This window comes from Carcharodon carcharias, chromosome 9 (genome assembly GCF_017639515.1).
Source record: "Carcharodon carcharias isolate sCarCar2 chromosome 9, sCarCar2.pri, whole genome shotgun sequence".
Taxonomy (NCBI): domain Eukaryota; kingdom Metazoa; phylum Chordata; class Chondrichthyes; order Lamniformes; family Lamnidae; genus Carcharodon; species Carcharodon carcharias.
The window spans coordinates 149,605,710-149,894,067 of record NC_054475.1 but is presented as its reverse complement, the minus strand read 5'-3'; the positions used below and the strand labels follow the sequence as shown (position 1 = coordinate 149,894,067).

The following is a 288,358-nucleotide window of genomic DNA, read 5'->3' as shown; positions in this document are numbered from 1 at the left end:
TCTATGGCCGGGATTTTCTGGCCCCGTCATGGTGGGACGGGAGATTCGGTGGCTCAGCCAAAGGTCCGCTGACTTTTGGTGGGACCGGATGATCCTAGCGGCAGGCTGGGCCGGAAAATCCCGCCCTATGTTTCTGGTCAAACTCCATTGTTCACCTTTGGGGATAGATGGTGGCTATTAGCCCCTCTGCAGGTATACCAAGTTTTGACGGCTCTCTCTCTTTGTTAAAAGTCCTGGCTGGGGAGATAGACCATCTGCTGCTCCCTTGTTCTATTGATTGTAATCAGCTCACACAATGATAGGTGTGAGATTCCACAAGGATGAGGGGTGAACTTTGTCCTGTAATTACCATTGGAAGCTTCCAGAATTGTTTAGAGACAGCTACGAGTGGAACTTACTGTATGGAGACATGTCAAATTTTATTGCACTTTCTGTAAGTTTCAAGTTGAAATGTCTTGTAGTGTCTTTTAACAAATTTTATGAATAAAGGGCAGAATTTTGCCCTTGGTGGGCGAGCAGGCCCACTCCCGCCGCCGAAACGGGACCCGCCGCCATTTTGAGTGGGCGGGCCAATTAAGGCACACCCAGCGGCCTGCCCGACAGGAAGCGCTATGCACTTCCTGTGTGAGGAGTGGGGGGGGGGGGGGGGGGAATCCCCAGCTGTTGAAGTGTGCTCTTTCGCACATGTGCGCGAAAGAGCGCCCTGCTCCCTGAGACTAAGCACTGTCTCAGGGAGATTAGTGACAGTGTACAAAACATAAAAAATTGAAAAATAAAAATATTATTAACATGTCCCCCTGGTGTGACAATGGTGTGAGATGGGGCATGTTAATAACTATCACATTACATTTATAAAAGTTTTTAAAAAGGAACATGAAACTTCATCCTGCCAGCGGATGACGTTTCATGTATTATCAGAAGCCCACTGGGGCTCCTGGCCTGCCCGCCAGCCTTAAGGTTGGACGGGCAGGGCCTTTAACTACTTTAGTTACCCTGTCAATGACCTCAATTGGCCATTGACAGGACGGCGGGCGGACAGCTAATTTCGCCGTCCCCCCGCCTCCCTAAAAATTTTAAAGGGACCGGGATGGCGTCGGGGGTTCTTCCCGATGTCATCCCACATCATTTTCCCGTCGGCAAGTGGGCCCCGCCCCCAAATCGCTGATGGGAAAATTCTGGCCAAAGTATATTTTTGGGAAAAGAAGTCCGATTCAGCCGTTAGTTTATTGACTCAAGAGGAACCACTGATTTCCAGTGATTCTATATTTTATAACAACAAACTTTGAGCTCAGTGTTAAAGTACGACATTGCTAACTGTTCAGGGCAATTCATCACCCTCAATGGTGGGGGGGGGATATAAATATTGGATATTGAAAGAAGATTTATTGCACTCTTTGGGTCGAAGGAGTAGATGCTCATGGTTCAGAAACTTTTTGAGGTTGTTTAGTTTTTAAAAACCAATTCATGAAAATGGAAAATGAGATGACACGGAATCTTACCAGCTGTGCAAAGGGGGAATTCTGGAGAATCGCACATCAGGTTGGCCACTCGGCATTCTTGCCTCTGGCTGATCTTGCTGGAAGCGGGTAAGCAACAGAAACAGGTAGCTAAGGAGTGACAATTACTGCCAAATGGGGTCACTAGGAACTACCCTATGCAGGGCAAGGCTGACAGGTCCCTCTTGATGGCAGGGTGGGGGCCAGCATATCTTCCTATATTTAAACTCCCTCCCATCCCGGGCAGCCTCTGCCATAGCATCACAGCTGTGGCTGGAGGCGATCCTGTAAAGGGGGGGGTAGGGGTGTTGGAGGGCAGGGGTTGGTGGGGGGGGCTTCCTCTCCACAGTGTTGGCTTGGCAGTTATGGCCATGAATCATTTTAATTAAATTGGAATTCCACAGGAGGCGCCTCCATCTTGAGGCACCCTCGCGCCCTGCCTGCCGCAGCACTGCCCACCTCTTCCGGCCGGGCGTCGCGGTGGGTCCTCCCATTGGGCCTGCCAGCTGCATGTCCTGCCCACTGTCCTAAATGGGACAGCGTTCCCAAAGGCGGCATCACCAACGGAGCTGGGACACGCTTTTGGCCTCAGCCTCTGAAAGGTGTGAGATTCTGCCCACCGTGTCGGAACATCAACACAAAATCCCAACAAGGTGGTGGGAAACGGGCCGGGATTTCCTGCTCCCGCCCGCAGCGGGCGTCCAGGTGGGTGGGAGCGGAAAATATCACGAGAGCCGAAAAAGTCAGTTTTACGCTGGCAGGAAAGCAGGTTGCAGTCGCCTGTTGCTGACTGCAATGGCGGCGCACGTTTCCCACGGGAACGTCGTTTTAATACATTTGAATATCATGCATACTCATTATAATGGCTGTCCACAGGAATCATCCCCCCTCCCCCCACGCTGGATCAACAGGCCACATTGGCGTCTAATTAGACCGACACGTTTCACAACCGTATGTAAGTGACGTGCGCCTGGCGAGCTGCACTTAGCCCGTGACTTTGAGGTTTGTTGGTCAACCTTGCACTGCACCTTGGATTCAGCACCAGGTTTCACAGGCATCACTACATCACCTTCGTGGGGGTTGTAACAGGCTACCTAGCCGACCAGTGGGAAGGTGGGGGTGGCTTGTAATGTGCTGCAGGGCAAGGGCTCGACTGGGGAGGGGGGTGAAGTGTGTTGAAGGTTGCATCCAGGTGCATGACTAGGGGAGGGTGCAGGGTGGAAGCATTCTCTGGGCCAGAATGGAGAAGTGTTTTACAGAGGGACATAAGCAAGTTGGGGCCAGAATGGGAGGATGGCAGATTGAAGAAGTGTTTCAGTTTATATTCCTGCCCTTGCAAAGACTGTCCTCGTCCCAGTCCAGGGAGGGGGAGGGCATGTCAGCCCAGTGTCAATTGTGCCCAGCATGTTGTGCGCAGGGCGTGGTCATAACATCAGGCACGCTGGTCTGGGGGGGGTGGTTTCTGACATAATGCTGAGCCGCAGATGGGCGGAATCATCCATGCCAGCTGGTGTCAGGCATGTTCGGTGGTGAGTGGACAATATGGTGAGAGAAGGCCAAAAATCGGTTTGACGATGGACGTCTGCGTTTCCAGCCATAAGACATGGGGAACCTCATTGTAATACACCCGCATATCATTGTAAGTCCAGACTGCCGGAATTGTTTACGCCCCCCCCCACCGCCCCCACCCCCCCCCCCCCCCCCCACCCCCCCCACCGCCACCCCATTAGATTGTCCGCCAGAATGATGTATAAAAAGCACGCACATGGCAGGCTGCACTTTGAGAGGAGCTTGGAGGTGAGTAGCGTTGCAGAGCGCTCGCCCAGGTCACCTGTTGGGCTTCAAGGTTGAGGCACTTTGGGGGGATGGGCAAGGGCTGCCCAGCATTTGAGGCATGTTGGGGGGTGGGGGTCAAGGGCTGCCCTGCAGTTGAAGGTAGTACATAAGCACATGCGGGACAGGGGGGGGTGGTGGGTGACACAAGCAGCCATGCTTTAGGGAAACCTTGTATAAAGTGACCATTCTCTGCAGCTGGGACAATTCAGGTGCAGCCACATTGATATGATTGGATTCGTGCCTCTAGCTTCTCTGGCCACTCAAGCAACGCAGAGTCATGGAAATGCCACCAAGTGCTTCAGAGCTTTTCACTCCTCGGGTGCAGACTGCAAAGTAATGACCGTTTTAGTGGACTGCAGAACAGTTGGGTGACTGAGCACGCTGTATAATCCCCTTGCTAAAGCTGCCCATGGAGCAGTCACTGGTGGAGGCACTCACAGCCCCTTGCAATGTCAGCATCCCGGTTTGGACTAATCTCCCCCATGGTTCAAGCTAACAGCGCAGCCTTAGGAGAATGCCTGTGCCTGAGCTGAGAGTACAGCATGCAGTCCAATGGGCAAAGCTGCCGCTAATTGGTTGGATGGAGTGAGGTGGAGGTGAGTGGACTCTTGGGCAGCCATGCAGCGCACTAATCTCTCACCATCCAAGTGGTGGCCAGCACTCTCCGGGATGCGTTAAGGGGCTTTCAGGCTTAACAAAGACAGGTTCTTAGTACACCCAGGCTAACCCACATGTCTCTCTCTTTCACCCTGCAGGAGTACATCAGGATCATGGAGCCTGGTGACCTCGCTGTATGCCTCATGGCTTACAGAGGGCAAAGACGACTGAGAAGGGAGTGACTGAGGTGCCTGGCTGCGCAGAGGGAGGAGCAGCACCCTCTGGAAGAAGGGGCGGCTGAGGTTTCCATACACACCACTGAAGAGCCACAGCGAGACATTGCTGGTCGGCACTTAGATAGACCCAGGGTCTATAGACACTGCCTTTCATTCCTGCAGAACCAGTGTCGCCGAAGACTATGCATGTCCAGGGAACTGGCGGTCACATCTGCCAGCTATTATATTCTTGGAAGTTTATTGACAATAGCAAACAGTATGTACAAGTGATTAGCATCCATGTCCAGACTGTGCAACTATCGCCTAGATAGCCAAGTGGTTATGGTACTGGGTTTATAACCCCAAGATCAAGAGTTCAAGCTTGGCCTAAATAGCCAAGTGGTTATGGTACTGGGTTTGTAACCCCCAGATCAAGAGTTCAAATCTCACAATGGCAAACTATGAAACAATGTTAAAAACAAAAAAACTGCGGATGCTGGAAATCCAAAACAAAAACAGAATTACCTGGAAAAACTCAGCAGGTCTGGCAGCATCGGCGGAGAAGAAAAGAGTTGACGTTTCGAGTCCTCATGACCCTGTCGAAGGGTCATGAGGACTCGAAACGTCAACTCTTTTCTTCTCCGCCGATGCTGCCAGACCTGCTGAGTTTTTCCAGGTAATTCTGTTTTTGTTTTGAAACAATGTAACTTCATCTGAAACAGATGGAAACAGGTTTACTCAAAAGAGTATCAAGAGTTCAAATCTCACAATGGCAAACAATGTAACTCCATCTGAAACAGATGGAAATGGGTTTGTACTCGAAAGAGTTACATCTTTGCTTGGGGCTTGGCCTAAATAGCCAAGTGGTTATGGTACTGGGTTTGTAACCCCCAGATCAAGAATTCATTTTCTTAACGATCTCGTGGAGGTAATTGTGGATTCAGTTTGTTTCCTGATACTGAGGAGAGAAGGTGTGTGGTGTTGGTGTTGCTGCTCCTCAGTGTTTCAACTGTTTCTGCTGCTGTCTTTGGGGTTGTTGCTTCTGCTGTGTGCTGCTGCTGCCCCTGCACTTGAGGGTGTTTGCTGCTGCTGCTGGACCTGCACTTGAGGGTGTTTGCTGCTGCTGCTGGACCTGCACTTGAAGGTGTTTGCTGCTGCTGCTGGACCTGCCCGTGTGGAGCAAAAAGGAGAGAGAGGGAGAGAAGAAGAACAGCTTCTGTTGCTACAGGACAGGAAGGCCAGGAGGCCAGGACTGTGTCTAAAAACAACATCCTAGGTGGGTGTCCAACATTATTGTTTGTGTAAGGTGGGGGCAATAAAGGACTGTGTTTTGTAGGGGGAGGAAAGAAGACTGCAGGAAGGTTTGGGGAAGGAAGAGAGGGGGGTGTGTGGTTAAAACCACCATTCTGCTACCCCCCCCGCCCGCCCCACCCAGCCCTTTCCCAGTAAGGCCAGCGGTGGCTGGTGAAGACATCGCCTCCCCCTGCAAGAAGATCATCACACCCCACCCAACATCCACCTTTCACTGGAGACACCCACCTGGACTCTTCCCTTTTCCCTCCTGTGCCTCCCTGTCCTTCACTCCTCTCCCTCCTCTCCTCTCCTGTACAAAAGGGGGAGGTTATTATTACCTCCCTCCCTAGGGAGGAACATTGTATATTTAAAAAAAATATATATATATTAAAAAATATATATAATTTAAAAAAAAAAATGGCCAATCCTTCCCAGGGTGGGCGTGGCTCTGGCCTTAAAGCCAGTTCAACATCTCCTGTGGCCGGGCCCTCGAGGGCTAATGTGGAGGCGGCTTTGTCACCGGTGGCAGGGCCTACAAAAAAGACTTATGCTGGGGTGGTTGCTTCTGCAGCTCCTGCTGCTCCCGCTGCCCTGTCGCCATTCCGTCTCCTCACCAGGGCCCTTGGGGTAAAATGCTACGCTCACCCTGAGATGACTATTGAGGCCTGCATTAAGGCTATGGCTGGGGTTGTCGGCCCCTCAGCCATTGTCGCGGCCTCAAAGATGTATGGGAGGGCCATCTTTTTCTTGAGGTCCGAGCGGGCGGTGCAACTCGCCCTGCAGAAGGGGCTCACTGTGGGCGGGACTTTTCTGGCGGTGGATCCCCTTGAGGCCACCGCCCAGAAGATTGTTATTTCAAATGTCCCGCCCTTTATACCATGTGGGCTCCTCCTCCCCCACATTAATAAGCTGGGGGAGGTCAGGTCAGGGGTTGCGCCAGTCCCGCTCGGCCTCAAAGACTCGGCCCTCCGCCACGTGTACTCCTTCCGGCGCCAAGTTTTCGTCCGCTTGGCCCGGGAGGAGTGCCTGGAGGGGGCCTTCTCAGTTAATTTTGAGGGGACCGCCTATCGGGTCTTCTGGACCACGGAGGGTGTGCGGTGCCATGCCTGTAAGGAGGTGGGGCACGTAAGAAAGAACTGCCCCGCCTCCAAGGCCACGAGCCCCACCCAAGCGGCCGCGGCTGGCACCGCCCCTCCTCCCCCCGCCACCACTCCATCTCCCTCCCCGCACGGGGAAGCGACCCCAGCAGCAGCTGCCATCTCGGCTGCCGGTGAGGCGGGGGGAGAGCCCCCGCGCCGTAAGAAGGCGCGGAGGAAGACCCGAAATTTGGAGGCGGCCCCTGAAACGCCCCAAACCCCCCAAACACATGGAAAAACCGGCTCGGGGGAAAAAACATCATCCGGCCCCGGCGTCATGTCCGCGTGTGCTCCCGGGTCCGTGGGCGCTAAGGCGCCAAGTGCTGGGCCCGGCGTCGTCCCTGCGCGTGCTCCCGGGGCCGGCGGGGAAAAGACGCGGGACCCCGAGCCGGGGAAACAAACATCAAAAACCCAGAGGGTGGAGTGTCCGGAAGGGCTGGACAAGGAGGAGGGGGCCTCGGAAATGGAGGTCTCCCTAGCCCCCAGCCTGACCCGGAAGAGACGTCACGCTTCGGAGGAGGAAGTGGGCGACGCCCAAACTGAAGAAGTTGGGCGTGTCCCTTCCCCTGATGAAGAGGTGGTGGCGTCTCCACCCAGTAAAACCTCGCCCTGCCCTCTGGGGGAACCCGAAACTCCTACCCCTACCACTGTTCCCCCTACCAGTCTGCTGCAGTCCCCTGAACAGGACCCCTCGGGGGTCACTGAGGGCACCTCCCTTGAGGTGGTGTCCATCTCCAGTGCACTTAACACCCCTGAGGTACCTTCTGGCTCGTCGGGGGACTGCAACTTTGAAAATTTAAAAAATATAAATGCGTCATTGGGTGGCGGCGAAAAGGAGGGCCTTCCCGCTCCCTCCCAAACCTTGACACCGGGCGTCCTATGTTTAGGTCAGGAGCTTGTCCTGAGCTCCCCGGACGACCCGGTGCCGGGAGGAGAGCGGGCATCAGAACTGCCGCTGCCCTCTGGCCCAAAAAGTTTAGAGGAGACCAGAGAGGACTCCTCTGGCCTTGATCCTGGGGGTGGGATCGAGGCACAGATAGAGCCAGCTGGCAGCTCCGACTCAGCCCCTATACTCAATGTGGGGGAGGGGTCGGAAGCTGGAGGCGACGACCCGGAGGAGGACGAGGTGTCGGTGGTGAGCGTTGGGGATTACGCGGAGTCGCTCTCAAGCGAGGCGGTGGATCCCCTGGTGCCCTCCACTGACTCCCCCCTCATCCCCCCAAGGGAACTCCGGGACTTTTTGTCGGGGCACCGCGGTCGCCGAGACAGGGTTCAGTTGGCCTTGGACCGGTGGCATTCGTTTCCGCTGGTGTTCTGGTCCACTCGCGAGGCTCTCAAGTCTCCTGAGTTGGATAGGAACGCGCGGCGGAGGGTCCAAACGTTTCTCGCTGGGCTCCTGAAGGAGAGGAAGGACTAAAAAGTCCTCTTCTTCTTTTTAAATGACTTAAGGTGAAGGTTTGATGTACCTTTGACAATGAAGACCACTATAGCCAGCCTCAACATCCGCGGCAGCAGGGGCGCACAGCGCAGGTTCCAGAACTTCTCGGTCCTCAGGGACGGGAAGTATGCGTTGTGCTTCCTGCAAGAAACCCATACCGTTCCGGGAGACGAAGCCACGTGGCTCCTGGAATGGCGAGGGGGGGTCTACATGAGTCACCTAGCCTCCAATTCTGGCGGGGTGGCTATCTTGTTGGCCCCGCATTTTCAGCCGGAGATCTTGGGGGTCAAGGAGCCGGTGCCAGGCCGGTTGCTGCACCTGACTGTGCGTCTGGGGGGGGCGGTGCTTCACTTTGTGAATGTGTACGCTCCCCTGGGCACGCAGCAGCAAGCGAGCTTCTTTGAAGAAGTGTCCACTCATCTTGGCTCCATCGACGCTGGCGAGTGCATCGTCCTCGGGGGGGATTTCAATTGCACCCTCGGGGTCCGGGACCGTCACGGTACCCCGCACTGCACGCGAGGTGTGAGTAAGTTGCGGGACCTGGTCAGGTCCTTCGACTTAGTGGACGTCTGGCGAAATCTCCATCCTGACTCCAGCGTGTTCACCTTTGTGTCACCTGGAGTCGGAGCGTCCAGACTCGACCGCCTTTACGTTTCGAAGGCGTACGTGTCCTGCGTTCCGGCTGCTTCTATACAGCAGGTTCCGTGCACGGACCACCGTCTGGTGTGGGCGGAGCTCACTTCGTTCTGCGCTCGGACGGGGTCCGCGTACTGGCATTTTAATAACCTGTTGTTGGAAGACCAGCGGTTCCTGGACTCGTTCCGTCGCTTCTGGGCCGGCTGGAGAAGGAAGCGGGGAGGCTTCCCCTCCTTGAGGCTATGGTGGGACGTGGGCAAGACTCACGTCCGCGTTTTCTGTCAAGAGTACGCGAAGGGGTCGACAAAGAGACGCAAATCCAGGGTCGAGGAGTTGGAGAAGGAGGTGCTCGACCTGGAGGCACGTCTCCGTCAGCCCGACGCGGACCCGGCCCTGCGGTCGGTGTACGATGAGAGGAAGGGCGCGCTGCGGGACCTGCAACTGGTCGGGTCTCGGGGCGCGTTCGTGAGGTCGCGGATCTGTTTCCTTAAGGAGATGGACCGTGGCTCTCCCTTCTTCTACTCACTGGAAAAAAGGCACGGGGTCCGTAAGCAGCTCTTTACGCTGCTGGCCGACGACGGTTCCCTTGTCTCGGATCCGGAGGGCATCAGGGCCATTGCCCGAGATTACTACACTGCCCTGTTCTCTCCGGATCCGTCCAGTGAGGAAGCTTGCAGAGTTTTGTGGGAGGACCTGCCGCAGGTCGGCCCGGAGTGCGCCGGAAAGCTCGACTCCCCTATAAGTCTGGGGGAGCTGACCGGCGCACTCGACGGTCTTTCTAGGGGCAAAACCCCGGGACTAGACGGGCTGACCGTGGAGTTCTTCAGGGCGTTCTGGGACGTCTTGGGGAGCGACTTCGCGGGGGTCCTGGGGGAGAGCATTGCTACCGGGGAGATGCCCCTTTCGTGGCGCAGGGCCGTGATTGCCCTGCTGCCGAAGAAGGGGGATCTCCGCCTTCTTAAAAACTGGCGCCCGGTCTCCCTCCTCAGCACGGACTACAAAATCTTCGCCCGAGCCATGTCTTCTCGGCTCGGCACCGTGCTGGACCACATGATCCACCCTGACCAGTCCTACACCGTCCCGGACCGAACCATTTATGATAACATCCATCTGGTCCGGGACATCATCCACCATTCCCAGAGGGCTGGTCTGTCGAGCGCCTTCCTGTCTCTCGATCAGGAGAAGGCGTTCGACAGGGTGGATCACGAATACTTACTCGGAACTCTGCGAGCTTTCGGGTTCGGGACGCATTTTGTCGCCCGGATCCGACTTCTGTACACCGCCGCGGAGTGTCTAGTGAAGGTTAACGGGTCCCTGACGGCGCCCCTTCGCTTTGGGAGAGGGGTACGTCAGGGCTGCCCCCTGTCTGGCCAGTTGTATTCTATCTGCGTGGAGCCTTTCCTGCGCCTCTTGCGGAGGAGGTTGTCGGGATTGGTTCTGCGCGGGCCGGGCATCGGGGTGGTCCTTTCGGCTTACGCCGATGACGTGCTCCTTATGTTTAGTGACCCGGCTGACCTGCGGAGGATGCGCGAGTGCCAGGAGGTCTACTCTGCCGCTTCTTCTGCCAGGATCAACTGGGGTAAATGTTCTGGACTCCTGGTCGGTCAGTGGCAGATGGATCCCCTACCCGAGGAGCTCAGGCCTTTCACCTGGAGCAGGACCAGCCTCCTCTACCTGGGGGTCCATCTCTGCCCCGCTGAGGAATCCTGGCCGGCAAACTGGCAGGAACTGGAGACGAAAGTCACCGCTCGCCTGCGGCGCTGGACAGGACTGCTCCGAGTGCTATCTTACCGAGGTCGAGTTCTGGTCATAAACCAGCTGATCGCCGCCATGTTGTGGTATCGGCTGGTCACTTTGACCCCTCCCCCGGACTTTGTCACAAGAATCCAGAGATTGTTAGTCGACTTCTTCTGGGACAAAAGATTGCACTGGGTCGCTGCCGAGGTTCTGAGTCTCCCGCTTAGGGAGGGTGGTCAGGCGCTAGTGTGCCTACGCACACAGGTGGCGACTTTCCGCCTTCAGACCCTGCAGCGATACCTCTACGTCGAGCCTCCTCCTAGATGGTGTGCCCTGATGACGTATTTCCTCCGTCAGGTGCACGGCCTGAATTATGACGTGCAGCTCCTGTTTATAGAACAGCTGGGCCTCGGTGGCTCCTTGCAGGCGTTGCCCGTCTTTTACCAGGACCTGATCAAAGTCTGGAAAGTGGTCGCCTCGCAACGCAGCTCTCCCCCGTCAGGAGTAGCGGCTATCGTCAGAGAGCCGCTGCTCAGGAATCCGCCCCTCCGTCCTTTTCAGTGGTTGGCGGAGAGGAGGGCTGTGGCCGCAGGGGTGACCAGAATCGGGGACGTGCTGGGTGGCGGAGGACTGGGCTGGATGCTCCCGCAGGAGTTGGCGCGACGCGCGTCTGTGAGTGTCCAGGTCGCAGCCGATGCCATCCAAGACCTGAGAACGGTCGTGCTCGGACCCGACGTTATTTTGGGTCTTGAGGCGGCCCAGGTGCGCGGTGGTCTTCCGTCTGAGCGTTCCCCTGTTCGGACGGAATTCCACATTGGCCCCAAGCCCCGAACCCTCCCTCGGGTGCTGGTGCCCCGCAATATGAGCCGCCTCGGGGACATGCCCTCTGTGCCTTTTGGCACGGCAAAGAGGAGCTTTTTGTACGGACTGCTGCTGCACACCTTCCATTTTCTCGCCCTTGTCCGTCGACCGGACACGCCCTGGCGTGCCTTGTTGCCGTCCGGCAGCGGAAGCCCCCGATGGGAGGCCCTCTACGGAGGTGTCCTCCCCCTTTCTATCGGAGACCTGGGTTGGAGGGTGTTGCATGCAGCAGTCCCTTATAATAAGAGGATGCATTGGTTCGCGGACTCTCAGGACACGTGCCCTTTTTGCGGTCTTGTGGAGTCCGTGGACCATGTATACATAGGGTGTTGTAGGCTGCACTCCCTTTTTAGTTATTTGAAAAACCTTTTATTGATGTTTTGTTTGCACTTCAGCCCCACGCTCCTGATCTATGGGCACCCGGTGCGGAAGGGGGTCGGGAAGGAGGAGGACCTCCTCGTGAACCTGCTCCTGGGCCTGGCCAAGTTGGCCATTAACAGGTCCAGGCAGCGGGCGATCGACGGGGGAGTCCCGCCCGATTGTTTGTCCCTCTTCCGTGGCTACGTTCGCTGCCGGATGTCCCTGGAGAAGGAGCACGCGGTGTCTGCTGGCACTCTCGAGGCCTTCCGTGCTCGGTGGGCACCGCGGGGACTGGGGTGTTTTGTTGACCCCTTTAATCACATTTTGATTTAAAGTTTGTAAGTTTCCTTTAAAACTTTGTTCTTGGTTTTACAGCTGACCTGAATTAGGGGCTGTGCCTGATTTATCCCAATTTTGTTGATTTGGTTTTCATTTAAAAGATTATCAAGAGTTCATTTTCCTAACGATCTCGTGGAGGTAATTGTGGATTCAGTTGGTTTCCTGGTACTGAGGAGAGAAGGTGTGTGGTGTTGGTGTTGCTGCTCCTCAGTGTTTCAACTGTTTCTGCTGCTGCCTTTGGGGTTGTTGCTTCTGCTGTGTGCTGCTGCTCCTGCACTTGAGGGTGTTTGCTGCTGCTGCTGGACCTGCACTTGAGGGTGTTTGCTGCTGCTGCTGACCTGCACTTGAAGGTGTTTGCTGCTGCTGCTGGACCTGCCCGTGTGGAGCAAAAGGAGAGAGAGGGAGAGAAGAAGAACAGCTTCTGTTGCTACAGGACAGGAAGGCCAGGAGGCCAGGACTGTGTCTGAAAACAACATCCTAGGTGGGTGTCCAACATTATTGTTTGTGTAAGGTGGGGGCAATAAAGGACTGTGTTTTGTAGGGGGAGGAAAGAAGACTGCAGGAAGGTTTGGGGAAGGAAGAGAGGGGGGTGTGTGGTTAAAACCACCATTCTGCTACCCCCCCCGCCCCACCCAGCCCTTTCCCAGTAAGGCCAGCGGTGGCTGGTGAAGACATCGCCTCCCCCTGCAAGAAGATCATCACACCCCACCCAACATCCACCTTTCACTGGAGACACCCACCTGGACTCTTCCCTTTTCCCTCCTGTGCCTCCCTGTCCTTCACTCCTCTCCCTCCTCTCCTCTCCTGTACAAAAGGGGGAGGTTATTACTACCTCCCTCCCTAGGGAGGAACATTGTATATTTAATAAAAAAAAAATATATATATTAAAAAATATATATAATTTAAAAAAAAAAATGGCCAATCCTTCCCAGGGTGGGCGTGGCTCTGGCCTTAAAGCCAGTTCAACATCTCCTGTGGCCGGGCCCTCGAGGGCTAATGTGGAGGCGGCTTTGTCACCGGTGGCAGGGCCTACAAAAAAGACTTATGCGGGGGTGGTTGCTTCTGCAGCTCCTGCTGCTCCCGCTGCCCTGTCGCCATTCCGTCTCCTCACCAGGGCCCTCGGGGTAAAATGCTACGCTCACCCTGAGATGACTATTGAGGCCTGCGTTAAGGCTATGGCTGGGGTTGTCGGCCCCTCAGCCATTGTCGCGGCCTCAAAGATGTATGGGAGGGCCATCTTTTTCTTGAGGTCCGAGCGGGCGGTGCGACTCGCCCTGCAGAAGGGGCTCACTGTGGGCGGGACTTTTCTGGCGGTGGATCCCCTTGAGGCCACCGCCCAGAAGATTGTTATTTCAAATGTCCCGCCCTTTATACCATGTGGGCTCCTCCTCCCCCACCTTAATAAGCTGGGGGAGGTCAGGTCGGGGGTTGCACCAGTCCCGCTCGGCCTCAAAGACTCGGCCCTCCGCCACGTGTACTCCTTCCGGCGCCAAGTTTTCGTCCGCTTGGCCCAGGAGGAGTGCCTGGAGGGGGCCTTCTCAGTTAATTTTGAGGGGACCGCCTATCGGGTCTTCTGGACCGCGGAGGGTGTGCGGTGCCATGCCTGTAAGGAGGTGGGGCACGTAAGAAAGAACTGCCCCGCCTCCAAGGCCACGAGCCCCACCCAAGCGGCCGCGGCTGGCACCGCCCCTCCTCCCCCCGCCACCACTCCATCTCCCTCCCCGCAAGGGGAAGCGACCCCGGCAGCAGCTGCCATCTCGGCTGCCGGTGAGGCGGGGGGAGAGCCCCCGCGCCGTAAGAAGGCGCGGAGGAAGACCCGAAATTTGGAGGCGGCCCCTGAAACGCCCCAAACCCCCCAAACACCTGCAAGCACCGGCTCGGGGGAAAAGACAACATCCGGCCCCGGCGTCGTGTCCGCGTGTGCTCCCGGGCCCGTGGGTGCTAAGGCGCCGAGTGCTGGGCCCGGCGTCGTCCCTGCGCGTGCTCCCGGGGCCGGCGGGGAAGGGACGCGGGACCCCGAGCCGGGGTATCTAACACCCAAAACCCAGAGGGTGGAGTGTCCGGGAGGGCTGGACAAGGAGGAGGGGGCCTCGGAAATGGAGGTCTCCCTAGCCCCCAGCCTGACCCGGAAGAGACGTCACGCTTCGGAGGAGGAGGTGGGTGATGCCCAAACTGAAGAAGTTGGGTGTGTCCCTTCCCCCGATGAAGAGGTGGTGGCGTCTCCACCAAGTAAAATCTCGCCCTGTCCTCTGGGGGAACTCAAAACCCCTGCACCGACTCCCACCACTATTACCCCTGTCAACCTGCTGCAGTCCCCTGAACAGGGCCCCTCGGGGGTCACTGAAGGCACCTCCCTTGAGGTGGTGCCCGACTCAGAGACCCTCGATACCCCCGAGGTACCTTCTGGCTCATCGGGGGACTGTAACTTGCAAAATTTAAAAAATGTTAACGGGTCATTGGGTGGCGGCGAAAAGGAAGGCCTTCCCGCTCCCTCCCAAACCTTAGCACCGGGCGTCCTAGTTTTAGGTCAGGAGCTTGTCCTGAGCTCCCCGGACGACCCGGTGCCGGGAGGAGAGCGGGCATCAGAACTGCCGCTGCCCTCTGACCCAAAACGTTTAGAGGAGACCAGAGAGGACCCCTCTGGCCTTGATCCTGGGGGTGGGATCGAGGTACAGGTGGGGCCAGCTGGCAGCTCCGAATCAGCCCCCGTACTCAATGCGGGGGAGGGGTCGGAAGCTGGAGGCGACGACCTGGAGGAGGACGGGGTGTCCGTGGTGAGCGCTGGAGATTACGCTGAGTCGCTCTCAAGCGAGGCGGTGGATCCCCTGGTGCCCTCCACTGACTCCCCCCTCATCCCCCCAAGGGAACTCCGGGACTTTTTGGCGAGTCATCGCGGTCGCCGAGACAGGGTTCAGTTGGCCTTGGACCGGTGGCATTCTTTTCCGCTGGTGTTCTGGTCCACTCGCGAGGCTCTCAAGTCTCCTGAGTTGGATAGGAACGCGCGGCGGAGGGTCCAAACGTTTCTCGCTGGGCTCCTGAAGGAGAGGAAGGACTAAAAAGTCCTCTTCTTCTTTTTAATGACTTAAGGTGAAGATTTGATGTACCTTTGACAATGAAGACGACTATAGCCAGCCTCAACATCCGCGGCAGCAGGGCCGCACAGCGCAGGTTCCAGAACTTCTCGGTCCTCAGGGACGGGAAGTATGCGTTGTGCTTCCTGCAAGAAACCCATACCGTTCCGGGAGACGAAGCCACGTGGCTCCTGGAGTGGCGAGGGGGGGTCTACATGAGTCACCTAGCCTCCAATTCTGGCGGGGTGGCTATCTTGTTGGCCCCGCATTTTCAGCCGGAGATCTTGGGGGTCAAGGAGCCAGTGCCAGGCCGGTTGCTGCACCTGACTGTGCGTCTGGGGGGGGCGGTGCTTCACTTTGTGAATGTGTACGCTCCCCTGGGCACGCAGCAGCAAGCGAGCTTCTTTGAAGAAGTGTCCACTCATCTCGGCTCCATCGACGCTGGCGAGTGCATCGTCCTCGGGGGGGATTTCAATTGCACCCTCGGGGTCCGGGACCGTCACGGTACCCCGCACTGCACGCGAGGTGTGAGTAAGTTGCGGGACCTGGTCAGGTCCTTCGACTTAGTGGACGTCTGGCGAAATCTCCATCCTGACTCCAGCGTGTTCACCTTTGTGTCACCTGGAGTCGGAGCGTCCAGACTCGACCGCCTTTACGTTTCGAAGGCGTACGTGTCCTGCGTTCCGGCTGCTTCTATACAGCAGGTTCCGTGCACGGACCACCGTCTGGTGTGGGCGGAGCTCACTTCGTTCTGCGCTCGGACGGGGTCCGCGTACTGGCATTTTAATAACCTGTTGTTGGAAGACCAGCGGTTCCTGGACTCGTTCCGTCGCTTCTGGGCCGGCTGGAGAAGGAAGCGGGGAGGCTTCCCCTCCTTGAGGCTATGGTGGGACGTGGGCAAGACTCACGTCCGAGTTTTCTGTCAAGAGTACGCGAAGGGGTCGACAAAGAGACGCAAATCCAGGGTCGAGGAGTTGGAGAAGGAGGTGCTCGACCTGGAGGCACGTCTCCGTCAGCCCGACGCGGACCCGGCCCTGCGGTCGGTGTACGATGAGAAGAAGGGCGCGCTGCGGGACCTGCAACTGGTCGGGTCTCGGGGCGCGTTCGTGAGGTCGCGGATCTGTTTCCTTAAGGAGATGGACCGTGGCTCTCCCTTCTTCTACTCACTGGAAAAAAGGCACGGGGTCCGTAAGCAGCTCTTTACGCTGCTGGCCGACGACGGATCACTTGTCTCGGATCCGGAGGGCATCAGGGCCATTGCCCGAGATTACTACACTGCCCTTTTCTCTCCGGATCCGTCCAGTGAGGAAGCTTGCAGAGTTTTGTGGGAGGACCTGCCGCAGGTCGGCCCGGAGTGCGCCGGAAAGCTCGACTCCCCTATAAGTCTGGGGGAGCTGACCGGCGCACTCGACGGTCTTTCTAGGGGCAAAACCCCGGGACTAGACGGGCTGACCGTGGAGTTCTTCAGGGCGTTCTGGGACGTCTTGGGGAGCGACTTCGCGGGGGTCCTGGGGGAGAGCATTGCTACCGGGGAGATGCCCCTTTCGTGGCGCAGGGCCGTGATTGCCCTGCTACCGAAGAAGGGGGATCTCCGCCTTCTTAAAAACTGGCGCCCGGTCTCCCTCCTCAGCACGGACTACAAAATCTTCGCCCGAGCCATGTCTTCTCGGCTCGGCACCGTGCTGGACCACATGATCCACCCTGACCAGTCCTACACCGTCCCGGACCGAACCATTTATGATAACATCCATCTGGTCCGGGACATCATCCACCATTCCCAGAGGGCTGGTCTGTCGAGCGCCTTCCTGTCTCTCGATCAGGAGAAGGCGTTCGACAGGGTGGATCACGAATACTTACTCGGAACTCTGCGAGCTTTCGGGTTCGGGACGCATTTTGTCGCCCGGATCCGACTTCTGTACACTGCCGCGGAGTGTCTAGTGAAGGTTAACGGGTCCCTGACGGCGCCCCTTCGCTTTGGGAGAGGGGTACGTCAGGGCTGCCCCCTGTCTGGCCAGTTGTATTCTATTTGCGTGGAGCCTTTCCTGCGCCTCTTGCGGAGGAGGTTGTCGGGATTGGTTCTGCGCGGGCCGGGCATCGGGGTGGTCCTTTCGGCTTACGCCGATGACGTGCTCCTTATGTTTAGTGACCCGGCTGACCTGCGGAGGATGCGCGAGTGCCAGGAGGTCTACTCTGCCGCTTCTTCTGCCAGGATCAACTGGGGTAAGTGTTCTGGACTCCTGGTCGGTCAGTGGCAGATGGATCCCCTACCCGAGGAGCTCAGGCCTTTCACCTGGAGCAGGACCAGCCTCCTCTACCTGGGGGTCCATCTCTGCCCCGCTGAGGAATCCTGGCCGGCAAACTGGCAGGAACTGGAGACGAAAGTCACCGCTCGCCTGCGGCGCTGGACAGGACTGCTCCGAGTGCTATCTTACCGGGGTCGAGTTCTGGTCATAAACCAGCTGATCGCCGCCATGTTGTGGTATCGGCTGGTCACTTTGACCCCTCCCCCGGACTTTGTCACAAGAATCCAGAGATTGTTAGTCGACTTCTTCTGGGACAAAAGATTGCACTGGGTCGCTGCCGAGGTTCTGAGTCTCCCGCTTAGGGAGGGTGGTCAGGCGCTAGTGTGCCTACGCACACAGGTGGCGACTTTCCGCCTTCAGACCCTGCAGCGATACCTCTACGTTGAGCCTCCTCCTAGATGGTGTGCCCTGATGACGTATTTCTTCCGTCAGGTGCACGGCCTGAATTATGACGTGCAGCTCCTGTTTATAGAACAGCTGGGCCTCGGTGGCTCCTTGCAGGCGTTGCCCGTCTTTTACCAGGACCTGATCAAAGTCTGGAAAGTGGTCGCCTCGCGACGCAGCTCTCCCCCGTCAGGAGTAGCGGCTATCGTCAGAGAGCCGCTGCTCAGGAATCCGCCCCTCCGTCCTTTTCAGTGGTTGGCGGAGAGGAGGGCTGTGGCCGCAGGGGTGACCAGGATCGGGGACGTGCTGGGTGGCGGAGGACTGGGCTGGATGCTCCCGCAGGAGTTGGCGCGACGCGCGTCTGTGAGTGTCCAGGTCGCAGCCGATGCCATCCAAGACCTGAGAACGGTCGTGCTCGGACCCGACGTTATTTTGGGTCTTGAGGTGGCCCAGGTGCGCGGTGGTCTTCCGTCTGAGCGTTCCCCTGTTCGGACGGAATTCCACATTGGCCCCAAGCCCCGAACCCTCCCTCGGGTGCTGGTGCCCCGCAATATGAGCCGCCTCGGGGACATGCCCTCTGTGCCTTTTGGCACAGCAAAGAGGGGCTTTTTGTATGGACTGCTGCTGCACACCTTCCATTTTCTCGCCCTTGTCCGTCGACCGGACACGCCCTGGCGTGCCTTGTTGCCGTCCGGCGGCGGAGGCCCTCGATGGGAGGCCCTCTACGGAGGTGTCCTCCCCCTTTCTATCGGGGACCTGGGTTGGAGGGTGTTGCATGCAGCAGTCCCTTATAATAAGAGGATGCATAGGTTCACGGACTCTCAGGACACATGCCCTTTTTGCGGTCTTGTGGAGTCCGTGGACCATGTATACATAGGGTGTTGTAGGCTGCACTCCCTTTTTAGTTATTTGAAAAACCTTTTATTGATGTTTTGTTTGCACTTCAGCCCCACGCTCCTGATCTATGGGCACCCGGTGCGGAAGGGGGTCGGGAAGGAGGAGGACCTCCTCGTGAACCTGCTCCTGGGCCTGGCCAAGTTGGCCATTAACAGGTCCAGGCAGCGGGCGATCGACGGGGGAGTCCCGCCCGATTGTTTGTCCCTCTTCCGCGGCTACGTTCGCTGCCGGATGTCCCTGGAGAAGGAGCACGCGGTGTCTGCTGGCACTCTCGAGGCCTTCCGTGCTCGGTGGGCACCGCGGGGACTGGGGTGTTTTGTTGACCCCTTTAATCACATTTTGATTTAAAGTTTGTAAGTTTCCTTTAAACTTTGTTCTTGGTTTTACAGCTGACCTGAATTAGGGGCTGTGCCTGATTTATCCCAATTTTGTTGATTTGGTTTTCATTTAAAAGATTATCAAGAGTTCATTTTCCTAACGATCTCGTGGAGGTAATTGTGGATTCAGTTGGTTTCCTGGTACTGAGGAGAGAAGGTGTGTGGTGTTGGTGTTGCTGCTCCTCAGTGTTTCAACTGTTTCTGCTGCTGCCTTTGGGGTTGTTGCTTCTGCTGTGTGCTGCTGCTGCCCCTGCACTTGAGGGTGTTTGCTGCTGCTGCTGCCCCTGCACTTGAGGGTGTTTGCTGCTGCTGCTGGACCTGCACTTGAAGGTGTTTGCTGCTGCTGCTGGACCTGCCCGTGTGGAGCAAAAGGAGAGAGAGGGAGGCCAGGAGGCCAGGACTGTGTCTGAAAACAACATCCTAGGTGGGTGTCCAACATTATTGTTTGTGTAAGGTGGGGGCAATAAAGGACTGTGTTTTGTAGGGGGAGGAAAGAAGACTGCAGGAAGGTTTGGGGAAGGAAGAGAGGGGGGTGTGTGGTTAAAACCACCATTCTGCTACCCCCCCCGCCCCACCCAGCCCTTTCCCAGTAAGGCCAGCGGTGGCTGGTGAAGACATCGCCTCCCCCTGCAAGAAGATCATCACACCCCACCCAACATCCACCTTTCACTGGAGACACCCACCTGGACTCTTCCCTTTTCCCTCCTGTGCCTCCCTGTCCTTCACTCCTCTCCCTCCTCTCCTCTCCTGTACAAAAGGGGGAGGTTATTACTACCTCCCTCCCTAGGGAGGAACATTGTATATTTAATAAAAAAAAATATATATATTAAAAAATATATATAATTTAAAAAAAAAAATGGCCAATCCTTCCCAGGGTGGGCGTGGCTCTGGCCTTAAAGCCAGTTCAACATCTCCTGTGGCCGGGCCCTCGAGGGCTAATGTGGAGGCGGCTTTGTCACCGGTGGCAGGGCCTACAAAAAAGACTTATGCGGGGGTGGTTGCTTCTGCAGCTCCTGCTGCTCCCGCTGCCCTGTCGCCATTCCGTCTCCTCACCAGGGCCCTCGGGGTAAAATGCTACGCTCACCCTGAGATGACTATTGAGGCCTGCGTTAAGGCTATGGCTGGGGTTGTCGGCCCCTCAGCCATTGTCGCGGCCTCAAAGATGTATGGGAGGGCCATCTTTTTCTTGAGGTCCGAGCGGGCGGTGCGACTCGCCCTGCAGAAGGGGCTCACTGTGGGCGGGACTTTTCTGGCGGTGGATCCCCTTGAGGCCACCGCCCAGAAGATTGTTATTTCAAATGTCCCGCCCTTTATACCATGTGGGCTCCTCCTCCCCCACCTTAATAAGCTGGGGGAGGTCAGGTCAGGGGTTGCACCAGTCCCGCTCGGCCTCAAAGACTCGGCCCTCCGCCACGTGTACTCCTTCCGGCGCCAAGTTTTCGTCCGCTTGGCCCGGGAGGAGTGCCTGGAGGGGGCCTTCTCAGTTAATTTTGAGGGGACCGCCTATCGGGTCTTCTGGACCGCGGAGGGTGTGCGGTGCCATGCCTGTAAGGAGGTGGGGCACGTAAGAAAGAACTGCCCCGCCTCCAAGGCCACGAGCCCCACCCAAGCGGCCGCGGCTGGCACCGCCCCTCCTCCCCCCGCCACCACTCCATCTCCCTCCCCGCAAGGGGAAGCGACCCCGGCAGCAGCTGCCATCTCGGCTGCCGGTGAGGCGGGGGGAGAGCCCCCGCGCCGTAAGAAGGCGCGGAGGAAGACCCGAAATTTGGAGGCGGCCCCTGAAACGCCCCAAACCCCCCAAACACATGGAAAAACCGGCTCGGGGGAAAAAACATCATCCGGCCCCGGCGTCATGTCCGCGTGTGCTCCCGGGTCCGTGGGCGCTAAGGCGCCAAGTGCTGGGCCCGGCGTCGTCCCTGCGCGTGCTCCCGGGGCCGGCGGGGAAAAGACGCGGGACCCCGAGCCGGGGAAACAAACATCAAAAACCCAGAGGGTGGAGTGTCCGGGAGGGCTGGACAAGGAGGAGGGGGCCTCGGAAATGGAGGTCTCCCTAGCCCCCAGCCTGACCCGGAAGAGACGTCACGCTTCGGAGGAGGAAGTGGGCGACGCCCAAACTGAAGAAGTTGGGCGTGTCCCTTCCCCTGATGAAGAGGTGGTGGCGTCTCCACCCAGTAAAACCTCGCCCTGCCCTCTGGGGGAACCCGAAACTCCTACCCCTACCACTGTTCCCCCTACCAGTCTGCTGCAGTCCCCTGAACAGGACCCCTCGGGGGTCACTGAGGGCACCTCCCTTGAGGTGGTGTCCATCTCCAGTGCACTTAACACCCCTGAGGTACCTTCTGGCTCGTCGGGGGACTGCAACTTTGAAAATTTAAAAAATATAAATGCGTCATTGGGTGGCGGCGAAAAGGAGGGCCTTCCCGCTCCCTCCCAAACCTTGACACCGGGCGTCCTATGTTTAGGTCAGGAGCTTGTCCTGAGCTCCCCGGACGACCCGGTGCCGGGAGGAGAGCGGGCATCAGAACTGCCGCTGCCCTCTGGCCCAAAAAGTTTAGAGGAGACCAGAGAGGACTCCTCTGGCCTTGATCCTGGGGGTGGGATCGAGGCACAGATAGAGCCAGCTGGCAGCTCCGACTCAGCCCCTATACTCAATGTGGGGGAGGGGTCGGAAGCTGGAGGCGACGACCCGGAGGAGGACGAGGTGTCGGTGGTGAGCGTTGGGGATTACGCGGAGTCGCTCTCAAGCGAGGCGGTGGATCCCCTGGTGCCCTCTACTGACTCCCCCCTCATCCCCCCAAGGGAACTCCGGGACTTTTTGTCGGGGCACCGCGGTCGCCGAGACAGGGTTCAGTTGGCCTTGGACCGGTGGCATTCGTTTCCGCTGGTGTTCTGGTCCACTCGCGAGGCTCTCAAGTCTCCTGAGTTGGATAGGAACGCGCGGCGGAGGGTCCAAACGTTTCTCGCTGGGCTCCTGAAGGAGAGGAAGGACTAAAAAGTCCTCTTCTTCTTTTTAAATGACTTAAGGTGAAGGTTTGATGTACCTTTGACAATGAAGACCACTATAGCCAGCCTCAACATCCGCGGCAGCAGGGGCGCACAGCGCAGGTTCCAGAACTTCTCGGTCCTCAGGGACGGGAAGTATGCGTTGTGCTTCCTGCAAGAAACCCATACCGTTCCGGGAGACGAAGCCACGTGGCTCCTGGAATGGCGAGGGGGGGTCTACATGAGTCACCTAGCCTCCAATTCTGGCGGGGTGGCTATCTTGTTGGCCCCGCATTTTCAGCCGGAGATCTTGGGGGTCAAGGAGCCGGTGCCAGGCCGGTTGCTGCACCTGACTGTGCGTCTGGGGGGGGCGGTGCTTCACTTTGTGAATGTGTACGCTCCCCTGGGCACGCAGCAGCAAGCGAGCTTCTTTGAAGAAGTGTCCACTCATCTTGGCTCCATCGACGCTGGCGAGTGCATCGTCCTCGGGGGGGATTTCAATTGCACCCTCGGGGTCCGGGACCGTCACGGTACCCCGCACTGCACGCGAGGTGTGAGTAAGTTGCGGGACCTGGTCAGGTCCTTCGACTTAGTGGACGTCTGGCGAAATCTCCATCCTGACTCCAGCGTGTTCACCTTTGTGTCACCTGGAGTCGGAGCGTCCAGACTCGACCGCCTTTACGTTTCGAAGGCGTACGTGTCCTGCGTTCCGGCTGCTTCTATACAGCAGGTTCCGTGCACGGACCACCGTCTGGTGTGGGCGGAGCTCACTTCGTTCTGCGCTCGGACGGGGTCCGCGTACTGGCATTTTAATAACCTGTTGTTGGAAGACCAGCGGTTCCTGGACTCGTTCCGTCGCTTCTGGGCCGGCTGGAGAAGGAAGCGGGGAGGCTTCCCCTCCTTGAGGCTATGGTGGGACGTGGGCAAGACTCACGTCCGCGTTTTCTGTCAAGAGTACGCGAAGGGGTCGACAAAGAGACGCAAATCCAGGGTCGAGGAGTTGGAGAAGGAGGTGCTCGACCTGGAGGCACGTCTCCGTCAGCCCGACGCGGACCCGGCCCTGCGGTCGGTGTACGATGAGAGGAAGGGCGCGCTGCGGGACCTGCAACTGGTCGGGTCTCGGGGCGCGTTCGTGAGGTCGCGGATCTGTTTCCTTAAGGAGATGGACCGTGGCTCTCCCTTCTTCTACTCACTGGAAAAAAGGCACGGGGTCCGTAAGCAGCTCTTTACGCTGCTGGCCGACGACGGATCCCTTGTCTCGGATCCGGAGGGCATCAGGGCCATTGCCCGAGATTACTACACTGCCCTGTTCTCTCCGGATCCGTCCAGTGAGGAAGCTTGCAGAGTTTTGTGGGAGGACCTGCCGCAGGTCGGCCCGGAGTGCGCCGGAAAGCTCGACTCCCCTATAAGTCTGGGGGAGCTGACCGGCGCACTCGACGGTCTTTCTAGGGGCAAAACCCCGGGACTAGACGGGCTGACCGTGGAGTTCTTCAGGGCGTTCTGGGACGTCTTGGGGAGCGACTTCGCGGGGGTCCTGGGGGAGAGCATTGCTACCGGGGAGATGCCCCTTTCGTGGCGCAGGGCCGTGATTGCCCTGCTGCCGAAGAAGGGGGATCTCCGCCTTCTTAAAAACTGGCGCCCGGTCTCCCTCCTCAGCACGGACTACAAAATCTTCGCCCGAGCCATGTCTTCTCGGCTCGGCACCGTGCTGGACCACATGATCCACCCTGACCAGTCCTACACCGTCCCGGACCGAACCATTTATGATAACATCCATCTGGTCCGGGACATCATCCACCATTCCCAGAGGGCTGGTCTGTCGAGCGCCTTCCTGTCTCTCGATCAGGAGAAGGCGTTCGACAGGGTGGATCACGAATACTTACTCGGAACTCTGCGAGCTTTCGGGTTCGGGACGCATTTTGTCGCCCGGATCCGACTTCTGTACACCGCCGCGGAGTGTCTAGTGAAGGTTAACGGGTCCCTGACGGCGCCCCTTCGCTTTGGGAGAGGGGTACGTCAGGGCTGCCCCCTGTCTGGCCAGTTGTATTCTATCTGCGTGGAGCCTTTCCTGCGCCTCTTGCGGAGGAGGTTGTCGGGATTGGTTCTGCGCGGGCCGGGCATCGGGGTGGTCCTTTCGGCTTACGCCGATGACGTGCTCCTTATGTTTAGTGACCCGGCTGACCTGCGGAGGATGCGCGAGTGCCAGGAGGTCTACTCTGCCGCTTCTTCTGCCAGGATCAACTGGGGTAAATGTTCTGGACTCCTGGTCGGTCAGTGGCAGATGGATCCCCTACCCGAGGAGCTCAGGCCTTTCACCTGGAGCAGGACCAGCCTCCTCTACCTGGGGGTCCATCTCTGCCCCGCTGAGGAATCCTGGCCGGCAAACTGGCAGGAACTGGAGACGAAAGTCACCGCTCGCCTGCGGCGCTGGACAGGACTGCTCCGAGTGCTATCTTACCGAGGTCGAGTTCTGGTCATAAACCAGCTGATCGCCGCCATGTTGTGGTATCGGCTGGTCACTTTGACCCCTCCCCCGGACTTTGTCACAAGAATCCAGAGATTGTTAGTCGACTTCTTCTGGGACAAAAGATTGCACTGGGTCGCTGCCGAGGTTCTGAGTCTCCCGCTTAGGGAGGGTGGTCAGGCGCTAGTGTGCCTACGCACACAGGTGGCGACTTTCCGCCTTCAGACCCTGCAGCGATACCTCTACGTCGAGCCTCCTCCTAGATGGTGTGCCCTGATGACGTATTTCCTCCGTCAGGTGCACGGCCTGAATTATGACGTGCAGCTCCTGTTTATAGAACAGCTGGGCCTCGGTGGCTCCTTGCAGGCGTTGCCCGTCTTTTACCAGGACCTGATCAAAGTCTGGAAAGTGGTCGCCTCGCAACGCAGCTCTCCCCCGTCAGGAGTAGCGGCTATCGTCAGAGAGCCGCTGCTCAGGAATCCGCCCCTCCGTCCTTTTCAGTGGTTGGCGGAGAGGAGGGCTGTGGCCGCAGGGGTGACCAGAATCGGGGACGTGCTGGGTGGCGGAGGACTGGGCTGGATGCTCCCGCAGGAGTTGGCGCGACGCGCGTCTGTGAGTGTCCAGGTCGCAGCCGATGCCATCCAAGACCTGAGAACGGTCGTGCTCGGACCCGACGTTATTTTGGGTCTTGAGGCGGCCCAGGTGCGCGGTGGTCTTCCGTCTGAGCGTTCCCCTGTTCGGACGGAATTCCACATTGGCCCCAAGCCCCGAACCCTCCCTCGGGTGCTGGTGCCCCGCAATATGAGCCGCCTCGGGGACATGCCCTCTGTGCCTTTTGGCACGGCAAAGAGGAGCTTTTTGTACGGACTGCTGCTGCACACCTTCCATTTTCTCGCCCTTGTCCGTCGACCGGACACGCCCTGGCGTGCCTTGTTGCCGTCCGGCGGCGGAAGCCCCCGATGGGAGGCCCTCTACGGAGGTGTCCTCCCCCTTTCTATCGGAGACCTGGGTTGGAGGGTGTTGCATGCAGCAGTCCCTTATAATAAGAGGATGCATTGGTTCGCGGACTCTCAGGACACGTGCCCTTTTTGCGGTCTTGTGGAGTCCGTGGACCATGTATACATAGGGTGTTGTAGGCTGCACTCCCTTTTTAGTTATTTGAAAAACCTTTTATTGATGTTTTGTTTGCACTTCAGCCCCACGCTCCTGATCTATGGGCACCCGGTGCGGAAGGGGGTCGGGAAGGAGGAGGACCTCCTCGTGAACCTGCTCCTGGGCCTGGCCAAGTTGGCCATTAACAGGTCCAGGCAGCGGGCGATCGACGGGGGAGTCCCGCCCGATTGTTTGTCCCTCTTCCGCGGCTACGTTCGCTGCCGGATGTCCCTGGAGAAGGAGCACGCGGTGTCTGCTGGCACTCTCGAGGCCTTCCGTGCTCGGTGGGCACCGCGGGGACTGGGGTGTTTTGTTGACCCCTTTAATCACATTTTGATTTAAAGTTTGTAAGTTTCCTTTAAAACTTTGTTCTTGGTTTTACAGCTGACCTGAATTAGGGGCTGTGCCTGATTTATCCCAATTTTGTTGATTTGGTTTTCATTTAAAAGATTATCAAGAGTTCATTTTCCTAACGATCTCGTGGAGGTAATTGTGGATTCAGTTGGTTTCCTGATACTGAGGAGAGAAGGTGTGTGGTGTTGGTGTTGCTGCTCCTCAGTGTTTCAACTGTTTCTGCTGCTGCCTTTGGGGTTGTTGCTTCTGCTGTGTGCTGCTGCTGCCCCTGCACTTGAGGGTGTTTGCTGCTGCTGCTGCCCCTGCACTTGAGGGTGTTTGCTGCTGCTGCTGGACCTGCACTTGAAGGTGTTTGCTGCTGCTGCTGGACCTGCCCGTGTGGAGCAAAAGGAGAGAGAGGGAGAGAAGAAGAACAGCTTCTGTTGCTACAGGACAGGAAGGCCAGGAGGCCAGGACTGTGTCTAAAACAACATCCTAGGTGGGTGTCCAACATTATTGTTTGTGTAAGGTGGGGGCAATAAAGGACTGTGTTTTGTAGGGGGAGGAAAGAAGACTGCAGGAAGGTTTGGGGAAGGAAGAGAGGGGGGTGTGTGGTTAAAACCACCATTCTGCTACCCCCCCCCCGCCCCACCCAGCCCTTTCCCAGTAAGGCCAGCGGTGGCTGGTGAAGACATCGCCTCCCCCTGCAAGAAGATCATCACACCCCACCCAACATCCACCTTTCACTGGAGACACCCACCTGGACTCTTCCCTTTTCCCTCCTGTGCCTCCCTGTCCTTCACTCCTCTCCCTCCTCTCCTCTCCTGTACAAAAGGGGGAGGTTATTACTACCTCCCTCCCTAGGGAGGAACATTGTATATTTAAAAAAAAATATATATATATTAAAAAATATATATAATTTAAAAAAAAAAATGGCCAATCCTTCCCAGGGTGGGCGTGGCTCTGGCCTTAAAGCCAGTTCAACATCTCCTGTGGCCGGGCCCTCGAGGGCTAATGTGGAGGCGGCTTTGTCACCGGTGGCAGGGCCTACAAAAAAGACTTATGCGGGGGTGGTTGCTTCTGCAGCTCCTGCTGCTCCCGCTGCCCTGTCGCCATTCCGTCTCCTCACCAGGGCCCTCGGGGTAAAATGCTACGCTCACCCTGAGATGACTATTGAGGCCTGCGTTAAGGCTATGGCTGGGGTTGTCGGCCCCTCAGCCATTGTCGCGGCCTCAAAGATGTATGGGAGGGCCATCTTTTTCTTGAGGTCCGAGCGGGCGGTGCAACTCGCCCTGCAGAAGGGGCTCACTGTGGGCGGGACTTTTCTGGCGGTGGATCCCCTTGAGGCCACCGCCCAGAAGATTGTTATTTCAAATGTCCCGCCCTTTATACCATGTGGGCTCCTCCTCCCCCACCTTAATAAGCTGGGGGAGGTCAGGTCAGGGGTTGCACCAGTCCCGCTCGGCCTCAAAGACTCGGCCCTCCGCCACGTGTACTCCTTCCGGCGCCAAGTTTTCGTCCGCTTGGCCCGGGAGGAGTGCCTGGAGGGGGCCTTCTCAGTTAATTTTGAGGGGACCGCCTATCGGGTCTTCTGGACCGCGGAGGGTGTGCGGTGCCATGCCTGTAAGGAGGTGGGGCACGTAAGAAAGAACTGCCCCGCCTCCAAGGCCACGAGCCCCACCCAAGCGGCCGCGGCTGGCACCGCCCCTCCTCCCCCCGCCACCACTCCATCTCCCTCCCCGCAAGGGGAAGCGACCCCGGCAGCAGCTGCCATCTCGGCTGCCGGTGAGGCGGGGGGAGAGCCCCCGCGCCGTAAGAAGGCGCGGAGGAAGACCCGAAATTTGGAGGCGGCCCCTGAAACGCCCCAAACCCCCCAAACACATGGAAAAACCGGCTCGGGGGAAAAAACATCATCCGGCCCCGGCGTCATGTCCGCGTGTGCTCCCGGGTCCGTGGGCGCTAAGGCGCCAAGTGCTGGGCCCGGCGTCGTCCCTGCGCGTGCTCCCGGGGCCGGCGGGGAAAAGACGCGGGACCCCGAGCCGGGGAAACAAACATCAAAAACCCAGAGGGTGGAGTGTCCGGGAGGGCTGGACAAGGAGGAGGGGGCCTCGGAAATGGAGGTCTCCCTAGCCCCCAGCCTGACCCGGAAGAGACGTCACGCTTCGGAGGAGGAAGTGGGCGACGCCCAAACTGAAGAAGTTGGGCGTGTCCCTTCCCCTGATGAAGAGGTGGTGGCGTCTCCACCCAGTAAAACCTCGACCTGCCCTCTGGGGGAACCCGAAACTCCTACCCCTACCACTGTTCCCCCTACCAGTCTGCTGCAGTCCCCTGAACAGGACCCCTCGGGGGTCACTGAGGGCACCTCCCTTGAGGTGGTGTCCATCTCCAGTGCACTTAACACCCCTGAGGTACCTTCTGGCTCGTCGGGGGACTGCAACTTTGAAAATTTAAAAAATATAAATGCGTCTTTGGGTGGCGGCGAAAAGGAGGGCCTTCCCGCTCCCTCCCAAACCTTGACACCGGGCGTCCTATGTTTAGGTCAGGAGCTTGTCCTGAGCTCCCCGGACGACCCGGTGCCGGGAGGAGAGCGGGCATCAGAACTGCCGCTGCCCTCTGACCCAAAACGTTTAGAGGAGACCAGAGAGGACTCCTCTGGCCTTGATCCTGGGGGTGGGATCGAGGCACAGATAGAGCCAGCTGGCAGCTCCGACTCAGCCCCTGTACTCAATGTGGGGGAGGGGTCGGAAGCTGGAGGCGACGACCCGGAGGAGGACGAGGTGTCGGTGGTGAGCGTTGGGGATTACGCGGAGTCGCTCTCAAGCGAGGCGGTGGATCCCCTGGTGCCCTCTACTGACTCCCCCCTCATCCCCCCAAGGGAACTCCGGGACTTTTTGTCGGGGCACCGCGGTCGCCGAGACAGGGTTCAGTTGGCCTTGGACCGGTGGCATTCGTTTCCGCTGGTGTTCTGGTCCACCCGCGAGGCTCTCAAGTCTCCCGAGTTGGATAGGAACGCGCGGCGGAGGGTCCAAACGTTTCTCGCTGGGCTCCTGAAGGAGAGGAAGGACTAAAAAGTCCTCTTCTTCTTTTTAATGACTTAAGGTGAAGGTTTGATGTACCTTTGACAATGAAGACCACTATAGCCAGCCTCAACATCCGCGGCAGCAGGGCCGCACAGCGCAGGTTCCAGAACTTCTCGGTCCTCAGGGACGGGAAGTATGCGTTGTGCTTCCTGCAAGAAACCCATACCGTTCCGGGAGACGAAGCCACGTGGCTCCTGGAGTGGCGAGGGGGGGTCTACATGAGTCACCTAGCCTCCAATTCTGGCGGGGTGGCTATCTTGTTGGCCCCGCATTTTCAGCCGGAGATCTTGGGGGTCAAGGAGCCGGTGCCAGGCCGGTTGCTGCACCTGACTGTGCGTCTGGGGGGGGCGGTGCTTCACTTTGTGAATGTGTACGCTCCCCTGGGCACGCAGCAGCAAGCGAGCTTCTTTGAAGAAGTGTCCACTCATCTTGGCTCCATCGACGCTGGCGAGTGCATCGTCCTCGGGGGGGATTTCAATTGCACCCTCGGGGTCCGGGACCGTCACGGTACCCCGCACTGCACGCGAGGTGTGAGTAAGTTGCGGGACCTGGTCAGGTCCTTCGACTTAGTGGACGTCTGGCGAAATCTCCATCCTGACTCCAGCGTGTTCACCTTTGTGTCACCTGGAGTCGGAGCGTCCAGACTCGACCGCCTTTACGTTTCGAAGGCGTACGTGTCCTGCGTTCCGGCTGCTTCTATACAGCAGGTTCCGTGCACGGACCACCGTCTGGTGTGGGCGGAGCTCACTTCGTTCTGCGCTCGGACGGGGTCCGCGTACTGGCATTTTAATAACCTGTTGTTGGAAGACCAGCGGTTCCTGGACTCGTTCCGTCGCTTCTGGGCCGGCTGGAGAAGGAAGCGGGGAGGCTTCCCCTCCTTGAGGCTATGGTGGGACGTGGGCAAGACTCACGTCCGAGTTTTCTGTCAAGAGTACGCGAAGGGGTCGACAAAGAGACGCAAATCCAGGGTCGAGGAGTTGGAGAAGGAGGTGCTCGACCTGGAGGCACGTCTCCGTCAGCCCGACGCGGACCCGGCCCTGCGGTCGGTGTACGATGAGAAGAAGGGCGCGCTGCGGGACCTGCAACTGGTCGGGTCTCGGGGCGCGTTCGTGAGGTCGCGGATCTGTTTCCTTAAGGAGATGGACCGTGGCTCTCCCTTCTTCTACTCACTGGAAAAAAGGCACGGGGTCCGTAAGCAGCTCTTTACGCTGCTGGCCGACGACGGATCCCTTGTCTCGGATCCGGAGGGCATCAGGGCCATTGCCCGAGATTACTACACTGCCCTGTTCTCTCCGGATCCGTCCAGTGAGGAAGCTTGCAGAGTTTTGTGGGAGGACCTGCCGCAGGTCGGCCCGGAGTGCGCCGGAAAGCTCGACTCCCCTATAAGTCTGGGGGAGCTGACCGGCGCACTCGACGGTCTTTCTAGGGGCAAAACCCCGGGACTAGACGGGCTGACCGTGGAGTTCTTCAGGGCGTTCTGGGACGTCTTGGGGAGCGACTTCGCGGGGGTCCTGGGGGAGAGCATTGCTACCGGGGAGATGCCCCTTTCGTGGCGCAGGGCCGTGATTGCCCTGCTGCCGAAGAAGGGGGATCTCCGCCTTCTTAAAAACTGGCGCCCGGTCTCCCTCCTCAGCACGGACTACAAAATCTTCGCCCGAGCCATGTCTTCTCGGCTCGGCACCGTGCTGGACCACATGATCCACCCTGACCAGTCCTACACCGTCCCGGACCGAACCATTTATGATAACATCCATCTGGTCCGGGACATCATCCACCATTCCCAGAGGGCTGGTCTGTCGAGCGCCTTCCTGTCTCTCGATCAGGAGAAGGCGTTCGACAGGGTGGATCACGAATACTTACTCGGAACTCTGCGAGCTTTCGGGTTCGGGACGCATTTTGTCGCCCGGATCCGACTTCTGTACACCGCCGCGGAGTGTCTAGTGAAGGTTAACGGGTCCCTGACGGCGCCCCTTCGCTTTGGGAGAGGGGTACGTCAGGGCTGCCCCCTGTCTGGCCAGTTGTATTCTATTTGCGTGGAGCCTTTCCTGCGCCTCTTGCGGAGGAGGTTGTCGGGATTGGTTCTGCGCGGGCCGGGCATCGGGGTGGTCCTTTCGGCTTACGCCGATGACGTGCTCCTTATGTTTAGTGACCCGGCTGACCTGCGGAGGATGCGCGAGTGCCAGGAGGTCTACTCTGCCGCTTCTTCTGCCAGGATCAACTGGGGTAAGTGTTCTGGACTCCTGGTCGGTCAGTGGCAGATGGATCCCCTACCCGAGGAGCTCAGGCCTTTCACCTGGAGCAGGACCAGCCTCCTCTACCTGGGGGTCCATCTCTGCCCCGCTGAGGAATCCTGGCCGGCAAACTGGCAGGAACTGGAGACGAAAGTCACCGCTCGCCTGCGGCGCTGGACAGGACTGCTCCGAGTGCTATCTTACCGAGGTCGAGTTCTGGTCATAAACCAGCTGATCGCCGCCATGTTGTGGTATCGGCTGGTCACTTTGACCCCTCCCCCGGACTTTGTCACAAGAATCCAGAGATTGTTAGTCGACTTCTTCTGGGACAAAAGATTGCACTGGGTCGCTGCCGAGGTTCTGAGTCTCCCGCTTAGGGAGGGTGGTCAGGCGCTAGTGTGCCTACGCACACAGGTGGCGACTTTCCGCCTTCAGACCCTGCAGCGATACCTCTACGTTGAGCCTCCTCCTAGATGGTGTGCCCTGATGACGTATTTCTTCCGTCAGGTGCACGGCCTGAATTATGACGTGCAGCTCCTGTTTATAGAACAGCTGGGCCTCGGTGGCTCCTTGCAGGCGTTGCCCGTCTTTTACCAGGACCTGATCAAAGTCTGGAAAGTGGTCGCCTCGCGACGCAGCTCTCCCCCGTCAGGAGTAGCGGCTATCGTCAGAGAGCCGCTGCTCAGGAATCCGCCCCTCCGTCCTTTTCAGTGGTTGGCGGAGAGGAGGGCTGTGGCCGCAGGGGTGACCAGGATCGGGGACGTGCTGGGTGGCGGAGGACTGGGCTGGATGCTCCCGCAGGAGTTGGCACGACGCGCGTCTGTGAGTGTCCAGGTCGCAGCCGATGCCATCCAAGACCTGAGAACGGTCGTGCTCGGACCCGACGTTATTTTGGGTCTTGAGGTGGCCCAGGTGCGCGGTGGTCTTCCGTCTGAGCGTTCCCCTGTTCGGACGGAATTCCACATTGGCCCCAAGCCCCGAACCCTCCCTCGGGTGCTGGTGCCCCGCAATATGAGCCGCCTCGGGGACATGCCCTCTGTGCCTTTTGGCACGGCAAAGAGGGGCTTTTTGTATGGACTGCTGCTGCACACCTTCCATTTTCTCGCCCTTGTCCGTCGACCGGACACGCCCTGGCGTGCCTTGTTGCCGTCCGGCGGCGGAGGCCCTCGATGGGAGGCCCTCTACGGAGGTGTCCTCCCCCTTTCTATCGGGGACCTGGGTTGGAGGGTGTTGCATGCAGCAGTCCCTTATAATAAGAGGATGCATAGGTTCACGGACTCTCAGGACACATGCCCTTTTTGCGGTCTTGTGGAGTCCGTGGACCATGTATACATAGGGTGTTGTAGGCTGCACTCCCTTTTTAGTTATTTGAAAAACCTTTTATTGATGTTTTGTTTGCACTTCAGCCCCACGCTCCTGATCTATGGGCACCCGGTGCGGAAGGGGGTCGGGAAGGAGGAGGACCTCCTCGTGAACCTGCTCCTGGGCCTGGCCAAGTTGGCCATTAACAGGTCCAGGCAGCGGGCGATCGACGGGGGAGTCCCGCCCGATTGTTTGTCCCTCTTCCGCGGCTACGTTCGCTGCCGGATGTCCCTGGAGAAGGAGCACGCAGTGTCTGCTGGCACTCTCGAGGCCTTCCGTGCTCGGTGGGCACCGCGGGGACTGGGGTGTTTTGTTGACCCCTTTAATCACATTTTGATTTAAAGTTTGTAAGTTTCCTTTAAAACTTTGTTCTTGGTTTTACAGCTGACCTGAATTAGGGGCTGTGCCTGATTTTTCCCAATTTTGTTGATTTGGTTTTCATTTAAAAGATTATCAAGAGTTCATTTTCTTAACGATCTCGTGGAGGTAATTGTGGATTCAGTTGGTTTCCTGATACTGAGGAGAGAAGGTGTGTGGTGTTGGTGTTGCTGCTCCTCAGTGTTTCAACTGTTTCTGCTGCTGCCTTTGGGGTTGTTGCTTCTGCTGTGTGCTGCTGCTGCTGCTCCTCCAGTGCTGCCAAAGGAGAGAGAGGGAGAGAAGAGAACAGTTGCTGCTGTTGATACAGGACAGGAAGGCCAGGAGGCCAGGACTGAGTTAAAAAACAACATCCTAGGTGGGTGTCTGAACTGTGTATTTTTGTTTAAGGTGGGGGCAATTAAGGACTGTGTTTTTGTAGGGGGAGGCAAGAAGACTGCCAGAGGAGTTGGGGAAGGAAGAGAGAGAGGGTGTGTGTGTGTGCTGAAACCATCTTTCTGCCACCCCTCCCCCCAACCCAGCCCTTTTCCCAGTAAGGCCAGCAATAGCTGGTGAAGACATCGCCTCCCCCTGCCTGAAGAACATCAGGCCCCCACCCACCGTCCATCCACCATCGAGGACACCCACCTGGACATTTACCTCTTTCTCTCCTGTGCCTCCGTCTTTTACTCCTCTCCCTCCTCTCCTGCCTAAAAGAGGGGAGGTTGTTTCCACCTCTCTCCCCCACCCCCTTTCATCCCTATATATATAAAAAAAAATATAAAAAGAAAAAAACAAAATGGCCAATCCTTCCCGGGGTGGGCGTGGCTCTGGCCCTAAGGCCAATTCACCATCGCCTGTGGCCGGGCCCTCGAGGGCTAATGTGGAGGCGGTTTTGTCACCGGTGGCAGGGCCTCAAAAAAAGAAAACTTATGCGGGGGTGGTTGCTTCTGCGGCTCCAGCTGCTCCCGCTGCCCTGTCACCATTCCGCCTCCTGACCAGGGCCCTTGGGGTAAAGAGCTATGCTCACCCTGAAATGACAATAGAGGCCTGTGTAAAGGCTATGGCTGGGGTCGTCGGCCCCTCAGCCATTGTCGCGGCCTCTAAAATGTATGGGAAGGCCATATTCTTCTTGAGGTCCGAGCGGGCGGTGCACCTCGCCCTGCAAAAAGGACTCACTGTGGGCGGGACTTTTCTGGCGGTGGACCCCCTTGAGGCCACCGCCCAGTGAATTATTATTTCGAACGTCCCGCCTATTCTATCCAGTGAGCTCCTCCTCCCCCACCTTAATAAATTGGGGGAGGTCAGGTCGGGGGTTGCACCGATCCCGCTCGGCCTCAAAGACTCGGCCCTCCGCCATGTGTACTCCTTCCGGCGCCAGGTATTTGTCCGCTTGGCCCGGGAGGAGTGCCTGGAGGGGGCCTTCGTTATCAATTTTGAGGGGACCGCCTATCGGGTCTTCTGGACCGTGGAGGGCGTGCGGTGCCATGCTTGTAAGGAGGCGGGGCACGTGAGGAAGAACTGCCCCGCCTCCAAGGCCACGAGCCCCACCCAAGCGGCCACGGCTGGCACCGCCCCTCCTCCCCCCGCCACCACTCCATCTCCCTCCCCGCAAGGGGAAGCGACGCCGGCGGCCACTGCCATCTCGGCTGCCGGTGAGGCGGGCGGAGAGCCCCCGCGCCGTAAGAAGGCGCGGAGGAAGACCCGCAACCTGGAGGCGGCCCCTGAAACGCCCCAAAACCCCCAAACACCTGCAAGCACCGGCTCGGGGGAAAAGACATCATCCGGCCCCGGCGTCGTGTCCGCGTGTGCTCCCGGGCCCGTGGGTGCTAAGGCGCCGAGTGCTGGGCCCGGCGTCGTTTCTGCGCGTGCTCCCGGGGCCGGCGGGGAAAAGACGCGGGACCCCGAGCCGGGGTATCTGACACCCAAAACCCAGAGGGTGGAGTGTCCGGGAGGGCTGGACAAGGAGGAGGGGGCCTCGGAAATGGAGGTCTCCCTAGCCCCCAGCCTGACCCGGAAGAGACGTCACGCTTCGGAGGAGGAGGTGGGTGATGCCCAAACTGAAGAAGTTGGGTGTGTCCCTTCCCCCGATGAAGAGGTGGTGGCGTCTCCGCCAAGTAAAATCTCACCCTGTCCTCTGGGGGAACTCAAAACCCCTGCACAGACTCCCACCACTGTTACCCCTGTCAACCTGCTGCAGTCCCCTGAACAGGGCCCCTCGGGGGTCACTGAAGGCACCTCCCTTGAGGTGGTGCCCGACTCAGAGACCCTCGATACCCCCGAGGTACCTTCTGGCTCATCGGGGGACTGCAACTTTCAAAATGTAAAAAATGTTAACGGGTCATTGGGTGGCGGCGAAAAGGAAGGCCTTCCCGCTCCCTCCCAAACCTTAGCACCGGGCGTCCTAGTTTTAGGTCAGGAGCTTGTCCTGAGCTCCCCGGACGACCCGGTGCCGCGGGGAGAGCGGGCATCAGAACTGCCGCTGCCCTCTGACCCAAAACGTTTAGAGGAGACCAGAGAGGACCCCTCTGGCCTTGATCCTGGGGGTGGGATCGAGGTACAGGTGGGGCCAGCTGGCAGCTCCGAATCAGCCCCCGTACTCAATGCGGGGGAGGGGTCGGAAGCTGGAGGCGACGACCTGGAGGAGGACGGGGTGTCCGTGGTGAGCGCTGGAGATTACGCTGAGTCGCTCTCAAGCGAGGCGGTGGATCCCCTGGTGCCCTCCACTGACTCCCCCCTCATCCCCCCAAGGGAACTCCGGGACTTTTTGGCGAGTCATCGCGGTCGCCGAGACAGGGTTCAGTTGGCCTTGGACCGGTGGCATTCTTTTCCGCTGGTGTTCTGGTCCACTCGCGAGGCTCTCTAGTCTCCTGAGTTGGATAGGAACGCGCGGCGGAGGGTCCAAACGTTTCTCGCTGGGCTCCTGAAGGAGAGGAAGGACTAAAAAGTCCTCTTCTTCTTTTTAATGACTTAAGGTGAAGATTTGATGTACCTTTGACAATGAAGACGACTATAGCCAGCCTCAACATCCGCGGCAGCAGGGCCGCACAGCGCAGGTTCCAGAACTTCTCGGTCCTCAGGGACGGGAAGTATGCGTTGTGCTTCCTGCAAGAAACCCATACCGTTCCGGGAGACGAAGCCACGTGGCTCCTGGAGTGGCGAGGGGGGGTCTACATGAGTCACCTAGCCTCCAATTCTGGCGGGGTGGCTATCTTGTTGGCCCTGCATTTTCAGCCGGAGATCTTGGGGGTCAAGGAGCCAGTGCCAGGCCGGTTGCTGCACCTGACTGTGCGTCTGGGGGGGGCGGTGCTTCACTTTGTGAATGTGTACGCTCCCCTGGGCACGCAGCAGCAAGCGAGCTTCTTTGAAGAAGTGTCCACTCATCTTGGCTCCATCGACGCTGGCGAGTGCATCGTCCTCGGGGGGGATTTCAATTGCACCCTCGGGGTCCGGGACCGTCACGGTACCCCGCACTGCACGTGAGGTGTGAGTAAGTTGCGGGACCTGGTCAGGTCCTTCGACTTAGTGGACGTCTGGCGAAATCTCCATCCTGACTCCAGCGTGTTCACCTTTGTGTCACCTGGAGTCGGAGCGTCCAGACTCGACCGCCTTTACGTTTCGAAGGCGTACGTGTCCTGTGTTCCGGCTGCTTCTATACAGCAGGTTCCGTGCACGGACCACCGTCTGGTGTGGGCGGAGCTCACTTCGTTCTGCGCTCGGACGGGGTCCGCGTACTGGCATTTTAATAACCTGTTGTTGGAAGACCAGCGGTTCCTGGACTCGTTCCGTCGCTTCTGGGCCGGCTGGAGAAGGAAGCGGGGAGTCTTCCCCTCCTTGAGGCTATGGTGGGACGTGGGCAAAGCTCACGTCCGAGTTTTCTGTCAAGAGTACGCGAAGGGGTCGACAAAGAGACGCAAATCCAGGGTCGAGGAGTTGGAGAAGGAGGTGCTCGACCTGGAGGCACGTCTCCGTCAGCCCGACGCGGACCCGGCCCTGCGGTCGGTGTACGATGAGAAGAAGGGCGCGCTGCGGGACCTGCAACTGGTCGGGTCTCGGGGCGCGTTCGTGAGGTCGCGGATCTGTTTCCTTAAGGAGATGGACCGTGGCTCTCCCTTCTTCTACTCACTGGAAAAAAGGCACGGGGTCCGTAAGCAGCTCTTTACGCTGCTGGCCGACAACGGATCCCTTGTCTCGGATCCGGAGGGCATCAGGGCCATCGCCCGAGATTACTACACTGCCCTGTTCTCTCCGGATCCGTCCAGTGAGGAAGCTTGCAGAGTTTTGTGGGAGGACCTGCCGCAGGTCGGCCCGGAGTGCGCCGGAAAGCTCGACTCCCCTATAAGTCTGGGGGAGCTGACCGGCGCACTCGACGGTCTTTCTAGGGGCAAAACCCCGGGACTAGACGGGCTGACCGTGGAGTTCTTCAGGGCGTTCTGGGACATCTTGGGGAGCGACTTCGCGGGGGTCCTGGGGGAGAGCATTGCTACCGGGGAGATGCCCCTTTCGTGGCGCAGGGCCGTGATTGCCCTGCTGCCGAAGAAGGGGGATCTCCGCCTTCTTAAAAACTGGCGCCCGGTCTCCCTCCTCAGCACGGACTACAAAATCTTCGCCCGAGCCATGTCTTCTCGGCTCGGCACCGTGCTGGACCACATGATCCACCCTGACCAGTCCTACACCGTCCCGGACCGAACCATTTATGATAACATCCATCTGGTCCGGGACATCATCCACCATTCCCAGAGGGCTGGTCTGTCGAGCGCCTTCCTGTCTCTCGATCAGGAGAAGGCGTTCGACAGGGTGGATCACGAATACTTACTCGGAACTCTGCGAGCTTTCGGGTTCGGGACACATTTTGTCGCCCGGATCCGACTTCTGTACACCGCCGCGGAGTGTCTAGTGAAGGTTAACGGGTCCCTGACGGCGCCCCTTCGCTTTGGGAGAGGGGTACGTCAGGGCTGCCCCCTGTCTGGCCAGTTGTATTCTATCTGCGTGGAGCCTTTCCTGCGCCTCTTGCAGAGGAGGTTGTCGGGATTGGTTCTGTGCGGGCCGGGCATCGGGGTGGTCCTTTCGGCTTACGCCGATGACGTGCTCCTTATGTTTAGTGACCCGGCTGACCTGCGGAGGATGCGCGAGTGCCAGGAGGTCTACTCTGCCGCTTCTTCTGCCAGGATCAACTGGGGTAAATGTTCTGGACTCCTGGTCGGTCAGTGGCAGATGGATCCCCTACCCGAGGAGCTCAGGCCTTTCACCTGGAGCAGGACCAGCCTCCTCTACCTGGGGGTCCATCTCTGCCCCACTGAGGAATCCTGGCCGGCAAACTGGCAGGAACTGGAGACGAAAGTCACCGCTCGCCTGCGGCGCTGGACAGGACTGCTCCGAGTGCTATCTTACCGAGGTCGAGTTCTGGTCATAAACCAGCTGATCGCCGCCATGTTGTGGTATCGGCTGGTCACTTTGACCCCTCCCCCGGACTTTGTCACAAGAATCCAGAGATTGTTAGTCGACTTCTTCTGGGACAAAAGATTGCACTGGGTCGCTGCCGAGGTTCTGAGTCTCCCGCTTAGGGAGGGTGGTCAGGCGCTAGTGTGCCTACGCACACAGGTGGCGACTTTCCGCCTTCAGACCCTGCAGCGATACCTCTACGTCGAGCCTCCTCCTAGATGGTGTGCCCTGATGACGTATTTCTTCCGTCAGGTGCACGGCCTGAATTATGACGTGCAGCTCCTGTTTATAGAACAGCTGGGCCTCGGTGGCTCCTTGCAGGCGTTGCCCGTCTTTTACCAGGACCTGATCAAAGTCTGGAAAGTGGTCGCCTCGCGACGCAGCTCTCCCCCGTCAGGAGTAGCGGCTATCGTCAGAGAGCTGCTGCTCAGGAATCCGCCCCTCCGTCCTTTTCAGTGGTTGGCGGAGAGGAGGGCTGTGGCCGCAGGGGTGACCAGGATCGGGGACGTGCTGGGTGGCGGAGGACTGGGCTGGATGCTCCCGCAGGAGTTGGCACGACGCGCGTCTGTGAGTGTCCAGGTCGCAGCCGATGCCATCCAAGACCTGAGAACGGTCGTGCTCGGACCCGACGTTATTTTGGGTCTTGAGGTGGCCCAGGTGCGCGGTGGTCTTCCGTCTGAGCGTTCCCCTGTTCGGACGGAATTCCACATTGGCCCCAAGCCCCGAACCCTCCCTCGGGTGCTGGTGCCCCGCAATATGAGCCGCCTCGGGGACATGCCCTCTGTGCCATTTGGCACGGCAAAGAGGGGCTTTTTGTACGGACTGCTGCTGCACACCTTCCATTTTCTCGCCCTTGTCCGTCGCCCGGACACGCCTTGGCGTGCCTTGTTGCCGTCCGGCGGCGGAGGCCCCCGATGGGAGGCCCTCTACGGAGGTGTCCTCCCCCTTTCTATCGGGGACCTGGGTTGGAGGGTGTTGCATGCAGCAGTCCCTTATAATAAGAGGATGCATAGGTTCACGGACTTTCAGGACACGTGCCCTTTTTGCGGTCTTGTGGAGTCCGTGGACCATGTATACATAGGGTGTTGTAGGCTGCACTCCCTTTTTAGTTATTTGAAAAACCTTTTATTGATGTTTTGTTTGCACTTCAGCCCCACGCTCCTGATCTATGGGCACCCGGTGCGGAAGGGGGTCGGGAAGGAGGAGGACCTCCTCGTGAACCTGCTCCTGGGCCTGGCCAAGTTGGCCATTAACAGGTCCAGGCAGCGGGCGATCGACGGGGGAGTCCCGCCCGATTGTTTGTCCCTCTTCCGTGGCTACGTTCGCTGCCGGATGTCCCTGGAGAAGGAGCACGCGGTGTCTGCTGGCACTCTCGAGGCCTTCCGTGCTCGGTGGGCACCGCGGGGACTGGGGTGTTTTGTTGACCCCTTTAATCACATTTTGATTTAAAGTTTGTAAGTTTCCTTTAAACTTTGTTCTTGGTTTTACAGCTGACCTGAATTAGGGGCTGTGCCTGATTTATCCCAATTTTGTTGATTTGGTTTTCATTTAAAAGATTATCAAGAGTTCATTTTCTTAACGATCTCGTGGAGGTAATTGTGGATTCAGTTTGTTTCCTGATACTGAGGAGAGAAGGTGTGTGGTGTTGGTGTTGCTGCTCCTCAGTGTTTCAACTGTTTCTGCTGCTGCCTTTGGGGTTGTTGCTTCTGCTGTGTGCTGCTGCTGCTCCTCCAGTGCTGCTAAAGGAGAGAGAGGGAGAGAAGACAACAGTTGCTACTGTTGCTACAGGACAGGAAGGCCAGGAGGCCAGGACTGAGTTAAAAAACAACATCCTAGGTGGGTGTCTGAACTGTGTATTTTTGTTTAAGGTGGGGGCAATTAAGGACTGTGTTTTGTAGGGGGAGGCAAGAAGACTGCCAGAGGAGTTGGGGAAGGAAGAGAGGGAGGGTGTGTGTGTGTGCTGAAACCATCTTTCTGCCACCCCTCCCCCCAACCCAGCCCTTTTCCCAGTAAGGCCAGCAATAGCTGGTGAAGACATCGCCTCCCCCTGCCTGAAGAACATCAGGCCCCCACCCACCGTCCATCCACCATCGAGGACACCCACCTGGACATTTACCTCTTTCCCTCCTGTGCCTCCCTGTCTTTTACTCCTCTCCCTCCTCTCCTCTCCTGCCTAAAAGAGGGGAGGTTGTTTCTACCTCTCTCCCCCACCCCCTTTCCTCCCTATATATATATAAAAAAAAAATATAAAAAGAAAAAAACAAAATGGCCAATCCTTCCCGGGTTGGGCGTGGCTCTGGCCCTAAGGCCAATTCACCATCGCCTGTGGCCGGGCCCTCGAGGGCTAATGTGGAGGCGGTTTTGTCACCGGTGGCAGGGCCTCAAAAAAAGAAAACTTATGCGGGGGTGGTTGCTTCTGCGGCTCCAGCTGCTCCCGCTGCCCTGTCACCATTCCGCCTCCTGACCAGGGCCCTTGGGGTAAAGAGCTATGCTCACCCTGAAATGACAATAGAGGCCTGTGTAAAGGCTATGGCTGGGGTCGTCGGCCCCTCAGCCATTGTCGCGGCCTCTAAAATGTATGGGAAGGCCATATTCTTCTTGAGGTCCGAGCGGGCGGTGCACCTCGCCCTGCAAAAAGGACTCACTGTGGGCGGGACTTTTCTGGCGGTGGACCCCCTTGAGGCCACCGCCCAGTGAATTATTATTTCGAACGTCCCGCCTATTCTATCCAGTGAGCTCCTCCTCCCCCACCTTAATAAATTGGGGGAGGTCAGGTCGGGGGTTGCACCGATCCCGCTCGGCCTCAAAGACTCGGCCCTCCGCCATGTGTACTCCTTCCGGCGCCAGGTATTTGTCCGCTTGGCCCGGGAGGAGTGCCTGGAGGGGGCCTTCGTTATCAATTTTGAGGGGACCGCCTATCGGGTCTTCTGGACCATGGAGGGCGTGCGGTGCCATGCTTGTAAGGAGGCGGGGCACGTGAGGAAGAACTGCCCCGCCTCCAAGGCCACGAGCCCCACCCAAGCGGCCACGGCTGGCACCGCCCCTCCTCCCCCCGCCACCACTCCATCTCCCTCCCCGCAAGGGGAAGCGACGCCGGCGGCCACTGCCATCTCGGCTGCCGGTGAGGCGGGTGGAGAGCCCCCGCGCCGTAAGAAGGCGCGGAGGAAGACCCGCAACCTGGAGGCGGCCCCTGAAACGCCCCAAAACCCCCAAACACCTGCAAGCACCGGCTCGGGGGAAAAGACATCATCCGGCCCCGGCGTCGTGTCCGCGTGTGCTCCCGGGCCCGTGGGTGCTAAGGCGCCGAGTGCTGGGCCCGGCGTCGTCCCTGCGCGTTGTCCCGGGGCCGGCGGGGAAAAGACGCGGGACCCCGAGCCGGGGAATCTAACACCCAAAACCCAGAGGGTGGAGTGTCCGGGAGGGCTGGACAAGGAGGAGGGGGCCTCGGAAATGGAGGTCTCCCTAGCCCCCAGCCTGACCCGGAAGAGACGTCACGCTTCGGAGGAGGAGGTGGGTGATGCCCAAACTGAAGAAGTTGGGTGTGTCCCTTCCCCCGATGAAGAGGTGGTGGCGTCTCCGCCAAGTAAAATCTCGCCCTGTCCTCTGGGGGAACTCAAAACCCCTGCACAGACTCCCACCACTGTTACCCCCATCAACCCGCTGCAGTCCCCTGAACAGGGTCCCTCGGGGGTCACTGAAGGCACCTCCCTTGAGGTGGTGCCCGACTCAGGAACCCTCGATACCCCCGAGGTACCTCCTGGCTCGTCGGGGGACTGTAGCTTTCAAAATTTAAAAAATGTTAACGGGTCATTGGGTGGCGGCAAAAAGGAAGGCCTTCCCGCTCCCTCCCAAACCTTAGCACCGGGCGTCCTAGTTTTAGGTCAGGAGCTTGTCCTGAGCTCCCCGGACGACCCGGTGCCGGGAGGAGAGCGGGCATCAGAACTGCCGCTGCCCTCTGACCCAAAACGTTTAGAGGAGACCAGAGAGGACCCCTCTGGCCTTGATCCTGGGGGTGGGATCGAGGTACAGGTGGGGCCAGCTGGCAGCTCCGAATCAGCCCCCGTACTCAATGCGGGGGAGGGGTCGGAAGCTGGAGGCGACGACCTGGAGGAGGACGGGGTGTCCGTGGTGAGCGCTGGAGATTACGCTGAGTCGCTCTCAAGCGAGGCGGTGGATCCCCTGGTGCCCTCCACTGACTCCCCCCTCATCCCCCCAAGGGAACTCCGGGACTTTTTGGCGAGTCATCGCGGTCGCCGAGACAGGGTTCAGTTGGCCTTGGACCGGTGGCATTCTTTTCCGCTGGTGTTCTGGTCCACTCGCGAGGCTCTCAAGTCTCCCGAGTTGGATAGGAACGCGCGGCGGAGGGTCCAAACGTTTCTCGCTGGGCTCCTGAAGGAGAGGAAGGACTAAAAAGTCCTCTTCTTCTTTTTAATGACTTAAGGTGAAGGTTTGATGTACCTTTGACAATGAAGACGACTATAGCCAGCCTCAACAGCCGCGGCAGCAGGGCCACACAGCGCAGGTTCCAGAACTTCTCGGTCCTCAGGGACGGGAAGTATGCGTTGTGCTTCCTGCAAGAAACCCATACCGTTCCGGGAGACGAAGCCACGTGGCTCCTGGAGTGGCGAGGGGGGGTCTACATGAGTCACCTAGCCTCCAATTCTGGCGGGGTGGCTATCTTGTTGGCCCCGCATTTTCAGCCGGAGATCTTGGGGGTCAAGGAGCCGGTGCCAGGCCGGTTGCTGCACCTGACTGTGCGTCTGGGGGGGGCGGTGCTTCACTTTGTGAATGTGTACGCTCCCCTGGGCACGCAGCAGCAAGCGAGCTTCTTTGAAGAAGTGTCCACTCATCTCGGCTCCATCGACGCTGGCGAGTGCATCGTCCTCGGGGGGGATTTCAATTGCACCCTCGGGGTCCGGGACCGTCACGGTACCCCGCACTGCACGCGAGGTGTGAGTAAGTTGCGGGACCTGGTCAGGTCCTTCGACTTAGTGGACGTCTGGCGAAATCTCCATCCTGACTCCAGCGTGTTCACCTTTGTGTCACCTGGAGTTGGAGCGTCCAGACTCGACCGCCTTTACGTTTCGAAGGCGTACGTGTCCTGCGTTCCGGCTGCTTCTATACAGCAGGTTCCGTGCACGGACCACCGTCTGGTGTGGGCGGAGCTCACTTCGTTCTGCGCTCGGACGGGGTCCGCGTACTGGCATTTTAATAACCTGTTGTTGGAAGACCAGCGGTTCCTGGACTCGTTCCGTCGCTTCTGGGCCGGTTGGAGAAGGAAGCGGGGAGGCTTCCCCTCCTTGAGGCTATGGTGGGACGTGGGCAAGACTCACGTCCGAGTTTTCTGTCAAGAGTACGCGAAGGGGTCGACAAAGAGACGCAAATCCAGGGTCGAGGAGTTGGAGAAGGAGGTGCTCGACCTGGAGGCACGTCTCCGTCAGCCCGACGCGGACCCGGCCCTGCGGTCGGTGTACGATGAGAAGAAGGGCGCGCTGCGGGACCTGCAACTGGTCGGGTCTCGGGGCGCGTTCGTGAGGTCGCGGATCTGTTTCCTTAAGGAGATGGACCGTGGCTCTCCCTTCTTCTACTCACTGGAAAAAAGGCACGGGGTCCGTAAGCAGCTCTTTACGCTGCTGGCCGACGACGGATCCCTTGTCTCGGATCCGGAGGGCATCAGGGCCATCGCCCGAGATTACTACACTGCCCTGTTCTCTCCGGATCCGTCCAGTGAGGAAGCTTGCAGAGTTTTGTGGGAGGACCTGCCGCTGGTCGGCCCGGAGTGCGCCGGAAAGCTCGACTCCCCTATAAGTCTGGGGGAGCTGACCGGCGCACTCGACGGTCTTTCTAGGGGCAAAACCCCGGGACTAGACGGGCTGACCGTGGAGTACTTCAGGGCGTTCGGGGACGTTTTGGGGAGCGACTTCGCGGGGGTCCTGGGGGAGAGCATTGCTACCGGGGAGATGCCCCTTTCGTGGCGCAGGGCCGTGATTGCCCTGCTGCCGAAGAAGGGGGATCTCCGCCTTCTTAAAAACTGGCGCCCGGTCTCCCTCCTCAGCACGGACTACAAAATCTTCGCCCGAGCCATGTCTTCTCGGCTCGGCACCGTGCTGGACCACATGATCCACCCTGACCAGTCCTACACCGTCCCGGACCGAACCATTTATGATAACATCCATCTGGTCCGGGACATCATCCACCATTCCCAGAGGGCTGGTCTGTCGAGCGCCTTCCTGTCTCTCGATCAGGAGAAGGCGTTCGACAGGGTGGATCACGGATACTTACTCGGAACTCTGCGAGCTTTCGGGTTCGGGACGCATTTTGTCGCCCGGATCCGACTTCTGTACACCGCCGCAGAGTGTCTAGTGAAGGTTAACGGGTCCCTGACGGCGCCCCTTCGCTTTGGGAGAGGGGTACGTCAGGGCTGCCCCCTGTCTGGCCAGTTGTATTCTATTTGCGTGGAGCCTTTCCTGCGCCTCTTGCGGAGGAGGTTGTCGGGATTGGTTCTGTGCGGGCCGGGCATCGGGGTGGTCCTTTCGGCTTACGCCGATGACGTGCTCCTTATGTTTAGTGACCCGGCTGACCTGCGGAGGATGCGCGAGTGCCAGGAGGTCTACTCTGCCGCCTCTTCTGCCAGGATCAACTGGGGTAAATGTTCTGGACTCCTGGTCGGTCAGTGGCAGATGGATCCCCTACCCGAGGAGCTCAGGCCTTTCACCTGGAGCAGGACCAGCCTCCTCTACCTGGGGGTCCATCTCTGCCCCACTGAGGAATCCTGGCCGGCAAACTGGCAGGAACTGGAGACGAAAGTCACCGCTCGCCTGCGGCGCTGGACAGGACTGCTCCGAGTGCTATCTTACCGAGGTCGAGTTCTGGTCATAAACCAGCTGATCGCCGCCATGTTGTGGTATCGGCTGGTAACTTTGACCCCTCCCCTGGACTTTGTCACAAGAATCCAGAGATTGTTAGTCGACTTCTTCTGGGACAAAAGATTGCACTGGGTCGCTGCCGAGGTTCTGAGTCTCCCGCTTAGGGAGGGTGGTCAGGCGCTAGTGTGCCTACGCACACAGGTGGCGACTTTCCGCCTTCAGACCCTGCAGCGATACCTCTACGTCGAGCCTCCTCCTAGATGGTGTGCCCTGATGACGTATTTCTTCCGTCAGGTGCACGGCCTGAATTATGACGTGCAGCTCCTGTTTATAGAACAGCTGGGCCTCGGTGGCTCCTTGCAGGCGTTGCCCGTCTTTTACCAGGACCTGATCAAAGTCTGGAAAGTGGTCGCCTCGTGACGCAGCTCTCCCCCGTCAGGAGTAACGGCTATCGTCAGAGAGCCGCTGCTCAGGAATCCGCCCCTCCGTCCTTTTCAGTGGTTGGCGGAGAGGAGGGCTGTGGCCGCAGGGGTGACCAGGATCGGGGACGTGCTGGGTGGCGGAGGACTGGGCTGGATGCTCCCGCAGGAGTTGGCGCGACGCGCGTCTGTGAGTGTCCAGGTCGCAGCCGATGCCATCCAAGACCTGAGAACGGTCGTGCTCGGACCCGACGTTATTTTGGGTCTTGAGGTGGCCCAGGTGCGCGGTGGTCTTCCGTCTGAGCGTTCCCCTGTTCGGACGGAATTCCACATTGGCCCCAAGCCCCGAACCCTCCCTCGGGTGCTGGTGCCCCGCAATATGAGCCGCCTCGGGGACATGCCCTCTGTGCCTTTTGGCACGGCAAAGAGGGGCTTTTTGTACGGACTGCTGCTGCACACCTTCCATTTTCTCGCCCTTGTCCGTCGACTGGACATGCCCTGGCGTGCCTTGTTGCCATCCGGCGGCGGAGGCCCCCGATGGGAGGCCCTCTACGGAGGTGTCCTCCCCCTTTCTATCGGGGACCTGGGTTGGAGGGTGTTGCATGCAGCAGTCCCTTATAATAAGAGGATGCATAGGTTCACGGACTCTCAGGACACGTGCCCTTTTTGCGGTCTTGTGGAGTCCGTGGACCATGTATACATAGGGTGTTGTAGGCTGCACTCCCTTTTTAGTTATTTGAAAAACCTTTTATTGATGTTTTGTTTGCACTTCAGCCCCACGCTCCTGATCTATGGGCACCCGGTGCGGAAGGGGGTCGGGAAGGAGGAGGACCTCCTCGTGAACCTGCTCCTGGGCCTGGCCAAGTTGGCCATTAACAGGTCCAGGCAGCGGGCGATCGACGGGGGAGTCCCGCCCGATTGTTTGTCCCTCTTCCGTGGCTACGTTCGCTGCCGGATGTCCCTGGAGAAGGAGCACGCGGTGTCTGCTGGCACTCTCGAGGCCTTCCGTGCTCGGTGGGCACCGCGGGGACTGGGGTGTTTTGTTGACCCCTTTAATCACATTTTGATTTAAAGTTTGTAAGTTTCCTCTAAACGTTGTTCTTGGTTTTACATCTGACCTGAATTAGGGGCTGTGCCTGATTTATCCCAATTTTGTTGATTTGTTTTTTTTTCATTTAAAAGAATATCAAGAGTTCAAATCTCACAATGGCAAACTATGAAACAATGTAACTTCATCTCAAACAGATGGAAACAGGTTTGTACTCGAAAGAGTTACATCTTCTTAACTTTCCTTACCTTGCCACTAAGTCTTGGTGCTCTCTGGCCATCTGCAAGAGAGATGGAGGCAGCCTACTAGCTGCCACACCCTACCTGTGATGACCTTGGTGGGTATCCCTTGGAGGGCTGAGGCCTGGAGGGCCCTGGCCCGCTTTCGTGGTCCAACTGTGTGGCAGTGGTACCCTCCTCGCTCTGTGGAGCTGGAGCTGCTGAGCTCACAGGAAGAGGGGAATCAGATGGGCCAGACACTTCCAGAGTCACCTGGATGGATGGCCCCAGAGGGTATACCTGCTGATCCTCCTCATTATGGGTGCCCAAATGCCCCTGGCTGACTCCTTGAGGAGAAGGGGTAGCTGGAGTGATATTGAGCTGCCCTGCAACCCTCTCGTGTAAGTATGTTGGAGGCTAACTATGGTGTCAGCGATGGAGTTCAGCCCACGCAGCAATACAGGGTCGATGTCCTGGACCAATGTCTCCATGGTGGCTGCCATCCTACCAGTGTTGACCTTGGTGTGTTGCCATGCCAGCAGTATCACCTCAGCCTGAAGGACTCCTCCAAGCTGAAGAGTGCAGTGGACATCCCTTTCTGATGTCCCCAGGCTTGCCTTTGCAGCTCCAGCAACTGTGACATGACCAAGTTCAGAGGCACATGATCTGACTCGAACTCAGCAAATTTCTGGCATCCAGCAGTCCTCTGAGTGCCAGGCACCTGGGAAGTCCCCACTGCTACCTGCTGTGGATCAGACAATGCGATGTGCTCACCAGATTGTGATCCCGAGGCTACTGTAAACCTAGATCCCACTGAGGTGTATGTCTCTGCGCTGGTGGAGGCTGTGGGTGAGCGCTGTGACAGAACTTCGAGAAGGGTGTCTCCAGATTCCTCTTCAGAGGTTTTTTTGGGGCTTGATTGGAGGCCCTGGGTTGTGGACTCCATTGGCTGTTTCCCAGGTGTACCTGCGGAAGTAAGGGGAGATAATTAGTGCATGGCAGAGGCCTGTGAAACAAGACATATCACTCACGGCATGGTTGTCTGTTGCACTGTTGGATGCTCACATGGTAGAGCACCGCTGACCTCACCATCAGCACAGGACCAGACCAGATCCTCGTCAGCCAGCTGGATGGCTCTGTTTTCAAAGTCCGTGAGGACCTTGATTTCAGGCATTCCACATTCCGAGAATGATTTTTTTAAAAATTTTGTTACCTCACTTTTCCAGATTGAATTTCATTTGCCACTTCACTGCCCACTCAACCAAACCATTGATATTATTCTGGAGTCGACAGCTATTCTCTTCACTATCAAATACATGGTCACTAATGATGCCTGCCTTGTGTGGGTGGTGAGTGGAGCTGTGCACTGGATGGGGATATGAGCCCAGATGGAGATGTGAAGGTGTGTGTGAGACAGTGAGTGGTGATGTCTCTTGAGCTGGCAATGTGTGAGATCCCTGTGGAGTGACATCCTGCTGATGCCTAATAGGCTTGTGAGTGTAAGCTGAGATTAGTGAGATGGATGACTTACCCTGACAGAACATCTGAGATCATTCATCCTCTTTCTGCGGATGGCTGACCTCTTCTATGCTGCGTTAGCACTGACCGCGATGCCACCACCTCCTAAGCCGGAGTGGTGAGAATGGTAGAGGTCCTCCAGCCATCACAGGGGTAGAGGACATCCCGGCCGGTCTCAACAGCGTCCAGCAGGTGGCCCAATGAAGCATCACGAAGTCTTGGAACGGGATGCGTCTTGCCTTTGGGAGCCATGACTTAATGTGGAGCAGTCCTGGGCTGCAGACATTGAGTAGGTGTGTGTGGGTGCGGATTAAAAATGACACCTAGATCAAATTCCCACTGAGGTTACGGCAGGCTGGGCCAACCAGAGGCTGCCCGCCTGCGATCTGAGATGATTCCTACTGATACATAATTAATGAGGTGGGAAACTGACAATATGGCGCAAAAACCCGCCATTGTGGCCAGTGGGAAAAATGCCGCTTTTCACGCTTGCCACCGCACTTAGTGCACGGAAGGGAAATCCCGTCCATACATTCAGCTTCCTTGCTATATCTACAGTGCCCCTACTATCAGCTGCATTGATATAGTAAGGGACTGAGTAGTCAGGTCCCTTCCCAGAGGAATAGAACTGAAATTAGAAACAGTTATTGATCGCATGCTCCCTCACAAATCCTGCGTCTGAGTGACGAAAGCGCTGCTGGAGACTTGGGACTACATTGCATTGCCCTCTCCTCAGTTGCAGGTGGTATGTTTAAGTTATAGAATCATTGAATGTTATAGCATAGAAAGAGACCATTCAGTCCATTTGGTCTATGTCAGCTCTCCTGTACCTCTTCCAATTACAAAAATATGATCAAAATAATTGTATAATAATCCTCACATAAAAGGGATCTGTAAAAGCTCATTCTGATGAGGGAGGAGGAAGTACCTGGTAAGAAATCATGGTTGGGACATTCCTCAGATGTTCTGCCCTGCTAGTGTAACTTTGCCTTAAGTATTACAGCAAGCCCTTTTACATGGAAATTAAAACTGACTGTCCCAATCAGCCTTCTCCCTTCACAAGTTATTGTAACTACCATGGTTAACATATCCTGCACTTCCACCTTTTGTCTTTATCAACCTCCTGTTATGATCCCCAACTGAGGTTACCACTGGACAAGCCTGATCCCAGGTGGAATATGAACTAAAATATGAACTATATTACAATACTCCTTCACCCACAACTATATCTTTACAGATTTCTACAGATTTGTAAGGATGACACAAGTTACACAAACCATCTTATGCTCTAATGTTCACAGTAAGTACACAGTCCATGTAAACCAATATGCACCCTCTGGTCAGACACAGCATACCCTGAAACCAAGTGATCGATGCCACCTCAACCAGATGCTATGGGTCTCTCCTCAACTCCCCCCAGAAGCTTGTTTCATCATGAGTCAACCAGTCCCTTTGAACTTTGTCTTTCACATGTGGGTTTCCAATCTCAACTCTCTAAGGACTCACTTTGCAATCATCTCCCAAACCAACGCTTTCTCTCAGATGCCTTCTACAAGGGTTCACCTCCAGGGTTTCGAACTCTCCTTCTGAGTTCAACAACTTCAGATCATGAACTCTCTCCTCCATCCCCACCCCCTTTCCCATCCCCCCTTTTTCAATAATTTATAATTTAAAAAATATATATTTTTCTTTTCCCACCTTTTCCATTATTTTTAAATTCATTGTTGTATCTCTACCTTTTAGCCTATTTTGATCCCTTCCCCCACCCCACCTCCACTAGGACCATCTGTCACTTGCTCGCCCTGCTTTCTACCCTTAATGTCACCATTAGCACATTCCTTAGCTAACATCACCACCGTCAACACCCCTTTGTCCTTTAGTCTATGACATCTTTGGCAATATCTTCTTTGCCTCCACCTATCACTGGCCCTCTATCCAGTTGTACCTGTCCCACCCCCCCTCAACCAGTTTATATTTCACCTCATTTCTATACTTCTTAGTTCTGATGAAGAGTCATATGGACTCGAAACGTTAACTGTATTCCTCTCCACAGCTGTGTGACCTACTGAGTTTTTCCAGCTATTTTTGTTTTTGTTTCAAATTTCCAGCACCCACAGTATTTTGCTTTTATATTAAAATCCTCATCTCGTTTATATCTCTCTATGGTTTTACATTCATCCTACATCCTTCATCCTATATCCATATACCCAACCCATTTACTCTGCTTCAGTGACACTATTCTTACTTCTTATTCCCCATTTCTCCTACTCCAACATTAGTGGCTGCTTTTAAAGCTATATGTTTCCAATTTCTGGAACTGTCTCTTGAGATCCCTCCACTTTTCTATCTCTGTCCCTGCTTCTACAAATTTCCCAACCATTTCTCTTAAACCATGTATTCATCCTCCTCCACTACTCCAAACCCTGTCTGTCATCCCTTTTATCTCTTTGTGTCCATCATTTGTTTTAATTCCTTTAAGACCTCTGTATGTCTAGAAGTGTAAGTTGATGTTGTTAGGGGAAACTTGTGACTTGCTTGCTGGTACCGCCGTACAATTTGCCCAATGTCCAAATTTTTCTCTGCTCCCTGGAATCAGTAGTTTTGTCAGATATCTGTTCTGTTACACCATCTCTGGCTCTGTTATTGTGTAAGATAAATGCCATTTCTTTCTTTCAATTGCTTTTATTAATTTACACCATCAGTATTGTGTTACTGCCATCTTATGGTGATATCTGGAATTACATTCATTTATTAGTGGGGCGAAATTTTTACAGGCAGAGAAGCAGGTTTGGATATGTGCAGGGTGCTCAATCCCTTAAAAGCAATGGTGGATCATTATTCCAGCATCATCCCGCCCACTTCCATGTTTCACTCAAGCAGGTTTGGAGGCAAACGGGGAGCCACGTGCAGCTTTTGCTAAGTCATTTAAACATTCTAATGGATAATTAAAGATTATTTTAGCCAAGCAATCTGGCTTTAACAGCAAGCGTATCTACTTCCCGAGCTTTTAGTAACTTGCCAGGGACTGGACAAATGCACAGTGAGGAATGATGCTTCAGTGAAACTGAGAGGCTGGGAAGGCTTGAACTGAAGAACTCCAGGCATGGTCAGATAAGAGGTTGCTGCTCACAGCACTTCTTTTCGATGTGTGCTTTCACTGCTTGACTGATAATTGCCAGCAACCTGGGAGTCACTTTACCTCTCTTTCACTTCACTCTTGGTCAGCTGCATTTCTGCATTTCCCTGCTGTCAGCCTTCTCCTCCGCCACATGCTACAGTTCATTGAGCATGGCTCCAGCTGGAAGGGGGCAAGATCTCCAACTCAGGGTCTAAAGGCAGATGATCAGCTCTCTTGACAGGCTCAGGCTTTCATGGCAGATTATTTGTGACATCTGCAGCCTCCTGGAACAATACATCCTTCCCAGTGGAGCAGGTGGACCACATTGGGAAAGTGTCAGAAGGCTCCTACTCACCCCATTGAGTTTCTGCCTCTCCCGCAGGCTGTGTCTCTCTTCTCCTTCAGGGAAAGAAAGTAGAGAGCTATGAGTATTTAAATGGCTCACGTGGATAGGAGAGAAGGACAGCATCTATGGAGTGTGACTGGGAAGTATGGGTGCGACAGGGCAATAGAATGAGTGAGAGTGTTGGTTATTCACCTGGGGTTATGAGCTCCCTGGAGTGATAGAATTGAGTGGAGTTGTAAGGTGTGTGGTTCTGAGGAGCACTGTGCAGGATAATGCTGGGGAAATCGGAGTACGAATCTTAGCACCTGAAATCCTGGATCCTCTTGGTGCAGCACTGGCTTCAGGTTAGAGGAATGGCCCTCCTGCTGTTGACTTCCTCGGTCACTTCCATCCAGGTCTGCTTGATTGGAGAGGCTAGCCTCTTCCTCCCATCCTTGAAAAGCACTAACTTCCTGCTGTCCTCAGGTCCTATAGCAGGACCTCTAGGTAAGAGTGAGAGAGATCTGGGTGGAGGGGGGGGGTGAGGGAAAGCATTTCCAGGCCCCCCCTCTGTCCCTGCAGTGGCAGCAACCTCAGTTAAAGAGCCACAGCAAAGTCCGCTGCAGATTCCAACTGGTGGCCATGCCACTAGCAGACCCGTCGTTTTGCCCGGGATGAAGTTTTGAAAATTCTGCCTTTTATGTCAACAATGGCCAGGAAATTTCTCTGGGAAACTGCTCCCTTCCACAAATATAATGAGTATAAATGGGGTTTCTGGCCCACTTCTGGTGAAGTAACAGTGACAAAGTGGGAGCAGCTCTGAGGAATTTCCTGCCCAATGTTTTATTTTATATCTCCAATTTTTACCTCTTTTTTTTCTTGGAGGAAACTGAATTTCCTTCTATGGGTGCTGGACATGCTCTAGGACTTCACCTAAATGCCCATTTGTGTTTGAGCGTAAGTAAATGTTGACAAGTTGCTTTATCACAGAGAGCATCATAGCTGAGCACTAACCTGCCCATAAACATGCGTTGTCCAGCTAAAGACCCTGGTGGTGACCAAAGCAGGAATCCTATCTGATTTTTCACTCCCTAATCCTGGAGTACTGAGTTCAGTTGTAAAGTCATCGCAACTAAGATCAGCTAATTAAGCCGAGGCTTGAACCTGAGACCCTCATCTTTTTGGTATGCGTGGCCAAGTGCCACACATGCCAACTCATTTACTAAATGAGGTATTAGTAGGAGTTCATCGCACAACTGTTTTTAAAGGTCTTAAAGTTCCAAAAATAGCTAGTTAAGAGCTGCTGTCAAACTCTGCAACATCAGCACGCTTACATGTATTGCAGCATAAATATTACAGATTAATTTTCTGAGCATTGTGAGCAGTTAGAACTGGCCTGCTGCTCTCTGGCTAGAGAGATTGAGCTGACACATTGCTCTACTGTACAGGCTGAAGCCTTGTTCTGCCATCACAGTAGTCAGAAGAGGCAAATAGATTAAGGTGGAGAATAGATTGAGGGTGGATGGATCAAGGTGGTAAGTGGATCAATCAACCAGATGTATTGAGAGATAAAAACAAAAAAACTGTGGATGCTGGAAATCCAAAACAAAAACAAAAACAGAATTACCTGGAAAAACTCAGCAGGTCTGGCAGCATCGGTGGAGAAGAAAAGAGTTGACGTTTCGAGTCCTCATGACTCATGAGGACTCGAAACGTCAATTCTTTTCTTCTCCGCCGATGCTGCCAGACCTGCTGAGTTTTTCCAGATGTATTGAGAGATTGGGTGAATTGGGCAAACAGGGTAATTGAGGGTTGAGTATGTTGAACAGATAAATGAATTGGAGAGACAGATTGAATGCTTGATAGATAGATTGTGTGAATAGATTGAGAGGGGGCGATTGAATCAATGCCGCGTATGGATTGAGGTTAGGTGAATGAAAGTGGGGGGAATGGGTGGCTTGAGGGGTTATAGGTGGATCAAGGGTAGAACTTGATATGAATACTTGCAGATGGACCTCAAAATCCTACTCACAGATAGTTCTGATTATATTATCACATCAAGGAGGGAAAGAAAGAATTCATTGCTTGGGGAATGTACTGTATATTCCATCCCTATTTCTGGTCAGTTCTGGGGACAGTTTCTTAGTTCTAGACAAATCAGATGCTGGATCACTTCCCTCTGTTTCAATGCAGCATATATAACAAAAACTGACAGAATGCAACTCTGATGTACATAGGCCCAAGGGATAAAAATAGATTTTTCTATTTATTTCCTTGACAGTAAGCCATGTGAGGGCTATGTCAGTGTGTGAGTGCAAATATTTGCATCAACACTGTATGAGTCACAATGCAGCTTAGGACTGTGTCACTGACAGACCTCATGCATGCTGAACATTGTGATAAGATACAAAAACAGAATTACCTGGAAAAATACCTCTTTTAAGATAAATTAACTCTTTTAAGTTCCTCAAAATTAAATATTTTATTTTATTTCACATCTTAATTTTCTGTAAAGGTTAATTATCTTTAAGTGTGTATCAATGTGTGAATAGATAGGTTATTCTATTTTGCATTCTAATATATTGGCGTATGGACAAATAAATATGGCCTTCAAAATGAGGGATTTCAGGATATTACATGAGAGGCTCTTGCTTCACTTTCCTTCCTATGTGATGTGCCTAACTGCTGCTTTTGGTTGCATCTTCTTTTAGATGGGCCAACTGATATTAAGTGCTTGGTGTGTGGATCAGAGAGGCGGAATTGTGGAAGTATACACCAGTTTACCTATGGCGCAATGCAATTGCACACCAACACATTGCACTATTAGAGAGTGTGACTGTTGGTTGAGCTCAGGTACTAAATTGTGTGCATCATATTAACTTTTCTAATTGGAGCATGGTCTATCCTTGGCATCCAATGGCTGCGCTGCAGCAGGAGTGATCTCCTAAAGGAACGATACTTCCCAGGTGTGTTTTGGTTGTTATACTCCAGCTAATATGATTCTACCATGAATCATCTGCCATATTAAAGTATGTGTGAACTGAAAGCAGAAAATTCCTGCTGCCCGGTACATCAGTATTATTGGCCAAACCCTACTGACAGAGTCGTATTGCATGTTTCCCTTTTAGCTGGTGATACATAGTGCAAAAAAAATACTCATTGAATCTAATCAGAAAATGACACAGGGATGAGGAACTGGCTTGTTGAAGACACTTTGCAATGTCATCAATTTACAAAAAATACACTTGTATGATAAAGATACAAAACTCATATTAAAAAGGCTTCACAAAAAAGCAGCAAAATAATTTATTTACTCACAACAGGAATGACTGCTGCTTGCATTTATTTAACACATTTAATGTAGTAATATACCCAACATGCTTCACAGGAGCATTACCAAACAAAGTTTCACACTGAGCCACATAAGGAGAAAGTAGGGCAGATGACCAAAAATTTGGTCAAGGCAATAGGTTTTAATCATAGAATCACAGAATGATTACAGCACCGAAAGAGGCTATTTGGCCCTTCATGTCTTTGCTGGACCTCTGAAGGAACAATTTATTTACTGCCACTCCCTTGCCTTTTACCTGTATGTTGTAAGGTTGTTTGGTGTCTCACTAAGAGGTCTGGAGCCTTATGTGGTTGAACATAAATTGTTTGTTGTTAACACACAACTATTTACATATCTCCAAAAAATGGCCCTATCGAGAGGCGATCTTCCTGCTGACTTCTCTCAGACTCTGTCTACACACAGTCTATCATGTGATTCTCTGCATCACAATGTGGGCAGTACTGTTCTCCAGTCCCACATTAACCCTTACTATGCCAAACACCCTTATACCTACAGTATAGTTCTGCAAATGTTTCCTTTTTGGATAATGATCCAATTCCTTTTTGAAAGCCTCAATTGATCTTACCTCCAGCACACTCTCAGGCAGTGCATTCTCGATCCTAACCACTCGCTGCATGAAAAGGTATTTCCTTGTACCACCATTGTTTCTTTCGCCCATTACCTTAAACCTGTGTCTTCTGCTTCTCAATCCTTCCACCAATGGGCACAGTTTTTTCCTGTCTACTCTGTCCAGACCCCTCATGATTTTGAATACCTCATTCAAATCTACTCTCAGCCTTCTCTTTTCCAAAGAGAACAATCCCAACTTCTTCAACCTTTCTACATAATTGAAGTTCCTCAACCCCGGGGCCATTCTTGTGAATCTTTTCTGCACCCCCTCTAATGCCTTCACATCTTGTCTAAAGTGTGCCCAGGACTGGACGCAATACTCCAGTTGAGGCTGAACCGATGTTTTGTACAGGTTTAACATAACTTCCTTGCTTTTGTACTCTATGCACCTATTGTTAAAGCTCAGGATGTTGTATGCTTTATGAACCACGCTCTCAACCTGTCCTGCCACTTTCAATGACTTATGCACATATACACTCAGGTCCCTCTGCTCCTGTACCCTCTGCAGAATTGTATCCTTTATTTTATATTGTTTCTCTGAATTCTTTCCCTCAAAATGAATCACTTCACACTTCTATGCGTGCAATTTCATCTGCCAATTGTCCGCCCATTCCACCAGCCTTTCCACAGAAGTTCTACATTATCTTCCTCATCGTTCACAATACTTCCAAGGCCTCTACCATCCACAGATCTTGAAATTGTGCCCTGTACACCAAGGTCTAGGTTATTAATATATATCAGGAAGGGTATGGGTCCTACACCAATCCCTGGATCCACTATTAACCTTCCTCCAGTCCCAAAAAACAACCATTCACTACTGCTCTGTTTCCTTTTACTTGTCCAATTTTGTACCCATGTTGCTACTGTCCCTTTTATCCAATGAGCTATAACTTTGTTCACAAGTCTTTTGTGTGGTACCTTATCAAATGGCTTTTGGAATTCCATGTACACCACATCAACAGCATTGCTGCCAATCAACCCTTTCTGTTACCTCATCAAAAACTCAAGCACATCCATGCTGGTTTTCCTTAATTAACCCACATTTGCCCAAGTGATTATTCATTTTGGCCCTAGTTATTGTTTCTAAAAGCTTCCCCAGCCTTGAGGTTAAACTGACAGGTCTGTACTTGCTGGGCTTATCTTTACATCCTTTTTTGAACAAGGTGTAACATTTGTAATTCTCCAGTCCTTTGGCACCACTCCTGCATCTAAGGAAGATTGGAAAATGATAGCTAGTGCCTCCATAATTTCCAGTCTTACTTCCCTTAATATTCTTGGATGCATATCATCCTGGTGCCTTATCAACTTTAAGTACAGACAGCCTATCCAATACCTCCTCATTTTCAGAATTAAACCCTTCAAGTGTCTGAATTCTTTCACCATGACCTTGGTAAAGACAGATGCAAAGTAATCATTTAACACTTCATCCATGCCCCTACCTCCATGTGTAAATCTCCTCTTTGGTCTCTAATCAACCCAACTCCTCCTTTTACCAACCCTTTACTATTTATATACCTATAGAAAAGCATCTTAGGGAGGAAAAAGAGGTAGAGCAGTTTAAGGAGGGAATTCTAGAGTTTAGGGTCTTGGCAGCTGAAGGCACAGTTAACAATAGTGGAGTGACTAAAATTGGGAACGCACAAGAGGCCAGAATTGGAAGAGTGCAGATACCTTGAAGAGTTGTAGGAATGGAGGAGATTACAGAGATAGGGAGGAGTGAGGCCATGGAGGGATTTGAAAATAAGAATGAGAATTTAAAAATTGAGACATTGCTTATTTGAGAGCCAATCTAGGTCAGCGAGCAGAGGGGTGATGTGTGAATGGGACATGGTGCAAGTTAGGATATGGACAGCAGACTTTTAGACGAGCTCAAGTTTGGGGAGGGTGGAATATGGGAGGCTGGCCAGCAAAGTGTTAGAATTGTTAAGCCAAGAAGTAACAAAGTCATGGATCAGTAGCATGTGAGCTGAGGCAAGGATGGAGTTTGGCAATGTTATGGAGATGGAACTTGGTGGTGGGGGTATGCAATCAGAAGCTCATCCTGGGGTCAAATATGACACCAAGTCTGTTTCAGACTCAGACAGTTGCCTGGGAGAAGGGTGGAGTCAGTAGCTAGGAAACAGAGATTGGCAATGACTTTGGTCTTCCCAATTCTTAATTGGTGGAAACTTCTGCTCCATTCACTACTGGCTGCTGGACACACATCTTAATGATGTTACAGATGTAAATTGTATCAAAACTCATCATCTTGTCATGTGTGCCAGGCAGCTTTGTAATCACATGATGCATAGCTTTTCTGGATCCTCTTCCTTCCTTGCCCCCACTTTTGTAATTTTCCTGGAGAGTTTACCCACGCAAAATATAAAGTAAGTTTTCTCAGAAGAGACCAAAATAGAGCCACTAAAATGCTTAGCCTGAAGAAAGGTCTGTCCCTCCTTCAGGATCCCACTAGGTCTATCAATCCTCATTGCCATAGGACACAGTGAAGAAATCCCAGGAGGATTCACTGTTTTGTCCATTATGCACTTGTTTTGCAGTTCATTATAGTAATGTGGTCTTGACGTTACAAAGGCCTCGAGAGAAGTGACATGCAAAGATCGGGGAATCTGGCGGCATTGGGAAGTTAGGTTTATGAAAGCAAACAACAATTTACTTTTCAGACAGTGAAAACAGAAAACCTGTCACATATAAGACGAGAGGGCTTGGAGCTCCATTAGATTCCATCCAAAGAAGTGTGCAATTAAAATTGCTTTCAAAAGGCTTTAGCAAATGAGTAGCAACTACAGATCTTAGTACCACAAATACTTCACAGCCTGTGATGACATCAGATAAATCCACCCTCTTGATTAATGATGTTGATGTTTTTTGATTACAATGCTAACCTTGGAGATAAGCGGAGACATATTAGGTGAACTGCATCTCAAGTTAAATTATCCCACTCTTGGGCTGTCATTGTGTTCTCAAATAGTTGCTTCATAATAATTGTATGGCACCAAAAAATGTTGAATCTTTCTCCATGGAGATGTGAGCATTGGGTCGTGATGGTAACAGGAGTTCCAGCTCATCCCCTTGGTCAAGTTTCACAATTCCTAAACCAGAAAGACACAGTTAACAAAAGAATGAAACCTATTCCAGCTCATAGACAAGATGGTTGAAAACGGTCTTTATGAAGGACTGTTCTTCTAATTTGACCTTACCTCAACTGATTTATCATGAATGCATTGACAAAGTGTATTCATCAGCTGGTGTATGTTAAAGTAAATTTTAATTTGTATGCACAAGTGAGTCACAAGCGGTATCTGAATGAGGGACCAAATCATGATCCCAGTCAGGACCAAACAGAGGTGGGACCAGAAAAAAATGGCTACTGAGCAGGGCAGACAGAATTCCCACCTCCATTCCCGCCCTCAGCCATTTGCATGAGCATGGGGGAGGCTATTTTAATTTTCATGGAGGACTATAGCAGTTGTTGGGTTTTATACCAGCTACATGGAGGCATGAATCATTGATTGGAGGCAAGGAGTGTTTAAAAGGTGAGTAAAATGGCTTTGTTTCCTTTCCAGTTCATCATAAAATGCTGCAGGTGAGTTGTGTCTGTGTTCAGTAAGGTGTTATGATTGAAAGGTTTAACTACCAATTAAACAATGCGTTTGCTAGATTGTTACTTCTGCCAACTGGCAAGCTGTGAAGTTAAAGATCAACATTGTAAATGTGGAAAAGTCTTCAGATGAGTAAAAAAAATCATCTAATGGATAAAATGATGGAATACATTTCACACTATTGAAAGGGTAGCCTAGTATGATAATTTCTAATTGTTCATATGCTCAATCTAGACATCTATTGAGATAGCAGTTCTGAAGTTTATCTGTTTACTCCGGGAGTTTTATGGGCTTTTGGCTGCAATCCAACAGTTTAATAATTTTATAAATGTTTGCCTTTGTTCATTCAATTGGTTTGAAGAGTCTGTTTACTTGGAGTTTTATGGGTAATTGTATGGCTTCCAACTGTTTTAATAGTGCTTGTGAGTTCTGTTCATAAAGTGGGGTGAGGGTAAGGGAATGAAGGAGTAGGGTAAGCAGATGAGAGACGAGGGGGTGAAGGTGAGGGGGGTGAGATTAAGGGGGTACGGTTAGACGGCGGGATTTAAACTGGTCAGAAGTTGCAGCTGTCTGTAGATGAGCCGCTGATTGCATCGGGAGCACCAGACCAATATCATATCATCACAGTCTGTAACATTGTGGCCCATCAGATCTCTCATGCCTTCATCGTCATCAAGGTTGGAGATTAAACTTTTGTTGAATGTGGAAAGTAGAATGACATGCCAGCAGCAGCACCAACCATATAATGAGGAAACAACTTTGTGAAACTACAGCTCATGGCTATCTACATGCAAAAAATAAAAAAAGAAAGCAGCAGGTTATTGGCAGTGATCCCACAACAAACAGATCTATACAAAGCTCCGTAGCCCTACTACATATGATTCAGAATGTTGGTGGATAATCAGGCAAGTAAAGAGAGAAGGTTCCATGAACGTCCCCACCTTCAACAGTGTTGGAGCGCAATATTTGAGTACTCAAGACAGGTGAAACATGCACAAACGTCCTCAGCCAAAAGTGTAAGATTAATAACCCCACTTGTCTCCTCCGAAGGTCTGCATAATCATAGAAGGCAGTGTCCAGCCAAATTGCTTCACTTCACATAACAAAGTAAGAAAACATCTGAGGGCAGAGAAATGACAAAGTCTATGGACCTTAATGACATTCTGGTTATTTTGTTGAATTCCTGTACCTCAGATCCAGTAAACCGCCCCCTAACAAAACTAAAATATGGAAAACTGCCCAGGTATGTCTTAGCCACAAACACAGTGGAAATCTTACCAATTTAATTCCTTGCCTATCAGCACAAGCAATATACTGCAGATGCTAAAAATCTGAAATAAAAACAAAAAAAATCTGGAAATTCTGAACAGGGCTGGCAGCATCTGTGGAGAGAGAAACAATTAACATTTCAGGTTGATGACCTTCGGCCAGAATTGAAACAAGAGTGAGGTGTAACAAGTTTTAAAGCAAGGAGGAAGGGAAAGGAGTGCAGGACAAAAGGGATAAGGTAGAAGACCAGGAAGAATGAAATGACAAAAGGGATGAAGGTGCAAGTCAAAATGAGATGGCAAGTAAAGAAACAAAAAATGGATCTAGAGGAAGTGTAAATGGGAAAAGCAGAATCAACACCGACAGATGGCATCCAAAACAAAATGGGGTCAGAAGTTATGATCTGAAATTGTTGAACTCAGTGCTGATTCCTGTAAAAGGCTGTAAAGTGCCTAACTGAAACATAAGGTGCTGTTCCTGAAACTTATATTGAGCTTCATCAGAACAGTTGTAGGAAACTGATGACTGAGAGAACAGAGTGGGATTGAAGCAGAGAATGGAGATGACAGGCATCCAGAAACTCAGGATCACACTTGCAAACTGGACATACGTTTCTGTAAAGTTGTCACTCGCTATAAGCCCACTGACTCCCACCCTGCTTCCTGTAAAGATTTTATTCCATTCTCCCAGTTTCTCTGTTTCTGTCATATCTGTTCTCACTATGCCACTTTCCTCAGCAATGCCTCCAATATGTCTTCCTCTTTCCCTAACCGAGGATTACACCCGCCATGGTTGACAGGGCTCTGGACTATGTTGGTTCCATTTTCTGAACTTCTGCTCTCCCCCTTCCTTTCAATCACTCCTAGAATCATCCCACCAGTCACCATATTCAATGAATCAACCTCTGCCATTTCTGCCACTTCCTGCATGATGCCGCCACCAAACACATCTTCCCCTTGCCTCTCCTTTCGAAAGCATTCGAAAGAGACATCCTGGTCCCCTTCTCAATCACCCCTAACACCGCTGCCCTTCCCATGGCACCTTCCTATACAAGCGTAGGAGATGCAACATCTTCCCTTTTGCTCCTCCCTTCCTACAGTCTAAAGACACCAAACACTGCTTCCAGATAAAACACTTTTAATTTAGTATACTGCATTTGATGCTCACAATGCAGTCTTCTCTACATTGGGGAGACCAAATGCATAATGGATGACTGCTTTGTGGAACACTTCCGTTCAGTCTGCAAGCATAACCTCAAGCTTGTAGTCATCTGTCATTTTAATTTTCCTCCCCACTCTCACTCTGACCTCTCTCCTTAGCCTCCTATGAAGCCTAAAGTAAGTTCGTGAACATCACCTCAACTTGCGATTAGGTAATTTACAACCTTTCAGACTCAACACTGTGCTTAACAATGTTAAATCAAGACCTCTGCTTCCAATATTTTTGATGACACATGTTGGTAGTGATCCTGTCATTATCATTTTCATCTCCTCTAGACACATCTTTTGTTGTTTTTACTTGCCCTGTTACCATCTCATTATACCTTGCACCATCATCTTTCATCTTGTTTAATCTCTCCAGTCTTCCACCCTATCACAGACCTTCCCTTCTGCTCTTTTCCCTCTCCTCACTTTCCCTATCTCTTTACTTGTTTAAAACCTGTTCCCTGACATGTTCCAGTCCTTACGAAAGATCAACCTGAAACTTTCACTCTGTTTCTCCCACACATGATCTGTTGAGTATTTCCAGCATTTTTTGTTTTTAGTAATGGAAGAAATCAACAATAGTACCAGTCACCTAATTATCAATAACCTGCTTGCTGACTTTTAGTTCATTTTGTTACAGACCTCGCCAGACTTTTGTTCCAGTTAGGGACACGAGCTGAATGTCTGAGGAATGAGATCAAGGTAGCATTCAAAAAAGAATGGTACTAAAGAGTCCAAGCAAAATAAGGATCCAGAGAAAAGTGTCCAATTGCTGAAGTCATACCTGCTATAAAAGAAAATAGTTGTAATATTTAGAAGGCAATCATCACAGCCATCCGATATTGCCAGCTAGTTTCTTCAACTGTTTCTTCAATGATCTTCCATCTGTCTTAAGGTCAGGGCCAGAATTTTCTATCGGGTGTCATGGCGAGCATGAGTGCACAATATGGCAAGAAGGCCAAAATTCAGTTTTACATTGTCATGAAACCAGTTTGTGATTGTCTGCCCCACCTGCCAGTGGCATGCTGCCTTTCCCACCATCCAATATCAGAAACATAATTTCAATGCACTTGCATCTCATCATCTTGCCTACACGCCGGAATCAACCCCTGCATCAAATTAACTGCCCACATTGGTGGGAAAACACGCCAGCCTAGAACACAGGTGCTGTTTGAGAGTGTGATCAGTGAGTGGGCAGAGATGTAGGTCAGCTCAGATGGCCAACTGAAAGAGAACCCCAGCAGGCAGCATTAAAAATGCTTGGGACTGTAAGATGAGTGTGATGGATGAAGGCTCCACGTGCATGGGAGAGTGCTTGAACGAGGCTCCATAAGGCAAACACCCTCGTAAGGATCCTGCACTACATCATCCCTCTCTCAACGCAACTGTTGAATGCTTTCTCTCCTGTTTTTGACTCTGTTGTCATGCACTAATTATCTCTACATTGGTTCACAGGGATCTCTGCCAGGTGACCCAACACCCTTAGCCATCCTGTCCCTCAGCTCTATCCAGGTCCTCATCTCCAGCCAAGAGGACACCAACTCCATTGAAGGGTTGAAAGTAAGCAGCCTGGAAGACCCGGCACAGCGCTCACCCACAACCTCCACCAGCACGGAGACACACACATCAGTGGGACCTAGATCTAGAGCAGGCTCAGGTTCACAACCTGATGGTCACTGCATGGACTCAGGTCCACAGCAGGAGGAGGCAGGTTCAGCTTCTGCATCTCATTAGTATCTAGTTGTTCCTCTCTTCCTGATAATGCCCAAGTTTCTGCACTCACAAGGCCGGTCTCACAACCATCTTGTAGATTCTTCCTGTCAGTTTCAGGGATACTTTTCTATCACCTAATACTCCACTGCACTTCTTCCCATCACTCCAGCCAGAGCTAATTGTTGCTTAATTTCCATTTCCATACTTTGGCCACCAGTGACCCAGGTACATTAAGCTAGCTACTTGTCCATTAAGGACCGGGATAATATCAAGTTGGGTTGACAAATGGCAGATTATGCCCCCACATACACATTTCTCCTTCCAGAATCATCCTTGATCCAGCTGCATGCAGCTGAACTGCTAGTGGAGGATGGGGGTTATGCGGTGGGTGGGAGGGAGGACTCATGAAGCCTGTAAATGAAGCTGAAAGACAACATTACACATTATTCATTGAAAGTGAATATATTTACAGATTACAAAGTGAAAAAAATGTGTTCGCACATGCAAGCACTTGTGATCAGAAATTCTTAACTTTTCTAGTCTTACCACTTCTTCTAGGTACTGCCCTGACAGCCACAGGAGGAGTGGAGACAGCCTATGCAATGGTTGGCCCTGTTGCCTCCGATGACTTCGGTGTGGTCCTCTGGAGAGCTGAGGCCTTGAGGGCCCCAGCCTGCTTTGGCTATCCTCCTGTGGGCTAGCTGCTCCCTCTGCAGTGACAGAGAACGAGATTGAAGGGGTCATAGGAAAAGGGGCCTCAGATAGAGCCGACAGCCTCTGAGATTCCTGAGTCGATGATCTAGGGGTGTCCAACTGCTGCTCCTCCTCCCTTCGGGTGCCTGAGGGCCCTGGCCTGACTTCTTGAGGGGAAGAAGCACCTGGAGAGATGTCAAGGTGCCTCGTTTCCCTCTCGCATTGCCACTGCAGGAGCTCACGCATAGCTACCACGATGGAGTGCAGGTCTGGCGCATCTCCACGTTCTGCTGGACCAGGCTCTCCATGGCATCCGCCATCTTCCCCACGGAGACCTCCATAGATGCACACATGGGCACCACTTCATCAGAGAGCAGGCAGACACACTCCTCCAACTCGTATGCCACTCTGTTGACGGCTTCCAACTGTTCCCCTACCTTCTGCTGACTCTCCACGATGTGTTAGAAGGTCTAATTCAGAGGTAACCCATCTGACTCGGACCTCACAGATGCCTCTACCCCAGCAGTCCTCCGAGTGCCAAGGAGCTCGGCTGAACCTGCCTCCTCCTGCTGCGGACATGAGTCCATGCAGTGACCATCAGGTTGTGAACCTGATCCTGCTCTAGATCTAGGTCCCACTGATGTGTGTGTCTCCGTGCTGGTGGAGGTTGTGGGTAAGCGCTGTGCCAGGTCTTCCAGGCTGCTTACTTTCAACCCTTCAATAGAGTTGGTGTCTTCTTGGCTGGAGATGAGGACCTGGATAGAGCTGAGGGACAGGATGGCTAAGGGTGTTGAGTCACCTGGCGGAGCTCCCTGTGAACCAACGTAGAGATAATTAGTGCATGACAACAAAGTCAAAAACAGGAGAGAAAGCATTCAACAGTTGCATTGAGAGAGGGATGATGTAGTGCAGGATCCTTACGAGGGTGTTTGCCTCCGACCATGTTGTCACCTCAGGCACAATTCACGTCCTCACCAGTCAGCGTAATGGCACGCTCCTCAAAGTGACTGAGGGGTCTAATGTGGGCCACTCCACCCTGAGTCTGGGACCACTCCCTGCTGTTGAGAGCCAGCTTTTCCTGCATGAAAACAGGTGAGAGAGTGTGAGCAGGATGCCTACCAGGTGAGATGATAAGGATGCCTGGCATGTGTGGGTGGTGAGTGGTGCCATGGATGGGATGAGGACACGATCTGCAGGGCAGATGAAGGCGTGTGCGAGAGAGTGAATGGTGATGTCCCTTGAACTGGCAGTGAGTGAGATCCCTGTGAATGTGTGATGGGCTTGAGTGTGTGAGTTGACAGTGATGAGAACAGCAACTTATCCTGGGGAACGAAGATCATTCATCCTCTTTTGGCACTGGGTGGCTGTCCCCTTTTGCACAGCATTGGCGCTGACCACCACTGCCACTGCCTCCCATGCTGGATTGATGACCTTGCTTGCTGCTCTTTGCCCAGGGCGGGGGATAGAAGGTATCATGGTGGGCCTCCACTGGATCTAGTAATGCTTCGAGGGAAGCGTTGCTAAATCTGGGGGCAGCATGCTTCCTCGCTTTGGCAACCACCAGTTCCCAGCAACTTCCTATCCCTTGAAAAGCGCTAGCTCTGTGCAGGGGCGGCCTTGAAATATAGCGCCGGATTACTGAAGGCCTGATGTGACGGCAGGTCGGGTGAATCAGAGGCCATCCTGCCAGCCTGTGCTTCTGGGGAAAGCATAATTAACGAGGTGGGAGTCACTGGGAATGGGACGATATGGCACAAAAAACCTCCATTGCAGCCAACAGGTTAAACGTCCTTTTTCCCACCCGCTAGCACACTTAGCACAAATCTTGGACGATTCCACCCCAAGACTGGGCCTGCTCTAAGATGAGTTCAGCTGCATTCACAGCTTCTTCTTCTTTTGGCTTCTCCCATTTTACTTGGGTTTGCCACAATGCTGGTTGATCACCCTTCTCCATCTCCGCCTGTCAATCACTCATTTCTCTTCCAATCCCTCTGCCATTAAATCTCTTGCTATTGCATTTTTCTATCTGGTATTAGGTCTTCCACTCCTCCATCTTCCTGAGAGTCCCATCCCCATGACTCACCTCACCACATTCCCTCTATCTTTCTCTCCACAACAGATGACCACGCCATTTCAATCTCTTCTCGGCTACTTTCTTTGATGCTTCCACAATCTTCACTGACCCTCTGATGTACTGGTTCCTGATTTTGTCCTTTCTTGTTACTCCACATATCCAACTTAGCTTCTGCATCTCAATAGTATCTAGTTGTTCCTCTCTTCCTGATAATGCCCAAGTTTCTGCACTCACAAGGCTGGTCTCACAACCATCTTGTAGATTCTTCCTGTCAGTTTCAGGGATACTTTTCTATCACCTAATACTCCACTGCACTTCTTCCCATCACTCCAGCCAGAGCTAATTGTTGCTTAATTTCCATTTCCATACTTTGGCCACCAGTGACCCAGGTACATTAAGCTAGCTACTTGTCCATTAAGGACCGGGATAATATCAAGTTGGGTTGACAAATGGCAGATAATGGCAACATTATTGCCACATAAATGTCTCTAATGAGAAGTGGCTTGAACACCTTCCCTAATCTTCAGGAGAATTGCCAACAACATACTGAGGGTTACCATTAATCTTCACTGGATCAATTATATTGACAACGTGCAGGACAGTGGCAGGGTACTTTGCAAAGTGGTCCCACAACCAACCGATCAGAGTCTCCTAACCCATCATCTCCGGACTTTCCAAGGTCTCTCCGACATCTACAGTGATCAAATCAGGAGTGTGATGAAATGCTCACAATTCAGTTGGACAGGAACAGCTGCAGGAACAAGAGGTTTGACAGCTTTCAGGCAGAGCAGACCTCTTCTTTGGTGTCATTGCCATTACACTCAATATCCACACCTTCACAACTGGTGCATTGCAACACTTATCAAGCATCTTTCAGGTCAATGACCTCTAACACCAAAAGCATCAAGATCATGCACCACCACCACCTCCAAGTCACACACCATCCTGAGTTATCCTTGTACTACCATTGCTTCATTATCACTGGCTAAAATGCAGGTACCCCCTTCCGAGCACATTTGTGGGAGCATTCTCACCACAGGGACTTCAATAATTCAAAAAGAAAGTCCGGCATCACCTTCCCAGGGCAGCTAGGGATGGGCAATAAATGCAGCCTTGATAGCATCATCTACATTCCAAGAACAAATAATAAAGAAATAAATAAACCAGATATGTACAACTTTTACATATGCTGTTAGTACCAAGTTATATTTGAGACTTTGTTCTTCTGGCTGAGGTGTTTGCTAATAAAGAAGATACTCTGGCCCATGAGCTTGCCAGAAAGGTCAAATGACTGGTGGCAGAACATAAATGTTGTCAATGGACTCCACTTGACTTTATTTGCAATCAGAGGCAATTGAGGAAATTTGCTCCTGGGGTGGATTTTAGTATCTCCAATAACGCTGCTAATGTAATATCTACATCACAGGGCTGCAACCAAAGGTACTCTTGTCATTGTCATTGGAGGCAACTGTGTGAAGTTGAGGGGGCATTAATCAGTTTTCCATTTTCTGCTGTTGTTAGCGTATAGTTTAGTCAATCATTTGTTTTTACTCGGCATTCCAGAAAGTAATATTTAGCTTTTCTGGCTACATGGTTTACATTGTGTGTGATTCTGGTCTTACCAGCAGTGAAACAAGTATTACTGGCTGTGTTATTTGGCATGTTTTGAATGCAGCGAAATAGCGTCATTATACGTCGCTCATTCCCAACGACATTAATCTTCTTTCTCCGGACTACATGGCCCATGGCCATGCAGTTATCATAGTACAGAACCTGCGAAATGCACAATCATTAAATAAATAGAATGAAGAAATGACAAATACATTGCTAGATTGAAATAACAAACTTGGGAATTCTCATTTGTTGTTGGCATTAGAACACGCTAAATACAGAATCATATTTATTTACAGACATGAGCTATGACTTTGTGTCATTAGAGATGATCACATGTTCAAATATGCTGTGACATGTTGGAAAATTAAACAATTTGATATAAAAAAAATCTTGTATGGAATTGACTGTTAGCAGGATTAGGATCCATGTTTTTTTTTCTGGCTGGTAACTGTGGCAATACTGAAGCCCTGTTCTTCAAGGCACTGTCACTAATTAGATCTTTCGGGGTTGTTGCTAATTACAATGGGTGGGATTAAAGTTTGTTAACTACAGTGAGCTGGGGTTAAGAATTGCTAATTATAATAAGTAGGCCTGTTCGTTAATTACAGTTGGAATGATTGAAAGGTTGCCACCATACTCATGGTTGGATCGTTAATTGGTTACAGTTTATTAATTAGAGTAAGAGAGATTAGGGTTTTGTTAATTGTTGGAATGAGGATGGGTTATTAATCAGGATAAATGGAGTTGTATAGTTGTTAATTTGAGTGGGTGGAGTTGATGATTAAAGTAGGTAAAGATCAGGGTTAATTAGAATAGTTGGGGAGTGGTATTAGTTGGAGTAGATGGGTTGGGAGTTGTTAATTAGAGTAAGTGGGGCTGAGTTTGCTAATTGAAAACATTATTAATTGAAGGTGTTATACATTGTCATTCAGAGTCCATAGTTATGAAAAAATACAAATCAGTTTCATTACTGCAGCTTGAATTCTTAGGCTGTGTTATTACTGAACTAAACAGAATGATTGAATGTGTATGTCTGTGTATACCTTGAGCATAAGAATTTATCACAATTCCTTAATTGGATGTTGTAAGTTCTTGCTGAGGGCAAAATCAGAATTTACTATATCAATTTGTTGACACCGCAGAGTACATCTGCATTAACCCAATAATGACAGCTATTCATAAATGCCATATTATTCACTTTTGTTCTGAATAACTAGAAACTGTGTTAAGGCATAACCTTATTCTAGCAGTATTTCTTCAAATATAGATTAGAGGAAAATAAACTGTCTTTGACATCACTGGAGGGACTGATATGAAGAAACCCAATAAACATAACATAATCTAAACTATCTACTGATAACTGTACTTCCTCAAACTGTCTGACTTGTAACTTTTTTTACCCTTTGTTAATTACTAATGTTAGCCAGCTACTGTGTATAGCTGGCCTCAAATTCTTCGAGCCATTTCCCTGATGTCATGTCTATTCACTGATAAAAGGCAAAATAAGCTAAAATGCATTTAATTAACAATAACCCTTTCTTTTGAATTCTGAGGGTAAGACTACATTGAGAATACTGATATCAAGATCCTTTTAAAAATGACACCCTGAAGAAGGAATTAAATCATTTAAAACATTAGTAAATGTATGCTCCAATTGTAGTTCTTTGCCAATGTAGTTCTGTTATGTTAGTTACATTGTAAAGTTACATTTTAAAACATTGTAATAAAATTTCTTTGTGAACCAGTGTGTTACTTACACCATAGATGTTTAGCCATTCTTCTACCTTATTGGTTTCTTGTCTTATTGGTTATGTATTTTTGTTTTTTGTAGATAGTTGCCATTTGCTTTATTGACTAATTACATTATTCAATCCTTTCAAGTAATTTTAATTTCCTCATCACATTTCACTGCAAAATATTCCACATGATCCCATTAGATCAAGAATCACATTCCATCTAAAAAAATCCTGTCGCATGAGCACTATGATAATAACTCACCCATCCCATTTTATGCCGCTAAAAGCAAAATTTATCACATAATCGACACGAGTGAATCACACATTTACCTGTAAGTTTAGCTCTAAGAACCTGTCATGCCTTCTGCAAACAGTGCAATCCTTCCTCTCAAACTTTGACTTAATTTCAATTAAACTTGAAGTAATTCAAACTTTACCTATTTCTGCAGGCATAGTACAATTTAGCTTCATTATTGACACGCTCTGCTCCATCTTCCCAAGGATGGGCTTAACTCTGCTCTGCTTTCAGCGTGGTAGGCTGCCTCTCTGTCCGTGGCCCAGGGCCTGCCTCTCTCTCTCTCTCTCTGCCTTTGGCCGAGGCCCTGCCTCTCTCTATTTTTTGTGTAGGGCCTGCCTCTCCCTACCGTTGTGCAAGGGTTTTCCTTTGTTCTGCTTCCTAGGCATGAGCCAGCCTGGGCCAGTTTGGACTCCTGACGAAATATCTCCAGGCAGCAGGATGTGAATCAACTGTCCATCAAAATTGAATACGTTACATTTCTATCGATCTGGGAATGCCCCGACATGCTTCTCCAGCGTTGTGAGAAATACATTGTAAAAAGGACAGTCTTATGGACTGATGCTATTATTGTATTTCAATATTATACTCTATATATTCTGGTTTGTATTGTGTTTATGTATTATTTAAGTCAATTAGTTATAGCTTCTATGCGTTTATCTGAAAACTTAACATTTGCTGTTGTTTAAAAGAGGAAAAACAACATTGTGGCTATCCCACATGATTTCCAATATTTGATGCTGCAGTTAAGGGGTAATTATTAATCCTGGGCACACTATCCAAGCGATGACATGCATAAGATTGGAGATTTCTGATCATGGTTTGTCGTTGCCAACTTCACTTGGATGTATTCCCGGAGGTATTATCATATGACCTCCCACCTCCAATCTTCCTGCCCAATCAAAGCTTTTTCCATCTGCAATATTTTTATAGCGAATAAGCAAAAATGCTCAAAGAAGATAAAAAATACCTTTTTGTGACCCTATGATTATTTTTTCTCTCAGCTTACTCAAAATATCCAGGAAATTAATACCTGATTTCTGGAGATTGTAGGGCAATCCTGGAGGGTTAGCAACTATGCCTATGCTCTGATTTTGGAAGTATATTTTATTTATTTACTCTTTCATAGGATGTGGGCATTGTTGGCAAGGCCAGCACTTGTTTCCAATCCCTAATTGTCCTTGAACTGAGGGGCTTGCTGGGCCAATTTAGAGGGCAGCTAAGAGTCAGATCTGGAGTCACATGTAGGCCAGACCAGGTAAGGTTGGCAGATTTCCTTCTCTAAAGGGCATTTGTGAACCAGATGTGTTTTTACGACAATAAACAATGTTTTCATGGTCACTATTACTGAAACTATCTTTTAATTCCAGATTTTATGAATTGAGTGTAAATCCCACCAGCTGTTGTGTTGGGATTTGAGCCCATGTCTCCATAGCATTAGTCTGGGCCTCCAGATTACTAGTCCAGCAATACCATTACGTCACTGTCTCACCATAAATAACCATGAACTTAACAGGAAAGTGCTGGGAGAAAGTCCAAACTGGAAAATTCTACTTAAGCAGACACAATTTGTAGTTTGTAACCACATTTAAGATTTGCAAGTTACTAAAAACCTCACTTCCCAAATTTGTCCAGTTTTACCAGCTCTAGAGCTCATTAATTGCTGTTACGTTGGTGCTTACCTGACTGTACACAGTGTAATAGCCATTTTCTCTCACAACTATTTTATTGGAAATTGCCTCCAATGCCTCACCCCTCTTTGAAGCCACATTCCAAGGAATAAAGGTTGAATCATCTGCTGATATAACATTGATGTAGCAATGAAGAACAAAGCAAGAACATTATTGCAGTTGTGAGGATGTTATAGCTATTATAATTGGATTTGCAGATACTGGCTGAGTTAAACCAACAACAATGTGAAAAGAAAACACAATGAATGCATACATATTTTCTAAGAATTTGCATTCGTGGTTGTATTAGTAGTTTATTTAAACAGTTTGAAACATTGATACTGATCTCTTAAAATTTATATTTCACTCCACTTTAATATTTTTCACTTCATTCATAAATAATGGATGCATTTGTTGTTTATGAATTGAGAAAACAAGCATGTGATCTCTGCCAAACACTGTTACTGGCCAAAGAAGAGATGAGGAAAAGTGGTTGGGCATATGAGACTTGTTTGGTGCTTGAACAATAGAGTAGCAGCTTCCAATTTCCACCTGCCCCCACCTAACCCCAACCACCCACCCCATATGACTTGCTGGCACATTTTGGAAAATATTAGAACTCATGTCCTACTCTCTGATCTCTTGCACTGTGGAACATTAATGCACCATGTCACTATGTACCTAGTTTGCATAACCAGATCTGGCAGTAAAAAGCGAACTAAGTCTTTAAACTTTAACCTGATTACAATGTTAATCAAAAGTAAAAATGTGAATAAAAAGCAACTGTTAGTACAGGATTGGTTGGGAAACCGCTTTGCCTGATTATCATTGGGGATTGAAGAGTATTAATTGTAGAGCATTCTTGTGAGATGAATTTGGCGGGCAAATTCAATATCATAAATTTCTTCACTGACAAGCGGGTTTGGAAGCTAGAGGAAGGCAACCTCCTCTAGGTAGTCACAAAAAAATCTGTTTATAATTTGAAGTCACTGTTGGCAATGTGATGGATTACCAATTGATACTGTCACCAAGGGCAGGGATGTATGTTCACACCCCTATCTTTTACACCTTGTGGTGCTGACCTTAAAAGCATTGGTGTAAAAAGACACTGATCTATAACACTGACTAAAATTGAGTGGATGTAGGAGGAGGAAAGTGAAACAAAATGATAAGATTAGGAAGTGGTTGAGAGGAATTATTTTCACTTTTGAGAGTGTAGTCCCATGGGACCTGCAACTGAAAGAAATGCTCAGCGAGCATCTTCCACTCTAACACACATGAGCACCTCGGAAAACTATGCTATTAAAACACTCAATGCTCTGCAATTTTTCCCTAAACCCATGAGCCACTCCAGACCCCTCTGTGTAAGAGCATCCTTAAAACTCTGTAATCAAGTTTGTCATCTTTCTTAGTCTTCCCTTCTTCTTAGCATCCATTTATTTCTTTATGCCTCTGTGAAGTGTCTTGGACCATTTTTCCATATTAAATGTGCCTCATAAATGTAAATTGTTTTGATCACAATTTGCCACCACAATAAAAGATATCCTCAAGGTTCTATCTCCTGTACCAAATGTTTCATGTCTTGATCAGTACTCCTGACTATTAACTGTGAATTGGAACCTCTGAGAGGACAGGAAAGTAATTTGGTAGCAAACAAGCAGAAGCTGATGGAGAATCTTAACAAGTACTTTGCTTCAGCATTTATAGAAGAGAATGATACTAAGGAGGAAGTAAAGCCTGAAATGCTTAAAACTATTATAGTAAATAAAAGGGCATGTATGAAACAAGTCATTAAGTTAAAAAAGCTCAAAGTGCTAGGACTTGATATATGATATCCAGGGGATCCTAAAGGAAATTAGATTTAAAAAAGCAGAGGCCCTAGAAATTATATTTCAGGGTTTTACATAGTATTCACAACACCAAAACAGGCCCTGGTAAATTACCTTGCAGAGTTATGCTTCTCTTAGCATTAGGAATCAGCTGGAGGAATGATAGCTGTTCTACAAAGAAAAGATTGATTAATATTCCATTAATTGCAATTTATTACCACACTCTTCACTGATAAATGATTAACATGAATGCTTTGAGTTATGTTGTAGATTGTGGTTCCCCTTTTTTATACTCACAATGATGTAATACAGCCTGAATTGACTCAACCATTCCACACCCATGAAACTTGAAACCCAGTATGGGGCTTTAATAAAGCCTCCTTCTTGGTTACAATCTACCAAGGATTGACATGACCTTCAAACAACAACTTCAAGCATTAATGATCCAAGCTGCAGCTAGTTTTCATTATCATGTTGCCACCATGCCCTTCAGCAAAAGAAGCTGTCTCTATCTCTCCTCCCTTCTCCTACAATGGGGTCTATTCTTTCTCCTTTAATAAGGTCTCTGTCCTCACATGCAGTAGATTCTCTCCCCTCCCCTCAAAACCCGAGGTCCCACGCAACTCCCATTGCTCATACCATGCATATCTAGAGTATTGTGTCACATTGGTGTGCTGGAGTCTGTGCATATATGTGAATGAAGAAAGAATAACTGGAAAAGGATAACAGTAGCCCTCCACTTCAGCTATACCCAGGCCTACATGCTCATCGTTCATTGGCAACAGGATGAAGGAATTAAGCCTTTGAAAGTCCTGTTCAAATTTGTCCCCACCTGTTTTGCATCACCTTGGAAATGTAATTAGCTACTGCCAGTACTGCAACACGGGCTGACAATGAATCGACAAGCTGACTAATGCTGCACCCAATTTTATTTTTCAGTTAAGCCAATGAGCTGAAAATTAGCTTGGTGTAAAACAGGTTGCTGATTCGCCCTTAGCCTGAATTGCCCTACTGAGCCGAGAAGTAGAGCTGGAGGGAGGGACTGAGAGGAAGGGGGAGGGGGTAATGCTTTGAGGTCGGGAAACCTGGAAGAACAAGTTTTCTGCGGGTCCTACTGAATTTAACAGATGGACCTGATCAACATTCTTTTAGCTCTGTTTCCCAGCTGCAGCCAGCCACAATGAGACCATTGGGTGGTAGGCAGTGGCGCCATGCTGGATTTGAGGAGAGGAGAGGAAGAAGAGAAGGATCAGAAAGGCCTGGGTTGTCTGGGGTGTGGGTGAGGTCAGAGGAAAGATTGGGGTCCAGGCCAGGTATGAGATTAGAGGCCAGAAGGGTGATTGGAGGCCAGAAGATCGATCGAGGGCTGGAGCCGAGGGTGATCTGAGGCCTTGTGGAAGAGATGGGAAGGGCCAGAGTGAGGGGATGGATGGGGGGAGAACAGAAGGAGGGTTGAGGTTTGACCAATCATGGTGGTGTTGGTGATGCAAGTACACTGGATCCAGCAGATAAGTGAAAAGGCACATACGTCCTGGATCCAGAAAGTCTCACTCTCGGCCGCTAGTTTTCCTGAGGCCCGGAAACATTGTACAGCCAGAATTAAATTTAAAATTGTGGTTAAATATGAGGCTTGCTGCCTTATTTAAATTTCAAATCTGCCTCCAGGAAGTGGGTTGGTTGCCCAACGCCATCCCAGCTCCTACACGCAATTCTCAGGATTTGAGATTGGGTTTCTGGTTTTGGACATTTTACCATCCCACCCATCCAACCCAAACCCACTTGGCTCAAAATTTTCCCCATTCTGTCAAGTTGTCTATAGAGCTTTGACTATCAGTATACCTCAGCTTGCTTGTAATCAGATGTGCGTACATCATTAGGCTAGCTTTTGTTGTAAGTTTGTTGGAACTTTTCCGATGCAGGTATGGCTATTTCCAGTTTTATGAAAGTGTGGCTGGCTCCATTATGGGCAGGTACATGAAACTTCAAGCAGTTATGAAAGAACATGCATGGACAGCCTCGAGATATCCCATTCCTCATGTATGAGCACAGATAGTGAGTGACAGCAGTCTATTTCTCATGGGGGACATACAGCAGAACCTATCTTAAGAACATAAGGAATTGGAGCAGGAGTGGACCATAAGGCCCCTCAAGCCTGCACTGCCATTCAATATGATCATGGCCGATCTTCTGCCTCAACGATCCTGCCCACTTCCCCTATCCCTTGATTCCCTAAGAGATGTAAGATCTAACTATCCCAGCCTTGAACATATGCAACGATGGAACATCCGCAACCCTCTGGGGTAAAGAATTGCAAAGATTCACAACCTTGAAGTGAAGAACTTTCTCCTCTTCTCAGTCCCAAATGATCGACCCTTGATGCAGAGGCTGTGCCCCCATATTCTAGATTCCCTAGCCAGGGGAAGCAACCTCTCAGTGTCTATCTCGTAAACTCCTTCAGAGACCTGTATATTTCGATAAGATCACCTCTTATTCTTCCATACTTGAGAGTATAGGCCCAATTTACTCAGCCTCTCATCATTGGAAAACCCAGTCATCGCAGGGACCAACCTAGTGATCAGCCGGTTGCTACGCAAGCATACGTCCAAGCAGGAGTCCCTGGGCAGGGAACAAGAACAGGAAATCTAGTTGATTTTTCCAGTCTAGGGGCATTGAAGCCAATGTTTAGCTGCTGCTCAGGCTAAACTCATTAAAAATCAAACCCCTGATATTTCTGTATGGCTCAATAGCCCACTATGCATAGTACTATAAAACAACAATTTTCACATATAAAGCATTTCTAATGCAGTAAAACTTCCCAAGATACTTCACAGGAATGTTACCAAACAAAATTCAACACCAATCTGCATAAGGAAATATTAGGTCAGATGACAAAAGGTTTGTTCGAAGAGCGAGGTTGCAAACAGAGTCCTAAAGGAGGAAAAAGCGGGAAGGAGGCAGCGAAATTTACAGAGGAAATTCCATATCTTGGCCTCGGCAGCTGAAGGCACAGCTGCCATTGATGGAGAAATGAAAACTGGGGATGCTCAAGAGCCCAGAATTGGAGGAATGTGGATTGCCTTGGATTGTAGGACTGGAGCAGATTACAGAGATAGGGAAGGGCCAGGCAATGGAGGGATTTGAAAACAATGAGAATTTCAAAGTCAAGGCATCGTTTAACCAGTTGACAATGTAGGTCAGAGAGCACAGGCATGGTGGTTGGGTGGTACTTAATGTGAGTTAGGCGACAGGGAGCAGAGTTTTGGATAAGCTTAGGTTTTTGGAGGGTGGAAGTTGAGCTGGAAAAAGTTTAACATTTATATTTTACTTCTGTATTGTTACTGGTAGTTTCTGAATACTTGGAAAAAATTTATAACCTTTGTCACGGAACATTCACATTTAATGGGAAGATTCTGTACGAGAACAGCCCTGGTGTCAACTTGCCTTCTGTATTGTCTTCCCTCTGTGTGGGGAAATACTCAACCCCTGCTTGGCATTCCCCTCTGAAAACACCAACTGAGATCAAGAACTCAGCCTGTGGGAAAAATTGTGACACCATGGGCTAAATTCCCCAGCGGGCTGGGATCGGAGGCAGGCAAGAGCTAAAAATAGCCTCGCTGTCTGACATGTTAGTTCCCCAGCTCCATCCTGTTCCTGGGTCATTTTCGTGGGGGAAGGATGGGGGAGGGCATGCGGGAGGGGGTGGGTGGGGGGGTGCGGGATGTGGTTGAGGGGGGGGTGGCGGGGGGGGGTTGGTGGCAGGGCTACCCACCCGCATGTGGCCATCATGGCTCATGAAGAACTTATTGAGGAAGATTAAAGGAGGCCAGCTGAGATTTTCCAGTTGAACTCCGGGTCCCCACATTTGATGGGGGCCAGTCTAGATGCACAGAGTCTGCCTCCCAGTGGCAGACCAGGGCGAGAGGGTGCAGTGCTGCAGGCAGGCCTAGAGGTCCACTCTGCCCATCCTCGTGCAGGAGTAGCCACAGGTCATCCAGTGGAGGGGCTCCCCCCAACACAGTGATGCTCTTGCTGCATGATACATTTTTTAATTGAAGTTTAAAAATTTTAGAGAGAGGGTACCTCCATTTTGAAGCACCCTTACCCTCCACAGAGCCCAGCTAGAGGGCCTCTGATTGACCCTCCAGCTTCATGAGCCCGCCCTCCATCATCAGTTGGATGGCAAGCCTGTCTCCAGGCCAATTAAAGATTACCCCTGCTCCCCCCCTCCCCCACCTTGAAAATCATGGCAGGTGACTTTTTCTTATGGTGAGGTGGGGGGATGCGGTTTGGGACCCAGAAATGGTTCAGACCTCTCTTTCCTGCTCCTGTGGGGAAATCGTGCCCCATGTATCAGAACTCGAAAATGCTGAAACCTACACCATTCTTAGGTCCATTTTGAATGTCATTTTATAATCTGTCACTTACTTTCACAGGATCTTATCTCTCTTCTTTTCCTTGAGATGCTCCTGAGTTCATAGTTCTTCTCATTCAGTTCAGTTAACTCTTCTTTAATTTGGAATTTGGCATTATTGTTATTTTTTAGATTTTCAGTCAGGTCTTCCTAAGGAGAATTGTAAAGAAAATGTGTCTTGAAACGTTATTCCCTTTGTTTTTCTCCTCTCCCCCAGAATCAAGAGCTGATTCTTGTTGCTGTTTTATTCAACAGGTTATGGCTGTCCTCTAATTACTTATCCCAGTGATCATTCTTCATGCGTTATGTCTATACTAACTGAATGCCAACACACTAATCTACAATGGGAGTCATGAATCTGATCTTAATCTGGTCAATGTTCAACACCTGCACTTCCCAAGGACTCACAAAATGGAAATCTGGAACCGGAAACTCAGGTGACATTTTCACAGAATCACAGAATCTCACAGTGCAGAAGAGGCCCTTCAGCCCATCGAGTCTGCACCGACATGTGAGAAACACCTGAGCTACCTCCTAACCCCATTTACCAGCACTTGGCCCATAGCCTTGAATGTTATGACGTGCCAAGTGCTCATCCAAGTACTTTTTAAAGGATAAAAACAAAAAACTGCGGATGCTGGAAATCCAAAACAAAAACAGAATTACCTGGAAAAACTCAGCAGGTCTGGCAGCATCGGCAGAGAAGAAAAGAGTTGACGTTTCGCGTCCTCATGACCCTTCAGCAGAACTGAGTGAATCTTAGGAAATGAGTGAAATATAAGCTGGTTCAAGGTTGGGGTGAGGGGGGGTGGGGGCGGGGAGAGAGAGAGAATTTGTGGGGGTGGTGTGGTTGTAGGGACAAGCAAGCAGTGAAAGGAGCAGATAATCAAAAGATGTCACAAACAACAGAACAAAAGAACACAAAAGTATTGATTTTGGTGATATTATCTAAACGAATGTGCTAATTAAGAATGGATGGTAGGGCACTCAAGGTACAGCTCTAGTGGGGGTGGGGTAGAAAGGCTAGCAGGGCATAAAAGATTTAAAAATAATGGAAATAGGTGGGAAAAGAAAAATCTATATAAATTATTGGAAAAAACAAAAGGAAAGGGGAAGAAACAGAAAGGGGGTGGAGATGGAGGAGGGAGCTCAAGATCTAAAATTGTTGAATTCAATATTCAGTCCGGAAGGCTGTAAAGTGCCTAGTCGGAAGATGAGGTGCTGTTCCTTCAGTTTGCGTTGGGCTTCACTGGAACAATGCAGCAAGCTGAGGACAGACATGTGGGCAAGATAGCAGGGTGGAGTGTTAAAATGGCAAGCGACAGGGAGGTTTGGGTCATTCTTGCGGACAGACCGAAGGTGTTCTGCAAAGCAGTCGCCCAGTTTATGTTTGGTCTCTCCAACGTAGAGGAGACCGCATTGGGAGCAATGAATGCAGTAGACTAAGTTGGGGGAAATGCAAGTGAAATGCTGCTTCACTTGAAAGGAGTGTTTGGGCCCTTGGATCGTGAGGAGAGAGGAAGTGAAGGGGCAGGTGTTGCATTTTTTGCGTGGGCATGGGGAGGTGCCATAGGTGGGGGTTGAGGAGTAGGGGGTGATGGAGGAGTGGACCAGGGTGTCCTGGAGGGAACGATCCCTACGGAATGCTGCCGGCGGGGGTGGGGGGGTGAAGGGAAGATGTGTGTGGTGGTGGCATCATGCTGGAGTTGGCGGAAATGGCGGAGGATGATCCTTTGAATGCGGAGGCTGGTGGGGTGATAAGTGAGGACAAGGGGGACCCTATCATGTTTCTGAGAGGGAGGGGAAGGCATGAGGGCGGATGCACGGGAGATGGGCCAGACACGTTTGAAGGCCCTGTCAACGACCGTGGGTGGAAAACCTTGGTTAAAGGAGGAGGACATGTCAGAAGAACTGTTTTTGAAGGTAGCATCATCAGAACAGATGCGACGGAGGCAAAGGAACTGAGAGAATGGGATGGAGTCCTTACAGGAAGCCGGGTGTGAGGAGCTGTAGTCGAGGTAGCTGTGGGAGTCGGGAGGCTTGTAATGGATATTGGTGGAGAGTCTATCACCAGAAATTGAGACAGAGAGGTCAAAGAAGGGAAGGGAAGTGTCAGAGATGGATCATGTGAAAATGATGGAGGGGTGGAGATTGGAAGCAAAATTAATAAATTTTTCCAAGTCCTGACGAGAGCAAGAAGCAGCACCGAAATAATCATCGATGTACCAGAGAAAGAGTTGTGGAAGGGGGCTGGAGCAGGACTGGAACAAGGAATGTTCCACATACCCTATAAAGAGACAGGCATAGCTGGAGCCCATGCGGGTACCCATAGCCAAACCTTTTATTTGGAGGAAGTGAGAGGAATTGAAGGAAAAATTGTTCAGTGTGAGAACAAGTTCAGCCAGATGGAGGAGAGTAGTGGTGGATGGGGATTGTTTGGGCCTCTGTTCGAGGAAGAAGCTAAGGGCCCTCAGACCATCCTGGTGGGGGATGGAGGTGTAGAGGGATTGGACGTCCATGGTGAAGAGGAAGCGGTTGGGGGCCAGGGAACTGGAAATTGTTGATGTGACGTAAGGTGTCAGAGGAATCACGGATGTAGGTGGGAAGGGACTGGACAAGGGGAGAGAGAAGAGAGTCAAGATAATGAGAAATGAGTTCCATGGGGCAGGAGCAAGCTGACACAATCGGTCTACCGGGACAGTTCTGTTTGTGGATTTTGGGTAGGAGGTAGAAGCGGGCCGTCCGAGTATGGGCGACTATCAGGTTGGAAGCTGTGGGAGGAGATGAGGTCAGTGACAGTCCTGAAAACAATGGCTTGATGTTCAGTGGTGGGGTCATGGTCCAGGGAGAGGTAGGAGAAAGTGTCTGCGAGTTGATGCTCAGCCTCCGCGAGGTAGAGGTCAGTGCGCCAGACAACAACAACCTCGTGTCCGAGGTTTTCCACCCACGGTCGTTGACAGGGCCCTCGACCGTGTCCGAGGTTTTCCACCCATGGTCGTTGACAGAGCCCTCAACCGTGTCCGGCGCATCTCCCACGCATCTGCCCTCATGCCTTCCCCTCCCTCCCAGAAACATGATAAGGTCCCCCTTGTCCTCACTTATCACCCCACCAGCCTCCGCATTCAAAGGATCATCCTCTGCCATTTCCGCCAACTCCAGCATGATGCCACCACCACACACACCTTCCCTTCACCCCCCTGGCAGCATTCCGTAGGGATCGTTCCCTCCAGGACACCCTGGTCCATTCCTCCATCACCCCCTACTCCTCAACCCCCTCCTATGGCATCACCCCATGCCCACACAAAAGATGCAACACCTGCCCCTTCACTTCCTCTCTCCTCACCGTCCAAGGGCCCAAACACTCCTTTCAAGTGAAGCAGCATTTCACTTGCATTTCCCCCAACTTAGTCTACTGCATTCGTTGCTCCCAATGTGGTCTCCTCTACGTTGGAGAGACCAAACATAAACTGGGCGACTGCTTTGCAGAACACCTTCGGTCTGTCCGCAAGAATGACCCAAACCTCCCTGTCGCTTGCCATTTTAACACTCCACCCTGCTCTCTTGCCCACATGTCTGTCCTTGGCTTGCTGCATTGTTCCAGTGAAGCCCAATGCAAACTGAAGGAACAGCACCTCATCTTCCGACTAGGCACTTTACAGCCTTTCGGACTGAATATTGAATTCAACAACTTTAGATCTTGAACTCCCTCCTCCATCTCCACCCCCTTTCTGTTTCTTCCCCCTTCCTTTTGTTTTTTCCAATAATTTATATAGATTTTTCTTTTCCCACCTATTTCCATTATTTTTAAATCTTTTATGGCCTTCTAGCCTTTCTACCCCACCCCCACTAGAGCTGTACCTTGAGTGCCCTGCCATCCATTCTTAATTAGCACATTCATTTAGATAATATCACCAAAATCAACACCTCTGTGTTCTTTTGTTCTTTTGTCAGTGACATCTTTTGATTATCTGCTCCTATCACTGCTTGCTTATCCCTACAACCAACCCAGCACCCCCAACTTCTCTCCCCCCCTCCCCCCCCCCCCCCCACACACACACACACACACACACCAGCTTATATTTTGCTTATATTTCACTCATTTCCTAAGATTCACAGTTCTGCTGAAGGGTCATGAGGACTCGAAACGTCAACTCTTTTCTTCTCCGCCGATGCTGCCAGACCTGCTGAGTTTTTCCAGGTAATTCTGTTTTTGTTTTGTATTTTTTAAAGGATGTGAGGCAACCCACCTCCACCACCCTCCCAGGCCGTCACCACTCTTTGGGTAAAAAAGTTTTTACTCACATCCCTCCCTAAACCTCCGGTCCCTCATCTTGAACTTATGCCCCCTTGTGACTGACCCTTCAACTAAGGGGAACAGCTGCTCCCTGTCCATGCCCCTCATAATCTTGTACACCTCGATCAGGTCACCCCTCAGTCTTCTCTGCTCCAACGAAAACAACCCAAGTCTATCCAACGGGAGAAATTGAAACCCAATATGATGCAACAGTACTTTCTTGTGCCATCTTACTACTGCCTAATTAGTTTAGTGCTGCTATGTTTTTGGGTAACAGAGCACTTGGAGCATTAATGTTTTATCCTGGGCATTTGGATTCCAATTTCGTCCAAGCTAATGGAACAAAAACTATCCTCTGAAGTTTCAATTCACTTTCTTGTGGTGTGAGAACATTAAATAAAACTGTCCAAATATTTGGTCTAAATTGACAGCTACACTCATAAACTGGTGCAATGGGGAGAGGTTTCCTTCTGACATTGAGGTTTAGTCACATTACTGGGGCACGGTGGAATAAGTTACTGACAGGGTTACAAACCCTAGGAAGTACCAAGGATCAGAGGGACTTCGGTGTGCATGTCCACTAGTCCCTTAAGGCAGCGGGACAGGTAGATATGGTGGTTAAGAAGGCATATGGGATACTTGCCTTTATTAGCAGAGGAATAGAACATAAGAACAGGGAGGTTATGCTGGAACCTAATCGCTGGTTAGGCCACAGCTAGAGTATTGCGTGCAGTTCTGGAATCTGCAATATAGGAAGGATGTGATTGCACTAGAGAGAGTGCAGAGGAGATTTACCAGGATGTTGCCTGGGCTGGATAGACTGGGGTTATTTTCCCTGGAGCAGAGGAGAGTGAGGACATGATTGAGGTGTATAAAATTATGAGGGGCATAGATAGGGTAGACAGGAAGGGATCAATAACCAAGGGGCATAGATTTAAGGTAAAGGGCAGGAGGTTTAGAGGGATGTGAGAAAGAAGTTTTTCACCCAGAGGGTGGTGGGAATCTGGAACTCACTGCCTGAAAGGGTGGTAGATGCAGAAAACCTCATGACACTTAAGTATTTGGATGTGCACTTGCGATGCCATGGCATATAAGGCTATGGGCCTAGTGCTGGAAAATGGGATTAGAATAGTTAAGTAGTTGTTTGACTGGCACAGACTTGATGGGCCGAAGGGCCTTTTTCTGTGCTGTAGACCTCTATGACTCTATAAGTTCACAGAATCACAGAATGCAGAAGAGGCCCTTCAGCCCATCGAGTCTGCACTGACACGTGAGAAACACCTGACCTACCTACCTAACCCCATTTACCAGCACTTGGCCCATTGCCTTGAATGTTATGATGTGCCAAGTGCTCATCCAAGTACTTTTTAAAGGATGTGAGACAACCCGTCTCCACCACCCTCCCAGGCAGAGCATTCCAAACCGTCACCACCCTCTGGGTAAAAAAGTTTTTCCTCACATCCCCCCTAAACCTCCTGCCCCTCATCTTGAACTTGTGTCCCCTCGTGACTGACCCTTCAACTAAGGGGAACAGCTGCTCCCTATCCATCTTGCCTATGCCCCTCATATCTTGTACGCCTCGATCAGGTCGCCCCTTAGTCTTCTCTGCTCCAACAAAAACAACCCAAGTCTATCCAACCTCTTTTCCTAACTTAAATGTTTCATCCCAGGCAACATCCTGGTGAATCTCCTCTGCACCCCCTCCAGTGCAATCACATCCTTCCTATAATATGGCAACCAGAACTGCACACCCGTACTCCAGCTGTGGCCTCACCAAGGTTCTATACAACTCCAATATGACCTCCTTACTTTTGTGATCTATGCCTCGATTTATAAAGGCAATATGCCTTTTTCACCATCCCACTAACATGCCCCTCTGCCTTCAGATGTCTATGGACACACACGCCAAGGTCCCTTTGTTCCTCAGAGCTTCCTAGTGTCATGCCGTTCATTGAATACTTCCTTGTCAAATTACTCCTTCCAAAGTGTATCACCTCATGTTTTCGGGGTTAAATTCCTTCTGCCACTTATCTGCCCATTTGACCAACTAAATGTGAATTGCACTATAATTGATATGACAATAAAGGGAAGTATATCCTTCAAATAACTTATTTTATATCTGCCAAGGAGCTCCATGAATGAAAATGCCATTAATTAGTGAGAATGACCAATTTCTTAGCTTCATCAACACTAAATTGGTGAGGGGGAGAGGAGGCATACTATTAAAGAATGACTGACAACTGAGAATAGAGAACAGCACTTTGAGAAAGCTCTGCAAGTGAAAACAATCTGAGAGATCGAGTGGAAATTTTTCCTTACCATTTCTTTCTCATGTTCCACTGAATCATCCTCAAGATTTATTCTTGCCCTCTTGTTAAAAACATGAAGCTGTTTGTGGACTTTTGCCAGTTCACTCCGTAGGTCACTTATTTGCTGCAGTAAAATCACCAGCAGTGACAAACAGCATAAAACAGCCAAGAAGAGAACAACAACAATCCCAACCAGCCCTCTCGAGGTAGATCTGGTCCTTGAGTCTGATAATTTAATCCAACATTTGGGTTGCATTGTTAATAATTATTTTTTTTAGTCCAAGTCACCCTGATACAATTCTTTTACTCAACAGAGGAAGTTCACATGACAGAAGGCACTATTTTGAAATGGGAACAGGAAATTGCATATCTATGCAAATATTTGCATAATTACATTTTTTTGTTAAAAGGGCATTTCATCTATAATTTCTTGGTTGCAAACCAAAACATAAGCAACTTCAATCAAAAGTAAATCTGTCACTTAATAAATTTTGCTCCATGAAATTTCCTCTCATTTATTTAAATAGAAGTAAATTCTCAATTCCTTGAACTCTCAGTTCAATGATATATCTTCAGAGTCAAAGCACAGAATGTTAGCAAGGAAGATTTAATTGTTTGTTGATAAACTAGCCTTTCAGGAGTGATGATGATAAATTTCTGAAAATTCACTCCCAGGTTTTGGACGTTATTGGCGAGGCAGACATTTATTGCCCTTCAGCACTGGGGCCCCTATGATGAAGGTACATCCACAATTTGGTTAGCGATTTAGTGGCCTTGGAGAAGGTCCAGAAAGCCACAAAAATAATTATCAAGAAGATTATCTGCTCAGATAGGCTTCCCGACCTTGATCTATTTACCTTAGAGTAGTGTAGACCTGTGGGCAACCTGTGAGAGGTCTATAAAACAATTGAAGGGCTGGATAGCATCTCTTTTGATAGATTGTTCCAGTTTAATAATTGGGAAAGGCTAGACAACATGAGTTTAAACTATGTAAAAGTAGGAATAGACTGGATGTTAGGCAGTTCTTTTTCCATGAGTTGTGTGCCTCTGGAATTTATTGCCAGCTGGTGTGGTGGGTGCTGACTGTCTGCACACCTTCGTGAGGGACCTGGAGCAGATCTTTACTGGGGGAGAGATTGTGTCATATAGATGTTAAGTAACAATTGGTCCATGTGATACCCTAAACTTATTTTGATTGTCTGAGGGGGTCAGAGAGAAATTTTACAGGGTAATTTTTCCCTATTATCCCTGTTTTTCCCCCTGTTTTTGTGCCTGTCTTAAGTGATTGTACGGCTGCAGTGTGAAGTGGGGCATGGGTTGTGAGAAGGTAAGAAATGTTTATCCATGATGATTGAGCCATGATGGTGTGGTTTTCACTTGTCTGTTATTTTCATATGCTCTTATGCTGTTAAGAAGGTACCCAGTGACCATGAAGGAACAATGATAAATGTCCATGTCAGGCTGGTGTGTGACTTGGAGGTGAAGGACTTCCAAATTTGGTCATGCTGTGTCTGTTCACCAGATGCTGATGGGCTTTGTAAGAACCCAAAATGTAGAACAGGGAGTGCACGCACATTTCAGGCCAGAATAGGTGCACTGTCTGGCATGGAATAAAGTATACGCTGTTTATCACACCTCATGCAGGTGTTAGGCCTCTTGCATAAGCAAATAAGGGTCATCATGCCTGTTTGAGATCCTTGCTCTTGATTGTTTTTTTCCTGGGACAGCCAGTGCCATCATGAGTTGTGCTCACCCTATCATAGAACTTCCTTTTGGCCTTGTCCCACCCTATATAAATTTCTAACATTTCACAATTCTGATGCAAGATCCCGGACCTGAAGTGTTAACTCTGTTTCTCTCTCCACAGATGCTGCCTAACCTGCTGAGTGCTCTCAGCACATTTTGTTTTTACTCCTAATCTCACCTGCTCAGGTTCCTGACCTTGATTTCCTGGCATTAATTCCTAATCTCTCCGCTCCCATCCCTTACCCCCAATTTTGAGATCCCTATTCCCGATCTCTCCTGTTCCTATCCAGGACCACTGATCTCCCAGTTCCAACCTTAGGTGTCTCAGCCTTGAGTTCTAATCTCCCCCATTCTCAGCTTCAATCCCTTATCTCTGATCTTTTGTTCCTCTCCCCAATCTCATCCAATCCTATCTTGCCACCAAACTCCTGTCCCCATCCCTGAATCTCATCCACATCTGAATCCAACCGTGATCTTTTATCGTTGTACCACCAATCACTCCCACTTCCAGCCCCAACTCCTGATCTCTCAGTCCTTACCTGATCTCCCTGCCTCAAATCATGATCACCCAGCCCTGAATTATACTCCCATCCCCAACCCCTAATCTCTGAACTCTGACCCCTGATCTCTCAGCCCTGACCGCCGATTTCCCCACTCCTTGCACCAACCACCAATCTCAAGCACCCCAGGCTTTAACCACTGATTTGCCATGCTTCCAGCCCTTACTCCAAAGCTCCGCTGTCCCCAGCCTCTAAATAAACCCTTTCAGCCTCCTCTCCCAACATCTGATGTAGAACTTCCTCCTAGATTCCCAGATTCCTTTGCCAGTCCTAGATGTGATCCTTTTGATTTCCTCTGTGACCCCTGGTTCTCCACAATTCCAGGATATCTGGTCATCAGCTCAACCCAAAACCCAGTCCAGTTCTGGCCCGAGCTGATCCCAGACCCGAATCCTGGACCTACTTACCTGCAGGCCATTGTAATGCCACTGGTGGTCCAATATTACACAACTCTTTGCTTCTGGGATCCGATGTAAATAGTACACACTGATGTACAGCTTAGATTCTATTAGCCCCACTTGACTCCAGACCTCATAATAGCTTTGGTCAAAACATGGCACTAGAGTTGAATTCCAGAGGTGAGGTGACAGTGACTGCTCTTGACCTCAAGGAAGAACTTAACTGCTTGTGGCAAAACGAGTCCTATTAAAACTGATGTCAATGGAGATCAAAGGAATAAACTCTCCAAGTGGCGGGTATCAGATCTGGCACAAAGGAAGATGGTTGAGGTTGCTGGAAATCAATCATCTCAGCAGCAGGATTTGCTGCAGAAGATATTCAAGGCAGTGTCTCAGCTGCTTCATCAATGACCTTCCATTAATTCACATGGATATTCTTGTGTGTGAAATTGGGTGGCACTCCCCAGCTTTCTGCTTGGGAGTTTATATTTACACTTACCTTTCTACCTTTGGGATAACATCCCAGCATTCTAGAAAATCATCCAATAAAATCCAGGGAAAGAAACCAACTCAACTGTAGAGAGCAATCACTACTACCCTTTAAAACTGATGGATGCCCAGCAGACATTATACAACTCAGTTTAAATACAACAATCTCATAAACAGACTTGCATCCAAAGATGCACAAATAAATTGCAATCCCTTTTTACAGGAGTTATGAACCTGTGCAGTTAGCAGCTAGAGAGTGTGAGACAAAGTGGCTGGAGCCCAGACTTTCCTTCTGCAGCCTTTTGAGGCCACCATTGGGTATCTGGTAGGTTTCACTGGTTGGAGAAAGCACAGCAGTAAGTTGTCAAAATTGCAATAGGCTGCTACCAATCTGGGATCAGACCCCCCCCCCCCCCACAATTTGAAACTCCAGTCCAGGACTTATTTTGCTGCCAGCCAGATGCTCCCAGGGTTGCTTAATTTTGCAGCAGCCAGAATCCAGGGGGCAGAATCTTCAGGTCGGCGACCGGGGGCGGGGCCCACTCACTCTGACATGTAAAATGACACGTGGTGACGTCGGATGCGCATACTGACATCACCGTGCGTCATTCAGACCTTGAGTTTGGCAGGCACACACCGGAGTTGGCTGCGTGCTCGCCAAACTGTCAAAGACCTACTAAAGCCATTTAAGTAGTAATTAAACTAATTAACTGAGCTGCCTGTCCAACCTTAATGTTGGCAGGCAGGCAAAGAACCCAGGCGGCCTTTGCATTTATCATGAAACCTCATCCATGGGCGGGATGAGGTTTCACAAAGGTTTTTAAAGTTTAATAAAAATTTATAATAAAATTCATTGACATGTCCCAGCTCATGTGACACTGTCACATGAGGGGACATGTCTTAAATTTTTTTTTTCTAAAATTTTCTAAAATAAAACCGATCTCCCTGAGGCAGCTCTGTGCCTCAGGGAGATTTCTGTGCACTCTCGCTCATATGCGTGAAAGAGTGCAGGCCCCAACAGCCTACTCCCCGCCCCCGCTCGCACAGGGAACGCTCAGCACTTCTGGGTAAATGGCAGCGTGCAGCCGATCGTGGGCGGTGATCGGCTACGCGCCCAGCCACGCCCACTCCTGTTCAACCCCTGCGACTTGGAGAAAATTCTCCCCCAGCAAGCTGCATTGAGATGCCCATTTGAGCCTGGTTCTTTTTTTTTAGGATTTTTTTTGGGATTAGGCCCAATCTCAATAGCTCCTGTCTATTCACTACAAAATTGGGCGGCTGACATATTCTACTAATACATCAGTCAAAAGTTAAAATCTACCCGTCTGAGTCATGAAAAATCCCTCAAATTTAGTAGTGTAGCTGTTGAAAGAAATGGCCAACATGGTTCAGAATTATTTACTGGTAGCAGTTGATATGGCTACAGTTAAAAAGACTTAAATTAATGGTATAGTGATAAATAGAAAACCATTACCTGCTGAAATTATTTTTGAATATATGCTGTATGAGGGAATGAAACCAAGTGCGATTGGATTTGTGGCAACCTCTCCCTTTCCTTTTACTCAGTTGGCAAGTATTTATTTCATAAACCATGGTGTGAAAAATTAGGGAAATCTTGCATTTCCAGCCTCCCATTGTTCTGGAATGGAATCTCAACTAAGTGTTGCATTAACTTTTAGTCTCACTTTCAGCTATTCAATTCATGTGAGATTACATTTCTCAAATACCATTAGCATTTATGGAGTTAGAACTGTTTGATCAACTTTGGTGGTTGCTCAGCTTCATCTATATGTGGCGGGACATCTGATCTTTCTCTCAGACCATCTCCCAAAATGCCTACTTCAAATTGTTCATGTTCCTCAAAACTACAACTCTCCTTCATGTCCAGATTTGTCCTTTAATAGGAGGCAGATTTCATTGTTTGGACACTGAGGCTTGTTCTCCATATTTGGACAAATTAAAGGTATTCCCATAATTTATTGACAGTGTTATGATCCCCATACAGGCCGATAACTTCGAAAAAGAGATGAATTTCCCAAGAGACCAACAGAAACAACCGAAGGATAAGTTTCACATTTTAAGACTTTTACTGTAGCAAACTAAAATCAACGTAGATCAAACATTAATTAGCAGGCAACTATTACGCCACACTAAAGAAAAGGCACTTTCATATTAACAACCTAACACAATCGAGACACGCCTTACAACTGCTTTCGTTGTGCACCGCACTTCTGGCAGATGTGTAACATTGTAAGAAATAGTCCAAAATTACTCGTGGCTCTCCAGCAGGTTCGCTTCTCCCTGCCATGCTAGGTCGAAACTTCCAGTGTCCTTCAACAGTCATTCCAGTCAATTTGAGTTTTCAAGATCCAACTTACACCAAGGCCCACCTTTGTGACTTTTGTTTGTTAAACCTCCAAAAGTCCTGCCTTTTCTGTCCCCTTCCTTTTGAACAGAAAACCAAATCTCACGAGCATCTTGCTTGTTTGTTAATACAAAACAGTCCTTCTCTGCCCTTCAGAGTAGTAGCTGCCTTATTTATCCACACAGCAGTCATTGCTTTGTCTCTCTATCCATGTGTCTCACAAAGCAGCTGTTTCTGTGAATGCTGTATACAGGTGTGAACACTGTCACTTGATTTTAATAGGTTTCTGTTTGTGTTTCACCCTCATGGCAACCAGACCACATAGGCATGAGTTGGGGGTGCTTCTGGAATTCCCAATTTTACTTTGAGCTAAAGGAGACATTTTAAAACATTACCATCGTGTAAAGTTCAGCATTAGTAATAACAGATGTCCACTTCATCAAAACCAACTGCCCTCGCCAAGGTGATGATTTTGTGTTGAACTTTCCAAACCCAGCACCTCTACCTCCTAGTAAGACAAGGGCAACAGACACATGGGAACACCACTATCTGCAAGTTCCCTTCCATGGCACTCAATCTTGGTGTCACACTTGATCCAGTGATGAGCTTCCTACCTCATATTTATGCCATCAAGAAGACCGCCTAGTTCCACCTCCATTGCACTGCCCATTTGCACCTGTCTCAGCTCATCTGCTGCTGAAACCCTCATTCATGCCTTTGTTGCTGTTGCACTCACCTATTCAAATGTATTCCTGGCTGGTTTTCCACATTGTACCCTCTGTAAGCTTGAGGTCATTCAAAACTCTGGTGTCTGTATCTTACCTCACAGCAAAGTCCATTTTATAATTTGTGTGCTCACTGACCTGTGTCGGTTCCCAGTCAAGCAATGCCTTGACTTTAAAATTCTCATCCTTGTTTTAAAATCCTTCCATGGTCTTGACCTTCCCTATTTCTATAATCTCCTCCAGCCCCACAACCCTCTGAGATTTCTGTGCTTCTCTAATTCTGGCCTCTTGTACATTCCCAATTATAATCGCTCCACCATTATTAGCTATGCCTTCAGCTGCCTAGGCCCCAAGCTCTGAAATTCCCTTCCTACACCTCTACCTCTCTTCCCTCCTTTAAGACACTCCTTAAAACCTACCTCTTTGACCAAGCTTTTGATCATCTGATCAAATGGTTCCTTATGTGGCATACTTTGTTTTGTAATGCTCCTATGAAGTACCTTGGGACATTCCATTACAATAAAGGTGTTACTAAGTTGTTGTTGTTGATTTAGACACTACTGTTCAGGTTTGGTGGCAAAAGGGAATTTTGGAGAGGTCCATTCTGTACTTACAATGATATTTGAGGGATAAGATCTCTTGATGGAAAAATGGCCCACAAGGAAGAATTATTGGCTAGTAATTTCTTCAGAGCTGGTGTTACTTGGCTGGCTTCCACACTTACAACAAAAATAGGAACAGCTTCAGGGAAAATGCTGTCCATAAATTATGAACCCTACATTCTTTCAATGTTATGTGAAGAATATGGTACTTTGTGAGGATCAGTGCTTATTATTCAGTTACTTATGGCTTTTAATAAAAAGGATAGACAAAGAACAAGGCTAACGAATGAATCAAGGGACACAAAGCTTTATGTTCTAAGTTTAATCTGGCAACTTTTACCTAGTCAATCACAGATTATTCTCTCGTTTGCAGAAGATGACATTGATAAAGTGCTGAAAGGCATTTAAGGTGTTGGGGCAATAATTTCCCCATTAAGTGTCAGGACCAAATTTCAATATATTGTGATCAAATGTCTCCATGGGTCTTATTACTTCTGAATTGCAGATACAATTGTGCTTTCTTGCAGGGACCAAACTGATGTGTCCCAAGGTTGACTAACACCAGTACGTTCTCGGCAAATTTGGGCCATTGTGTTATGAATCAATCTTCTGCTCCATTTACTACTTTGGGTTTTCTGGCCGTATCTGTGCATTCACAATTTAAGTTGAGTTGGTTGAAGTCATCCATTATTATAAATTATCTATATCCATCTTTCTAATCTTGTCAGGTCAGGTGCTACTGTCTTCCTTCACTTGCTGTGGAAGTCTGTAGCTGGTGTTCATTGTTAACTAGGCTCCTTGTTACTTCCAGGTACTGATTATACAGTTTTGGCTGTCCCTTTCCTTTCATTCAACTTACCTGATTTCAAGTTTATTCCATATATTTAAAGCTCTCCCTCTTCCTCTGTTATCATCTCCATCTGCCTTGAATAAGCTATATCACAGAGTGTTGGGTTTACTTCCATTTTCTGGAGCGAGTTAAAGGGGTTGACAGTAATCGATGTAGAATATTGTTGGTCATCAATGATTCAGATTGGATGATTAGTTGGGCCTGTTACTGAGGACCAGAATGCTTCCCACAGAGCTCCAAATCGTCCTGCAAACCAGCACCTTAAAAGTAGGGCAAGCAGGTGACTTACGATTACTGTGTTAGTAAGCTGCATTGTTTTAGCTGGTTAATCTTCAGCAATATCCCTGTTCACACTTGGAATAGGGGGTTTGGGGGTGGGTGGGGGTGGGTGGGGGGTGGGTGGGGATGGGGGGGGGTGGGGGTGCCATATTACAATCTAAGTCTCACCGAGCCTTGGCTCAACGCAGCGGTAAAAATACTGCAGATGCTGGGAATGTGAAATAAAAACAAACACTCAGCAAGGCGGGCACTCACTCACCCCAGATCACTGGATGTGATTCCCAGAAGTGGGAATGTTTCGTTTTTATTCGCCCATGGGATGTGGAAATCACTAGCTAGGCCAACATTTATTGCTCATCCCTAACTGCCCTTGTTCCGGGGGCATTTCAGAGTCAACCAGATTGCTGTGGGTCAGGAGTCACGTGTAGGCCTTACCAGGTAAGGACGACAGATTTCCTTCCCTAAAAGGCATTCATGAACCAGGTGGGTCTTCACGACAATCAACAATGATTTTGTGGTCATCAATTTTTATCAAATTCAAATTTCACCATCTGCTGTGGCGGGATTCGGACCTGGGTCCCCTGGGCATTACCCTGGGTCACTGGAATGCTGGTCCAGTGACAATACCACTATACCACTTTTCCTTCAATACCCTAAGGGAACTGAGGACAATTGTGGCAGTGCTACCCATATCCAGCTGATAACTGAACAGAAAATGCTGATCAAACATAGGACCTACCTGTTCTGTGGCACGGTACTATAATTTATCCAGTAAACCACTGGATAAATGGGCCCCTCAGGCCCTGATGCCTAAGGGCATCCACCCACACTCTAAGGCCCCTCATACCAAGCTATGGCACTTCCATGTCCATTCCCCCACTATACACTGTATAAAACTAATGAACCCTATAGTGACAATAGGATGTGTAAAAAAAAAAAGCCTTTAAAAAAAAGTCATTCATTGAAAACTTTCCACTTAAAAAAACTCCTTTTTACTACAAGCCAATAAAAGCGTCAATCATCCAGACCCTTTTACGTATCTATAGCTGAAACTGCAAGCAGTTGAAAACCTCTATCTTGTCCATCTCAAGAGACCAGACATTCACTAGAGTACCGAAACACCTGAACCCCAGGGAAAACATTGCTTGATTGCCAGCTCTAGCTCTCTGATCTCTTTTGTTAATTGCAGAAACGTTTATTTACACAAGTTAAAGGGGAGAGCCGGTGTAGACACAATGGGCCGAAATGCTTCCTTCTGCCCTATAAGAACCGTAAGTTATACAAAAATAGGTACAATACCTGAGTACTCAAGTTAGACCGTGAATTTTCAATTTTTTTTTTTACAATTAGTATTATTTTGCTTAATATTGATTTGAAATTATTCGTTTTCTGAGACTTCCCTCTATTGGTATGTAAAAATTCTCTCCACACAGGGCACTAAAGCTTGCATTTACAATCCATATGTGAGTCTGTAATACTTGTTAAATAAATTGTTTCTTTTTCATGCATGATGATAATCGTCCAAATACCAATGATAATACCCCAGGTAACGTCATTATTGACATTTAGAAGTTAAAAATTTATATCAATACCTGCAGCCCTGCCAGCAGGTTTTTTTTTTAATGCTCCTCATTGCCTTTGCATCTTGACGACACACTCGTAAGAAAAAGAAAACATTCTATTACAATTTCAAGCTAATTTATTTTAGTTTTCCTGAGCTAAATGTTTATTAAAAAATTATTAGCAGGTACACCACCCTTTCAGACTTTTCTCAGTAACACTGACAGGACTTAAAAATATTTCAGAAGCTAAACGCAGAGATTATTTTGAGGTTATTTAATGTGTAGTATTCTGCATCCAGCATCGTTTAAACGAGATCAGTCCCTTCCCACTCAGAACAGCCAAAGATGCCCATCACAAATAGTGTGTAGTACATACTGGTTAACTGCTGAATATTTGGATGCCTGGGGTATTATAAAGCCCAAGGACATTGCAGTGCCATCTCTTGTTTGCACATACTAATTAAGCTACATGCCCATCTTAAAAATGGAGCTGATATCTCGGCACAGGGCGGGCTGTGCTGACATGGAAGAAGCTGGTACTGATATCTAATATTTGAAAAGCTACATGGGGTACATTTTTTAAAATGGCTATATATTTCCTATATATTTCCAAGCTGGCATATAGCTCCTATATGACCCATGCTTTGTACATGCATCATTAAAATAAAAACAAGCATTTTTGTACTGTACAGGACTGGTACTGGGTTTTTCTAAATTTCAAATAAGTTCAAATAATCAAAAGGAAACTTTTTGGGAATTTAAAAAGTATTAAAATGTTATAGGATACTCCAATATACAATCACTGCACAGATGCGGCTTACGCTAAAATTTGGATTATTTTGGGGCAGTCACATTAATACACAATAATGGAGTGTACAAAAACAGATCATGGGTAAGATGCTATAAATATATCGGAATTGCAGGATCAGTACAGATTTGACCAAAAGTGGAATAGACCCATGCATGTTGAAAAAGACTAATGGAATTATTTCTCATTAGATATTTCACCCTCCAAAAAAAAAAAATCAGAAGACTTGAAGTGGGAATGCGGCATTAATGAAAGACTCCTCGAATAACAATTCGAGACAGGCATCCCCGAGTTCTGGCAGATAAAGAACAGATAAATAGGGAAGATCCTCATTTGTCCAAGAGATGGGCTCCAGACGCTCCATGTGATAATTAACAGTCACAAGCATACAGTAAGCATAATGCTATCATCCTTGTGCATCAAAGATCCTGTTCAGCTAAAATCCAGTCATTTTCTCTCAATGTTCTCCTGCCCTATATCACCAACTCCTTTCAAGAATATTTTTCTAAATAACACTTGCTCCTTTGGATTCCCAAAAATGAAGAGGATCCATTCTTTAGAAGCTTTCTGCCTTTCCTGTTTTGTTCAAAAGAAAGTTAAGTACATGAGGTTGTGAGTAAACTACTTGGAAGCAACTTGCTCATTAAGTGGGAGTTATTTCATTATTTTCAAGCGTGCTGTAAAGTTTCTTCTGTCCTAATGAAATCAGGCACTTGTCTTGTTAAAAAGGCTGCTTGAATGATAAAAAACAGTCAACAGTCTGCTGTAGTCATTCAACAGCAATGTGTGAATGTCCAACTAGATGCTTTAGACATTAAGGATTTCAAATTCTTCCTCTGACTCAAACAGTTTGTCTGCTGGTTCAACAAACTCTGTGGGTCAAAGAAAACAAAGACAAAATAAACATTATTAACGGTATAAAGCAAAACCCAGATTATCACTTCATGGTATACTAAGAGAGGAATGACATTATTGAAAAGCAAACTTTAGAACAGATAAAGAAAAACATTTTGATTTAAAATAATGAATAGAGTACAAGAAAGATAACAGGCAAAATCATTAGGATTATTCAGTATACAACTAGATATGATGGGAATCTTGATGTACTAGAGGAATGAGCTTTAATTAACCCTTAAATCAAACCTTTCTCATCCCTAACTTTTTTTACGTTCTAATTTTTTTGGTGCAAAATAAAAACAATTCATTATCTTTTTTTAAAAATATACCAGTATGAAAGGAACACAGTAACAAAACCAACTTACAGTTATAGAGGACCTTTTGGATAACTATGATGAACGGTGGGCAGAGCAGAAAGTAGAGGAAAGTTCAGGAGAGATAAGAGAAGGGGAAATAAATAAACTTTGGGGAGGCTTTGGAGGAAGAGAGGATAGCAAGGCAAAGATGTTCAAGGAGTGAGTTCTGACAGCTTTGGTGGAGTGGAAATAATGTTGCAGGCCAGGATTGGAAGAGTACTGTGTATATTCTGAAGAAGAGGGCTGAGCTCGTGTGGAGTTAAGTCCTGGAGGAATTTAAAGACAAGAACCTTGATAATCTTTTTGGGGAGAAGACAATGAGCCAGTGAGGACAGGATGATAGGTGTGCCAGACAAGATGCAAGGTAGGATGTGAATGCAGTGTTGTTGTAGGGTGAAACTGGGGAGGTTGGCATGAAGAACAAATGGGGTTATTACAGGGGTAAACAATGAATAATGTCTCAGCGTGAATCTTACCTGCTCCTGTGGTCTGCACTTCAGGTTTGGTTGCAGGTATAAAAGGAGGCCAGTGTGCAGGATGCTTCTCAACCAATTCAAACATCCGGAAGCTTCGCGTTTTCAGAATTTCCTATCGTTTGGCACATTCACGTCATTAGACATAAGCTCAACACCATTTTAATGTTACACTGTAAACTATTTTTATAACGGGCAAGTATATTGTTGTATACCCATTTCATCTCTGAGATCAGGGTTCCAGTCCATCCCAGACTGATCTGGATGAAAATCTTCCCTCATTGTTAGCTGTAAGAGCAATGAAATGAGTCTGGGGTAGTCTAAACCTAGGTCCTCATGGATAAGCATTCACAATATAAAACTGTCCAGGTATGACACAAAATCATGTTGATGCAAAACCAGTCCTCACAGATACCAGTGCTTATGACATTAATCTAAAAATGGCCCATGGCTCACTCCTAAAGAGGATCCTTTCTCAAAGATCAGACCTTCATTTTCGAAAGTTTTTCCCTTGTAGTTTGGGCAGAGAGCCAAAAAAATTTCCATTTTCCATGAGTGTGTGTCATATTTCTGGATAAATGAATTGTGCCCATCGGTGACCAAGAATTCTGTGGTCCCTTAAATGTTACAAACTTCCTCAGAGTTCTTTTAAAAAAGTAAAATAATTTAGAAAATGAGAAACAAATCTGAAAGAGTACTGATCTCAAATTTAACATGAATTTCAATGCTAAATTAAATCAACATCTTAATCATCATGCAGGAAAAACTGTTGTCATTTTTTGGGCAGACTTCAGAGAAAAGAAATGATACACAATCTTAGGATGAACAGAGGGGAGAAAGTTTATTTAGGCCACATCCTAATAACATCTAAAAATGACTCATTCTTTGTGAATTTTTCTTGTTGGTAATGCTTCTTTTAATGCTTTCATAGAATGTGAGCATCTTTGGCAAGGGCCAGCATTGATTGCTCATACCTAATTGCTCTTGAGAAGGTGGTGGTGAGCCGCCTTCTTGAATCGCAGCAGTTTCTTTGTTGCAGTACACCCACAGTACTGTTAGGAAATGATATTTTGACCCAGCGACATAAGGAACGACAATATAGTTCCAAGTCAGGATGGTGTGTGGGGAATTTGCAGGTAGTGGTGTTCCCATGTATCTGCTGCCCTTGTCCTTCTAGGTTGAGGAGATACTGGAATTGGAAGGTGCTATTGAAGGAAGCTTAGTGAGTTGCTGCTTTGGGTCTTGTATATGGTACTCACTGCTGTCACTGTGTATTGGTGGTGGAGGGAGTGAATGTTGAAGGTGGTGGATTGGGTGCCAATCAACCGGGTTGCTTTATCCTGGATGGTGTCAAGCTTCTTGAGTGTTGTTGGAGCTGCATTCATCCAGGCAAGTGGACAGTATTCCATCACACTCCTGACTTGTGCCTCATAGATGGTTTGGGGAGTCAAAGTGAGTTACTCACCACAGAATTCAACCTCTGACCTGCTTTTGTAGTTGCAGTATTTATATGGCTGGTTCAGTTGGGTTTCTGGTCAATGGTAACCCCCAGGATTTTGATGGTGGGGATTCAGCAATGATAATACTATTGAATCAAAGGGAGTTGGTTAGATTCTCTCTTGTTGATGGTCAGTGCCTGACACTTGTGTGTCATGTGAATGTTACTTTCCACTTATCAGACCAAGCCTGAATGTTGTCGTGGTCCTGCTGCATGTGAGCACAGACTCCTTCAGTGTCTGAGGAGTCATGAATGATATTGTACAATCATCAGCAAACAACCCCACTTTTGATCTTATGACGGAGGGAAGGTCATTGATGAAGCTGCTGCAGATGGTTGGGCCTTGGACAAAAACCTGAGGAACTCCTGCAACAATGTCTTGGGACTGAGATCATTGGCCTCCAACAACTACAATCATCTTCTTTTGTGCTAGGTATGACTCCAACCAGTGGGGACTTTTCCCTTTGAGTCTCATTGACTTCAATTTTGCTAGGATCTGTAATACTGAATTATGGAATGTCATACTGGTGCAGTAAGGACACTTTGAGGTTGGTCTTATTGGCTACTGTATAAAAGATCTTTGCCCACTATCAAACCTAACATGCCTGATCTTTACCAGGTGTCTAATCAGACATGCTGTCACTGGACATAAAACTTCTGAGAATATTAAAATTCTATGGCACTGCCATCTCTACTTAAAATAAAATCATTTGAAAAAATCTTGTATAAATAACCAATCTTCTTATGAACCTTGGCATTGAGTCAACAGACTATTCAGCCATGGGGTCATCATGGCTGACTTCAATCCAATCTTCACTAAATGCCCTTTCAAAACTAAAACAGATTTATCAATTTTCTTTCAATCTCATGTAAACCTCCACAGATTTCAAATTAAAGTTTAATTCATAAAAGAGGAATCAGAATTAAGATTAAGACTAAAAAAGAAATGGTTTCATTTCGTACCTTCTGTACAGAATTACACCAGCTTTCAAAATCTTTTTCAGTGTTGCAAAAAAATCCCTGGAACAAGAAATAAATGTCAAGAAAAATGTGAAAATAAATAAGGAGCACAAGCTTATGGAATCAGACATGAGGCATATTGGGCTTCTAACACATTTTTTTGATAGCACAGGGTTTAAAATATTTAAATTGGATGATAACAGATTTTATGTGGATGAATGTTCAATCCATCACAGACAAAACCCAGCAAAGAGACCTCATGTGTAAGAGAGTTGTTCTCCCACAGTGTAAGAGGAAAAAAAAAGGTGGAAAAAGCAAAGGAAAAGAACAAATCAATAAACCCCAAACCAATCTTAGACCTCTCAGCCCTCAACTCAAAGCAGCATACGTGGAGATCTGAGAGCAGCTCATTTTCTTCATGACTGTGCTGGGAATGGGTACAAGCCACTTTAGATATTCCTATTCTTCTTTAAGGCCCCTGTACAGATCAAATCTATGGTACGTAATGTGTGTCCTAACTGATCTCCCCATTACTCAGAAAATATAGATGTGTAGCAAGTCTAACATACGTAACAAGATGCTTCCTTCAGCCTATGTGAGAGAGACTGAGCACCAAGCCATGAAGTAGAAGCTTGCTGCTCGAGGAGTTGCTAGTTCTCTCCTGTTAGCCTAACAACGAAGCACAACTGTGCCCCATCAGCTGTCTCATGACCATCTAATGATTATCCTTGTTGGTGGAGAGAAGAGGAAGAAAGCTGCATTTCTTTGGAGTTAAAATTTAAGATGATATGCTTAGTAATAGAAAATGAGAACTTTCAACACTGTGGAAGATTCCGTATACAAGACCTGAGTCAGATAGATTCATAGTACTCAAAGGAGCTGCTGATGATGAAACAGCTAGCCTGTTTAGTAATATAAACAGCAACGAATGACTTGGAGGGGAATTTTCAGATGTTCACATGTGCCTGCTATCCTTGTGCTTCTAGATGGTAGAGGCTGTGATTTTGCAAAGTGTTGTCAGAAGGGCCTTGGTGAATTGTTGCAGTGAATCTTATAGATAGTACATAATGCTGGCACTGTGTGGTGGTGAAAGGAGGTAAATGTTTAAAGTGGCAAACCAATCAAATGGGCCGCATTACCCTGAATAGTGTTGAACTGCTTAGGCAGAATTTTATGAGTCAGCGAGCGGGGGCGGGGCCCACTCACCGACGAATAAAATAATGTGCGGTGACGTCGGGGGGGCGGGGGGGGACTCCCGATGTCACTGCGCCCGATTTAAATTTTCAGGAAGGTGGAGGCACAGCAAAATCAGCTGCCGGCCCGCCGACCTGTCAATGGCCACTTGAGGCCATTGACAGGATCAATTAAGTAATTATATTACCTGCTCGTCCAATCTTAAGGTTGGCGGGTCGGCCAGGAGACTAGAAAAAACATGAAACCTCATCCACAGGCGGGATGAGGTTTCACGTGGGCTTTAAAAAATTTTAATGAAGATTTTGTAAAAATTATGGACGTGTCCCAACTCATGTGACATTGTCACATGAGGAGACGTACGGGAAATTTTATTTTTCAATTTTTGTCTTTTTTACATTTTGAGCCAATCTCCCTGAGGTAGCACTTAGCCTCAGGGGGATGAGTGCACTCTTTCGTGCGTAAGTGCGAAAGAGCGCACTCTCGATTTTGGGATTCTCCCCTCCGCCCACACAGGAAGCGCATAGTGCTACCGTGTGGACGTCACACTGGGTGGGCCTTAATTGACCCGCCCACGTGAAATGGCACCATGCCCCCGATCAGGAGTGCCAATCGGAAGCACGCCCGTACGCGCCTGCCCATCTACTTCCCCCTCGATGGGGGGAAAATTCAGCCTCTTGAGTGTTGGTGGAGCTGCACTCATCTAGACAAGTGGGGAATATTACATCAGCCTCCTGACTTGTACCTTATAAGGTGGACAGGCTTTGGGGAATCAGGAGGTTAGTTACTTTCTACAGAATTCTCAGTCTCTGACCCGCTCTTGTAGCCACAGCACTTATGTAGTTGGTCCAGCTAAGAATCTGTCAATGGTAACCTCCAGGATGTTGGTGGTGGGGGATTCAGTGATGGTAATGCTGTTGAATGTCAACAAAAAATGGTTAAATGCTCCCTGCTCCCTGATTGGAGATGGTCATTGCCTGGCACTTAATAGCTAAAACCTGAATGTTGTCCAGGTCTTGATGCATGTGGGCACAGACTGCTTCATTATCTGAGAAATAGTGAATGGAACTGAAAGCTGCAATCATCTACGAAGATTCCAACTTCTGACCTTATGATGGAGGGAAGGTCATTAATGAAGTAGCTGACGATGGTTGGGCCGAGGGCATTACCCTGAGGAAATCCTTCAGTAATGACCTGGGACTGGGATGTTAGGCTTCCAACAACCACAACCATCTTCTTTTGTGCTAGATATGACTCTAAGTAATGGATAGTTTTCCCCCGATTCCCACTAGACTTTTATGGGGGTGCTATAATTCCATAATCTGTCAAATGCTGGCTAGCTGCCAAGGGCACTCACATTCACCTCACCTCTGGAATGTCTATGTTTGGACCAAGACTATAATCAGGTTTGGAGTCGAGCCATACTAGCAGAAACCCATTACTTTGCTGATGAAGAGTAGACGGATGGAATGGTAATTGGCCAGACTGAATTTGTCCTGCTTTTTGTAAACAGAACATATCTGCACATTTTTCCATATTGGTGGGTGGATGACAGTGTTGTAGATGTACTGGAACAGCATGGCTAGCATCACCGTTAGTTCTAGAGCAAAGATTTTCAGCACTACAGCTGGGATATTGTCAAAATATTGCCTTTGCTGTATCCAGTCAGCATTTTCTCGATATCACATGGAATGAATCAAATTGGCTAAAGACTGGCATTCGTAATGCTGGAAACCTCAGGAGGAGGCTGAGACAGATTATCCGCTCAGGACTTCTGGCTAGAGATGGTGGCAAATGTTTGAACCTTGTCTTTTGCACTGACTTGCTGGGCTCCCCTAGTATTGAGGATGGGATGTTCGTGGAGCCTTCTCCTCCCGTTATTTGTTTAATATGTCCACCACTATTCATGATTGGATGTGGCAGGACTGCAGAGCTTAAATCTGATACCATGGTGTGGGATTGCTTAGTTTTGTCTATAGCATGCATGTAGTTTTGTGTTGAAGCTTCACCAGGTTTTGCTACTGCTCCAGGCACGCTCTCTTACACTCCTCATTGAACTGGGGTTGGTCCCCTGGCTTGGTGGTAATGGCACCAAGAGTGACAATTATGCTTTGCCATGAGATTATGGTTAAATACAATTCTGCTGCTGCTGCTGATAGCCACAGTGCCTCATGGATGCCCAGTTTTGAGCTGCATGATGAAGGGTGTCCTCAACATGAAGATGGGACTTTATCTCCACAAGGACTGTGTGATAGTCATTCCTAACAATTCTATCATAGACACCAGCGACAGGTAGATTGGTGAGGACGAGGTCAACTAGGTTATTCCCCTCATGTTGTTTATTTCAGCACCTGAACTTCAGGGCTCTGCCAGCTCGGTCAGTAGTGGTACTACCGAGCATTCCTTGGTGATAGACATTGAAGCCTCAGCCCAAGTTCATTTTGAGCCCTTGCCACTCTCTGTCCTTCTTCAAAGTTGTTCAACATGGAGGAGTACTGATTCATCAGCTGAGGGAGAGCAGTTGATGGTAATCAGCTTGTGTTTGACCTGATACCATGAGATTGCATGGGGAGTGGATTCAACGCTGAGGGCTCCCATGGCCACTCCCTCCTGACTGTATACCTAAGGTATGGTGATGGAGGAGTCTGAACTTTTGGCTTTGAGGTATGATTCTGTGAGTATGATTATGACAGGCTGTTGCTTGGCTAGTGGAGCAACTCTCTCAATTTTGGCACAAGCCCCCAGATGTTAGTGTTGCATTTAGGGTTGACTTGGGGTGAGGTGGGGGATGCCATTATTTTATCCAGTGCCTAAATCAATGCTAAGTGGTCCATCTGGTTTTTATTCTTTGACTTCTGTGTCACAATTTAAAACAACTGATTGGCTTGGTAGTTAAGAGTGAACCACATTGCTGTGGATCTGGAGTCACTTGTAAGCCAGACCAGGTAAGGACAGCAGATTTCCTTCCATAAAGTTCAATAGTTGGATTTTTATGACAATCCGGTAGTTTCATGATTATCAGATTTAATTAATTAACTGAATTTAACTCTCCCAGCTGCTTTAGTGGGATTTGGATTCTTATCTCTGAAGCATTAGTCCAGGTGTCTGGACTACTAGTCCAGTGACATTACCGCTATGCTACTGTTCCTTTGCCAGATAAACTGCAATTCCATATTGGTCCACCAGTTGGGACATTGATCCTTGATTCTTGCTAACTGGCACTTAGGCTGTTTAGACTTAGTTAACGGGGAAGATTGTGTACAGTCCATTTTGGGTTAACAGAATCTACTTGTGTGGCTTTCTCAGTAATTTAGTGTCATGACTCTCAAACTTGGTGATGGGCTTATCTATATATCAGACATACGGCTGAAAAATGTCACTTTCTTGTCATCTCCTTTGTTGCATTCATGTGACCCAGGTAAAAAGGCAGGCAGAGTTTATCCTCAAAGATTCTCCTCCTCCAGGTACCATGCCCTAAGAAGGCATTGGTGACCATGGACTTCCATTGGATTGGTCCATGATTATGCTTGGCAAAGTACTGCCATTGCCTTCTGCAGAATGGCTGACCAGGAAACTCTCCTGCTCTTACCACCTGCCATCAGGCATATTGGAAGGAATTACAGGCTGATAATCAACCCTGTGTGGCCACGTTATGAAGGCACCTCCAGTGACCATCAGGTGCTGAAATAGGACTTGAACCTGGAGCTTCTGGCCCACTGCATCGCAAGACCTCCATATTATCTTCAAAGCTAGAACAAAATATTGAACACATATTTGCTCTTTAGAACACAAAGTTTTCCCCGTAGAGATGTTCCTGTTCTTAACTGGGCTGTTTGGCTTGGAGGAAGAAGGTAGGAACCAAACATGCAGCAAGGTGCTTCCCCAGGGAGTACTTATTAAAATCTGTCGGAGAGTCAATCCACACTGTTGATTTGCACTTCCTAGCAGCTGGTGTGCTGCAACATTGGCAGGATGTAAACAATGGTGTTCCCCAGGGGTCAGTGTTGAAACTATTACTATATTTTTACAATACATATATATATGTTTAAAAATTACAAGATCAGGACCTGTGTAAATTTCAGATGACACAAAAATAGGAAGCACGTGAGGATCTTGATAAAGTAATTTGGGAAATCTGCTAAACTAGGAGGAATTATATTTAAGATTATCATGAAAAAATAAAAGTCATAGTTTTCTTTTCAATTCATTCACAGGATGTAGGTGTCTGGTAAGGCTAGCATTTATTGCCCATCCCTAATTGCTCTTGAAACTAGTTGGCTTGCTAGGGCATTTAGAGAGCAGTTAAGAGTCAAGCACATTGCTTTGGGCCTGGAGCCACATATGGACCAGACTGGGTAAGGATGGCAGATTTCCTTCCCGAAAGAACATTAGTGAACCAGATGTGTTCTTATGGCAATATGGTAGTTTTCATGGTCACCATTATTGATATTAACTTTTTATTGCCGATTTATTTGATTAACGGAATTTAAATTCCTTAGCTGCCACTATGGGATTTGAGCTCATGCCCAGAGTTGGAGATATTCTTACATCGACGGCTTTTAGGGTATAAAATGCCCTGCCAGAAACAAGGGTGGAAATAAAATGTTTTTTTTTAAAAAAAGGGTATGAGAAAATGGAAGAGGAATGGGACTAAATGTTTAGCTCTGACTGGAGACAGTCCAGCCACAATGGACCATACTGTAAAACTCTGTGATTTAGTGAACTAGCAGTGCAGCACAACTTCTGTTTCATGACACACCTCCAAGTGTGTACCAGGATGTCAAAAGCTGCAGCTACATCTCAATCAGTATTACTGCAAGAAGTTCGCAGAGAAAATCGTGTTTGGAAATACTATCTTTGCTTCATCCAACGGCCTAAGAAGTTCTCCTGGAACTCTGAAACACTACAAACCTCTAACTGTCCTATTTTGTGGACCACTACAGATTCCCTAGAACTTTCTATGTTATTAGAACCATTAGGACCCATCTCATTAAATGTTGCTGTCTTACATTGAAATAGTTTTTTATTGCTCATAATCGAATCACTGTTTTGCCAGCAGATGGTGCTACTGCACTTTGTAAAAGTCTGAAATTATATTCAGTGCTTCATAAGGAAAAATGGAAATGTATTATGTTGCCTCCTCCCATCTAACATTTACGTTAAACCTTTTCTTTTAGGGCTAACCTGATACTTCCCAACCTGCAATGTGTTAAAAAGGTGAAATGGGCTCCCAAAGCCCTTTAAAGAAATTCAACATCGTAGTGTACGCCACAGAATGGCAGAAGAACAGAGGGGGACAAACTGTTGGGGGCTTCAAGGAAATGTATCAAGAAATTCAAAATAATCAAGTGCACCACTGCATTGTGGTAAAACTTCATTCCAAAACTCTCAAGCAGCAAGAACCAGTTGGGAGGCTAGAAAACTCGAATGGGATATGGAAGAAATAAAAAAGGTGAGCACTAGGCTGAGCTAAACTTTAAAAAAGCAGCACAAGGCATTAGATAAGTTTAAAAGAGGTGCACTCAAGCAAAGCAACAAAAAAAAAGTTAAAGGGGAGCACCTGAAAGAAGTAAAGCTGAAAACAGGATATCTGGTCAAAAATTAAACTATATCTTGGAACACAAGAAATGATAAGAGTAGACTCTTCTGTCCTCTAGCCTGCTCTGTCTTTCAATTCTATCATGGCTGATCATCTAACTCCATTCCATGTTCCCACCTGCTCCCTTGATTCCCTAATAGATCAAAAACCTATCAATCTCAGTCCTGAATATACTCAACGATGGAGCATTCACAACCTACTGGGGCACAGAATTCCAAAGATTTACAATCTTCTGAGTGAAGAAATTGCTCCTCACCTCAATTCTAAATGATCAACTCTTTACCCTGAGACTTCTAGAAAACAATCCCCCAAAAAGAAACCTCAAGAGAAATCAAATCAAAAAGGAGACACAAAAAGAACTAGTTAGGATGAATTTTGTTTGCTGCAGATATTTTAGATATGAAGGTCAGGTGTAATAGATGGGGAAAAGATTAAAAAAAAATCATAAATATAAAGCTTCAGGCAGAGCAGACAACACAGAAACTCACAAAAGCAAGTGGATCACTGAAGGTGAATGGATTGTATTAAACTCAGTAATTGAATCACTAAAGGATGAATTATAAACTGTCATATTGAGGGAACCAAGAATATGGGGATGTTGAATGAACTAAGGTTAGTAAAAGCAGCAAGAAAGATTAAGGCTGTGAAGTTACTTAAAAGATTATAATAGCAGATATAATACATTGTGTAAAATTGTAGAAGAAAGCCAAGTCATGGAGGAAACAACAGCTAGAAAAATCAAAGATAGCAAAGAGAAGGCACAGGGGCACTGCAATGGTAGGATAGTCTTTGATGTCCAAACAGTTGGATACAAATGTGTGTTCCAGAGCAGTTGCTAGGTCATGGTGTGTTGCTTACCTGGAGTTCATAAAGTGTATAATGAGGAAAAATGTTAGAAAGACTGCAAAGGGGATACAAAGGAACCAAATGGCAGTATTCCATATTGGAGCAATGCCATAATATAGGCCTTAGAAGTCACATATATAAGGATTGCCCTAAAGCTCGAAGATAAATGATAGAAAACCTGCATTCGTATGGTAAAGAAGAAGAATTCACTGAGAAAATTAAATATGTAAATGAATGTCTGGTGACCTGGTGTGAAAATAAGGATGCTATCTGTATAAATTAGCTTCAAAAATTTTCAGGACAAAATGACAAAAAGAAAGAGAGATTGAACATAAACAACGTAGGAACAAGGAGGCTTGCAAGAAATATAAAAGCGGTTAACAAGAGTTACTTAAATAAGATGGGCAAAGGATAAGGTTAAGGGAGATACTGGATTTTAGACAGGACAGTTTTGAGTGGGGAGGGGAGTTAACAGACAAGCATGGACAGCAAAAACTCGAACATACAGAAAGCAAAAACTAGCAGATACAGGGGATCAAGGAAGGTGGCAAGACCTATATATGAAATATCTTATGTTGGCACTTCATCCACAAACACTCATTTCTGTATTATGATTTTGAGTTCTACTTTTTATGTTGATATTTAACATTAAATCTGTCTATTTAAATAGGGAAATGTAAGTAAGCTGTTGTCTGACAACAATAACAACTTATGTTTATATAGTACTTTAAATGTAGAAAAATATCCCAAGGCATTTCACATAAATGTAAGCAAATATTAACTTTGAGCCAAAGGAGCTACTTGGGAGGGTGGCTAAAAGTGTGACCAAAGAGGTGGGTTTTAAGGGCAATTTTAAAAGGAAGAAAGGGCAGGAGGGAATATAAGAGAAAAAGACTAAAAAGGGATGCAGGGTCAAACATAATCATGGGCAGAATTTTTCGCATGGCATGTAAGCGTCCTGATGTCATCTTGCACTCGCCCTGATAATTCGATTGGCGGGCACGCCCGAGAGTTGGCAGCCTGTTCGCCGACAATTAAAAGAGGCCTATAAAGGTAGTAATCAATGGTAACTTTTCATTGCCCGTCCAATGTTATGGTTGGTGAGCAGGTGAATTGGCCAGGTGGCCTTTGCCTTTTTGAACATACTTCATTCAAAGGCAGGACGAGACTTCCGATATTAATTTTAAAAAAAGATAAAAATGTTTGGACAGAATTTGCATCAGCCATATTTTCAGGTGACTGATCCTGATACGTGGACATTTTCTTTTATCAGCATTTGAAAATCTTTCAGCATTTGAAAATGCTGAGCGTTTCAGCACGCCTTTCATGCTGGTTGACCGTTAATTGGTCAGCTAGCGTGAAATCGCGGTCGAGGGCTGATCGCAAGCAGAGGATTTCCCAGCTGCTCCCAGGCCTGCTGACCACGCCCAAGATCCTCCCACATCTATATTCCTGGTCAAGATTTATCCCTCAACCAAAATCATTAAAGAACCAGTTGAACTGGTCACTACGTTATTGCTGTTCGTAGGGCCTTGCTCTGTGCAAACTGGTTGTCATGTTTCCAATGTTACAACAGTCAACACTTAAAAAATATTTCATTAAACCTGCTAAAGTAATGAAAGACACTATAAAAATGCAAGTTCTTTCTTCCTGTATGCTAGGGATATCTGGGAGGTTAATGAACCTGATCCTATGGACAGTGAGAAGATGTAAAATGATTAGTGGAGCCATGAGAGACAAAGCACATCTTGACTTGGTAATGGCAAATGATCTAGGCAATATGGGAGAAAAGAAACCTATGGTATTCTCAGGGGGAGTAACCAACCAATGATCCATTTTGAAATCAACTGTGAGTCAGAAATACCAAACATCAGGAATATAATCTTATAAGGCTTAATATTGGGGAACTAAGAACAGAGTTTAAGCAAATTAGTGGAGCTTGTTGGTAGATGTAAAGTGGAAAACCTTTAAACACATAATCCAAAGCCAGGATTAGCAAATGTTGGAAGAATGAGGAGAGACAATATGAACTAAATAGTACAATTTTAAAGAGGTTTAGGAATAGAGAACTGGAGGTGTAATGCATATGAATTGGCAGAACAAGTTGAGAAGGGTCATTAAAAGTCCTAAGGGATCCTTGGCTTTATTAACAGAGGAGTACAAAAGCAAGGATATTATGCTAAACTTTTATAAAACACTGGCTAGACCTCAGTTGGACTATTGTGTTCAATTCTGTGCATCACATTCTAGGAAGGACGTTAAGACCTTAAAGAAGGTCCTGTAAAGATTTACTAGAATGGTAGCAGAGCTGAAGGACTTCAGTTATATAGAGAGACTGAGAAGCTGTTCTTCTTAAAAAAAAGGTTAAGTGGAGATCTGATAGAGGTGTTCAAAAATAAGGAGAAAGTGCTTCCAGTGATAAAAGGATCAGTAACGAGAGCTCATAGATTTAGAGTGATTGGCAAAAGAACCAGAGATGACACGCAGATTTTCCAGCACTGCCCAAAAAGATGGGGAAAACAGATTAATTGTAACATTCAAAAGAGAATTGGAGAAATATTTTTGGCTTTTGGATGAGATATTAAATGGAGGCCCTGGATGCCCTAGCTCTCAGAGTAGGTGTAAAGGATCCCGTGACACTACTTTGAAGAAAAGTTGGGGAGTTATCTCTGGTGTTCTGGCCAATATTTATTCACGAATCAACATCACAAAAACAGATGATCTGGTCATTCTCACATTGTGGGAGCTTACTGTATGCAAGTTGGCTGCCGTGTTTCCTATAGCGCAACAGTGCCTACACTTCAAAAAGCTTTATAGTGGCTGCAAAGCACCTTGGGACACCCTGAGGTCATGAAGGCATGTCTTTCTTTTCTTTCTTTACTTCAAGGGAAAAGAAAATCTAAAGTTATGGAGAAAGAGCAGGGAAATGGTACTAATTGGGTAACTCTACCAAAGAACTGGCACAGGCATGGTGTGCTGATGGCTATATCACGCTATGATTCCACGAATAAGGGTGACCCTAAATGGATGAACAGTGCTGTAAGCTTCCTATGATTCTACTCCATACACACGTGTATTGTTAACATTGAAAACAGGATCTTGACAAAACTTTAAACACTTTGCACACAGTTTTAGATTGGCTGGGACATCGTTAGTGATGCTGTCCTCTTGAGGGGGGGAACTTGTTACTGGTTCTTTTCCTGGTGGCTTTGGGCAAATGTCTGGCTCCACTCTATTGCTCTGACAAATTAGCCCGGACTTTTGTCAGCCTGATCACAGAACCTATTATTCTTGGTTGAGCCAGCAAATAATGAATTGAGTAGCATCACTCACTAAAGCTACTGACGGGTCGAGATGTGTAATTTTCATACGATGTGGTATTCGCTGGCAGTGATAACTGTAATCGTCCACACTCCCATCATCCTCCGTGTCTACTGCAGCCTGTGTCGTATGAGGATCCAAATAGATTAATTCATCTCCTGTGAAGACAGAATATTCAGTGCAAGAGCAGATGAATGATGCAAATAAAATTTAGTGACTGCTCAATACAAAACCCTGAAGAGACCTTTTAGTTTAAAATAACTACTATACCAGCACTGACTAACGCATACATAGACAAGCACAGGTCTATATTGCAGTATTGCAAATACTCATTCTTCAATACTGTAAAATTCTGCCATTATATAAACAGTGTCCATTGCACAACACAACATTAATGCTATGGCACTAGTCCATTACTGGCTGCTCCTGACCCATATGGTACATCAAAGCACTTTCTGGTACTGTTCTACCAGCAACTCTCAGAAAATAAGACTGCTGCAGCAAATTCTTATTACTGCAGGACCCTTGTTTCCTGCTTTTTGGTCATGTATTCTCAATCAGGCATCTTCAATCAAGGCATTGCTCTAACTACAATTCCACTGAATGGTATTATTCATTATCATGAGGACTGTAGCAGTGGTGTTTTTTGTACTTTCTCAATATTAACAATATAGAGCACCACATCAGCACACGAACAAAGATAATTTGTCCTACAAAGGAATAGGAAGGGTACTCGAGAACAGAATATTATTTTAATGGGAAAATTCAATAAACTTGACATAAAATGGGAAAATCCAAGCTGCTTAAAGAGTAACAGATGACTGCTTCATGATCCAGATCATAACCAGGAACCAATGTTATAAAATGAGGAAATAACTTAAAATAAAAAGAATGGGGGTGTGGTTTTCAACATTACTTTAGTTGCAGCGGTGGAACATACTTCAAGGTGTAATGCTGAGCATGCAGGATAAATGCATACCAAAACTAGTAAACTTAGACTAAACTAGTGTGATGGTAAATGGATTAAGAAAGAAATAAAACAATTGTGATAAAACTCCCACAAATCTTGCAGGGATGATTTTTTAAAAAAACAAAAAAAAACATATTAAAAGTATGGTAAGGTGTGCAGAGAGAATTAAAAAAAAACAGCAGCTGAGGCTGAATATAATTCTGTACCACAAACAACAAGAGGGGAGTCACAGAAGAGGTGTGGTGAAGAGGAGAACTTAAATCACATTATGACAAAATATAAGTAGTTACCATTCGGCAAAAAAGACCTGGTGATCGTCAGTAAGACTGCCCGTAAATGGTCAGACCAAGATGAGGGTACATTCTGAATGAAGAACTACGCTTGTTGTACCAGTGTTCTAAAGTAATGTCTACAAAATCCAGAGTGCAGTACAAAACTCAGATTTGACAGTACTGTACTCTGTTTTTTCTCCATGGATCTGATTTGCCTACACAAGTTGCAGGATTTACTTTTTCCATTTGGTGTCACTCAGTGCCTTTATTTTAATTTTGTACCAATACTGAAACTGGTAACTCAAGTAATTACTTTAGGTACTTACCAAGAAATCCTATAAAATAATAAGCATTGTTTGGTTTTCCTCCTAAGACTCCTAAAGACTGAGGCATCTTAAAACACTCCTGGAACAGAAAAGGAAGAAAAGACTATCAGAACTTTAATTATCAGCATAAGGTGCCAATCCTCGGCTTTTAAAAGTAACTGATAATACATAATTAAAAATGGATTTAAAAAACTGCAAAACCGAAATAAAAAGAGATAATGCTGGAAATATGCAACAGATCACCTAACTTCTGAAGAGAAAATACAGATTAATATTTCAGGTAAATGTGGTGATAGACTCCTCATTATTAGAGAATGTGTGAGCTATAACTGACTTAAGTCAGGTATAAACTCTTAAAACGATATAATGATTTGGATTCATGCCAGCAGTTTTTCAGAAGCAAAGTTTCCAGTCTCAGCCTGCTAACTGTAACAGCCACTAAGGAAGCAATGAAATTCGGAAGCCAAAGTTTCTACTGAATCACATTAATCATGGGTTACAGGGTTGCTTAGAATAAGGCTTGAGAATGGCAGTAGACTGCAATCTAGAAATGCTCCAGAGCTACACTCTTGCAAAAGAGAGGGGACAAATAGCCACAATATACCTCATATCATTACCATGATGTGGTTCCATCTGAGGTTCACCTTACTCTGGGGCATATACTTAGTCACTCCTTATTTTAAAAGCACCCCCGTAGTTTATTTTAGAATCAATAGCCATGAAGATCAAGAGACCTTCTAACAAATCCTCTTAGAAAGAGAGATGGATTTTCAACTTGCCTTTAGCGCGTGGATGTAAACAGGATTGATGTGGTTTATTCCCATACGTAGAGGTATGATCAGCAAAAGTGGTTTCCAATCCCTACAGTGCACAGACACAGTCTGGTTTTTGGACACATCACCTCTGTATAGCGAGGTATCTGTTTGTAACCTGCAATTTTCAGACCAATGTTTGCAAAGTTTTTCTGAAACAATTTTAAAAAGAACAGAAGTAAGAAATTTACAAATTTAAAATCAGTAATCAATGGAGAATACATGGTGTTAAGTATATTTCTTCATAGTGTCAGTGCCAATATACTAATTGTCTTCAGTGTGGCCAGCTTGCAACAATGGATATTAATGAGATATTCATGACAACATTCAGCTTGCCAGAAAGTTAAGTTGTATAGTGGAAATAGTCTGATAAAATAGAAGGAAGAAGGAAATTTCAAAGATAAACTTATTTAATTTAAATTTCTAAAGATGATGGAGAGGAAAGGCTAGTGGAAAAGCTCCATAACGAAAGGCATGAAGATGGTTTTAAAACAGTTCACCTGAGGATTTGTGAAAAAAAAAATACAGGCAAACATGTTGTGGCAGCATGCCGGACATATGCTAATCCAAGAGGAGTACTCAGAATTGCAGCACATAGAAATGCAATAAAATAATGATGGTAATGCACTTTAACATTGTTTTTTTTCTCTGGCAAAAGGCTTTCTTTTAGAGCAATCGTACAAAATCTTGCAAAAATACTCAATGGGCATAATATTTTGTAAAATATAAAGACAGTATTATTTCCAATTAAAAAAAGGTAAATGTTGCATTGCTTAATATGAAATTTGGACTACCAGCACATTAGTGTAATCTCTTTTCTCAAGAGTAAGCAACAAGTTCTGTTTTGGGTCCAAAGTTTATAGGTTTTATTATCTCCATTTAGTGGTTGTTCTTTGTTTGCAAATGCTTCACCAGAAAAAGATGCATGCTGACAAAGAGTGAAATGCTGATATATGTTGTGGGAGGAAATCTTTTGAGTTAAAAATAAAACCATTGCATTCAGATATAAACAGGGTCAAAGGCACTGAATTTCCAATGTGAATATGAACTCGGTGAAATTCCTTACAACTGAGATGTTAATCTGTTTATTCGTATTTCTTTAAATGAAAGTAACATTGAAAACATTTAAAAAAATATTTGTTATAGGATATGAACATTGATGGAAAGTCCAGCATTTATTGTCCATTCCTAATTGCCCTTGAGAAGGCGGCAGTGACCCCTTTGTGAAAGTACATCTACAATCCTGGTAGGGCATTTCAGGATTTTGACTGAGTGATGAATGCAGCAATAAAAATAGTACACTAAGATATTTCAGATCCTTTGCTTTGAAAATACCCATCATGTTATGTTTGTAGTCTTGAACCCACTAAAAAGGTGCCACTGGTAGGGTGTTGGGGTTGTGAACAATCAGAAGACTGGTTGAATAAGAGGATTTGAATGATTAGTACACTAGAATACAATTCTTCCACATAAATTGGATGAGGAAAGGGAAGCTAATTCCTGAGACGCTCCATGGGCATTTAGCTTATGCGCAACAGAAACAGAAAGCTTTGGAAATCCCCAGGATATACTGTTTCACTATTGAGGTGCCAATCAATATTAGGAGCGGTTTGGTTTTAAGATAGTGTTCCACTAAGTAGGAACTCTTACACCAAACGTCATTTCGTGGCAGGAAAATAACTTCTCACTCAAAGGCTGTTTTCCAGTAACTGAACAATTTTACCACAACCCCGCTTATGAATGGCAGAGTGTGAAGCTGAACTCCACATTCAGCAACAAGACCATTTGTGCCAGCTCAAAATGATTCATCCAATTCCCTGCACTCTGTGTTAATTAATAGAGAAAGCATTGTTTACTAAATAAGAAAAATACTCAAACTCACTGATATCCTCAATAACTACAGTATTGTCCATGGAAATGTAAACTGCCAGAGCATTCCAGTCATCAAATAAGGCAAGCTTCCTGTGGAAAAAAGAAACATTCTTCTTGTACATTTCTATTTGGAGAGAAGAACGGAGAGGAGGGAGAATGGATACCCAGGAGTGATTACACAAGCAGGATAAATATAGATATAAGCCAGTAATTGAAGAATTGACATACAGACATATTTTAAGATTCTTCATAATATGCACCAGTCAGCATGTCCATTACACTGCAATCTTGTAGTCACTCTGGGATATTATATTACACCATTAAGGATACTGCAAAGGGTGCATACGGATGCTTTTCTCTATGAAGCAGCAGGCTTCAGCAGGGAAATTTTGTACTTCCTTGAATGCCATGAGAAAATTGAAGCTACCTATTGTTTATTTAGGAACTGTGCTGCTCTTTAATGGAGTGATTTAAAAGAAGCTGGGAGGTGTACTGGGTAATCTGATGATTTAGGCATTGGCCTTTTATTGCTGGGATTTGGGCTCTTGTCTAGCCCAGACTGGTGTGATAGTCTCCTCTGCCTGATGGCTGTAAGGGTGCTATATAATTATTGATGCTTTATCAAATGTTTTTTGGAAATGCATTTACAACAGATCAACCACATTACCTTCGTTAACCCTCCCTGTTACTTAATCAAAAAACTCACACTGGTTAAACATGATTTTCTCTTAACAAATCCATGCTGGCTCTCTTTAATTAATTCACAGTTGTCCAAGTGACTCTTAATTTTATCCTGGAATATTGTTTCTAAAAGCATTCCCAGAACTGGGGTTAAACCCACTGTCCTGTAGTTGCTGGGCTTATCTTTACACCCTTTTCTGATCAAGGCTGTAACATTTGAAATTTTCCAGTCCTCTGACACTACCACTGTATCTAAAGATGACTGGAAGATTATGGCCAGTGCTTCCACAGTTTCTATCCTTCCCTCAGTATCCTTGGATGCACCTGATCTGGTCGAGGCGACTTATCAACTTCAAGCACAGCCAGCCTTCCTCAGTGTCAATTTTTAGCCCATCCAGTGCTTCAGTGCCTCTACTTTTGCTACAGACAGAATTTTATGGCCTGTCACGGTGGGGGTAGTAAAATGCAGCGAGCCATTCATAAATCCATTGACTTCAGTGGGGCTGTAAAATCCTCTGGCATAAAATTCCACTTTGGCAGCGTCATCTTCTTGGTAAAGACAGATACAAAGTACTCACTTAGTAGTACCTCAGCCACGCCCCAGCCTCCAGAAATCCCTTTTTAGGTCCCTCATCAGCATCATTCCTTTTACTACCTTTTATTGTTTATATGCTTACGGAAAACTTTTGGATTCCCTTTTTTAGCTGTCAGTCTCTTCTCATACTCTGCATTTCCCTCATTTCTTTTTTTTTCACTTCCCCTCTGAACTTTTTATATTCAGCCTGCTTTTTGCTTGTATTATCAATCTGACATCTGTCATATGCAGCCTTTTTCTGCTTCATCTTACATTCTACCTCTTTCATCATCCATGGAGCTCTGTTTTTTCTTACCTTCCCAGCCGCATGGCAATATACCTTGACTGTACCCAAACCATCTACACTTTCAAGGCAGCCCATTGTTCCATTAACATTTTTCCTGCCAATCTTTGATTCCAATTTACCTGGGTCAGATCTGATTTCATCCCATTGAAACTGGCCTTCCCCAATTAATAATTTTTACTCTGGATTGCTCCTTATCCTTTTCCATAACTAACTTAAACCTCATGGCACTATGATTACTGTCCCCTAAAATGTTCCCCTCCTGATACTTGAATCACTTCACTGAAGTCATTCCCCAGAACCAGATCCATATGCCTCCTTTGTTGGACAAGCAACATACTGCTCTAGAAAATCTCCTGAACACACTTGACACTGTTAGGGGGAATACACTTAGGAATTTATTGAAAGGAAATTACTTAGAATCTCCAGGGAGCCAGTGCCATCAAGTACATTAACAGTTAAGGGTTACCAGATGAACTTTGCACATCCTTAGGGCCTGCAATCGCCAGAAAGACCCTGGGAACTAGACTGGAGATGGAGGATTAAAACAATATAGATTAAGTGTGTTCGTCAACAGATAAGGAAAGGACAGATGGTCCCAGCTTAGGTAGGGGGAGAAGGCTCTGCCTGGGTGAAGGCTGAACAATATTCTTGTCAGTGATGTATAAATAAGCTGTATACTTGTAATTTAGTAGAGCTCTACCTCAAGCTGTGTTGAGGTAGTTCTCTCTTTGCAATTGCTTGAATAGACAATCATAACCTATACCTGAGATTCCGGTGGTTCATTTGTCAAAGTTACCACAACAACTGGCATAGTCGGCAGGATCCTCGGGACGGCTCTGCAAAGTGGCTGAGTATACTTTATTTACTACCCGTAGTTAGTGCAGTAAGCCCATCCAAAAATGGTCCAGTTGAGTATCAAAAGAATCGGGAGGAGGACTCAGAACAGGAGGCGCTGGGTAGGAGGCGGAGCCATGCTGGCGGGCTGAGTTTGAAATAAAACCATAGCCGAAGCCGCGCAGAGGGGCCAGACCGCTGGTTAGAGAAACAGGAGGCGGAGCTGCGCTGGCAGGCTAGTGGAGCCGAAGCCACGCAAGGGATCCGGACAACTAGCGAAACAGGAGGTGGGCTACAGTTTGAAATAAAACCATAGCCGAAGTCACGCAGGGAGGCCATACTCCTAGGGAAACAAGTAGACCGCAAGTAACTAAAGTTGCCAAAGCCGCGTGAATTAGCTGTGCAGAGACAGATGGAATAGAAGAATAGAATGCCGTTGGGAAAACAGGAAAGTGCTACAGAACTCAACTGGGGAACCGCAGAGTCCATCACAAGGCTCATACTGGAACAACAGAGAATGGGAATATGTGGAAAGATGATTGGGACCCGAAAGGTCCCCTAATGCATTTTTGTCACTTAAAAAAAAAAGAATTGATCTAAGTTACAAGAGCTGTTTGTGCTGAAGAGAGAGAGAAAGAGAGAGAGAGAGATACCCCTAAGGGGGTTAATGAGTGGTGACAGGCAGCAGCAGAGGAAATGTGAGCTTCAGTCAGTTTGATTGTCCCTATAGGTGGAACCTCCAAGATCCCTTTATTTCTCCCACTGCTACTTGAAGTTTTGTTTAGAGTATGAGAGTTTTAAGTCGTTAAGTTCAATGTTATAGGAATATAAACACATACCTTTATGTGTGTGTTTGTGTGCAAGGAAACATTTGTATGTGAACTTTAGGCCAGAATTTTCCCGTCCGCGATTTGGGGGTGGGGCCTGCTCACCGATGAGAAAATGACGTGGAATGACGTCGGGAGGAACCCCCGGCCTCATCCTGGTCCCTTTAAATTTTTAGGAAGGAGGGCAGACAGCGAAGTCAGCTGTCCGCCCACCGACCTGTCAATGGCCAATTAAGGCCATTGACAGACTAATTAAGATCACTAAAGACCTGCCCATCCAACCTTAAGGCTGGCAGGTAGGCTAGGAGCCCCAGAGGGCTCCTGGTAATACATGAAACCTCATCTACTGGCGGGATGAGGTTTCATGTCCGTTTTTGAAAAGCTTAATAACGCTTATGTCGTTTTTATTAACATGTCCCATCTCGTGTGACATTGTCACATGAGGGGAACATGTTAATAATATTTTTATTTTTCTATTTTTTTTTAAGTGTTTTAACCTGTCACCAATCCCCCTGAGATAGCACTTAGTCTCAGAGAGCAGTGCGCTCTTTTGCTTGCATGCACGAAAGAGCACACTTTGACAGCTGTGGATTCCCTCCCCCCCACACAGGAAGCGCATAGTGCTTCCTGTTGGGCAGGACGCTGATCAGGCCTTAATTGGCCCGCCCACTCAAAATGGCGGCGGGCCCCATTTCAGCGGCCGGGGTCGGCTGTCCGCCCGCTGCCGAGCCAGTGGGGCCTGCACGCCCACCAAGGGCAAACTTCTGCTCTTAATGTGTTTTCTTCCCTAAATTGTCATTTGTGTGTGTGTAATTCAGCACTTGAGTTGAAAGCCCCATATTAGATTAAAGGAAAAGTATGCTCAAACTTTCCAATGTTTTGAGTTTAAGGTTGAGTTGAGATTTCTGGCAAAATCGCAATTTGAAGGTATTGTAAAGAGAAAACAGGGTTTGCCTTTGTTTGAGATGAACCAACCTTTGTACCACCCCCTTGCAGACTAGTAGGGGGTAACCCTTATCACAGCTTCCAAGCTGATTGAGATTGATACATATAAGTTACATTAGCTCATATGAATTGGTATTCTAAAATTCTGAGGGGAAATTACCTGAAATTCAAAAGGATTCTAGGAAAACCGAAAGACATAAACACAGTCTCGGTGGTGCCAATGGATAAAAAGGGGTTTCTTTTGAAGAAATGAGTTTAATATGAAAGGAAATCTACATCCCAACAGCACTGTTATTTGAATTTAGGACAACCTTGAGATGTAAAGTGGTGTAATTTAGAAGGTTACTTTTGAATAACTAGGATGCTATCCAAGATAAAGAATGTGTCGATAAACATATGGGACTTTTAATCTGGATAAAAAATCAATACACATGAGGAAGAGGTAGTTTTAATTTTGATAGTGTAAGTTACAGTTCTTACAAAGTTTAAAAAATTGCAGTTTGGCTATCCACAGATAAGGAAAGGACAGATGGTCTCAGCTTAGATAGGGGGAGAAGGCTCTGCCTGGGTGAAGGCTGAACAATGTTCTTGTCAGTGATGTATAAATAAGCTGCATACCTGTAATTTGGTCGAGTGCTACCTCAAGCTGCGTTGAGGTGGTTCTCTCCTTGTAATTGCTTGAATAAACGATCGTAACCTGTACCTGAGATTCTGGTGGTTCGTTTGTCAAAGTTACCACAACAATACTCTTCGCTCTCTCTTTACACTATCAATATCCCTGTTTATATACACTAGGATAATTGAAGTCCCCCATTATAACTACTCTATAGTTTCTGCATCTCTCCATAATTTCCTTGTAAATTTACTCTTCTATATCTTGCACACTAGTTGGTGATGTATAGAATACACCCAGTAGTGTAATGGTACCTTTACTATTTCTTAGTTCTAACCAAATAGATTCTGTCCTTGATCTCTTTAGGATATCCTCTCTCTCCAGCACTGCAATGTTTTCCTTATTCAATATTGTTACCCCTTCTCTTTTCTACCTTTCCTGAACTCCTTGTATGCAGGAATATTTAGTGCTCAGAACTGTCCTTTTTGAGCTAGGTGTCTGTAATCATCACAACACCATGTTTCCACTTTGCTACCTGCGCTTACAGCTCACTGACTTATTTACCATGTTCCATGTGTTCATATGCATGCGCTGTAAACCTCATTTAGACCTTTTGCATTCCCTCTCACTCTGACCCCACCTAATAGCTTACTATTTCTTACACTAGTGCTATCTGTCTCTTCTAATTGTTTTTCTTCTCTAAAGTAATATAATTATAACATTTAAACAAAGTCCTATTCCTCAGATTTTGGAAGCCCTTTGAATGTGACAGCTGTGGGCTGGATTTCCAAATTTTTGGAAACTAAAGGGAGGTGGAAGTTGCCTGCTGCACCAAGTACTTTTTAGAGAACTGCTTTTGGATGAGGAGTGCTTCACTGAGCCACTCAAGCAAATGATCTGTCTCATTCTCCACAAACCTCAGACCCTTTCAAAAAGGGATAAGAAATGGGGGCCATTCAGCCCCTCCCCCCTGCTTTGCCATTCAATAATATCATTGCTGATCTGATTGTGGCCTTAACTCCACTTTCCTGCCTGCCCCCTATAATCCTTGATTCCCTCGTAGCTCAAAAATCTGTCTAAGTCAACGTTGAATATATTTAATGATCTAGCCTCCACTGGCCTCTAGGGTAGAGAATTCTATGGATTAATGACCCTCAGAGAGAAGCAATTCTTCCTCATTTCCAGCTTAAATGGAAGACTGCTTATTCTGGAACTGTGACCCCTAGTTCTAGATTTCCCTGTGAGAGGAAATATCCTCCCAGTATTACCACTCACTATGCTCTGTTCCCTCCCTCCTTACTGCTATGCTCTGAGGCACCCTACCATTCCTCCAACCAATTCTGATTCCTGGGGATTGTCCCCAGTAGTCCCTAGCTCTAGCCTTCAAACACTGGCTTTCTTCCCTGGCAGCTGGCCAGCTGGTTAATCTGGCTGGTTTATGGGCAGGAAGCAGTGTAAAAGAAAACGTTAATGATATCCTGCCATAAAATCTGACAGGACCTTACCAGTATTTCCGGGTTCCCCGGTTGAAAATACGCAGCCCACAGCTTCCACTCCTGCACGTATAGGGGTCTCTGCCCAAAATGTTCCATGCCCTAACACTAACTCTGACAAAAATAAATTTCACCTAAAAAAAGACTCAACAACAATACATTCTAAACAGAAGGACATTATGGATAATCTTGATTATAACCGTCTGAATTTTCACTTACTTTAATACTTGGGCGACTGTGTTAGGTCCGTACCATTCCCCTACAGATTTACCCTCTCCCACTCCCATCTGAGCTGTTAGAAAATAAGGCAAGAAAAGTGTTAGAATTCAGTCAAGGCAGCTATTAGTATGCAGCACAATCATATCTTGATAAAAATCCTGTAGGCTTGGATTGTGACATCTAATTAAGGCCTAAATTTAAAACAACTAGGTTACAATTTTTTTTCTATGAAGATATAGAGATGGATAACAGTCAGTGGAATTACGATGCAGGGATTTTATCCTAGAATCAGACAGCATTGTGCAGCTAGTTACCCGAGCTAGGTGACACTGCTCAGCATGAAAACAAGACGTACAATGCCAGGGCATGAACTGCCCATAATGTCAACTTCCATTTGCATTTATATAGCGTCTTTAATGTAGAGAATTGTCCCAGAGCACGTCACAATTTTTTATAGCACAGCCAACTGATTGGCTATCCAATCCTAAACACACTCAATTAGCCTTCTTTTGCATTTTTAATTTCAGTCAGAAATTCTGTATAATTAAGTTTGGATGTTACAAAAACAAAAAATGCTGGAAAAACTCAGCAGGTCGGACAGCATCTGTGGAGAGAAAGACAGAGTTAACGTTTCGAGTTCGTATGACTCCTCTTCAGAGCTAAAGGGAACTGGAGATGTGGTGAAATTTATACTGTTTAAGGCGGGTACAACAGGTGAATCTGGATAGAAGGCCAGTGATAGGTGGAGGCAAAGGAGAGATTGCAAAATATGTCATAAACAAAAGGTCAAAGGGTTGTTAATAGTGGTGATACTGGCTAAAGCAGTAGCTAATGATGACGTTAAGTGTGGAATGCAGAACGTGATAATGGCCAGACCAGGGTAAGCACTCTGGAAAGTGACAGATGGTTCGAGTGGGGGTGGGGGGAGGGGACGGTGGTGGGAAATAAAGATCGAAAATAGGCTAAAAGCTGGGGATAATCAATGAATAAAAATGGAAACAAATTTACAAATTAATAATGAAAATAAGTGGGAAAAATAAAAATTAAAAAATAAAAATGAGTATAGAAAAAAGGGGGATCAAAAAGGGGTGGAGATGGAGGAGAGTGTTCATAGTCTGAAGTTGTTGAACTCAATGTTAAGTCCAGAAGGCTGTAAAGTACCTAGTCAGAAGATGAGGTGCTGTTCCTCCAGTTTGCATTGAGCTTCACAGGAACATTGCAGCAGGACGGACATGTGGGCATGAGAGCAGGATGGTGTGTTGAAATGGCAAGCGATACGAAGGTCTGGGTCATGCTTGCGGACAGACTGAAGGCATCCTGCAAAGCGGTCACCTTGTCTGTGTTTGGTCTCACCAATGTAGAGGAAACCGCATTGGGAGCAACGAATGCAGTAGACTAAATTGAGGGAAGTGCAAGTGCTTCACTTGAAAGGAGTGTTGGGCCCTTGGACAGTGAGGAGGGGGGAAATAAAGGGGCAGGTGTTACACCTTCTGTGATTGCCTGGGAAGATGCCGTGGGAGGGGGTTGAGGCATTGGGGGTGATGGAGGAGTGGACCACAAGTCCCAGAGGGAACGGTCGCGACGGAATGCCGAGAGAGGGGGTGAAGGGAAGATGTGTTTGGTGGTGGCATCATGCTGGAGTTGACGGAAATGGCGGAGGATGATCTTTTGAATACGGAGGCTGGTGGGGTGAAGAGTGAGGACAAGGGGGACCCTACCATGGTTCTGGGAGGGAGAGGAAGGTGTGAGGTCAGATGCGCGGGAGATGGGCCGGACAAGGTTGAGGGCCCTGTCATCCACCGTGGATGGGAAACCTCGGTTAAAGGGAAAAGAAAGACATGTCAGAAGCATTGTTTTGGAAAGTGGCATCATCGGAACAGATGTGATGGAGGCGAAGGAACTGAGAGATTGGGATGGAGTCCTTACAGGAAGCAGGGTGTGAGGAGCTGTAGTTGAGGTAGCTGTGGGAGTTGGTGGGCTTATAATGAATATTGGTGCACTTTACAGCATTCTGGACCTAGCATTGAGTTCAACAACTTCAGACCATGAACTCTCTCCTCCATCCCCCCACTTTTTGATCCCCCTTTTTTCTATATTCATTTTTATTTTTTGACTTTTATTTATTTTTTCCATTTATTTTCATTATTATTATTTTGCAAATTTATTTCCATTTTTATTCATTGTTTTATCCCCAGATTTTAGCCTATTTTCGATATATTTTCCCACCACCATCCCTTACCCCTACCCCACCCACCCCCTCTAGGGCCATTGTCACTTTCCAAAGCGCTTACCCTGGTCTAGCCATTATCACATTCTGCTTTCCACTCTTAATGTCACCATTAGCACTTCCTTTAGCCAGTACCACCACTATTAACAATCCTTTGACCTTTTGTTTATGGCATCTTTTGCAATCTCTCCTTTGCCTCCACCTATCGCTGACCTTCCATCCAGATTCACGTGTGCCACCCCCATTTAAATGGTATAAATTTCACCACATCTCTACTCCCCTATAGCTCTGAAGAGGAATCATACGGACTTGAAACATTAACTCTGCCTTTCTCTCCACAGATGCCATCAGACCTGCTGAGTTTTTCCAGCATTTTTTGTTTTTGTTTCAGATTTCCAGCATCCGCAGTATTTTACCTTTATCTTAAGTTTGGATGTTAATTGATTCAGTCCAACTCTGTGGTTTGGTCAGATTGGATCCAGAGTACTGCATAAAGCTCCGACATTGCTAATTTGGGAAAAACAGTTCCTGGCCTCAAAAACCCCAGGACACATGACAAAGCCCAGCTACTGGACAATCCCGTAAATTCTGGAACAGTTGGTCATCCTTCCTCCAACTCTTACTCAGTGAGAAACCAGATTCATATCTAGAACTTAGAGTTCATGCCAATGCGTGAACGATGCTCAAATTCAACTTCCCACAGTGAGCTAGTTGTAGAATCAGGTGATGTCCGAGTGTCTCAGGGTTATAAAGCACCACATCATGGTCAGTAGCGGTAGCAAGTTGACTAATCCTCTGACTAACTTGTCAGGGCATTGTATATTAGCTGTCTTGCATGCACCTAGTTCTGAGCATGTCAATAACTACTGACACAATTTCTCCCAAAAATATTCACAGTTCAATGTTAATTTCCCAGAAGGAGAAAACAGTAAAAACTGGGAAATAAGAATATTGGTCCTAGCTGGTCTTGTATACTTTAAAATGGAACACCGGTAAAACTGGGAAATAAGATTCCTGGTCCGATCTGTTTTTTCCTTCTGGGTTAGAATACATTGGACTGCTACAAAAACAAATGCTGTTCAGAGGAATAAGGAGTTCCAAACTTCAGCATGCAATATCAGATGATTAAAATTTGGAAAAGAAAAAAATGTTAAGGACACCCTGATGCTAAGTTAGTGTTTTCATATGTTTATCTTTATTTTTGGAGGGCGGAGCAATTGTCCAATATATTCTCACTTATGGATTTACTGTTGTTAAAAAAATGTTGTTTCCTTTATCCATTTGATGAATTGAGTAACAGCTGTCCTTCCTTTCTTCTCCTCCTTATACTGAAGGAAGGGCTGTTGCCAGTACAGACATGACCCTTCTTTGCTCAGGTCCCAAAAGAAGCATTTACTTTTCTCCCACTTTCCTCTCCACTACCCACACACCTATCCACATGAACAGAGTGGGAAAATGGTCAGCTCCAAAGCATCTGCTTGAGTCAAGCACTTAACAGTACGACATGACATGTAGTCCAGTGCTGCCTTTCTCTCAATACACAATCTGTTTGATGCTTCCCACTAAGATTAGGTGATCATTATGTGAGGAAAAACTTGACTGATCCAGATATACACAACTCCATGCTAGTAAGACAGTGGTTTCCTTCACATATGCCCCCTAATCTAATCCCGCCCTTCTCTTCAATCTCTATGCCCTTTAAACATTCTTCTTTTTCAGTCAACTACCTCATTTTGTTTTTAAAATAATTGATTCTGCATCAGCAACCATCTGTAGCTGAGATTCATATTCGAACTATACTGGCTGTAAAGAAACAGCATGTGAAACACACAGTTTCCACCAGTACCCGACCCAAGAATACACAGGTAAGAGATGCTGTTACCTCCAGCTGTCCAAGGAGCAGTGATCGCAAAGGTTACAGTTCACACAGAAAACTGTTATCAAGTTATGTCGTGTGCTACAACCCCAACCCACAACCCACATCCACAGCAGGTGCTGCTCTATGAAAGGATTCCACTTCTCAAGCTGCAGTTCCAGAACTGTGACCAGAACTACAGCATGCAATACCAGACTATTTCAATTTGGAAAAGAAAAAAAAGTGTTAAGGACACCTCGATGTTAACAGTTAGTGTTTTCATGTTTTGAGGGGGCAGCAATTGTCCAATATATTCTTTCTTATAGATTTACTGTTGTTCAAAAAAAAATGTTGTTTCACTTACCCATTTGATGAATTGAGTAACAGCTGTCCTTCCTGTCCAGAAAACACTGCAGAATGCGATGATACTGCTCAGGCTGCCATTTGCCTTTCTCCCATCGCCAATCTACAACAATACCATTCAATTAATCAATTAAAGCATATAAAAATACTAGTTCAAAATACTGATTATGCTCTGTTTAAAAGCTATTTGTCAAGTATTAACTATAAAAACCCACTAGTTTCAGTATTTCTGTTTAAAACAGAATAGCTGGTAAGGAAAAATCAGCCAAGAAGAATTATTTGGCCCTGACTTGGTGAATCTTAATTAACATCAGTAGGGCTCGGTAATGAACACTGTCCTGAATCTAACAGCTGGATAAATGCATTATAAACCAATGGCAATTTAGGAAAATAGCTTTTCTTAATTTTACACAGAAGAAACTATGGAAGGCAGTTGAATTCATATAAATAAAGACACTTAATAATACAAGATGCTGACTGGGAGGGGTTAATGAGCCAGGCAGTGGGAGGCAACTGACTTAAATTCAGTTGAGATATCAGTCATTAACCTGATTGAGTAACTTAAACTGTATCATGCATCACAACATTTCAGAACAGCTTCTTCAGTTGTGACATTACTTACAGTTTGAAACAAAATACTCAATTTTTTAAAAATGAGTTAGCAGTAGGTCCAAAGGCAATGGCTTTGGTCTTTGCAATCTTTAACAGAGGAAACTGTGGCTCACACAGGACCAAATGTTGGACAAACAGTCTGACAACAAAGAGGCAGTGGACAGATAAACAGAGGTAACGGAGGTAGAGCTGAGTGTCATCAGCATCCATGTGAAACTTGATCCCATGCAGCTAAAGAAGAGGGCTCACAGATAGATCCTTTGTGGAATCCCATGTTCATGGTGCAGGGAGGGGAAGAGAAGCATTGCCAAAAATTCTTTGTCTACGACTGGATGAATGAAAGTGGAGCCAAGGGAGCACAGTCTTATTGAATTGGACAACAGAGGAAAGGTACTGGAGGAGAATGGTGTAGTTGACTGTGTCAAAGGCTGCAAGGTTGTGAAGGATAAAGTGGGATACTACACCACAGTCAAATAGAATGATACTTATGACGTTGATTAGTTTTAGTGCTGTGGCAGATTGAAGAGATGCAAATATGGTAAGAAAGGTGGGTACAGTTTTGGGAGTCAATAAAGGACTTTTGAGAGGAATAGATGGATCTAGTTTGCAAGGATAGAGGATTCAAGGGTGAGTTTTTTTGAGGGGGAATGATGACTGTAGGAAGTGAGGGTTCTGGTATGCGAGGAGAGTGAATTATTTACAATACTTATCATGGGGGCCAGGAAGGGAAGTTGGGTGATCAGCAGTTTAGTGGGAACAGGTTCGAAGGTAGGAGCTGGATTTTGTGGAAAAGATGAGCTTGAAGGGGAAATGAGGGAAAATGAGAGAGAAAATAGAGAGTGACACTGGGGATGCAGCACAAGCAACTGAACAGATGGTCTCAATCTTATTGCAGAGAAGTGCATGAGCTCCCTGCAATTGTTGGGGATGTGGGTAGATAGAGTAAGGGGAGAAGGGTAAAAGGGACAGTGGAGAAAAAAAAGCTGGATAGCTCCTTACTCTGGAGATATCTATATTTTCTAGGATGATCCTAGATTACTAAGAGGTTTTAGCAGAGAAAAGCAATGCCCAATAATGCTGGATGCCGGTGATAGATGACTAAGCTAATTGTGTACCAAATATGCTTATAACTAAATCTTGTTGACTTGAAGGAGTAAAGAGGGACCATGCCAAGAGAAAGATCAGGATCAGAGAGAACAAGGGTTTACTGGAAACAAAGGCATTTAAAAATGGACGTGAGGAAATAGTGGAGCATATCGACAGCTGCCGAAATATCATGGTGGACGGAGGCCAAAGGTTAGACAGCTGGAAACTTAAAATGCAACTGCAAATGACTCTTGTTGTGGAAGGGGAAGAGTTGGAGTTCACCCAGCAATGGAACAGAAGGAAGTGGATTTGGAAGGGACTAAGGGAATACAGAATCACACAGTGCAGAAGAGGCCCTTCAATCCATCGAGGCTGCACCGACACGTGAGAAACACCTGACCTACTTACCTAATCCCATATACCAGCATTTGGCCCATAGCCTTGGATGTTATGATGTGCCAAGTGCTCATCCAGGTACTTTTTAAAGTATGTGAGGCAACCCGCCTCCACCCTCCCAGGCAGCGCATTTCAGGCCTTCACCACCCTCTGGATAAAAATGTTTTTCCTCACATCCCCCCTAAGTCTCCTGCCCCTCACCTTGATTTATTTCCCCTTGTGACTGACCCTTCAACTAAGGGGAACAGCTGCTCCCTATCCATGCCCCTCATAATCTTGTACACCTCGATCAGGTTGCCCCCCAGGCTTCTCTGCTCCAACGAAAACAACACAAGTCTATCCAACCTCTCTTCATAACTTAAATGTTTCATCCCACAGCTGATGAGGGACACAAGAAAGTGATTGGAGACGGCTTTGCCTACGGTAATGTCAAGGGAGTGGCTGTGAACTTTGGTAGGTTGTATGAAGCAGGAGCTTATGGGAGTACAGGAGGGAGTGTAATCAGATGAGAAAGGGAAAGGTGAGTTGAAATGAAGACTAAAATCATGGAAGATGAGGGGCTGCATTTTAGATACATGTTGCGTGTTTTTGGCAAGGGGGGCACCCTATCACCTTCCTGTTCACCCCCATAATACATTGGGGGGGGAGGGGGGGGGGGCACTGAAATTGGCAGTTGACTCGCCATATTTAAATAGATAATTAAGGATAAATTAGGCTTATTATCAAGCCAATTGACCCCGATAATACGCTGCCCATGCCATAAAACAGTTGGCGTGGGCAGTCAGGCTGAAGTGGGCAGGTCGCTTTTTTAAAAACTTTTACAAAGAATGGGAAGGAAATGGGGGGTATTATCTTTGTGGGGTGCCTTTGCAGGTAGTGGGTAGCCCCCCAAGATAGAACCACCCCCTTTCTTCCTACCCACTTGCCACCGTTAAACACAGCACCCCACCTCCCTGACCCCTTTCTAACCTGCCCAAATTCTCCCTGTCCAAGACCCCGCGGACTTACTTTACTCCGGGACCCCATGGATCTTCTTCGTGTTCCTTGTTGCAGTCCTGGCAGCGCCCACTAATGCGCTCGTGGCGCTCCTGGGACTGATGGAGCTGCTGGCCAATTGGATTGGCTGGCAGCTCCAGAGGGTGGGACTTCTTCCCCAGTGAGGGATAGAAGTCCCACACTTCCCCTATTTAGCCTGCACACAGCATGTTTTGGCTGCGGGGCAGGCTGGCGCCGACTTTGCTTCCAGGAGTGGGCGGGAGCCATCTATGCCATTCTGCTCGAGGAGTCACACAGTACCAAGACTGAGGGAAGTAACATGGAATATATCTTGATAAAAGACTCAGAGTAAGGTTGGTAACAGGGTTGGAGGGTTTTTAAAGAGCAAATGCCGGAACTAGGGAAGGTGTTCAAAAGAGGTGGTGGTGTCAGGGAGTAAGGAGAGAGACCAGGATATGGCTTGGTGACATGTCACCAACACAATGGCTTGAAAATACCACCAGCTGCAAGTTCTCCAAGTCATACGCACCATCCTGACTTGGAACTATATTGCTGTTTGTTCACTGTCACTAGTCAAAATCCTGGCGCACCCCCCTTAACAGTACTCTGGATGTACCTACACCACATGGACTGCAACAATTCAAGAGCCAAGCACTTAAAGGCAGCAGCTCACCGCTACCTTTTCAAGGACAATAAATATTGGCCTTGTCAGCGATACCCACATCCCATAAACGAATTTTTAAAAAGGCAGGTAATGTGAAGCATATTCAGGCAGGGAAAGCTTCAGTAAGGGACAAGATTATAAAGTTAATGAATTACACAGTAAGGTTGTGGATAACTACAGTCTCCTTTGACAGTGAACTGATTTCTAATTTTGCCTATTTTGCATTAATCAGATCCTTATGTGAGACAGGGCAATCTACTCTTAAGTTATTTAAAAGATCTGATAGGGATTATTTTTATCCTCTGGATAGTAGTGAAAAAGGGTGTCTCCTTGGGAGTACACCCAATCCCAAAGCTGGTGTTCCAACAACATGACACTCATCTGGCTCAACTTCTATATGGTTCAGGTTTTTGAAATGAGTGGTTACCATTAAGACTCACCTATCCCTAGGTGTTTGCATATTAATGCCTGTGCCAGGATCATCTGTCCACAGCGCAACATACATCCCCAGCCAGCATCAGACGAGGGACCAGTCCCCCCTGTGTGAATAGAAACAGAGGATTTATTACAACTCTCAGCACCTCCAGCCAAGTGTGAGCAAGTTACTGTCAACCTGATGATTCGCATTTGGTTATGAACATTTTATATTTTCAGACAATCTAACACTTCTTTGTAAAACATAAACACATTTTATATATTGTATATGATTATAGCAATGTAATATTTGTTAAATGTGGTTTGAATTTTTAATGGCTTTATATATTTCACTGTCCCTGTTGATTCATTGAAAAATTATAAAATTAGACATATTCTAACAAAAACCCAGCTACCTGGCCACATATGCTGAATGCTATGATAGAAAGTGATTTTATGTATAATTTGTATTTATATAACAAGTCATTATATTTCTCTGAACCCTCTCAAACGATTTCACACACCATTGATGGAATCATTCCAGATTTGCACTAAGTGTGGTAGCAGGCAGGAAAATGGATGTTTTATCCGTTGCCCGTAATGGCGGCTTTTCACGTGTATTGTCCCAATCCTGCCTCATTAATCGTGCATTCCAGGGAAAGATGGCCTCTCATTCACCCACCCCGCTGTCACATCCAGCTTCAGTAAACTGGGCGCATGTTTAAAGGCGACCCCTGCAAAGAGCTAGCAGTCTTCAAGGGATAGAAAACTGCTGAAAGCTGAAGGATGCCAAAGGGAGGAAACAAGCTGCCCCCAAATTTAGCAATGCCTCCCTCGAGCGCCTACTGGACACAATGGAGGCCCATCATGAAGTCCTCTACTCTAGCTCTGGGCAAAGGCCAGCAAGCAAGGTTACCAATCCATCATGGGAGGCGGTGGCAGTGGCCCTGCATAAGAGGACAGCCACCCAGTGCAGAAAGAGGGTGAATGGTCTCATCAGTTCCGCCAGGTCGTCACTCTTCTCATCACTCAACTCACATACTCACAAATCCATCATACATCCACAGGGATCTCACACCTCAAGGGACAACACCACTATATTATGACATAGCCAATGGTAAATGCTGAGCTGTTCAAATCCCAGAAGGAAACTTGAAACAACTGTCAAAACCAATTTTTGCAATTTGTATGTTTCGAGATGCAGGCTTTGAATTCAGTAGTAATAAGACCACCGAGTCTCAGGGAATTTTTATAAAACTAAATTAAACATTTATTAATACAAGAAAGATTGTAAGCACATACAAATATCTACAAAATTACTACTATAATAACTATAAAAATCCCTTAATTAACCTGACTCCTAGTTACACCTCCATTAAAGCAACAGTAAAACACATTTAAACAGACTCCTGGCAAAGCACAGTCTGGACAGTCGCATTCAAAATGAGTTACTTTCAGCTCTGGGTCCTTGCAGACAGCAGCTTGAGGCTTACAGGCTGGAGGCTTAGATCTTAGAATCCCTCCCCTTTTCACCAACAACCTTCTCTTCCTTTATACATATTTCCTCTTTGAATGCAAATTTTCATTGTATCACTATATCTTTTGAACTTTACCTCTTCTAATAATGAGACCTTTTCATAATACCCACTTTATTAGTAATCCTTGGGAAAAATAAACACACACACCGTTTCTGAGCTTCACCTGGTTAGGTGTAATATTCCACTCCCTCTCTTTCAATCCAAACTACAATAGTTTGTTTAAAGAAAAATGCAAATGGCCTCATGTTTACCAAATTACCATTTCAAGCTTACTTCTCTTCTATACTTCAAAGCCTCTAGACCAGTTGGCTCTAATCCAATTAAGACACAGACACACACACTAAACTGTATTTTAAAATAATTTCCAATAACATTATAAACATCTTGACAACTAATTCTCGCACACACCCTCACATCTCCATCCGGCTCAAATCCTCTCGAGCTAGCGTCCTCATCCCGTCCATAGCTCTGCTCACCACACAAACATTCCACGCAGTGCCATGTGCCCTGCTCACATTCTCGCCATCTGTTTTCATGCAGGAAAAGCTGGCTCACAGCAGCAGAGAGAGAGGTCCCAGCCCAGGGGTGGAGTGGCCCACATTAGACGCCTCACTGACCTTTGAGGACCATGCCATCGCGCTAACTGGTGAGGACATGGACCATGCCTGCGATGACGGTGAGGCCGGTGCCGAACACCCACTGAGGATCCTGCACCAAGCCATCCCTCTCTCAATGCAACGGAGAGTGCTCTCGCTCCTGCTTGCGACTCTGCTGCCATGTACTAATCATCTCTACCTTGGTTCACAGGGAGCTCTGCCAAGCGACCGACATCCTTAGCCAGCCAGTCCCTCAGCTCCATCCAGGTCCTCACCTCCAGCCAAGAGGACACCTCCTCCATTTAAGAGCTGGAAATAAACAGCTAGGAAGCCTGTCACAGCGCTTACCCACACCCTGCACCAGTGCAGAGACACACCTTGGTGGGATCTAGATCTAGAGCAGGATCAGGTTCACAATCTGGTGATCACATGGACACGTGTCTGTAGCAGAGGGAGGCAGGTTCAGCCTAGCTCCCACGGCATTCGGAAGACTGCTGAGGAAGAGGCATCTGTGAGGTAGGCCTTCCAACTTATCGTAGAGAGTCAGTAGAAGGTGGGGAACATCATGCAAAGCTGTTTGAAGCTCTCAGATTGGCACATGAGTTTGGAGTGTGTCTGCCTGCTCTCTGATGAAGTGGTGCCTACATGTGCGCGTATGGAGGTCTCCATGGGAAGGAAGGCAGATGCCTGGAGACCCTGGTCCAGCAGAACACGGAGGTGCTCGCAGACCTGCACTCCATTACAGTAGCCTTGGGTGAGTTCCTGAAAGACACCATTACATGTTATTCAGTGAAAGTGAATATGTTTTCAGAATCTATTGTGACAAAATATGTTCTCCCATGCAACCACTTGTGATCAGAAATTATTGACTTTTCTATCACTTCTAGGTGCTGCCTTGACATCCGCAGCAGGGGTGGAGACTGCCTGTGCAATGATTGGCCCTGTTGCCTCCAATGACTTGTGTGTGCATCTTCTGGAGAGCTCAGGCCTTGAGGTTCGACGCGAGGGGGAAATGGGGCGCCTCGACATCCCTCCAGATGCTCCTACCACCCAAAGAGTCAGGCCAGGGTCCTCGGGCACCCAAAGGGAGGGGCAGCGGCAGCTCGACATCCCTGAGTCATCCACTCAGGAATCTCAGAAGCTGTCCTTTTCCTCTGAGTCCCCTTTGCCTGGAACCCCCTCAACATCAATCTCTGTCACTACAGAGAGAGCAGCTAGCCCACAGGAGGACAGCCAATGAAACCATTGCACAGGCAGTCTCCGTCCCTGCTGTGGATGTCAAGACAGCACCTAGAAGTGATAAAAAAGTTCATAATTTCTGATCACAAGTGGTTGCATGGGTGAACACATTTTGTCACAATAACCTGAAAACATATTCACTTTCACTGAATAACATGTAATGGTGTCTTTCAGCATCACTTACAGGCTATGCGAGTCCTCCCCCTGCATTCACCCCTCCCCTTCCCCACGCACTAGCAGTTCAGCTGCATGTAGCCAGCCCACGAGTGATTCTGGAGGGAGAAGTATGCATGGGCAGGGCCTTTGAGCTTCGTGCAAGCACTCTCCCATGCATGCGGTGCCTTCATCAATCACACTCATCTCACTGTGCCAAGTATGCTGCCTGCTGGGGTTCCCTTTCAGTTGTCCATCTGAGCTAACCTGCATCTCCGCCCACCCACTGATCACACTCCTGTGCAGCACCAGTTCCCACCCAGCACGAGGCTCCTTTCACTTTCGATTTTAGAAGCACGGTACTGGTGAAGTTTGTCTTTAGCTCCCCCGTCCTTTCCCATCCCCCGGTCGCCGATATCCTTTCCTCCATAATATAAAAACAAAAAAACTGCGGATGCTGGAAATCCAAAACAAAAACAGAATTACCTGGAAAAACTCAGCAGGTCTGGCAGCATCGGCGGAGAAGAAAAGAGTTGACGTTTCGAGTCCTCATGACCTCCGCTGATGCTGCCAGACCTGCTGAGTTTTTCCAGGTAATTCTCCTTTCCTCCATCACTGTCAACACCCCCCCAACATCACCTTCCACCTCTCCACCATCACCTACCAGCCAGAACCCTTTTCTTTCCGCGATATCCAGATGAAAGTGCACAATCACCATCTTTCTGAGAATCTCACCCCCATCCACACTGACCTTCCCAACCTCCTCCTTCCCACCCCAGGGTCTGTGTGTGCCTCCAAGTCCCCACCAACCACCCTCGCTGTCCCTTCTACTACTACCGTCACCCCTTCACCATTCCCCTTTCCCCTCCCACCCTACTGGCTTTCTCTGCCCTCTCTCATTGGGTTGGGAGAAGGTGAGTTTTTGTCCAGCTTTAAAACGGGGGTTATACAGGCGCTGCTTGCAGCTGTAGCTAGTAAATTAGTTAACTAGCTTAAACAGGTTTTCAGAAGCTAGATTCAGACAGCATAAAAGCAAGCCATCTACAGTTCTGCTTTTTTCTGCACTACAGTGCTTCAGTTGGAGTTTGGTGAGAGAGGGAGTTCACCGAAGAGGGAAGGAGGTGATCCTTCATTTTCTACCTTTTCTCAGTAAGAAGAGCTGCGGCCTTGGTAAGTAGGACCTGGTAAGTATTTCTTCTTTCCTTAATATTCTCTAAGCTAAAGGAAGTAAAAGTAAAGGGAGTAATTTAAGGAAGCCATGGCAGGACAGCTTTGCCAAGTGGAATGCTTCTCCCATGCGATGTAGGAAGGAAGTCAGGGACACTTCCAGTGTCCAGGGTGACCATGTGTACAGGAAGTGTCTCTAGCTGCAGCTATTCAAAATCCATGTTTCAGAGCTAGAGCTGCGCATCTGCAAGCTTGAGATCTTTGTGGATAGCACGTACAGTGAGGTGGTCACACCGCAGGTAAAGAGTGCACAGGCAGAAAGGGAATGGGTGACTGCCAGACAGAGTAGAAGCACTAGGCAGGTAGTGCAGGAGTCCCCTGGGTCCATCTTCCTCTCCAACAAATTTTGTGCTTTGGATACAGCTGGGGGAGATGGTTTCTTAGGGGAATGCTGCAGCAACCAAGATCGTGGCACCACAAGTGGTTCAACTACAAGGGGGGGGGGGGGGGGGGGGGGGGGGGGGGGGGGGGGGGGCGGGGGGTAGTGGGAGAGCAATAGTGATAGGGGATTCTATCATAAGGGGAATCGGTAGACATTTCTGCAGCTGCACACATGACACCAGGATGGTATGTTGCCTCCCCAGTGCCAGGGTCAAGGATGTCACTGAGGGGCTGCAGAACATTCTGAAGGAGGGAGCAGCTAGAGGTTGTGGTCTGTATTGGTACCAACGACATAGGTAAAAATAAGGATGAGGCCCTGAAAGCAGAATATAGGGAGCCAGGAAATAAAATTAAAATGCAGGACTTCAAAGGTAGCAATCTCAGGATTACTCCCAGTGCCACGTGCTAGCGAGGTCAGAAATAGGATAATAGACCAGATGTAGAGATGGTGTAGGAGGGAGGGATTTAGATTCCTGAGGCATTGGGATTGATTCTGGGGAAGATGGGGCCTGTACAAGCTGGACTGGTTACAACATAGCAGGACTGGGATTAGTATCCTCGCAGAGGTATTCGTTAGTACTGTGGGGGAGGGTTTAAACTAGGTTGGCAGAGGGATGGAAACCTGAGCGGGGAGACACAAGAGAGGGAAACAAAGATAGGAATGAAAGACAGAAAAGTAGAAAGCAGAAGTGGAAGGCAGAGGAAACAAGGGCTAGCAGCAAACAGGGCCATAGTACAAAAAAAATGTGTAAAACTTTTAAAAAGTCGAAAGGCACTGCATCTGAATGCATGGAGCATTCACAATAAGTTAGATGAATTAACAGTGCAAATAGATGCAAACTGGTACAATATGATTGCGATTAAGTAGATATGGCTACAGAATGACTAAGGCTGGGAACTGAATATCTAAGGGTATCCGATATTTAGGACGGACAGACAAAAAGGAAAAGGAGGTGGAATGGCATTGTTGGTTAAGGATGAAATCAGTGCGATAGTGAGAGAGAATATTGGCTCAGAAAATCTAGATGTAGAGTTAGTCTGGGTGGAGCTAAGGAGCAGCAAGGGGCGGAAAACATTAGTGGGAGTTGTCCATAGACCACCAAACAGTAGTGATAAGGTAGGGGATGGCATTAAACAGGAAATTAGAGATACACGTAACAAGGGTGCTACAGTGATCATGGGTGACTTTAATTTACATATGGACTAGGCAAACCAAATTAGCAATAATACTGTGTCAGATGAATTTCTGGAGTGTGTATGAGAAAATTCACAAAGCTACCAATTTTGCTGGATTTGAGGAAGCATGTATTTCTGAATGTTTTGATGAAGAAACCCAAATTAAGTGCATATCCTTCAAAAACTGCATCTACACAATGCTGACACTCTATACCTTTTTTTTCATGTTATCCAAGATACTCGTTGAACAAGATGTTTAGGCAACCTGCCGCCTGACCATTGCCACTCTGCTGACTATGGGTCCCATGTGAAACAAGGATGGGCAATCTCAACATGGTTCCTGTTGAGCACAAGTCCATAACACAAATACCCCTATAATTCAGCACAAATTAGTAATCGCATTCAAAACCCATAAGGACAGCTGGAGTGGACAGCTGAAATGTCATACTGGTGCAATTAAGGTTAATACAGATCAGTGGACCACACCAAAGGAACAGTGGCAGCTGTGTGTACCATCTACAAGGTGCATTGCAGAAACTCACCAATATCCTTAGGCAGCACCTTCCAAATCCCCGACCACTACCATCCAGAAGGACAAGGGGGGCAACTACCACCACCTGGAAGTTCCCTCCAAGCCACTCACCATCCTGACTTGGAAATATATTGCTGTTCCTTCACTGTCTCTGGGTCAAAATCCTGGAACTCCCTCCCTAACAGCATTGTGAGTGTACCTACAACACAGGGGCTGCAGCAGTTCAATAAGGCAGCTCACCATCTCCTTCTCAAGGCAATAAATGCTGGCCTAGCCAGCAACACCAACATCCTGTAAATAAATTAAAAAAAAAAACACCAAAGGAAGCTTTCTGTGGTTAAAGAAAACTGTGCTGCCAGGTGTTATGATATGATGTAGAATTATACAGAATTTGTAGCAAAAAAAATTGGCCATTCGGCCCAACTGACCTATGCCAGTGTTTATCCACCAGAGCCTCCTCCCATCTTTCTCCAACCCTATCAACATAATCTTCACCTTTCTCCTCCACATACTTGGCCAACTTCCTTTTAAATGCATCTATGCAGTTTGCCTCATTGCTGTTTGTTGCACATACTAATGGTTTAGACTTAAATGTGGGAGACATCATTGGGAAATTTGCAGGCGAAACAAAAATTGGCCTTGTAGTTGGTAGGAACAGGACAGCTGTTGACCCCAGAATGATATCAATGGTTTGGCTGAGTGGGCGGAGAAGTGGCAAATGGAATTCAATCCAGAAAAGTGTGAGGTAATGCATTTGGGGAGGGAAAACAAAGCAAGAGAATACTCAATAAACGGTAAGTTATTGAGAAGGGTTGAGGAATTGAGAGACCTTGGATGTCCACATGTCCTTGAAGATGGCAGGGGAGGTGGACTAGAAAGCATCCGGAATGCTTTCTTTTTTTGGACGAGGTATTGAATACGAAACAGGGATATAATGATGAAACTGTAAAAAACACTGGTTAGGCCACAGCTGGAACTGTGTGTACATTTCTGGTCACCATATTGCAGGAAGGACATAATTGCTCTGGAGAGAATACAGAGGAGATTTACAACAATATTGTCAGGGTTTGAAAATTGCAGCTGAGGAGAGATTGGTTTGGCTGGGGTTGCTTTCCTTAGAACAGAGGAAGCTAAGGGATGACCTATTTGAGGTGCACAAACTTATGAGGGGCCTAGATAGGGTAGACAGGAAAGACTGTTTCCCCAAGTTGAGGTGTCAATTAATAGGGGGCATAGATTTAAGGTGATTGGTAGAAGGATTTGAGGGGACATGAGGAAATAATTTTTCACCTAGAGGGTGGTGGGCATCTGGAATTCACTGCCCAAGCTAGTGGTTGAGGCTGAAACACTCAACTCATTTAAAAGGTACCTGGATCTGCAGCAGAAGTGCTGTAACCTGCAAGGCTATGGAGCAGGTGCTGGAAAGTGGGATTAAAATGAGTGGCTAGTTTCTTTTATCTCTTTTTGGCCAGCGCAGATGGGCTGAATGGCCTCTTTCTGCACCATAACTTTTCTCTGGTTTCTATGTCTGTGCCTTGTAATAACCAAAGAAACAATGAGCACCTGCCAGTCATTATAACGTCACCAATTTTGACACCCATTTGCAATTTTTAGCTGGTTTGCAAGTTAACAGGAATGGTCTTGTGAGGAAACCAAGGGATAAAAAAGGCGTCTTCACACCCAGATTTGGAGCATGATTTTTAGAATGGTTAGGTTAGGTTTCCTGACCCACCAAGGAGGGTCAGTTGACTAGAGAGTATACTCCCGCCCCTCATTCGGGTGGAGGTCCTGCCTCAAAGAGCTGCTGGACAATCAGACTGGCCAGCAGTTTTGTAGTCCCCGTGCGCTTGCGGCAGCAGTGGTCAGGACTGGAACTACAGACAATCCCCGGATCCTTGGACTTGGTGGGGGGGATGGTGGTCTTACAGCAGGGAAGAGAGGTGAAGCCTAGGGAGAGGGATGGGGCTCTTGATGGAGAGGCCAGGGAGGGAGGGAGCACCCATGGATGGGGAGACCTTGCAGGGGGTGGGGGAGGAAGGTGAACCTGATGTGGATAGGGGGCCAATGAGGGAGGTGACCCAACCCCCCTGCTGCCCCCCCGAGGACCGAGCAGGGTGACCTTCACGGGCTTTCCCCCTGGGCCGCCCTAGGCCTCTCCAATTCAATTAAAAATTGCAGACCAGTCGGGTGGGTGGCAGGACAGCAGAAACGTCACCCAGGCAATTTTACTGGTCCCTTTGCCTGCAAATCTCCCGCCGGGGACCATAAAATTCTGTTTATTTGGAATCAAGCTCACAAGCGCGTATCAATTCTTTATTTCAACATCTTTCAACATCACAAGTGCCTTATGTTTTGGAAAATCATTGACTCCCATCATCTCTCTTGCATTAAAATGAATTAGGAATCTAACCAGGTGATCATGAAGCTCTTAATTCTGAGTGTGCTGTAGGAGACCATTGTTGTGTTTACTGTTTAAACATCTTTGCCAAATGACTCAGAGCTACAGCAGAGTGGCGGAATGTTTGTTAGCACAGACAATATTTACACACCTGAGGTGCCATGGAGAGGCAGGGCTTGGTTTTCATTTGTGGAACCCAATACCATTGTTGGGAGGAAATACAGGCCAGGAACCCACAAAGAGCAACTTTTAAGGAGTTCCATCCAGTTAAGGAGGGAGGATGGCATCCCAAGGCTGGAGGTCCAATAGGAGGCCTTCCACACAGGGATTGGAAGTCCTATTGTGAGATGTGCAAGCTCTCAATGAAAGCGGCTCAAAATAGAGCCACCATCTGAAGAGCTTTTATAAATTTATGAATGACAGCTTGCCAGGCTGTCATCACTGAGGAGCAACCCCTCCACTGAATGACTGGCAGGGCTGTGGGGGATTGGTGGTGGGGGCCAGTTTCCCAGGTGATGGAATGCTCTGGTCTGCTACTAGGAGACTGGCTCTATCCCTCAGCCATGATTCAGCATCAGCAGGTGTTCCCGCATCCCAACTAGAAAATCCTAATCGGCGTGTGCAGAGACGCTTTAATAGGCCTTTAATTGGCCTAATGGGCTACCCACTGCATCAAATCCCACCCCCACCACCCTGATCCTGCCTCCATGAAAAACACCCAGAGGCAGGACCATTATGGGGGACCAGCACACCGGCCAGTAGCAGGAAATTGCAGGCTGGTCTGTCTCTGGTCCCACCTCTTTTGAATGAAGATCGAGCATTTTCCACAGTTGAAAGATACCCAAAGACTCTAGATGCCTTGGACAGCTAAACAGCACCGTCCTTCTCTCAGACCACGAAAATGTTTGGGTTGGACAGGCTACAGGCAGGAAGGCACAAATTGAAAGAATAAATCATTTTAAGCCTCCCTATGTTGGGAGCTTTACTGGAAAACATTGTCTACCCCCTGTGCACTAAGAAATTATTAGGAAGATGGATCAGGTTAGCTCAGTTGGTAGTACTTCCGCCCAAGTTGGAAGATTGCGTGTTCAAGCCCCTCTCCTGGTCTTGAGCACATACTCTCACCCCAATTTTCGTCCCCAATGCTTCCCTTTTTCAAAACATTTATGCACCCAGTTAACGTTCTGAAGGGCAGTGGCAGCTTTCAGTACCTCAGTCAAGCAGCTATTGTCATGCATAAGCCTATACAGAAGGGTTGAGGGGCTCTTCAAGAATGGGGAATGACCACAACTGAGTCCCATTTTATTCTAGTACACCATTTAACCAAATGCATTTATAGCATTTATCCCTTCACTAGACAGTGATCAATAACAGTCATGTTGGCCAATTATTGTCAATTTCCCTGGCCCAAGAATGCTCAGGCCATCACCACCTTTGCTGAGATGAGCTGATTCAGTGCAGGCTTAAAAACTGATTGTCAATGCCCTGAACATTCCACTATGCCAAGCAATCTGGATGAGAACAAGCTATGGCAACAAGAGAATGACTAAGTGTCCCATTGTTGGTCTTTAGGGTGGAATCTACACAGGAAGATTCAAGACACAATGCCATGGATTGGTTGTGGTAGAATTATCTGCAATGAACTTTATTCCCTATAGTAATATGATTGGACTAAAGGTCATGCCCAGATGTGTGTTAAAGGTGATTTTTTAGTGCAAGTTGTTTTCTTGAAAGAAGGAGCACCCCAAAAGTAATATTGATGGTGGGGAGGAAGGGAGAGGTGTCACCCCTTCCACTTGAGCCTTTTAATGTCACATCACACTACAACTGGGCAGTGCATCCCAAACCATGCTGATTGCAGTCAGAATACTCACCAATTGGGGAAAACTTCTTCCTGTACGTAAACCAAAGTCTTGACCTCACGTCTGACAGGAGTTCAGATCTTTCTGTTTAAAAAAAAGGAAACATTCAATAAGTAACACTGCTCTCCAAGTGATGAAGTACATTAATGTCAGTAGCTTTAGAGCTGCTGTCAAGATAAATTGTGCAAGGCCACTGAATATACACACTGGTGCATTAAGGAATTTATTACCCAATGTAATGACTCTTGAACTAGAAGGATCTGTGCTCTCTGCAGTTTGCACTCATAACTTTATGACTCAGACAAGAATGCTAGCACAGAGCTAAATCTTACACATTTGGTATGGTGGTACTAACACCTGCAGCCAGATGTAGGGAAATATAGTGCCAAGGCAGGCCTGATATACAGATGTTGACCCCAAATTTTGCCAAATATTATTTTTGTTCAGTCTTTGTAGTTACAGAGTCTGTCACCTTGTAATTTGGTGCTGAGAATACTTAAAACTGTTGATGGAATTTCTGAAGTGGTGGGGAGGGGCAGAGATACAAGTACAGATGACGCAGTAGAGAACACTAAATCATTTACTGCAACTTTTATTATTTGGTGGACATCACAGGCAAGGTTAGCATTTGTTGCCCATTCCTAACTGTCCCTGAGAAGGAAGCTGGTGTCCGTTCTTATCGAACGAGCTTTATTTTTCCAGATTTAAAAAAAATGAATAAAATATTTCAAACTGCCCTGGTGGGATTTGAACTCTCAATCTCTGTATTATTATTCAGACCTCTAGATTATCAGTTCAGTAGCATTAGCACTCTGTCACCTTATCCAATTCTACGTATTGCTGAAAATAGACACACATTGTCAAGGCTTTTTGTCTTGCACTGCATCAGGACAATTCATTCATGGGATGTGGGTGTCACTGGCCCTTGTTCAGGGGGCATTTAAGAGTTAACCACATTGCTGTGGGTCTGGAGTCACATGTGGGCCAGACCAGGTAAGGACAGCAGATTTCCTTCCCTAAACCAGATGGGTTTTTACAACAAATGGCAATGGCTTCATGGTCATCGTCAGATTTTTATTGAATTCAAATTTCACCACCTGGGATCACCCTGGGTCTCTGGAATACTAGTCCAGCTATAATACCACTATGCCATGGAGAGGCGAGGTGAGAGGAAAGCGCTGATTCATTGGCAAGTAGACTCTGATCGGTGGAGGTGTTGCCAAAGAGGATACACCAGTTAACTGATGACTGACAGTTAGCTGCCAAGTTTTGTTTAAATTCAAACCAGGCAAATTGACTGATTGGTCAAAGCATTGCCCTGGAGAATGAACCAGAGAATGGCTGTCGCCTATTTTGTTTAGTTGAAACAGGCACAATGTGTGTACATGTTCTTTCTGTCTGCAAAGAACAGGGCCCCGTGTATTAATTGATGTAGCTTCTAGCACCCATAAGTGTGCCCACACTGCGAGCCCAACTGATAACCTTGAATTGGTTGTCAGCGTAATTCTTAGCACACTCAGGATTGTTTAGCAAATGCTGTCCAATCTGGGAATCACATCCGATGTTGGACACAGTGTTTTGAGTTTTGCAAGCATGGGCTGGTTGGGCACAGCCAAAGGGACATACTGCTTGATACAATCCTCTAGTCTTTGGTACGTACAACCTACATACCTAGTATCACACTGGTACTGAAATTCATAATAAAGACAGAAACTGCTGGAAAAACTCAGCGGGTCGGGCAGCATCTGTGGGGAAAGAGAGAGGGTTAACTTAACGTTTTGAGTCCATATGACTCTTCTTCAGAGCTAAAGAGAAGTAGAAATGTGATGGATTTTATACTGTTTAAGAGGGGGTGGAGCAGGTGGAGCAAAATAGAAGGTCAGGGATAGGTGGGAGCTTGGGAGAGATCGATTAAAAATGTCATGGACACAAGATAAGGAGTGCTAATGGTGGCGTTAAAGACTAAAGAAGGTGCTGATGGTGGCATAAAGGTAAGATAGCTGAACGTGTTAATAGAAGAACAAGGGTCAGCATTCTGTGAAAGCACAACAAAGAAACAAGTGACATATGGCCCTGTGGTGGGAGCAGGGGCTACATATATATATATATATATATATATATATATATATAAAAAACACACAAAAAAATGAATAAGTAAATAAAAACAAATAAATATTTAAATATTGGATTAAAAAAAGGGGAAAGATGGAGGAGAGAGTTCATGATCTGAAGTTGTTAAACTCAATGTTAAGTCTGGAAGGCTGTAAAGTGCCTGATCGGAAGATGAGGTATTATTCCAGTTTGCGTTGGGCTTCACTGGAACATTGCAGCAGGCCAAGAATGGACATGTGGGCATGACAGCATATTCATACATCATATTACTGATTTGTGTGATAGGCAGAATGTTTTTTGGCTTGACGGCAGCATCCTGTTAGTGGCAAAGACCACTCTTGTTGCTATGAACTTAATGAACTCCATCCTGCGCTCAAATTCATCGTTGAAACGGAGCAGTCAAGTGAGCTCACTTTCCTTGACATGCTAGTTGAGGGGATTCTTTACCACAGCAAGTCTACCTTCAATGGTCAACATATGCATTGGAATTCGTACAGTTCCACACACTATAAGAGGCCAAAACATTGTATGTTTTCAAGAAGGAGTTAGATATAGCTCTTGGGGCGAAAGGGATCAAAGGATATGGGGAGAAAACGGGAGCAGGCTATTGAGTTGGATGATCAGCCATGATCATAATGAATGGTGGAGCAGGCTCGAAGGGGTAAATGGCCTATTCCTGCTCCTATTTTCTATGTTTCCTTTGGCCTTATATCGGCAACCTTGTAAATATAGAGTCCATTTTCTCACCATACAAGCTTGATGCTCAGATAGGGCGAATTAAAGTCATCCTGTGAGATAATTGCACCCTGATCAGATAATTGTGCGCTGTATATCATGCAAGCTCATGAATGGGCCTAAGGCTGCCCATTTTGGTCTTGAAAAGTGCCCAGTCTACCTCAGATTACTTGGAAGGGTAAGGCATCTCAAAAATTTGAGCAACAGGTGAAGCTAGCCATTTCACACTGCTACTATGCAGTAGCAACATGAATGGTGTTCACCACTAACAGGATGCTGCCATCAAATCATTGTGCATGTTTCAGCTAAACAAAACAGGTGACAGTCATTCTCTGGTTCACGCCCCAGGGCAATGCCTTGAGCAATTAGAGTCAACTTGCTTGGTTTGAATTTAAACAAAGTTTGGCAATTAACTGTCGGTCATCAGTTAACTGGTGCATTCTCCATGGCAACACCTCTACCAATCAGAGTCCACTTTCCAATCAATCAGGACTCTCATGAACTATAAATTGTTGTTCCCTTTACATTTGGCATTCTTGTGAATTGTCCTGATGAGTGCAAAGCTTCAACAACATGTCTTTTTTCAGCAATATTCAAGTTCTGTCATGCCAAATGACTATTTTGTTTTAATTTAACAGAACCTTGATTCAATCCAACTTGGTCTAAATTGGTGTCCATGAACTTTCCCCTGCTTTAATTATCTCCTGCCATTCTTCATCAGCCCCCAATCCAAATTCCTCTATTCCCTTCTCCCTTATGTTTGCCTCACTGCAATACTTTCATATTTCTTCTACTCCAGATCCATTTACTCCTCCATTTGTGTCTGAACTAGGCTTTCAGTTTTGAAAGCTTCAACTTAATCATCATTCATTGGGCTCAGTAAATTCCCAGGGCTCACCCACTAATTTTGTTGGTTCTAATTCTTAAAGAGTAAAAAACATTTTCCTGGAGTCCTGAACAATTTTCTTTCCTCAACCTTTGCCACTAACAAAAAGGACATTCATTTCTCTCATGGTTATGTGAAATTGCTGCCACAGAATAACGAGTCATTTGTCAATTTAACAAAAGTCACTGTTTGAAATACAATGCACAGCATTTTGTAGGGGTTTAGTGCAGTAAAATGCTAGATTACTGTAAGCATTATCAAATTACTCCTTAGGTTACATTAGCTTCCAGCTTTGCAAGCTTGTAATTACAGCCAACGTACAGAAGGTCACTCAACATCTGAAAGATATGACCCTCATCAACACAGTTCACAAATGTCACACATACATTGTTAAGCTTATCTTTCCTTTTAAAATGATGATCAACCTGCTGCACATTTCTGGTATTTTCTTGTTTTACTTCATCCCTTCATCTCTACTCCTGATTTCAAGCAAAAATATTGCTTTCCAGACGCTTCATTGATTTTTTTTCTTCTTAGAAATTGATTTTGATGAACTCTTTCCTTCACTCTTATCTTCTTCCTCTTTGCCATACCCCTAAAAGTGTATATTTAAAGAGAGATCTATCTCTTTCATTGAACTGAAAACGCTCAATCACTCACACATTCTATTCTGGTACCAAGGTTTATTTGTCAGGAGTGTTTTTGCTCGCAATGGAGATAAAAAGTGAAACTACCCATTAGCTATTTTCACCCCATTTAAGAACTAACAATCTCCTGCTGGTGCCTTATTGTTGTCTAGATTGAGCAGCTATTTCAAAGCTAAAAACTGGGAACCATCTTACCCAGAATAGCCCTGAATAGGGAGAGGGATTAATTGTAGTTGCTTTATTCACTACACCAATCCTACCTGTTTTTAAGTGATACTGTTTTCCCAGAATCCATGTGGGCTCTTCAGTGTCCGGAAAGTCTTCAAGCAATTCAGAGAAGCCAGGTATTTGATTTTCACACTTGGCCAGAACTGTAAGTGATACAAAACAGATGGCATAGTAAAAAAATGATTACTCTTCATTAAACGGGTACAAAAATACATTTCGGAAGAACTATTCAAAGCCGCCAGCAACATTCTTATTTAGCAAATCAGGAACTTAAAAAAAAAGCTGACACCAGTAAAGCTGACCACAAAGCTATTAAATTATCATAAAAACCCAACAGGTTCACCAATATGCTTTCGAGAAGGAAACCTGCCTTCTTTACCTAGCATTTATTATGACCTGAGACTAATGTAGTTGACTCTTAATTGCCCATAAAGTACCCTAGCAAGCCTAGGTTCTATCAAACCTCTACCAACTTAAGCAACTGAGGATAGGCAATAAGGCCAGCCTTGCCTATATCACCCATATCCCAGGAATCAATATTAAAATAAAACTCTGCTAAGCTGAACATAATAAGCTGTGTATGGAATTTTCTGTTGTATTATCAGTCACCTGTATTTCCAACTGGAAAGTCTTGCTTCAGTGGTAAATACTGTTGCCCTAGTCAGAAGGTTGTGGGATCAAGCCACATTCTATAGACTAGAGCACATAATTTAGGTTCACACTTCAGTGCAGTGCTGAGGGAGTGCTGAACTGTCAGATGAGACATTTCCCACTCTCTCAGGTGGACACAAAAAAATTACATGACATTATTTCAAGAAATGCCACGGAGTCTGGTCAGTAACCGTTACCAGGCTATTTGACTACAGAAGGCACCACTGCCAAACCATACCTTGTCCTCGCTCAGGATTTACATCCATGCAATTTCTTATATCAATCACTGAAAAGTGATCACTAACAGGGACCAAAGCTAGCTTTCTTCTCACTCAACCCAGGCAAAAATGTAGCATTGCCCTGTCTCAGATCAGCTAGCTCAGCAGAGCAGAGATTGCCCTTGGGAGTCTCCTGGTCCACAACGTACAGTTAATTTACTCACTAAGTCACCAGGGTTCAATGTGGTGCAATTTCTTTTTATTTCTGTGGCTCTAGTGCCAATTTCAACTCATAACATCCCACTGTTTGTGGAGCTTCTTGGCACTCACTTATTTATTTCATAACATGGGAAAAAAGGCATGCAATATCAAAAAGCATTTTTTTCCCCGTAGCCTCAAGAAACGTCTCACCACTCAGTGTTGCAACACATCAGATAGATTCGCCCTCACATGCCTAAAACATAATTTTTATCCTATCAAGCTCACCCTGATCTGGTTTTGATTCAATAAACGTTGGCAATACTGTTGCACAAGGGCAGCTGCGGTCAATGCTCATAAGCTGCCAAAAAAGTCAACTCAAGGCACCAAGAATCAATCTTAGAACACGGGATGTCATCACTATTTGGATCCAAGTCACTTTATTTTAAGTACAGGATTTCGTGTCATTGTGAAACAGATAGTCAACAAGCTTTCGCTAACCTGACAACAGATTTAGAGTGCGCGTCTTACAAGCTTCGCTTAACTGAAAGATTTATCAAGCTTGAGCAATATAAACGAACATGACAAAAGAAAGTTGAGCAGACGAAAAGCACTGATAAAAAGGAGCTCCTGTGAACGTTGTAACAAATAAACCTAGCTGACATCAGGTAAAATCCGAGCTCACAGGGCTGCCTTCAGTTTCAGTATAAGTACAAGTAATATGCTAAATAATGAATTGAGATTAAAACACATGATCTCAATAATATTAATAATCATCCTGTAGGTTGAGACCATCCCCACAAACTGATTGTTACAATACTTATACTTATTGTGGCCTCCAGACAACCAGTAGTGAAGTTCCACCCATAGCTTTTATCTACCCACCGACAACTTTTTCAAAAACCATTAAATCAACTTAGAAACAGCAATTAAGCATGTGAAGACTTTTGGAATTGCATGCTGTAGTTTTGTTACAATAGCTAAGACGTTACCTGCCTCCATTCTCAGTCCTGTCAGTGTCATCAGAGGATCAGAGCACTGCGCCTGCGCAAGCGGCGCAGTGCCTTCTGATCAATGTAGTTCTCCTGCCTCCTGAGCCTTTGTCTCCCTCTGGACAGTATGAACTACAGCTCCCAGAATGCACCATGCCCGGCAGTGACGTACTATCCGGTCTGAGCTGGTCCCGCCTCCGTTGCTAAGGCCCAAAGCTCAAGTAGGGCCTCGGGCACGGCTGACTTCTTCAGTCGTTAATAATATGCCTGACCTTCGCTTGGCCAACAACAGGGCACTGATCCTGGAGGATGGGAAGTTATAGCCGATTCGACGCATAAATCGGTGCGGCATTGCCCGGTGTGTTTTTCTTCAATCTGATTGGTCAACGTGCTTTGACTGGCAGCGTGGCAAACGAGGTGATTAACAAACGGGGCCGCAGGATGCGATTGAAAGGGAGGCAGGGGGCGGAGCAAAGGACGTGATCGACAGCGAGGCAAGAGGTGTGGCAAAGGACATGATTGACAGCGCGGCAAGAGGTGTGGCAAATTATGTGATTGTCCGCGAGGCAGGGGGCGTGGCCAATATTTTGCATGCAGCAAGGGGCGAACTAAAGTCCCGACGAACCGGAAGGTGTGTCAGGTCGAGTGGAAGTGGAGAGCAGACTCTTGTTGCTATGAGAGTGAATGATTCAGCAGCATGGACGGTGCAGTGTCTAATGTAGAGATCTGCAACCTGGCCTACACAGGGGACTTGGAGCAGCTTAAAGCACTTATCCTGTCAGACAAGCGCCTAGCTACAAAAACTGACCAAGTAAGCAAAACCTCCTTCATTATTTATATTGCCAATAGGCTGGGTCCTTGGACTTGAAATGTTAATTCTGTTCCCCTCGCTACAGAAGTTGCCAGATCTGTTGAGTTTTCCAGCAGCTTCTGTTTTTATTTCAGACTTCCAGCATCTTAAGTATTTTGCTTTTATCTCAATCAGAAGGATTGGTTTGGGCCCCTAAAGTTACATCTGCAGTTCCGCTGGGGATTGGTACTCCACTGAGTTTGTTAGAGAGTCACTTATGGCACAGAAGGAGACCATTCTGCCCATGCCAGGTCATTGTCGAACAACCCATCCAGCCTCATTCCCTGCTCTATCCCCAGAGCCTTGCACATTTGTTTCTTGCAAGGGAGAATCTTTCCTTGATGGTTCATTGCAGGCAGCATGTAAATGCTGAGTTAATAGAAGATGCTTGACATTTGATTTATCTTTGAATAAAAGAGGTAGGAACAAGAGTAGATAATAAGGCTTTCCGAGCCATTTTTCCATTCGATATGATCGTGGCTGATCTTCTGCTAAACACTACTTTCCTATCTGCTCTCTTTATCTCTTGATTCTCTGAGAAATCAGAAATCTATCTCTACCTTGAGCATAGTCAATGACGGAACATCCACAACCTCTAAGGTTGGGAAGTTCAAAGATTCGAACCCTCCGAGTGAAGAAATTCTCCCCATATCAGTCTTAAGTAAAGGACCCATTATCCTGAGACAGTGCACTGTATTCTTGATTCCCCAGCGAGAGGAAATAAACAGCTGCCCAGTGGTCAGCTTCAGAAATTGATGCTTATGCTTTCTCAATGAATAACTGGCTTCCAACCATTACCAGTTCACTGAATGGCTGCACCCTGGGCAGTTATCTTCCTTAATAGGCAAAAACTAGATGAAGAAACTTGGCATAGAGAAATACCTGGCCTCCAGTATATAAGATTGTAGTGGTGTTGGACCAGTTCTAATGAAAGGCCGTTGACCCCAAACATTAACTCTGTATCTCTCTCCACAGATCCCGCCAGACCAGCTGAGTATTTCCAGCATTTTTTGTTTTGATTTCAGATTTCCAGGGCTTGCACTATTCTGCTTTTCTATTAATGGCTGTTGTAGCTTGGATATCTCTGAAATGATTTATAGTAAATCTGTGAGGGTTATTTATGTAAAGTATGCGGACTCAACATGAGGAATAAATAATTTAAAATAATCCTCTATTTTCATGTTTGCTCAGGATAACAGGACGGCATTACATTGGTCATGTTCAGCTGGGCACAAGGACATTGTAGACTTTCTGTTAAGTCTTGGAGTACCAGTAGATCCTAAAGATGATGTGAGTAGAGTTGGTTAATTCTTGTTCAAGCTATTTCTTATTGTTTGCGGCTGCAGTTCATGTTGCTTTCTGTGTTCAGCTCTTTCACTGTTCTAGCCCCTCCTTATCTGTAACCACCTGTAGCTCTAAAACTTTCCAAGATTTCTGCATTCTTTCAAATCTGGCCTCTTAACCATCCCCCATTTCCTTCACTCTGCCATTGGTGGCTGCATTTGCTTGTGGCTAGGCCCTAAGCTCTAAAATCCCCCACATATCTGCCTCTCTACCTCACTGTTGTCAGTTGAGATCCTCCTTTAAAGCTTAGCTCTTTGGACAAGGTTTTGGTCACCTGTCCTTGTCAATTTTTTTTTGATAAGGGTCTTGGGATGGTTTACTAAATCAAAGGTGCTACGTTAATGCAAGTTGTCGTTATACGTAGACCTGTGTTTTCATGGGTTTCACGATCACCATAAAAGCAATGGGATCCTGTGAAGTTCCAAACTATTTCCTCGGGTTAATGTAAAAATTGTATTAAATTTAATGGACTGTGAAATTCGCTAAGGCCAGAAGATGGGTAAAGGGATCACAATGCACGATTAACTCGCGCACGTTGCTTCTGATGCAGGCAGCACACAAACTTCATGCTACTGTATGGCTGCATACCTGAACAGGAGTTGGAAGTCAGTTTAATTGAGTTTGACCTGGGAAAGATAGAAGAATGGTGCAACATAGTAGAGGGTAGGTGCCAAGGTTCTCTTACATAGCACAAGAAGCCTTGATGGAGAAGCTGGACAGGAGGAGAGAGAGGTCCGCATGGGAGGCCCCTCAGAAAAATACCAACCATTAGGGTCGGTGCCAGCAGCATAGTGCTGAAGACCTGGATGCAGTGGCACAAAAAGTTTAATGACCTCAGGTAAGTGGTGCATCTGCAATTGTCATATCCTCACAACTGAACCATTAGCCTCATAACACTGTTCAGTTCACAACCGCACCAACCACCGCCCTCTTCCCCCCACCCCACTCACTCACTTTGACAGATAGCATTCTTTATAAGCAGGTTTGAAAGTCACACATCGTTGTTGCCTATCTGGTGCCATTTTGAACCACTTTGAAAGGATAATAAAGAGGGAGAAAGGGAGGGGTTGGGTTCAGTCATGGTGATCCATTTTGGGACCAGCAAAACATGGAAGGGTAAGCAAGAGTTTCTGTTTGAGATACTAAATTGCTTGGTGGGGGGAACCTCAAGGGTTATAATCTCCAGATTATTACCCAAACCATTTGCAGATTAGGCTGAAAGAGTGGTGTGGGAAATGAAAGGTTCAATTTCATGGCATGCTAGCAGCAGTGCTGGGACAGGAAGGAACTGTATCATTGGGACAGACTCCACTTGAAGTGGGCTTCAACCAGAGTCCTAGTGGAGACGATAAATGGGACAGAAACAAGGATTTTAAACTATTAAGTGGGGGAGCAGGGGGGATGGGAATGGAAAAAGTTACAGTAAATAAAAAAAAGTTCAGAAATAAATGAAGTGGGAGTAGACGAATCGACAGAAATTGTGCTTTAAGCACTACAGTTAAAGCTAAAACTAAAGATGTAAAGTAGTTAAACCAGATGGAAGAAATAAAAAATGAGGTAAATATTAGAGCAGAAAAACAAGTATGTGGACCATATGAAGGTCCTTTGTATAAATTCACAGATTATAAGGAACAAAATAAATGAATTGCAGGTGCAAATTCAATTTGGGGGGCATCACATGGTAGCCATTACTGAGACAAAGCTGAAAGAAAGAGCATACAAAAATGCAGAAAGCAGCACCAATCCTGATGAATGGGAAAGATACAAAGAATAGCAAAGGGTAACAAAATAGATTAGTAAGAGCTACAAAAAAGGCATATTAAAAGAAAATTGCAAGGGATATCAAAACCAACAAAATGTTTCATGATTGCTTTAGGAAAAAGAGGGTGACCAGTAGCAATGTGATCCCCTTGAAAACTGTCAGGTGATATTGCATAAATGCAGATAAGAAAATAGTGAACATGCTGAATAATTAGTTTGCATCTGGACTTATAGTAGAGAAAGGGGTCAGCATGCCAAACATCTTGAGGAAACAAACAGTGAATCTGCGACAGGCTCTCACAGAAATTAACAAAAGCAAAATAATGTATAAAACAATGGCACCAAAGAGTGACAAATCCTGAGGACCAGGTGGTTTCTGTCACAGGATTTTAAAAGAAGTAGGTGAAAAGTTCGCTCTGGGAGCTGTCCTTTAGATTACAAAATCGCACATGTTACTCTGCTATTTAGGAAAGGTGAGAGAGGAAACCAGGGAACTATGGACCAGTTAGCCTAACATCTGTTGATGGGAAATTGCTAGAGTCTATTATTAAGGATAGGGGACTGAAAATCTTGAAAATGTTCAGCTGATCGGAGGCAGCCAGCATGAATTTGTAAAGGGTGGAACATGCCTGTTCTGAAAAGGTGATTGAAGTAGAAGATGGGGGAATGACTATGAATATTATTTATGCAGGTTTCTATAAAGTTTTTGATAAAATCTCTTAAAACATTCTGTTAGCTAAAGTTGAAATTCATGGAATTGAAGGCAAAGTATTGACCTGGATAGAAAAGTAGCCAGAGTGACTGGAGACTGAGAATAGGGATAATGGGCAGATATTCTAATTGGCAGGATGTGATGATGTATCCCACAAGGATCTGTCTTGGCGGCCTCAACTAAACAATATTTGACAATGGGATAGAAAGCCATGTATCCCCGGATTTGCTGATGATACTAAGATGGGTGACATTGTGAGCAGTGTATTTGGAAGCATTAACATTACAAGGAGATATGGATTGGTTAAGTGTATGTGCAAAACTGACAAATAGATTTCAATGTAGGCAAATATAAGTTCATCCACTTTAGATCTGAAAAGGATAGAAAAGGCTACTTTCTATGTGGTGAAAAGCTAGAAACAATGGAGGGCCAATGAGACTTGAGGGTCCAGTTACATAGATCATTAAAATATCAGGAACAAGCATAGAAAATAGTCAGACAGGCTAATGGAACACTGGCCTTTTTATTTAGTGGAATAGTATACAAAGGGATAGAAGTCATGCTTCAGCTATACATGGCCCTGAGTGGACCACATTTAGTGTGTGAGCAGTTCTGGGCAACTTAGGAAGGATATATTTGCCTTGGGGGTGGGGGGGGGTGCACTTTTAACTTACTAGAATTATACGTGGCTTTCAAGGGATCAGTTGCAAGGAGAGAATTCAAAAATGAGGGTTATATTTCCTGGAATTTAGAAATTTAAGGGGTGATTTCATGGAAATCTTTGAAGGCATTAAGGGAACAAATAGGGTAAATAAAGAGCAACCATTTCTGCTAATTGAGTAGAAGGGGTATAGTCTGAAATTTAGAACAAGGCGTTTCAGGAGTGAAATTAGGAAACACTACATGTACAGGATGATGGAAGCTCGCTTCCCTAAATGGCAGTTGATGCCAGATCTGTTGTTAATTTTAAGGTTGAAAGTTCTTTGTTAACCAAAGACATTAAGGGACACGTGGCAAAGGAGGACCTGTGGAGCTGGTTCGCAAATCAGCCTTGATCTCAGTAAATGCTGAAACAGGCTCGGGGCTAAATTACTTCCTCCTGTTCCTATGTTCCTACTAGTTCTTTTTTTAGGTGAATCTTGCACAAACCAAATTAGGATTTATGGTGCTAAGAAATTTAACATTTTTCCATCTTTGGCATCACATAGCACTCCTAAGCCCATTGAGATGTAGCAGAAAGCTCCCTTTACTGTGCAGCATTAACATTCTTCAGTCCTAACCCCTGAAGTGCAATCTCACTCCTCCAGAATCAGACTTCTTTTCCAATACAACTATTTTTGCAATTTCTCTCAGCGAGCTTGCTAAGTGACAATTTATGCCAAGTAAACTGGTGTTTGAAAGAAGTGTGCTATTCAAAAACAAGACCCCGTTATCTGCATTACTTCAGTTGCACTAGGGAAATCATTTCACCTCTTCCCAGTTTCTCTACTCGCAATTATGGTCCTATATGAAATAAATTTGGGGTAGTCTAAACCAATCTCTTGCTCTATTACACAAGTGTCCAATTATGGTGAAAGAATCATCTAGGATGTTATCTACACTCATACCATGAGAGGGTGCTCATGAGAACTAAGTCACATTGTTGGGACAAATTAAAGAGAAGTCTTGATCTTGCATCCTGAGACTCGTGTTAAAATTCTGGCCATATACAGTATTTTCAATACTATGTAGCGTTTTAACTCTTTTGCACTTTTGAGCACAAACAAAGAAAATAAATAAAACATTACATAGAATTTGTTAATCAGAACTTAATAGTAAGTCTACAATTCAAAAAGGGGAAAAAAACTGCAGATGTTGAAAAGCTGAAATAAAAACAGAAATGTTTGAAATTCATGGGGCATTCAACAGCTGTAAACAGAAAAGATGGCTACCATTATGATGTGTGTTGATAAATGGGCGTAACCCTGCCTCAGCTGCTTAACTGATCTGTGTGTGTATTTCCAGAATTTTCAGCTTCTTAAGATTCACATTTTGTAGTGCCCATAAAAACATGCGCTGATAATTTTATTTGTACAGGTCAGCTGGACTCCCCTACACATTGCTGCATCGGCAGGTCGAGAGGAAATAGTGAAAGCGCTGATTGGTAAAGGAGCACAGGTCAATGCTATCAATCAGAATGGTTGTTCACCACTGCACTATGCTGCTTCTCGAAACCGATATGAGGTATTGACATTTAAACATGAGTCAATTTCTATTTAATTTATATCCTGTTTTTATAAATGAAGAGTTGTCAACCTCACTTCTCCATCTCTGAGGAGATCATTATTCTTATTGGGTCATCGTTCCTCAAACACCTAGGGCCCTCTGCTATTTGCTTGTGATTGAGGTACTTTGATGAAACCACTGTTTACCTTTAAATCATTTTCTGCATTGTGTAAGTAGACTTCACATGCTCTATTTTGTGCAAAGTTCAAGGGCAGTTAAGGGTGGGTAACAAATATTGTGGCCCTGCCACAATGCCCACAACCCACGAAAGAATAAAACATATTCTTCGATTTTAGTCTCTGTGAAGAATCTTGTAGGCTTGGGAATTACAGATTCTAGTTCACCACTCCCTGCACTTTTATATCATTTGGACATAGACCCAAAAGACATAAAGCCAACTAGAGTGCAATATGTTGATATTTATGTTCAAGTTGAGTTGCTAAGTTTTATTTTCAGTAATTCTAATAAATGAAAGGACATGCAGAACAGTACAACTTCACACAATTGCCATTACTTTTCAATATTCTTTAATTCACGGGATGTGGATGTCACTGGCCAGGGTGTTTCCCATGCTTAGTTGATCTTGAGAAAGTGGTGGTGAACCACCTTTCCAAACACAACTGAGTTCTTGCAAGGCCATTGCAAAGGGTAGTTAAGAAGAAACCACATTGCTGTTGGTCTGGAGTTATACAAAGGCCAGACTGGATAAAGAAGACAAATTTCCTTCACCAAAGGGCATGAGTGAACCAGGGTAGGTACGATAATCCAGTGGTTTTGTAGTTACTAATACTTCCTATTTATTAAATTGAATATATTCCCCAGTTGCTGCGGTGGAATTTGAACTTGTTTCTGGATCATTAATCCAGGCCTCTTGATTGCAAATCCAGTAACATAACTACAATATCCCTTTTAAAGATGCACTTGCTCCCTAAAGTCTATTTCGCACTCCTTGCACACTTTAGTACAGTCCCTGGTAATGTTTGGTGTCGTGTTGCTCTTCTATATCTGCTGACATACCAGCAGTTCTCAAACACAAGACTTACCTATGCTGTTTTCTCCTTGATTTTCTCAGAGGACAGTGTAAGCTTACAATGTAGATTTGCAATGTTTTTTTTTCATCTGTCTTTCTGGCAGTGTCTATCCTTAAATGAAATTGTACACAGAATGGAATGTGATCGCATCTCTGATATGGTCATCATCAGGATTGATTGGCACAGCTTGACCAATCTTTTCACTTGGTGGTGGTGGTGGGAGGGGGGCAATGAGCAAATTTCAGAAGGATAAAGTTTGCCACAACATTAAATGTGAATTTCAACAAAAAAACTGACGTATGAACAGAAACAGCTTGCTGAGCAAAAAAAAAGTCACATCAATAAATTCATGATGAACAAAACGAGTAATATATAAAGACTACCATTAGAGTGTGAAAGGGTGAGAGAGTGTGTGTGTATCCAGCTCACTCCCAGTCTCAGGTGCTCACTCACTCACCCTCACCCATTGTAAGAGTGCCTGTTGGCATGTGGGGTTGAAGGTGAATGAGAACCCTAAGATGGGGAGTGAGCCAGACACGCAGATCATCGCTCACTCACACAGACCCACCCCATGCGCGCTTTCACTGCCCGCATGTGCGCTCCCACCGCCTGCGCGTGTGTACTGTCAGCCCGTGCGCACACACAAACACTCTCACCACACACGCATTCTCACCCCGTGTGCAGACACACACACACACGCTCTCTCTGCCCGCCTCTGCTCCCACCTGAACAGTTACCTCGTGCGCACACACCTCTCTTGAGCCACCCACATGCCCGCACTAAATTGGCTGGGAGGGGTGGATAAGTGCCATGAGAGCGGAAGAGAGACCTGGAATGAGGTCTGAGGCCTAGCGGCTCCCGAACGCCTGTGCCCACCAAAGGGAGTGGCAAAAGCCAGGGGAAAGTGGGGACAATGGGGAGAACCAGGGGAAAGCACTGGGAGCCGGGGGAAGTTGCCAGAGCCGGGCCAATGCACCGGGAGTTGGGTGAATGCAGCCATAGTCGTAGAAAAGCATAGTGAGTGGAGACCCTACATGCTGCAGAGTTTCTCTCTGTGTACACAAACTCATACTTGCCAATGTTCGCTGCTCCTCCAATCACAGCTGTTTCTCTCTCACATTTGCTGCTGATCGGCTCACTAGTGAGACATGACAAGAGTCATTGAATCATAATCAGGCAAGAGACCAAAGCTAATTTTTGTGTTTTGTCCCTTGGAATTTTCATAGGGAGGAGCGGGGCACAGACCCACTGTATGCTGTAAATGGCTTTTCTCACTTACAATCACAAACATTTTTAGAAGTTGTAGGCATTGGTGAATACTGATAGCTGTAAGCTGCTTGAATCTGAGAAGCACATTAATGCAGGCTGCTGGTGGAATTACTGCAAGCATTTCAAACACAGCAAATGCATGTTTTTAGATTATGCTGAATCACTATGCTAAATATCCTATTTCTCATGTCCCATTGTTATAAACTTTATTTCTAATAATATGTCCTCAGTTTAGTGGAGAACCCAAGATGGTGGTTGTAAGGATTTTTAATACAAGTTTGTTGCAGTGACTTGATCGGACCGTCTTCATTGGTAGATATTACTGACCGTTCTCTTTTTCAATTGTTTTTATTGAAAATTTTCCAACCTTCCTTGTGTTTTAGTAGTATGTTCTCTATCTTTAGGTTTGATTTGTTGTAGAAATATGGGCCAGAATTTTATGTTGGGTGTGTGAGAGTGCACCCGACACGCCTCAGTGTAATATGATGCGCGATGACGTTGGGTGTGCGTCCTGACATCACCGTGCACCCTTGCATTATTTCACTAGGCAGGCACGCTTTGAGCTCGGAGATGCACCTGCCATTAATTAACGGGCCAGCTAAGGCCCTTGAGACACCAATTGTCTCGGAGTTTACGCAGCCCTTGCGGTTTTTCTGGGCATCACACGGACGCAACGAGCAAGCAGGTAGGCCACATTTTCAAAATCCTCATCCACAGGTGGGATAAGAGGGATGAGTGGGCTTGCTAGTGTGAGTTGCTTGTTCTTTAATTTCTAAGTTGCTGCTGCTTGCTTGTGTAAACAGGACACCTTCATTTTGCTCCAGAACTGCTTTGACAGAAATAAGAGGCTTCAGTTCAGGACTCTGGAGGAGGCATGCCACTTGGGTCCTTCCAGGTATCAGACAGCCTTCCCCTACTGTAGGAATGGGGATTCTGGTCTCCCCTGGAGGCACCTCCAGTGAGGAGGAAGAGTGGGCCAGAAGGGGGAGGAGGCCAGATGTCTCTATTCAGCTTCCAGGGGAATGACCTGTGGGAGGACAGGCGCAGGCACAAGGGGTGCAGGGCCAACAGGAAGTCCAAGGTGGAAGGGACCGCAGAAGACGCCACTATCCTGCTACCAGGGTTTACAGGTGGCGGTGCAGCTACCCCAATGTGTCTGAGGTGCAATGCCGAAGGAGGCTTCGTCTGTCGAAGGAGACATTGACCTCCATCTGTCAGAGGATCGGCCCTGAGATCAGCTCCGATTGTGTGGGTGGGCACCCCAAGCCAATGGCGCTGAAGGTCACAGTGGCCCTCAACTTCTATGCCTCTGGCTCTTTCCAGGGGTCGGTGGGTGACCTTTGTGGAGTCTCCCAATCAGCTGTCCACAGTTGTGCCAAGCTGGTGACAGACACTCTGTTCAGGCGTGCATTGACTTTCATTCACTACCGCAATGGACGAGGCCAGCCAGTTAGAGCGAGCCAGAGGCTTCGCAGTGATTGCTGGGTTCCCCCGCAGCCAGGGTGCAATCGACTGCACACATGTGGTTATCAAGGTGCCAGCGGGTGAGCCGGTTGCCTTCGTCAATAGGAAGGGATTCCACTTCATGAAAGTGCAGATAATGTGTGACCACAGGATGCAGATTCTGCAAGTCTGTACAAGGTACCCAGGCAGCTCCCACGATGCCTACATCCGGAGACATTCCCAGGTGCCGAGGCTCTTCAGTGCTCCACCCTGACTGGATGGATGGCTGCTGGGTGACGAGGCCTAACCCCACAAAAGGTGGCTTATGACGCCTCTTCAGCATCCAAGAACAGAGGCCGAGCAGCGGTACAATAGGAGCCATGCCACCACAAAGGCGGTGGTAGAGAGAGCCATTGGTATTCTCAAGATGCGCTTCCGATGCCTGGACCGTTCAGGGGTTGCACTGCAATATCCCCGGATTGTGTGTCACTGATAGTGGTTGCATGCTGCGCTCTCCACATTCTGGCACTGGAAAGGGGGGGACGCAGTGGAGGAAGATGATGTTGACACAGCTGCTCTGGCAACAGACAATGAGTCCGAGGATGAGCACGGTCAGGAGAATGCTGAGGGGATAGAGCTGACTTGGGCAACCTCCAGGGAGGCAGGGACACCCAAGATGCTTTGATCCAACGCTCCTTCAGCTAGCCTACCAAATAAGAACTACCACCACATGACAGGTCTGCAGATTCCATACTTTACCTGACAGGACCACTTGCTTGGTGAACAACGTGCACTATGTGCCATTTCAATAAAGTTCAATGACAAACAAGTCACTCATAACATCGTGGGTTACCCTGCACCTGCAGAACTAATGAAGCACCCAAAGGCTTGTTGAACAGAAACACATTTAATGCTGTTGCGCCTGGCATAAATAATACTAATTAAATTGATAGGTGTTTTCCATCACACCAAATAACATTTAACTTAAAAGTAGGGGGGAAAAAATCACCAGTGATAAACCCGTATTATGCTTAAGGTGCTTTAAGTATTAGCTTGCGGGTGCTACATCTAGGTGCTCTCCCCTCGCTGGCACTGGCATTGGAGACAGCCTGCTCACTCTGCTGTGCTCTTGGCCTTGATGACCTTGGTGGGCATCCTCTGGCCCGTGGAGCCTGTGCTGGTCCTGCACTAACAGCCTTCGCATGGTTGCTGCGGCCGCTTTTGAATTGGCCGCTGGGTTGCCATTGGACCCGGCGGACATTAAGCTCCCGTGCCCCCCCCATCCACACCTTCTCGCTGTTGCTGTTGTCATGTCTTACACTTGGCGGGCCTTAATTGGCCCGCCCGTGTAAAATCGCAGGTGGCAGCTGGCTTATCGACCGCTCCCGCTGAGCCCGCATGTTGAATGTAAAATTCTGGTCATGACTTTTGAACTTGCAGCTGCAAAGAATTTATATGTTGCAGTTGGTATGATGGAGCAAATGCAGGTAGCCACTCACAATCTTTTTTTAATCTAGAAGAAGTGATGTTGCTCACAATAAGCCAGATAATGTACTCTTGTATAAAGACAGGACTGTGCTACCACATATTCTATTTTAAAGGTCAAAGTCTAATTAGAAAGGAGAGAACACCTTCGGTCACTAAAGGTTTAAGTGCTGTTTGGTTGGGGAACTCTGAAAACTAGTTTCAAGCTTCCGATCACATGCACAGCGTTTTAATATTTTTTCCTCCCTGTACGTTCATTGGCAGTCTTTTTAATATATGACGAGTGAATCTCTTGTAGCTAATTTGTATGACTAGAAGCGTTCCATCACGTAATGCATAATGTGTAATTTTTCCACAAAAACCACCAAGTCTATTTGTTATATAAACATTGGATGAGCTTACAGTTTAATTGTTCTTCAAGCTGCAGTTGTATTGAACCTTTCAGCTCTTCAGGTCATGCCAAAGTGTTTTACAAGCTGTAGATTACTTTTAAGATGCAGTCGCCATCATGCAAGCAAATGTGGCACAGCTAGGCAGCAAACAACACACAAATATCCAGGTAATCTTTGTGTTATTTGAAGGAGGAATGTTGACGAGGATGCTTGGTGAATGTCCATTCGCCATCCACCAGCCACCTTCCACTTAATATATTATCCAAAAGGTGGCAGCATTGAAATGTCGGTCTAGATTATGTGCTGATGTCCATATTGGGGCTCATGACTTACATGGCCATGCTGCCAGCCGTACCAGTCTGACAGCTGCAGGTCAGAAGTTTGTTTATATATATTTTTTAAAGTGTGATTGAGAAGGCTAGACTGTGGTTCCAGGCATTCCAGCTGCAATGTCTTTGTATCCATCTCAAAAAAGGGCATAGAGCTAACCCAGGTAATTTTAGTGGTTAAAATCCACGGAGAAAAACACTTGGTATCTGTAAAGACAAAATCATGAAATATCCAGATGAAGAGAAAATAAGTAGTGGCAGCCAACCTAGATTTCAGAAAGGAAAATTGGTTTGGAGGAACCTGTCAAAATGATTTGACAAGGCTACAGAATTGGTGAATGTGGACTTTCCAAAAGTGTGACAAAGTGTCACACAGGAAGCTATAGAATTTTAAAGGACTTGGAATTCAGAAAGAGTAGCAAATTGGACTAAAAACTGTTCAGAAGAGAGGAAACTAAGATTAAGAGTTGAGGCTACTTTGTTAGTTATTCTAAATGAGTAGTAGTATTCCATAGAGCTCTGTTTTGGGACTGCTTCTATTCAGAATGTCTAGATTTGCAGATGATACTAAAATAGGGTCAGGATAAATAATCCTGAGGATTACAGGAAGCTGCAAGTGGACATTGAGAAGATGTTGGAATGGGCAAATAAGTGGCAGTTGGAATTCAATGTCAATCAAAATGAATACATTTTGAATTTTAGCAAAAATAGAATTATATAGGGGGAAGGCTGAATGAGCTGTAAGAGCAGAGGGATTTGAAGGTTCAGGTTCACAACATGTTAAATGCAGTACCTCGAGTGGCTAATGTCATTTAACAAAAACTAATGGAATATTAAGCTTTATGGTATAAAATATAAAAGTCTAGATGTAACGGTGAATATATTATAAAACCTTAGTAAAACCACAGTTGGAGGACCGTGGTTTTGAGCTTTACACTATAGGAAGGATGTTGCAGGATCATTTCCGAATGCTCACAAAAATTCCTCCAACTTGTTAACACCCTTTTTCTGTCCTTGACATTTTCTACGGCACTCAGTTGTTTACTTGTTTGCTCCCCTAGCAGGCTGCTTTACTCTCCTTACTGACTCAACTTCTGGCCACATTCCATTTTTAAAAGAAAATGTCTTGCTCCCTGGTTACCCTGCTGTCCTACTGCTGATGTAATCTGTGCCTTTTTCTTTGTGAACTTCTCCCTCTTCCTCCCACCTTGACTTTCTTGATATCCGTAATCCACTGACCCAAACGCATCCAGAAATCCACAGACAGACAAAAATTAAAAACTGATATGGCTGCATCACCTGTCAGAATTCAACAGTTGTAACTTTGCAAAGCATTTGTCACTGGTTTGGTAATGATTTCGCCCACCTACTCATGTAGATCATTTGACTCAGCAGCCAGCTCTTGTGAAGGCTCTGCCCTGCATTTTCTGTACTTCCCATAGTCTCTTACGGTGCTTTTCCCCCTTTATTTGTCTGTCATGTTTTGCTGAATGTTTCGAAACTACAAGTCTCTTTGGGGCATGCAGCTGTATTTGTATGATGGGGAGAGAATAAAACATGTCTTAACAAAAGCAAAATACTACAGGTGCTGGAAATCCGGATTAAAAACAAAAACATACTGGAAATACTCAGCAAGTCAGGCAGCATCTCTGGAGAGAAAAAGAGTTAACATTTTAGGTCGATGATATTTGTGCAGAGCTTTATTTTCATGACATTTTGTTGTCAGGTTCATGGCTTGATAATGCCAGAGTGGCACAGTGATTTAACTTCTGCTTCTATATCTAACATATTTATAGGCTGCTAATTAATAGTTCTTCAGCGCTCCGTTAGCTGTCTGGTATAATGGTTAAATGATAATTGTTATCAGTTGATATGGTATAGTTTAGTCTAGTTCAGATCATTCCTTAGTGTGCTAACTGATGCAACGACAGCTCATTTAAATGCATTTGCATTCTATAAAATAACTGACCTATTTATTACTTGTAAAATGCAAACATAATGAGTTGCCATGGACTTTATCACTTCTTGGCCTGACGTGCATTACGCTGTTACTCTATGACCCCTTTCCATAATACTCAATTATGTTTATTTCTGAATATTTCTTTACTTTTATATGTTTGAACTACCTCTCTCACGCTCAGCTGTGATATGAAGATGAGCTTATGCTTTTAAAACTAGCACAACAATTTCTGTTCAGTGGTTTAAGGGATTATAAACATTGCACATTGCTTTCCATTTTACAATCTCAATAGCCTTGACTGGTCTACATCTGAATTCTTCACTGAGTTCATCAGTATGACTTAATGATCATCTAATGAAATCTGCTTTCATGGTGCATAACGGTATACTTTCCACTCCAGGGTGAGTTCACAAATCCATGAGTGAGTGGAATTCAGTACCTTCTCCATGATGAAGATTCCACAAATTGACTGCTAAAACTCCTTAAACCACAAGAACTTTTTTTAAATTAAAATAAAACCCCCATCATGAGGGCTGTAATTCTAAGCATTTTAAGATTGCATTTCATGTCACCTCCAGGAAGATAACTTGTGACTTGTCTCAAGATGTAAACTGCTTGGCTCTGAAGGACTATTTATAATGAGGGCATACTTTTCATCAGTCATGTATCTTGTAATTTACTCAAAGCACAGCTACAGCCAGTTGAAAACTGAAGAGACTGGAGAAGCTAATGTGGATGGATATTTTTTTTCAATATGTATTTGACATGTCTTGTGCATGCACTTTCTATTGTCATGGTGTTTGGTCATGCTTTTTGTCAATAATTATAATTTGAGATAGTAGGCAAGTCTAAAGGAAATTGATCCTGTACGGTAGTGCAAATGGGTGATAACTACCACCCAAAATCAATTTAACGCTCCTATGTAAACACTGTCTGTAACACTGTAGTTGCCTCATCCAGTGAGTAGGTGGTGCTGTGGGGTCAGTCTCCTAACATTGTTGCCATCTTGGATATTAAAATAAACAATGCAACAGGCAGTTTACTAGTATATAGCATTTAATTTTGATGGTTGACTATTCTCTTTATGCTGCTTTTTAGTGTGTTCAGCCTTCTAGAAGTATTCCTGGGTCCCCTGTAATTCACAGAATTGTTACAACACAGAAGGAGGCCATTCGGCCCATCATGTCTGCACTGGCACTCCATATGAGCAATATGACTTAGTACCATTCTCCTGCCTTTTCCCTGTAACCTTGCACATTGTTTCTATTTAAATAATCATCTAATGCAAGGAGAGGCAAATGTGAGACAAGTCCGTGCCAACCAATTGCTAGTGATGTTGATAATTCCTCCTTTAATTTTTCTCTTCTCCAGAGAGAGGCTGCAGAGTGCAGAATCAAACCTACTTAATGTCGCAACCATTTAAAGTTGTGTTTATTATTGTGAAGCAGCAAACTGCTTTTATTTTAAAACTCTAATCCTGTTCTCACTATCTACTATAGATTGCTTGCATGTTGTTAGAGAATGGAGCAGACCCTAATGTTACAGACAATATCCACTCCACTCCCTTGCATAGAGCTTCAGCAAAAGGAAACTTTCGCCTTGTACAGCTGTTGCTGAAGCATAATGCCTCTACGAACCTCCAGGATTTGGAGGGAAACACACCACTGTAAGTACCTTACTTTTTTTTAAAGGGGTGTAGTTCATGTGGCATGGGTTATTAAAAAAAAAGTATAACTAAATAACTTTTGGCTTCCCCACCTTGTGTCACCTACAGACAGATATATCACATCATTGAATAAGATTGTTGACAAATGTCAGATTGCTACAAATTTCAGGCTTCGTTCATTTTAAAAGGATTTTTTAATTTAAAAAAAGGTTTCACGCACAAGATATTGTCAAGTGTTTAGTTTTTATGACAGAGTGAACTAGCGCATATGATGTAGTCATAGTATCAGTGCTTTAATTTTTTTGTACTAAGAACTTGAAAACAATCATGGAAAGCCAAATTTCCAGGATCCAATTTTAAAAAAACACAATCGTGACAATCCCAATGCAGGGTCCATATTAGCACGACACCTTTTTCCCCAACTACTGGAATATTCTATATTCTTTGTCCACTTTGTGTCCCATATAACAAACTGAGCAATGCCTTGGAAGATCCATTAACAACATTTAAAGCTGCTCAGCAGCACGCGCACACATACACACACACACACCTTAAACTGTCACATGCGCACACACCTTGTTTTTTTCACACTTGTAACATGTTTGAAGTTCCTTCTGACCTGGATTTCTAATCTCTAGTTTCAAACTAATAGGCATATTTCAATCCCCAACATTTTCTGATTAAAAAGCAATTAAGCTCAGAATAACCTACAGTAACTAGAATAACCCAGTAACCTGTTTACCTAAGAATTTGATTTTTCCGATTTAAGGAAACACAGCTCCAATTTAGTAGAACAATATAACATGTGCTTATTTGGTTGAGCATGTATTTATAAGACATAACATCCTATTTATCATCACCAATGCCAGAGGATATTCAATGTATGTAATTTTGCATTTGATATGTGTTCATCACGCTTCAGTTACCAAGAACTAGTCAAAAACCACAATTATTTCACTATCTCTGAACACATTTGTCTCAGATGTTTTCCAAGTTCTTTCATCAGATATATAATTTGTCTTTTATAATGACCTAATCTCTGACTCCCTTAGGCAATGAATGCTACAGAGATCTGCTAGTGTATTAGTAAAAAAATAAAATTAGAATTGCTTATGAAACAGCTAATTGGCCAATTGTAAGCATGTATTGCTTTCTAGGCCTCATTGGCTGACCTTAATCACCTGACCATAGTATTATTTTCTCGGGCAATAGTAATTGTGTGGTTATTATGCTTTGTTTGCTCACCGTTGCATTGGCCCAATACCATCCACACTATATTGTGATTTTGAATTTTTAACTCTAGTATTATCCTTGTGCATAGTAGCAAACACAACTCCTTTCTCTGTAACCCCTCGAGCCATACTCCCCATACACCCAGCACTATTTCTCTGACTCCATCTTCTTATGCATCAATTTTACCCAGTCCCATTGTCTGAAATTCCCTTCCTAAATTTTCTCACCATTTCAATCTTCTTTAAGACATTCTTTAAACTCCCCTCTTAAACCAGATTCTTAATCTCACCTTCTTTGGCTATTTAGCAAATCGTACACAAGCCCTCACTTCCTACAAAATAGTGTGTGCCTTTACTTACCAATACTTATTCAATTGAAGCAAACCAGGGATCAAATAGCAATAGAAACTTGCATTTATATCGCATGTTTCTTTAATGTGCTTCATAGGCCTGGGCAAAGTGGATGATGAGCCCAAGAAGATGAGATTAGGAGGGCTGTCCAAGAATTTGTTTGAAGAGGTGAGGCTTAAAGAAGATTGAAATGGTGGGAAAGTTTAGGAAAGGAATTCCAGAAAATGGGACCTAGGTGGCTGAAAGTCCAGTTTCCATTGATGGCAGTGGGGCAGAAAGAGCTGATTGATGCAGAAGAAGGCGAAGTCAGAGAAACAATGCTGAGGGTATCAGGAAGTAGAGCTAGAGGGGTTACAGAGATAGGGGTGAAATCATGGATGTCTTACAACACAATGAGAATTTTTAAATTTGAGGTGCTGGGGAAATGGGTGCTAATGTAGGTGATTGAGCACAGGTGAGCACAACTGAATACAAGAGCTGAACTTAATGGAGTGTGGAGAATGGGGGCTGACCAGGAGAGTATGAAGTGTTATGTCTGGAGGTGGGAGAGTTTCAGCGGTAGGTAGTCTGAACTGGAGCATGGGTGGGCACAGTGAAAGTAGGGAATCTTCTTCCTTGGATATAGAAAAGGCAGTGTTGTGTTAAAAATCAATGTAAGACTGAACCTAGAACTAGATCACTGTTAACCTTCCAAAAAACCCATTGTGCACCTCTTTCATTGTCCAGCAATGCTCCAAAGGGCTGAACTGTTCAAGATGCACCATCCAACTTTTGATGGACAGTTGGTGAACAAAGAAAATTAGCTGTGTATATTTCCTATTTTATTAGCCTGTCAGACAGCCATAAAATTTTGATAATAACTGAGCTTCCCAGAAACTATTTTAAAGATGGTGACTTTCAATTACCTTCCAAACCTGCAACCTCTACCACCTGGAAGAACATGGAGCACGCATGCAAGGGAACACAACCACCTGCAAATTCCCCTCCGAGTGACATACCATTCAGATTGGAACTATATTGGTGTTCCTTTACTGTCGCTGAGTCAAAATCATAGAATTCCCTCCCTAACAGCACTGTGGGTGTACTACACCACATGAACCGCAGTGGCTCACCACCAACTTCTCAAGGGGAAATTAGAAATGGTCAGCAAATGCTGGCCTTGCCAGCAATGCCCATATCCTGTGAACAAATTAAAAAATGATCCCAAGCTGCTAATCAAAGCAAACTAAGGAATAATCCTCATGCCTCAATTAATGTTCATGCTTCAACCCTGCCTCATCAAAACAGAGTAACTGGTCATTTTTTTTTTTAAAAGCTTTTAGGCAGCCTTCCTGTGTGAAAAATTGTCTGCTGTTTTTGACCACAACCGCAAAGATTATACTTCAAAATAATTAATTTACTGGAAACATTTTGGGACTTTCTGATATAAATATAGATCTATGCTTTCGTTCTAACACCAAACATACAATGTCACAGTATGAGATTGGTGTAGTCAGATCTTTGTTGAAAAGCATGGACACGATGGGCCGAATGGCCTCCTTGCTGTAAACATCTGAGTCTATGAAATCCCCCTCTCCCTCAGGTTATAACAATATTGATGCGGACATTTCACTGAACTGAAGTGTTTATCAGGAATTCACCATACCCCTTCAGTTAGAGGATGAGAAACATGGGTCTAAGACTAGTTAGTGCCTTAAGCTTAATTAAAGGCAATTACAAGGGTACGAAGACAGAATTGGCTAAAGTGGATTGGGATAATAGGTTAAAAGGTAAGATGGTGGAGAAGCAGTGGCAGACATTTAAGAAGATATTTCATAACTCTCACCAAAAATACATTCCATTAAGAAAGACTCTGAAAATGATGCACCATCCATGGCTGACTGAGGAAGTTAAGGTTAATATCAAACAAAGAAAATGCGTACAATATTGTGAAGATTAGTATAGGCCAGAAGAATGGAAAATTTTATAAACCAGCAAAGGACAGCTCGAAAATTAATAAGAAGGGAGGAATTAGAGCATGAGAGAAAGCTAGCTAGAAATATAAAAACAGACAGTAAGAGTTTCTGCAAGTATATATAAAGGAAAAGAGTAGCTAAAGGGAGCATTGGTCCATTAGAGGGTCAGACTGGGGAATTAATAATGGGAAATGAGATTTGGAAGCATTGAACATGTATTTTGTTTTAGTCTTCACAATGGAAGACACAAAAGCATCCCAATAGCAGTTGAAAATCAAGAGGGAAAAGGGAGGGAGGAACTTAGCAGTCACTATCACTAGAGGGAAAGTAATGTGAGAACTAATGGGACTACAGGCTGACAAGTTCCCTAGACCTGATGGCCTGCATTGTAGGTTCTTAAAAGAAGTGGCTAAAGAGTCAGCGGATGCATTGGTTGTAAGCTCCCAAAATCTCCTAGATTCTGGAAAGGTCCCAGCAGAATGGAAAACTGCAAATGTAACATCTCTATTCATGAAAGGAGGGAGACGGAAAGCAGGAATCTATAGGCCAGTTAGCCTAACATCTGCCGTAGGGAAAATGCTTAAATCCACCATTTTGGGGGTAATAGCAGGACGTTTAGAAAATCATAATATAATCAGGCAGAGTCAGCATGCTTTGTGAAAGGGTAATCTTGTTTGACGAAATTACTAGTTTTTTGAGGAGGTAACAAGCAGGGTTGATAAAATATCGCTGAATCATTATTTTAACCATTATGACAGTTTCTTGAGGAAAGAAAAGAGAAACTTTCAACATTTTAAAGATTTTGTTTTTGCAAAACTGCCTGTAACCTTTTCCACGTGAGTGTGCTGGTATACAGGGAAAAGATGGTGGCATTTTATAACACTAGCATCATGATAATTCTACAAGTGAGATAAAATTCAATCTGAGTCCTGAACCAACTGTGAACTGTCAGTGGTTCATGAATGTTGCAAGTTTGAATTCATGCTGTGAATTCTTTAATTATAACAAAGTTCAAAATATTGGTCTGGTATTAACTGCAACTTCAGTGATATTGGTGACAAATGTCATAAGTTAGACCGCTGTACACCCCACCCCTTCAGTGACAAATTCATGCCACAATTTTCTGAAGAACTGATTTAAAATATGCTGCAGTGAGCTAAGCGGTTCAGCTGATGTTCGATAAAGATCAAAGGCTGGAGGTTGTAGCTGCGTTAGTAGGTAGTCATGTAGGGAAACTAGCATTTAAGAATATCTAAAATTTTCTCCCCCTAGCTTTGCACACTAAATCTAAATATTTTTCAATGGAAGTTAATATAAACATGGGAATTGCAATCATCCCAACCTGTAAATGTTTTACATGGCACCAAGATATTTTCACAAAATATTTCAATTATGATAACCACTGTGCACTTATTTGCTGATCCAATGTGACATTCTGATGTCATAAAATCGACTGCTTAACAAGGCTTAAATTTTAACTAGAAAATGCTGAACTATTCGACAGTGGGAGCAGTCCCTGTGAAATATGTCCACTTCTTTGTGGTTGTTGACATTCCTACAAGTGGTAATGGACTCCCACTTCTTCTTCATTTATTATTTAATCACAGCTCTTGAGAAGTGCCAAAGGCCTGCCAAACTGGGCAAATGCAAAAAGCAATGCAGATAACTTCAGTTTCTAACTGCACCTGGTGTATTCTTTTACTGGGGGGTCTGTTTTCTTCATATTCATCAGATGCCTACATTATTATTTATTGATTTTATAATGCATGTAGGGTTAGAAAGATAATTGATTTATTAAAAAATCATCATGGTGGCAGGTACCGAATTGTGATGACAATGCAAATAAAACAATCATAATTCATTACATTGTCATGGACAATCATTAAGATAAAGTATAAAATAATGAAATAATTGCACAATTATGAACATTCCAGTATACAAATAATTACTGATTATGTCATGAGGGTTGTTGATTATAAAATGTATAACTATGAGAAAATGCTTTTATGTAGCACCTTATGGTCTCAAAAAGGATTCATAGCACTTTGAAATTGATTTATGAGAATGGATCTGGGGATTAGTCTCTTTGGGTTGATTGTGTGTGCATTAAATAGCTGCAGAGGCATCAGAAGCTACCATCTTCTTGAATAAACTGTTCACACTTCTGCCGAGTTCCCAATGCCATTATTGTTCAGTTGAAGCAGCAGCAGCCGCCTGAGTTTTGCCTGAAATTCTGCAAATTTGCTTTCAACTTTGATTTCAGTGGGATGTGGGGAGGGGATGGAGTCAATGGCTATGATCATCAGCTGGTCAACTTTTTTGGCCAAGGTCTCTGTGGGACAGTGCAAAAGCCCCAACAAATAATTGCATGTTGAAAATAATGATCAATCATTTGTGCCATACTTTCCCTAACTTCTGCCACATTATAATGGCACGTACCATGGATGCTTTATTGCTATGGTGGCCATTTTCAGTAAATTCAGGCCCAATCTCTTGGTAACTGCAATAGACAATGGGTAAATGTGTTATTGAACTGTACAGCACTTGGTTCAATCTGTGGTCTGTGCTGAGTAGCTAATCTCAGTGATGCGGTGATGTGCATTGTCTTCCTTCTCAATATACCCAGAACAAGTGGAGTGAGTGGGTTCATAGTCCTGATTCCTATCCAGTGAACCTTATATGGTGATCCAGCTGTCATACCCCCTCAACTTCTTCACATGGATCTGTAACTACAAACATTGATTGCTAATAATTATGCATAAAAATTATTGTCTGTGAAACTAAAAGCCCTCAGTGCTAAAAATGCACAGTTGTCCATTGAATGCAAGGGAAATAGTCTATCTGTGACACAGTAAAGATAAATAAGTTCTACAGCTATGTGGTAATTGTACATTATTGTTTCAACAGAAAGCCAACAAATTTGCAGCTTGAAATGGCTAATTTTTCGCCCTACTATAGGTAGGTGCGAGATCAATGTTTAATTTAAACTTCTCTTTGCAGGCACTTGGCATGTGATGAAGAACGGGCTGAGGAAGCCAAGCTTCTGGTGGAGAATGGAGCAAGCATTTACATTGAGAACAAGGAGGAAAAGACACCTCTACAAATGGCTAAAGGTGGTCTTGGCTTACAGCTGAGGAGAATGATAGAAGGTTGAAAATGGAAAATGAAAATTCTTTATGACACCAGTCCAAACTGTGGTGTTTTCCTCAAAACATGGAATAAGAGCAAGGCGAGGAACCTAATGTCTGAATGCTTGTATTGGTTGTGTACTACATGCTATCTCTCCAAGTATGAGCACCACACAAGTTGTGTTACTTACAACTCATGAATTATTTGGACTTGTACCTGAAGGAAAGTCTTTTTACCACAGTCTCGATATAATTTTCTTTGATCTTAACAGCTCTGCGAACATGAAACAAAGTGTGTACCTTCAAGTGACTTGTCAAAACAGTGATAGCAGCACTGATCACAGAATAAATTCTCTTTCCCATTTTTCAGTGCAGTGTCAAAACTGTTCATTGATAAAGAACATCAAAGACCAAACTTGCAGCAGTGTGAGGTAGTCACTGTAACTAACAGTTGGATTGGGTTTAGATTTGAAAGATGTCACTGGTAAACCAGAGATGTGAAACTATAAAAATAGGAGTGTGTTCAGTAATGTGTAACTTCACTAACATATTCTGTTGGATATGTTTTGAAAACAACTTGTGATATTGACTTGAAATTTCTGAGGATTGTCATCGAATGATTAATCCTTTCTTCCCCTAGCCCCTCTTGTCTACTTTCCACCCTAGATTTCTGCTCAGACCATTATTCAGTTTGTGTGTATGTGTTTGTACGTATTTTCCCCCTTCTCCCCTTATTCCTCCTTCCCCCCACCACCCCCGTAGGTTCAACATTTTGAAATGTCACTGTCGCGTTCGTGTATCAGCAACAAAACTCTTTTTAAAAAGTCATTATCTAGACTCATTTATTGGCACAAACAATAGATGAAAATATTATAGCATTATATTGATAAATTTGGAATCATCCTAGGTAGATGAAGCAGTGGTCTTGTCCTTATTGTTGGCTAACATTTAATTGGGTACAGTCATCATTGCCGACTGTGACTATCCTAACTTCATTTGAGCCTTTGGGGAGTTGGGGGAGAAGAGAGGATTAATATATGCGAAGCAGTAATTTTAACATTTTATTTTCATCACTAAACACACTGTTTAATGGAGTTATTGATTGTCACCTTTTACTGCTGAACCTCTTACTGTTGGAACTACAAAATATTTAAAAAAATGTTCTCTAGTTTTGTTTTTGATGCTTTCTAAGGATAACTTCTGATTCTGTGCAACATTAATGTTTGTGTTGATTTCACAGCTAGAAATGTCCACTGCAATACATTGGTGTAGGAGCTAATGTTAAAACAAAAAAATGCTTGTGTATTTGCTGAGGTAAATGGACATTATCTTTTACCATATCAGTTCTGGTTTGGTGAAAGGAGGTTACTGAGGGAACATTTGATATGTAAATCAATTATAATGTTGAAATAAGAAGAAAAATGCTGGAGATATTAGTCAGGTTTGGCAGCACTGTGCAGCAGATCATACTTAAAAATGAAATTTGATTGAAAGTGCTACTTCTCTTATAACCTACTGTTCACCAATATGATCTTAGTGTTTACTGAATATGGTTCCTGTAATAAAGATGTATACACAATCATTGCTTTGTTTCTTATCTAAAAAAATGCTGAATCTTTTTTCCTTAATTTTGTGTAATTATTTTTATGAACTATGATGATGATCGTTCTTTGTTATTCTGCATTGTTCCAGAGGAGCTTGGTTGACCTTGGTTCGTTCTGGGAAAGCTATGGACTCGCTCATCCTCAGTGATATTAGGTTAGGTGCTGACACACTTGACCTACAGTTGCAATGTGTTAAGAGCATTGTATTCCTTTGTTCCCTTAGATTGACTTCACAATACTATTCTGCTGCCTTACTTGATCAAACTACTTTGTCAATGACACTAGATCCTGCACCACCTCCATCTGTTTGAACCGTGCTGCACTCTTTCACTGGTTCTGCATTAACCTTTGCTGCTCTTCTGTCTCCTGGTTGCCCAATTCCATGTTCATCTGAGGACAATGAGCAATGACCTCAGTATATACTATCTCTACTGCAGATTCTTGAGATGGCCCCCTATCCTCAGTTGGTTCCTAGACTTTACTCCACTCCACTACTGGAGAGCTCAATCTTACTGTCCTCCTAAACCAGTGCCTGAATCAACTTCACAATCATAAAGTCAGTATTGGTGCAGAAGGAGAACATTCAGCCATCAGGTCCATGTTGGCTCTGTAGACCAGTCCCTTCCATCTCATTCCCCAATTCTATTCCTGTAGCCTGTAAGTTTATACTTGTAGATGGTGGACAGGCTTTGGGGAATCAGGAGGTGAGTTACTTGTTGCAGGATTACTAGCCTCTGACCTGCTCTTATAGCCACAGCATTTATATGGCTAGTCCAGTTCAGTTTCTGGTCAATGGTAACCTCCAGGATGTTGAAAGCGGGGGATTGAATGATGGTAATGCCATTGAACACCATGGGACAATGGTTGGAGTCTCCCTTGTTGGAGATGGTCATTGCTTGACACTTGTCAGCCCAATCTTGGATATTGGCCAGATCTCGCTGCATTTGGATATGGACTGCCTCAGTGTCTGAGGAGTCGTGAATGGTGCTGAACATTGTGCAATCATCATGGATCAATAGAAAAGCAGTGGCAGACATTTAAGGTGATATTTCAGAATACTCATAATAAGTATATTCCTACTATAAAGAAAAATTCTAAAGGGAGAATGCACCATCCGTGGTTAACTAAAGAAGTTAGAGAAAGCATCAAACTTAAGGAAAAAGCATATAACTCTGCAAAGATGAGTAGCAGGTCAAATGATTGGCCAGGATATAAAGAACATTAGAGAATGGCTAAAAGGTTAATCAGGAGAAAGAAATTAGAGTATGAGAGGAAGCTAGCTAGAAATGTAAAAATGGATAGCAAGAGTTCCTACAGGTATTTAAAAAGGCAAAGAGTAAGTAAAGTGAATTTTGGTCCTCTAGAGATTGAGAATGGGGAGTTAATAATAGATAATAAGGAAATGGCAGATGAAATGAACAAATACTTTGCTTCTGTCTTCACTATAGAGGGTACAAAAAACATTCCAGTAATAGCTGTAACAAGGGGAAGGGAGAGAGGAACATGATGAAATTACAATCATGAGGCAAATTGATGGAGCTGCGAGCTGACAAGTCTCTGGGTACAGATGGACTTCCTCCTAGGGTCTTAAAGGAAGTGGCTGGCGAGGTAGTAGATGCATTGGTGTTAATTTCCAAAAGTCCCTAGATTCTGGAAGGTTCCATCAGACTGGAAAGTAGCGAATATTCTCTATTCAAGAAGGGAGGGAGGCAAGAAACTATAGACCAGTTAGCTTGACATCAGTCTTGGGGAAGGCGCTGGAATCGGTAATTAAAGAGGTTGTAGCTGGGCATTTAGAAAAGCTCAAGGTAATCGGGAAGAGTCAACACGGTTTTGTGAAATGGAAATCGTGCTCAACCAAATCATTAAAGTTCATGTGTTGTGGATAAAGGGGAAACTAGATGTACTGTATTTGAATTTTCAGAAGGCATTTGATAAGGTGCTAGATTAAATGTTATTGCAAAAAATAAAAGATCATGGTAACATTAGCATGGAAAGAAGATTGGTTGACTGGCAGAAAAGAGAGTATGCATAAATGGGTCTTTGTCTGATTGGCAGGATGTGACATGTGGAGTCCTGCAGGGGTCTGTGCTGGGGCCTTATAAAAATTTACATCAATGACTTAGATGGGGGGAGCGAAATTTGCAGACGACACAAAAACAGGTGGGAAAGTATGTTGTGAAGAAGACAAGGAGTTTGCAGATGGATATAGATAGGTTGGGTGGGTGGGCAAAAATCTGGTGGATGGAGTACGATGTGGGAAAATGCTAAGCTGTTCACTTTGTCAGGAAGAATAAAAAAACAGTATTACTTAAATTGAGAACGACTGCAGAATTTCAAAGTGCAGAGTGACCTAGGTGTTCTCGTGCATGAGTCACAAAAAGTATTATAAGAGGAATTCAGCATAAAAGTAAGGATGTTATGCTTCGGTTATACGGGGCATTGGTGAGACCACGTCGAAAACGGTGTGCAGTTTTGGTCTCCTTATTTAAGGAAAGATGTAAATGCATTGGAAGCGGATCAGAGCAGGTTTACTAGATTGATACCTGGAATGAGTGAGTTGTCTTATGAGGAAAGGTTGGACAGGCTGAGCCTGTTTCCATTGGAGTTTAGAAGAGTGAGGGGTGACCTGATTGAAGCATATAAGATCCTGAATGGTCTTGACATGGTGGATGTGGAAAGGATGTTTCCTCTTGGTGGGTGAGTCCAGAACTATGGGGCACTGTTTTAAAATTAGGGGTTGCCCTTAAAGGACAGAGATGAAGAAAAGAAAATTCTGTGAAGGTTCTGTGATTTTGGAACTTTTAAAAAAAATTAATTCTTGGGATGTGGGCTTCGCTGGCTAGGCCATCATTTATTGCCCACCTCTAATTGCCCTTGAGAAGGTGGTGAAACTGCCTCCTTGAACCGCTGCAGTCTTTGGTGTAGCTACACCCACAGTGCTGTTGGGGAGGGAGTTCCAGGAATTTGACTCAGCGATAGTGAAGGAATGGCATATATATTTCCAAGTCAGGATGGTGAGTGACTTGGAGGGGAACTTCCAGGTGGTGGTATTCCCATTTATCTGCTGCCCTTGTCCTTCTAGGTGGCAGTGGTCATGGGTTTGGAAGGTGCTGTCGAAGGAGCCTTGGTGAATCCCTGCAGTGCATCTTGTAGACGGTACACACTGCTGCTACAGTGCATCGGTGGTAGAGGGAGTGAATGTTTGTGGATGTGGTGCCAATCAAGCGGACTGCTTTGTCCTGGACCGTGTCAAGCTTCTTGAGTGTTGTGGGAGCTGCACTCATCCAGGCAAGTAGTGAGTATTCTATCACACTCCTGATTTGTACCTTGTAGATGGTGGACAGGCTTTGGGGAGTCAGGAGGTGAGTTACTCTTCACAGGATTCCTAGCATCTGACCTGCTTTTGTAGTCAGTATTTATATGGCTAGTCCAGTTCAGTCTCTGGTCAATGGTAACTCCCAGGATCTTGATGGTGGGGGATTGAGTGGTGATAATGCCATTGAACATCAAGGGGCAATGGTTGGATTCTCTTGTGGGAAATGGTCATTGCCTGACACTTGTGTGGTGCAAATGTTACTTACCATTTGTCAGCCCAAGCCTGGATAGTGTCCAGGCCTTGCTGCATTTGGAAATGGACTGCTTCAGTATCTGAGGCGTCGCGAATGGTGCTGAACATTGTGCAATCATAAGCCAACATCCCCACTTCTGACCTTATGATAGAAGGAAGGTCATTGATGAAGCAGCTGAAGGTGGTTGGGCCGAGGGCGCTACCCTGAGGAACTCCTGCAGTGATGTCCTGGAGCTGAGATGATTGACCTCCAACAAACACAACAATGTTCCTTTATGCTAGGTATGACTCCAACCAGTAGAGAGTTTTCCCCCTGATTCCCATTGACACCATTTTTCTAGGGCACCTTGATGCCACACACTGTCAAATACTGCTTTGATGTCAAGGGCAGTCACTCTCACCGCACCTCGGGAGTTCAGCTCTTTTGTCCATGTTTGAACCAAGGCTGTAATAAGGTCAGGAGCTGAGTGGCCCTGGCGGAACCCAAATTGGGCGTCAGTGAGCAGGTTATTGCTAAGCAAGTGCCACTTGATAGCACTGTTGATAACCCCTTCTATTACCTTATTGATGATGGAGAGTAGACTGATGGGGTGGTAACTGGCCAGGTTGGATTTGTCCTGCTTTTTGTGTACAGGACATACCTGGGCAATTTTCCACATAGCCAGTTTGATGCCAGTGTTGTAGCTGAACTGGAACAGCTTGGCTTGGTGCAGCAAGTTCTGGAACACAAGTCTTCAGTACTATTGCTGGACTATTGTCAGGGCCCATAGCCTTTGCAGTATCCAGTGCCTTCAGCCGTTTCTTGATGTCACATGGAGTGAATCAAATTGGCTTAAGATTAGTATGTATGATGCTGGGGATCTCTGGAGGAGGCCATTATGGATCATCCACTCGGCACTTCTGGCTGAAGATTGTAGCAAATGCTTCAGCCTTATCTTTTGCATTGATGTGCATCATTGAGGATGGGGATATTTGTGGAGCCTCCTCTTCCAGTAAGGGCATTGATACTGACCTGTGAAGACGATGATTGGGGTAAGCAGATGCCATTATACTCACAGCCATGTTGTATCACCACCTCTGTTTGGGCAGTCATCAAGCAAAAGGAAACAGACTGAGCTGCACCAGCACTGCATCACTGACCTGCAGATTAACACTTGCACCTTGGGTTCCATTTATCCCTTCATTTTTGCTTGCCAGTTTTCACTCTCTACATAAACTTTGGTTAAGGCTTCTAATTGTTTGAAGCCTTATCCAAAAAAAAATTGTGCTGCTCTTTTGATACTTATCTTTACTTGTCTGCACCCCTATAGATTTTCTTCATATAGAGTTTCCCATTTCGACTGCTACTGTGCATACTGAATTTGTCAAATTGGTGCCTCAGCCTATGCATAATGATGCAAATGGACAAATTGTTCAACATAGCACCTATTTCAAACCGTATCATTGTGATATGCACGCCTGTTGAAAATATAGGGCAATGGTTCCAGTTAGAACAAACAACAGCACAAGATGTGAATGCCAGATGGCTTCTTCCTGTGTACAATGTTTTCACTAACATAAACTCTGCATAAATTATAAAGGAGCTCAGGATTTTATGAAGTTCTAACAGTTATATGTGTCATATGCTAACTTATGAATATAGTAATACATTGTATACACCATCAACTTTTCTGTGACTGATTTCTGGGAATGAAGCAGCTGCATGGAGGTCAACGGACACATTTTCCAGGCATTGCATTTTAACTTTGCTATTCAGTAGCACAATGTTTTTGGCAGATTGGTTTTGGTAGCTGAGCTTGGAGGGCCTCATTCCTTCTAAGTTGTATATTTTGGCCTGGGTCCTGGAAAGGCTGCAGAATGACAAACGAGAATATCAATACATTTTCAGCCTTTCAAACGATAGTATTCTTCATAGACCATGTTCTTTTCTGATCCTCTCAAGCACTTCTAGGTTAGCTGGGGAATCTTGGGCAGTTGGTAAAGGTTAACTTAAAGCCAAAAATGAACTCTTTTATCAGGAAAGCTCCTGGGGCAAATATAAGACAGGAGTAGAAGTACATTAGCTAGCAAAGTGGTCTAGTAAGCTAGAAGCTGGAACTAATGATCCATGTGTCCACATCCCATCATAGCAACTGGGGAATTTAAATTGAATTAACTTAATTCTGGATTTATTTAATTATCAGTAATGTGACCATGGAACCTACTGGATTGTTATAAATTCCATTTATTCACTAATGCCCTTTGGAATGATGTCCTGGAACTGAGATGTTTGACCTCCAACAACCATCTTCCTTTTGCTAGGTATGACTCCAATCAGCTGAGATGATCTTATTAACTCCAGTTTTGCCAGGTCTCCTTTAATGCTACACCCAGTCAAATGCGGCCTGGATGTCAAGGGCAGTCACCCTCACCCCACTTCTGGAGTTCAGCTGTTGCGTCCATGTTTGAACCAAGGCTGTAATGAGGTCAGGAGCTGAGTGGCCCTGGCGGAACCCAAACTGAGCATCATTGAGCCGGCTATTGCTAAGCAAGTGCCACTTGATGACCCCTTCCATCACTTTACTGATGATGGAGAGTAGATTGATGGGGTGGTAATTGGCCGGGTTAGATTTTCCCTGCTTTTTGTATACAGGACTTACCTGGACACTTTTCCACATTGCTGCGTAGATACCAGTGTGTAACTGTACTGGAACAGATTGGCTAGGGGTGCAGGAAGATCTGGAGCAAAAATCTTCAGTACTATTGCCGAAATATTGTCAGAGTTCATAGCCTTTGCAGTATCCAGTGCTTTCAGCTGTTCCTTGATATCATGTCGAGTGATTCGAATTGGCTGAAAACTGGCATTTGTGATGCTGTGGACCTCTGGAGAAGGCCAAGATGGATCGTCCACCCGGCACTTCTGACTGAAGATTGTTGCAAATGCTTCAGCCTTATCTTTTGCACTGATGTGTTGGGCTCCCCCATCATTGAGGATGGGGATATTTGTAGAGCCTCCTCCTTCAGTGAATTGTTTAATTGTCCATCACCATTCATGACTGGATGTGGCAGGACTGCAGAGCTTAGATCTGAAGTGTTGCTTTTGGAATCACTTAGCTCTGTGTATCACTTGGTTGTGGTTGTTGGAGGTCAAACATCTTAGTTCCAGGACATTAGTCCTGTGTTATAGCTTCATCAGGCTGACACCTCATTTTTAGGTATGCCTGGTGCTGCTCCTGGCATGCTCTCCTACACTCTTCATTGAACCAAGCTTGATCCCTTGGTTTGGTGGTAATGGTAGAGTGGGGTAGATGCCGAGCCATGAGGTTACAGATTGTGCTCGAGTACAATTTTGTTGCTGCTGATGGCCTGCAGCACCTCTTGGTTGCCCAATCTTGAGTTGCTAGATCTGTTCGAAATCTATCCCATTTAGCATAGTGGTAGTACTACATGACATGATGGAGGGTATTCTCAATGTGAAGACAGGACTTCATCACCACAGTGATCACTCCTACCAATACTGTCATGGACAGATGCAGGTTAGTGAGGATGAGGTCAAATATGTTTCCTCTCTTGCTGGTTCCCTCATCATCTGCCGCAGACCCAGTCTAGCAACTATGTCATTTAGGACTTGGCCAGCTCAGTCTGTTATGCTGCTACTGAGCCACACTTGGTGATGGACATTGAAGTCCCCCATCCAGAGTACATTCTGTGCCCTTGTCACCCTTGGTGCTTCCTCCAAGTGGTGTTCAACATGGAGGAATAGTGATTCATCAGCTGAGGAAGGGGGTGGTATTGGTAATCAGCAGGAGGTTTCCTTGTCCAAGTTTGACCTAATGCCATGAGATTTCATGGGGTCTGCAATCAATGTTGAGGACTCCAAGGACAACTCCCTCCCGACTGTATACCACTGTGCTACCACCTCTGCTCAGTCTGGTGGGACAGGATATACCCAGGGATGATGACTATCTGATCCATTTTACATCACCCACCAGATGTTTCCTACCCACCAGTTGCTACAGATACGAAGGATGCTAACATTTGAAAAAGAGCCCAGATCGTATCAGGTGGGTAACATTGCATTTTCTTTCATCTGCCACCAGAAGGAATAGCCGTCATTCCCTCCAAGCTGTTTTTCAAATATCGTTCTACTAAAGGATGGTACATTAAAATTCTGAATTGATACAAATCATTTAAAATAGTGAAGTGTAAAATAAGTGATACGTATTATCTGGATAATTTATACAAACAGGAAATGTAAAGTCTGATATCCATCAGAGACTCAGATATTTAGATACGCATCCGTTCAAAGATGGAAGTTAATATTCTACCAGCTTATAAACCAGTAAAATTCTAAATACATAGTCTGGAAATAATGCCCAATTTTATTTTTGGGGAACATCACGTGACATAAATGGGATTGCAGAGTTGGTGAATCAGCTTGTGATTTTGGGATGTGTCTTTTGTGAAAACCATTTTGTGAATTTCTATACTGAGAATGGGGTAATCTCAAAGGTTATCAGGCATAGGCAGAGTGTGGAGTTGAGGCCAAAATCAAATCATCCTTGATCTTATTGAATGGTGGAGCAAGCTCAAGGGGTTGAATGGTCTTCTTCTGCTCCTAATTTGTATGTATGTATGTATGTATGTATCTCTGCCCCAAAAGGACTCTCTCTAATGTCATGTGTGAAATTTTGCATTCCCCCAGCTGTCAATTTCTATCATCTTATCTAGTTTAGTCAGGCTGAATTATACTGTGACCTTGCCTCTGTTATGAACTGGGTTGAAACTGCCCAAATGCATTTCAGAGAATCTCAGGTTTCAAGTTTCAAATCTAGCACCAGCTTTGAGAGCAAGTAGATCCCTATGTGTTCAAGAGAACTTTCTTGATCAGTGTGTCCTCAGTCCAACTAGAAAGGAGGCATTGCTGGATCTGGTGCTGGAAAATGAGATGGGCCAAGTGGACCAAGTGTCTGTGAGGGAATATTTGGATAAGAGTGATTGTTGTATCATAAGGTTTAGAATAATGATGGAGAAGAACAAGGAACAATCTAATATAGAAATTCCAAATTGGAAGAGGACTAATTTCAGGATGATGAGAAGGGATCTAGCCAGGATAAAATGGAATCATTGAGTCATTTAGGACACTTTAGGAGGCCATTTGGCCCATCAAGTCCATGCCAGCTCCCCGCAGAGCAATCCAGTCATGCCCATTCTCCTGAGAATTGCCATAGCCCTGCAAGTTTATTTCTTTCAATTGCCCATCCAATTTGCTTTTGAAATCATTGATTGTTTCTACTTCCACTATCCTCAGAGACTTACAGGAAAAAGTGTAACGGAGCAATGGGTAATCTTTAATGCCTAAGATACAGATTATGTACATTCCAATAAGAGCAAGAGGTAAGGGAGCCAAAAATAGGGCTCCTTAGATCACAATATGGAGATTATCATGAAACAAAAAAGGGTATATTATGCATGTCAGATGAAATCTTCACGTGAGAACCAGGTCAAATACAATAGTTTGAGAGAGGTAAGGAGGAAAGTAAGATTGGCAGAGAGAATGAGAATACAATGGCAGTCAACATAAAAGAGAACACAAAAATCTACCAGCATGTAAATAGTAAGTGAGTAGTAAGAGGTGGAGTGGGTCTTATTAAGGACAAAGAGAGCGATGCATATTTGGAGGCCCAGGACAAAGCTAGAATACTTTATATCGGTGTTTACTAAGGAATAGAAATCTGATAAAATTTTGGTAGAAGCCGAGATAGTGGAGGCAATGGATATTGTAAAGATTGAAAGGGAGGAGGTACTGGAAAGGTTGGCTATGCTTAGGGTAGATAGCCACTGGATTTGGATGGCTATATGACATGGAGTTAGAAATAACAGAAGAGCTTGCCTTAATCTTTCAATCTTCCCTAGGTAAGGGGTAGGTGCCAGAGGATTGCAGAGTGGCAAATGTGACACCCTTATTCAAGAAAGGGTGCAAGAATAGTCCAAACAACTACAGGTTAGTTTAATGTAAGTGGTGGGTAAGGTTTTGGAATCCATAATCAGGGAAAAAATCAACAGGCACTTAGAGAGGTTTAAGTTAATTAAGTTCAGCTGGCACAGATTAATAAAAGGCAGTTAGTGTTTGACTAATTGATTGTTTTGATAAAGTAACAGAGAAGGTTAATGAAGAGAATGTGGTAGATGTTTATATGGATTTTAAGAAAGTGTTTGATGAAGTACCACATAGAAGGCTGGTTAACAAAATTGATGCTTATGGAATAGGAGGGTCAGTATCCAACTGCATAAAAAAATTGGCTTAATGGCAAAAAGCAGTAAGACATGGCAGCTGGTTGTTTTTCAGACTGGAGAATGATGTTTCTATTTCTCTATTTTTCCTTAGTTCTGTTTAAGAGTCATACAGACTCAAAATGTTAACTATGTTCCTCTCCACAGATGCTGTCAGACCTGCTGAGTTTTTCCAGGTATTTTTGTTTTTGTTTTGGAGAATGATAGACATTGGTGTTGCCCAAGGGTTAGTGCAAGAACAAGGGTTAGGGCTTTTGTTGCTATATGTAAATGACTTGTTCTGGAATTTGGAGTAAAATTTCAAAATTTACTGATAATACCAAACTTGAAGTAATGACAAATCATGAGGATTTCATGAATGACTTGCAAGAGGACATAGATAGGCTAGCAGTATAAACAGACAAGTGGCAGATGGAATTCGATATAGAGAAGTGTGAGGTGATGCATTTTGACAGAAGGGTTAGGGAGAGGCAATATTGATTTAATGGCACAGTTCTAAAGAAAGGAACAGAGGGACCTTGGGGTGAATGTGCGTTGATCTTTGAAGATGGCAGGACATATTGAGAGATTGCTTAGCAGAAAATATGGGATCTTGAGCGTCATAAATAGAGGCATTGAATACAAAAGCAAGGAACTTCTGCTGAACCTCATTAGGCCCCAACTAAAGTTTTGCATTCAGTTCTAGTCACCACTTTGGAAAAGATGTAAAAATCCTTGAGATGGTGCATAGGAGATTTACCAAAATGGTTCCAGGATTGGGAGGTTGCAGAACACCTTCGGTCTGTCCGCAAGCATTACCCAGACGTCCCTGTCGCTTGCCATTTCAACACTCCACCCTGCTCTCATGCCCACATGTCCGTCCTTGGCTTGCTGCATTGTTCCAGTGAAGCTCAACGCAAACTGGAGGAACAGCACCTCATCTTCTGACTAGGCACTTTACAGCCTTCCAGACTGAATATTGAGTTCAACAATTTTAGATCATGAACTGTCTCCTCCATCCCCACCCCCTGTCTGTTTTTTTTCCCCTCCTTTTTGTTTTTTCCAATAATTTATATAGATTTTTCTTTTCCCACTTATTTCCATTTTTAAATGTATTTCCATCCAGATTTATCTCTACCTTTTAGCCTTTTTAGATTCCTTCACCCCACTCCCACTAGAGCTATCTGTACCTTGTTTGTCCTGCTTTCTACCCTTAATTAGCACATTCCTTTAGATAATATCACCATCTTCAACACCTCTTTGTTCTTTTGTCTGTGACATCTTTTGGTTATCTCCACCTATCACTGGCCCTTTACCTAGCTCTTCTTGTCCCAACAACCCCCCCAACCACCCTTAAACCAGCTTATATTTCACCCCTCTCCTATTTTTACTTAGTTCTGTTGAAGGGTCATGAGGACTCGAAACGTCAACTGTGCTCTTCTCCATCAATGCTGCCAGACCTGCTGAGTTTTTCCAGGTATTTCTGTTTCTGTTTTAGTTATAAGGTTAGGTTGAAAAGGCTGGGATAGTTCTCTTTGGAGCACAGGAGATTGTACAACTCTATCAAATCTCCCCTCAAAATTATGATAGGCTTAAATAATGTAGACAGGGAAAAACTCTTCCCATTAGCTAATGGTACTAGGTTTAGGAGACACAGTTTTAAGATTTTGAGCAAGAGATGCAGGGGGAAAGCGAGGAAGAAGTTTTTTTAAGCAGCAGGTGATGATGACCTGGCTGTCACTGCCCACCAGGGTGGTGGAATCCGAAATAATCAAGAATTTCAAAAGGAATTTGGATGGGCACTTGAAGGAAATAAACTTGCAGGACTATGAGGATTGAGGGGGGGAGTGGGACTGACTGGATTGCTCTGTGGGAACCGGCATGGACTCGATGGGCCAAATGGCCTTCTGTATCAGAAATAACTCCATGGCCTATTTTCACCTGGAATTTGGTTCCGCTGACATTTTTGCCCCGTGTGCTACCTGCAGCATCTTTCCAGTAAAGGGGGAGGGGCAGTTAGGGGTGTATCTTCCAATATCAAGGAAGATCTCAGTCAGAGATTCTGGGCTATGTCAGCAATCCAGCCTACTACTCCCTAATAAAAGTTCAGTTCCTCAATGTTTTCCATTTCCCAGCCTATTTTTAAATAATTCAAATTTCAATTAGAAGCTTTATGAGAAGATGGAAAGGATTCACTTGCCTTGATTGCCCTACCCATCTATTTTCACACATAGGCCTGAGCTTTCTGCTTCCTTCCTCACTGATGTTCTTTTCGGTGGGTGGAAGTGAAAATCTCAGCTATGTTTCCATGACTTTTGGCTGAAATGCCTTGCCAAGTTAAAGACCCAAAATAAATCAACATCGTTATTGTGGCTGGCCCTGACGTGGTATCGGCAGGTAAAGAGTTAATGCCAGCTATTTGCACTCTTGGAATCCTGGGTGCAGGATTTGCCAGATCGATTCTGGAATTCGCTGTTCACAGGCAAACAGAAGTGGTTGTTGGGCTAAAAGTGAAGAGCTTATCCATTTGTGGACCTTGAAATAAGGTTTTGTTGGGGGGGCGGGGGGGGGTGGAATCAACGGGCTACCTATTCCTTCTGCTTAGTTGGCTTCCCAAGGCCTGCTACAACAAGTTTCTCCCCCCAAACTGATGTGACTTCTTGGCAGAAGCCAGTTAGCTCCCCCTCTAACATATGCAAATGGCCCAGTTCAGAATTATAGCTCAGGGTATTGAGGCATCTCTGGGGTGGGGGGGCAGTCCTGTCCTGCCCGAAATGTGCCACAATCAAGGGAATCAAGGAAGTGTGCATTTTCTGACAAACAATGTATCTTACCCCACAAGTGCCCAATGATGGTCACAGCCTAGGCTCAAAACAATAAGGAACTATAATGCAAATTTTGAAATACTAAAATTAAGTAAGAGGCCTATTGCAAAGGGTCTATGCTAGGGAGTGGGGGGGGTGCACAGTTGACTTTTGCCCAATTGCATTTACCATTGAATCATTCACTTAATGAAAGGTAAAAAGGAATATCCCAACTGGAAATGATTCAGGACACACTTTGGTATTTACAGATTAAATACATGACTTATAACTATTTATTGAGTGTTGAAGCTTAAAAACAATGAATTAAAACAGAAAAACACAGCTGATCAGCCAGCTTCTGAAAGAGTTCTGATGAACAGCTTCATGCTACATTTTCACTCAATTCTTTATCTGCTTCCATTAGAATAAAAACAACCACGCTCCAGATTTTCCTTGCACTGCAGCATTATTCCCGACTGAGAGATCACATAGGTGTACTTCCTCCAAACCTCTGCCTCTGGAATCTCTGGAGTAATTTCTACCACCCCCCCCCCCCCCCCACTTTCCTTGTGTGTTTGAGGAGGAGCATAGGGCAGGAAAGGGAGTGTAAAGCACCATTCTTCTGCAAGGAGCCTGTTTCTGTCAGTGTATTTGTGGGCACAAATACACATTCTGCTCCAGGAGTTAGAACCATAGAAAGGTTAAGATGCAGAAAGAGGCCATTCAGCCCATCGTGTCCACGCCAGTTTGCAGAACTCTGCCAAGGTGTAACACAAGACCCGCTTTGACTAATTCCTGCTGCCAATAATGAACATTCTTGTCATTTGAATAAGAACAGTTAAACTGGATGATTTCCAAAGGAGCCCAGAAAAACACTTTAGGACCAGTCATTAAGTAGCTTTAAATTATTCTGGTGCTATGAAATTGTGCCACCAACAGTCAATCAGAATGAGCATAAAAGCCACATGCAACAAGCATATGGAAGGGTATAATTGGGGCTTTAGCAAATAGATAGAAAATTACTTTTCCCAGAGGTTTGTGTCTATATTTGGGTAGATATATGTTGGGAATTTCCACGCCACCATGCCCCAAATGATTAGTAGTTTCCATCGTAAGGAACAGTAACAGCACAAGTGGTTACTGATTTACAGAAGTCACTGGCAGAGATGAGTGGAAAATTCCTAGAATCAAGACAACTGTGTCCATTACAAGCCTGAGTACTGCAAGCCTAGGGACCTTTATTTCACCGAATTGAATGATGTCTCTCCTTTGTAAGCATCCATGCATGTTTATCTGTCTGTCAATTTGGACAAATTCATGGACCACGTGAATGAGAGTGAATTAGCTTATTCAGGTCATCCAAAGCCCAAGACACAGATTATTGCCTTGAAATGGCAACTTAGTTTTAAAACAATTAACGTTTTTCGAAATGCTCCTGCTAAGTTTTATCATGTGACTTTGCACACTGTATGGCAGAAAGGAGTTTAGATTTTTTTTTCCTTTAAATCCAATTAGCCGACAGCATTTATTTTTATGCAAGGAATGCGCGCATTGCTGGCAAGACCGGTATTTGTTGCCCATCCATTGCTGAATGCACACATTTATTTGGTTACAATGCTTAGTTATGAGTCACTTTTTTGTAGTAGGTAAAAGAATAGTGTGTTTTTGTCATCCATACAGAACTCAAATTCTACACAATCGGTTTAGATCAAATGAAAGCCAGAGGGCCATTGATTTATGGTGATTTATAAGTCAAATTCTGTTCTTATTACATGGGATTCCAAATTTTTTACTGGTATTTTGGAGATCACATTTTGCAATCCCATTTGATTTTCCATGAAAATGGAAAATGCCTGACTTTGACTGTAGTATATAGTGGAATTTTTATTCCCTACAACGAAACCAAAAGCTTAAAGGAACTAAATACATGAAATTCTGCTTTTTTTTTTAAGATGCTATTTCGAGATCTGTACCACTATTTTGGGAGATGCATTTCTCAACTCCTTTTGTTTTCTTGAAATTGAAGACCAGCCTAGCCTTGAAAGGTTATAAATTGATTTTATATTTCAGCTTTGGTGCATGCTTCATACTGGGTCTCTCCTTGGTGTTTTGACAAATTAGAAATCATGAGATTAGCTTCCAAGCATCCACGACGCTTCACAACATTGGATTAAGCATCATCTACCTCAAAAGAACTAGCGTTTTGAATGTAGTGCAATAATTTCCCAATTATAAGTCAAAATTTCAACACAAAATTTATCAATCATGAATTCCCTACCACTGGATAAACTACCAGAGGTGTAATATACATTAATTTTCCAGTTCCTACAACTCTGGATCTACATGTCCAAGAAAACATTTTAAAATACCCTTAAAAAGGCAGGAGGGGGCATTCAAGCATAAAATGTCAACAGTAACTTGCTTAAATTCAAGCAATAGAACAGAAGACACAGTCTGCTTTGTTCTACGTCAATGTCACTCAAAAATAGGAAGGGATGGTAGAAAATGGGGTTATTGCAGGTGACCGTTATGTATAAATGGACAAACTAACAGTCAGATAAGAGACTTTTCTTTGTCAATGTATCCAATTAATTTAAAGCTATTTAAATTCATATGAAAACAGTCCACTGGGTTTGGGTTACTGTCCTTTTACTAGCAATGCTCTTTAACACACTGGTTTGAACCAATATTTTCTGGCCTAGTCCTTCAGTCCTTACAGTTCATCAGGTCTGTGGGATGGAGGTGATTTCTGTTGGGTTTGCTCATCATCAGACGACAAGCCTTTTCCCCCTTCTTGGTCACTGTCCTCTTCTTGTCTCTTTTTCTTCTTTCCTTTCTTGCTATTCCCTTCCTTACCGTCTTTATCCTTATTTTTCTTCTTTTTTTTCTTCTTCTTCTTTTCTTCATCGATCACTGCAGGGTCCCCCTTCTGTCCATTCCACTTTTCCCTTAAACATTCTGAAAGAGATTCAAATTGATTCATCTTTGCGCAGGAATCTTTGGAAAATTACTTAGTTTTCTTTAGTGCACACACCTTCGGTCTGTCAGCAAGCATGACCCAGACCTCCCTGTCGCTTGCCATTTCAACACGCCACCCCTGCTCTCATGCCCAAATGTCTGTCCTTGGCCTGCTGCAATGTTCCAGTGAAGCTCAGCGCAAACTGGAGGAACAGCACCTCATCTTCCGACTAGGCACTTTACAGCCTTCTGGACTTAACAGTGAGTTCAACAACTTTAGATCATGAACTCTCTCCTCTATCCCCACCACCTTTCCGATCCCCTTTTTTCTAATAATCATCATATTCTTTTAATACATTTTTCTTTTCCCATCTATTTCTATTACTATTTTTAAATTTATTTCCACCCATTGTTTTATCTCCACCTTTTAGCCTTTTTCGATCCCTTCCCCCCACCCCACCCCCACTAGGGCCATCTGTCACTTGCTTATCCTGCTTTCTACCCTTAATGTCACCGTTAGCACATCCTTTAGCTAATATCACCACCGTTAACACCCCTTTGTCCTTTTGTCTATGACATCTTTCGCAATCTCTCCTTTGCCTCCACCTATCACTGGCCCTCTATCCAGCTCTACCTGTCCCACTCCCCTTAAACAGCTATATTTCACCTCATTTCTATTTCCCTTCAGTTCTGATGAAAAGTCATATGGACTCGAAACGTTAATTGTACTCCTCTCCACAGATGCTGTCAGACCTGCTGAATTTTTCCAGCTATTTTTACTAAAGGACAAATGATGCTTTACTGCATTGCTACACTGTGAATATGCAATGGCTTCATTTGTGCGTTGCCAACAGATATGACATGCCATTTATCTCCATTTCCTGTGATAAGGCTCCTTTAACATTTGGGAATACGCAAGAAAGGAGCAGGCGGAGTCTGGGGATCATACGTTTGCTGTCCCTCTCAACTCAAGATACCAAAATAGGACTGGGAGATAGATCCATTACTGCAACGACAACTCGCAATTATGCATACTTTTAACAGATAAAAGATGCCATGGTAATTCAGAAGGACATGGGGAAATTTGGTTTTACTCCCTCACAGGGTTACTGTGGCTGCTTTCCATCCAGGAATGATTGTTCTGTCTACAGTAAAAATTAAAGCAGCCTAAATGCAGTGCATGTCATCAGGACTTCTAGTGTTAGAAAGGTTTATACCTGTTTCGTGGGCCTTCAGCACATGCCGTTCACAGAGGAATATGGTGAGGTCTTCCTCCTGATGATTTTTATACCAGTCCTCAATAACATCCTCATACTTTTCCACCATTACATCACACTGGGGTATAAAACAGAGAGCACATACTTGGACTTAGACAAGTACCAACACAGTTTCACTGCTTATAGGGAAAGTATATTTATCTGCATTGCATATCATAAATACAGTGGCTAGGAATTCTGCGGCAAGTAACTCACCTCCTGACTCCCCAAAGCCTGTCCACCATCTATAAAGACACAAGTCAGGAGTGTGATGGAATACTCTCCCCTTGCCTGGATAAGTGCAACTCCAACAACACTCAAGAAGCTTGACATCATCCATAACAAAGCAACCAGCTTGATTGGCACCCCATCCACAAACATTCACTCCCTCCACCACCAACGAACAGTGTCAGCAGCGTGTACCATCTACAAGGTGCACTGCAGAAACTCACCAAAGCTCTTTAGACAGCACCTTCCAAAGCCACGACCACTACCATCTAGAAGGACAAGGGCAGCAGAAACATGGGAACACCACTATCTGGAAGTTTCCCTCCAAGCCACTCTTCATCCTGACTTGGAAATATTTTGCTGTTCCTTCACTGTTGCTGAGTCAAAATCCTGGAACTGCCTCCCTAACAGCAGTGTGTGTGTACCTACACCACATGGACTGCAGCGGTTCAAGAAGGCAGCTTACCACCATCTTCTCAAGGGCAGTTAGGGATGGACAATAAATGCTGGCCTAGCCAGCAATACCCACATCCTGTAAATCAATTTTTGAAAATTGCCAACTATTCCCTAAATGACTTTAAAGAAAAACTACTGTTTCTTGGTCTTCTCTTGTATTTTGTTGGTTAACGGCAGTCCAAAAATAAGATATTTTGTGTAGAAAATCACCATGTGGTGACCATGCAGTTGGGATATTTTTGAGCTTACTCGTATCATACAGCAGCACTCAGCAACTTAAAATGAATTCTAAAGGAGTGTGTGAAAGCAGCCCTGTCCCATATATTGAGCCACCTCCTTCCAGTGCTCCACTGCCTCCTGCCCTAGAGGATTAGGATCTCCCCCCACCGACCCCAAAAAAAAAACTCCTCAAGATATTTCCACTGGGCACAGCCTGGTCCTCATCGAACATTCCTCTCCCCCCACCACAACCAAGAAAATGAATTTGGCTATATAGACTGTGTATATTTTTCCAAAAATTAAACTCCAGTTGTTTTAATATAAAATAGCTTTTATTTAATTTTGAGATTGAGGAGTATTTACCTTTAAACCAATTTATATGCATTTTATAAACATTGTTGCTACCATATTGTAGAGATCTGGGTCACTATGAAGTACACTGGCAGGATGAAGCCCATAATCAATAGCATAACAATATTTTCGCCTCTTACTTTTCTTCTTACTTTCCTGAAGGCACTAACCTAGACCAGAATAATGTTCCACTGGTGCTGAGCACGCTCCAGTACCTTGATTAATAGCCCATTTCCCATGACCCTATTCAACCTCAAAGGACATCACATTACATAAACATACACACTTCCAAGAGAGATCCTGGATAGTTGTCAGGAGCTGAAATGCTGACTGATTTCACCCCTCCTGTTTGTAGCACCTCAATGTCCTTCAGTCCTAGATCAGCTCACTGAGCCCAGACCAGGGATGAAATCTATAATATTCCTGGTCTCATTGTTCCAGCTCCATATTGGACAGCGCATCTTACAACCGAAGAATCAAGGGAACTGGAAATAGTAATTATGGCTGGTGTTACTTTTTTCCTTGGAAAGCAGTGCCAGATCTGCCTCCCACCCTCCCACACCCACCCCCCCATTTAGATCAGATGCTCTTCACATACCTGCTTCTTCATGTCAGAGACCTCAGCCGATGTTTCATTCCAGAGCTCATAGGGGATGTCCATAACAACTTTTACACCTTTGTGAACAAGGCCATGGAGAGTCTGGAATGTCTCACTCATTCCCTGGTTTGGAAAGAAGTAAAATAAAGCACTTGATGATATTTCTCTTTGATTTTCTTGTTTAAAAAGATACATTTCCCTCTTGCTTCTAGCTTATTACTTTCTTATTTGGAATCTCATTCATAATTCTGATCTAGCTAGCAGCCATAAAGCAAGGTGAATATGATGAGGTCTTCTATGGCATATATTCTGCAGTGGTAATGCCAGCAAGACTGGCAGTTTTCACCATCATTACTGCAGAGAAACTGGCAGCAATTTTGGGAGACCATATATGTGCAGAAAAACCCAGAGATTCAGAAGTTGCTATAGTGATTCCATCCTTCTTAAGAGAGTACATTGTTGATGTCCCCCTAGACTGCAGTCAATTAGAAATCACTGAACTGACAAGAATATCCATCTTATGCTGTAAAAACCTTTGAAAAGAATTACACCTTGTTAAATGATGAACTAGTCTTCAAATAGCTAATTGACTAACTTCATAATTATTGATAAACACCTTCACTGGTCTGAAAATTTTAATTTTAAATTTGTGGAATGCAAAATTTGTCTATTATGATGAAAAATTCTACACATCTTTAAATTGACAAATTTAAGTAGAAATTTATCAGAATGGTTTGAGGGTTGAAGAACAAAGTAAAGCTGTTCCCATTAGCTGATGGTACAGGACTATGGAGCACAGATTTCATGTTTTGAGCCAGAGGTGCAGGGGAAATGGGAGGAAAAACTACTTTATGCAGTGCTCGGTGATAGCCTGGGCCTTGCTTCCTACAAGGTTGGTGGATGCAGAGACGATCAATGATTTCAAAAGAAAATTGGGTAAGCATGAGGGAAAAAATGTGTAGGGCTACGGGGATAAGAATGGGGGAATTAGGCTGATTGTTTTGCTTTACAGGGAGACTTGATGGGCTAAATGGCCTCATTCTATGCTGTGATGACACTTAAGTTTATCTTTAGCTTCCAGTTTAATCCAATCATAAGTCATTTATTTTGCCATCTGAAATTTTAAATTAGAAGTAAAGGTAGTAAAAGTAAAGTGCTTTTAACTTCCTGGCCTGCGCTCTGTGAGAATATTTCAATGTGATTGACTACTTACCTTGCTTGCTGTCATCATTGTTCTTGGATGCCTGGAGATCCCCTTAACTTGGCACCAGTTTTAAATTGCCATTGGGAAAGGGGAAAGTCATGCTAACTTGATCTTTGTAGGCAACTTTCTTTGAGGTCAGTGGCGAGCACCATTCCTTTGTCCCTGACTGCAAAATATGTATATGTATATAGGATACTACATGGAATAGAAAAGATAAACTATATATTTTAAGTTAAATTATTCTGGCAGGACAGGGGGCTTTGGTACGAGTCAGGTTCAGCAATGAATATTTCTTCAGTCATTTTGTCAATGAGTATTCCTTCACTGAAATAGCGATGACATCTGGAACGACCTTCTGGATCATGTAGTAGAGGTAAAACTCATTATCTAACTCTCAGAATTATTACAATGATAGGCAGCCAGTGTAAGTAAAGGCAAGATAAACCCCGGGATTCTATGCAAGCATTAGCATGATTGCCAAAGCACATCCCTCATCTGCACTTAATTTGTGGAGACTGCAAGGAGTAGTAAGCAGTATTGCATTGTGAAGGCAGGAGAAGGTAAGTAAGCACAGATGCCCAGGAAGTGGGAAGAAAGAAAAGGCCTAGATTTTTAAATCTGCAATAAAAACGCTCTACTAAAAATGCTTGAAGTTTGCACTATCTACAGGATGCACTGCCGCAACTCACCAAATTTATTTTGACAGCACCTTCCAGCTCTGTACAAAATTATGGGAATACCATTTCCAAGTTCTCCTCCAAGTCACACACCAACCCCACTTGGACATGTATGTCCTTGATTGTTCTTGGGTCAAAATCCTGATATTCCCTACCTAACATCATTAGCACAAAAATTACACTTGTTCAGGTAGAAGGTCCATCAGCAGCTTCTCAAGACAACTAGGGATGGGCAATAAATGTGCTTTTGGCAAAGTCACTCACATTCCTAAGACCAAAAAAAAGAAGAGCCAATTGTGACTTAATAAATTTACAGTCATTTCGTCACAGACAATGATCCATCAATGTGGAAGCCACTATACATCAAATACAAAGTCCACCATGGCACCCAGCATCAGCAAAACCCAGAACAAAACTGCTTTACCCAAGATATTTCAGCAGCGCTTACCTTTGCAAAGCGATTACTCCCAGTTCGCTCCTTGTGTAAATTATATTCCAACAGCCGGTTACAAATGTTTTCAGTTACTTCAATCAACCGAATGTCACTTCGAGAGAAAAGAAAATGAGTACAGTTAACAAGTAAACCTTTTGTCATACTGGAGTATTTTATTTTCAGATTCTAGTGTGATAAATTTAGCCCTTTGCTATTCCAAATCTATATTTAGCTCTTCTCTGCAGTCAGGCAGATTAATCTAGATTTCTGTCTCCAAGATTAATTTTTTTTGTTTTGTTTAAAGCTGTCATAACTATGTGGTGTTTTACTAATGTGTATAAAGTGACCTGGCCCTTTAAGGTTACAAAGTCTCAATGAGATAATTTTAGGTCAATTAAAAAGTTAGTTGTTGGTGAAGTAAGCACCAGGTCCCTCTCTGTTCACCTAGCCAATTCCCAGAGGTCCATCTATTCCTACTCTCTCTTTACATGCTACACCTTAACAATATCATACAAAGCACTGAGTCAACTTCCAATTGAATGCCTACAATGACCTAGTGCCATCTCCTCCATCAATCACGACTGTTGCTACACCTTCAACTACCTGTCCTTCAATGAGTCCTGGGTAAGCCAGAATATTATCCAGCTTAATGCAAGTAAAACTGAAGCCAATCCTCTTTAACTCCTTCCAGTGATCAATGGCTTCAACTATCAACTCCATCAAGCTTCTTCCTCTGCCCCACCACACCCAGAAACCATCTCAGGCCAAGACATGAGATGCAAAGCATTGGCATACTGTTTGATCCAAACTGAGCTTAATTCCTCAGTATTCATTATGAAAACTAATTTCGTCCAACTGCTCAAAACAGCCCACCTTCATTCCCATTCCCACTCCCTCACTGATGCCAAAACCCGAGTTAATTTCTTAAAGCCTTTGAGGCTCCATGCCTGACCCCCACCAAATACTCTCCTAATCAGTCTAAAGACTCAACCTGCTATGTTAGAATTAATTCACAAAGCAATGCCCCAAGTCCTGACATTCCCATTATCCCTACCACTGTCAATCGTATATTAATTGAATCAGGTTGCGGGCATTAAGTAGGGATTCATTTCTGTCCCTTAAAATAGACACAAACTAAAACTGATTGTTGGCTTAGGAGATGTTTGTAATGTGCATCCCTACAAATAAATGCTTATAAAAATATGTAAAGATTGGCTCCAGGTATATCCTTCACCATCTGACTTTCTGAATTATAAGAACCACTTCCATGTTCGAATGACTCCTCATGGTGCAGCCAGTTGGCTTCAAAACTTTCATCTTTACTTACAAATTGGTCCATGGTCTCACTCCACATATGGAGATCTCCTCTAGTTTTTCATGCCCACAAGTACCTTACTCTACTGACATCACTGCATTCCTAATTGTCTTCCGATGTTTACCAATAAAGGATGCTCATTCAAGCACCACATTCCTATCATTTGGAAGTTTGTCCCTAACTCTTTCCACCTTCCTCACTGCTATCAAAAATCTGCTCAGAAATATTTCCTTCAATTATGCATACAATCCCTCCATCTCTTCATTTGCCCCATCCCATCTGCTGTTTTTTCATCATTTTTCTTCTTTAAGTTGCTATTGATCTCCTACAAACACAGTCCGTGTCCTCTATTTCTATTGTTCTTGGCAAGGTGAAATAGCTGGTCATGATCTACATCATCTGGTTCTTCAGAATCCTAAAACAGTGATCATAACCTCTCAACCATCACTTCTTCCAGGGAGAACATGCCCAATTCACATAATCATTCCCCATAATCCAATCCCTGTAATCTCAAAATCATTCCAGTTGCCTCTCAGTAGCTCATGGCATGTTATTGTTCCACCTTAAGTAATGGGAGAACATGGTGGGTATCCCATGTTTTCTCCTGAAAACAATTTACTGGATTTAAAGGCTATGTTAATTCAATTACTGTAGAGAATTGACATGCAGAATTTGCTTTCTAAAAATAATTAAGTTTGATTTTAGAAACTTCAGTCTAGCAAATAACACAAGGAAACTGTTGGAGAAAATGTCCAAACAGAAACAGGTCTCCAGTCCAACAATTGAAATATTGCCTTTTTAAAACTACCGTTTTCCCTTTTACTTTCTTACTTGCAAGCGGGTGAATTTTCTGCTCCAAGGAGTATGAACCAGTGTTTGAGAATGTTCTTACGCCCAGCATTTATGTCTACATCAAGCACTACCCAGGTATGGTCAAACAAAACCAGATACAGAGTAAAACACATTCCAATTTGCCCCAATATGTCCTAACCCCCATTTCTGAACCTCATCCAGGAATGTACCAATGTGGCAATTGCACTTGCCAAACATTGGTGATTCATACATCTTTACTGAGCACGATTGAAAAGTTAGCAACTGATTTTGCCAAATGATGTGCAGTTCTGTGCAATGAGCCTGTGCCCACTATATGTGCCAAATTCATTCGAGAAAGTGCACTTCTACCAGCACACAGAGGAGATTTTTATCCCCTCTCTCTCAGACTTGAGTTTGAATTCAACCTGAAAACAAAGACGGTAGCCAGTGTTCACTGAGGGTAACCTGCCTTTTACACCAACCAGACTCCACTAGGACGGGAAGAGATTTGGCTCTGTTTGCTAACAGTGGGTTCAGAATTTCTTTTGAAGACGTCCAGGAGCAGATTACCTTATTTAGTTTTTTTTTGTCAGGGTCCAGAAAGAAAAATAAAGAGAAAGAATTCATTGAAGTATAAATACCAGTTACCCTTACAAAAATAAGTGAACTTGCAGGAATTTGCTTACGAGTGCCTGTATTTTATTTTCGACCCTTTTCCTTCCAGAAAGCCGTATTTGGTATCAATCACCTCATTGGTTTTTCCTGTTTCTTCAAAAGCCAATTTTAATTCCACAGCAAGGTACTTGCAAACTAAGGAGTAAAAAAATAGATATCAAAGGAAGAATAATTGAAAATGCAGACTTTGTTATTTAAGCAGTGAAGGAATATTGTACACTACATTATTTGAGTTGGGCTGGTCATGTAGCCAAAATGCCTGACACTCACCAAAGCTATGGAGAGCTCAGGTCTGGAACATGTTCTCAGTGGTTCAAAGGAAGTGCTGCAAAAACACTCAATGCTTCACTTAGGAGTTTTAACATCAGTCTCATATTGTTTGAATATATTCAAGTGTGCAAATCCACTAAATATTTTGTAAAGAGACAAAAAATGAGAATCTGTTCATAGCTGTTAACAAAAGATTTAATAATGCCTTTCAATTTCAGTTGTTTCTTTCACCCCTTTTGCCATTGTGATCAAATCCTCATTTAGATTGGCCATTTCTAGAAGGTCGCTTCTCTAGCACGAATCTGGTTCTCATGAGGTGTCCCACCTGAAACACTAACCATCTTTCGCTTTCAAAGGGCTGAAGAATCGAATGCTGACCAGTGATTTTGTTTTGTTGTAATACAGTGATAGTAGTGTATTTTTGTGAGTGTTTGTGCTCAAAGTGATTAATTTTAGAGCTGGCATTTGCCACTTTATCAAGCGCCCATGAAGTGCCGTCTGGTGCATATACCACATCTAAGTACAGACCAAAAGTTCCTCAAATCTGCCCTAGCACAATACCTCAATTCCAACCTTAAAAGGGCAATTTTAAAAGGACCAGTTTAATACTTCTGTATACTACACCGGCCACCTCAGTACGACTGACAATTTGGTTAATTTGAAATATAACTCCCCACCAATTTAAGAAAAAGGAAACTATCTTTGCTCTGCCTCTCAGTCAATGAATAAAATTGGTTGTGACTGTTTCTTGAAATGGAAACAAACAAAAGAGAAATGGCAACACTGTCTCTCGCTTCTACTTTTGTTCCAAAAGAGGAACAATTGATAAAGCAACACATTTTAATTCAGTTTGAAATTAACAGTAAGTAAAAAGCTTAATCATTTACAGGCTACTGTTCAACACCCAAGGTCAACATGAAGTGCTGTCTGGTACATATACCACAGCTAAGTACAAAGCAAAACTTCCCCAAATCTGCCTTAACACAGTACTTCAATTCCAACCTTAAAAGTTTAATACTTCTGTATACTGCGTCAGCCACCTTAGTAAGACTGACAATTTAGTTAATTTGAAATATAACTCCCCACCGGTTTAAGAAAACGGAAACTATCTTTGCAGAAAGAAAATAGTCAAAAATACTAGCAAGCGAGAGAGTGTATGACAAGCGGCACAGAGGATTGTGTAGTCAGTGTGCCCATCACAAGATTACAAATGCTTTCAGTTGAGCATGGTTATTTCACTGGACTGGTCAACCTGATAGTTACAATATCATAGTAAAATGCACACATCTACTCCAGCCTAGAAGATTTGAGTGTAAAGATTTTGATAGAAGCTTATCGAGTATTTGACGAGGTTATGCCCAAGCTGGGGAACATAATCTTTTACCCCCTGCCTCCCCCACTTTTAGCATCCTATGTTATCAGCAACAACTTTCATTATGTAGCACCAATAACATCACAGAATATGTCACAGATGCATATTCAAAAAATGACTTCAAGTTAAAGTATTAGAATGAGTGGAACTACTGGAAGAGCAAAGGGATGGAGGGGATGTACAAGAGGTCAGGGTCAGAGGGTTTGGAGGGCAGCTGGAAGGTTGCGTAGAGGGGGAGATGAGAGGAAATGGAAGGATTGAGACATCAAGCCATTTCAGATCAGGTACAATACAGGTTTGATGGAAAATAAAGGTTGGTGGGACCCTCACATTAATGTTGATAATGGATCACTTCCAAACTATAATGACTTCTCAATTTCCCGTTTTAATATCCTTCTGGTTTGAACAAGACTGCCAAGTTGCACTGAATAAAAGCTGCTTGTGCTGTTGCTTCCTATGCACTAGGAACCAAGGTGAGTAAATGTAAAATTATACAGTATTTTTTAAATTCATTCTCAGGATGGAAGGGCCAACATTTATTGCTCATCTTGAGTTGCCCTCAAGAAATTGATGGTGATCTACCCACCTTGAATAGTTAGTGTGTGTGGTAAAGATGGTCCCACCGTGCTGGTTGATAGCCAGTTCCAACATGTTGACCCAGCACCGATGAAGGAACGGCAATAAAAGTTAAGTCAGGGTGGTGAAAGCCTAGAGGTTGGTGCCTTTGTCCTTCGTTTCAAACCAGAAGGATATTGAAATGGGAAATTGAGAAGTCATTATAGCTTGGAAGTGATCCATTTTCAACACTGGTGTGAGGGTCTCACCAACCTTTATTTTCCATTAAACCTATATTGTACCTGATCTAAAAGGACTTGATGTCTCAATCCTTCCACGACCTTTGTTCTGCTAGGTGGAAGAGGTTATGGGTGTGAGATGAGGCCGAAAAGCCTTGGCCAGTTGTTGCAGTGAATCCTGTAGAGAATATACAACGCAGCCACAGTACGTGGTTGTATCCTCTTGTGCACAGTGGCTCATTTATTATTTTATGGAATCCCTAGAAATTCATGAATGTTTACATTATAAATCAAGCTTGACAGAAAAAAATTGACTTTTGGGCAGGTCAGCCAGGCTAACACTTTCCTAAAAGCTGTCTCAGCAGTCACACTCTCCACCCTTTTCACAGAGGCCTCTTTCTCTCTAATCTCTTCCACACAGTTCATAGAGGCACTGCCTCTCCAATGACAATTCACAGACACACTCCATCTTCTTCCTGCAGCTCCCAATTAACAATGCTATTTCATTTTGAGATGAGGCTGTGTTTCAGGAGGGAATTCCTGACTGATCATGATACCTGGAATTCCCACTTACAGCACAAAGTGAAGTACTGAAATGAAGCAGTAGCATCCAGGATGAGCTGCAGTTGGGACGAGCAACATGCACATATACATGTCAACCTTGAAAGCTAGCAAAAGCTGACCAAAACTAGATCAACACAATAAGTCTGATGCTACATCTGTTGCAGATGCTGGACATTTGAAATAAAAGCAGCAGCTGTGTCAGCATCTGTGGAGGCAGAAACAGAGTTAACATTTCAGGTCAATGACATTTTCAGTTCTGATAAATCTGAAATGTTAACTGTTTCTCTTTCCACTGATGCTACTGCATAGGATGAGAGCATGTATCATCCAAACCTGATTTCACATCATTTCAAAAACCATAGGCCAGAGCTCTTAAAGGGACAGAGTCTTCACAAGAGAAGGGCAGTGTTGTATTCAGAGTATTTTGTATACATCTTCAAAGTAGGAGACACTAGAAGCATCTCAAAATTAATGGAAAAGCAGGGTGCAAAAGGGAGGGAGGAACTTAAAACAACCATGATCACTAGAGAAAGATTACTTGGAAAACTGATGGAACTAAAGGCTGACAAGGTCCCTGGGCCTGATGACCTACATCTGAGGGTCTTAACAGAAGTGGCTGCAGAGACAGTGGCTGCATTGGTTGTAAACTTCCAAAATTCCCTAGATTTGGGAAAATTCCAAGTGGATTGGAAAACCACAAATATAACATAGCTATTTAAGAGAAGAGGGAGACAGAAAATCAGGAAACTATATGCCAGTTAACTTAACATCTGTCATTGGGAAAATCCTGGAATCCATTATTAAGGAGGTAGTTGTACGACATTTAGAAAATCATAATAAAATCAGGAAGAGTCAACATAGCGTTGTGAAAGGGAAACTCTGTTTGACAGATTTATGAAGAGTACTTTGAGGATGTAATAAGCAGGGTGGATAATGGGGAACCAGTAGACGTAGTGTATTGGGATTTCCAAAAGATATTTGATGAGGTGCCACACAAAAGCTTACAGCACACAGTAAGAGTTAATGGTGTTGGGAATGATACATTAGAATGGACAGAGTTTTGGCCAACTACCAATCAGCAAAAATGGATCATTTTCAGGTTGGCAAACTGTGATGAGTGGAGTGCCACAAGGAACAGTGCTAGGGCCTCAACTATTCCTGATCTATAATAATGACTTGGATGAAGTGGCCAACTGTATTGTAGCCAAATTTGCAGATGATACAAAAATAGGTGGGAAAACAAGTTGTGAGCAGCATACATAGATTCTGCAAAGAGATATAGATATGTAGTGAGTGGACAAAAATTTGGCAGATGGAGTATAATGTGGGAAAATGTCAATTTTGGCAGGAAAAATAGAAAAGCAGAATGTGTCATTTTCCATATTATGAAGTTTCAGTCAACACTTTAAAATTTTGAACACAGGCTATTAAAATGACTGCTGAAAACCATGTGATTTTTGGCATTTCAAGCTCCAGACATTACTGAGTCTCAAGCAAATACCTAATTATATATGGGCATTCACAGCCATCTGGGGAATCCACACATCCCCTTGTTTAAGGATGGACCTTCCAAAAAGAACTGTAGCATGCCAGCCAGCTAGTCTTTCTGTTTTACAATGGACAAAAGAAACATTGAAATTTAGTGTGTTAGATAAATGAAATGGATCCCCCATTGACCTTCCATTGCATTATGATGGTTCCTCATCCAAATTAGACTGGGTGAATTTCAAGGTGTCAAATATAAAATGTATAATTGACACACTACCCCTTTTTGGAAAAAGGTCTTTGAACTTGTACAAGTCACATGGTGGGGAAGCCATTTTGTTGTTTGCTTTAAAAATAACAGCAAGAATATGTTCTGGAGACAGAGTTCCATTGGAAATCCATCAAACCAGCTGCGAGTAATCTAAGCAGCCAAGATAATAAACGGCAATACCTTGAAAGTGGGGGAAGGACTCCCCCCAACCTTTTCCAACTTTAAGTTCACCTGAGAACCAACCTCCTGGAAATTCAACTACAAAGACTTGCAGCCTACTGAGAATCCTCTGCTTTACAAGACCTTCACTTCAACTTAAGCTTCAACTCATCTAAGGAACTACAGGCCTGTCACAAAAGAGATTGGGACAATCATAATTTGTATTGTTTTACTTTCATCTGTATCTAAGCTTTGTGTGTGAGAATCATTGAATGAGACATCACGTTTTAAACCTCTGGGGAAAGTCAGCGATAATAAATAACATTCTGAATTTTTAAAATTCACCAAAAGCTTGCTGCTAGGGTGGGATTATTTAAATTGGGACAATCACTAAGGGTAAGAAAACACACTCCTTACATACAAAACACACTGATCACAGCCAGTAAGAAAGCACATAAATTGTCTGTGACAATTATTTAAATAGACACTGCAGAATGGTGCAGTTGAAAGAGACCTGGGTGTCCTTGTACATGAATCACAAAAAATTAACATGCAGATGCAGCAAAAAATTAGGAAGGCAAATAGGATGTTGGTCTTAATGCAAGGGGGATGAAGTATGAAAGTATGAAATCTTGCTACAACCCTATAGGGCATTGGTGAGATTTCATCTAGAGTAGTGTATACAGTTTTGGCCTCCTTACTTAAGGAGGGAGATACTTGCACTAGAGATTTGGAGAAGGTTCACTAGGCTGATTCCGGGGATGAAAGGACTGGCTTATCAGGAAAGATTGTGCAGGTCGGCTTATACTCGCTGGAGTTTAGAAGAACGAGAAGTGATCTTATTGAAACATTTAAGATTCTGAGGGTGCTCAGCAGAGTGGATGCTGAGGGGGTGTTTTCCCCTTGTAGGGGAATCTAGAAATAAGGGGCAGTGTTTCAAAATAAGGGATCTCCCATTTAAGACAGAGATGAGCAGGAATTTCTGCTTGTAAAGGTTATTGGTCTTTGAAATTCTCTTCCACAGAGAACAGTGGAGGCTGGGTCATTGAATGTATTCAAGGCTGAGTTAGACAATATTTCATCTATAAAGGTGTCACAGGTTATGGGGGGGGGGGGGGGGGGGGGGGGGGGGGGGGTAGAGACAGAAAAATGGAGTTAAGACCACAATAGGGGAGGCAAGGCATAGTGGTATTTGTTGCTGGACTAGTAATCCAGAGACCCAGGGTAATGCTCTGGAACCCGGATTCAAATCCCACCATAGCAGAATTAAATGTCTAATGATGACCAATGAACCATTGTCAATTGTTGTATAAACCCATCTGGTTCACTAGGGAAGGAAATCTACTGCCCTTACCTCCAGACCCACACCAACGTGGTTGACTCTTAACTGCCCTCTAAGCAAGAGCTATTCAGGATGGGCAATAAATGCTGGCCTAGCCAGTGACACCCACATCCACATGAATGAATTTGCCTTAATGCAATGGGGATGAAGTATAAAAGTACGGAGGTCTTGCTACAACTGTACAGGGCATTGGTGAAACCTCTTCTCTGTGCCCTCAGCCCAACCAAGCTGCTTCATCAATGACCTTCCTTCCAACATAAGGCCAGAAGTGGGGATGTTCGCTGATGATTCGGCACCATTCACGATTCCTCAAATGCTGAAGCAGTTCATATCCAAATGCAGCAAGACCTGGACAATATAGAGGCTTGAGCTGACAAATGGCAAGTAATATTTGCACCACACAAGTGCCAGGCAATGGCCATCTCCAACAAGAGAGGATCTAATCATCACTCCTTGATTCCGAATGGGTGAAACTCAATGGCATTGCATTACCATCACTGTATCTCCCACTATCAACATCTCGGAGTTACCATTGACCAGAAACTGAACTGGACTAGCCATATAAATACAAGAGCAGGCCAGAGGCTAGGAATCCTGCAATGAGCAACTCACATCCTGACATCCCAAAGCCTGTCCACCAAGGCACAAGTCAGGGGTGAGATGGAATACTCCCCACTTCCCTGGATGAGTGCAGCTCCCACAACACTCAAGAAACTTAACACTGTCTAGGACCAAGCAGCCTGCTTGATTTGTACCACATCAACAACCATTCATTCCCTCCACAACCAATGTACAGTAGCAGCAGTGCGTACCATCTACAGGAATTCACCAAGGTAGTATCTTACAAACCCATGACCACTCAAGAAAGACAAGGGCAGCCGACACATGGGAACACCACCGCCTGGAAGCTCCCCTCCAAGTCACTCGCTACCCTGACTTGGAAGCACATTGCTGTTCCTTCATTGTCGCTGGGTCAAGATCCCGGAACTCCCTTCCTAACAGTACTGTGGGTGTACCGACACCACATGGACTTCAGCGGTTCAAGAAGGTAGCTCACCACCAAGGGCAACTAGGGACGGGCCAATAAATACTGGCCCAGCCAGCAAAGCCCACATCCCGTGAATTTAAAAAAATCAGATCGGCCACTAAGATAAAAACAAAATACTGCAGATACTCTGAAGAAGTTTCATACAGACTTCAAACATTAACTCCGTTTCTTTCTTCACAGATGCTGCCAGACCTGCTGAGTTTTTCCAGCTTTCCCTATTTTTATATCAGATCAGAAATGTTCTATTGAATGGTGCAGCAGGCTTGATTGGCCAAATGGCCTACTCCTGCTTCTATTCCTTATGATCTTTTGAATCCTGAACGTTTCAGAAATTATTTCTGTGGCCAAAAAGCTTCCAGTCTAAAAGTTCCCAATGAAAAATATTATAAAGTAGATTAAACAGCAATGCTTGCAGCAACAGAGTAATCTTAAAGCTGCTCTTGAAATAAGCAGTTCCTCTTTTTTTTCATTAACTCAACGTTTAACATTGTTTTGCCCAATAATAATTTATATAGAAGAACTTGAACTGGAATCTGGATGACTTATATGAAAGCCTGTAAACACTGGAAGCACAATGAGGCCAAGTCCATTGTACTTCTGCCGTCCATATTAGGCACAATAGCCAAAACAACGTGCAATTCACAGGAATAAAAATCGTGGACCCGAAAAGGGGAAGTAGCTCTGTATTCGAACCTCGTTGATTTGTTAAAAGGAAATACATTATAAACACATTTTTTTCTGTATTAATGGTAATAATTTCCGATTAAGAGCATTTATTATGCACCGTTCGGAGAGTATCGGCGACGTGAATATCGACTTTTAAAAAACAGAAGGCCATGTGTGTGTGTGGGTAACAAGTGCAGTTAGTGGGGCACAAACCTTCGCATGTATTGGGGAGTTTCACCCATTCGGAATCATCGTCGCCCCAGGCTAGCCCACAGAACAAGAGGAGGACTGAGATCAGCCTGGTCACGGTCTGCATAGTGCTGTGATCTTTAATGTAAAAAAAAACACAACAGTAAAAGTTACAAACATATGCAGTGGTTTTGTTTAAATGTCTTTTTTTAATAAAGCATAGGCTGGCTTGACTGAGAAATTGACACTTACCCGGTCCCATGGTCACATTGTATCCATTTCCTCCTCGCACCGACCAATCCCCGCATCCGCCGTGTCCTTTCCGACCAATCAATGGCAACTCTCACGGAGCACGCGCAGAGATCAGCGCTGTGTTTCAGGAGGCGGGGAGTGTTTGGAGAGAGAAAACTGAATGTGCAGCCAATAAATATATTAACACACCGCACGTATTTGTTTCCTACTTTAAAAAAATACAGAGAGCCTACGCTAATGGATTCTTGCATTTAAATACTGGCACCCAGAATAGGTTATCGTAGATGAATTTTCATCCCGATCCCATCCCTGTAACTAAAGCATTTTGTGAGCTTTGGGGGTATGTAAGCACGTTTGGGGTCTTGTAGCAGAATGGTAATGTTACTGGACGAGTAATCCAGAGGCCTGGCCTGATGCTCTGCAGTCATGTGCTCCAAATCCCACGTATAACAGCTGGGAAAATTTAAATTCAATTAATTAAGTAAATATGAAATGAAAACCTACTCAAGTCCATTAGGCAGGTCTGCACACAACATCCTTGAAACCCTGTTGGATGGTTCCCTGAACAGACTATCAAAGTCATATGGTAGAATGCCTCATCACCACAGCCTCTCCACCGCACGGCAACTGCAACAGAAATGCAGAGAGCAGCACCAACCCTTGTACATGGCCTCATTTGACCTCACGAAAGCCTTTGACACTGTCAACCACAAACGATCACAGAACACCCTCCTCCATTTTGGCTGCATCCAAAAGTTTGTCACCATCCTCCGCCTGCTCCACGATGACATGCAAGCCGTGATCCTAACCAATGGATCCACCACAGATCCAATCCACCATTCGAAACGAGGTCAAGCAAGGCTATGTCATCGCACCAACGCTCTTCTTGATCTTCTTTGCTGCAATGCTCCACCTCACGCCCAGCAAGCTCCCCGCTGGAGTGGAGTTAAACTACAGAACAAAATGAGTTCTGTGGGGCAGGAACAGGCTGACAGAATCGGTCTACCGGGATAGTCCTGTTTGTGGCTATTGGGGAGGAGGATTAACCGGGGTCAAGCAAGAGGTTAGCGGGAATCTGTTCAACCTCTGCCGCCTGCAGGCCAGGTCCAAGGTTGTCCCATCCTCTGTCATTGAACTCCAGTATGCAGACGATGCTTGCGTCTGCACACACTCAGAGGCCGAGCTCCAAGCTGTCAACACCTTCACCAATGTGTACGAAAGCATGGGCCTTACCCTTACATCTGTGAGACAAAGGTCATCTATCAACCTGCCCCCTCCACATCACATTGCATCCCCCCCCCTTACTAAAATCCATGATGAGGCCTTGGATAACGTGGACCACTTTCCATGCTGTTGGGACTTGTAGATCCCAGTTGCACACTTGTTGTGGGATGGCCGAGTTGGTACCATAGCTAGAGTTGATCTGCAGACACTTATTAGGTGGAAAACATTTTGTTTATTTACAAAGGTACTCAGCAGCTACTCATGTGTGCTTTCACATCAAACCCTATCTCCATACTACTGACTGTTATTTCTTTTCCCTTTATAGGTGCTAACTTCTGTATTTATCAAAAATTTTGTTTTTGGTTCACGCTATCCTCATAGTTTATTTCCATACAAGTTTATGATCATTCCCTCAATCTATTAAAAATGAACTGGTCTAAGTTACTTCCACCTTTTTTACTTTTAGTAATAATTGCCATTGGAGTTGGTTAGCCTTAGAAGCCAAATGGATAATATCTCTCTATAAGAAGTAAGGAGTGCCTGTGACTGAAGACTGCTCACTACAGAGGTAGCCCATGCTACTGTACTATTGGTTGCACAAGATCATGTGATCTTCCTTTATACCATCCTTCTTAAAGATATACTGCACATTAGATAAAACCATAATTACCACATCTCTCCCCTTTACTCAGAACATAGATCTTAAATTTACAATTACAATTTTCTCAAAATAACAAATTTATATTTATAAATAATTTGCAAATTCAGTCTTTCTGGTGGTTTCCTTAGGTGTGTGGAATGTCTCAGCTCTACAACTTCAGATGCTTTGTCAACAACCTCCTTTTCTGGAGTTGTCTGAACATCAGGTTCTTTGGCGGCACCTGCAGATATGTTTCCTTAACTCTTGCTGGTACATCACACACATCAGACATGTCTGATCAGCCATTGTTTCCAGGACTGTCACAGTCACTGACCTCATCTCCTCTGGAGATCTTCCCTCCACAGCTTCCAACCTCATAGTCTCCAAACCCCGAACAGCCAGCTCCTACCTCCTCCCCAAAGTCCACAAACAGGACTGTCCCGGTAGACCGATCGTGTCAGCCTGTTCCTGCCCCACGGAACTCATTTCTTCTAAACTTGACTCCATTCTCTATCCCCTTGTCCAGTCTCTTTCTACTTACATCCGTGATTCCTCTGATGCCCTATATCATATCAACAATTTCCAGTTCCTTGACTCCTCTTCACCATGGATGTCCAATCCCTCTACATCTCCATCTCCACCAGGATGATCTGAGGGCTCTCTGCTTCGTCCTTGAACAGAGGCCTGAACGATCCCCATCCACCACCACTCTCCTCCGTCTGGCTGAATTTGTTCTCTCACTGAACAATTTCTCCTTAAACTCATCTCACTTCCTCCAAATAAAAGATGTGGCTATGGATACCCGCATGGGCCCCAGTCTCTTTCTGGGGTATGTGGAACATTCCTTGTTCCAGTCCTACTCAGGCCCCCTTCCACAACTCTTTCTCCGGTACATCGATGACTGTTTCGGTGCTGCTTCATGCTCATGTCTGGACCTGGAAAAATGTATTAATTTTGCTTCCAGTTTTCACCCCTCCATTGCTTTCACATGGTCCATCACTGACACTCCCTTCCTTTCCTTGGCCTCTCTGTCTCAATTTCTGTTGATAGTCTGTCCACCAATATTCATTACAAGCCCACCGACTCCCACAGCTACCTCGACTACAACTCCTCACAACCTACTTCTCGTAAGACTCCAACCCACTCTCTCAGTTCCTTTGCCTCCGTCGCATCTGTTCCGATGATGCCACTTTCCAAACAGTGCTTCCTTAACTGAGGTTTCCCACCCACGGTGGTTGACAGAGCCTTCAACCGTGTATGACCCATCTCCTGTGCCTCTGCCCTCACACCTTCCTCTCCCTCCCAAAACCATGATAGGGTCCTCCTTGTCCTCACTTTTCACCCCACCAGCCTCCGCATTCAAAGGATCATCCTCTGCCATTTCCGCCAACTCCAGCATGATGCCACCATCAAACGCATCTTCCCTTCACCCCCCCCTATCAGCATTCCATAGGGACCATTCCCTCCGGGACACCCAGGTCCACTCCTCCATCACCCCCCACACCTCAACCCCCTCCCACTGCACATTCCCATGCAATCGCAGAAGGTGCAACACCTGCCCCTTTACTTCACCCCACCTCACGCTCTAAGGGCCCAAATATTCCTTTCAAGTGCAGCAAAGCTTCACTTGCACTTCCCTCAATTTAGTCTCTTGCATTCGCTGCTCCCAACGCGGTCTCCTCTACATTGGAGAGACCAAACACAGACTGGGTGACTGCTTTGCGGAACACCTTCGGTCTGTCCGCAAGCATGACCCAGACCTCCCTGTCACTTGCCATTTCATCACCCTGCTCTCATGCCCACATGTCCGTCCTAGGCCAGCTGCAATGTTTTAGTGAAGCTCAACGCAAACTGGAGGAACAGCACCTCATCTTCCGATTAGGCACTTCACAGCCTTCCAGGCTTAACATTAAGTTCAACAACTTCAGATCATGAGCTCTCTCCTCCATCCTCATCCCCTTTTGATCCCCTTTTTTCAAATGTTTATTTTTAAATTTTTATATATATATATTTTTCCCACCTATTTGTTATTTTTTTAAATTTCTATTCATTGTTTTATCCCCAACTTTAAGCCTATTTCCATTTTTTTTCGCACAATGTCCCCTCCCTCCACCCTCACTAGAGCCATCTATCAATTGCTCATTCTGCTTTCTACTCTTAATGTCATCATCAGCACCTCCTTTAGCCAGTATCACTGCCATCAACACCCCTTCGACCATTTGTTTATGACATCTTTTGCAATCTCCCCTTTGTCTCCACCTATCACTGGCCTTCTACCTGTCCCATCCCCCTTAAACAGTATATATTTCACCACATTTTTACTTCTCTTTAGTTCTGAAGAAGAGTCAAAATGTTAACTCTGTCTTTCTCTCCACAGATGCGGTCAGACCTGTTGAGCTTTTCCAGCAATTTTTGTTTTTGTTTCAGACATGTCTGTACTGGGTTGAGTTCTCTCAACAGGACATGTTGACCCAGTCGTGAACACTGGTGGAATTGTTTCTTGGTGATTCATTTCTCTCTTCCTTAGATGACCCACATGTCTCCGTATGACTCGGCCTTCCACCTCCACGTGGTAAGATAGAGGTCCAGTCACAGCACTTATTTCACCCGGTAACCACTTTGGTCATCCTGCAAAGTTCTTCACGTATACCGTCTCTCCCAAGGTAAATTCCCTCTCATGACTATGCCAGTCATGTCTAGTTTTCTGGCTTCCCTTTCCACCTTTCCCTTTAAATTCAGCATTATTAAGCTCAATCTTGTCCTGAGACGGCATTTCATCAATAAATGTGACACCTGTTGTTGTGTGAGGGGTGGTCCTATAATGGAAAAAAAATGCGTGCTAGCTTGGTTGATAAGGAATCTCCAGTTAATTTTTTCGTGCCTGACTTGAACGTTTGAACTGCCCTTTTGGTCGTTTGAGGAAGGGTGGTACAGTGCAGTTTTCACATTGAATGATACCATTGAGGCTGATAAACTGTTGAAACTCAGTACTAGTAAATGCTGTGCCATTCTCAGAAATGACTATTTCTGGTAACCCATTAATGGCAAAACTTTGATGTAGCTTCTTAATTATAGCAGAAGACATTGGTGACTTCACCTCATATATGCCCATCCATTTTGAGTGGGTATCAACAATGAGCAGAAATATTGTTCCCATGAAAGATCCCACATAGTTAATGTATAATTGTACCCATGGCCTTCCTGGCCATTCCCAAGGGTGCTGTTGAAGGTAACTTTTGGCAATTGCTGACACTGCATACAATACTTCACTAAGTTCTCTATTTCGCCATCCATCCCAGGCCATCATGGATAGCTGCATGCTATGGTCTTCATTCGGGAAATTCCGGGATGTGCACTGTGTAGTTCAATTAACAATGGCTTTCTTCCCTTTGGAAGAACTATCACTCGTGCTCCCCACAATAAGATGCCATCCTGCTGATTATTTCATGTCTTCTGTTGAAGTACAGTTTCATTTCTTCAGATATGGGCTCCTGTGACCAACCGTGCAGCACTTGTTCTGGTACTTGAGATAAGGCTGTGTCCTGACTTGTCCAGTGTTTGATCTGTCCAGCACATACTGGCCAGGAATCTAAGAAATTTAACAATAAAACAAGTTCTTGTGGAACTGGGATATCCTCATCACTTTCTTGTGAAGGCAACTGACAAAGTGCATCAGCGTTTGCAATTTGATTTCCAGGCCTATGTACAAAAGTATATTTGTATGTTGCCAGGATTAAAGCCTTATTTGTGTTTCTGTGTCTTCTTTTTACCTGCCTTCTTTGTTCTAGCACTGACTTAAAACATGGCCTTCTTTTCAATTTCAATATTAGCCAGACTGCTCTCAGATGCAAGTCCGACTTGAGTGAACTCAGTGGTTGAGTCTCCCAGAATTTCATCATCTGTCTGCTTCTTAGAAAATTCTGCAACTTTTGCCACCAAAGCCTCTTTGGTTTTGTTTAGTTGATTCTTCAGCTCTTCCATCTCTTTTTTATATTTGTTTGCAGCCTCCTGGAAAATCCAGAATTGCTGTGTCTTCTCTGTTAGCTCATCCTTTAGTTTATTCAGAGAAGTGTTGAATTCTTTCTGTTTCTTTTCATACTTTTCTAGTGGTTCAAACTTTGACCTGAGGGAATCTTGTAGTGTATGAAGGTCTTTCAGCTGGTTTTCTTTTAGCTTTCAAAGGTTGCTCACCTCATCTTGAACTCTGTCATCAAGCATGGTCTCCTAGAGTTCCTTCTGCTGTTCTACCATGTTTTGGCTTAAGACATGCTGCGTTTCTTCAGGTTGTTGAGTCCTTACACACTCCTTTTCCAAAACAGGAATGCTTCCAGCTTCTTTTTGGAATCTCAGTGGCTGATCAAGGTTGATTTCCCTTAGCCAGTTTTCCCCTAGAAGGCTTGGTCCTCTGCCTCTCAATACCAACACTGGCAGCTTAGTTGATTGGCTTCTGTAGTGGACCATTATTCTCCTTATGTCTTTGACTTGGATGTCTTCACCCATGTATGTTTTAAATTTGGCATCAGTTTCTTCTAAATTTAATTGATGTTCACCATAATTCAGATATCTGAAGGTACCGTAGTGTAAGCTCCTATGTTCACTTCCATTCTAATAGGTCTGCCATTTACCTTCACTGTTACATATATTGGTTCTGCCTTTCCAACCTTCAAATTAAACAATGAATAAATATCTGAATTTGTTGCTTCAGGCTCTTCTACATGGTAGATCTCACAGGGTTTTTTTCTTTTGTTTGAAAGTCTGCCTGATTCTTTCCTTGCACTGTCTCGTTATGTGTCCATTTTGATGACAATAAAATAATTCATTTTTTTAAACTGCCAATCATTATAAAACTGCTTGTTTCCACCTCTATTTTATTTATTCCTTGTTTTCGCTGCTAAGTCATTTCTTTTTACTTTTCTGCTAGTGATGGCTGTTTCCTGCTTCTCGGCAGAGTCTTCCATTTTCGCTTCCTTTTTGGCTGGTGCTTCCCGCTCGATGTGGAGGACAGTGCCATTTTGCACTCCCTGTATGGCTTTTAAATCCCTTACTGCACTTTCCATGGCCAGTGCTTTCGCTAGCACCTTCTTAAAATCCAAATTTGTTTCAGACAGCAATCTCTTCTGAATCACGCCCTGATTCATACCACACATTAAATGATCTCTGAGCATGTCGCTTAAAGATGTATCAAACTCACAATGTTCCATTAATTGTTTCAAACTTGCCATAACAAGCAACTGTCTCACCAGGGGCTCTAATTCTCGAGTTAAACTTGAACCATTGCATCATTTCTGAAGACTTTGGCTGGTAAGGACCCTTCACAAGGTCAACCAATTCATCAACATTTTTTGAATTTGGGGCACTGGTTGCGGTCAAACTTAGAATCTAGCAGTAGTCTTTATTTCCAAATGTAGATAAGAGGATTGCTTGCCTCTTCTCTTCCCCCACAATCTTGTTCACTTGGAAAAAGAAAGTGAAGCATTTAATATGATGAGGCCAATTGTCCATGACTGGATTGGAAGGATCAATTCCTCTGAATTGCAGCATTCTGTGAAGGCATTGCTTTGACGATTTCTACTTACAATTACTGTGCAAGATACAGCCCGACTTCGTTTCCATTAAATTATTTTACTCTGGGCACCAGTTTGTTGTATCTTCACTTTTTCCTCACTTTATCCTCATTTTATCCTCATCACCAGTTTGCTGGGACTTGTAGATCCCAATTGCACGCTTGTCGTGGGGTGGCCAAGTTGATAGAGTTGATCAGCAGACACTTCATAGGTGGAAAACATTCTGTTTATTTATAAAGGTACTCAGCAGCTACTCAGGCATGCTTTCACATCAAACCCTATCTCCATAGTACTGACTACTAACTACAGACTGCTGACTACAGATAGCCCGTGCTACTCTTCTATTGGTTACACAAGATCATGTGATCTTCCTTTGTAACATCCCTCTTAAAGTTATACTACACATTAGATAAAACCGTAATTGCCACACATACCTTGGAAGCCTACTGTCAACAAGGGCAGATGTTGACGACGTGGTTCCACACTGCCTTCGTTGTGCCAGCACAGCCTTCCTCCACCATGGAGGAAGAATATTTGAAGACCAGAACCTCAAACCCAGCACCAAGCTCATGGTCTACAGAGCAGTAGTGATACCCGCCCTCCTATATGGTTCAGAGATGTGCATTATATACAGCAGGCACCACAAAACCCTGGACAAGTACCACCAGCGCTGCCTCTGCAAGATCCCACAAATCTATTGGCAGAATAGTTGCACCAACATCAGTGTTCTTGCTCAGGCCAACATCTCCAGCATCGAAGCATTAACCGCGCTTGATCAGCTCTGCTGGGTGGGACACATCATCTGCGTGCCTGACACGAGACGCCCAAAACAAACTCTCTACCTGGAGCTTTGACATGGCAAGCGAGCCCCAGGAGGGCAGAGGAAACACTTCAAGGACATCCTCAAAGTCTCCTTGAGAAAATGCAACATCCCCACCGGCACCTGGGAATACCTCGCCCAAGACCGCCCGAGGTGGAGGGAAAATATCCGGAAAGGAGCTGAGTCTCATCACCAAGGGCAAGTTGAAGCCAAGCATTGACAGATAAAAGAGCGCATGGCAACCCGGGCACCCTACCTACCCATTTCCCCTACCACCATCTGCCCAACCTGTGGCAAAGACTGTAGATCATACATTGGACTCTTCAGTCACCTGAGAACTCACTTTTTGTGTGGAAGCAAGTCATCCTCGACCCCAAGGGACTGCCTAAGAAGAAGAAGGCTGGCGGTAAGAAGAGTCTTCCCCGTCAGATCCTTCTTGCATGCCTGGAGCCTTAACTCTCTCTGCGTGTTGCCCTCCAGGTGGCTGTGGTGAGGAAGAGACTGTTTCTACCTCCTTCTGGAATGTGTCTTTGCAAAGCAGGCCTGGAAAAAGATGCAGTAGTTTTTGTTGAGATTCATCCTGAGCAACTCTGTGATGCAGGACTCTGTGCTCCACAGGCTGTTCCCAGGGACACAGAGCAAGACAAACATCATCTGCTACTGGAGGATCATCATCTCAGTGAAATTTGCCTTTCCGTCTGCCTGAAACTTGTGAGTCTTACAGTTCAAAGAGTTGTCCATGACTCAAGTGTTGCAGACTAGCACTTTCCAAGGTCCAGGACAATGTGCTGAAGGCAGCACTAAAGTCCAGAACACAAAAGCTCAATGGGGATAGGATACTAAGGTCCTCCTGCCATTGTATACCAAGGAGCTGGAAACTGTAAAACTCCTTGGGTGGTATCTTTGTCATGGAATGTGTTTTGTAAATATCACTGTAATTGCAATTGTATTGAGGCACTTCAGAGTGACATAAAATGTATGGTAAGAGCTTGGATTGTATTGCACTTTCGTTAATGTCCAGTATGAACTGCAATCAAGTGTAATTCTATAAATTTAAAAGAAAAGCATATTTTTGGAAAAAATATAGAACATAGGTACAGAAATAGGCCCTTTAGCTCCTCTAGTTTGTTTTGCTGCTCAATAGAATGATAGCTGATCTGCAACCTTACTATCTACTCACCCACCTTTATCCCATATTCTTTAATACCTTTGGCTAAAAAAGATACATCAATATTTAGGGATGATGGTGGTGTAGTACTAATTCAGTGTTCCAGTGAATGCTCTGGGGACATGGATTCAAATCCTGCCATGGCATTGGTGGAATTTGAATTCTGTTAATAAACCTAGAATTAAAAGCTAATCTCAGTAATGGTGACCATGAAGCTATCAGTGATTGTTTTAAAACCCCATCTGGTTCACTCATAAGAATATAAGAACTAGGAGCAGGAGTAGGCAATTCAGCCCCTCAAGCCTGCCTTGCCATTCATTACAATCATGGCTGATCTTATTTCAGCCTCAACTCCAATTTCCTGCCCCCTCCACATAACCTTTCAACCCGTTACTAATTAAAAATCTGTCTATCTCCTCCTTAAATTTATTCAGCATCCACTGCACTCTGAGGTAGTGAATTCCACAGATTCATGACCCTTTGAGAAAAGTAATGCCTCCTCATCTCTGATTTAAATCTACCACCCCTTAGCCTAAAACGATGGCCTCTCATTCTAGAATGCCCCAGAAGGGGCAACATCCGCTCCACGTCTACTTTGTCTATCCCCTTTAACACCTGATATACCTCAATTAGATCTCCTCTCCTCCTTCTAAACTCACTTGAGTATAGGCCTAAACTTCTCAATCTCTCCTCATAAGACAAGACCCGCATCTCAGGAATCAATCTAGTGAACCTCCTCTGAACCGCCTCCAGTGCAACTACATCTTTCCTCAAGTAAGGGGACCAAAACTGTGCAGAGTACTCCAGGTGCCCTTTAGGGAAGGAAATCTGCCAACTTTACTTGGTCTAGTCTGGCCTGTGACACCAGATCCACAGAAATGTGGTTGACTTTTAACTGTCACAAGCCACTCAGTTCAAGGGCAATTAAGGCTGAGCAACAAATGCTGGCCTTGCCAGAGGTGCCCACATGCCCTGAAAGAAAAAAAAAATCGATTTAAATTTACCAATTGATATAGCAACAATTGCCATTTGTGGAAGAGAGTTACAAGAGAATTCTATGTGTAGGAGTATTTCCTAATTTCATTCTTGGAAGACTCTAATTTTTTATACTATCCAACCAAAAGAAATAGTTTTTTTCTATCTGCCCTATCTGTTCCCCATAATATCTTGAAAGCCCTGATCAAATCACCACTTAAAATTCCAGCAGTAACCTCTGCTCATGACTAAACACTTGGAGTCCAGGTATTATTCTGGTAACATGCACTGTGCTTCCTCTAAGGCCAATAAATCCTTCCTAAGGTGTGGTGTCCAGAATGGCTCACAGTACTCTAGGTGTGATCTAATCAGGGCTTTGTGAAGCTGAAGCATGACTTCTAACCCCTTGTATTCTAATCTTCTAGATATAAAGGGCAGCATTCCAATAACCTTCTTGATTATTTTCTATACTTGCTCATGACATTTGAATAGTTTATATACATAGGTCCCCAAGTATCTTTGGACTTCCATTGTTTCTAGCTTTCCACAATTTGGAAAGTATATTTCAACCTTTTTTAGGTCCAATGTAAATGATTTGTCCTTATTATGATCCATTTGCCACAGTTTAATCCGTTCACTTAATCTATTAATATTATCTTGTAATTTTATGCTTCCATCCGCACAGCTTACAATGGCACCTATCTCTGTGTCATCGACAAACTTGGATATGTAGCTTTTGATCCCATCATCTAAGCTGGTAATAAAAATGTTGAATAGTTGAAACGCCCACACAAAGATTAGTGAGAAGCCACTAGTCACATCCTGACAATTAGATTACCTGCCCATTATCCCTCCTTTGTCTCCTGCTGTTCAGCCAATTTCCCAACAAGGTCACTATTTTGCCTTCAATTCCACGAGCTTCAACATTAGCTAACAGTATCTTTCAAGGGATTTTGTCAAATGTCTTCTGGAAGTCCATAAAAATAACCTTCATAGCCATTCCCCTTGTCCACTGCACCCTGCTCTGAAGAAGAGTCATATGAACGCGAAACGTTGGCCAGAATTTTGATGTCAGCGTGTGGGGGCGGGCCAATGCATGAAATGATGCGTGGTGATGTCGGACGTGTGTCCTGATGTCATCGCACATCATTTAGATATTACGTTCGTCGGGTGGGCGCCGGAGGCAGCTGCGTGCTCTCCAAACTGTCAATGGGCTATTAAGGCCATTAAAAAACCAAATAAAGTAGTTATCAACGCTGCCCGTCCAATCTTAAAGTTGGCGGACAGGCGAAGAGCCCAAGCGGCCTTCGTGTTTTTCAGGAAACCTCATCCACGGGCAGGATGTGGTTTCCTGAAGGTTTTAAAGTTATTAATTAACTTTTGCACAATTCACAAACATGTCCCAGCTCATGTGACACTGAGAGGGCTGCTTAAATAATTTTTAACTTTATTATATAAAAGCTTTTATTATGTACTTAATCTCCCTGAGGCAGCTCCATGCCTCAGGGAGATTCCTGAGCTCTTTTGCATGCATGTGTGAAAGTGCGCAGGGCCCAACTCTCCCTCCTCCCTGTGCCCGCACAGCGCTACCGGCCGTGTGTCATGCTGGGCGGGCCTTAATTGGTCTGCCCATTTTAAATGGCGGCACGCAGCTGATCGTGGGCAGTGATCGGCTCCGTGCCCGCTCCCAACCGGCCCGCCCGACATGCAGAAAATTGTCCCCTTTAACTCTGTTTCTCTCTCCACAGAGGCTGCCAGACCTGCTGAGTTTTCCAGCATTGTCTGTTTTCATTCTCCCTGTCCACTACTTCAGCCACCTCTTCAGAAAAACTAAATCAAGTTTGTCAGACATGTCTTACCCTTTATAAACCAATGCTGGCTCTCTGATCAGCTGAAAACTTTCTAGATGTTCAGTCATCCTACCCTTAATTATAGACTCTAGCAATTTCCTGGTTTCCTTCCATTATCTTTCTTAATAGTGGAGTGGCACGTACAATTTTCCAATCTAAATGAACAATTCCCAAATTCTGATTTAGGGCATCTGCAATGCTCTCACTGACTTCCTTTAAAATCCTGGAATGGGAACCATTTGGTCCAGCTAACTCTTTAATTTAAGAAGGATATAAAAACAGACATTTCGGTGTGATCTAGCATTGATTGCTGGCAATTTGGGTGCGCAAGGAAGTCTTAATCTCCTTGTAAAAATCTGATTTTGTTTGTATTTAGCATTTAACTGAAATTTACTGTTTAAATTCTAAATTTCCCAGCTGTAAGCAGGGTTTTAGAGCTCTACTACAAGAGCAGCTGAAGTTATTTAATTAAGGAAAGCTGCTTAAACCAGTTTTTCTGTAACTGCTGTCAGCTAATTCTTTAGTTTGAGAAGGATATAATACAGACATTTCAGTGCAACTTAGCAGAGTGCAACTTTGAACAGAGTGCTGGGTGATTAAGGGAATTAGGGGAATTGGTGCTCTTTTCCTTTTGCCTTTTCTAACTTTTTCTCCCTGTAAGAATTGGTTCTTACTCTACTACAGGGGAAGAAGCTAGCTGTTTGGAAAGTATTCAGTAAGCGTCTGGTAAGTGGTTAAGGTCTATTCTATTCCTGAGGTTTAACATAGTACAGCAACTGCTGGTAAGGTTAATAAAATATATTTAAAAAAATAAAATAATTAATTGAATAAAATAATTCAAGTAGTTCATAAAGTCATATTAAAGATGGCAGGACAGGTGAAATGTCATGGCTGCAGCATGTGGGTGCTCCTGGATGCCAGTGCAATCCAGGGCAAACACATCTGCGATAAATGTTTGCGGCTTGAGGAGCTTCAGGTCAACATTATTGCGACACATTAGGGAGGTGTAAGGTTACCTTTGTACCAGGAGGCAGTCACAACTCTTAGGACAGGGTCTTCTGATTTGGTCAGTGGTCAAGGTCAGGAGAGTATGGCTGTGAGTGAGGCAGGTAAGGGGCCCAGAGAGCAAGAATGCAGGAGCCTCAGTCCTTTGCTTTTGTCCAACAGGCCCGAAGTTCTTTCAGCTTGTTTGGATGAGAACGGGGGCTGCAGGATGGATGAGCTGACTGACCATGTAACCATGGTACAGGAAGCCACTTAAGTGGGGGTAGCAAAAAGGAATGTAATGGTAGTAGGGGACAGTACAATGAGTGGGATTAACACTGTTCTCTGCAGCAAAGAGCGAGAGCCCAGAAGGCTCTGTTGCCTGCCCAGTGCTAAGGTTTGGGATATCTGCTCAGGGCTGGATAGGAACTTGCAGTGGGCGAGGGAGGATTCAGTCATCGTGGTCCATGTAGGAACCAATGAGATAGGTAGAACTAGGGAAGAGGCTCTGCATAGTCAGTTTGGGGATCTTGACACCAAATTAAGAAGCAGAACCTCAGAGGTAATAATCTCTGGATTATTAGTTGAACCAAATGCACCTTTTTTTTTCTATTTGATCATGGATGTGGGTGTCGTTGGCTAGGCCAGCATTTACTGCCCATCCCTAATTGCCCTTGTTCAGAGAGCATTTTTTTTAAAGCGTCAACCACCACATTGTTGTAGGTCTGGAGTCACATGTAGGCCAGAGCGGGTAAGGGCAGCAGATTTCCTTCCCTAAAGGACATTAAAACCAGATGGGTTTTTACAACAATTGACAATGGTTTTGTGGTCATCATTAGACTTTTAATTCCAGATTTTTATTGAATTCAAATTCCACCATCTGCCATGGTGGGATTCGAACCCAGGTTCCCCAGGGCATTACCCTGCGTCCCTGGATTACTAGTCCATTAGGATAGGGCAAATAAGATTAGAGAAATGAATGCATAGCTCAAAGACTGGTGTGGGAGAAGTGGGTTCTGGTTCATGGAGCACTGGCACCAGTTTTGGGAAAAGTGGAATCTGTACCATTGGGACGCTCTACACCCAAACTGTGCTGGGATTGGTATTCTAGAGAACTGTGAAACTAGGGAAGTAGAGGGGGTTTTAAACTAATAACGGGGGCAAGGGATCAAATTTGGGAAGATGTGCTAAATCAAAGAATAGAGGCATGGTGATAGAGAAAGGTATTAGTAGGGAAAATGATAAACAGACAATGACAGGAAGGGATAGAGAGTACAAAGCTAAGGGTACATCAGCTGGTAAGGCTTGAGGTTACAAAAATAATAAAAGAACAAGACTAAAGACTCTGTATTTGAATGCATGTAGCATTTGTTACAAAATAGATGAACTGAGAGTGCAAATAGAAATAAGTAAGTATAGATATGGATGACATAAATTGGGACCTGAATATTGAAGGGTACATGACATTTAGGAAGAGCAGGAAGATAGGAAAAGGTGGACGAGTGGCTCTGTTAATTGCTGATGGTATTAACACAATAGGGAGAGATTACCTAAATTCAAGAAACCAGGATATAGAAATGGTTTGGGTAAAGAAGAAGAATGATAAAGGCAAGAAGTCATTTGTAGGAGTGGTGAACAGGCTCCCTAACAGTAAGCACATGGTAGGGCAGAGTATAAATGAAGAAATAGTGGGAGCTATTCAGAAAGGTATGGCAATAATTATGGGGGATTTTAATCTACATATAGACTGGAAAAATCAGATGTGCAAGAGTAACCTAGCTGAAGAGTTCATGGTGCTTTAGGGATAGTTTCTTGGAACAGCACATTCTGGACCCAACCAGAGAGCAGGCTATACTAGACCTAGCATTGCGCAATAAGGCAGGATTAATTAACAATCTTGTAGTGAAGGCACCCCTGGATAGCAGTGATCATAATATGATTGAATTTTACGTTCAGTTTGAGGGAGAGAAGAGTGCGTCCAAGACTAGTACTTTAAACTTAAATAAAGCCAATTGTGAGCACATGAAAGCAGAACTAGCTAAAGTGAACTGTCAAATTAAGTTAAGGGATGCGTCAATAGAGATGCAGTGGCAGACATTAAAAGGGATATTTCAGAGTACTCAGAATAGATAAACTCCAACGAGAAAGAAGAATTCCAAGGGACGGACCCACCATTCATGGTTAACTAAAAAAGTTAAAGACAGTATAAAGTTTAAAGAAAAAGCATATAATTGTGCAAGGATGAATGGCAGGACAGAGGATTGGACAGAATATAAAAAAAAAGCAAAGAATGGCTAAAAGATTAATAAGAAGGGAAAATTAAAGTACAAGAGAATGCTAGCTAGAAATATAAAAACAGATGGTAAGAGTTTCTCTAAGTATTTAAATAAGAAAAGAGTTAACAAAGTGAGCATTGGTCCTATAGAAAGTGAGTCTGGGACATTAACAATGGAAAATAAGGAGATGGCAGATGAATTGAACAGGTATTTTGCACTGGTCTTCACCGTAGAAGATAGAAGTAGAAGATCTCAAATAGCTGTAAATCTGGAAATGGAAGGGTGGGAGGGCCTCAGGAAAATTATAATCACCAGGGAAGTGATATTGAGAAAATTGTTGGAACCGCGAGCTGACAAATCCCCAGGTCCTGATGGACTTCATCCTCAAAGAAGTGGCTAGTGAGATAGTTGATGCCTTGATTTTAATTTTCCAAAATTCACTAGATTCAGGGAAGGTTCCACTAGATTAGAAAATAGTGAATGTCACTCATTTATTCAAACAGGGAAGGAGAGAGAAAGCAAGAAACTACTGGCCGGTTAGCTTAATATCTGTATAGGGAAGATGATAGAAGCCATTATTAAAGATGTTTTAGCAGGGCACTTAGAACAATTCAAGGCATTCAGGCAGTGTCAACTTGGTTTTATGAAAGACAAATCATCAAAGTGGGGCACTTAGAAAATCTCAAATGAGTCAGTTAGAGTCAGGATGGTTTTGTGGAAGGGAAATCATGTTTGACCAATTTATTGGAGTCCTTTGAAGAAGTAATATGTGCTGTGGATAAAGGGGAACTGGTGGATGTACTGTAGTTACAATTCCAGAAGGCATTTGATAAGGTGCAGCATCATATGCTATTGCGGAACATAAAGGCTCATTGTGTAGGGGGTAACATATTGGTATGGATAGAAGATTGGCTAGCTAACAGGAAACAGAGAGTAGGTATAAATGGATAATTTCCTGGTTGGCAAGATGTAACAAGTGGTGTGCCACAGGGATCAGTGCTTGGGCCTCAACTTTTTACAATTTATATAAAATGATTTGGTTGAAGAGACCGAAGGCATGGTTTCTAAATTTGCTGATGACACAAAGAAAGGTAGGAAAGTCAGTTGTGAAAAGGGTTTAAGGAGGCTACAAAGGGATATAGACAGGTTAAGTGAGAGAGCAAAGATCTGGCAAATGGAGTATAAAGTGGGAAATAGTCCACTTTGACTAGAAGAATAAAAAAGAAGCATATTATCTAAATGGTGAGAGATTGCAGATCTCTGTGATGCAGAGGGATCGCGATGTCCTAATGCATGAATCGCAAAAGCCTAGTAAGCAGGTACAGCAAGTATTTAGAAAAGCTCATTGAATGTTCTCATTTATTGTGAGGCGAATTGAATACAAAAGTAGGGAGGATATGCTTCAGTTGTGCAAGGCACTGGTGAGACCACATCTGGAGTACTGTGTACAGTTTTGGTCTCCTTTTTTAAGGAAGGGTGTAAATACATCAGAAGGAGTTCAGAAAAAGTTTACTAGACTAATGCCAGGAATGGGCTGGCTGTCTTATGAGGAAAAAGAGTGGACACACTAGGCTTGTATCTGCTGGAGTTTAGAAGAGTAAGAGGTGGCTTGATTGAAACATTTAAGATCCAGAGGGGGTATTGACAGGATGGATGTGGAGAGGATGTTACCTCTTGAGGGAGAATCTAGAACTAGGGGTCACTGTTTAAGAATAAGGGGTCACCCATTTAAGACAGAGATGGAAAGAAATTTTTTCCCTCAGAGTCGTGAGTCTTTGGAACTCTCTTCCTCAAAAGGTGGTATAAGCAGAGTCTTTGAATATTTTTAAGGCAGAGGTAGATAGACTCTTGACAAGCAAGGGGGTGAAAGGTTATCTTCAGTAGGTGGGAATGTGGATTTGAGGTTACAATCAGATAACCATGATCGTACTATGTTCGTTTTGTTGTGATACTGTTATCCCTTGCAAGTTCTTTTCGAACTTCCTGTTTGTAGCTCTAACTATCTAGTCTGTCACCCTTTCCTCTTCATTGTAACCCTACTATTCACCAGAATCATGCTACTTTTTGTAGTTTTGAATGGTCCTTCTTCTTGTTTCATATTGTCTCACCTTTTTAGTCATCCATGGCTGTTTTTTGGTGAGTTGAGCTCTTATACCCCTTAGGGGTATAAAATGGTTCTGTACGATATTCGGTTTTTTTTTTGAACACCTCTCATTGATCTTCTGTCAGTTTACCCATGAACAGATTTGCCGTCAACAGTCCCTGTCTCATCACATTGAAGTCAACCATACCTAAATCTTGCATCTTAGTAGCTGTTTCATATTTCTCCCTTTTAAACACCATGTTGACCTCAATCATATTATCATCTCAATTAGATAAGTGTTCATATACAATTATGCTGTTAATTAAATCTGGCTCATTACTAAACTTAATATGGCATTCCCCCTTTTTGCTTCTAGGACATATTGTTGCATAAAACTATCTTGAACATAATCAAAAAATTCGCTACCTTTTGGACATGTGCTGGTCTGCTTAACCCAATCTATATGAAAATTAAAATCCTCTATTAAAACAACTCTGCCATTTCTATCCCATCACAGGTGTTACTAGTGGGCCTATTAACAGCTCCCACTGCAGTCTTAAATCCTTTTCTATTTGTTAATTCTACCCAAAAAGTCTCCGCTGCAAGCTTACCTTTTTTATATCCTCCTGCTATCACTGAAATGATTTCACCCCTAAGGCCTGTCATCTCCTGCTACCGTTTTCCCTTTCTTTCCTAGACCTTATATCCTGGAATATTTAGTTCCCAGTACAAACCATCTTACAGCCAAGCCTCATTAAAGGCTACTATTCCTTACCCTCCAAGTTGAATTTACACCCACAGTGAATATAATTTGTTCCTTACATTCTGTGGCTGGAATTTTCCCTGAATTTCAACTAAGTGTGGTGGCGGGCGTGAAAAAAGATGTTTTTCCCACGAGCTGCAAGGGCAGGTTTTCATGCCACATCATCTGCTTCCCACTTTATTAACTATGCAGCCACAACCTCAGAGTTGCCCACCACGCCATTATCTCACCATTTCCTCACTCTGGCTGCCATATCTAAACTGCAGCCATGCACACAGTTCTCAATGCTTGCAGCCCAGGACTGATCCAGTGAAGGCATAGCCCTGAAAACCAAGAGGAGTTCAGTGACCTGTCACTGGAATGCCTTTCGCAGGCCCACTGTGATGTCCTCTACCCCCGCTCTGGCTGCAGGAAGTCCAGCAATCTCACTACTCTAGCTTGGGTGGTGGTGGCAGTGGAGGTCAGTGCTAACAGAAGAGGTTGGCCATCCAGTGCAGAAAAGAGGATGAATGATCTTATCCGTACCGCCTGGGTAAGGCAACCATCTCATCACTCTAAACTCACACACTCTCAAGCCCAGCACACATTCACTGGCATCTCACTCACTGCCAGCTCAAGGGACCATCACCACTCACTCTCTCACACACACCCTCACATCTCCATGTGGCCTCATCTCCTCTGGAGACTGCTCCTGAGTCCTCACCAACTTGAGGCCACATGCACAGATCAACATGTGCCCCCCAAACACCCCTTGGGATGCCTCTCTTCCCCAGTATAGCCCTTGCCCTGCAGCCTGTTCCTTTGCTTGGAGGCCACCTCCCCCTTCCCCAAGCAAGCCCTAGCCCTGCAGTCATTAAAAAGCCACCCCCACCTTATCACTGGTCTGGCAGGTAGAGACTTGCCCGTGAGCCCCCCTGAAAGCAATGGGGTACTGCCTGCGAAACCTGGTGCTGATAACGGCGAGTGCTGCCTGAAGAAAGATAGGCAAACAAACCTCAAAGCCCCAAGTGAAGTGCAGGCTGCCAAGTGCACGCCACTTACGTACCATTATGAAACACGTCAGCGTGATGAGCTCGTGGGCAGAATCTTCTGTTCGGAGCGCAGGGGCGGGCCTTGCACACCAATGTGTAAAATGACGCACGGTGATGTTGGGCGTGCATCCCGACGTCACCGCGCGTCATTCCAATCGTCAGTTTGGCGAGCGCGGACCGGAGTCGGCTGCATGTCCGCCAAACTGTCAAAGGCCTGTTAAGGCCATTAATCAACTAATTAAAGTGATTGTCAGGGCTGCCCGTCCAACCTTAAGGTTGCCAGGGGGTGTGGGGCAGGCGAAGACCCCAGGCGGCCTTCGCATTTTTCATGAAACCTCATCCACGGGCAGGATGGGGCTTCATGAAGTGTTTAGTAATTAAAAATAAAGTTTTTCATGAAAATTCATAAACATGTGAACGAGCACAGGCCCCCGACTCTCCCTCCTCCCCCCCGCCCGCAAAGGTAGCGCTGAGCGCTTCTGGGCACATGTCACACGGGGGGGGGCCTTAATTGGCCGGCCCACGCAAAATGGCTCCGCTCCCAACCTGCCCGCCCGACGGGGAGAAAATTCTCTCCTATGATTCCGACGAGCAGGGCTTTTAATGAGATTCTAATGTAATTGAAATCAGCTTCCCGATGAGCAGTGGTGAGAAATGCGGCCCACCATTGATCACAAACTTGTTGTTTTATGACAATGTGAAACCGATTATTGCGATCTCCCGATATTTTCTGCTCCTGCCCACTATGACGCCCGCCACAAATGGAAGCGGAAAATCCCAACTTGTGTGTTTGTATATAGAACGCTGACTTGGAGAATACACCTGTACCTGTCCTCCTGCTCTAATGCTTTACTCACAATGTATTATAAAGGTGTGGTGCATACAGGGTTAATGCGGGACTGAGTACAGTACCGCCCACACTGTCATATAAGAAGGTACAAGACCCAGACCTAGAGTCAGTGTGGTATTGAGCAGAGATGTGTAATGACCTAGCCATGGGCCAGGATTTCCCGGTCAGCGAATGGGGGGGCGGGGCCCGCTCGCTGACACGTAAAATGAGGTGGGGTGACAATGGGCGGAACTCCCGACGTCACCCCGCCTCCTTTCAATTTTCAGGTCGGTGGGGGCTCAGCCAAATCAGCTGTGTGCCCGCCGACCTGTCAACGGCCCATTGAGGCCATTGACAAAGTCATTAACGTGATTAGTGGACCTGCCCGTCCAACCTTAAAGTTGGCAGATAGGCCAGGAGCCCTGGCAGGGATTAGAAAAAGCATAAAACCTCATCCACGGGTGGGATGAGGTTTCATGTATGTTTATAAGCTTTTCATAAAAGTGAAACTGAAAGTGATGGAAATGTCCCAACTCATGTGACACTGACACATGAGAGGACATGTCAGGGAAATTCTTTTCTTCTGTTTTTGACATTTTTTAATGTGGAGCTGGTCTCCCTGAGGCAGCACTTAGGGAAAAAGTACACTCTCAGCTCAGAGAATCATCCCCAACTCCCCCCAACTCGCACAGGGGCGCATAGCAAATCTTGGCAGACATCACGCTGGGCGGGGCTTAACTGGCCTGCCCTCATAAAATGGTGACACGCTCCCAATTGGGGGCGCCGATCAGAGGCACGCCTCCGCACGCCTGCTCCTGAACATCCCCCCCAGCGGAGGGAAACTTCTGCTCCATCCCTGTACCCTTGACTGTCTTTTGTACATAGTTACAAGTAATTAATGAAGACTTTCTGTTAACATACAGAAGACTATGAAGACTTCCTTAACAAGAATGTTCTGTAACCAACACCATCCCAACACACACCTTTCTTATTTCTCTCTCCTGGCTTAATTACTTTATTTCTTTTGGTGTTCCCTTTAATCTGTAGTGCCTAAATCACAATTTTTGACTGTTATTCTATTCTCTTCTCTTGCGTTTGTTTTTGAACTATTATTTACACTACCTGTTCCATATGAGTCTTCGCCTCTACTAACTGGTAGAAATACTTGTGAGAAACATGTGTGAGGAGAACATAAGGCATGATTGGGGTGCCACCCAAGGTTCAAAAGCTCCTCAGCACTTGCTCTTTGGGTTCACACATGAAGACTGGTCATTATGGGATGGTGTGGAATAGTGTTCAGTGCCCAGAATCATATACTTAAAGGAGCCAGCAACTTCAGGAGATAAGGAGAGAAAAATGTTTCTAAGACTGACTGATGTCAAAAATCATAGGGCAGAATTTTCTGCCTGTCGGGCAGGCAGAGCAGGAGAGGCTGCGGGCAGGTGTGAACCCGATCGGTGCCCGCGATCAGGTCCGCGCCACCATTTTGCGCGGGCAGGCCAATTAAGGCCCACCAAGCCCATTTCCGACTCCCATGAATAGCGGGAGTGTGCAGGCTGCAGCGGGCGTGCAGAGACCACCAGGTCCAATGGTGACCCAGCAGTCTGTTTAAAAGGGAGGCCTGACAACCTCCTGTAGGCTGCTTGCAATGGCCACTTCCAGGTCACACCAGTGGGGGGTCGGCTGAGCAGGGCATGCTGGAGGGAAGGGCAGAGGAACAGGATCTGCCACAGGAGCAGGGTAGGCCAGCGGGGTGGGGGGGGGCCAATGTGCCCCTCGCTTTTCAGATGACTGCCTTGCTGCCCTCTTCGAGGAGGTGGCAGCACGGCGGGAGGTGTTGGTCCCCCAGGATGGGAGGAACAGGCCCCCCCACATGACCAAACCTGCCTGGGAGGAGGTGCAGAGGCGGTGAGCTCCCGCGATGTGGTGCGACACACCTGGATCTAGTGCCATAAGCGCTTCAACAATTTGTTGCGCTCTGAAAGGGTGAGTACCATGTTGGCCTTGGGCGTTTAACCCAGCAAGTAGCCTTAGCCTTTGAGGGAGCCCCCCCACATCCAAGTCTTACTGTTGTGACTGCATTGAATCATGTTGGGTGTGTCTCATACACTGGGTGGGCAAGCAGATAGTGCCCATGCTTACATCAGCCTGAGTGGGTCATGAGGAGATGAGTTCTCCCCCGCACCATGTGTTGCTCTTAGTCGCACGTGACTAGTCTAGGGGCAACCTGAAGGAGATGCAGCTAGGCACATACTCAGAACTCTAACACATGTCCTATTCATGGTGATGAGATGGTGGAAGGGGAGCCTCAAGGTCTCGTGGCCAAGAGCCATCTGCTGCCCTCAACGCTGCATGTAGTTGTATCTCCTTGCTATAGGAGCAAAGGCCGTGTGTGTTCTAAAGTGATGTATGCAGAATGTGTCCAAGGTGGCCGCTGGGGGGCAGGGGGTTGGGAGCAGGCATACTATCTTCTGGGGTCTGATCACCAGTAGCGGGGAGAGGAGGCACTGGAGGCCTGATATGGGCCACTGTGGTTGGGGTGCAGTGTGTGCATGCAGAGTCCATGTGCAAATTTCCTCAATGAATGGTCTTCTCTGTTTTTCAGGAGAAGAATACTCACAATGTGTCTGAGTGTTCGAGGACTGGAGACGGCCAGGTCCAGCTGCTGATGTTAAGCCGCTTTGAGCAGGAGGCCCTGGAGCTTGAGAGGCACCATGCACCCAGGTCAACTGGTGTCGGTGAGGCTGGGGTGGAAAGGCCAGGTATTTGAGGCCAACAGTGAGATCCGTTATGTCATCCCAACATCCATAGCGCTGATGATTGTTTGATTTGTTATTGTTGCAACATTTCTCGGTCACAGACTGATAGAGTCAGAGGAGCACAGAAAAAGGTCCTTTGGCTCTTTGAAGATGCATGCGTCAAACACCTTCCAAAGTCGCCTTATCCCACTTCCAAACACTATCCCCATGGCCTTGTATACCATGGCATCGCAACTGCACATCCAAAAATTTATTACATGTTAGGAGGGTTTCTGCGTCCTCCACCCTTACAGGCAGTGAGTCCCACATTCGCAACACACTGTGTGCAAAAGTTGCTCATCACATCACCTGTCAATCTCATGCCCCTGACCTTAAATCTATTTCACCTAGTTACTCATCCCTCTGCAAAGGGGAAACATTCCTTTCTGTCGATCCTATCTATGCCCCTCATAATGTTATAGACCTCAATAATGTCACCCCTCAATCTCCTCTGGTCCAGGGGAAAGAACCCCAGTCTATGCTATGTCTCCTCATAAGTCAAACTCTCCAGCCCAGTCGGCATCCTGGTCAAAGACCTCTGCATTCTCTCCACTCCAATCACATCCCTCCTGTGAAGCGCATTTCACAACTGCACGCATGATATAGCTGTCACATAGGCAACGTTTTCTGCACTTGGAGCATTACCTCTCTGTTCCTGTATCTTATTCCTTGGCTAATAAAGGCAAGTATGGCATTTACCTTCTTAAACACCTTCTGTACCTGTCCCGCTACCTTAACAGGCCTGTCAATATGCACAGCAAGGTCCCTCTGATCGTCCTTACTTTCCACAGTCCTAACGTTTATCGTGTATTCCCATGCCTCGTTTGTCCTGTCCAAGTGCATTACCTCACACTTATCCACATAACACTCCATTTGGCATTCCTTAGGCCATCTGACCAGCCCATCTATATCTGCTTGTAATGTAAGGGTATCATCTTCACTATTTGCCACCCCACCAATATTTGTCTCCATGGGTTCTGGAATGTTGATGGCATAATGTGCCAGGTGGAAAGGGATGAAGTGTGTCACTGTGTGCATGCTAACTGATCCACTGTCCTTGTTGTTAATTTCAGCATCATCAGAGCATGGCCACTAGGAGGAATTGCAGATGCCCCCTCTCACACCTGAGGGCCCTGAACTGTCACCTATGTCACACCATCTCTACGAGGCAGGCACCAGCGCAGATACAAGCACTTCGGTGGGCATTGCAACATTGGCTAGTGTCCCTGGGCACAGTGGAATGGGCACTTCGCAATCGCTGAAGGAGCTGGCAGAGACAGACCGATGGCGCCAGCAGTCGGAGGACTGCAGGGGACCAGACACATGCTCAGTCGTGGCATGATGATGTGCCTCTGGAGTCGTCCGTGATGCAACAGCTGCAGGAAACGTAAACGGATGTGCGGGAGCATCATGGAGAGATACATGAGGCTGTTCTTCACTTGGTGTCTGTGGTGGAGGAGTCCACACGGAGCATCAGTGATGCAATGAGCCTCATGGCAGAGCGTCAAGCTTCATTCATGGAGAGAGTGGCGACTCTCGTGGAGAGTGGCCTCCAAGAGAACAATCAGGTTCTCCTGGGGTTACGCTCAGACCTGCAAGCTCTCACAGTGCCAGCGGCCACAGCTGGTCATTGCCAGTGGGGGAGATGGTGTGGGCTTCAAGCTTCCCAGCTCGTTGCCCATCCATCGACGATGAGCAGGGAGGTCCAGGTCGACCTCATGGTGGCGCAGCAGCCACCTGGGGTATCTGATGGCTCCCCTCACAGCGCTCCGGATGAGGGCACCAGCTGCTCCGCCCCTCTCCCAGTGACCACTTCATCGGGCGAGTCTGTGACGACTGGGGTGATGCCAGCTGTGGAACTGGCAGCTCCCTCCCAGGCGGGCCCAGCACAGGCTCCACGGGCCAGAGGACAACTGCCAAGGTCATCGAGGCCAACAGGACAGCAGAGTCAGCAGGCTGGCTCAGATGCCACTCCGAGCGATGGGGCGGCACCCAGATGTAGCACCTGTAAACGTAAGCATAAGGCACCTTAGGCACATAGATATAAAAACAAAAAACTGCAGATGCTGGAAACCCAAAACAAAAACAGAATTACCTGGAAAAACTCAGCAGGTCTGGCAGCATCGGTGGAGAAGAAAAGAGTTGACGTTTCAAGTCCTCATGACCCTTCAACAGAACTGATCTGTTTTTGTTTTACCTTAGGCACACCATGGATTTCTCACTGGTGCTTTTGTATTGGCCCTAGATTAGGTCTTTGTTATTTGATTCTGCATGATTAACGTTTTGTTTTGAATTTGAGAGAGCTTCTGATGGTGAAAATTAAAACCAGATGTGTTACCATGGCTGAGGGTAGCTCCTTTGTTCTGCATCTGTATGTTTTAGATGCATGTCATGAATGTTTGAGTTGACATTGAGGTTTATGTCCAAAGCCCTCAGTTGCAGTTGAAGACCTGGCAAATTTAGCTCTTAAGTGCCGAGTATGGAAGCGCCAGGCAAGGCTGTTCCTGCTGATCCATTTGTGTGGAGCTAGCCGAAGGTTCGTTGGATTAAAGTCTCCCCGGTGTCCCTGCCTCCTTGGTGTAGTCCCGGGTCAGCGTTTAGCCCCTAGCATTCCCCTGTGCTTCCTCATCCTCAGTCAGCGCTGGACTCATCGTGTGCAGCCGCATCCACTGCATCAACGTCTTCATCATCCACTGCGTCCCCCCTTTCCAGCGCAAGATTGTGCAGAGCGCAGCATGCAACCACTATCACCGACACACAAACTGGGGGGTACTGGCATGCGCCCCCTGAGCGGTCCAGGCATCGGAAGCACATCTTGAGAAGACCAATGGCTCTCTCCACTACAGACCTTGTGGAGCCGTGGCTCCTATTGTACTGCTGCTCAGCTTCTGTTTTTGGATGGTGGAGAGGCATCATGAGCCACTTTGAGGGGATAGCCCTTGTCACCCAGCAGCCATCCATCTAGCTAAGCTGGAGCACTGAAGAGCCCCGGCACCTGGGAGTGTCTGAGGATGTAGGCGTCATGGGAGCTGCCTGGGTACCTTGCACAGACTTGTAGAATCAGCATCCTGTGATCACACACTTTCTGCACATTCATGGAGTGGAAGACCTTCCTGTTGATGAAGGCACCAGGCTCACCTGCTGGTGCCTTGATGGCCACATGTGTACAGTCTATTGCACACTGGACATGGGGGAAGCCAGCAGTGGCCGCAAAACCTCTGGCTCACTGTGTCTGACTTGCCTGGTCCCAGCTGAAATGGACGAAGGTCAATGCCTGTCTGAACAGAGCATCTGTGACTTGCTTGACACAAGTGTGGACAGCTGATTGACAGACACAGCAAAGATCACCCACCTGGAAAGAGCCAGAGGCATAGAAGTTGAGGGCAGCTGTGACCTTTAGAGCCACTGGCATGGGGTGTCCACCCATACAGTTAGGGCCAATCATCTGACAGATATAGTTGACTGTCTCCCTTGACAGTCGTAGCCTCCTTCACCACTGCACCTCAGTCATATTGAGGTACCTGCTTCTCCGCCTGTATATCCTGGCAGCAGGATAGTGGCATCTTCTGCGGTCCCTTCCACCTTGGACAACCTCTTGGCCCTGTACCCCTTGTGCCTGCACCTATACTCCCAAAGATGACACCGCTGAGGAGGCTGATTGAGCACCTCTGGCCTCCTCCTTATTCTAGCCCTCCCTTCCTCCTCAGAGGAGCTGCCTCCAGTGGACATGTCAGAACCCATTCCCAGGCTAAAGGGAGGCCCCCAGAAAGTTGCAGGCCCGGTAAAGATTACTGACTGCAGAGTGCTGACCTGAAGGTTCAAAATGTAGAGGAAGCTGCTGGAATTCATTCTGAACTAGTACAGGTCACACAGGCAAGGTTAAAAAACTTTCTGCAATAAAGAATCACTGACCAGATTGACGACCCCACTGAGCCCTCTTATCCCACCCGTGGATGAGTTTCATTAAAAAAGTCTCTTACCCTGGGTGTGGGTTCTGACATGTCCACTGGAGGCAGTTCCTCTGAGGAGGAAGGGAGGGCTAGAATAAGGAGGAGGCCAGGGACGTACAATCAACCTCCAGGGGAGCCACCTTTGGGAGGCCAGGCACAGGCACAAGGGGCACAGGGCCAAGAGGTAGTTCAAGGTGGAAGGGGCCGCAGAAGACGCCACTATCCTGCTGCCAGGCTGGCCCTTGCGTGTCAAGCAGAAAATTCTGCCCATTGTTATTTCCATGACATTTTGTTAGTCAAATCTTTACTGAAAATGCCTCATCATTGCTGGTATTTTACCTTAACACTAATTGCCAAGAACATGAAGATATTCTTTTAAACGTTTTACACAAGGTTCAGAAATGATTCAGGCAATGTATTGAGACGTCAAGCTGATAAAGTTGAACTTATAGAAATGCTGTTGTAAAAGAAAATTATATTCAGTCAGTTTTACTGACTGTAATGACTTGGACAGTAAAAGATGGTTAAAAGTGAAAGTAAAGTCTCTCTATTCATTTTTTGTTGCATTGTGGGTGCCTCATGTCCCTGCCCTAAGGGTTAGCAGCCACCTTGCTGCTAGGCAAGTGAAGATCTGTATCTACCTGAGCTAACTAAATGCTAAGGTTGTTCTCCTTAGAGCAAGGAAGATTAAGGAGAGGTTCAATGTTAAAAAAAACTTGCATTTAAATAGCACCTTCAATGGCTGGACATCTCAAAACACTTTAGAGCCAGTGAAGTACTTTTGAAGTGTAATCACTGTTGTAATGTAGGAAACATGGGAGCTAATTTGAACACAGTGAACTCCTAAAAACAGCAATGTTTTTGTGATGCTAAGGGAGGGTTAAATATTGGTCTGAATCCAGGGATAATTCCTCTGCTCGTCTTCGAAATAGTGCTTCTACATCCACCTGAGAGGGCAAACCATGAAGGCCTTCGTTTATCTCATCCAAAAGACAGCACCTCCCAAATCACAGCCCTCCCTCAGCTCTGCTCCAGTTTTTGTGCTGAAGTTTTGAAGTGGGGCTTCAGCACACTTTCTGGCCACAGAGGTGCGAGTGCAACCAAATAAGCCACATGGTGTATATAATCATGAAATGTTCTCCCTAAGTAAACTGTTTCCACTAGCAGGAAATTCAGCGACCAGGTGACACAGATTTAAGATAATTGGCAAGAGAAGCATGTGGGGAGGGGGGGAACGATGAAGAGAAATGTTTTTCGACAGCAAGTTGTTGTGATCTGAAATGCACTATTTGAAAGTGTGATGGAAGTAGATTCATTGCTAACTTTCAAAAGGGAATTGGTTATATACTTGAAACAAATACATTAACAGGGCCATGGGGAAAGAGAAGGATAATGGGACAAATGGGATAGCTCTTAAGAGTCCATGCAGGCCTAATGGGCTGAATGGCCTCCTTCTGCACTGAATGATTTCATGATTCTGTGATACCTGGAAGAGTAATTGGGCTGTCTTGATCTTTTATTCCCTGCTCCTTGCTCTCTATTTTCCCCCGAATAGGCTGATTGACTCCTTTACAGGGGGTACTGACAAGGAAGAGAGGTGGAAAGGGAAGTAGCGACTGTGTCTTCGTTTCATATTCATTTTCATTTGTGCAGCATGTGGAAACGCCAAACCTCAATGCTACCTGGAAAATATTTGAAGTGAAACGGCCTATACAATCATTGCCTATGACAAGACACAGGAAATAGTGCGTCTAAAGAGTGAAAAAGAGCGAGGGTGGAGGAAATTGATCAACTGCAGAGACGCCTCTCATCAGACCACAGAAGAGAACGGTTGCAAACAGGTCTGCAATGGAACGGAATTAAAAATGCCTCATGTTTAAGAATCATCTAAACTTCCACAGCCATCATAAAATGGCTAATCAATACTCGTTGAAGAACCAAGTACTGCCAGGGATGGTTTACTGGATCTGGCTGATTGTTTTCTGCAATGGGGCACTTGGCAATCAGTCAAACGGTAAGTCTTTTGCTAGTTTTCTATTTCTTATTTTAAGCTAGCAGGAAGGAAACATTTTGAAGCATGTATTTACCACTACCCCATTTAGACTTAGATTTTCTGTTTACATTACCTGAAACATGTAGTTGAAAAATATTTTTGGGTTTCTTAGCAATTGTCTTTAATTTTGCTATTTATATGTGCTAAAATGTTCCTATCTGTGTTTCACTTGAAATGAGGTATTTTCATCAGTAATAGGGTCAAGTGTGCTGCATGTATCAATAATTCAAATCTTCTTTAAATCAATTAGAATTACAGGAAATATACAACTATTCCCTCTCTCCTCTATTTGTGTAACAAAAAATGTAATATTTTGTCAAACATAAAATGGATAATTTGAAAAAGAACCTTTTTAAAATCCAAATTAACTTCAGCCTCAAGTAGTCACATTTTTATCACACACTGAACAAGGAAAAATAATCTTATACATGGGCCAGGATTTTCCATTCGTCGGGTGGGCTCGGTGGGAGCGGGCTGGGGTGGTGGCAGAGCCGACCGCTGCCTGCGATCGGCTCCGCACCATGATTTCAGGTGGGCAGGCCAATTAAGGCCCGCCCTGCGGGGATTGCGAGCGGTAGCTGAAAGTTACCTGTGCGGGCGGAGGGGGGTGGGGAAAGAGGGTGAGTCGGGGACAGTGCTCTTTCACGCATGCATTCGAAAGAGCGCTTTAATCTCCCTGAGACACGGAGCTGCCTCAGAGAGATTGAAGCGCTTTTTAAATAAATAAATGCAATAATATAATGAAACGTGTCCCCTCATGTTACTGTGTCACGTGAGATGGGGCATGTTTTCCTTTTTCAAAATTTTAAAATTTAATTTGTAAAAGCTTTAGGAAGCCTCATCCCGCTCATGGATGAGGTTTCCTAAAAGATGTAAAGGCCAATGGCCTTTTCGCCTCCCGCCAACCGTGCAGGTTAGTTACCTGGTTAATGGCCTTAATAGGTCCATCAATCACCGGCGGGTGCGCAGCCGAATGGAAAAATCTGCCCATGGAAACAATAACATTGCAGTGTTTAGCCCCTTATGAGAATACTTGATATATCTGACAGAATGGGAAGGCCCTGAACTATGTTCTATTGAGTAAATCTTTTGAGCTATTCATTCCTACATTATATAGTTTATAGAATTTACTTCATTTGCAGCCCAAATTATAGCCTAGTACATGAACTGGCTTATTTATGCTTCAGTAATGGACAACACTGGCAAGGCAGAATTTACTGCCCATCCCTAGCCAGCTTGTAGACATTAAAAGTCAATAGAGTCACATGGGGGCCAAACTTTGTAGGGGTGGCAGATTCCCTTCCCCTTCAATGTGACAATTCAACAGATTTCATGCTTATTTCCTGGTGTGTCCACAAAATGGAAATCACCAGAAACTTTAATTAAATCACTTTCACAATTTGCTGTAGTAGAAATTGGATTAATTAGATTACTAACCCAGTGCCGTTAACACAGGGCTACTGAATCCTTCTGCATGTATTGATCAGAGTTTTGACCATGCGTGTGAATATTTGATATATCTGTTGGGAAAATGAGAAACTGAAAATCTCATCCAGTTCAAAAAAGTAAATCCTCATTACTGATTAACATGTATGGTGAATTACACAATTGAAAATCAGACGTGATATTTAATTGTCACTGTGTAGTGGTTGTATGTGTAATCCACTAAACAGGAATGCAGCGCAGTGCAAATTCTATTAAACTGTATGTTACATACAAAGCTATGTCCAGATTGAAGACGCCATTGTGAGCCATACAAATTTAAACATTTCCTTCTTGTGCTGAGTTAGCTCTCCTTAACTGTAGAGAGAATATAACATGACAACCAGTCTAAGCATCCCTCAGGTAAGAACGGTGGTGGGGTAAAACAGCTAGGGACTTCCAGTTCCTGATCGCTATCTAGTGACTCCTGTTCTGCTGTGATTAAGGGAAGGGATTAATTGAAAGTGATGCTCTCCGATGCTTGAATAATCTATCAAGAATGATGAGAAACTGATTGCAGATGCCTGTGGAGCCATATACTATGTAGAAAAAGAGGGAAGTAAATATTTAAAAAAAGGTTTTTTATTTCCAAAGGCAAGCACTGGAAAAATTATAACACTGAAAAACCAATTCTTGTTGAGGCTGTAATTGTCCCTGATGGGAAGGCCTTGCAGGATTAGATCTACACTCTTAGAATTAATTCTTATAAAAGAGCTTCACTATCTGTAACCTAAAATTGTTTCAATATGTAGTGAAAGTACATTATACAAAAATATAACACAGAGCCAGTCGTGGTGGTGCTTAGGAGTAGGTGATAATAGACACAGGAAACATGCTTCAGCTCAAGTCTCTGGGTACCAAGTGAAGGCACGCTTTATTGTGATGCACACAACTGTGAAAGTTGCACTTAATGAGAATATTAAAGTTTTATGGGTAAAAGGTCAGGAGTCAAGAAGTATGCTTCACCTCCTCATTCTGCAGCCAAATATGTGATATTTCTAAAGATCAGTGATAACAAAATAGTGACCAGACAAAAATTTAACAATAGCAAAATTGAAAGTACAACAGCAGAACAGGGCACATCCATATATAAAAACAAAAAAACTGCGGATGCTGGAAATCCAAAACAAAAACAAAAACAGAATTACCTGGAAAAACTCAGCAGGTCTGGCAGCATCGGCGGAGAAGAAAAGAGTTGACGTTTCGAGTCCTCATGACCCTTCGACAGAACTTGAGGGCACATCCATGTTGCTTCAATTGACTACTGCTTGCAGGTCTTAAGGGCAGATCAATTGACTAGACCACTTGACCCAGGCAATTTACTAACTAATTTAAAATGAATTTAAAGTATAACAATGATTAAAGTATAACACGAGCAATAGTGCCTACGCACCCAAGGCTCTGGATGCAAAATGATGAGCACCCTTAATGCCTGCAAATGCAGAAACTCTCTATTCCGACATGGGGACCACTTGTGACGAAGGAATCTTTGCATCACCGTAAAAGATCACGGAAAGGCCTGAATTTTTTAGCTCGGCAGGCAGGTGCAATCAGTGAGCCAGGGATTGGCCAGGAAACGGACCGCCGACTGCGATTGGCCCCCGACCGCAATTTCACGCTGGCTGGCTAATTAATGGTCATCCAGCATGAATCACATGCTGAAAAGCTCAGTGCTGCCTGAGTGGGGGTGGGGAGAGGGCGGGCGATGGCATCAATGCGGGCGCGGGCGAGCACTGAGAGTAAGCTCCCTGAAGGCAGAGAGCTGCCTCAGGGAACTGCAGACCTGAAAACCATCAAATGAAGTCTCAAAAAGCAGGAAAAAACAAATGTCCAAGTATCAGAATCAGGTGACTGAAAATATAGATGATAAAAATGCTGCCCACATATTTTTATTTTTATTTTATTTCATAATGGAAACCTCATCCTGCCCTTTGATAAGGTTTCATGAAAAATGTAAAGCCGATTCGCCCAACTGTAAGTTTGAACGGACTACTGAAAATAGGAGTCAATTGCTCCACTAATGGGTTTAATTGCCCTCTTAATTGTCGGTGTGGGATGCTCTCCCGACATCACCTTGAGCGATTTCACCTCCGATTGGGTTGCGCACATGCCTGCCTGATCAGCATAAAATTCTGTCCAAAGTGTTTATAGGCACACTCACTTAAGCTTAAAATTCTGCTACCTTTTGGGCTATTTCATTTCATTCAGCCAGTTTCTGGTTTTATCTGGACAGAAATTAATCTTCCACCCAAATAGATAACTAATGCACTCAGCAAACTGACTCAATAACAATTAAAAATACACACTGATGTTATTGGAAAATGAGACTCTTTTTGCTTTACTAGGAAGTAGCATTAACTAGCACACCAAATACTCAAAAATGAGACTTCCTGATGGACAGTGACCAATGTGGTAAACATATGCATTTTTCACTCAAATCTTTGATGGTGGGTGTGGAAATACACAGTAGGTCCATCAGCATCAGGGAAGGGAAGAAAACAATTCAACATTTCAGGTGCATACCAAAAACTGGAAGATAAGCAAGCCTTTTATAGGGTGGAAGAAAAGGAGAGAGAAAAAAATGGGGGAACTGATGCTAACCATGAGAAGAGGTTAATGGGTTAAACAGTCTGAAAATCATTTGATAGAAAAACTGGAACCTGTTCGGTGATACAAAAGATCACCTCAGTGAGACATTGCAAAGATATCAGAAGTGTAAATGTGTTCAATGCTATGATGGCAAAAAAGCCATGAGGCCTGAAATGAAACCAGAAATGTTAGAAACATACAATTGGTCCCCCATTCTGAAAAAAACACACAGAAACACCCAGAGAACAGAATCCCTAGCTGGAGCTGCTCCCTGATAAAAGATCTGTATCCAAATTGTCAACTCATCCTGCCTCCCTTTGGGTGCCAACAGACTCACTTTTCATCACCATCATCCCCCGGGATAAGAAATGTACCAAAGGGTGAATATGTAGTTAAACAAAATATTTAATTCGAGACAAATGTCTGCATTTTTTTGTCTCAATTTACAGCCTCATGCCTGTTCCCAAACTTATCATCATGTTAGTTACTAGTGTTCTTTTGTACTTCTGATGTCTTTTCATTGCCTCATTGAAATGATCTCTTACACCATATAGCAAATTCTTGCCTCTCTCTGTCAAGCTGTTTTCAAGTCATTTAACCCATTTATTTCTTCCTGGGGATTGGAATGTCTATTGTCACTTTTCCTCCTTTGTCTTTCGCTTCCACCTTACAAAATGACTTGTTTATCTTTCAGTTTTCAATTCTCAAGAAGGAGCAAGCACGTGAAATATTAACTTTCGTTTTCCCATTTCAGAGGTGCCGATGGAGCTGCTGTATATTTCCATTATTTTGTGTTTTTATTTCCGATTCCCATCATTTGCAGGTTTTTTTTGTAAAAATCTTCGATCAAATCTATATTTTATTGCAGTGGGAATGTGTTATCTTCTTAACTGGAGTCAGTTATCCTTTTCTCTGTAAATTAATGATATTGTTCCCAGGCCTGGAAATATCACAAATACCCAAATAATAAGGGGTTTGTAACAGTCTAGGTTTATTATAGCAAATTGTGGTGACAAAATGCTCTAGAATTGTAGAGCTGTGTGTTAAAGCTTCAATGTCCTGTATGAAGATTTGGTTGCTCATTGTGTAGTGAGTTCCCTATCTCGGCTGTGATAGGGTTGTAGACATGTGACTGAACACTGGATAGATCATGCTCTATCAAATATCGAACTATTTTCTTTTAGCTGGGGTACTTAGTTTACTGTGTTCAGTCTAGATGTGAGACAGAGAGATGTTGGAGGTTTTTCAGGATACAGCTACTCCCTTGTTCTGGATTAATAGTTTCTTAATTTAAGGTAATTTCTCTTTAAAGTGGCTTGTTTTCTATTACAATAGATAACAGCAAGGAAGGGGAAAACCCACATTGTTTTTTGCCTCACAAACTAGAAGGTTAGAAGACAAAATCACTTTTAAAGGTCAATTGAAATGACAGACTCATTTATGACACAGCTCTGGCAAACTCAGTTCCAAGAGTTAGTTTTAAATTGATATTATTAGTCTGCACAATCTTTTGATGAAAATATATGATACTTAAGTAAAATGGTGTTATCTTCCTGCATTTATTTCCCTATCTATTTATCTACCTGTGTGCCCAATTATCAATTTTGAAAATCTGTTCTTAGTTTTACGTAGAATTGACAGCACAGAAATAGGCCCTTCAGCCCCTATGCTTTATGCTGGTCTTCCTATTCCACATGAGCCTCCTCCCACCCCATTTCATCTAACCCTAAATGCAAATCCTTTTATCCCTTTCTCCCTGATGTACTTATCTAACTTGTCCTTAAATGTATCTATGCTACTTGTGTCAGCTATCCTGTAAAATAGCAAGTTCCACATTATAACCAGTCTCTACGTAAAGAGGCTTCTCCTGAACTCTTTATTGGACTTATTACCTTCTTTACATTTATATTTCTTTTCTCTCACACCAAAATATATTAATCCACAAAGTCAATCTATTCTCTGTTCTGTCCTGTCCCCATGGCCACTAACTAAAAACTTGAAAGGGATACTGAGTGATGCAGGAGGTTAGACAGTGGCTTCTCACCCATGGGATCACAGCTCACAACCAGGCTAGATTAATGGGATCGAAATTTTCATTGTGTGTAAGAGTATTCTGTGAAACCAGCTTGGGGAAGATGCCTATCAGAGGCAACTGGAGGCCTTATTAAAATTTAAAAGCCAGGATCTAATGACAAAATCCAGACCTTGGGTTACAGGGCAGTTAAAATGGCAGTGGGATGCGAACATCTTGGGAAATGCAGCAGGAAGTCCCAACCACCATTTTCGCCATCCATGATACCCTGCCCATGTGGGCAGGATTAGAGTTGAGCCTTTTATCTCTGAATTGAAAGTGTTCCTTTCCTCAACACTGACATCCCTTCACACCTCCTGGAGAAGAGTTTGGATTCTAATTAATGCATCCTCTTCATGGCTCAAGAAACTTTTGTTTTCAATCATTTATGGGACATTCATGAACAATTTCCTCCTGGGCTTAACATTCGAGGCCTACGTTATCTCTTATCAATAAAGTAAAAGGAAACATCATCTTATTATAAAGTTATATTCTCTCTGTTTATGAAATGTTAGAATGAGGGAATTAATTGATTTAAAATAAATAAATAAGCTCCTGCCTTAAAATAGCAAAGAATGGCAGATAAACATGAATTATTTATCCATCATTATTGCAAACAATAATTTCCATGCTATTGTCACAAAAAATACTTTTATTTTATTTATACAGTTCCAAATGTTTATCATGACTGCCACATTAAGGGCAGAAATTTTCGCTTGGCGAATGGGAGGGATGTGGTTTCCAAAAGCAAATAAAAATAAACTATAAGTTTTACAATTGAACTAATGACATGTCCTTGCTCATGTGACAGAGTTACATGAGGGGACATGTTTGATTACATTTTTATTTTCTTTATTTTTCTTTTAAACAACGCTTCATCTCCCTAAGGCAGCTCCGTGCCTCAGGGAGATTATGAAGCACTCACTCGCGCGCAAACGCGAAGTTCATGCTTGGCCCACTCGCCCTCATCCTCTGCCCCCCCCCACCGGCTCATGTTTCATGGTGGGCGGACATTAATTGGCCCGCCAGCACAAAACCATGGACCGGTGCCAATAACGGGCTGCAGTCGGCTTCCCGACTGCCTCCTCACCCCCACCGTGACCACCCACCAAGGGCAAAATTCTGCCCTTAATTTTTTTTTTGTAATCCATTTCCTCATTTTCTTCCTCTTCTCCTCAGTCAGGTCTATCTCCTCCCCCTCCGCCCCCCCCCCCCCCCCCCCCCCCCCCCGCCCCCCTCACCCCACACACAGTACGTTTAATAGTCTGTTATTGCATCTATTATCAATCCTCTGATAATTCCACTCACTGCCTTCCAGGTGGTGTGCAATAGCAATTCTGCGATAACCGGTCCTTTTTGGCTTTAATACCTCTTCCCATCCGTCTGAGATTCCAGTGCAATGACTGGCTAATGACCGAATGGTGTAAATTAGAACAGCAACAAGAACTTATAAGTGTCTTTAGTGTAACAAAACATTCCCAGGTAGTTCACAGGAGTGTTATCAGACTCAATTTGACACCGAGTTACATACACAGATATTAGGACAGGTGAGCAAAAACTTGGTTAAAGAGCTAGGTTTTAAGCAGTCTCTTAAAGGAGGGGAGGCAGGAAGAGAAATGTGAGAGGTTCAGCGAAGGTTTTCCAGAGCTTTGGACCTAGACAGCTGAAGGTGTGGCCACCAATGGAGCAGCGAAGGAAATCAGGGATGCACCAAAGGCTAGAATTAGGGGAATGCAGAGTTCTCATCAGAGTTTACTAAGATAGCATAGGGAACCCAATCAATCCACAGCACAGTTTAACCTGGGTCCAGAGTACCGCCTTGTGAAGCAACTTAACATAAATTAATTTCTATTCCATTGTTTCATTTGAAATTGTCATGAATGACTTGAGCAGATAGATTAACAAAATGATCATCTTTTATGATCCAACTATAAACTTTTCCCCCTGGCCTTATTCATCTGCCTGTTGTTCACCAGAAGATCTGATATGAGATTAATCTTGCAGTAGAACATTCATCGGAAATTTTCGTGACACATTTGGCAACAACTAAAGGGTATTTTTGTTCACCATCTGCATGAGAGTTTTTTAAACATTCCCCAGTGCGTGGGCATAAATTTTTGTGGTTTTACAAATATATGCTTTGTAATTTTAAAATGAAATTATCTTAAGTAAAATTACCACAAGAAGTCGGCATTAAAAAAAAATCGAAAACCTTTACAATAGCACAGAAAGAATAATTCTTAATGCTCACTGTAACAGTTGTGTTTAGGTTCTGATTTTGTTCTTTTAAAAAATGTACACTCTGAAATTACTAAAGAGCAAAATGACCATATATGGCAATAGCAGAGGCTCTCGAGGGTCAACACAGATACAACATGATCACACATAAAGTTAATTCTCTTCCTTCTCCTATTTCTATTCATTATGGTACAATTTTTCTTCCCAATTTTTCTGTTGCTCACTCTCCCAAAGACGCTGGCTCATGCTGCATTATGGCTCCATGGGCAGCAGGGACACTGCTGCACCTTACCTACATGGCTATGTGTGAGCCTAATCTTGCGTCCAACCAATGCACATCCTCAGCAGGAATCACTATATAATGGTGAGGAAAGATAAGCCTTGCTTGACCTGTTCCTCCCTAACCCAGAATGTGCAATGTAACATCGTAGACTACACAAAGCATAAATTGCTAACATTTATTTGTTGAAAAACCCAGAAGAATGGTAATGTCCAATGGTGCAAGACGCTACCAAAATTGAAAAGAGCAGAAAGGGGAGAGAAATTAATTCAGGAAATAGTTATAGAGGATAGCAAACTTGGGCTTTCAGGAAAGTGGTTGCAAATATTAGAAAAGGAAAGTACATAATGGGGAAAGAGCACCTGAACATGGACCTCTTCCTGTCACTGTCCGGGAATCTTCTTTTGGGACCCTCCCTGCCCCCTCTCCCTTTGGGACCTCTCCCTATCCTCTCTCCCTTTCCCCTGCCTGGAATTCTTGTCTTCAGTGACATTCTGCTCCTGGTCACATGACATGGGTTTTTGTGCCATTTTTCCTTTCCTCATTGGCCTGCTGGGCCTGTCCTCAGCCCAAAGAACTCAAATTCTGAACTGCACATGTGCAGCCCGCTGTCAGGACTTGAAGTTCCAATCTCTGCTCTCGAGGAGAAGGTAAGTTGGCTTTCATAAGAACCACCATCGAAGGCAAGGTAAATCTTTTCATTTACTCTGCCAGGGACAGGCAGCCAGGCCCTGGCAATTGGGGAGGAGGGGGCTACACCTTCCAATGGTAGCAGTGTGGCCACAGGAGCAGCTGTTGCTGCTAGGAGTCACTTCCATGGACAATGCAGTGGCCATAAATGAGACCCTGCGCCCTACCTGGAAATCTACTAGGAGGTTGCCAGGGTCACCTCACGGTCTCACCACACAGCGGCAGCTCCCTCCTGGTATGGATAAAATGTATGCAGGGGTGGGAAGTGGCTGATAAAAGGCTACTTAATTGGTCTAAATGGCCCCCCAGAGCACAGGGCACTACTGCAGTTCCTACCTCTGGTAATATCCTAGGCAGCAACGAGAGATCAGGCTCTCCTCCCTTAGGCTGTCATTTTACCAAACCTCCCGTTTCTCAGTCTGCCTCCAGAGGGCTGCTAAAATCCACCCCAATGTTTCCAGAGATTAGTTTTAAATCTTTCCCTTTCACACACAGGCCACATGCTCTGGTTCTCCTGCTCTGTCATAGTTTACATTATCTAATCCCAAAACAGCATTCATCTCATTTCTCAGCTTTTTCTTTTCCAGTGGGAACATACCTAATTTACATAATCAAGGGCTTGAATACCCTCAAGTCTTGTAATATTGCAAAAACAGGCATATATGTCAAGTTTTCTGGCTGCAACCCTATGCAGGGTGTGAAAAGATTCCAGAGTTATCAGATATTCTAGAATATCAGTTTATAGTTCAAACTATATTTGGTTGAGTGTTGGATAGTCAGACCACAGTGTGTAAATGCATATTCTGCTTTCCTTCTAGATGTAAATTGCATTGTCTACAATGAGGAATTTATGGAGTGTACATGGAACCACAGTGAAGGGAAACCAAACTACACCCTGTATCACTGGTGAGTCTGCTGATCAGGTGAAGTGAGTGCAGAGTTTCATAAGAAAAGCAAAATACTGCGAATGCTGGAAATCTGAAACAAAGACAGAAAATGCTGGAAAAACCCAGCAGGTTTAGCAGCATCTGTGGAGAGAGAAACAGAGTTAATATTTCGAGTCCGTATGACCCTTCTTCTGAAGAGGAGTCATACGAGCTCGAAACATTAACTCTGTTTCTCTCTCCATGGATGCTACTCGACTGCAGAGTTTCATGAATTTGTTCTGATAGAACGTGGCTCAGAACTACAGTACAGCAGCAGCTCCCATGAATATCAGTTTACATTGCAGATCAGACGACGAGCAAAGCTTCTCTAAGAGTTTACATGTGAACATACGAATTAGGAGTAGAAGTAGACCATTTGATCCTTCAGGCCTGCTCTGCCATTCAATAAGATCATGGCTGATCTGACTGTAACCTTATTCCACATTCCTGCCTACCCCTGATAATCTTTCACCCCCTTGCTTATCAAGAATCTATCTAGCTCTGCCTTAAAAATATTGAAGGACTGTGCTTCCACTGCCTTTTGAGGAAGAGAGTTCCAAACACTCTCAACCCTCTGAGAGAAAAATTTCTCCTCGTCTCTGTATTAAATGGGTGACCCCTTATTTTTAAACAGTCACCCCTAGTTCTAGATTCCAACACAAGAGGAAACATCTTCTCCACTTCCACCCTGTTAAGTCCCCTCTAGATCTTATGTGTTTCAATCAAGTTGCCTCTTACTCTTCTAAACTCCAGCAGATACAAGCCTAGCCAGTGCAATCTTTCCTCATAAGACAATCCACCCAAACCAGGTACTAGATTAGTAAACCTCTGAACCACTTCCAACATATTTACACCCTTCCTTAAATAAGAAGACCAAAACTGTACACAGTACTGCAAATGTGGTCTCACCAATGCCGTGTATAACTGAAGCATAACCTCTCGACTTTTGAATTAAATTCCCCTCGCAATAAATGATAACATTCTATGAGCTTTCCTAATTACTTGCTATACCAGCATACTAACCTTTTACAATTCATGCACTAGGACACCCAGATCCCCCTGCAGCTCAGAGCTCTGCAATCTCTCACCATTTAGATAATATACTTCTTTTTTCATTTTTCCTGCCAGAATGGACAATTTCACACTTTCCCACATTACACCCCATTTTCCAGGTCTTTGCCCACTCACTTAACCTATCTATATCCCTTTGTAGCCTCCTTGTGTTCTCTTCACATCTTACCATCCTACCGGTCTTTGTGTCATCAGCAAATTTAGCAACCATTCCTTCTGCCCCTTCATTCAAGTCATTTAAATAAATTGTAAAATGTTGAGCTCCCAGCACTGATCCCTGTGGCACACCACTCATTACATCTTGCCAACCAGAAAAAGACCCATTTATGCCTACCCTCTGTTTCCAGTTAGCTAGCCAATATTCTATCCATGTCAATATGTTACCACCCTACACCATGAGCTTTTATTTTCTGCAAATCCTTTGATGTGGCACCTTATCCTATACCTTCTGGAAATGTAAGTAGAGTACATCCACTGGTTCTCCTTTATCCACAGCATACTTAACTTCTTCAAGGAGCTCCAATAAATTGGTTAAACATAATTTCCTCTTCACAAAACCATGGTGAGTCTGCCTCATTGCTTTGAATTTTTCAAGGTCCATCTTTAATAATAGCTTGTAACATTTTCCCTATGACAGATGTTAATCTAACTAGCCTATAGTTTCCTGCTTTCTGTCTCCTTGCCTTTTTGAATAAAGGAGTTACATTCATGTGACTGGTGAATACACTGCCCACTGAGATACTGAGTTGTGTGGGGCAGTAAGCCTCTTAGACTACAACCCCTGCTCAGTGTTCAGTGAACTAGTCTCAGCTGAGGATTACGGGGCTGGGAGGTGAGGTGGGGTTAGTTCTTGGTAATTAATCACCAAGTTACCATTTTTTAAATTCTTTCATGGGATGTGGGTGTTGCTGGCAAGGCCAACATTTGTTGCCCATCCCTCATTGCCCTTGAGCTGAATGGCTTGCTCAGCCATTTCAGAGAGCAGTTAAGGGTCAGCCACATTGCTGTGGATCTGGAGTCACATGTAAGTCAAACCAGGTAAGACCCACAGGTTTCCTTCCTTAAATGGCATTATTGTAATAGATGGATTTTCACGAAAAGCAATGATGATTCTGTGATCAGATAACCGAGACTAGCTTTCAATTCCAGATTAATTAATTGAATTTCAATTCCACCAGCTGCCGTAATGAGATTTGAACCCATGTACCCAGGGCATTAGCTTGGACTTCTGCATTATGAGTCCAGTGCATTAGCACAACATCACCATCTCCTCATTTAAATAAGTAAAAGTAAACACCAGAATAAGATCATAATAAAAACATAAGAGATAGGAGAAGGAATTGGCCATTCGACCCCTCAAACCTGCGCTGCCATCCAATAAGATCATGGCTGAATTGTGACATCAGCTCCAATTTCCTGCCCTGTCTCATATGCCTTACTCCTTGATTCCCTGATGTCCTTCTATCTATAGATCTCAGTCTTAAATATACTCATTGACTGAATATCCCCAGCCCTCCAGGGTAGAGAACAACACAGCTACTAAATGAAGAAATTTCTCTTCTTTTCAGTCCTAAATGGTCAACTCCTGAGACCATGTCCTAAAGTTCTGGACTCTCCTGCAGGTGAAAACAGCCTGTCAGCATAGACTCTGTCGAAACTTCTGTAAAGTATTTAAATTTCAATGAGAGCACCTCTCATGCCAGAAAATTCCAGGTGAGACTGACTTCCCTTGACAACAAGGCAGCATTTGACTCAGTGTGGCATTGAGGAGTACTAGCAAAACTAGAGTCAATGGGAATTGGGGAAAACTCTCTGCTAGTTGGAGCCATACCTAGCACAAAGGAAGATGGTTGAGGTTGTTGGAGGTCAGTCATCTCAGCTCCAGGATATCACTGCAGGGGTTCCTTAGGGTAGTGTCCTAGGCCCAGCTTCAGCTGCTTCAACAATGACCTTACGTCCAACATAAGGTGGGGATGTTCGCTGATGATTGCACAATGTTCAGCACTATTCACAACTCCTCAGATACTGAAGCAGTCCATTTCCAAATGCAGCAAGACCTGGACAACATTCAGGCTTGGACTGACAAGTGGCACGTAACATTTGTGCCATATAAGTGCCAGGCAATGACTATCTCCAACAAGAGAGAATCTAACCATTGTCCTTTAACATTCAATGGCATTACCATCACTGAATCCCCCACTATTAACATCCTGGAGGTTACCATTGACGAGAAACTGAACTGGACTAGCCATACAAATACTGTGGTTACAAGAGCAGGTCAGGGGCTAAAAATCCTGTGATGAGTAACTGGCCTATCCACAATCTGCAAGGCACAAGTCAGGAGTGTAATGGAATACTCTCCCCTTGACTGGATGAGTGCATCTCCAACAACACTTAAGAAGCTTGACACCATCTAGGCCAAAGCAGCCCACTTGATTGGCACCCCATCCACAGACATTCACTCCTGCCACTACTGACACACAGTGGCAGCACTGTGTACCATCTACAAGATGCACTGCAGAAACTCACCAAGGCTCCTTAGACAGCATCTTCCAAAGCCATGACCACTACCATCAAGAAGGACAAGAGCAGCAGATAGATGGGAATGTCACCACCTGGAAGTTCCCCTCCAAGTCACTCACCATCCTGACTTGGAAATGTGTCACAGTTCCTTCACCGTCACTGGGTCAAAATCCTGGAATTCCCTCTCTAACAGCACTGTGGGTGTACCTACACTACATGGACTTCAGCGGTTCAAGAAGACAGGTCGCCGCCACCTTCTCAAGTGCAGTTAGGGATGGGCAATAAATGCTGCCTAGACAGCGAAGCCCACATCCCTTGAATGAATAAAACAAAAAAAAAAGTTCCATTCTATCTCTCCTCATAGACTAGCCCTCCCTCCCCAGGAACCCACCTAGTAAACTTTTGTTGCAACCTCTCTACGGCAGGTATGTCCTTGCTTAGGTAAGGAGACCAAAATTGTAGACAGCATTTCAGGTGTGGTCTTACCAAAGCCTTATATAATTGCAGCATGACTTCTTTACTCTATACTTCATCATCAGTGCACACCCCTCTCTCCACGCCTCACCACCAAACACCAATCCGCAATAAAGGTTAACAACATTTCCCTTTCTTTTTTTCTTGCTGATACATAAGAACATGAGAAATAGGAACAGGAGTAGACCATTCGGCCCCTCGAGCCTGCTCTGCCATTCAATAAGATCATAGCTGATCTTCTTGTGTTTCGATTTCCACATTCCCATCTAACCCTGATAACCTTTGATTCCTTCGCCTAACAAGAATTTATCTACCTCTGCCTTAAAAATATTTAATGACCCTCTCCTCCACCAACTTCTGAGGCAGAGAATTCCAAAGTCGCACAATCCTCTGAGAGAAGAAAATTTCTCCTCATCTCTGTCCTAAAAGGGTGACCCTTAATTTTAAAACTGTGTCCCCTTGTTCTGGACTCACCCACAAGGGGAAAAATCCTTTCGACGTCCACCTTGTCAAGGTCATTCAGGATCTTGTTTACTTCAACCAAATCACCCCACTCTTCTAAACTCCAGTGGAAACAAGCCCAGTCTGTCCAAGCTTTCCTCTTAAGACAACCCATTCATTCCAGGTATCAATCTAGTAAACCTCCTTTGAACTTCCTGCAATGCATGGTCTATGTAGCTTGTATACAAAGATGTTCTGCTTTTCCATTCTTAAGATTACACTTCACCACATTGCACTGAGTTTTTGTGCCCGAGTCGGAAGCGCAGAGTTGGGAAATTTCCCAGCTCCACAAACCCAACTCGGGAGAAACTGATCCAAACCACTGGATTTTCATTCCAGGGGGGGTGCGGTGGGTGGCAGGTGCTAAGTGGAGTCAGGGTCCACTGACCTTGGAAACAGTGCAGAAGCAGCACAGGGGCTGGTGGGTGAGGAGGTGGGCTGTTTTAAAGGCCCACCTCAGTGCTCTGGGACTTTGTTCCAGTTTTAATAAAAACAGTAAAACAAAAAAGAGCCCTCACCCCTCACAGTCCTTCACCACCTCCTCACACAATCCCATTCCCCATTCATGCCACCTCATGCCATGACATGCCCCCACCAATTTCCCACATCCTCCATCCCAACCTATGCCCCATCCCCAACCACTATGCCAACCTAGTGTCAACTCATGCCAACCCATGACCCCAATCTTCTCCATGGCCCTTTATAATCCCTATGCCAACTTAGTGCCAACTCATGTTAACCCATGAACCCCCAATCATCCCCATAGCCCTTTATAGCCCCTATGCCATCCTATTGTTTACTCATGCCAACCCATGCCCCTCACCCACCACCTAGTGCCCTTATACACTCAATGCCAACTCACCCAATATCCACCATGGAAAGACCTCAGGAGCAATGCTGAGACTAAATAAAATAAAGTTCTAACTGGCTATTGCAGATTTCATTAGATTGAAATGAACACCCTTATTGATAAAACCCTATTTAATACATTTAAATCCCTTCATGTACTTAAGCCTTTATTAAAAAAAACAAACATTTGTATTATTATGATCTCACCCAACGTTACCACTGGACAAGCCTGATCCAAGGGTGGAACCCAGCCCGACAGATTCTAACTTTTATTTGTTTGTTTAGATACGTGGAGAGAGGCTACTGAACAGAGGCACAGGAGTCAGCTGATGAACTTTTAACAAAACACACATTTTATTCAACAAGATTAACTATATTACAATGCTCCTTCACCCACAACTATACCTTTACAGATATATACAGATTTGTAAGGAAAACACAAATTACAAAAGCTATCTTATACTTTAATGTTCACTTTAATGTTCACAATAAGTACACAGTCTATGTAAACCAATGGCAAGGTGGTCAGACACACCACACCATGAAACCAAGTGACAGATGCCACCTCAAACAGATGCTATGGCTCTCTTCGCAACTCCCCCAAGACACTTGTCACACTATGAGCCAACCTGTCTCACTGAACACCATCTTTCACAGAGGGATTTCCAATCTCCAATCTCCAATCCCCAAGAACTCACCTTGGAATCTTCTCCTAAATTGACACTTTCTCTCAGATGTCTTTTGCAAGGGTTCACCTCCAGGGTTTTGAACTCTCCCTCTGACGTTCCTCTTCCCTGGGTCACCACATGCATTCAAGATGTCTTCCACGTACTGTCTCTCACCAACTCAGCTATCAACAGTACACCACTTCTTCACATGCCCATAGCAAAGAGTTACAGACCTTTAGCCATCTCTTTGGACCTTCTTGCCTCTTGTAAGCTGTTCTCACTTTAAATCTGCTTTCTGCAGCTTATGTGTTTTTAAATCTGAAGCTTGGAGCCTTTCCCCCTGCCTCTCACTCTTAACTTCATTAACAGGATCTTTTCCAGGTTCCTGTTCTTCCTTTGACTAGTAGTTCTGCTTGGGACTTGCCTTAGATTTGGAAGTCTAGGTTAGGACTTGCTATTTGTCCCTTTTGCTCCAGTCTCTCTCTACTTTCAACCAATTTTAGCTCGGGACTGGCTATCCATCCCCTTCCCTTCTTGGTTGCTTCTGCTTGACAGCTGTCTTCAAATCAACTGAACTCCCACATCTTCTGAATCAAGTCACTGTTTCTAGTTTTCTGTGTGTGTGTGTGTGTCTGTGGGAGGGACCTGCCTCTCTGGACCCTTGTTGCTAGGCAACAGCACAGTTTATTTCTGCTTTTTTTTTAACCTTAGCTTGCAGTCATAAAACTGTCATTAGAAATGCAAACACCTTTAAAGTGAAACTGAAACTCAACTTGACCTCTGCTCAACACACAGGTACAGAAACACAAACCAAACTTAAATATTAAAGCTGAAACCCATTCCTAGCCCCTACAAGTACAAATACAGCTTACTTAAAGCGTCTCCATTTTCTAACAGTATTCATAGCCCCACGTCAAAGACAGCTGATCTCTTTAGGACCACTTTATTAACGGCTCTCTCAACCGGTCCTACCACCTTCAATGAGTTATGCACATATGTACCCAGGTCTCTCTGCTCGTACATTCCCTTTAGAAATGTACCTTTTATTTTATGTTGTCACTCCATGTTCTTTCTACCAAAATGAATCACTTCACATTTCTCCACAGTGAACTTCATCTGTTACCTGCCCGCCCATTCCACCTTTTGAAGCTCTGCACTAGCCTCCTCACAGTTTACAATGCTTCCAAGTTTCGTATCATCAGCAGATTTTGAAATTGTGCCCTGTACAACAGGGTCAAGGTCACTAATATATGTAGGGAAAAGCAAGGGTTCCAACATTAATCCCTGGGGAACTCTACTACAAGCTTTCCTCCAGCCTGAAAAACATCCAATACCACTACTCACTGTTTCATGTTGCTTAGCCAATTTTGTATCCTTGTTGCTACTTTCCCTTTTATTCCATGAGCTATAGCTTCGTTCACATGACGTTGTGTCGCACTGTTTCAAATACTTTTCGGAAATCCTGATGGGAAAATGCCCTCGTGTCTAAGTCAATAAAATTTACTAATTTTTGAAGAACAAGGGGCAGAAGTTTACATCTCGTGGGCAGGTGCCCACCCGACCTGACCGGGCATAAATTTGCATGAGGTGATGGCAGGCGAGCATCCTGGCATCTTTGCGCATTCGTGCAATATTTCGTTCGGCTGGAGCACGCCAAAGTCGGAAATGCGCCCGCTGACAATTAAGCAGGCAATTAATCCCATTAATTGTCTGCGATTTTTCGTGGCCTGTCCAACAGTTGATGGATGGGCGAATCGTCCAGGCGGCCTTTACATTTTTCATTAAAGCTTATCCAAGGGTGGGATGAAATCTCCATTAGGAAATTAAAATAAAAAGAAATATCTGGGGACAGCATTTTTATGAGGTATGCTTTCAGGTGCTTAATTGTGATGCATGGACATTTTTTTTTGCAGCTTTTTACTGCTTCATTTCATTATTGGTAGGTCTGCCTTCAAAGAGCACTCTCAAAGCACTCACCGGTGCCTGCGGTGATGTTATCGTCCACCCTCTTCCCACCCCCACCCCGGCAGCGCTGAGCTTTTCAGCACGGTCGCTGATTGGCCAGCCAGTGTGAAATCACGGCCGTGGGCCAATTGCGGTCAGGGGCCCGTTTCCCAGCTATTCCCAGGTCTGACGACCAAAATATTCAGGCCTAGAAGTAGTGACACAGGTTAATAAAGTCATAAAAAAACGCAAACCAAGTGTTGTGATTCATTTCTAGGGGGATAGAATTGAAAAGCAGGGTGGTCATGTCAAACTCGTACAGGATCTTGGTCAGACTTAAGAGTACTGTGCCTAGTTCTGGTCTCCACATTATTGAAAAGATAGAGAGGCCTTAGAGAAGAGCAATAAAAGATTCACAAGGTTTATATCAGAACTGAGAAGCTGTAACTATCAGGAAAGACTGAAGAGGTTGGGACTCTCCTTTCTAGAAGAGTGAAAGCTGGAAAGTGGCCTGATGGAGGTCTTTAAAATACTGAAAGGGGTTATTAGGATAGACGTGGAGAAACTGTTGCATTTGTGGAGGTGACAAAAACCATAGGCCATAAATAGAAGAGTCTCACTGATAAATCAAATAGGGAATTCAGGCAAAACCTCTTCACACAAGGAATAATAATAATGTGGAACTCGTTACCACGAGCAATTATTGAGAACAGGATAGATGTGTTTAATGGGAGATTAGATAAGCACTCAAGGGAAAAATGAAATGTGTAGAGTCGGCTAAAGAAAAGTGGGAGGAGGCTTGTGTGGAGTATATACACTGGCATAGACCTATTGGGATGAATGGTCTGTTTCTGTGCTGTTGACTCAATGTCACATACCAAGCTGCTATTAAAATTTTCAATTTTAAAGATTGTCTTGCAAAGCACACAATAAAGCTATGGTCCTTTCTTATCTGGCAGCTTGGAGATGAAACTGCTTCGTAGAATAGTTTTCCTGGACTAGTTTCCAAACATCCTAGATGTGTGTACTTTATCAGATCTGTTTGCTTCTTTGTTGAAGTTGGGCACTTATAGCAATGGCCTCCATGGCTTGGCTTGGAATCCTGTCAAACTACATTGGAATATTGGAATTAGTGCTATTTCTGTTTAGATGTTATGCTGCTATGTGCAGACACTAAGTGAAGGCCAGTGTCCTCAACCAAGGCATTGAGAGGAAATAAAATGCAGGATCATCACTGGGCCACTGTCATGTGATTCTTTGTGGATTACTGGAAAGTAGAGGTTTGGGAGTCAACGGCTGAACCCCTTTGCCAAGCATGCTGGGTAGAACATGGAAGGATCTTAGATTATTATTAAGATTAAAAATGACAAAATATGAATTCCTGATACATTCACTGAAACATATAATTTGCAAACTGAAGTTGGACAGGAGGAGTAGACAGATCGCAGCCAAACCCCTTCACTCCCCCACCACCCAGAAGCAAAATTGTCATGGAGCCAATCCGCTCCATGCCAGCCTGACCAACAGCCATAATGAGATCCGGGTGGGCTGAATTGGTGCCGTATGGGACTTCTGCCTCTCACTGAGGAGGAATGATTGGATTGGCTGGCAGCTCCATCAGTCCTGGTAGTGCCAAGAGTGTATGCCTGGGCACTGGTGGGACTGCAAGCAAGCCCAAGAAGAAGGCCCATGGATCCCAGAGCCGGGTATGTCTGGAGTCTTGGGCATGGAGGGTTTGAGCAGTTTAGGGAGGGGGGCAGAGGGGTGGAGGTGGTTGTGATGGAGGTGGTGTGGTTAATGGAGCTGGCAGGTATGAAGAAAGAGGGTGTACTACCTTAGGGGGGCTTACCCCAATCCGCAAAAGGGACCCCCTAAAGTTAGCACCACCCAGCTTCTTCCCTGTCCTTTGCAAAATATTTTTTAAAAAGCACCCTGCCCACGCATTATCAGGGTCAAGTGGTTTGTTAACAATTCCAATTGACTCTTGATTATTGTTATTTTTTAATATGGCAGGCATGTTGCTGATTTTTGGGGCCCACCCATCCCCCCACCCCCCCACAAATTATGGGGGTGATCCCAGGAGTGGGAAAGAAGGTAATGGTGTGGGCACTCACCCAATTTTACATTCCAACCCCACCAAAAACACACATGACTGGAGCATGTAAAATGCAGCCTGTTGTTTCATCTGAGACCACATACGCAAAGCTGTATTGCTACTTTGAAATGTAATACAATGCAAAGAATCACAAAAGATCCTTCTTTCGGTTGGGCATCTGCTCAGGTCAGGTGGGTGTAAAAGATTCCATGACACTATATTGAAGAAGTAGCAGGTTAATTCCCCCGGTGACCTGGCCAATGTTTAGCCCTCAACCCAAATCACAAATTCAAAAAACATAGACTGGGCAGAATTTTGCCCTTGGTGGGTGGGCCCCACCGGCCCAGCGGCAGGCAGACAGCCAACCCCCGCCAGCCTAATGGGGCCTGCCGCCATTTTGAGTGGGCGGGTCAATTAAGGCCCACCCAGCGGCCTTCCCGACAGGAAGCGCTATGCGCACTGCTCCCTGAGGCAAAGTGCTGTCTCAGGGAGATTAGTGACAGGTAAAAAAAGTCAAAAAAGAGAAATATTAAAATTATTAACATGAGCCCTTTATGTGACAATGTCACATGAGATGGGACATGTTAATAAGAAAAACAAAAGTTTATTAATTTTTTAAAAAACGGACATGAGATTTCATCCCACTAGTGGATGAAGTTTCATGAATAATCTGGAACCCGCTGGAAATCGCCGAGGGGAAAATCCTGGCCAGTATCTGGTTTGTGAGAGTTTTCTGTGTGCAAACTGGCTACCATATTTCCTCCATTACAACAATGACCACACTTCAAAAGCACTTCATTGGATATAGAGCAATTTCCTGAGGACAGGAAAGATGCTATCTAACTTCAAGTCTTTTTTTCCTTAAATAATTCTTAAGCATTTTCAAAAATATTTAGCTTTCCAACTGATTTTGAATATCCAGCTTACAAATAGCTCCTATGAATGAAATAACAACCATTTCTCATTCTTTACAGGTATTCCTCAACTCCAGTAAAGGAATGTGGGAACTACATTCAGCAGAATGGCTATAACATTGGTTGCAATTTCTCACAAAATGAGATTACCCAGTTTCAAGAATTTTTTGTTTACAAAAATGGATCCAGTGACTCAGGAAATGCATTACCACAGTCCCAGTCATTCCAGTTGCAGAATCAAGGTAGAAAAACTAGTTAATAATTCAAAAGATAGAGCCAGTGATGCCGGTGTGCATTAAAGGGTGAATTTGTCTGAAACACTTTAGCTTTGGTAATGATGTTAACATGGGGAGAGGGGATGGGGAGGAAGTGGGTACTGGTGTATGATGAATGTTTTGCTTGATTGAGGTGGAGGAGTGCAATGTCCCCTTTGCTAATATTGATGCCTCATCAAGAAGAATCCTTAGCATTATTGACTGGAGCTCTTATCAAAGTTATAACCAGCATCCTACATTACTCTGGCAAAGGTAATTTCTCTTATCCTTCTTGACCTATGCAGTCTTTGACATAATTGACCACATCACCCTCCTCCAGCACCTCTTCATCAACATCCAGCTGCACTCAATTGATTCCATTCTTATCCAAACAATCATCGCCAGAGAATCACCTACAATGCATTCTCTTTCCACTCCCACCTCTTTACCACTGGTGTTTCTCAAAGATCTAACCTTATAACCCTCCTATTTCTCATCTGTATTTTACCCCTCAATGTCATCTGGAAAATTTCTACACGTACACTGATATCTCCCAGCTCTATCTCACCACCACCTCTCTAGAGCCCTCAACTGTCTCTAAACGTTAGGCTGCTTTTCGGATATCCAGTACTAGCTAAGCAGAAATTTCCTCCAACTAAATATAGAAAAAATCAAAGCCATTCTCTTCAGTCTGTGCCATAAATTCCATTCCCTAGATTCCTTCCCTTTCCCTGGCAACTGTCTGCTTGAACCAGACTGTTTACAAACTTGATGTCATATTTAATCCCAAGATGAACTTCTGACCACTCTCAAGGGCAATTCAAGATGGACAATAAATGCTGGCCTAGCCAGCAACACCCACATCCCATGAACAACTAAATTTTAAAAATTGAGCATCACTTAGACCGCCACCTCCACAGTGCCTGTGACATCGCCCCACTCCAATCCTGCCTCAGCTCAAACGCTACCTCTAGACTTAACACTTCCATGGGCAGGGCTCCAAGTATCAGCCGTGGTTCAGTCGGTTGCATTCTTGCATCTGAGTCACAAGATCCAGGGTTCCGTTCCCATTCCAGGACTTGAGTACAAAAAATTCAAGACTGTTTTCCAGTGCTTTACAGAGGGTGTGCGGCGGGTGTCAAAGATGTCGCCTTTTGGATGAAGTGTTAAATTGAAACACCTTCTGCCTGCACGGGTGGCTGTAAAATATCCCATGGCATTATTTCAAAGACCACTGGGGGTGTTATCCCTGGCATCCTGGCCAATAGCTATCCCACAATCAATATAATAAAATAGAGATTATCTGGTCATTAACACATTACTGTTTGTGGGAGGTTGCTGAGTGCAAATTGAGAGCTCAGTTTCCTACCACTGTGACTACATTTCAAAAGGTTGACAGTAAAGCACTTTGAGATGTCCAGTGGTCATAAAAAGCGTGATATAAATGCAAGTCTTTCTTCTTTCTTTCTCCCACTCTCAACCCTCCATAAACTTGAGATCATTCAAAACTCTGCTGCCCGTGAATTCCCTAGATGCTGGAAAGTTCCCATCAGTTTTGAAAATAGCATATGTAACTCTTCTATTCAAGAAAGGAGGGAGAAAGAAAGCGGGAAACTGTAGGCCAGTTAGATTTAACATTGGGAAAATGCTGGAATCCATTATTAAGGAGGCTATAGCAGGGCGCTTAGAAATTCTCAATGCAATCAGGCAGAGTCAACATGGTTTTGTGAAAGAGAAATCATGGCCAGAATTTTTGGCTCGGCAAGCAGGGGCAAGGTCCACTCACCGAGGTGTAAAATGACACGCGGTGACATTGGGTGGGTGTCCCAACATCACTGCGCATCATTTAGATTTTCAGTTCAACTGGCACGCAGCCGACTCGGCTGCGCTCCCGCTAAACTGTCAAAGGCTTATTAAGGCCATTTAAATATCAATTGAAGTAATAAACTGAGCTGCCAGTCTAACCTTAAGGTTGGCGGGCAGGCAAAAAGCCCAGGCGGCCTTTGCATTTTTCATGGAACCTCATCCATGGGCGGGATGAGGTTTCATGAAAGATTTATAAATTAAATACATTTTTTCATTAATGCTCATTGACATGTGACACTGTCACATCAGACGCCATGTCTTAAAATTTTTTCTTTTCTTTATTTAAATGTTCAAAACTTAAACTAATTTGCCTGAGGCACCTCTAGAGGTAGCATTTGAGCTGAGGCCGGAGTGCAGTCGGGTGGTGTTACAGGCAATCTCTGTGCCTCAGGGAGATTTCTGCACTCAAAGAATGCAGGCCCCAACTCAGGGAATGCACCAACCACCCCCCCTCCCCATCACTCGCACAGGGAGCGCTCGGTGCTTCTGGGAGCATGTCATGTAAAATGGTGGCATGGAATAGATAGGGGACACCGATGGGGTCTGCGCCCACCCATGCCTGCACCCCCCCCCCACCCCCGCACAAGCCCTCTGACAGGGGGAAAATTCTCCCCCATGTTTGACTAATTTATTAGAGTTCTTTGAGGAAGTAATGTGGATAAAAGAGAACCTATAGATGTGATGTACTTGAATTTCCAAAGGGCATTTGACAAGGCGCCACATCAATTACTACCACACAAAATAAGAGATCATGGAGTAGAAGGTCAATGACTTGGCTGGAGGGACTGAATGTACAGTTGCTAAATTTGCTGATGAATCAAAAATAGACAGGAAAGTAAGTTGTGAAGAGGACATAAGAATCTGCAGGGGAATGTAGATAGGTTAAGTGATTGGCAAAAATGTGGCAGATGGAGTATAATATGGGAAAATGTCAACTTGCCCATTTTGGCATGAATAATAGAAAAACAGCATATTATTTAAATGGCGAGAGATTGCAGAACTCTACGGTGTAGAGGAATCTGGGTGTCCTGGTACATGAATCAGGAAAAGTTACTATACAGGTGAAGCAAGTGATTAGGAAGGCAAATGGAATGTTGTCAGTTATTATAAGGGGAATGTAATATAAATGTAGGGAAGTTTTGCTACAGTTGTACAGGAGGTTGATGCGACAACATCTGGAGAACTGTGTACAGTTTTGGTCTCCTTATTTAAGAACGGAAAGAAGTGCATTGAAAGTAGTGCAGAGAACCTTCACTCCACTAATTCCTGGGATGAAGGGGGTTCTTTTGAGGAAAGCTTGAGAAGATTGGGCCTGTATCTATTGGAGTTTAGAAGAATGAGATGTGATCTTATTGAAATATATAAGATCCTGAGGGTGCTTGATAGGATGGATGCTGAAAGGATGGTTCCCTTTCTGGGGGATACTAGAACTAGGAGACATAGTTTAAAAATAAGGGCCAAAATTTTTCCCTTGATGGACAGGTGGGCCCCACCGAAAGAGTGCACTGCTCCCTGAGACTAAGTGCTGTCTCAGGGAGATCAGTGAAAGTGTTACAAAGTTAAAAAATAGAAAAATAAAAAAATTATTAACATGTCCCCCTCATGTGACAACGTCACTCGAGGTGGGACATGTTAATAAATATCGCATTACATTTATTAAAGTTTTTAAAAATGGGCATGAAACCTCATCCCGCCAGTGGATGAGGTTTCATGTATTATCAGAAGCCCACTGGGGCTCCTGGCCTGCCCGCCAGCCTTAAGGTTGGACGGGCGGGGTCTTTAATTATCTTAGTTACCCTGTCAATGGCCAATTAAGGCCATTGACAGGTCGGCAGGCGGACAGCTGATTTTGCTGTCCACCCGCCTTCCTAAAGATTTAAATGGACCGGGATGATGTCGGGGGTTCCTCCCAACGTCATCCTGCGTCATTTTCCCGTCGGTGAACGGACCCTGCCCTCAATCGCCGACTGGAAAATTCGGCCCAAGGGGTCTCCCATTTAAGATGGAGATGAGAAATTATTTTTCTGAGGGTAGTTAATTTATGGAATTCTCTTCCCCAGAGAGCAGTGGACGCAGGGTCATTGAATATTTTTAAGGATGAATTAATTAGATTCTTGACTGACAAGGGAGTCAAAGTGTACAGGGGTTGACAGGAAAGTAGAAACCACAATCAGATTAGCCATGATCTTATCAAACGGTGGAGCAGGCTCGAGGGGCCGAATGGCCTACTCTTGCTCCTGGGTCATTTGTTGGTAAGTAACTTGCATGAAATCCTGTTCGTTCATTGCCCCTGTACTTGATGATCTGCACAGACTCCTGGTTAAGAAAAGGCTCAATTTTAAAACTCTCATCCTTGCTTTCAAGTCTCTCCGTTGCATTGCCCATCCCTATTTCTGGAATCTCCTCCAGCCCTTTCAACCTTCTATTGTATCTGTGCTCCTCCAATTCTAGCCTCTTGAACATCTCTGATTTTAATTGCTCCATCATTGGTGGCTATACTTGCAGCTGTCAAGATTAAAAGCTCTAGAATCCCCCCCACCCCCCGCAATCGCTCTTTCTTTCTACCTCTCTTTCCTCCTTGAAGATCCACGTCTTTGGCAAAGCTTTTGGTCATCTGCCATAATATCTCCTTAAATGGCTTAGTTTTGTTTTATAACACTCCTGTGCCACTCCTTGGGATGTTTTACTACATTAAAAGTGCTACATAAATATAAGTTGTTGTTGGTGATGTACACTCACTCCAACCTGCATCAGCATGGCTTACAGTGTGAGAAAAACCCATTATCTAATGAATTGTATTCTCATCTGTTAAGAATTTCCAGCTGCAAAACCATTGGAGGCAAACTTATAAATGAGACAGGCTAAAGAGTTGTTGATGCAAGTGTTCATTGCGGAGCAAATTCATCTCAACAGGTTTGGTCCTGATTCTTTCAGGCGCTCGAATGGATTTTGGGTGCAGATAGGGGGATTTCTCCTATCTAATCTAACATGTACTTACACAAACATTTTTTATTTATAATTCCTTCTGAAAGCAGTTTTTAACTCAGTATCCTTACTTCCTCATTACAACATTATCCTCTGATTTGTTCAGAAATCCAGTAAATGATTAATGGTTTCATGTTTTAAAGCTTATTCATTCTTGGGATGTGGCATTGCAGGTATGACTGGCGTTGATTGCCCATCCCTAATTGTAATAGTGAAGGTGGTGGTGGCTGCCTTCTGGGATCCCTGCAATCTGGGTGCTGAGGGTACTCCCATAGTTCTGTTAGGTAGGGAGTTCCAGGATTTTATGTCAGGGATGGGAAAGCAACAGCAATATATTTCCAAGTCAGAAACAGAATTACCTGGAAAAACTCAGCAGGTCTGGCAGCATCGGCGGAGAAGAAAAGAGTTGACGTTTCGAGTCCTCATGACCCTTCGACAGAACTTGAGTTCGAGTCCAGGAAAGAGCTGAAATGAAATTATTTCAGCTCTTTCCTGGACTCGAACTCAAGTTCTGTCGAAGGGTCATGAGGACTCGAAACGTCAACTCTTTTCTTTTCCACCGATGCTGCCAGACCTGCTGAGTTTTTCCAGGTAATTCTGTTTTTGTTTTGGATTTCCAGCATCCGCAGTTTTTTTGTTTTTATTTCCAAGTCAGGATGGTTCGTGACTTGGAGAGGAACCTGCAGGTGACAGTGTTCCTATTCACCTGCTTCCCTTGTCTTTCTAGGTGGTAGAGGTTGTGGGTTTGGGAGGCGCTATTGAAAAAGCCTTGGCGCATTGTCTCGTAGATGGTGTACACATTGTGTCAGTGCTGGAGGCAGTGAATGTTTAAGGTGGTGGATGGGGTGCCAATCAAATGTGCTGCTTTGCCCTGGATGGTGTCACCATGGCAGCTGGTGAAATTTAATTCAATTAATAAGTCTCAGCAATGGTGATCATGAAACTACCTTTGATTATTGCAAAAACCCATCTGGCTCACTAATGCCAGAAGGAAATCTGCCATCCTTACCAGGTCTGGCCTACATGTGACTTCAGACCCATTGCAATGTGATTAATTCTTAGCTGCCCTCTGAAATGACATAAGGGCAATTGGGCATGGGCAATGACCACACCCCATGAAAGAATAAAAAAAAGTGGAGCATATTCAATTACACTCTGACTTATTCCTGGTAGATGGTGGTGAGGCTTGCCAGAGACTTCCCAGCCACGTATGCATTTGGAGCCACACGACCTATGTGGCTGGTCCAGTTAAGTTTCTGATCAGTAATCGCCCACCCCCAGCAACACCTGGGTGGTCTACCCATTATTCCATACAATGCTCTTGTGTTATCTGCAAATTTTGCCCTTAGTACAATAGGAGAATTGATTGCAGTGGCATTGAATATTAAAGACACTTATATGACATGAATGTTACTTATCACTTATTAACCCAACCCTGAATGTTGTCCAGGACTTGCTGCATGCAGGCATGGACTGCTTTATTATCTGAGGAGTTGTAAATGAAACTCAACACTGTGCAATCTTCAGTAAATATCCCCATTTCTGACCTTATGGTTTTTAATGAAGCAACTGAAGATGGCTGTGCCTGAGGAACTCCCTCAGCGATATCCTCAGGATGAGGTGATTGGCCTCTAACACTCGCAACCAACTTCCATTGTGGTAGGGTTGACTTCAGCTAGGGTTTTCACCCTTGTTCCCAATGACTTCAATTTTACTAGTGCTCCTTCATGCTACACTCACTGGCCCTTTAAATAGCGTATGTGGAGTCCCTCATGCATCTGAATCCATGTGCAGGGGTGAATGGTTAACACAGGGCATTCATGGGACCTGTGTGATCCAAATTTGCAGAATGTGCTCCTCATTAGCCTGAGAGGCTGTTTGACATCAAGTTCTGCCCACTGAAAATTATGGAGCATGCATGGCAAGCCCGTGCTAGTGCCCTTCCAACATGTGGCTCCTTGCCGGCTGTGCCAAAAATGGGCACAAGTACTGTTCCTGCCATTTTGAGGGCCTCTGGCTTCTGTAGCACTGGCCTCAGTGGCATTATAGCAGCAAATTTTGTGGCCTCCCTGTTTAAAGCATTGACCTATGGAATAGACTGCTTAACGGTTTGTGTGTACTGCATTTTCAAAGGGAATCAGATGGGTTCCTCATTTAAGCAGAGACAAAAGAGGTACAGAGAGTTTGACGGTATGTGGGGTGTAAGGGATACTACAATATCTTATTTTTGCATTGAATTTGCACCTTCATTTTTTTCAGAAATTCTGAAAGCTCTTGAACTCGGGCAGTTCACTTGCTCCAATTCCATTACACTACAGTTTTTTTTCTGAAAGTATCATTCTCTGAAATGCTTGGATTAATCCACTTTAGTAACAGGACAAAAACTTAATTCATATCTTTCAGTGAAACTCAATCCTCCTGGAGACCTGGCACTGAATATCTCGAACAACAATGAGCTCATTTTGAGCTGGGACGTACCAGGGAAATTACTGAAATGTCAAATGTATGAAATCAGGCACCGGAGTAATAAGGATAAAAAGTGGCAGGTACAGTGTGACAATGACAACAAGACTAACAAGCGTTTTACCTTATAAACAGAGAAGAGTAGTTAATTCTTACACTGAAAAAATGTAGTGCATTATCCCTTTGTCACTGGGAATTAAGATGAAGATCTATCCTTTGCTAACTGGCTTAGATCAAATTGCTCTGTGGTCGGCCCTTCCACCAGACTGAAGACAAATATCTGGCATATAGATGATGGTAAAATTCTGAGATTTTCAGTAGTAATTGCTTGGGGATGTAACCTTGAAGGTAGGGTGACACATTCATAAATCTAGGGCTTGATGCCTATCATAATTGGCTAACAGAAAATCAACAGCTACTACTAAGCATCACATGTGCAAACAGGAGCAGCACCAGGCATGCCTGAAAATGAGGTGTCAACCTAGTGAAGCTGCAACACAAGACTACTTGCATGCCAAATAACAGAAGCAGCAAGCGATAGACAGAGCTAAGTGATCCCACAACCAATAGATCAGATCAAAGCTCTGCAGTCCAGTAGTGAATCGTAGTGGACAATTATACATTTAACTGGAGGAGGAGGCTCCACAAATATCCCCATCCTCAATGATGGGGAAGCCCAGCACATCAATGCAAAAGCCAAGGCTGAATCATTTGCAACCATCTTCAGCCAGAAGTACCAAGTGGATGATCCATCTCGGCCTCCTCCGGAGGTCCCCAGCATCACAGATGTCAGTCTTCAACCAATTCGATTCACTCCATGTGATATCAAGAAATGGCTGATGGCACTGGATGCTGCAAAGGCTGTGGGCCCTGACAACTTTCCAGCAATAGTACTGAAGACTTGTGCCCCAGAACCAGCTGCACTCCCAGCCAAGCTGTTCCAGTACATCTGCAACAGTGACATTTACTTGACAATTTGGAAAATTGCCCAGGTATATCCTGTCCACAAAAAGCAGGACATATTCAATCTGGCCAATTACTGCCCTATCAGCCTCCACTCGATTGTCAGAAAAGTGATGAAAGTGCTATCAAGCGGCACTTACTCAGCAAAAACCTGCTCACTGATGCTCAGTCTGGGTTCCGCCAGGGGCATTTGGCTCTTGACCTCATTACAGCCATGTTCCAAGCATGGACAAAAGAGCTTAAATCCAGAGATGAGATGAGAGACTGCCCTAGATATCAAGGCAGCATTGGACCAGGTGTGGCATCAAGAAACCCTAGAAAAATTGAAGTCAATGAGAATCAGGAGGAAAGCTCTCCACTGGCTGGAGTCATACCTAGAACAAAAGGTTGTGATTGTTGATGGCCAAACATCTCAGTTCCAGGACATTACTGCAGGAGTTCCTCAGAGGAGTGTCCTCAGTCCAATCATCTTCAGCTGCTTCATCAATGACCTTTCTTCCCATCATCACTAATGATTGTACAATGTTCAGTACCATTCGCAACATCTGAGATACTGAAGCAGTCTGTGTCCATGACCTAGACAACATTCAGTCTTGGGTTGTATGTGGCAAGTAACACAAGTGCCAGGCAATGACCATCTCCAGCAAGAGATATCCCCTTGACATTAGTGGCATTAATATTGCTGAATCCCCTATTAACAACATCCTGGGGATTACCATTGACCAGAAACTGAATTGGACCAGCCATATAATTACTGTGTCTACAAGAGGAGGTCAGAGTCTGGGAATTCTTCGGCAAGTAACCTCCTGACTACCTAAAGCCTATCCACCATCTACAAGGTACATGTCAGGAGTGTTGTGAAATACTCTCTATTTGCCTGGATGAGCACAGCTCCAACAACACTCTAGAAGCTTGCCATCATCCAGGACATAGCAGCCCGCACGATTGGCACCTCATTCACTAACCTAAACATTCACTCCTCCCAACATCAATGCACTGTGGCAGCAGTGTATACTATATATAAAATGCACTGTGGCAACTCACCAGGGCTCCTTATACAGCGCCTTCCAAACCTGCGACCTCTATCATCTGGGAGGATAAGAGAAGCAGATGCATGGGAACATCACCATCTGGAAGTTCCTCTCCAAGCCACACACTATCTGATTTGGAATTATATCACCATTCTTCTCCTGTCATTGGGACAGAACTCCCTTCCTAATGGCACTGTGGGTGTATCTACACCAGGTGGACTACAGCAGTTCAAGAAGGTAGTTTACCAGCACCTTCTCAAGGTCACTTAGGGATAAGCAATAAATGCTGGCCTTGCCAGTGATGCCCACACCCCATGAAAGGGTAAAAAATGGAATGACTATTTAATGGAATACAGTGTGGGACCATGCTGTAGTTAGGAGCATGGTGGCAACCCATTCTTATTTTATGCTGAGTTATGCTGTTCACCGTGCCATGTGTGAGAAGCAGCTGAGAATTTGCAAATCTCAAATCTACCTTGTTTGTGTCTGACAATGGGCTAATGACTGTTGCTGGGGGGACGGTAGTTAGGGTCTCCCTGTCGGCATGGCGACTCCAAACACGCACAACTCATGATCGGGACTTCAGAACCAAACTGAATCCCTCTCCTCTTTGTTTTTAAACAACACCTTCGAGCCCCTGCCATGGAAGACTCAATTATTAAGTCAGGCAAGTGTACAGTACTCCAGGACATGGTTGATAATTGAACAAAGTTATTTTAGTAATGGAACTTGGAAGGACAGACTTTCCCTGGTGATGGGAATTGGCCCTGGAGAATCCTGCCATAATGGCCTATGTAGCAGGAAGCTTACCAGTTCCTTGCTCTTTGGTTAGCTAAACATCAGTAGGATTCCTGTGTATACTTGAAGTTCCTAGGGTTTGGCTCTGCCAACTTGTATTGAGTCTCTCCAAACTTAGGATTGTGGGGTATGCACCTACGGGAAAAGAATGTGCCCTTCAGGTTGTATAAACAGAATTCATATAGGTGGGCTTAAAATTCCCAGTGGCTTGGACTGGAGATTCCTAAATATACTGATGAATTTTTATGTGTGTCAAGCAATAACTCACCAAAAAAAAAATCTTTGCCACCTGTAAAGGTCCTACATAAAATGAAGTAGGCAATCAGAGTTCAGTTACTTGACTGATAGCTAAAATTGGGGGGGGTGGGGGGGTTATCAGGCTAAGCCTGTATCCATTGGAGTTTAGAAGAATGAGAGGTGATCTTGTTGAAACATATAAGATCCTGAGGGGATTTGACAGGGTGGATGCTGAGAGGATGTTTCCCCTTGTGAGAGAGGTAGAAATGGGATGCAGTTTAAAAATAAGGAGTATCTCACTTAAGATGGAGATGAGGAGAAATTTTTTCTCTCATGGGGTTGTGAGTCTGGAACTCTCTTCCCTGGGGAGCCGTGGAGGTAGGGTCATTGAATATTTTTAAGGCACAGGTAGTTAGATCCTTGACTAACAAGGGAGTCATAGGTCATCGGGGGTAGGCAGAATATGGAGTTGAGGCCACAATCAGATCAGCCATGATCTTACTGAATGGAGGAGCAGGCTCAAGGAGCTGGATGGCCTACTCCTGCTCCTAATTCATATCTTTGTATGTTCTTAGCTTCTGACGCCAAAAAGAAATGATAGAGTGGCTGGTGTGAGAAATGGCAATTTACAGTAAGGCCTATTATTCTACGTCTGTAGTCTTTTTCATATGTTGTAATTCGCCTTTTATTATATGGTCTACCCATTATCCCAAGCAGTGCTCTTGCGTTGTCTGCAAATTTTGCCTTAAGTATAAGAGGAGAGCTGATTGAAACAGGATGATTTGACTTATGAAAATTTATTTGTGCTGTTTTCTATTTACCATAATGGCCTATGCAAAATAATTTCCAAAGCCCTATTAATTTCATTTCAACTGATTTATTTGTTATATCCTTGCTAACACTTGTCTATGTCATCACAACATTTTGGCATTAGGCCTTGAACAATGGCTATTTTCCTATATGCCTATAAATGTTCTGCTCTGTTACCTTACAGTTATATTCTTGTTTTAACTATGTGCTTGTATGCAACCTCTCTCAACCTCCAACCAAGTCAATGAATCATTGACAGAGTGTTGATTCATTTTGTGATTAATTTGCTGCACTTGTTACCTACTTATCTAATGGAACCACATCTCTACATTTTGCCATTCCCTCCTGTATAGTCCCTTGCCCATTGGTATCATGGTCTAGGCTGCACTCCTTCAAGGTGTCATAGTCTCCAATGCTGAATACCTGTTAGAGAGTAGAACTCACCCCTGAAAACTCCTGTATTTCCTGCCTCTTCCTACTCTTCCAGATGGTCATTCATTTACCATCCTGAACTCTTACTGACTCCTGGCATTTACAATCCAGGAAACACTCATCCACCCTGATGCTCCGCATTGACTAACTGGCCTTCAAGTTAGGAAATCCTTGGCTCAGTGTGGGGCAGCTGGAGACACTTGCCACAAATGTGATCTCCCAAGACATGTGAAATTCCCTGAAGTTCCCACATGGCACAGGAATTGTAAGTACCAGGTCTTAGATCAGATGCCCATGGATGACCTCTCTTTAACAATCTAGATATTAAGACAGGTGACTAAATGTTTAGATAAGTAGGTAGATTTTAAGGAGCATCTTAGAGGAGAATGAGTGGTGGAAGGTCAGAGGGGTTTAAGAAGAGAATTCATCAACACTAAAATTTAAATATAAACTAAGATCGACTTTAGCCTATTTGGTATTTCATTAATAAGTGCAGATATTTCTACTTATGGCCTCAGTACTTATTACTTTGGATGTAGGACATGGAACAAAAGAATCTAACTGAAATTGGCTATTCTTTCCGTGGTTGACTATGACCTTTCAGCTCAGAGGAACGTGGATTGTCCTTTCTTCCTTATACTATTCACAATAAACTATTGAGGATGTGAGAAAATATTGATCTGAAATGAGTTCCTCACCAATCACTGTTAATAACAACAGCAGAGAGATACATTGGGAAGGATTTTACACCGCCCCGCTGTCTTGTTTGAAGGGTTGGGGGGGGGGGGCTCATATAACCTAACATGTAGCCTGCCTGCTGCCTACCCACTGACCCTGAACTTTTTTCCATTTTATAGTGTAGGCATTGGCCATCCTCCCACCTTTGGGCCCAATTAATGGCCACTTGAATCCCCATCCCGTTCCCACCACTATTTTACCTGTGGCAGGGACAGGCCCATGCCAGTTGGGTAGCCTGACAGCTTTTACTGCATAGGCTGGGGGGACGGGGGACGGGGGGGGGGGGGGGGGGGGGGGGGGGCAGTGGGGCAGTGTTTGGCCTCCTTTGGAGGTCCCCTGTGCCCATCGAAGGTACCACCTCACGTCACACCGCCACTTCTCTCACCCTCCTCTCGACCTCCTACCCTCTCACCCCTTCTCATTGGGGACTGCCTGCCAGACTGTGCCAAAACCCCAGACTGACCTTTAGTGTGGCCTCCATTAGCCCCCCTCCTTTGGAGACTGCCTGTGGTCCAAGCAATGGCGCTGCAGGGGCTACAGAGCTACCGGCCAATCGGATTGTCTGACAGCTCTCTAAGGCAGGACTTCCTCCCCAGATTGGGGCAGGAGTCTTGCCCTGAGCCAATTAGCAACTTGGCACAAATTGAATAGTTGTGGGGCAGCCAGCTTTTTGATGCTGGTGTGCGGGGAACATGGTGCCTGGTAAAATCCAGTCTATTGTTTACCCCAATACTGAGATGTTAATATTATTATCACTTTTGATTACATACTACTTTTTCTTGGTTTGTTCACATAGGTATATGGAATCAATTCGCAAGCAAGATATGTTTTGTCAAGTATAGATCCAGAGAAACTCTATACCTTTCAAGTACGAAGTAAGATTAACGAGTATTGTGCCTCAACTGACCTGTGGAGTGAATGGAGCCCACCTGTTCAGTGGGGAAGAAATGACACCCAGCTGGGTAAGTTGAGCATATCTGCAGTGCAATAGATTAGACCCTGGACATAAATGTTACAATGATCTCTTAATGCAAATAAAAAACAGGAAGGATGTAAAACCAGCTACTGTGATCTATTTTGCACTATTGCACAAAGTCAGAAATAGCTGGAGAGAAGGTGGCTGAGGGGAAAAGTGCAAAACCTTAAATATAACGTATGTAATTTAGCAGCCTTGCCCATTCAAAATTAGATCTTTTTTTCACTCTGGAATAGGCGCTGGGTAGACTCACTCCACCAAAAGGGCATGCGATTCTTTGAGCATCTCAGAGAAGGTGAGGGGAGTGGCAATAGTGGAACCATTAATTGGAGCACTCAAGAAAGCTATTGTCCGGTTTCTGATTTCTTGTATAGCCTGTCTGCCAGGATGAACCAGCAGATATCACTGATGACAATTCAGTACTAATATCAGTATAACCTACTGTTTGAATTTTTGCCAAATTTGACAGTGCATCTCTCAATCAAAGTGCATTATTAGTGATCAGGGGTGTGGGGAAAATTGTTATCTAGGGATAATGTTATGACACAGCAGTTGGTAAAGGCTGAGTTATTTAAAATCCCAGAAGGAAACTTTAAACAACTGTTATAACCTATATTTTCAATTGGTATGTTTGAGATGCAGCTCTAAATTCAGAAATGAAACCACCAAAATGGAACCAAGGTTTTTATATAAATTAAGTTAAGCATTTATTTATTTAGCAACAAATTTAAACACATACATATCCTCAAATTACTACCATAATAACTTTTAAACAAATCCCCAAATTAATCACTCCTAGGTAAATCTTCACCAAGACTTAAAGAGACACCAGGCAAAGCACATTTTATCTTATGAGTTCAAAATGAGGTTCCTTTCAATTTGGTTCCTTCGCACAGGTGTAGGCTTCCAGGTGGCATCCCTCTGACTTACATAAAACACTTTTCCGTATATACCTATCCTTCCCTTTGAATGCAAATTCTCATTGTATCACCAGGCCCTTTGAACTCCACCTCTTCTAACAATAAAACCCCTTTCATAGTAACAATTTTATTAGTAATATCAACATATTCCTTGGTGTTTCCTAGCTAGGTGCAAGATTTCACTCCCAGTCTTTGAATGGTTTATTCAACAAAATGAAAATGGACTCTTTACTTTAACTTCCTTACTGTTTAACATCTCAAAACCACTACACATCGAAGCACCCAGACCAACTGGCTTTGATCCAATTAAGACACACACACACACACAACATTAGACACAGACCCCACTACAAGTCCAATTTAAAATAATTTCCAATAACATTATATACATTAATATCTTCATGACAATAGGGTTATCAGGAAAAAGTATTAGTTACTAAAAGAGACATTTAAAAGAAAAGAAAAATTAAGCCAATTTGTTTTGTTTTTTTGCAGAGAAGTCAACAGGAATCCGTACCATAATCACTGGACTTTCACTATTGGGATTAATTTTACTTGTGTTTGCTCTCACAAAGAGTGAACGGTGAGTTACAAATAGCACAAATCTCCCAGTATTATCTTTTATAAACCACTATATTATATTGTGTCATATTTTTCATGATTCTGCTACCAGAGTATACCAGGATGCTCCATGTGCCCACTTCTACATCCACAACATGCCATGGACTGTATACAATAGTATTTACTAGCTTCTTTGTCAGGCTACAGCTGTATTGAAGCGCACTCCCACAGAAGCGCATGCAAGATGCTAAGCTGAGGTCTGGCTTTGTAATTTTCTACATGGTACTACTCTAACCTGAACGAAAGCACCAAGTGAAGTGGTTGGGTGGGAAACTGGTACATGGCAGTAGGGGAAGGGGTATTCTCCAGGAACTCAGGTAATGAAGGATAGAACTGGAGCCAATCTTTATATACTTTTAGAAGTATTTATTTACAGAGATATACATGACAGCCATACCTCCTCACCTCAAAACCACAGTTTCAGTTTGTTCCTTCTGATAGGGGGCAGAAGTGAATTCCCAGTCCATGCCCACCACCTTCACACAATTAATATGCAATTAACTGATTCCTTCTCTCTCTTTAAATAAAAGTTAGACTATATGTACAGACAAAATTTCAAACCAAATCAAATCAAAGACCTCTATATCCTGCACAAAGCTTTACTTTGTGAGATGCCGCATCCTCCAGGATCTTTAACGGTTGGTGACTTGCATCCATCCATTTAATTTTAAAGATTTCTTTTCTCTCTACCATTTGTTTCAAGCCAGCAGGGTCAATCTATAACCTTTTCTCACTCACACTTTTCATAGAATCGACATTATCCCACAAGGAACAATTATCTTCACAATATTTGATGGGTATTCTGTCTTCAGTACACCCACTTGTACAGAATCTCACTTAAGATATAAATTGCTGGAAAAACTCAGCAGGTCTGACAGCATCTGTAGAGAGAAAGACAGAGTTAACATTTTGAGTCCTTATGACTCTTCTTCAGGCTTCTGAAGAAGAGTTTTTGTTTTGGATTTCCAGCATCTGCAGTATTTTGCTTTTATCTTAGGGTTACATCTTCTGGTCGGCGAGCAAGGAGTGGGGACCGCTCGGATGCATAAACTAACGCGGGGTGACATCGGACGTGTGTCCCGACATCACCCCGCGTCATTTAGATTTTCAGTTCGGTGGGCACGCAGCTGAGTCGGCTGCGCGCCGCCGAACTGTCAGCAGCCACTTAAGGCCTTTAAAAAAGTAATTAAGCCAATTAATGGACCTGCCTGTCCAACTTTAAGGTTGGTGGGCAGGCGAGGAGCCCAGGCGGCCTTTAGAAAAAAACATGAAACCTCATTTCCCAGCTCATGTGACAGTGTCACGTGAGGGGACATGTCAGGAATTTTTTTTTTCACACTTCCAAAAATTTTTAAAACTCCCAGCGATCTCCCTGAGGCAGCACTTTGCTTCCGAGCGAATGTCACGCTGGGCAGGCCTTAATTGGCCCACCCACATAAAATGGCGGCGCACCCCCAACTGCGGGCGCCGATCAGGAACCCGCCCATCTGTGCACCCTCCCGCACATCCCCCCACCCCCTGATGGGAAAATGTTGCCCTCAGAATATTTTTGACAACGCTTTTTTATTTCCTTAGCTTCCCAAGCCGAAGGACAATATTTCCCATTTTCATCCACCAGAAATACTATGGAATCAGTTACTCTACAATAACCATCAGGAAGATTGGCATGGTTACATGAGGAAAATTTTTTTCCACACACTGGGCTGAATTTTCTCCCTGTCAGGGGGGAAGTTGATGAGCTGGTGCATACAGGCATGCTTTCGATTGGCGCTCCCGATCGGAGGCAGGCCGCCATTTTATGTGGTGGAGGGCCAATTAAGGCCTGCGCAGCATGACGTCCGCATGGAAGCGCTGTGCGCTCCCTGTGTGGGCAGAGGGGGGATTCCCAAAATCGAGAGTGTGCTCTTTCGTGCATGCGCACAAAAGAGCGCACTCATCTCCCTGCGGCTAAGTGCTGCCTCAGGGAGATCGGCTGTAAATGTAAAAAAGATAAAAATAAAAATTAAAATTTCCTTAACATGTCTTCTCATGTGACAATGTCACATGAGTTGGGACATGGTCCATAATTTTTACAAAACCTTTATTAAAATTTTTTAAAGCCTACATGAAACCGCATCCCACCCGTGGATGAGGTTGCATGTTTTTTTCTAATTCCCACAGGGGCTCCCGGCCGACCTGCCAACATTTGGCTGGACGGGCAGATCCTTTAATTACTTAATTGACCCTGTCAATGGTTTTAATTGGCCATTGACAGGTCGGCGGGCCCACAGCTGATTTTGCTGCGCCCCCGCCTTCCTGAAAATTTAAATGGGGCGCGGTGATGTCAATGCGTAAAATCCTGCCCGCTGAGTGGTTAGGATCTGGAATATATTATCTGAAAGTGTGGTGGAGGCAGGGCCAATTAAGGCTTTCAAAAAGGAATCGGACCATTATTTGAAAGGAAAAAATTTGCAGGGGTATGAGAAATACAGTGGATTGGCACGAGGATGAAATGCTCCTTCAGCGGGCCAGGAAAGACACAGTTGGCTGAAGGACCTCCTTCTGTAGTGTAACTATTCTATGATTCTATGTGAAGCATTGCTTAAAAAAATGCCTAAAAATGGTCTTTGTGTCATCCAATGATGGAAAATTAAGTATGTATTTATCCAGATTTAAAATTCTTAATGTTTTTTTGCCCTTAAAACATTCTCTGCTTTAGGGCATTTCATCATATTACTGCACTCCAACACATCAAAACTATCCTCTGGTCTAGCCCGAGTGCACAAACAATGCAACAGACCAATCAAGATTTGCAATTTTTCCTGTAGCTTCTTTAAAGATATAACCTCATCTTCCTGTGATGATCTATTACCATTAACCGGGATGGGAGTAACTCTTTAAATAGGATTATTGATTTAAAGTTATTCCAGACCTACTTTGCTTAATGTTTAAACCAATATATGTAAAAGCCCCACAAGCCTGACCCCCAAACTTAAATTCCTTTCTAATCTTATTAATAACATTAATCACATTCCACAGTACCATCCCATAAAAAAATCAAGATGCCTGAAAGTTTTCCTTTGTGATACCAATAAAAAACACTATGGGATTTGCTTTTAGCTGAATACAACTTATTTTCAGCAAAACAGATCTCACTGAAAAACACCACATCCTGGCAGCACCATTCAGGCCACATTTTCGATAGTTTTTCTTCTGCGTCCACTGTCTCTTTGGCCAGTTTCAGAAACAAATCTCTCTGAAAGGTATCACCCTGCAGAAGTGTGGTTTTTAATCGATTGATCTATGCTCCCTTGAATATGTAGCCGAAAGAGCTAAAAAGATTTTCAAGATCACTTTTCCCAGCCATGGAAGAATCCAAATTTAGCATCCATATCACCTAGTTGCTTCTCAAAACCCCTAGCCACTAGCCTTGTTTTAGCCTCATATCTCCCATCTAGAAGAACTAGCTGGATTTCCTGGCCCCGCCCACAGCTGGGATTTCCTGCTAGCGACGGTTTCTGCCATGGGGGGAGGGGGAGGGGAGGAAAATCCCAGCCAACGCTTTTTGTACAAAACCTACCTATGTGACAAAGCAGGTCTCCCCATATATGGTACCTCAGAAAAACTCCAAACTCTCTCCAACTATCTAATTCCCTTTCATTAATTTACCCTCAGCCACCAAAACTTCACAATTGGGAAAAGATCCAAGTCCTCTTACAAAATACTTTACTCCTGATTTTACTTCTTGTAAGAAGCACCAATGCCAACACCATGACTAGCTTTCTCTTGGGTAAGGATGTAAACTATGTCTGTTAAACTTCTAACAGTCATTTGGTGAAGGAGGAGAACAGAAGTCAATCTTTACTCAGTTTAGATATACTCACAAAGCAAAATATTACAAGTGTACATCTCCTAACCCTACTCCCCACCCCAGTGCCTATTAGTTTCTCTTTATATGTGCTCAACTAATGAATGTCCTCCAGCTGTTTATCCTTAATTTATACAATTAGCAACATCCACATGTCCACTTCATTCTTCCACTAGTCATATGGTTCAGGGTGCAAGAACATTGGAGGGTTATCATATCCCCACAATTTATGCTTGCTTTCTGCTATTTTCCACAATGGCTACTAGATTTGTAGTTTTCTGTCTGATTTTTTCTCTTAGGTTTCAACCTTCATCTTTATAAGTACTATCTGCTACCATGTTCCATTCCAGAAGACTAATTGATGAAGGATAGAACTGGAGCCAATATTTAAACAATTTTATATTTATTTACAGAGTTACACATTACAAGAATACATTTTCTAACCCAACAACAACAGACTTATTGGCTGGAATATTCTGGCCCTTCCTGCCAGTGGGATCTTCCAGTCCCACTAAATTCAATGGACATTTGAATGGCTCGACACATCCGCCATGGGGGAACCTGCTGTTGGGGAGCTGGAAAATCCAGGCCATTGGGTCTACTTATAACTCTTTTGGAGTCAACCAAATAAACTAAATTAACAAATTCAGGGACAAAATAAACACAGCCCCTAAATTAGGGAACTGTAAAGCCAAAGACAAAATTTAAAGGAAACTTACAAACATCAAACCAAAATGTGATTAAGAGGGTTGATAAAGCACCCCAGTCCCTGTGGTGCCCACTGGGCATGGAAGGTGTGTTTATTTATAAGGGACTGAAGCGAATGCCCTGTTAATGACCACCAAGTGCACACAATTCAACACAACTAATCTATAATTAACAAACTATTTTAATTGTTGTACTTCCATAATCAGGATTAATTGTACCTGTGCTGACTTGCAAAAGGAGATAAAGATGAAGAGCAGCAGATTCCAAATACTGGCGTTTATTAATGTCATGAACATTTTACAAACTTAGATATAAATAAACTGGAGGAGGAGACAGTCTGCAGGCACAAGACGGAGGATTGTGTACAGCATGCCCACAGTCTCTCCATATAGATAATTGATGGATTCCCGTTCAGTGAAGTGCACTCAGAAATTCAACTATCTAGAACAGCCATTCGTGTGGAAAGCTTTTAGGTATTTCAGTGATTTCAGCAACATCAGGATGACTACTCTTAGTTCTTCAGCCAAGAGTTTGGAAGGTACCTGCAGCTGGCTCCAAAGCCTCTTTATCAGCTAGTGCAAGATATGCTTTTAGGACATGAAACAAAGCACCTTTACAGTTATTTCACTTGCCACCCTCCTTTAATAAGACAAAATGTTCCATCAGATGGTATCATTTACACAGCCCAGCTGAGAAGAGTTTAAACAAGATGGGGAGTTTGACCTTGAATGAGGAGCCCTGTATTGTAATTACCACTATTGAATCTCTCTCCTTAGAGACAAGTTGCTTCATTCAACTGATTCAGGACATATGATTCATTGAGCCCTGCTCAGTTTAATGTTTAAGTCAAGGTTTAACCAATTGATTTTTTAATGTTTAAATCAAAGTTTAACCCACTGATTTTTTTTTTTGCAGGTTGAAGGTGATAATCGTCCCAAAGATTCCAAATCCAGGCAGAAGTTTTGATCCTTTATTTAACAATCACAATGGCAACTTCCAGGTAACATAAGGAAGACAAATAGCCTCTGTTAAAACAGATTTATTTCAATCATGTTGCCTTTGTTGGAGTATCAATCAGAGACAATTCCTCACAGGGAGGGAGGCACAGGACTTCTAGAGAGTGACATTAAAAAAGAACTGGGGGCAGGTATTAATCATCCCTTTGACAGGGAATGATAAATGGATTATATATATAGTATGGCGGGGCGAGAGGCGTGGGTGTGGTTGGACGGAAGCTACAGAAACAGAGTGAAGCTGAGGGGGAAATTAAAAAGAAAGAGTTGCATTTATATTAACTTTCATTACCTCAGATCATCCCAAAGCACTTTACAGCCAATGAAGTACCTTTTCAAGTGTAGATACTGTTGTAATGTAGGAAACATAGCAGCTAATATGCAAACAGCAAGCTCCCACAAACACCAATGAGATAATGACCAAATTATTTGTTTTTTTAAGATGTTAATCGAGTGTTAAATATTGGCCAGGCCATCAAGGATAGCTCCCTTGCTCTTCATCAAAATAGTGACATTGGACCTTTTACATTAAACTGGGAGAGAAGACAGAGCCTTGCTTTAATATTTCACCTGAAAGGCAGCACTTCCAACAGTGAAGCACTCCCTCGAAACTGCACAGAACTGTTAGCCTAGAGCAGGAGTTGACAAGTTTAGTAACCAGAAGAGCCATTTAAAAAAAAGTCAAAAACGCAATGGCCAGAGTTTTAGGCTGGGGTGGGGAAACCATGAAATTGAAAGGAGGGGATTCCCTCCATGTTTTCACCTGCCCCGACCACACAGCAAATTTACACTGGAGTGGGCAGGACCTCTTCAGGAAGCCCACCCTTGCCCTATTTGATGCCCTTAAATGGCTTCCTGCCAGGCTCAATTTTTAGGCTGGTGGGAGGATTGAACTTCTGTGGGGGAAGCCCGATAAAGAACAAAGTTACATCTCGGGTGGGAAGGTGGTGCAGGGGGTGTGGGGCGCATCCATCAGAAGCCCCCTTCTGAAAGGCAGCCCCCACCTCCCCACCCCACGGCTTCTCCCCCAAGACCCTAATCACCCCCTTCGTCCCCCACCAGCCATTCCCTACCTCTCTTGCGTGGGAGGCCTTGAACTTAACTGGGCCGCCGGTACCAGGACTTAGGGCAGGATTTTCTGCACCTGCCCGCTGACTGGAGTGTGAAATGGCTGCGGGGCACTCGGAGTTGGTGGGATGTGTTCCCTGCCAACTCTTTGGATGACGGGAAGCAGGATCCCGCCATCCGAAAAATTCAGACCAATTATCTTAAGAGCAGCAATGCTTTAAAGCAAATGTCAGTACAAATGGTATATTACAAATCAGATTACTACAGCAGCACACTGATTAACAGAACTACCAATGAGCTTGCTACTTAAGATTTTCAATCAGCAGAAGTGCGATTAGCATGAGAGAATAGGAAGCATAACGAGGGAAATAAATAATAAGCATATATGAGACACAATGAACATGCAGCTCAAAGTAATGCAGGTAGAAAGAGAAGCATGAAAAACTTGCAAAGCAGAGCAGGCTTTAGCAGCACAGACACCTGATAGAAAAAATAAAACAGATTCACACCAGAGGTGCAGATTTCAGCAGCCACATTGTTCCAAAAGGCATTTCCGAACATTAATTCTGCCCTTATTTAGAGCCCCAAAACATTGGCACACCCATTCCAAATTGCCAGTGCTGGCTACCAAGAAAGTGAGAAGTCTGAAGTTATTAATATTAATACCAAAGGACTGCGCATGAGCTTCATTGGGACAGTGTAAGAAGCTGAAGCCCGAGTGGTCAGACTGTGTGGGAGGTGTAATTGAATTGGTCAGTAACAGTGAGCAGTGTCACATATGTGGGCAGGATGGAGTTGTTTAGCAAAGTAGTCACCTAATCTGCATTTGGTCTCCCTAAAGCCGCAGTGTGTTCAGAAAAAAAAAATTCTTGTTCTGACTGGGTCGAGATTCTGTCAGCAATATTGCTTCACTGGGTGCAATGGACAGAACATTTTTCCACAGCTTCAGTAAATTGTATCCATTCCATGTGGTTTTTGAGCTGCACAGGTGTGAAGGTTTGTTGCCTTTGCCTCATGGCAACAGAAAGAACGTGGATCTACAAAGGGATGCACGGTCCTTTTCCCTTCCTCAGCCAGCCACTATCTTAATGTGTCTAAAGGGCCATTTAACTTGTGGCGACATAAGGAAAAATCTTTTCGCTGCAACTAGTGGTTAGGATTTGGAATGTACTGTCTGAGAGTATGGCCCAGGGCTCAATTCAGGCCTCCAAAAGGAGAATTGCTTAATTACCTGAGGAGAGGAAAAATTACAGGGCTATGGGGAAAAGGTGAGGGAGTGAGACTTGGTCAGATACTCTTGCAGTGAGTTGGCATGGACACAATGGGCCAAATGGCCTCCTTCTGTGCTTTAACCATTCTATAATTCTGATTTCAGCAGAAAAGGGTTCTATCAATCCCTGAGTTTCGACCTTCCTTGGTTTTATTTCCTATGAGGTGCTGATTGGGAATAGAGAGCTATTCCTTTGCAAATGTGTGCAGAGTAATGACGTTATTATGGGCCTCCAGTTTAATTGGGTGGCTTTGAGACTATGGACATCAATATTGTTACTGGGGTCTTTGCTGCCACGAGAGCATGGTACTTATATTTCAAAGTACGGTTAGTGATGGGAAGCTTGTAAATTTGCCCTTGTAAGCTTGGATAAGAGACATTGGAGGAGATTTTAACTCCCCCCTCCTGGTGGAAATGGGTCACAGTGGAGTCATAAGGCAAGAGTTGGACTTATCTCCACCATATCCTCTTCTCTGTAGAGAGGGAAAGGTTGACAGGAGAATCACTGGCCTCTCTCATACAGATTCTAATAGCTGTTCGAGAACAAAACAGGAGCCTATGAATGGCTTTGCAGAATTCTAGAATTCAGGACCAGGGAAGGAAGCAAACCTAACAACAATAGAAAAATAAAACAATTGGATCAGTGTTGCACTAACAGCAGGAACCATCATAAAAACAGATGGAGCTTCAAAATTCTGAATAAGTGCAAAAAGGTGTAGTAATTATGGCTTTATTTACAACAAACTGGCGATGAGGATAAAACAGGATTGAACATAAGAAATCAAGCTAGAAAGAAATTGGCATTGTATCTCGCCCAGTGATTGTAAGTAGCAAGCTCCGTTAGAACTGAAGAAGTTATCCTCTCTCAAAATGCCACAATTTGGGAGAATTGTTTCTTTTAAGCCAGCCACAGACAATTGGTTTCAATACATAGGGCTGAATTTTGCCCTTGATGGGGGGTGGGGGGGGTGCGGTGGGCCCGATCGACTTGGCGACAGGAAGCGCTATGCGCTTTGTGTGTGGGCGGGGGGGATTCCCCAACTGCAAGAGTGCACTCTTTCGCTCATGCGTATGAAAGAGCGCACATCTACCTGAGGCTAAGTGGTGTCTCAGGGAGATCGCTGAAAAGCTGTGAAAGATTAAAAATAGAACAACAAAAAAAATCATTAACATGCCCCCCTCATGTGAAAATGTCACACGAGATGCGACATGTTAATGAAATACACAAAAACTTTATTAAACTTTTTTAAAACCAATATCAAACCTCATCCCACCAGTGGATGAGGTTTGTTAAAAAAAAAAAATCGCTTACCCGCCTACCCGTTGGGCCGGTGCGCCAAGCCAAAGTTTGCACGGGCTCCTCAAAATCCTCGTCAATTGGTGACTTAATGGCCTTAACAAGGCCTTTAATTAATGGTGGGCGCGTGTCATACTGCATAGCGCCCGCCGACTAAAACATCTCGATGCCGCGCGCTGACGTCGGGACACTCGTGCGACATTTTAAGCACTGACGTGTGGGCCCCGCCACCCGCACATCAGCCAGAAAATTCTGCCCATTGAACGTCTCACATTCTTTTTTCAAGCGAATGAGATTATGGGGGAAGGGAAGAGGCGAGCGATCCTCTTGAGTACTTGTGGGAGCAAAACCTACAGCTTGATTCGAAGTTTGATGGCACCCAGAGCCCCGGATTTGAAAAATTTCGGTGAATTGGTGGATCTCATGAAGGGTCATTTTCAACCAAAGTCCTGAGTCACAATGCAAAGGTTCAGGTTTAATTCATGAAATAGAGCCCAGGGAGAGACAACTGCATGCTACTTGGCAAATTTGAAGCAGCTAACGGAACATTGAGAGTTCAGTACAACTCTGAACGACATGCTCAGAGATCGTTTAGTGTGTGGTGTGAAAGAGGACACTACTCAGGAAAGATTATTTTCCAAAGTGACTCTGGATTTCAAGAAGGTGCTAGAGATAGTGCTGGCCATGGAAAGAGCAATAAGAGATTCAAAAGCAATACATGGTGCACAAAGTGATGCTGTCCCCCACATTGGGCAGGAAACCTCAACTAGAAGAGGTGCAAAAAAGCAAGACTCTGCGGGAAACAGCCCTAGCTAGCCAAATAATAAAGAAAAATAACTTAGCAGCAAAATCGAAGAATAGTTTTAATAGAGGTGGAAACAATCAGTCTTTTGGTGATTGGCAGTTTAAAAAATTTGAATGCTACTATTGTCATAGGAATGGACATATGATGAGGCAATGCAAGGAAAGAATTCAGCACCTCTCTGAGCAAACTGAAGAATGAGTTGGCAGAGAAGACACAACAATGTTCAATTTTCCAGGAGGCAGCAAACAAATACAAAAAAGAGACAGAAGAGCTGAAGAATCAGCAAAATGAAGCCAAAGAGGATTTGGAAGCAAAAGTCGGAGAATTTCCCAAGAAGCAGACAGATAATGAAATTTTGGGAGACTCAGCCACTGAGCTCAGACAAGTTGAGCTTAAGTCTGAGAGAAGAATGGCCAACAGTGAAGGCCAAAAGGAAGGCTGAGATTAAAAACTGCACTAGAAAAAAGAAAAGCGCACTTTCCAGGCGAGGGAGGTAATCTATTTAGATCACCAGGTAGATTCACAGGGCCTCCACCCAATCGAGGAGAAAATGAGAGCCATAAGAGAGGCACCTGTGCCAAAGAATGCCTCAGAGTTCAAACCGGCCTTAGGAATGATCAACTATTATGGGCGATTCTTACCCAATTTGTCTACAGTACTGGCCCCCTGCATTCTCTACTCAAAAAGAACCAACGTTGGTCTTGGGAGGCACCCCAGAAAGAAGCTTTCATAAAGATGAAACAATTGTTCCACTCGTCCAATCTATTAGTGCATTATGACCAGATGAAAGAATTGGTGATGATATGTGACGCATCTCCCCACAGAGTGAGAACAGGGCTCTCTCATCAAATGGACAACAGCACAGAACGGCCAATAGGTTACGTGTCAAGAACGCTCACCACAGAGGAAAAAGGACACTCGCATTTAGAAAAAGAAGGCCTGTCCATTATCTTTGACGTCAAGAAACTTCACCAGTATGTACACAGCCACCATTTTACAATCATTTCAGACCACAAACCATTGCTAGGATTGTTTAGTGAGGACAAGGCTATACCACCCATAGCCTCAGCAAGAATACAACGATGGGCTTTAATTCTGGAAGCGTACAAATACTTTTGTACATAGGCCTGGCAATCAAATCACAAACGCCGATGCCCTTATCCGTTTGCCTTTATAAGAAAATGATGAGCACGTCCCAGTTCCACAGGAACTTGTTTTAATGTTAAATTTCTTGGATTCCTCACCGGTATGTGCTCGACAGATCAGAGGCTGGACAAGTCAGGACCCAGTCCTATCTCAGGTACGAGAACAAGTGCTACATGGTTGGTCACAGGTACCCGTATCTGACTAAATGAAATTGTACTTCAACAGAGGACATGAAATAACCAGCCAGGGTGGCATCTTATTGTGGGGAGCATGAATGATAGTTCCTCCAAAGGGAAGGGAGCCACTTTTAATTGAACCACATAGTACCCATCTAGGAATTTCCCGAATGAAGACCACAGCATGCAACTATCTATGGTGGCCTGGGATGGATGGTGAAATAGAGAGTTTAGTAAAGCACTGTGTGCAAAGTCAGCAACTGCAAAGGTTGCCAGTGACAACTCCATTACACCCATGGGAATGGCCAGGTAGACCCAGGTTACACATTGACTACACTGCACCTTTCCTGGGAACAATTTTTCTGCTCATTGTCAATACCCATTCAAAATGGTTGGATGTATATGAGGTGAAGTCACCAATGTCGGCTGCTACAATTGAGAAACTATGTCAGAGTTTTGCCATTCACGGACTACCAGAAGTAGTCATTTCCGATAACGGCACAGCATTTACGAGTGCTGAGTTTCAACGGTTTATCAGCCTGAATGAGGTATCACTCATGAAAACTGCACCGTATCACCCTTCCTCAAACGGACTGGACAAAAGGGCGGTTCACTCGCTCAAGGCAGGCATGAGAAAGCTAACTGGCAATTCCTTGGCAACCAAGCCAGTACGCTGTCTTTTTCATTACAGGACTACCCCTCACACAACAACAGGTGTCACACCTGCAGAGTTATTATTGAAATGCTATTTCAGGACAAGATTGAGCTTAATAATGCCGAATTTAGAGGGGAAGGTGGAAAGGAGCCAGGGAAGCCAGAAAACTAGACATGACTGGCATAGTCACGAGAGGGGATTTACAGTGGGAGAGCAGGTATACGTGAAAAACTTTGGGGAAGGACCAAAGTGGTTACCGGGTGAAATAAGTGCAGTGACTGGACCTCTATCTTCCCATGTGGAGGTAGAAGGCTGGATCATTCATGATCATTCGTGGACCATTTAAGGAAGAGAGAGAGAAATCACCAAGATATGGTTCCACCAGTGATTATGACCGGGTCTGCGTTTCCTGTTGAGGATATTCAACCCAGGACTGAGAGGTCTGATGTTCCTGTAAGAGTTGAACTGCAAGTACCCACCAAAGCCCCTGATGTTGAGGCAACTCCGGAAAAGGAAGTTTCTTACAAAGAACCTGAAGTTGTGGAACTGCAACGTTCCACATGTACCAGGAAACCACCTGAAAGACTGAACTTGTAAATTCCTTATCCAGTGTAAATATTATGTTATCTTGAAAAATATGTACTTGTAAATATGATATGTATAGCCAAGTTAAAAGGGGAGGAATATAGTAATTATGGTGTTATTTAGTGTGTAATGTACCTTTAAGAATAATACTTGTTAAGGAAGGTCACGTGATCTGTAGTAACCAAAAGGAGACTAGCGCAGGCTACCTCAGCAGTCAGTGCAGAGTTAGAGTTGGAGTTGAAAGCACAACTCGGCCATCCTTACAACAGAGGGGTTTTACAAGTCATGTTAATCAAGTTACTATAGCAAACCAATATGAAGTGGATGAACACTTTACTACTGTCTTACTCATTTCAGGATTGGCTTGGTGTGCCGAAGGACGCATTGGAAGGTTTCAAATCAAACTACCATGAGAACGTGTGTATTGTGAGTGAGTCACCAGCCAACTCCATCCAGAGTAATGTCCATGGAGGGAGTACACAGATCCCAGGGAAGGTGTTCATTCCTGGCAACAAGGGAGAGATTCAACCAAAAAACACCTCTCCTGCAACACTGTTCTCTGATATTGCAGCTTTTGTAGAAAGCAATAGGTATGCCATTAATGAAAACATCTACGTCAGAGTCTAGCCTTTGCAGCATTGCAAGCCTATATGACACTGGGGAAATCCCAGTTATGGTGGTACAAAATCCTAAAAAGATTCCACAGGTCTCTTGGGAATAAAATCCCCAAAATTATAAATCTTACAGTAACCTCCAAAGGAAAGTTAAACAGAAAATGTTGGGAATCCACAACAGGTCAGTCAGGATATGAAGGAGAAACAAACCCCCATTCTCTTTTAGAAGCTAGTCAACCTCTTGTGATTTTCTGATGTTATCTGTTTATATTTCAGTTTTATAGCAAACTGTGGCAATTTTCTTTTAACCTTTCAAGCACATATAATATTTGGAAAGCTGGGCAAGATAAACAGTGTTAACATTTCAGGGCGATACCCTTTCATCAACCTAAAGACTCTAGCTTTATTTGTCTTTCCAAGGATGCTGCCTGACCTGTTGAGTGTATTCAGCAATTTCAGTTTTTATTTCAGATTTCCAGCCCCCGCAGTATTTTGCTTTTGGACAACATAAGTGCATATTGCTTTACATATAATTCCACATTTGAGAGCTGATTTCCCAATTGACTGCTGCTGGATGGGTGTATAGTCTCAAAGTATGCTAGCTGGGAATTGGAGGCCTGAAGCCACTGATCTTTCCCCATAAATGAATGGAAAATCAACTTGCCAATCAATGTTACCTGTGGCTACCACTACGCGGCAAGAGTTCCCATTTGGTATATCAGTCATTTAGCTTCAAAATGTCAATTAGGTATTTTATGTTGCTAAGATTCGGCATGTTTTTCAATTAAGATGTAAGTTGTCTTCTTAAGGAAAAGAATGAGATGGGCTGTATCCTGTCTGAAAAAGTGAGCAATGTCACAGGCTGTGAAAAAATATAAAAGAGCTGAGTGCAAGCATTTTGTGTGATCCATGAGGTGTGTAACAATTTTGAGGCACTCTGCTATGTAATTTCTTGCTTTTCTTTTGTAATACATGTATAAGACTCATCTGAGAGTGTTTCTTTTTGTTTTGCTCTTTGTTTTATTTCATATTTTGTTGAGGCTGTAGCAGCACCAGGTCTGGCTGAAGAGCGTAACAGTGAACAAGGACTGACCAAAGACAGAGAGAGAGTCGGTAGCAGCCTGAACATTATAGCGTGGGAACATTTGCTTGTTACTATGTTGCGGTGTCACAAGTGACTTACACCAGGCTGTTGCACACTTTTAACATGCAATTTGATGATTACTCAACCAATGCTTTGCATATATTATGATTCTGTCATTCTCTCTCCAGTGTACCTTAAAATTTTATGCATGCATTTGATGTTAACTTAATTTCTATATGGGCAGTTGCTGTAAAATGAAGTTTTGTTTGATGGATAAACCATTATTTGAACTCGTCAAAATGGGTTTCACTTGCTCAATGTCCACATTTCAAGGGCATTGCAGTAAGTCTTGGTGCAATAGCGTGAAACAGGAGAAAGCAATTCAGCAACCCATTTTACATCTCTCCCAGTTTTTATGTCCATTGACTCGGAGGATAGCCTAGCAACCATGAGTCCTGATGACAAAAAAACAATCTTGGCCAATAAGGAGGTCAAACCAATAACGTCAAATTTGTTAGAAGCACTACTATAAAATAATTTACTTTTAACGGACTGTTCAAGCTGGATATGGTGGCAAGTCACTAAAAATTTCATAATTTTTTGGACAACTATTTTACGTTTCCAGGAATACCTTAAGGAAAAGGGTTGGAAATTGAATAGACAGCACACACTGACCTGGCAGCCAGGTTGAAAAGTGTTGCCCCATATGTGAAATCTCCCTTTATTTATCATTATTCACCTTCCATTGCCTTGAGCTTAGATCTATCTAACTGTGACATAGAGGAAAGGAATAGAATCTGTTGCTGTACGTCCCATCAAGTAATTATGAGGGAAGTCCTACTTTCCCCATGGCCATGTGCTTTTTTAACTGTCAGAGGGACTACAGAATTTGAAGTGTAAGAATGATCCCATAAAAGGCATTTTTCCTTTTGCGATAATTAATTAATGTGTAATTAGTTTCCTCTGCTGTGAGTCTCCCTAGGTCACCCACCTTCCTTGATCAAGCTAGCTGCCAGAGCACCACCATTGTTAGAAAGAAAAGAAAGAGTTGTATTTAATACAGTTTAAATTTCATTGTCCCAAGAAATCCTGATTTTAGATCAACACCCTCCCTTGCCCCTTCACTGTTCTAGGTAATCAAGACATTTGATGTCTCTCCCTGCAAATAAATGATGAGAACCAAGATTTCACTATGTCTGGAATATTGGGTCAGAAATACTTGTGGGACAGTGAATTGAAGCTTAAAACTACTGCTCTTTCAAAACTTACTTACTAGTTCAGAATTGTCAACTTTTTCCATTAATTTTCCAATTTAGGTATGACAGCCATATTTTGTTACCAATGCTAAGTATTAAGTTCACTCTTTGAACTCTGCCACATTCACTACATGGTTATCAGCTTTTTAACGCGTTATTCATGAATTTTAATTTACTTTTTGTTGCAAGACTATGCATTTATGTAAAATAAACCTTTAGTACAAATGTCCTAGGAGTTGGGGTTCCCCAACATACATACCAAAACTTCTAACATATTAGCTGATCATCCCTCAACCCCTACGGAAACACAGAAACAGATTGTTGATAAAGTTAGTTATTTCAGATGAGGGTGGGGGTAGTGCTGAGCTCAGAGGGGCCACCTTGACCTGCCTTCCTTTTTTACACCGAACAAAACAATAACTCTGTTTTTGGCTCAGGTTATTTGTTTTAGCATTCTGTATAAACATTAATTCTTAAATCTAGGAAGGTGACTTCACAGACCTATGGTTAGTTAAGTTGTTAAGCTGATTCCATGAGATCTGTGCAGTCCCTGTAGTAACTCGAGTTATGCCGGTTTGCTGCTCTGCATATACCTAAATCACTCCTGTGATTAATAAATAATAAAAGTGCACAAAAATGTGAACCTCTCAATTCTGTTTGCTCTCCTGACACTTTTTTTTATTGACTTTGAACTGTCAAGACTCAAATTCTCGGTTCCATTGATAGTGAGTTGGTACTTAGCCACCTAAATCCAAAGTTCACCAGTTGATTCCTTGATTTGCAGGTAGGAAATTACTAAAAGCTGACCAATGGATTCCACAAAGCTGATAAAAGGCTGAAACTCAAGATTATCCCTGATTATAGCTTATGACATGCACCTCAAAAGGATATATACTGAAGGTGGTGAAGGACAAATTCAACAAAATGCTAGCTGGGCTAAAGGGTTAAATTAGGAAGACAGTTTGCAGAGTCTAGGCTCGTATTCCCTTGCTCTCAGAAGTATAAGGGATGATCTAACTACGGTGTTGAAGATAATTAAAGGATTTGATAGGGTAGATAGAGACAAACTCTGGTGGGACAGTCCAGAACCAGTGGGCACAAGCTTAACATTAAAGCTGGGATATTAGGGGATGGTGCCAGAAAATACTTCTTCACACAAAGCATGGTAGAAATCTGGAATTCTTGCCCCCAACATTGTTGAGCCTGGGTCAACTAATAATGTTTTATGGGAGAGAGTATTAAGGGATGCAAAATCAAGCTAGGTAGATGAAGTTAAAGTACAGATCAGCCATGATCTAACTGTATGGTGGAACAGGCTTGAGGGGCTGAATGGCCCACTCCTGTTTATGTTCCTATGCAATTGCAAGGCTTCAGGTATACTAAACATTCCGATGCTTGTACTGGAGGAAAACTTTGTAATGAGGATTTTCCTAACAAATGCACCTAGGGAACATTCAGTTCCCAGAAACAAAGGAGAGGAAATAGGAGCACAGATACATGACATGAGTAGGTAAGTTTTTCAACTCACTGCTTGGGCACATGCCATGCTACCTCACAATTTTCATTTCCATTCACATCAATGGAAAGAAGAAACTCAAGATAGTAATTTCCTTTGGAACTGTCAGGATTATGTGATCATTTAGAAAGTCATCGATCCTTTTTTAAGAAAAATTCTGACAAATTATTATAGAAGCTAAGTGCAAAAAATGAGATCACTGATACCAACTCCTACACAGAATAGTTAGCTGATAAGAGGTGGGTGCAGAGTTTTATCATTGCGCTGCTGGATCCACCACATGTTTTGTTCTGAGATAAAGTTTATCAGGCAGGAACAACTGCTGATTTAACTTAATGCCACAGGAAGTTTGAGGTGCTTATGGTCTTGTTCATAGTTGTTAATTCAACCCCACCATGTTGGTAAATATACCTGCATCTTCCTTTCCTTTTTTAAAATGGTATTTTTCCTTCCATTGTTCTCTCTCCAGCCATCACTCTAGGTGCTAACCTTCACTGGAATACAATGTGGTTCAATGAGTAAATTGGGCAGAGAACGGGTAATGCGGGGGGTGGGAGAGGGGTCAGTGTCCACGTGCCTCATATAATTCAGCCCTCTATTGCAGAGTTGCTAAAGACAAACTGCGGCATGCTTTCCTTCACCCTGAGTGAGATCAGCTAACTCAACATGATCCAATGATTCAACTTGGAACTGCTCTGCTTGGCTTGGCTCAGCTATTAACTGAACAAGCAGGACAGAAGTCTGCTTTTCTATGTTTATTTCTAGTTATGCCCTTGACCAATAATCAATCAGTTTGTTCTACATCAGGATTAATAAAACACTGAAAGATCATTTAAGATTCCAACTCTTAATCTTCATCCAATAATTCCTGGGGTAGGAATTGGATAAAGCGGATAAGGTTCAATGGTGAAGGCCCAAATATGGAAGAGTAGGTTGCTACACAGGGTGTTTGACTTTCAATTATCAAAGAACATAGGATCAAAGCACTTAAAAAAATCTTACTTTGATGACATGCTATGATTCTTTTGAGTGACAGAGTATGGAATTCTGTCTTACTTCAACAACCGGTGTCAGTGCCAAATAGTAATGCAGGGATATAGGAACAAGGGTAGGCCATTCAGCCCCTTAAGTCTACTCCTCCATTCAATTAGGCCATGGCTGATTTGTTTCTTAACTTCAACTATCTGCCTTGGTTCCATAATCCTTAGCAACCTTGCCTAACAAAGCCTGCCAATCTCACTTTTGATGTTTTCAATTGATTTTGTCTCAGCTTTTGGGGGAGACAGTTCCAGATCTCTACAAATTCTCCAAGGTCAGACACAGCACAGGTTAGGTGCAGAGTAAGGTGGTGGTGAGGAGGAGGGATGGTGGTTGGGGGAGGAAGGACAGGATGAAATTAGACGGGGCCGAAAATGGGCGTGAGGATCATGTTGCTGGATTACAACGCACATATTCTTTCCAATGCAGGCAGCACAGAAGCTTCATGTTGGCTACTAAATTAAATGACTGCAGCATGTAGCCAGCGCTAAGCATGTTGTTGAATGGCTGTACTCAAATAATGAGAGGCTAGTACAAGTTAAAGCTAGCCCACTCTAATTAAAGTCAGCCTGTACCTCTTAAAGTGGAGATGCATTGTGGCTACAGTGGGTGCTGGAAGCCATTCTCAAAGTGATTTTGACCTGGGAAGCAC

At 45.2% G+C, this 288,358-nt stretch overlaps 5 protein-coding genes across 10 annotated transcripts; 2 read left to right on the top strand and 3 right to left on the bottom strand.

Moving 5' to 3' along the window:
* Positions 1–56,958: 56,958 nt before the first annotated feature.
* On the bottom strand, positions 56,959–84,894 carry LOC121281731 (tumor necrosis factor ligand superfamily member 13B-like). Of its 4 annotated transcripts, none has more exons than XM_041194638.1 (6): positions 84,571–84,894; positions 77,972–78,107; positions 73,661–73,717; positions 71,730–71,845; positions 68,025–68,175; positions 56,959–58,938 (listed from the first exon to the last, which is right to left on the bottom strand). In XM_041194638.1, the coding sequence occupies exons 1-6, from the start codon at positions 84,814–84,816 to the stop codon at positions 58,823–58,825; spliced, it is 822 nt and encodes a 273-aa protein (XP_041050572.1). In that variant the 5' UTR covers positions 84,817–84,894; the 3' UTR covers positions 56,959–58,822. The 4 variants fall into 4 exon arrangements, with proteins under 4 accessions (XP_041050572.1, XP_041050573.1, XP_041050575.1 ...); XM_041194639.1 differs by having other exon boundaries at positions 71,730–71,842; XM_041194641.1 differs by lacking the exon at positions 73,661–73,717.
* Positions 84,895–94,255: 9,361 nt separating this feature from the next.
* On the bottom strand, positions 94,256–147,342 carry atg4a (autophagy related 4A, cysteine peptidase). Of its 2 annotated transcripts, none has more exons than XM_041194709.1 (13): positions 147,213–147,342; positions 145,186–145,296; positions 140,558–140,629; positions 129,470–129,568; positions 125,277–125,378; positions 120,831–120,903; positions 114,348–114,427; positions 112,433–112,617; positions 111,654–111,732; positions 110,098–110,243; positions 99,132–99,188; positions 96,674–96,785; positions 94,256–95,816 (listed from the first exon to the last, which is right to left on the bottom strand). In XM_041194709.1, the coding sequence occupies exons 1-13, from the start codon at positions 147,241–147,243 to the stop codon at positions 95,752–95,754; spliced, it is 1,212 nt and encodes a 403-aa protein (XP_041050643.1). In that variant the 5' UTR covers positions 147,244–147,342; the 3' UTR covers positions 94,256–95,751. The 2 variants fall into 2 exon arrangements, with proteins under 2 accessions (XP_041050643.1, XP_041050644.1); XM_041194710.1 differs by having other exon boundaries at positions 147,217–147,235.
* A 371-nt stretch (positions 147,343–147,713) lies between these two features.
* On the top strand, positions 147,714–171,964 carry psmd10 (proteasome 26S subunit, non-ATPase 10). The gene is made up of 5 exons (XM_041194713.1): positions 147,714–148,023; positions 149,254–149,352; positions 153,956–154,102; positions 163,553–163,719; positions 170,258–171,964. The coding sequence occupies exons 1-5, from the start codon at positions 147,910–147,912 to the stop codon at positions 170,409–170,411; spliced, it is 681 nt and encodes a 226-aa protein (XP_041050647.1). The 5' UTR covers positions 147,714–147,909; the 3' UTR covers positions 170,412–171,964.
* On the bottom strand, positions 159,750–204,366 carry cnpy3 (canopy FGF signaling regulator 3). The gene is made up of 8 exons (XM_041194712.1): positions 204,212–204,366; positions 203,984–204,097; positions 195,811–195,934; positions 193,012–193,108; positions 190,683–190,805; positions 188,792–188,909; positions 187,473–187,574; positions 159,750–160,300 (listed from the first exon to the last, which is right to left on the bottom strand). The coding sequence occupies exons 1-8, from the start codon at positions 204,219–204,221 to the stop codon at positions 160,056–160,058; spliced, it is 933 nt and encodes a 310-aa protein (XP_041050646.1). The 5' UTR covers positions 204,222–204,366; the 3' UTR covers positions 159,750–160,055.
* Positions 204,367–232,763: 28,397 nt separating this feature from the next.
* LOC121282325 (cytokine receptor common subunit gamma-like) lies at positions 232,764–285,803 on the top strand. Of its 2 annotated transcripts, XM_041196005.1 has the most exons (9): positions 232,764–233,180; positions 243,388–243,475; positions 254,595–254,776; positions 262,043–262,185; positions 267,908–268,073; positions 269,503–269,590; positions 275,099–275,183; positions 282,556–282,788; positions 283,860–285,803. In XM_041196005.1, exons 1-9 carry the CDS (start codon positions 233,039–233,041, stop codon positions 283,876–283,878), a joined length of 1,146 nt encoding a protein of 381 aa, XP_041051939.1. In that variant the 5' UTR covers positions 232,764–233,038; the 3' UTR covers positions 283,879–285,803. The 2 variants fall into 2 exon arrangements, with proteins under 2 accessions (XP_041051939.1, XP_041051938.1); XM_041196004.1 differs by having other exon boundaries at positions 282,556–285,803.
* The last annotated feature ends 2,555 nt before the right edge of the window (positions 285,804–288,358 follow it).

Bases quoted from the DNA above. Each gene is read 5' to 3' on its own strand.
- cnpy3 (XM_041194712.1), bottom strand. The intron at 190,806-193,011 runs GTAAGCGCTGCT...TTTCCAAACCAG, and splicing joins GGAGTAATCGCTTTGCAAAG to GGAATGAGTGAGACATTCCA. The intron at 160,301-187,472 runs GTAAGGAAGGGA...TTGTCTTTACAG, and splicing joins GAAAAATAAGGATAAAGACG to ATACCAAGTGTTTTTCTCCG.
- LOC121282325 (XM_041196004.1), top strand. From the start codon at position 233,039: ATGTTTAAGAATCATCTAAACTTCCACAGCCATCATAAAATGGCTAAT. The intron at 243,476-254,594 runs GTGAGTCTGCTG...CATTCTTTACAG, and splicing joins AACTACACCCTGTATCACTG to GTATTCCTCAACTCCAGTAA. The intron at 275,184-282,555 runs GTAACATAAGGA...TACTCATTTCAG, and splicing joins ATCACAATGGCAACTTCCAG to GATTGGCTTGGTGTGCCGAA.
- LOC121281731 (XM_041194638.1), bottom strand. From the start codon at position 84,816: ATGCAACCCAAATGTTGGATTAAATTATCAGACTCAAGGACCAGATCT. The intron at 71,846-73,660 runs GTAATTTACCAG...ATGTTATATCAG, and splicing joins GAGAAGCATAACTCTGCAAG to CAGATGATTCAACCTTTATT. The intron at 58,939-68,024 runs GTAAGACCAGAA...TTTCTGGTTTAG, and splicing joins TAATACTTGTTTCACTGCTG to GAATTGTGAAACTTGACCAA.
- psmd10 (XM_041194713.1), top strand. From the start codon at position 147,910: ATGGACGGTGCAGTGTCTAATGTAGAGATCTGCAACCTGGCCTACACA. The intron at 149,353-153,955 runs GTGAGTAGAGTT...TTATTTGTACAG, and splicing joins CAGTAGATCCTAAAGATGAT to GTCAGCTGGACTCCCCTACA. The intron at 154,103-163,552 runs GTATTGACATTT...TATCTACTATAG, and splicing joins CTTCTCGAAACCGATATGAG to ATTGCTTGCATGTTGTTAGA.
- atg4a (XM_041194709.1), bottom strand. From the start codon at position 147,243: ATGACACTGACAGGACTGAGAATGGAGGCAG. The intron at 145,297-147,212 runs GTAACGTCTTAG...TATCACTTACAG, and splicing joins AGGACTGAGAATGGAGGCAG to TTCTGGCCAAGTGTGAAAAT. The intron at 112,618-114,347 runs GTGAGTTTGAGT...AAATTGTTTCAG, and splicing joins TGTAGTTATTGAGGATATCA to AAAAACTTTGCAAACATTGG.